A 284,469-nucleotide genomic window follows, 5' to 3' on the forward strand; every position below is an offset into this window, starting at 1 on the left:
GATTCTACAGGTTTTAAATTATAATAAAAAATGACACTTGATAGCAATAAATTTTTCAGCTTTGATAAAATGGACAAATTTCTTGGAAGATACAAAGTGCTAAAGCTCAAGAAGAAATATATTATCTGAAGAGATTTATATGAAAGATGCTGTATTTGCAATGAAAAACTTTCCTACATTTTTCACCAACGAAGATATACAGATGAAACAATAGCATAGGAAAAGGTGTTCCACATCATATGTCATCAGAGAAATGTAAATTAAAACAATGAAATACCACTATATACCTACTAGAATAGACAAAATTCAGAATGCTGATAATTCAAAATGCTGGCAAGGCCATGGGGCAACAGAAACTCTCATTCATTGCTGGTGGAAATGCAAGATGGTGCACCCATTTTGGAAAACACTTTGGCAGCTTCTTACAAAACCAAATACTCTTGTCATACATTTCAGCAATAACACTTCTTGGTAAGTTACCCCAAGAAGTTAAAAAGTTATGTTCACACAAAAACCTGTACACAAATATTTATAGCAGCTTTATTCATAATTACCAAAACTTGGAAGCAACAAAGATGTTCTTCAATAAGTGAATGGATAATAAACTATGACACATCCAGACAATGAAATATTATTCAGCACTAAAAACAAATGAGCTATCAAGCTATAAAAAGACATGGAGGAATTATAGATACATAGTACTAAGTGAAAGAAGCCACTATGAAAATGCTACATACTGTTTGATTCTATTTATATGACATTCTGGAAAAGACAAAACTCTGCAGACAATAAAAAGATCAGTGGTTACCAGGGGTCAAGGGTCCTCACAGTGAAGGGCTTTTCTTTGCTGAAGAGAATATAAAGAGGCATAAGACACAGTCCTCTCTATCTGCCTCTATGGAGCTTATTATCTAATCATGGAAAAAGAAAAAATACTAACTATACTAAATATATTTATACCTGCAATAGTATGTAACAGCATTTACTATGTGATGGTTAATTTTATGGTCAACCTTGATTGGATCATGGAATGCTTAGACATTTGGCTAAACATTATTTCTGATTGTGTCTGTGAAGGTATTTCCAGATCAAATTAATGAGGTGGTGGACTCAGTAAGCTGGTTTGCCCTCCCCAGTGTGGGTGGGCATCACCTAATCTGTTCAGGTCTTGAGTAGACAGAAAGGCAGAGAAAGAAAGTATTTGGCTTTTCCAGCCTGATTGTTTGAGCTGGAACATCAGTCTTCTTTTGCCCTTGGCTCTCCTGATTTTCAGGCTTTTGAACCCAAACTGAATTGCACCACCAGCTTTCCTGGATCTCTGGCTTGTAGACTGCAGACTGTGAGACTTCTCAGCCTCCATACATGCATGGGCCAATTTTTTCCAATAAATCTGTTTTTTATATGTATCCTATTGGTTCTGTTTTGCTAGAGAATCCTAACTTTGTGTAGGTGCTAAATGCAAAACTGGTTCAGAGGATGAAAATATTATAAGGGACTGGGGTGTACAGGAAGAGCTACAAGATTCTAAAAACTAACAGAAGAGCAAATTTTTAAGAATTTTGTTGAGTGAGATATTTGTTTCTCCTTTGTAACAAATTAAAAATAAGTCTGCTATTAAGTGATGAAGCTTAAATTTAAGCTGACAGCTGTCCGATACCCTTATTTATGCCCTTTTAAACAGTTATTTAAGCTCATTTATGTCCATTCTTCTCCATTTTTGATACTTTACTCTTTAAAACTTCCACATTCACTTAACAATAAACCTGCCTCACCCCCAAAATTGAGAAGTAGTTGTTCTTCAGAGTAGACCCTACTCAGTTCCAGTGGCCACTGCAGAGGAGGCCAGAGTCCTGCTCTGCCTAGAACATACTGGCAGTAGGTGTCCAGCTGTCAGCCTGGGGGCTCTGTCCCCATTGATAGCATGGTGCTGAGAGGATGGGCACTTGTGCGTGTTTTTCCTCACAGCCACAAATCAAAATCATTCGGGTTCCTCTGGATTCCAGCTTCCCATCCTGCTATCCACCTGAATTTAAGAAAAAGAAGTTGCTAGAATAACAGGAGAAGAGGAAAGGTGTCTGTGAGAGGGAGTATGGCATGCCATCATTGTCATATTTTTAGGTTGGTAACTTAATGCTAGAAAGGATATTTCCTCTTGAGCTATGCTGCTTATACTGAAGTTCCCTTGACACCAGGAAAACAGTGATGGTCTGGTTAAGCTCTTGGAGAAAGAGGAATCTTTTGCCATGAACATGGTTTGCTTAAGTTGAAATCTTTGGCATAAATAAAACAAAAACAGAATTGTATATAACAAGAACTAATCCCATCAAGTATTACTAAACTATACTAATTCTCTTGACCAATGTTTAAGAATAGAAACAAACATTTGGTCTTTTAATCACTCACTCATTCTTACTAAATTCTTATGATCCTAAATCATTTTGCCCTGGTCCCCTTTTCTCCTTATGTTCCAAGAGAAAACCCTTAGTTCTCCATTCTTACTCACTTGACTCCATTCTCAGAAGTATGTCTGAGAAGTATGTATGAATGATGTCCAGAGCCATCATTCAGCTCTGGAAATTGGAGAGCAAGGACCCATATTCTACGGAACCATGGCAACAAGCCAGATTGATAAGGGAACTCAAGATAAAGATTTTAGCTTCAGTTACAGCTAATAGGCTTAAGTGATTAATGCGTGTGGAAAGCTGTTATTCTAGCAACTGGAATGTATGACCATGTGACTCCAGGAGGTCGACAAGCATTGTAACCTTTGTGCCCTAAGAGGTCTGGATATGGTATCTGAGTTATTGTGTTTTAGGGAGAGAAGTCCCTGACTCAGATAAAGAGTTGTTGACCAGTAGATAAAAAAATACCACAAAAATTGTCCCAGGACTGCAACTCTTATCTGATTAACCTTTTTCCAAATCCCTTACCTACCCTTTTCTTCCTCCTATAAAAAAGGTCAGATTAAGGTTGAAATCAGAAAAGTTGTTGTCGATGCTGCCTGTCACCACCAGAACCAATAAGTAGAGACAAGGATTGAATCTTCATGGGCACTTCATTCAGGTGCCAGCTATCTGAGAAGACAATAGGTTACATGTCCCCAAAAACCATCTTAATGTCTCGTTTCAAGCTGGCCTTTTTGTAAGAAGAAAGGGTGGGTAAGAGGTTTGGAAAAAGATTAATTAGATAGGAGGGTAGGTAAGAGGTTTGGGAAAAAAGATTAATTGGATAAGAGTTGCAGTCCAGCAGCAACTTTCCTAGAACTTCTTTATCTGTTGATCAACAATTCTTTATCTACATCATGGATGTTACCTCCCTGGAACACGATGGCTCAGGTACCATCTCCATTTCTTGCAGACCCCCTGGGTCACAAAGATTGAATTGCTTGTTCACCTCCTGAATTCACATAGGTCATGCATTCCAGTTCCTGGAATAACTGCTTTCTACGTGCATTAATCACTTAAGCCTATCATTAAGTCTAAAGTCTTTAACTCTTGAGTTGCAGCTATAATCACTTAAACCTATCACCTAAGGCTAAAATCTTTAACTCTCGAGTTTTCCTATCAAGATGAGATGTTAAGACAGCCCTGGCTGACGTGGCTAAGTGGATTGAGCTCTGGCCTGTGAACCAAAGTGTCACCTGTTAATCCCCAGTCTAGGACACATGCCTGGGTTGTGGACCAGGACCCCAGGACGGGGCATGTGAGATGCAACCACACATTGATGTTCCCTCTCTTTCTCCCTCCCTTTCCCTCTGTCTAAAAATAAAGAAATAAAATCTAAAAAAAAAAAAAAAAAGATTAGATCTTAAGACAGCTTTTTGAGGGTACATAACCTGCTTTCTTCCTAGACTGCCAGTATCTGAATAAAATGCCTATAAAGATTCAATCCTTGTCTTCACTTATTGGTTCTGGTAGTGACAGGCAGCATCAACACCAACTTTTCCAGTTTCAAGACCTCAACCTCTTCCTCCCTTAGCTGGTAGATTTGCTGGGATACAGACATTGTCCTTCATGTGTTTCTGCAATAGCCTGTTCTTAGTTTTCCTTTTAATGACAGAAGCGTAAGGGCTAATGGGCACATGGAGCCCTCCAAAACAGCAGTGTGATATACATTAGGTATCTTCCCTCATCAAGATTTCCCAATAATGTGCCACTTTGGGAAGAACTAAATGATTCCCTTGCCTTAGATTTCTGGATGCCATAAAGAGTTTATTGGTCATGTAAATACTATATTTTCCTTTGCTGACAAGATTGGGTTTAGCAAACTGCTTTCATGTATCAACAGATAGAGTTACTGTTTTAGATAGCATGCCCCCAGGCACAAATTCAAGCCAGGACATACTCTTTTAAAAGATAATTGAAGTAAAGTTTAACAAAATGTCTTAAAAAAAAATAATAGTAGACTTCCAGCCAAGATGGGGGTGTAGGAAGATACATTTTGCCCCCTCACACAACCAAAAGAAGAACAATGACAAATTTAAAAACAAAAATAACCAGAATTGCCAGAAAATAAAATTGCATGGAAGTCCAACAACCAAGTAGCTAAAGAAGAAACATTCATCCAGACCGGTAGGAGGGGCAGAGATAGGCAGCCATGGCAGAAAAGACACAGGGCAAGGCAGCAGCTGGCAGACCGGGTGGTCCCACATTTGCATGCAGATAAACTAGGAGGAACAGTGGGGGAGAAAAGACAGACTGAACAATCCAGGGTTCCAGTGCGGGAAGGGAAAGCCTCAAAATCTCTGGAGGTAAAAACCTGTGGAGATTGCAGCAGCAGAAACTTCCGGCCTCACAGGAGAATCCACTGGAGAGACCCAGGGGGTCCTAGAACATAAACAAATCCACCCCACTGGGAATCAGCACTAGAAGGGCCCAATATGCTTGTGCGTAGCAGGGGAAGTGACTGAAAGCCAGCCAAGAGCCAAGCAAGGGGCATTATTCCCTCTCAGACCTCTTCCCTACACACAGCATCATAACCCAGTGAGCTGGGTTGTCCCGCCCTGGTGAATACCTAAGGCTCTGCCCCTCCCAACATAACAGGCATGCTGAGACAAAGAAATATGGCCCAAATGAAAGAACAAATCAAAGCTCCAAAAACGGAACTAAGTGACGAAGAGATAGCCAACCTATCAGACACACAGTTCAAAACACTGGTAATCTGGATGCTCACTGAATTGGTTGAGTATGGTTGCAAAATGGAGGAAAAAGTGAAGGCTATGCAAAGTGGAACAAAGAAAAATATACAGGAGGAAAAGGTACAGCGAATAAGCAGCATAAATAATAGGTACAAAATAGAGGGGGAGGTTAAGAATAGTATAGGAAATGGAGAAGACAAAGAACTTAAGAATTTATATGTACAACTCATGGACATGAACTAAGGTGAGGGGGAAGTGCTGGGGCTAGGGGCAGTGCAGGGTGGAGGGGAATAGAGGGAAAAAATGGGACAACTGTAATGCCATAATCAATAAAATAGATATATTTTTAAAAAAGTAATAGTAACAGAAATGTCAGGGATTTCTCTTTGCTGTCAAGTATTTCCTTAGTAAATTGTCCTGAATCGTAAATCTGCATACATATGCAAGAATGAAGTACTATTTATACACATTCCCTGAGTTTAGTCTACCACCATCTACCCACATGTGCTGCCAGGTCACAGGATGTCTAGTCCTTTAGCTCTTTCCACACAAATGGCACTCATGCCCAACCATTCAGTGACTCCAGAAACAATAAGCAAGGCCACGCCATGAACTGATCGCCTTCTATTATTTCACAGGCCCTTCCCTCACACCCTCACCACCATTCTGCCAACCTCTCCCACCCTGGACCAAGAGGCACACCTTCCCCCTGTTATCTGCAGTATAGTTCTCCTTCCTGCATACCCTAGATGCTCATTTGCTTTTAGGAAGTAGCTTTTACCAAGTGGCTTCTGAACAGTGACAGATCTCACCCTGTAAGGAAACACGTACCAGCTACTAGGAAAATAAATATCCTCCAACTCACTGTAAAAAATGGAGAGGTTCCATGATGAGAGTGTCTGGGCATCTCCATGTGAAATGGAACCATAAAGCTCCTTTGTTTAAGACTGGATTATAGAGATACAAGGTGTGTCCTTTCTGGGGCTGTAAAACATTGCATTAAATATACAAATATACCTCTAGGAGTATTTAAACATGTTTTCAGAAAAGACCAGGCTGTTGAGACATTGGTGCAGATTGTCTTAGCTGTCGCTTTGGAAAAAGGGGAGAAGAGGCTAAGAAAGGGCACCAGAAGAGACAGGGTGAATTATGGAAGGCCTAGAAGAGAGTAATATTTTTTTTTATTGATTGATTTTAGAGAGGGCGAGAGAAACATCAATATGTTGTTCCACTTATTTATGCATTTATTGGCGTATTGGGACAACACTCTAACCAGGTGAGCTACTCAGCCAGGGCTGGAAGAGAGTAATACAGAATCATCTGAAAATTGGACTCTTCACAGAAAGGACAGGCAGTGATGGGGCAGCTCAGGAAGGGATGAATATGTTAGCCAGGGCTCTTTAGGTCACAGGAGACAGACACCCAACTCTACTAGTTTAAGAGGGGAAATAAAAAGAAAATGTATTGACTCACTTGTTTGGGAAGGATACTGGGGCAATTCACATGACTGAAAAGTAAGTCGCGGGAACCAGTCCTCAGGAGACAAGGGACTCCCTGACACTAGAACTCATCCTCTCCTCCTCCATCATCCATCATTCATCCCTGCATTTCTCCTTGGTTTCATCCTCGACAGGCTTGCTCCATGTAATAGAGAAGAGGACTTAGGGAGTCCTAACCTCAGACCCATACACAAAGTAGGCTTCTTTTTCATGTCCCTTTTATGAATTCAAATAAGGCCTTGATGGGTCTTGCTTGGGTCATACAACCACTTCATATGAGAGTAAGGGAGCCCCACCAAGAAAACAAGGAGAAAAGGGAACAATTACCTAAAGAAAAGGAGTGCCATAACCTGATAAGGGAGGATAAGAAAGTATAAAATGCAGACTAAGCAATCGATAGCTATGACCAACTTCCAAGGTGCCGTGGGTGGCCTGCGAGCAGGAGACACCAGGAAGAGGATGTGCCGAAGGAGAGTGAAGAAAGGAGAAATGTGCCAAAATCTCTGTGGCAGTCACAGCTCTCCGTGGCCAGATGACAGCAGCAAAACATCTGAAGAGTTGACCGAGGTTCTTTTGTGTCGCCATGAGGAAGTATTTGTGGAGTAGTTAACCGAAAGAGTTCTGAGCAGTCAAAGCTAGAGTGGAACTTTTATACTGGGAGACAAATATCGAGAAGAGGCCAGAGACTCAGCCTGGAAACCCCTCTTCTCCAGTCCAAAAGACCCAGGGACATTTACAGCTCCGTCCACTGTCTCTCTGCAGCCGGGGGTGGCTTGAATTCAGAGGAAGGACGGGCACGTATGAAATGATGCTGCTTCCCAGACCAGTGGCTGCCTCCTGCTGTTTGCTGAGCAAAGGGCGAGGCAGGAGGAACAACCTTGCATCCCAGCAGTCCCCCGTCTCTGCGGTAGCTACAGCTTAGAACTAACGGCGGTCCAGAAATTCCACTTTAAGTATTAATTTTGACGAGTCCAGACGCTGAAATTTAGGCTTAACTACCAATAAAACTGAACATTTCTAATAACAGCAAGCAATCATTAAAAGGAAGATGATAGTGGGCAGAAGACAACATAAGATACGAAAGAGAGAGATAAGCAAATTATAGAACCTAAAAGAAAAATGTCACTTACACTAGAAGGATGTGGTAACTCAGTTCATTGTGGCATCTTTCAGCTGCCTCAATAATATGTTTTCATCAATCAATAAAACAAATATTTCCATCATACCATAGATGAATAGCTCTCTTCTTTTCTTTATTTTTTATGACTCATCTTACATCCTAAATCACTCCAAGATAAAATTGCAAGAAAATGCACTGGCTCCAAGAATCTTGTGCAAAGTCTCTAGGAACACATTGGTATGGAATGGATGAATATTGAATGTGAAGACAACAAACACTTTGGCGGAGTCCCAGGAGATTTAAGTGTATAAGCATAGTGATGTTTAGGAAGTGCAATGGCCAATATAAATAAATCATGTGTAAAACAGTAACTTGAAAAAATACGAAAAGTAATAAGAAAAGGACAGAAATTACTTTTATCCAAATGTTTCCCAATTATCGGGAGGGAGGAGGAAGAGATAAGTAATAGATTGTAGGTTTTTAAGAGCCCTTAGTAACAATTTAAGTACAATTGTTTTAAATTTCTGAGATTTCTGAGTTTTCACTACAGTAAGTCTGTGCTTACACAATACATGTTGATTATTTGTCTGCCATTTGAATTAAAATACAGACACACATATTTTCAAACTGGGTCCTTTTTGCATCTCCTCTTGAGAAGATTTACTATATGGAAAACAACTTTAATTATTAGGTTACTTTACCCAAGCACTGGAAGCCAGGCAAATGCCTCGTTTTTTGGTGCAGACATTTCTAGAGCCATGCCCTCAACTTTGGATGCAATGAATGGCATCAGGGCAATTCTGTACACAAAAGCTCAGTTGTGGTCTGGCTGATAGAATCAAATGAGCTGACTGCCTCTGACAGTAACATCAGAAACTGAAAAATATGTAACATTCTCACTTTTAAACCATAGATACATATCTATGGTTTTAAAGTGGAATCATTGCCATGTTTTTCAATTTGGGAAAGAAGTGAGAGGATAGAAATCTGAGTGCAGGAAAATGAGTATTAAAGACATTAAGATCGCATTAACTTTGGTTCCAAAGGAGTGCAGGCCACATGAAGCTTCCTTCCTCCCTTCCTTCCTCCCTTCTCCCCTTCCTTTCTTCCTTCCTTCCTTCCTCCCTTCCCTTCTTCCTTCCTCCCTCCTTCCTTCCTTCTTTCCCTCCACTTAACAAATTCCTTTTTTGTAAACGTCAAACAACCTTTAATATATTCATATAAAGTACCAAGAAGTTTCCCATCTTTGAAATCCAAAACAAGTAATCGATTTGAGGGAAGAACAGAATTCACTTTATTTCAAAGCCATCTGGAAAATAAGCAATGTCCTGCATGACAATACAGACTGCTTTATGAGGAAAGTGAGTGTGGTAACTTAGTGGCTTTTTGTTAAAAAGTGAGTGTGTCCATTTAAAAATATTATCCTAATATCTCAAGAAAACATTAAGAAAAAGAAATACGGCTTGCCTGAATCAGGAATACAAAAGCCACATGCATCCTTCAGCTCTGGGATTGGTCCATGTGACACATTAGGAGAACACACACACACATTTGACCCCTTTAATGTAGAGTTGCCAGGTCAGAAGTGCAATTTCATTCCAGATCCTGCAGAGCTGAACTATCTGGTGAGGCAAAACTCTTTTTGTCCTTACTCAGCAATGAGAAGGCAAGTCCCAGGGACTGCTCCTGGACCTGAAAGTGTCAGATGTTCTAGAGTCAGAGTAAATAAATGATGCAGAAAGAGCGACTCTGAAAGTTCTGTCCCCTCTAATCCTTGTTACAAAGCCTACTTGTATCATATATATCATAGTGGAAGGTGGCAGCTTAGATTTACCAACTTCAAGGATACCTACAACAAATTTGATTATTCTTGGAACAATGTTATTTCTCAGTTTAGAGGAGTGTTTTCTAGTTGTCTTTACCTTGTGTCTGTATATTTGAGACAAAAAATTCAGGAGACAATTGTCAGATATTACATTATATTTCTCAGGATCATTTAAGAATAGAGAATGTATATACACATAGACTCCTAGTGCATCTCTTTAAATGGGTAAATGATATTAATATGTGTACAAGCTCTCCTAATTGAACTGTCAGATATGATATTGAGAAACAACACTCTATCAATAACTGGTCTTCCTACTTCTTCTCTTACCTTCTTTCAATATGTTCTCAATACAGTAGCTAGAGTGATGCTATTACAATAGAAAGTGAATGTTCCCATTGGTGTCCACCTATACTATACTGATGGCAATGTGAAATGTTTTGAAAAAAAAAAGTAGAACAGGATAGAGGACTAGAGAGTGATGGGAGGTGTCATTTCAGACATCATAGTCACAGAAGGCCTCTCTGAATAGATGGCATTGGAACAGAATGTAAACCAAGTTAGGGAATGAGATGTAGGTATATCGGGTGCAGAAAGAAAGTCAAGATTCAAATGCACAGCAGATAAACACCACAATTTCAACAACCTCTTCATAGAAATGTACTTCTATATAAATGAGCACTAGTTAATTTCATTTTTTTAGACAGCCACACCATTGTACTCTTTATATCTGCCCACAAAAAAAAATAATTCATTAAATGAAAAATTTCTATATAACAGATGTCATTGACTCTCATCTCCCTCAGAATAAATGTCAATGTTTTTCAAAGGCCTGAAGGTCCTCCCACTCTGTCCTGCCTCCACCCTGGTCACCCCCTTCCTCTCTGGCCCTATTTCCTACCACTGTGCCCCTCCCTCATTCAACTCAGCCACTCTGGCCTCCTCAGTGTTCTTGGAATATTCCATAATACTCCAGCTTCAGAACATTGCATTTGCATTTTTATTTGTCCAGAACGGACTTCCCTGCATGGGTTGCATGACTCACTCCTTCACCTCGTTCTGGTCTTGACTCCAATGTTGCCTGCCCAGAAGTCTTTTCCTGGCTAACCTTTCTAAAATTGCAGCCCCACCCCTCACACAAATTCCTTATCCCTCCTCCATGCCTTATTTTTCCCTGTAGAGCATAACATCATCTAGCACACCGTAGTCTATAGTCCTATCTAATTTCTTGTCTCTTCATGAGTTTGGGGATTTTGGGGGGGGGTTAGTTGGTTTGGGGGGAATAAAAGGGAATTATGTTGTTTTTTCACTTCGACATGTAGGGTGGAACCAAGTGAATGAGTGACAACTGTACACAACAGAATGATCAGTTTCTTTCTTCCTCCCTTTATTTTATTTTTTATTTATAATACTTAGCATTTCAATGTGCCTCTCCAGAGTCATAAAGGCCTGAAGGCAGTTTTTCCAACCACAAACATCCAAAGTGGTGTATCAGTTAGCCCCAGGCTTAGTCTAGGACAGGTCAAATGCACTGTACATTTAATATATCAGGGTTTGCCAGAATCCAGGAAGCTTACAAGTTAGGAGGTTAAGCCAGCCAAAATTCCAAGGGAAGCCAAGGTAAGAATAGACAAAGCTCTTGTACTGGGAGGTACCCAGACGAAGGGCTGTGTAACTCTCACTAGGGAGAAACCACCTCCAGCTCTTCCATGAAGAATTGTTGGAGGATGGACTGGCCACTCTTGTGTTGGCTAACAACAGGGCTGAGCTTCAAGCCTCTCATCCAAAAACTGCCATTATAGGAGGTTTGTAGCTACTCTTTTCCTTCCTCCTCCACACTTTATATCCAGTGTCCTCTCAACTTGGTTCCTCTCAGAGAACTTGTTGCTGCCCCTCCAGTGGAAGGGTAGATAGAACCTGCATGTCTTCACTTGGAATGTGAGCAGGAGAGACTCTGGTAATCTTTAGGACTTCCCACAACCAAATGGGAAATTGCCTCCAGCCCGCAGCTTTGAGAGTCTTCACTCCTTTGTTACCACGTTGTGGCATATCACTCTTTAGTGTTCAATAAATACTGCCTTATGTTAATGTTCTGTTACGAAGTCTCTGGTTGATATAGAGCCTTTACTCCCAAGTTCTCTGCAAAACCATGGGCACTGTACCTTGTTGGTAATTAGATTATGCCCTAGGGACCTGGGAGAAAGTAAGCCTGTCTCAAATGTCATGTTTCAGAATCTTAAGTATAAAAATCCATATTTGGCCACCTCCTTAAGAACAAAGAGAATGATGGTTTATATACCTCAATAAGGATGTGCTAGAGGAACACAAAGGATTGTTGTTGTAGGAAAATGAGATTTTTTAAAAAGATTTTTATTTATTTATTTGTAGAGAGAGAAAGTGAGGGAGAAAGAGGGAAAGAAACATCAATGTGTGGTTGCCTCTTGTGAACACCCTACTGAGGACCTGGCCTGCAACTCAGGCGTGTGCCTTGACTGGGAATCAAACCGGCAGCTCTTTGGTTCACAGGCCGGCGCTCAATCCACTTAGCCACACCAGCCAGGACAGGAAATGAGGTTTTTGGATGAGCTGAGAAAACCTGATGGTATCGCTCATTGGAGTAAACTGTGCGAATATAAAAAAGAAGTTGGGAGCGAGGCTAATCAATGCTTATACAAATGCATTCTAAAATTAATGTTGGCTCCCTCAGGACGCTGGGGAAGTTTGAAGATAATCACCTGTGACACTCAGCCTTTTTTTGGGACACAATTTTTAAAAACTGACCTTATTTCTGAGCTGAGTGGATGCCAAAATTGAATTTCTGCTCAGTTGGAACCAAATTCATTCCTAGCCATCTCTCAAGTGAGTTGGCAAAACTTGCTTTGAATTCTTTGTCCTATTTACGCAGAAGTAACTTGGGGTCACGTTGAAGTCCCTCTCCTTTGGGCTGGGAAGTGGTGAGGGAAGCAGTGTATGGCACGCAGATACCACATTCACCTCTTTGTCCATGTGGTTGCTTTGCCTTCCACTTCCTTTGAAGGCCCGTTTGGATACTATGGTGAACAAGTCCACATTTGGGTTCACCTCAATTCCACAAGTATTGTTGAGTAATCACCATAGGTTGGACACTCTGTTAAATGCTGGGGTGGCAGGTCTGGAGGAGGATGAACAATATGGTTTAAAGGGAGTGCGCGATGGCACTGGCCGGGTACCTCAGTTGGTTGAAGCGTCATCCGCATGTACCAAGGTTGAGTGTTCGATCATTGTCAGGGTACATACAAGAATCAAACAATGGATAAATAAATGGGACAATAAACCAATGTTTCTCAATGTTTCTCTCTCTTTCTCTCTCTTTTCCTCTCGCTCTAAAATCAATAAGTAAAAGAAGGTAAAGAGAGTGTGTGACAGAGGAAAGAATCCAGGCTCTAGAATCAGACTCTGTCTCCTAACCCTCGCTCTCCTACCACAGTGTAAAGTTATATACACAATCTGAGTCTGTCCCCTCAACTGTGAAATTGGGGTCATAAACCCAAACTTGAGAAAACTGTATCTGTAAACAAATTAAAAATTGTATATATTTCTATAATAGCATAACATGTACTAGTGAAAAAAAAGTACATCACAGTTTCTGCTGAGAGATTTTGTTCCTGTCATCTATCATTCAAGCCTCGGTGCTTAGCTAATTAGAAAGGCAGGGTGTTTGGTTCTCTCTGTGATGAGCATGCCTAATTTAAATTCCATTGCATTCCAATCCAGATCACATGTGATCAACATATAAATTAAAATCTGAGATGAGATGCAACTTGTGACTTTCCTACTTGAAGAAAGAGTGTCATCGCTACTCTATCTAGTAAATAACAAAAAAAAAAAAAAAAAGAAAGAAAGAAAAGCTTTCCCTCTCCCTCATACAAAAATCAAAAAAGGAAAATCATGCCCAAAATTTGACTAAAGAATAGTCTGATTTACTAATAAAATTTCTCCCAGTAGCACTCTGGGCAGTGTGGCTCAGTTAGTTAGTGTCATCCCATGGACTGAAAGTTCACAGGTTCAATTCCCAGTCAGGACACATGCCTAAGTTGTAGGTTCAGTTCCTGGGTGTCTCTCACGGATGTTTTTCTCCCTCTCTCTCTCCCTCCCTTCCCCTCTTTCTGAGATCAATGAGCATGTCCTCAAGTGAGAATAAAAGAAATTGCTCCCAATTAGTTATAATAATGTAGGTATGTACATGTGATGTAATACATATAATAATGTATATGTATGTATATGTAATAATGTGTATGTGTGTGTAATGGTATACTAATATAGCAACTGTCACCAATGGCCAATATATTTAACTTCTAGAGAATAATGTTTTGCACATGTGAGGTCTTTTAAGGTCAGTGACCTTCTAAATATAAAAACGGAACAGTTGGAACCCCACCTATGGTTGTTCTGAGCTGCAGGAAACAGGTGACATGTGAGTGAAACTAAGATATTTAAGGCCTTGGCTATTCTCCATAAGTGAGCATTTCTGGTTTTCTGACTTGAAGATGTAGATATTTTCAACCTTTTAATTCTAGGCTATCTTATGCCTCTCTCCTATGGTGGAACACACACCCCAGGAATAAGGCCTGTTTTATCCAAGAAAAACAGTCTTTGACAGGCCACTTCCTTATAGCTCACCTGATGCAAACCAGTTGGCCTCTCTTTGCCCTGACATCAACACATTGAAATGTGCACAAATAGTCATTGTATTTCTAAAATGCCCATAACAAATAATTCTATCTTTTTTTAAAGACTTTATTTATTTATTTGTTTTTAGAGAGAGGGGAAGGGAAGGACAGAGTGAAACATCAATGTGCAGTTGCCTCTTGAGCGCCCCCTTCTGGGGACCTAGCCTGCAACCCAGGCACGTGCCCTGACTGGGAATGGAACTGGCGACCCCTTGGTTCACTTGCTGGCACTCAAACCACTGAGCCACACCCTCCAGGACAAATAATTCTATCTTAATTTAATAATACCAGTCTCTCTTTTAAAACCAGTTTCTTGCCAATGAAATACTTGAGTCAAACAACTGTGTAATCAAATTCTTCCCATACCCTGCAAACATAGTTTGACTATTTTAAATAATGATAATTTTTTAACTATTTCATGCAGACAGGGCTATCCCCTCACCCCAAGCATTTATGATGCCAAGATTTCAGAGAGAAATTTACCCTTCCAGCAGCTTTGGCAGATCGCACATTATTTTGCCTTTCCAGGGTGAGCTTATGTTGGCTATATTTTCATAGCATCACTGATACAATGTTCCTTTTCTTAGTAGAAGTAGATTAATTGAAGGTGGAGAAAGTGTGGGAGTATAATAGGAAAAATGTTCTCTTTTTATACTACTATTGAGTAATTTGGAAGACACTGTAGAAATCATCTCGATCTTCATAAAATGAGGGGGCTGAATTAAATTTCTTTTCTGTCTCCCCCACTTTAGCATTCTGTGAGTCTAGCACTCACTTTACTTAGAACTCCTAGACTTAATCATTTCAGTATTTCCAAAGCTCCCCCTGAAGGCCTCCTTATTTGTTTGTTAATAAATGAATTAATAATCATCTTGCCTTTTTATTTATTTATTTTTTAATTTTTTATTCTTTCTTTATTTATTTTTAAAGGGAGAGAAAAGAGAGGTGTAAGGGAGAGAGAGAGGTTTGTTAGTTCAACCATTTATGCATTCCTTGGTTGATTCTTGTATATGCGCTGACTGGAGATCGAACCCACAGCCTTGGTGTATCAAAACAACACTTCAGTGAACTGAGCTACCCAGCCAGCACCACCTTGCCTTTTTCTTTACTTCATTCTAATACCTTCTGAATATAGCAAGAATAAAATATTTCCATTAATGGCTCACAATTTTGTTCTTCATGATTACAAATTTACAAACATAAGATTTCCCACTTTATGTTTTATTCTGTCGCTGTAGGGCACATACACTATCAGTGATGATGATTTGAGTTGAGGTGGATCAGTTCATTAACTCACACAATAAATATTTGCAGAACACCTACTAGACACAGGCACTATAATGCTGAACTAGACACAGCTCCCTCCATCAAGGCACTTGGAGTATGACGAAGAAGACAGACAAATAAATGTGAAATAAGTGCTTTGAAGGGTAAGCACAGGAGCTGTGGCAACAGAGGACTAGTGGATCTGATCTGGGGAACGCAGGGAAGGTTCCCCAGAGGAAATAATAAACAAACTCAGCCCTTAAAATTAAATAGAAGTTAGCCCTGACCAGTATGGCTCAGTTAGTTGTGCATTGTCCTTCAATCCAAAAGGTCAATTCCCATACCCTGCAAACATAGTTCCGGATTCAATTCCTGGTCAGAGCACATGCCTGGGTTGCGGGTTCGGTCCCCAGGTGGGACACCAACGAGAAGCAACCCAGTGATGTTTCTCTCTCACATTGATATTTCTCTCCCTCTCTTTCTCCCTTCCTTCTCCTCTCTCTAAAAATAAAAAAAATAAAAATTTTCAAAAAAATTTAATAGGGATTAGCCAAGTAAATGTTAGCAGGAGTGGGGAGTGGCACTGAAGGCACTAAGAACTAGAGTTTGCTGAGTTGCTGTTTACTTGGAGGACAATAAAGGCTGCTGGAAAGGATTCAAGCAATAGAGTGATATGATCCAATTTGTGCTTTAGTTGTACTTAGAAAATTGGAAAGGGGCAAGACCAGGAACTAGAACTGCAAGAAGGCTTTTAGAGTGGCAGTACAGATGAAGATTGTGGCAGCAAATGTGAAAATAATTAAATTAATTCTGGAAATATCAAGGAAGATCGAGAATGAACATATATTTGTACACGGTGAAGGGTGATGTAGGAAATGAGAAGTCAAGTCTGGTATTTGCTTAGAGAAATTGAGTGGATGGTGTGTTAATCTCTGGGATAAGAAACGCCTCCTAGAGCAGCAGCACTTTGGGAGGGGAGGGAAGTGATTCCATAGGGCAGCCACGGGATATCCAAGGAGAGACGCCCGGTAGCCTATTGATTATACAGACCTGGATCTCAGGAGAGAGTTTTTGGTTGAATATAGAATTGATAATCATCAATATATAGATAGAAACAAAGGTATTAGAGTGAATATCCTGGGAAGAAGAAGAGCGCTGAGGAACCCTACGAAATACCAGTCTTTGAAGGTCAGTCAGGTACTTTGCTTGCTGATTAGTATCACCTGCTAGTCATCATTGCCAAGGCCTAGATTCCCTCTAGGCCACAAAGGACTTGATAAGGCCCTTCCACTGCAGTCCCAACCTGGAGCTCTGTGGAAGACAAAGCCAGGCCTTAAGCACTGAAGGATCCCTCACATAAATTATCAATTATTCAGTCAAAAAGGATGTGCAAATATTGCTTGGTCATATGGGAGAAGGGGAAATATTATTGTGAAATATGTGGGAGCTAAGGCATGTTCCTGAGCTTAATGCAAGAATGTTTTTTATAGATTACACTGAGTGCCACAGGTAGAAGGTACAACATCATAAAAATCCATCTGGGATGGAGATCTCTTGTGTTTGTCACTAAGCTATAACTGCAGGGCAGGAGGTGGCAGAGGGAACACAATTCTCTGCTTTCACCGTCTTCCCAAATCACAGACACCACTTTATCCAGGACGAGGAGCAGATGGAAAAGATGGCAGCTGTGAGGGTATTAGCAAGAATGATGTCTGCAGAGAGCCCCAGTCAAAGAGAGCACGTACAGCCCTGATAACAAACTGAAATCAAGAGCTTTTGGCATAGAACTGAGTCATACAGCTGGCCCTCTGTATCTGCAGGTTCCTCATCAGCAGATTCAACCAACTGAAGATGGAAGAAAATATTAGAAAAAATGTTACATTGTTGTTCATGTGCACTATGTAGTTAGGCCTAAGATGGTTGCTGTACTAAACATGTACAGACTTTATTTTCTTGTCATCATTCCCTAAGCAATACAGTGTAACAACTATTTACATAGTATTTTACATTGTATTAGGTATTAGAAATAATCTAGAGATGAGTTAAAGTATATGGGAGGATGTGTGTAGGTTCCATGCAAATACTATGCCATTTTATATAAGGGATTTGAGCATCTGTAGATCTTGGTATCATGGAAGGTCCTGGAACAATTCCGTGTGGATACTGAGGGACAACTCTATACCTATGATGTCTCAGCAATTATAAATGCTGGTTTCAGAAGCATTTCTGTAAACAGGGTTAGGCAGAAATCTACAACTAAGCAAATAATAGTTTATTTTATTTAAACAAAATAAACTATTAAAATAGTTTATTTATTTAATTTGTGAACACCTCACCGAAGTAAATGAAATTCATGTTTTCAGGTGTCATTAGACACACTGAAACTAATGTAATTAGGAAGATTGTAGTTATTTTTAATTTTGTTTTGTTTTGTTTCATATTATCTAAAGTATCCCAGAGCTATTTAAGATCCCATCTGCTGAAAACTTCCAAGCTTGCTGTCAACTTTAGAACAAATATTTTGATTTACTAAGGAGCTTAAATGAGATAAGAGATACTGGGGGATGTAGAACCGTCTAAAAATTGCAACCTTAAGAGATATAGTTATTTTCTTAATCATACATCTGCTACAAACTTCGTGTTTTAAAAAAATCTTTTTGCAGGCACTCTGGTTCTGAGGACATAATGAATCCCCAAGATTAGGCCTCTTGGTAAAAATAGACATGTGGGTTAGTGGTAGATAATAGAGCACCCAAAATGGAATCATATATCCTGCTTAAAATCCTGTCAAAGTTTTGAACCCTTTGAACTTCAACAGGAAACTGGATATTATACATTGGCCCCAGATGATTTTGTAAATAAAAATCCATCACTCTTAATTTCCTTTGTAGTATAGTGTTCTAACTAAAATGAGGCTCTATTTGTTTAAGTATTTTTTAATGAGGCATAATCAACATAGAGTGTTATATTAGCTTTAAGTATAAAACAATGATTTGATAGTTTTATATTTTGCAAAATGATCACCATAATAAGTCTAGTTAATATCTGTCACCATACATAGCTACAAAAAATTTTTTCTGGTGACGAGAACTTTTAAGATCTACTCTCTTAGCAACTTTCAAAAAAGCATTACAATATTATTAACTATAGCCACCATGTTCTACATTACATTCCCATGACTTATTTATTTTATAACTGGAAGTTGTACCTTTTGACCCCCTCACACATGTTGCCTACCCAAGCACTGCCCATTCCCCATCTCTGGCAACCACCAGTCTGTACTCAGTATGGACGAGCATTGAATGTTTATTATATTTCAAGCACTTTACATTTATCAACTCATCCAATCCTCACAACAAATCTATAAAATAAGCACTATCTATTATTAGTCCCATCTTCTAGATAAGAAAACTGAGGCACAGAGGACAACCAATCTGCTCGAGTTTGCATAGGGGTAATAAATAGTAGAATTAATTTATTTATTGAATTTTTTTTAATTTGTTGATTTTAGAAAGAGAGAGGAAGGGAAAGCGAGAAATGGCAACTTACCGATTTGTTATTCCACCTATTTATGCATTCATTGGTAACTGCAGTAATTGGAATCTGGCTCCAAAGTCCACATGCTGAGCCACTTGGCATCCTAGAGGCAAAAGTTGCTCGAGTGGGTCCACAGAGCGTGTACATCAGAGTCACTTGGAGAACTGACTCAAAAGTCCAATTCGTGGGGAGAACTAAGCTTCCATGCTCTGTTTTACAGGTGGCCCATCTTCCTTTCCCTTGGGGGTGGGGGACGGGGCGGCGAGGGTGGGAAAGGGGAGTTACTTCAAATAAAGGCAAAGTTTCTTTGGGGGCTGATTGAAATGTTCTGAACTTAGATTATAGTGATGGTTGCATAACTTTGTAAGTTTACTAAAAATCATTGAATTGTACACTTACATGAGTGAATTCCATTTCTGTAATTATACATCAATAAATGTGGGTTTTTTTAAAAAAACTATAATCAGAGAAGTGTCTCTATTCCTGCCCTGAACTCTGATCTCCCCCATCTCCTACAGAAACCACTTTTATTAGTCTTGGGCTTACCTTACCAGTTTTGCTTTGACAAATATCAGCAAATACATCTGTGTAATTAATATTATAATTGATTTTAAAACGTCTTAAATATTGGTGATTGAGGAAAACAGATCTAATTGAGAGGTAAGAAGAAACCCCCTTTAAATCTTACAAGGATTCTGAAAGAAGAGGCAATTCTGGGCCTCACAAAAGTTTCAGAGTTTATTACATTGGTTTCTGTATGTCTAATGACACCTGAAAACATGAATTTCATTAACTTCAGTGAGGTGTTCACAAATTAAAAGAAAAGGAGAGGATGTGGAAATGGCAAAACTAATAGCAACACTTGGAGATTGTAGGGAGAGGGAGAGAAAGAAGGAGATAAGGGAGAAGAGGGAGAGGGAGTAAGAAATTATCTTTAATGGCATTTACTTAGCTGTGAGTTGTGAATGAAAGTTGCCACGCCTCTGAAAAAGAAGGCAGTTTTGCATTTGACAGTTCCCCAAGTTGGCCACTAGGTGGCAAAATCGATCCAAGACAATCCGGGTCTCCCGAAAAAAGGGGAAAGGAAAAGGCTGTTTAGGAGGTATAGGTACACAATAGCTAAAAACAGAGTGCACTTTTAAAAAAAATAGACTACTTTTTAAAGCAATTTTTGGTTCACAGCAATACTGAGCAGAAGGTAGATAGATTTCCCATATACCCTGGGCCACTATGCATACACAGCCTTCCCCATTACCAACATACCTTTCCAGAATGAAAGTCTGTTAAAACTGATGAATCTATATGGACACATCATTGTTACCCCAAGTCCTTATTTTACAGTAAGTTTCACTCTTGGTGTTGAGAACTCCATGGATTTGGACAAATGTATAATGGCATGCATCCACTATTATATATACTGTATCCTGTATTCTCCTGCCCTAAAAATCCTCTGTGCTTTGTCTGTTTATCCTTCCCTACCCCTAAACCCTGGTAACCACTAATCTTTTTACTGTCTCCAAAATTTTGAGAATGTCATATTTGGAATTATACAGTATGTAGCCTTGTCAGATTGGCTTCTTGCAATTAGTAATATACATTTAAGTTTCCTGCATGTCTTTTCATGGCTTGAGAGTTCATACAGCACACTTTTAAGCCAAGTAGTCATACCTCAGAAAGGGCATGTATAAATTTATACAAGTACAAGTCTAAGAATACAAGCCACACACACAGGTAACTGAAAAGCAAAATTTCCTCTCACCAATTCTTCCAGCTGAGGAATTTCCTGACATAAAAATGGGTTTAGTCCCAAAAGTGAGAAACAGTAAGACAAAACCTATTTAAACTGTAATTTTACTGTCAGCATGTCAAACCTAACACTCACATTTTTAAATGTTTCCAGGTTTTGATTTCAGCTTAGTATTCTAAGAGACTATCTTTGTGTCTTCCTACTCTCTCAGGTAGTGGGGTTTCTTCAGCTTTAAGCCAGTGGCAGCTTACAGTGGGCATCAAAGATGAAAACTGTGGTGGGCTCCTTTTCCCTTCCCATCTCATCAGAATGGGACCACCAGTTTCCACATTCAGTGGTGTTTCCATGAGGATTTTAATCTTCCCAGTGTCCCACACATCAGAAAAATTTATGTGAGCCAATGACCACCTTGAAACCACATAACCTTTTAAAGATTTTTCAAGGACTTTTTGTTTGGTGAGGTTTGGTTTTACTGTTAAATATAACAGGAAACAGGAAAGGCATAGAAACAGCAAACAGAGAAAGTTGCAAAGTTTCAAACACTTCCACAAGAAACAGTCACACAATGAGCTTTGTCCCTGGTATTCACTGAAATATAAATGAATTTAAGCTTTGATCATTCTCATTACTCTACAGCCACAGTTTAGCTTTGCTCTTGAGAGCCCTGGCCAGCTCTTGTCCTCGGACAGATGTCTCCATTAGTCTGCCACCCATTCCTCCGAAGGAAATGCTGTAGATACAGAGAGACATTTTGGGGTACAACAGTAACTAAATGAGATTTAACAACTTTCAGAAGAACACTGAGATTTTTCACTAGGGTTTTCCTTCTTCAGAAAAGAAGGCTACTGTGTGCTTTTTCTTACTAGAGCAGGGGATGAGGGATTATTAATAAAAAGTCTGAATTAAATATAGAGGCAGATGCTGTCAGTACCTCAACCTCTACTGCGTCCAGCTGCCAGCCTTAGAGTCCCTCTGCCCAAGGACTTTATCTAGACACTTCAAGTTCACTCCGTTGCACCTGGCTCAAGGGACTTAGACATCAGGGAAGCAAGCCCTTACAAGTGACTGATGGAAACTGAGAGAACAATACTTCCATTCCTTCACCCTACCAGGGAGTTAGGTCTGAGATTGGCGTTACCCTGGATCCCAAGTTCCCAGCTGCTTAGGTCTCAGTTGTTCGTAGTGGCAACTGGCTTAGTCACACAGATCATCTTGGTTGCCTTCTCGTCCTTGCTCTCTTCCTCATTCACCAATACTTCTTAGGATCCTAAATAAACCACAGGCTCCTAAATCCTTGTCTCATGGGGTCCGCTTTCAGGGAAACTCAAATTAAGAATATATAAATAAATGGATTTTTATTGTAGTAAAATATATGAAACACAAAATGGACCCCTTCCAACCATTTGGAAGTGTGCAAATGCAGTGGCGTCACAGGGTTGCGCAGCCATCACGGGCACTCATCTCCGGAACGTCTTCGTCATCTCAAACCCCAGCTCTGTGCCCCATGAAACAGCCACTCCCCGTAGCCCCCACCCCTTGCTTCCCAGCCCCTCATAACCAACATTCTACTTTCTTTCCTATAAATTTGACTACTCTAGGTACTTTATGTTAGTGGAATCATACAATGTGTGTCCTTTTATATCTGGCTTATTTCACTTCACTTCATGTCTTCAAGTTTCATACATATTGTAGCATGTATCGAAATTTCATCCTTTTTTACAGCTGAAAATATTTCATTGTATGTATATACCACATACTGTTCTTCCGTTCATCCATTGATGGACATCCATTTCCACCTGTTCGCTATTATGAATAATGTTATTATGAATATTGGTGTACAAGTATCTGTTCAAATCTCTGCTATCAATTCTTTTGGGTAAATACCCAGAAGTGAAATTGTGAGATCATATAACACTTCTGTGTTTAATTGCTTGAAGAACCACCATGCTGTTTTCCACAGAGGTTACACCATTTTATATTCCTACCAACTACGCCGAGGCCTCCATTTTTTCCACCTCCTTATCAACAGTTGTTCGTGTCTATGGATATACATGCTGTGCTAATGAGTATGAGGTGGTATTTCATTGTGGTTTTGATTTGCATTTCCCTCATGATTAGTAATTTTGACCATTCTTCCATATGCTCATTGGCCTATTGTATATCTTCTTTGAGTAAATATCAATTCAAGTCCTTTGCCTATTTTTTAATCAAGTAACTTTGTTGTTGTTGAGTCATTCAAGTTCTTTATGTAAACTGGATATTAACCCCTTATCACATATGTGGTTTGTAAATATTCTCTCCCAGTCTGTGGGTTGCCTTTTCACTCTCTAGATAATGTCCTTTGATCCACAGAAGTTCTTAATTTTTATAAAGTCCAATTTATCTATTTTTCTTTTGTTTCCTGCACTTTTGGTGTCATGTCCAAGATATCATTGTAGAATCCAATGCTATGAAGCTTTCCCCCTTTGTTTTTATAAGAATGTTATAGTTTTAGGCCTTATGTTTAGGCCTTTGATTCATTTTTGGTTAATTTTTAATGTGTTATAAGGTAACAATCCAACTTAATTTTTTGGTAAATTATTTTTAAATGAGTATTATAAATTAATATGAATAGTTTTACTAAAAGAAAGGGAGAATCATTTATTATCTTTAATAGTCCTTCTACGTTCTATTTACATTGTAGTCTTCTGGTCAGTTGCCCTCATTAAAAGAAAAATAATTCAATGGTGGGGAAAGAATGATAATTCTGAACTCTGGGATCTGAAGAGTAGACAAATGAGTGGTTTTAACTTCAGTGCCTCTTTCCTGACTTTCAAAGGGCAAACTGACTACGATATTTAATAAGACTATATTTTATAATGATATCCATTCCCAGTTGAAAACAGCCTTAACAATAGCTTGAGCTCAACTAAAACAGAAGCATCCAGACAGAACCTGTTTCGTTCCATTACATACAAAAATGTACCAAATTTTATCCCAAAAACAAATATTTCAGGCTACCAGCAAAACCACCGAAAGAGTCTCTGGTGATATGACAGTTGTGTGGGGTAGGTTCTCAGTGAGTCACCAGGGAGGGGTGAGTGGTATCCGCCAGATTGATAGGATTCAAATTCAGCCCCAGTGCTCTGTGGCCACTCAGTAAAAGTCTCGGGGTACACCTGTGGCCTTCATGGTGGAGAGGGCTCTCAGGGAGTCATCAGGGTGAGGCCAGTAGGGTTCATCAGGCTAAAACAGATTAAGATGTGGCCACGTGGAGGGGGGCCTCTGCACAGGAACAGTGGTGCCAGCTGGGGCGCGTGCAGAAAAAAAAATGTCTTTGCCCTCGAACTACACAACTCAGTCTCTGTGCATCTCTGTCACCCCCTGAGTCTGCCAGGACCTCCTAGAGAGCCTTCCAGGAAAGACTGCTGCAGGCCGAGGCTTCCGACAGCTAGCTGATTCCTGGACAGATCACAAGCTTGGCAAAATGAGGCCACAGGGAGTCAGGAGGTGGGGCCAACTCAGTATGGAGTGCTTGACCCTGGAAAGATGGCGCTTGTGGGAATTCGGGAGAAGGACCCCACACAGGGGAAATGGTGGAGGTCCCTCTAGCCCTCTCCCTGAAGCCAAACCACCCAAACTCTCCCTGTATGCCTCCAGTCTGCTCTGGGCTGCTGTCCCTTTGCTGAGGTTTAGGGTAAGTACCCGGGAATGTGAATTTTTCACTGGCACTTTAAGAGGGGACTTGGGTTTCTAGCAGGCTCCAGCCTCCCCCTGGTGGACAGAATCCCCACTGGCTTTCACAGCCAGATGTTATATGATCCTGTCCCGGCTCTGGTGGTCGGGCTCTGGTCGACTTAGCTGGAGAGCCCAAGGAGGGGTTGAAACCCTCACATTCCTCAGGAAAAAGGGTCAGCCTTTTTCCAGGCTCCATCCTTCCTTCCAGTTCTTGACGTGGTTTTTTCTGTTATGCTCTTAGTTATAAGACTTCTGTTCAATATAGCAAGGACTCAGGGACAAAACCAAAGGGGAAGAGCTGAGGGAGGGAAGGAGGGAGGGGGCAAGGGAAAGTGGCGGGGCGGGGCTGGGGGCGGGTAGGCAGAGACAAATGTATTTGAAAAAATAAATTAAAATAAAATTTTTTAAAAAAGAAAGAAAAAAAGACTTCTGTTCAGCTAGTCTTCAGGTGGTATTCAGGTTGATTGTTCTGTAATTTAGTTGTAATTCTGGTTTGGTCCTGATAGAAAGTGAGTGGACGTTTTACCTACTCCTTCACCATCTTGGAATCCTCTCAAACCACTTTAAACTCCAAATAATGCCTTGGTTTTGTGGGGGGAAAAAACCTATAAACACATTCAATGTTTTACAATTTTGGGGAAGGAGCTTTAGAAAACTCGTTTGATTTTTTTTAATCCTTTGAAAGAAGGTAACAAAGAGAACTTTAAAAACTCTGCCTCTCAGCTTTAATTAGGATATGCAATGAGTCCCTAAGAGGGAGATAACAAAATTTTAAAAAATAAGTAGAAGGTCAGAAATAAACATTTCAGAACCGCACACGTTTAACCAAAGTTGTCTCCACATTGGCTTTTCTCTCCTCTCTGAAGTTTAAAAACAATAGCATTTCCTGCAAAGAAAATAAACAAAGGGGCAGGTACATTAAATTCCTACATTAAGTATTATTAGACTTTGCATCCAATTAAAGAAGAGGAAATTCCCCTCAGTTATCAGGTTGCTTGGGTTTAGCTGTTATAGCTTCTAGTCCAGAAATGCTTTGGGTCTGAATAAGTCTGGCAAACACTCCTTGCCAGTGGATAATCATTAACCAGCATATCAAAGCCCAATCATTTACAATTGGAAAATGTGGCCTCTCCCTTCCCAGAACCACAAGGAAATAAAAAAGAAGGTAATTAAAAAGCAAACTTAATTTCTTCTGATTTTCTAAAACTGGATAACTTTGGCTTTCTTCATCTTTCCCAAGAAATAGCCCAAATGATTGTACGATTAGGTATCACATTATTTTTAAACAAGTTTCCCTTAGAGACCCTATGCCCAAATTAATAACAAATTGATGAAAGGCAGGAGAACAAAACAAAAGACAACAATAAACAAACACATGTATTAGCTGTTGAACTTAGTATATGCTCAGCAAAGCTGCCAGAATTTTATACTGTTAGCTACATTTGGCTCCAAGCTTTGTACAGTAGAGCTCAGCCTCAATATCTCCCACTTTTGATCTTGGCAAATATTTTATCAACAAGTTAGGAAAACAAACAGCATCCCTGCCTCCAGCCCTTATCTTTCTCCTTAGTATTTTCTCTGGTTTCCTCTGTCTTGTTAAAGAGCAAGCAGGTGAGATTCTCGACCTGTCCGTCTCCTCCTCCCACTGTCCACCAGCTCAGAGGCTGGTGCGCAGTTAGGAAGCAGTGTGGCTGCCAAGTGTGGTATCAGATGCTCTATTAATTGGAGCATCAAGATTAAAATATTTAGAACAGCCTGGAAACCACCTGTGTGTGGCTTGAACACCAACCTTATGGATTCTGAGTCATTTGGCTGAAATGGAATCCAGTAAATACATTCACACCCACCCAATTTATCTCAGCTACTGGAAATTATCTTGAACAAAGCAGGCATTTCACCACATTGGCCCTTGGCCTTGCCCTCATGGAAGCCAACCCTTGTTTGGCGGGAAGGATCAGATGTATTTGCTAGGAACTCTGACCCACCAGGAAGTCTGAAAGACAGGCCCTGTGCCTCTGTGGTCCACCTATTCTATCATAGGAAAGATATAGCTAAGCTCTAACTTAGAATTTTTTTTCAACCTGTTCAGCTGTATTGCAAAATATAAGATATGTTCCTTAGTAAGGAAGTGAAATACTGGAAGCTGCCATACATAACTAATACTCGATTATTTACGTGCACAAACCTTCTCTGAAATTTCCACTGCCATTTTGCCCTTGTGAGATCATCCCTCTGCCATTTTATTTCTGGACTCTCTCTCTGTGGTGTAACTTGTGCTCAAGGAATGGAATGCATTATAATGTTAATATGGATGAGTAAAATAACATAAATAATAAAAATTGTATTACAAGCAAAGTTTTTGCATTACTTATCATTTTTTTAAAATTGCTTCCTCCGTTGAATTCATTGCCTGGTAATTTAAATATACAAGGTCTGTCCGGAAAAAGTCCAGCCATTGTTTATGTAATGAGAACGGTTTGCACAATACCAATGTAACCTGGCAGTCAACGAGAGTGGATTGGAATGTGCATGTGTGAAAAATGACGACTTCACTGTACTAGTCAGTGGGGGCAGTAGATGCCATTGAGTGAGCGTGTGTACTGTGTGGCTATTGCATTCAAAATGACTGAATGAGTAGAGCAACTAACCTGCATCAAATTTTATGTTTAGCTTGAACAGTCCTCTCTGGAAACCATTTGGATGATTCAGAAGGCTGAAGCTATGAGCAGCTGGTGAGTGGAAGCTTCATGCATCCTGTCTCATGCAGAGTGTTTTGGCAAAACATCAAATCACCCAGGTGACTCAGCCCCGCTACAGCCCAGATTTGGTGCCCTGTGATTTCTGGCTTTTCCCAAAACTAAAATCACCTTTGAAAATGAAGAGATTTCAGACCATCAGTGAGATGCAGGAAAAAACGACGAGGCAGCTGATGGCAATTGGGAGAACTGTGTGAGGTCCCAGGGTTCATCCTTTGAAGGGGACCGAGGTGTCATTGTCCTATATACACTGTTTCTTGCATCTTCTTCAGGAAATGCCTCTATTTTTCATATTATAAAACTATATACCTTCCAGACAGACCATGTCCAGACAAGGACAGATTCTTAGCAACCACTTTTACTGGTTATTACCCTTCGTTTGGTATTACTATCTCAGTCTTAGGAGGTATTTAAAGGGGGAAAAAAAGTATGTGTGAGGGGCAAGATATCAATGAAACTACACAGATAATCAATTATACAGAACCAAGACTGGAATACATTTTCTTCTTTAATTTTCCTTCTTAACACATACTAATCAAAGTAACCATTATCCTAAGTAAAGTAAAGCCAAACACTCCATTCAAGGGACGTTTACTATTCTTCACTGCCAGTTTTTTGTTTTGTTTTGTTTTGTTTTGTTTTACCCAGAATTCAACATCCCCTGTCAATACATGGCATTTTTTGCATTTCATAGTTGGGTCTGATTAGCTTTGCAGACCCAACTTTGATGGTTTTTCTTTTCACATCTATTCAGGGGCACCCTGGTGAAAATCCTTATTGTTATTGATATTAAACTACACTGGAGCTTACTACAAGGTGGCTTTGAGTCTAAAGAAAGTCTGTCCATCTTGTGTTCTGTACAAAGATCTTATCGTTGAAAGACCTAACTATATGTAACTCAGTTTCACCAATAACACTATCTCCAGTGTGTGCCTAAAAACAATGTTAGAGAGAAGTTGCTTGAAATTCTATAAACTCATTTTGAGAAAGGAATGTGAACCTCACTTAACCTCATTGTACAAAGGGAAGCAAAACTGTGCTAGGTTTAAGTTCTCTTATTTGTAACATAAAGGAACGGAACTAAATGACCTAAAAGATCATTTGAGCTCTTGAATGCTTAGTTTTGCTTTCTGTAATATTATAAGACCTTATAGCCACTGAATAAGCTATATCTTTAGAGGTTTATTTTACATACATGCTACCAATGAGGTCTCTCCCTTTCAGAAGAGCTTTTTATTTCCCACCTCCCAACCTTCTTACCCAGGTTAGTTAGATATTGTTTTATTTACATTAAATAACCCATGGGACAGCTCATTTCTTATAAAATAAAGCAGGAACCCAGACTCAAAAGTTAAATGTCTTTCCTTGGGCTTCTGAGTCAGTTACAGTCCAAATCCCAATTTGCAATAAGATTCTAAGTACAATGTGAAATGTTATGATTTTATTTGGAAATACACGATTCAGATCATCATTCTCCTTTCTGTAATGACTAGACTGGTTATTTCTATTTCTTGTTAAATGAAAATGAAATAACTATGCTCCAGCTTGAGTGAAACTAAAATGTTTATGGAAGGAAGGACTCTGTCCCACTCTGTGGTGCCAATTCCATTGCTGGGATTGTACCCTAAGAATCCCAAAACACCAGTTCAAAAGAACCTATGTACCCCAATGTTCAGAGCAATACAATTTACAATAGCCAAGTATTGGAAGAAACCTAAGTGCCCATCAATAAATGAGTGAATCAAAAACCTATTGTACATTTACACAATGGAATACTACACCGCAGAAGGAAAGAAGTAGCTACTACCCTTTGCAACAGCATGAATGGAGATGGAGAGCATTATGCTAAGCAAAATAAGCCAGGTGGTAAAAGACAAATACCATATGATCTGACCTGTAAGTGGAACTTATCAACAAAACAAACAAGCAAGAAAAATATAACCAGCAACATTGGAAGACAAAAAAAAAACCCAAACTGCCAGTAACCAGAGGGGAGGAGGGAGCAGAATAACAAGGAAAAGAAGGGGAAAGGTCAAATCAAGGAACATGTATAAAGGACCCAGGGACAAAGCCAAAGTGGGGAAGGATTGAGGGGGGGAAGTGGGGGTGGGTGGGGCAGGGGAAAGTGGTGGTGGGAAAATGGAGACAGATGTAAAAAAATAAAGAAAGAAAAAATAAAATAAATGTTTATGGAGTAAAAAATAGCTACAGCTCTCAAAGTTAGGAGAATGAGGAAACAGAATAAGAGATATATATCACTTATAGGCAGCTTTTAATCTTATAGAGAAAAAATGGAGATAAACACTTTTGTTTTCTCTAAGCTTTTGAAATTCACAGAAAACATAGTGTTGACATTATACAAAATTAATACTTTGTGGCTGTGAGTGGTTATTGAGTAACTGAGAGAGGTTGGGATGAGAAAACACCTACTGAAGTAGCGTGAGTTTTTTAAAAATCACTTTTATTTTTCAATTACAGTTGACACACATTATTATATTAGTTTCAGGTATACACCCCAGTGATTACACATTACATAACTTGCTAAGTGATCATCCAATAAATCTTGCACCCATCCGACACAGTACATAGTTATTTGAATATTGTTGACTATATTCTCTATGAGAACATGACATCCCCAGGACTACTCTGTAACTGCCAATTTGTACTTCTTAATCCCTTCACCTTTTTCGTCCCCTCTAACCCCCCTCCCATCTGGTAATCCTCAAAACATTCTCATATCTATGAGTCTGTTTTTGTTCTGTTTGTTCATTTATTTTGTTTTAATTTTATTTTTTTAAGATTTTTATTTATTTATTTTTAGAGAGAAGGGAGGGAGGGAGGAGGAAAGAGTGGTAGAGAAACATTGATGTGAGAGAGAAACATTGATCCATTGTCTCCTGTATGTGTCCTGACCAGGGACCATACTGAGGCATATTTGACCTTTTGCTTTGCAGAACAATTCCTCACCAATTGATCCATACCAGACAGAGCTGTTCTGTTCTGTTTTGTTTTGTTTTAGATTAAATTGTTGATAGGTATGTATGTATTGCCATTTTATTGTTCATAATTTTTTATCTTTTTTTTCTACATTTCATATAATACTGGTTTGGTAGTGATGAACTTCCTTAGTTTTTTCTTGTTTGGGAGGTTCTTTATCTGTCTCCTGATTCCAAATGATAGCTTTTTTGATCAAAATAATCTTGATTGTAGGTCCTTGCTTTTCATCACTTTGAATATTTCTTGCCAATCCCTTCTAGCCTGCAATGTTTCTACTGAGAAATCAGCTGACAGTCTTATGGGAGCTCCTTTGTAGGAAACTAGATTTTCTCTCTCTGCTTTTAACATTCTCTCTTTGTCTTTCACATTGTTTATTTTAATTATGACATGTCTTCATGTGGGCCTCTTTGAGTTCATCTTATTTGGGACTCTTTATGCTTCCTGGGCTTGTATGTTCATTTCCTTCACCACCTTAGGGAAGTTTTCTGTCATTATTTTTTTCCAAATGGGTTTTCAATTTTTTTATCTTTTTAAAAAAAAAAAAAATTTATTTATTTATATTTAGAGAGAGGGGAAGAACAGGAGAAAAACACGTTAACCAGTTGTCCCTCGCACACCCCCAGTTGGGGCCCAGCCTGTACCCCAGGTATTTGCCCTGACTGGGAATCGAACCAGCAATCTTTGAGTTCACAGGTCAGCACTCAGTCCACTGAGCCACACCAGCTAGGGCAATTTTTCAGCTTTTTTGCTCTCTCTTCTCCTTCCAGCACCCCCATGATGAAAATTGGTATGCTTGAAGTTGTCCCAGAGGTTCCTTACCCTATCCTCACTTTTTTATCCTTTTTTTCTTTTTTGCTGCTTTGATTGGGTGTTTTTTGCTTCCTTATATTCCATCACTGGTCTGAGTCTTGGTTTCATCTACTGAGCTGTTGATTTCCTGTAAATTATTTTTCATTTCAGGTAGCATATCTTTTGTTTCTGGCTGGATTTTTTTTTTTTTTATGCTTTTGAGGTTCACTAGATTCCTTGAGCATCCTTATAACCAGTGTTTTGAACTCTGCAGCTGGTAGATAGCTTGTTTCCATTTTGTTTAGTTCTTTTTCTGGAGTTTTGTTGTGTTCGTTCGTTTCGGCCATGTTTCTTTATCTCCTCATTTTGACAGCCTCCTTGTGTTTGTATTTTAAGTATTAGGTACAGTGACCTAATATACTAGGTGTTCTGTAGGGTCCAACGGTACAGCCTCCCTGATCACCTAAGCTGGGCACTCAAGGCATGACCCCTATGGACCTTTTACACCCTTCTCTTGTAGTTAAGCCTTGATTGCTGTCAATGGGAGGGATTTACTCCCAGGCCAATCAGCTGCAAGGACTGGCTGCAATCACTGACCTCCAGCCAACTGTGGAGGATCAGCTGTGCAGGGGCCCTCCCTTGCTGAAGAGCAGAACTTACTTCAGCGGGGCTCTGGTGCTCACTGAGTCTATCCCTTCAGCATGTCACTTATGGTAGTAGTTGGGTGGTAATCCTTCAAAGTAATCCAAAGATGTCCATTGGGTGAACTGGCTCTGGGGTCTCCCAGAAGGTATAGGCCAAAGTCAGCTGCCTCCTGTGTTCTACCCTGGGCCACCCAGAATGAGCTTCAAAGCAATTTGCAGATGGATGCTACTTGTCCTGGGCTTGGAGGCGCCCAGGAGAGACCAAGCTGCAGACCACAGCCCAGCTGCCACTAGCACCAGGCCTGGGGCCCCTTAGTGAAGGTAAGGTCATGCTGAGGCCAGATGCTGCTTGTTTGAGTGATTTTAGGAAAATCTGAAGCATGAGCCAAAAACAGGCCATTCATTTAGAAAATCCACTAGGTTGGGTGGGCCTGCAAGTTAGGGGGGATGTGGCCTCAAGGAATCACCATGGCAGGATGAACAGTGTAAGCCAGGTTGATGGAGATTCACATACGGCATCTGCCTACCAGCTCTGTGCAGGGAGGGTTCATCAAAGAAACAATAGCCTCTACCAGTGCTTCAGTCTGAGAAACAGCTCTCCCCTAGCTCTTGCCCTAATGCTGGACGACTCATCTCTTCTCTATATGTCTTGGGTGCCTTTTGAGTTGCTGTCCCTGTGCTGGAACTCAGAAAAAGTGATTCCAAGTAAATCTGCGAATAGGCCCTTTAAAAGGAACTGCCTGGGACTTCAGAAGCCCTCTATCTCTCTCAGGCTCAATCACTGCTGCTGTTTACAGCCAGAATGTAATGAGGGCTTCTCTTCCTGGAACTGGAACTCTGGGATGGGGGGGCCTGGTATGGGGCTGGGACCCCTCACTCCTCAGCGGGTACCTCCACAGCTGAGATATAGCTCCTGATTTTTATCTGTCACACATGAGTATGGGACCAGCCCATTCAGGGTTTCCATCCCTCCTACCAATCTCTATGTGATTTCTACTTTAATTCCCTAGTTATGGGACTTCCATTCAGCCAGATTCCATGCAGTTCTGGATGATGGCTGTTCTGTAGTTTAGTTGTAATTTTGATTGCAGAGTGAGTTTTCAAGGGAAGGAGGGACATGGTTAGGTGGGAGAAAGATGAGAGATCTGGGGCAGAGCAATGGTGTGTGTTATGGCTCTGCAATAGGTGAGAGCATGCGAAGAATAATAGGTAAATTCAATTTAAAAGAGAATAAATTTGCCTTTCACTTTTGGTGTCTTATTAACTCTCATTCAGGTAATCATATAGGAAGTGCTAAATGCCTGTTACATAACATTTGTGCTGGATATCATATAATCACCCATAAACATCATTACTATGATGATGAATTCCAAATAAATACCCTCCCTCTCCAACTCCACTCTTGTCATCTCACTGCACATTGGCGTAACCTAAGCACCATGCCACTGCAGGGGAGCAAAGTCCGCTACCCTAAAAAATGTCCTTTGGGGGATCTTTGTTACTTTAAGCTGTTTAATTTTAAGAAATGAAAGACTCGGTAAAAACCTTTGACCTCCTTAACTGCCTAAAAGAATTTAGCTGGAGGGTCTGCTCCAGGAGGAGAGCTATCATCATAGCTCACTGTGGTTTAATATAAACTAACGTGTGGTAGGGAGGAACCCAGCAAGGCCCCTTTGATCAAAGTCCACTGTGTCACATTGTTAAAGGTGGCCCAGCAAACATTTGTTTACCAAACATTTGATTTTCCGGCTCCATGTTAATGACCTTTCTCCCCTTTGAAGTCCCAAGTCACATCCCCCCCTTCTCCTTAGCTCACTATGGCTTATAAACCTTCACTGCCCGATTTTTCCTCAGGGCCCCATAACCTTATGGAATCCATATATGTACAGACATAATTAAATTTGGTTATTTTCTCTGGTTATCCTGTCTCATGTCAATTTTTTAAATTAAATTTATTGCGGTGACATTGGTTAATAAGATCATATAGATTCTCCTGTCAATCTCATTATTAGCAGAGCCAGAAGAAGTAAAAGGGGAAATCCCTCCCCACCACCATCGCTTTATCACTAAAGGAAGTGGGCTTAAATTCAGTCTCATAAAATAAAAAGCCCTGCTACAGTGGTTTATTCATATTTGTTTACGTAAAGTAATAAAAATCCAAAGTGTAAGCAATCCAAGGCTGACTATAAGGAAGTAGGTGTCTTTTAAATCAGTGTCACTGTTTGCTGGTTAGGCACTCCTCACAGAATCCTAGAGAAGGGCCCACGAGCTCTTCAGGGTCAGGTCTTCTATTCTAACCCTGAGATTTAAGTTACTTCTTTAGCCTATTGTTTGAATCATCCTCCCCTGTTCTGTCTACAAATGTGAGGCTTGTGTTCTAGAATCTTAAGGTGTACTCAAAGGCTATTCCTTGTACCAGCACCCTTCGACTTCATTCTTCATGTGTTTTTGGTGCCATTTCTGCCCTCTCACACATGGTCTCACAGTTCTTTTTCACATTTTACGTCTGATATCAGTTATGGTTAGAGGATATGCTTAGATGTATAAAACAAAAACCCAGCTACCGTGGTTTATTCATATGGAAATATATTTACCTAAAGCAATAGGAATCCAAGGCTTCCTATGAGGAAATAGGTATCTTTTATTCTTCTGCTTCTCATAACTTAGCACTGACTGCTGCAGTCCCAAGCACTATATGCATTCCAGGTAGAAAAAAACAGAAGATGTCTATTTCTCTACCTCTCACTGGCCAGTCTAATTCACGTGGCCATCCTTAACTGCCACAGAATCTGGGAAGGCAAGATTTTAAGTAAATGAAAAGCTAGGTAAAAGGGGGCTAGAATGGGAGGTGAGTGTGTCCCTGCCACAGATTCCATCTCCAAAGCCCTACCTCCCTCTTCATACTCCTCTGCATCAGCAGTCAGTCATTTGTGGATCCATCTGCCACTGCACTAGGATGTGTTGAGTACATGTGTTTGGGAATTAGGGATGCTTCTGATCAAGAACTGAAAAAAAGAGCCCTTGAGGTGACAGAACATCTAAAAATCATCAAACCTCTTCCTATGAAGATTTACCCCTTTCTAGCATTTCTACTGTTACTTATTATGCTAAATATGTGTCTGTTTCTTTTCCAGCCTGAAGCTACAGAAGAATGGAAAGACCACTTTCTTCTTTTTTTTTCCAAATATTTTATTGTTTATGCTATTACAGATGTCCCACTTTTTCCCCCTTCATCCCCCTCCACAACCCTGCCCCCCCGACTTCCATACTCAGTTCCCTCACCACTATCTATGTTCATGGGTCATGCATATGTTTTTTGACTTATCCCTTCACCTTCTTTCACTCAGTCCCCTCTTCCCCCGCCGGCCCCACCCCTTTTAGGCATCAGTCTGTTCCCTGATTCCATGCCTCTGGTTCTATTTTGCTCATTATTTTGTTCATTAGATTCCTCTTATAAATGAGGTCATATGGTAATTGTCTTTCACCAACTGGCTTATAGTCTAATAGTCTCCAGTTCCATCCATGTTCACAAAATGCAGGAATTCTTTCTTTCTGCTCTATAGAATTCCACTGTGCAAATGCACCGTACTTTTTTTTAATCCTCTCATTTACTGATGGGCACTTTAGGCTGTTTCCCAATCTTGGCTATTGTAAATAGCACTGCTATGAACATAAGGGTGCGTAAATTCTTTTGAATCAGAGTTTTAGGATTCTTAGAGTACATGCCCAGTAGTGGAATTGCTGGGTCAAGAGGCAGTTCCATTTTTATTTTTCTGAGGGAATTCCATACTGTTTCCCACAGTGGCTGCACTAGTCTGCATTCTCACCAACATTGCACTAGGGTTCCTCCACATCCTCACCAGCACTTGTTGTTTGTTGATTTATTAATGAGAGCCATCCTGACAGGTGTGAGGTGATATCTCACTGTGGTTTTAATTTGCATCTCTCTGATGGCTAATGATGTTGAACATTTTTTCATATGTCTATGGGACATCTGTATGCCCTCTTTGGAGAAATGTCTATTCAGGTCCTTTGCTGTTTTTAATTGGATTGTTTGTCTTCCTGGTGTTGAGTCATGTAAGTTCTTTATATATTTTGGACATTAAACCCTTGCCTGATGTATGGTTGACAAATATGTTCTCCCATACTGTCGGTTCCTTTTCCATTTTGATGATGGTTTCTTTAGCTTGCAGAAGCTTTTTTTTTTTTAAGTTTCTTTTAAAAGATTATTTATTTATTTTTAGAGAGAGGAACAGAGGGAGAGAGAAAGGGAGAGATACAGCAATGTGTGAGAGGTGAGAAACAACCATCGGTCGTTCCTCATGCGCCCCCAGCTTGGGACCTGGACCCCAACCCAGGCATGTGCCCCAATTGGGAATTAAACCAGTGACTTTTCAGTTCACAGGCTCGCACTCAATCTACTGAGCCATACCAGCCGGGGCAACGTGCAGAGGCTTTTTGATTTGAGGTAGTCCCATTTGTTTACTTTTTTTCTTTATGTCCCTTGCCCTAGGAGATGCATCAGCAAAAATAGTGCTGCATTAAATATTCTTAATTTTACTGCCTGTGTTTTCCTCTAGGGTTTTTATGGTATCAAAACTTACATTGAAGTCTTTTATCAATTTTGAGTTTATTCTGGTGTATTGTGTTAAGCTGGTGGTCCAATTTCATTTTTTTTGCATGTACCTGTCCAGTTCTCCCAACACCATTTATTGAAGAGACTGTTTTTACTCCATTGTATGTTCTTCTCTCCTTTGTCAAATGTTAATTGACCATAAAGACATAGGTTTATTTCTGGGCTCTCTGATCTGTTCCATTGATCTTTATGTCTGCTCTTATGCCAGTATCAGACTGTTTTCATTCCAGTGGGAAAAGCCACTTACTATTCCTTTAATTCATTAGATGTCAGACTACAATAGTAGGAAAAGCTTGGAACTAGAATCATTCTTCCATGCTTTATATTTTCCTTTGGATATATAATCCCCCAATCAAATTCAACAGGTATAAAATTTGTCTTTTTCTCATTCTTGCCCTTTTGGAAGTACTTTTTGGCCACATAAATGCTTTCCTCATCTATTGCACTTTCCTATTTTTGTTACTGGTACTATTCAATCACTCAGGCTGCAAATTTGAGTCATCTTGACAAGTTCTCCATCACATCCTTCCCTATTTGTAGCCAACAGATTCGCAAGTCTAGCTGGTTCTTCCTTTTTAATGTATCTTTTATCTATGCATTCTGTTCTGTTTGCTTACACACAACACAGGCTCTCATTTTAACTATTGAACTCTTAACTTATTTCCTTGACTCTGTTTCTCTCTTTTTCAAGCCAACACAATCAGATCACTTTCTAAAACATTACATAAAAGCCCTTATCCACCTAGGAGAGAACCAAAAATAATCAGTTTGTATGGAATTATTTTAAAAATATACATATACAGTAGACATCTTATTTTATCTTCACACATATAAAACATGAAAACTTCATTTACTAGACCTTTAATGGAAAGCCAAGACCTTTTAACTGAAAATGGTTTTTGTTAATTAGGGTACTAAGTTTTCTTTCTAGAATAAACAAACCCAAGGTGTATCACCTGTAATATTCTGGATATGACTTTTATGAAGTGAAGTAAGAACCTATATAGTTTTGAAACAAGTGCAGAACGCACCTAGATTTCAGTGACTTCCCCTAATCTTTTACTGTTGTTTACAGATTGGATAATTTCTCTTAACCAACTCATCTACAGAGACCCTCTAAAACATTCAATTTACTATGAAAAATTTTTTGTTTCTACACTCATTTGATATTGGTTCACCTAATGTTGAATTGAATCTGTAGAGGTTCAGGTTCCAGATCAGAATAAGTACACTTCTCCCCCATCTCTCCCATTGAATGCAGGTATAAAATCTGGAGAGAATGCATGGAGTAGCTATTTGTCTGAAAAGTAAATAATAGCAGGCCAACTGACAGGAAAAGCCAGAATGTGAAGTGGCACTCTCTGAAGCAGCATTGAGTTTACCACCTTTTTTCTTTTGTCTTCCCAAGGCTTAGCCCCACTGGTAGGCACAGCTGTGGAAGTTTGAAGCAGAATCATGTAAATACAGCCCAGCTATTCAGGCCTGAGAACCACAAAGAGGGGAGTCAAGGAAATCAGCAAGTACCAGGAGGTCTGGGAAAGAGAAGACCTCAAGAAAGTGACCCCATAAAGTTATTTATGAATCTCAGCCCCATATGCAGATCTGACTCAACACTCTAACTTCATAGATAGATTACTCGCCCACGGCTCAGCTTGGCCGCTGGGTGGTGCACACTTGGGACAGATCCAAAAAGCACTGCCAAGGCAAGAAAAGTGAACTGGCACTAGAGCCACCGCCCACTGAAGGTGGCTTGGAAATTGTGACCTAACCTAACCAGATTGATGGTCTGCTAAAACAAAAATAGCAATACTCTCCGTGGGACTTAAACAAGACTGAAAGTCTCATAACCTAGTATTTAAAAGGTCCAAGACACAATTCAAAACTATTTGGTACAAAAAACCAGGAAAATCTCAATTTGAATAGGAAAAGATAATTAACAGATGCCAAAGCTGAGATGACATAGATGTTAGAATTACCTGATTTAAACTTTAAAGCAACTATTATAAAATGTTCCAACAAAGAATCACAAACACTCTTGAATCAAATGAAAAATTTAAATGTCTCTGCAAGAAAAGAGAAGATATACAGAAGGACCATATGAGAATTTTAGGGCTGAAAAATGCAATACTGAAATAAACTCTCTCACTGGGCTGAATAGTAGAATGGAAATAATAGAGCAAGAATCAATGGAGTTGAAGATAGGTCAATAGAAATTATCCAGTTTGAATAACAGAGAGAAGAAAATTGAAAAAAAAATTAACTGAGCCTTGGGAACCTATGGGATAATAACAAAATGTTTAACCCCATGTTGGGATACCACGTCAAACCTTTTAAAATAGTTTTTAAAAAAGTACTGACTGTACCAAATGCTGATAAGAGTTTGCCTAATATGCCTCTCAGGTGTACCTGCCCTTCAGTTATATTTTTTGATATTCTTCCACATCAGTCTGTTACTTTGTTTTCTTCTTTTGGCTGTTAACATTTTGCAAATATGATTTTTACTACTCTTCATCCAGCACAATGAGATGGTCAATTAATAGCAGTAGATCTGCTAACTTTAGTCTTTGAAGAGACATTCAATTTGAGTCCTAGGAAGTTCAAAAGCAAACATCTTCTCAGTCCTCTCTGAACCTATAGCAGCTCTGAGATCTCTACCTTGGTTATAAACATCACTGTCCCAATAATTATCTACGCTGATCATCATGATCATCTCTTCTCATGCGCAAGTGCAATTTTTCACCACATCTATGCAACATTTCTGTTCTGTGTTCCTGACTTTCCATTCCTTTTCCAAAACCTATCCAATTATATTTCCTCAAGAGAGGTGTTGTTCCCACATGCCCCACACGTGCTTAAGCACAATGGAAGGGACATTTATCATGTCTGGGGCTACCCACCCTTTTGATGTCTGGGGAATATCCCACAGCTCTCTTAGCCTGTTTACTTAGGGTTCATGGATTTAGCCAGGGGGCTTGCAGCTAACAGAATCTCAGGGCCTTCTTTAAGAAAAAGCAACAAAATTGTATAAATTTAAAATTGGGTTACAAATTTAGTACTTACTTAGATTGAGAAAAAATAAAACAAATTGACAAATTATGAATATTTAAAAGTTTACCAGTATTACAACCATCACAAGCCCAGGAAAAAAGTGTATATTTAAATGTAATTGCCTAATGCACCTTTTTCATATTTTCTTTGTTATTTTAGCTGCATACTCCTTGTGTCTTCACATACAATGACTTTGTAATATTCTTTATTAAAAAATAAAAAGACCCTTTATTCTCTTGTTTAGCAAGATTTATCAATTTTTATTATTATTGTTTAGAAAAGTTTCTTTAAGTGTCACAACTCATGGTTGATAATATGTAAATTTAGTAAATGTGACAGGAGAAGGCAGATTTGTAGCTACAATATTTTCCTTTTGCAAATTCTCCAAAATCTATGACAGTTCTGGGACTCCCCAGGGCAGGGGGAGGGAGTATGCAATTGAGGGGCTCTGAAGCTCAACCTTGAGTAGCTCTATGGTACCTCCATCTCTGCACGCAATTAGACTTCACCGATCAGGCATAATCCTGAAGATTTCATGACAGAAATGAGCAACTGTGGAAAGCAGGAGCCCTTACAGTCTTCCATTTCACAACAGGGACCTTGCTCTTCCAGAAGGTCCCTGACGAAATGTCTTGTGTTGAGTCCCCAGAGTCACAGGGGCAGCTCTGCCCTCTCCCCTCCAGCAGCCCTCACCGCGTGATGCGTGGCCTGGCTGCAGAGCCTCTCGGCTTGACTCTCCAGCACTCTTGGAGATTCCAGGAGATACCAAACATCCTTCATTAAATTAAAATTTTGTTTTCCTGCCAAAACTAGCTAGAGTAGTTTCAGTTTGCAACCACAAATCCCGACTGATACAGCTGGGAGTGTGCTCTAGAGTCTCTACTGGGCTAAGGCTGGGGCTGAGAAATAAGAGGTGATGGAATAATCCAAGAATGGAAAAGTGAATCAGAGCGAAGTGCACAGGAGAAAACTAATATCCAAAAACCAGAAAATAAGGATGAATGAAGGTCAAATTCCTGGAACCCAGATTTGAAGCTTAAAGTCAAGGAGCCAAAGGAGACTGGGGAAAAAAACCAAAGTTGGGTGATAAGTATGAGGGTTGTGTGGCCTTAAAAAGGAAGAAGGCTGGACAATACTGTACCTCAGGCTCTCTTTATCTTGCGCTTGGACACACAAAACCTTCTAACCTCTTCCCACTTTGTTTTCCGCCCTATAGCAAGTCTTTTATACAAATAACCACTTGGGGTTGGGGCTGTTGTCATTGCCATACTTAAAAACAAACATCAACAACAAAACAGTTGTGGCTCCCCCCTGCCAACAGAACATCACAGAACTTATTAGCTGGGCACTTCTGACCCTCCCTCTTCCAGGTCAGTCCATGTCTCCAACTTATTTTCCACTAATCTCTTACTCGGCACTAGAGCCACACTAAGCTGTTTGGTGTATCCTGGACATGCATTTCATTTTCCAGAAACAGCATGTTTCCAGACCAGCATGTGCGTGCAGAAAGAAAGCACTCACATGCTGTTCTTTCTGTCTGGATGCCCTCCTAGCACATCCAAATCCCTCTGTTTTTCAAAGTCCAGTTCAAATGCCACATTATTTCCTTCAGCAGCAATATTTCCTCCCCTGAAGCACATTAACTATACTTCTCATGTTACTTTTTGCTTTTCATCTTGCATTATAGCTATTTAAGTGCAGATTTTTTATTTTCTCTAATTAGAAGCCATAAGCTTACTTTGGGCAGAATTCTTGATACGGTGCCTCATCTATTACAGGTGCCCAATATAGTATTGAACAGAGGGCTGAATGAAGCAAATTTTGACACATAATTTCTGTGTGATGTAGCGTAAGGTGTGGTAGGAAAAGTATAAGCTTTGATAACAGATAAACAGGAGTTAGAATCACAATTCTATAGCTGACTAACGAAGAAATCTTTCCACACAGAGCCACTGAGAATATGGAGATAATAGACCCTACAGCATAGGATTATTCTGAGAATTAAGGTTCTAGAAGGCACCTCATACAATTTCTGGCGTAAAAGAGATGCTAACTGAATGTTGATGATGTCCTTGCCTGTAGTCTTTTTCTTCAGTCTTAGAATCTCTAATTCTATACATTGGTCCTCATATGCTCAGTTTTCTGGTCTGCTCATATACTCCATTTTATCAATATTGCTCTTAAAATTTTGACTAGTAGTGCTAACAGTGAAACGGCACCAGGTGTTTGACCTTGGTTCAACAGCCTTGGTGCTTGAGTCCTGGCTAAGAAAGAATTTAGAGCCAATGCTCAAACCATAAGAGGAAGTTTATTTAGAAGGTCAACAGCCCTGGCCAGGTAGTTCAGTTGGTTAGAGAAGCGTCACGGTACACCAAGGTTGTGGGTTTGATCTCCATCAGGGCACATGCAAGAATCAAGCAATGAAGGCATAAGTAAGCAGAAAAATAAAACAATGTTTCTTTCTCTCTCTCCCCCTCCCAGCCATGCCCCACTAAAACCAAGCAGTAATTTTTTAAAAAAAAGAAAAGAAAGTCACAGAGGTAGAAGTGAGCTATAGAAGAAATGAGCTCAGGAAATGAGTTGCAAAGACAAAAGAAGGGCCCTTGGAGTTTAGGAAAAAGAGAGAATTACAGGCCTTGAGATTTGAGAGATGAAAGAGGAAGAAGAGGCACCGGCATGCGGAGGGGGAAGGAGGGGAGGACAGAGAGCTTTTATCTGGAGATCTCTGGGGAGGATCCCTCCAGGGGTTAATGCTTAAGGGAGTGGTTACGCCAGGGCTTGTAGTTTTGCCTGTGGCTAGGCACCCAGGGCTCTCTGCCCTGGTGGCCGTCTATACCTGGCCTATCATTCTTACTCTGTTCATGCCTGTCTGACTACCTACTACAGTAAGACACCTCTAGTGTCACCTGACCAGTTCATAGAACAGTGAGAATATTATTTGGCATGATCAGGAAACTATACTTCTATTTTTACAGTACAAGATAGCTATATCATACTTTCACTAATTTTAAGCTTGTGATTAACTAAAATCAGATTTTTTTCAGAACAGCTTACCTCCAAGTCACACGTCCATGTTATACTTGAAGCTAAATGCAAATGTTTATACATATCTTTGTTATGGTTCAACTAATTTATTTAAGCCCCAAATTTTACTTTACCAAAATCACTTTCAACCTTGGTTTTCATAATTTTTAAAAAGATATTGAGGCCCTGGCTGGTGTAGCTCAGTGGATTGAACACTGGCCTGTGAATGGAAAGGAGGCCGGTTCAATTCCCAGTTAGGGCACACGCCTGGGTTGCAGGCCAGGCCCATAGTTGGAGGCGTGCAAGAGGCAACCAATAGATGTACCTCTCACACATTGATGTTTCTCTCCCTCTATTTCTCTCTCCCTTCCCCTCCCTCTAAAAAGGAAATAAATAAAATCTTTAAAAAGAAAAAAGGTATGGGGGGGGGGGTGCAGAGAGTGATGGGAAGAGCCCCAAGCAATAACTTCAGAACATTCTCCTTGATGTTATTTAATTGCAAAATAAACACCTCCCACAACAATCTGTAATGCAGGCCAGCATTTATGAGTATGTGGAGGAAAAAAGATAAATTTTATACTTCGCCTTTGGTAATCCTAGCCCCATAAGTAATTAAACTTCAACAGACTTAGTAATTGAATAATAGAAATATATTTTTAGAGATCAACTTAAGGAAAATGAAAAAGATTGTATTCCTTTAATTCCTCAAATATAAAGAATTCTCTTGTGTTTTAATTAAACATTGTATTGTTCCACCAACAGCACTGCCCAAAATTTGATAATAAAAATATTCTTGCTCCATTGCACAAATTTAAGAAATTTAATATTTTTAGATTCTGTGCAGATAAAATTATATTTTTCTTTGAGAATATGTAACATAAACAAAGCAATCTAAATTTAAAATCTTTTACTGAGGTTCTTCAGAATAACCTCTCCATAGAGGAGCCATAGTGATACTTTTATTGTTGGAAATTTATAGGACATATTCTTGAGAGGTTTTCAATTTCTCTTATCAATGTAAGTCCTACATACATAAAATGTAATTTTAAAGGGAAGGATAGTTAAAATAAAGAGAAACTTCTTCAACACAATTTCTGTAGAAGTAAAATAACTGTATTAGATTGAAGAAGAAAAACTCTGATAAAATTTATTTTTAAATATCAGCCCACATTTCACAGGAAAATGAGACTAAATTCTAAAACAACAAGAATATTATAGGAAACTTGTGAGATTCATATAGTCTAGAGCCAATATGTATATTTTAATATTAAAGACTATCTGGGACATTGAACATATACCTTAAAATATTTTTTAAAAATTCTAACCTGAAGTCCAAACAAAAATGACCCATGAAATCAGCCTTGGGATTTCAGTGCCAAAAAGTTAGAAGATAGAGAAGGTGGCACTGGGCATTGGAATGGGACCAGTAAGAGACAAAAAGAGATGTTTCTTGGTAATCTCTAGGAAAAGAATATTCCTTGTTTAAAGAAAGCAGCAGAAGAAATATTCTTTTTTCTTCTCAACAGTGTAAAGTAGGGATGTAAACCTTATAAAGTCTGCATCCATTTTGTCATCAACAGGGATGTTACCTTGAGAATGAGCCAATACTCAGAGATGAGCATAGCCAGGAGTATTGTGAAAACAGGAGCTGGATTTACTTAATTAAACCAGCCTCAAAGCCTGCTCAATCTCTGGACTGCCAGTTATGTGAGCCGATAAATCTCAGTTACTGCAGCCAGCTGAGGCTGAGCTTTCTGTTACCCGCAGTATGTTATCCACACCATCATTTTACAGAGAATGACTGAATCCTCTTCAAATTTAAATAGCTTGCCTGATGTATCAGAGCACAGATTAAATAACTCAAAACAATTTTCTTTCCTTACCACAGCCAGATTAAATACTGAGGGTACATACATAATTGATAGAAACATTAAGAAGACTACAAATATGATCAGGATGAAGGAAATACTCATTATTCTTTGATCAAACCAGGAAGTCAAAGACAAAATTGGAAATGTTGGAAAGGAGAAAAAGAACCTGAAAACTAACCATCAGAGAGATGCAAATTAAAACGACAATGAGATATCACCTCACACTTGTTAGAATGGCCATCATTAATAAATCAACAAACAACAAGTGCTGGCAAGGGTGTGGAGAAAATGGAACCCTAGTGCACTGTTGGTGGGAATGCAGACTAGTGCAGCCACTGTGAAAAACAATATAGAATTTCCTCAAAAAACTAAAAATGGAACTGCCTTCTGACCCAGCGATTCCACGGCTGGGAATATATCCTGAGAATCCTGAAAACACCAATTCAAAAGAACTTATACATCCCTATGTTCATAGTAGTGCTATTTACATAGCCAAGATTTGGAAACGGCCTAAGTGCCCATCAGTAAATAATGGATCAAATAGCTGTGTTACATTTACACAATGGAATACTGCACAACAGAAAGAAAGAAGGCACTCCTACCTTTTGTGACAGCATGGATGGAACTGAAAAATTTTATGCTAAGTGAAATAAGGCAGTTGGTAAAAGACAAATACCACATGATCTCACCTATACAAGGAATCTAATGAACAAAATAAAATATGAACAAAATAGAGCCACAGGTGTGGAAACATGGAATTGACTGATAGCGACCAGATGAAAGCGGGAGGGAGATAGTGGTGGACAGAAGGGGAAGTGACTAGTCAAGGAAAATGTATAAATGATCCACGGACATGAACAACAGTGTGGGAATTGACTGTGGGAGTGGAGAGCTGGGATGCGTGGAGGAGGGCAAAGGGGAAAAATTTGGACAACTGTAATAGAACAACAATAAAAAATGATTTAAAAAAGAATCGGAAACCTTTGGCCTCATCTTTACTCTTTTTAGTAGGAACTGTGCCCTACCCAGTGTGCACCCCCTCTATTTCTTTCATTGCTCTCCTGATTATGGGTCTCAAGATTCCTGTGCTGCTCCAAACATTTTTCTACCTGGCAGTAGCCCACCTGCACCTCTGCCCAGCTTTGAATACCTGAGCTTCTGTATTTATAGTCCCTCCCCTGATCTGTAAATCGTAATTACATTTTCAAGGTAGCTTCCATATTTTTTAACTGATTAAGATACATGTTTTATGAAAATGTAAACTGTATTGGTCTTCAATATTAAAAAATCATATTAACCATTCAGGTCAGTAGGAATTTTACCATATTTGACCACTTTAAATTTCTTGGCAGCTTCAAACCACTCTATTTCACTGATGTTAATAATATTTTTGTTTCAGAAAGTAGATAATGTCACACTAAGATATTCTCAATTTATACATTCTAGGTCATGCATTTTGTGATTAAATTAAATTTCTTAAGCCTTGGCAAACTAAATTATGAATAGAGATTATCAATCAAGTTTAAATTTTATTTTTAACAAACATACTATAATTATAATGAGCAGGAAAATCTCTTCAGACCTTAGAACAGTGCATCGCATATTGTAAATGACAAATAAATAGTCATTCAATAAATATTTGAATCAATGATTTCTTTTTTTCCTTTTTTGGGTTTTTTTATTGTTGTGTTTATTTTTATTTTTACCCCCTTGAACTAAATGAATGATTTTTGACACAACTCTGTGATATATTTGTAAATTCCAAGTTGTTAAATAATTTAATTTAAAAAATATCCCTCAGGTCAGTTTAATATCATATCTTTAAAATTTCAAAACAATATATATGATAAGAAATCATAAGCTTTTCTATCAAGTTGGAGGGCTATCCATGCAACATTATTATTTGAACCTACTGATTAGTAACAGAGTTGGACAGATATCACAGAAAGCCTCGGTTTACTAGGATATGATTATGCAAGGAATCATAGAAGGCATCCTTTCTTCCTTGGGAGTGTACAGAGCAATTAGCGTTACTATTCATCTAAATGGTGACATTGTCCTCTTTCACACACAGGCACATCACTTTCTTGCTACCCGTCTGTATGCTGTGGCTCAAATCAATAAAACCAATCTATGTTTTTACAGTTGGCATTGATAGAGTATGACACCTTTGTCTTCTGAATATTTTCAAGTGTGCTGTGGGGTCACACTGTTGAGTGTTTAAGGAAAACAGAATTTGGAAGACCTGTACAGTTCTGTACTAGCAAAATATAAGAAGTTGTGTTTGTTTGTTAATAAATTAGGCATAGTCAGAATCCTGCTGCTGTTTCTTTTTTGATAACTTATATTCTTCTCTTTTTTGTTGTTGTTCTTGTTTTAATGATTTCAAACTTTGAATTGTTTGGGGTTTAAGTTGCTTATTACCTTAATGCACAGTTGGCATTACATCTAAATGTATGGCCATATCCTCATTAGCCGGAAACTTGAAAGGGAAATATTGTCATTACATTAGTATCGGTTTATTTATCCAGTTAATACCTTTCTAGAAACTGTAGTCTAAAAATTGGGCATGAATACCGTAGAAGCTATGGTCCAAAATTTCTTCATTTGTAATTTAAAATCCTAAATATCCAGAACACCAATCTTTGAAGTAAGCCATGAGTAGTCACTGATGCACATGTTGATTTTGTATTTTAATATACCTGATGTCTCCTTTCTTCATGCCAGAAACAAAATTTTTCCTGAAAAAAACTGTTAACTACTTGATCAAAACTGAAAAGGAAAATGCATCTAAGTTTCATTCAACAACATCCATGTTTCATTGCCCCTAGCTTGGCCTTCTTTCTCTAATTTTGTGTATCTGGGGCCACTTTTGCACAATATTTGAAGACAAGGTTTACAAAGAACATGTCCTGCTTTCTAAGTGAAGCTAGCAAGGATTAAAAAGTATGCCACTTGGCAGTTGATCAGCTGTAAATTTTTTTCCTTCATGGTTAGTGTTCACATAACAATTTAATCTCTTAGTCAAACTTTTTTAACTGCCACTGGGGAAGTCAGGAGGTGAGGGGGGGGAAGTTCTTTCTAACCTTTGCTGTTCCAAGAACTAGAGTCATTGAATTATTTCCTTACTAAATTATATGGTAAACAAGTTATCTTCAGTTTTAGGCTATCAAGGAGACTGAGAAATTATGTATTTCCATTTGTTTTCCCAGGGCAATGGTTTTCTGCTTAAACCACCACTGTCATTTCCGATCACTGAGCTCAAAGAAATTAAAAGAGACAAGAACAGTGTCAATGACATTTTGGCACCCCAAAAAGAGGCCATTAGAAATACTTAAAAGTGTGTATTAATTTTCCTATAGATTCTAGGAAATAGCACTAGAAAAGAAATTTCCATCCAGGAGCATTAAACACACACACACACACACACACACACACACACACACACACACACCCATTCTCCATTTGTGACCTCCTTCCTGGCTGCAGATGTAGGATTGAGTGAATATGCCAGAAGCAGCCAGCCAGATCTTGTGACTCACAGACACATGATGCTTCTGCTTGAGAGCACAGATTGCGGATACAGACCTTACCTGTTCACCAATTTTGTTCTGAGATCTCAAGTATATCGCCCACTAGTTGGTGGAAAATTATTCTATTTGCATTTTTTCAACAAATGCTTGTAGATAAAAAGTAGCTTTGAAAAAGAAAGGAGGACAAACTTTCTAATCAAATAATTTGTGTGACAGCAGCCTCAGTGTGAAGGGTTTTTTGGGGGGGCGTGATCTAGATCACATTTCTTACAGCTTTTGTACCTCTAAATGGAGTATTCCTACAACACACTGCTGCTGGGCTCCATTCCTAGAGACTCTGAGTCATTAGCCTGATGATCCCACTTCTAGAAGGGAAGCAGAAGAGATTTCACTTTTCATTTTGCATTTTTATATACTGTTTGAGTTATTCCAAACTTATATAGATTTTTTTATTTTTATTTTAAATCTTAATTTGAAAAGCATTTGTGCTCAGTTTGGCCTTTCCTGGTCAAACCTCTAGTGGTTATAGTTCTTCTAGTACTCAGAATACCTACCCAACATCGCAACAAACATCTCTCTATAGTTTTCAGAATACCTACCCAACATCGCAACAAATATCTCTCTATAGTTTTCAATGTATTGGGCTGTTATTCTAAATACTTAGGGTTAAAAAACTGGATTTGAAAGTCTGCCTTTGCCAATGTATAAATTTAGACAAGTTCTATAACCTCTCTGAGCCTCAGATGGATCAACCGTTTAATAGGTACTTTAATTCTGTGCTTAGTTCTCAAGAGTGAGTGGATATTAAATTATATGATACATGTAGATCAGTTTTATGTAGGAGGTGTTCAATAATTATTTCTAGCCATTATCCCACCCTTATCCCATTCTCAGTCCAACAATAAAAGACAGTTTATGAATTCACATATCATTTTTTCATGCAAATATATGGCTCTTTTATTCACAAATGTAGAAAATATACAAACACTTCCTGAACAAAGTATCCCAGTCTGAACCCAAAGGCAAATAGAAGTTATTATACAAGATTTTTTCCGGTTAGCAATACTCTCTGATTTTTTTCTGTTAGCTTTTCTTCATCACTTGCCATTTGTATACCCATCTTTCTTTCTTGGTTATTTGTTTACATATAACCCCAGCTTTTACAGCTTCACCAAACTCAAGTAATGTTTCAGTGGGTGCTGTATTTTTAGATAGGGGACAGATGGATTTGGAGTATGAATGAATATTTCTTTTTTGTTGTTGATTGTGGCGTTTCATGCCTGCCAGTTGGGTACACAATCCAGGGACTGAAATTAAACAAGGAAACAGGTAGGTTATACTATTATAATATGTTGCCAGTGTCTGTGGCTTTATAGTTTTCCCATATAGTTTGCCTCATTGAACAAGTTTAGTATTGTTAATTAGCATTCTCCTGCCAGCTCTGGAGAGGGTCTTGGACTCCTCTGTGGGCATCACCTGGACACTTGTTAGAAATCCAGAACTTGCCCTGGGTTGGGGTAGCTCAGTTGGTTAGAGTGTCCCCCCTACCATAGGCCAAGGTTGCAGGTTCTATGCCTGGTCAGAGCACATACAAGAAGCAACTAATGAATGCATAAATAAGGGAAACAACAAATCAGTCTGTCTGTCTGTCTCTCTCTCTCCTTTCCCATCTCTCTTTCTCTAAAATAAAATAAATAAATAAAGCAAGTTCAGAATTTCAGCTGTCCCCATGCCCAACTGCTGAATCAGAATCTGCATTTCAATTATATCCCCACATACAGTTTTTACTTTTATACTGGGCATTACAAAAACAGGAAAGTCACCAGACCCTTCTATGCGTAGTCCCACAGCACCGTTTCTCCTGTCCCCCTTAGAAAAGGCCTGAGTCACCTGGGGCCCTGGACTCCTTGGCCCCAGGTAAGTGGCCCTTCTCCTGTTTCTCACAGTTGTTCCTGCTAAATGTTTGAGATGGCATCTGACAATGCCCGCGACTTTGTTCTTTGGTGGAATCGGATTTCTGGTCATGGGTCGGATCACTGCTTGAACCAGTTTCTTCCTCCACACCCAGTAAATTCTCCAGGGAATCGTGGGGACATACGCAGATTTCTGCAGGCCCACCTGCTTGTATTGGTAGTAATGAGATCAGTGGAGAATTGTCTTCCTGGTTCCAGGAAATGATTAACTTTTTAAAAAAGATTTTTTTTTTTTTTTTAAATTTAGAGAGAGGACAAGGGAGGGAGGAAAGGAAGGAGAGAAACACTGATGTGCAAGAGAAACATTGATTGGTTGCCTCTCGCACATCTCACATACCCTCAACGGCAGATCTGGCCTGTAACCCAGGCATGTTTCCTGACTGTAATCAGTCAACCTTTCAGTTCACAGGCCAATGCTGAATCCACTGAGCCACACCAGACAGGGTTCAGTGATTAACTTTTGAAGGCAACTCTCCTACAGCTAGCATAAGTGTGTGAGCTTGTGATGTATATATGTGTGGGTAGGGCCCAAGAACCTGTTTTAAGTGTTTCCACACAAAGTTACACTCCCATTTTCCTTATCAATAAATGGCCCAGTTCCAAAGGGTTATGACTATTGAGTCAGTAGTAATATGAGTAAATTCCGGGGATCTTCTATACACTATAGTGCCTATGTTGTTAACGATCAGGTGTTACGTCTTTAAAAATGCTTTGAGACGGTAGGTGTTACCACAAGAACAAAAGGAATAGTGTGGTGAGGGAGACAGAAGAAAACTTTTGGAGGCAATGGATATGTTTATTACGTGGATTGTGGTGATGATAACACAACTGTGTACATATGTCCAAACTCACCAAATGGTATACATTTATTATGTGTAGTTTTTTTGCATGCCAATTACACTTCAACAAAGCTGGTGAAAAAAAGAAGAGTTCTCTTCTCTCAGAAATCTCTCAATTGCTGTAGGAGGGAAATGGGTATGCCTTTTGCCTGATGCTGCCCTGTAGTGACCTAGGGGCTGACTAAACATTTATGTAGCCTCTGGGAGTCCACAGACCAATTCAGTTTGCAATCTGATTGCAGTTATGCCCACATGCCACATTGCTCAGAGAGGAAGCTTCGGGTTACCATTTCTACTCAGTTCCTATTGGCAGTGTTCATTTAATATTACTAAGAGTGAGGGCATATGTATGCTGGGAATCTGTTTTTAGCAGATTTCATCAAGACTCTCACAATGGTTTTGATGGTTATTTAATGCTTATGTTCGGCAGACTTGCCATCTCTTCAATTTTAGTTCCTCATTTCAAATGACTGTACAGACTCTGCTACTTGAAGGACCATCTCCAACTACTGACCTCAATACTACATAAATCAACTCATTTTTCTTCCCCCCCAAAATACCACTTCTTCTGGATTCCCCCATTTCTATCCCCATTTCTTTAAATAAATCCTTTTGATATTCTCTCAGGCTCAGCATTATATTTAATTGCTCCTCAAATTATTTTTATAAAAGTTTAATAGGTTTAATTTTTGTAAGACTGTCCTGTGGAACTAGAACTGTTCACGTTTTGGCATCATGCCTGTAATCTTTGCAGGTACCAACAGTGGAACTGTGGTCCTTGGCTGCGGAGTTCAGCCCAAATGTTTATCTTCATTCAAGTAATGAATAATTGAAAGTAAGTCTTTTGCGTTTATTTTAGTCCAGCAATCCTCAACCTTTTGGCACCAAGGACAAGTTTCACGGAAGACCATTTTCCACTGAGCAGAGGTGGGGGGATGGGAAGGGCGGGGAGACATGAGGCGGAGCTCAGGCAGTAAAGCCAGCCAAGCCTGGCTCACTCACCCACCGCTCACCTCCTGCTGTGTGGCCCCATTCCTGAAAGGCGCTCACCGATGCCAGTCTGCAGCCCAGCCATTGAGGACCCCTGTTTTAGTTGCCTAGTCACACTGAGAAATGGGGAACGTGAAAGTAAAGTGCAAGACAAAAGAAATATTTAAGAACAAAGATTACTTTTACCCAACAATCATGTCAAAAATAATAAAAAAATAAAACTAAATGCCAATAGTTATCAATTACTGCCTCCCCTATGTTCTTCCTCAACTAAACTGAATAGAAAACATTTATTTCACCAAGTAGTGGTGTGGTTTCCCTGGTCTATGGACCAACTGTATCAGCATCATTAGAGATCTTTTTATTTTTATTTTAGTTGGCTTCGTTTTGCCCTATACCATTTAAAAAATTATTTAGTTGTGAATAAGCAACATGTGCAAAGTACCAATTTCAATAGTTACAATAAATATAAAGTGTCCCTCCCATCTATCCTGCAATCACTCAATTCCCTTCCCTTGCTGCATCCACTATACAAGCTTCTTGTATTTCCTTCCAGAAACATATCTTGTTTGTAGTAGACATCTTGGTTAGTTTAATATCCATTCTCAGCCTCCTGCTGGCATGCCTTGCTGTGTTGCAGAGAAAAGAAAGCTTAAAATCTAACATCTTCCAGATTCCATTATAACCAGAGCTCCTGAGTAATTTCGGTTCCTCCTAATAGATATACTTGTATTACCCTTAATTTTGAAACTGAGCAGGCGAGGAGAGAGGCAGGGCAAGAGCCCTGCCAGGAGCCACATTTTGCTGGTGCGGTTCATGGCAGAGGCTGCAAGATTCAGCAGTGCAGGGCTGGATTCCCAATTTAACAGGTGCAGATTTCTAATTGCAGTGGAGCTGATAGCTTCGACAGACACTTCCAGATTCCACAGACACATACCTGATTATATGTCAGCTCTCTGGTGGCCTAGTTCTGCACTGTGTTCTTTGGAAATGACTCCTGCAAGTTTAGCTGAAGTCTAGTTAATTATCCAACCAACAGTTTTAATGCCATTGAAATAGTTTCTCTTCTTAACCAGCTAGAGTACATTATGCTCTCGGCAACTGAATTTTCATTTATAAAATGTATGTAAATACATATGCTGCAGTAGGCAGAATAATGGCCCCTCCAAAATGTCCATGTCCTTATCTTTGGCATCTATATATAGGCTACATTACATGGCCAAAGGGAATTAGATGGAATTAATGTTGCTAATCAACTGATGTTAAAATAAGGAGAGTACTTAATTATATTAATTAATTTAAAATATTTTAAGTATTTCAATTTAGAGAGGGGGAAGGGAAGGAGAAAGAGAGGGAGAGAAACATTTACGTGAGAGAAAAATATTGGTTGGTTGCTTCTCGTATGTGCTGAGACCAGGTCTGAACCCACAACCTCCAAGCATGTACTGACAGGAATCAGACCAGGGAAGTTTCTCTTTGCAGGATAATGCCCAACCAACTGAGCCACACAAGTCAGGGCTATTTACTTATTTTTTTAAATCCTCACCCGAGGACACCATTATTGATCTTAGAGAGAAAGCATGAGGGGTGGGGGCAAGAGGAGAGAGAGAAAGAGAGATCAGTTGCCTCCTGTACAAGCCCCGACTGGGGATTGAACTTGCAACATTTTGGTGTATGGGATGATGCTCCAACCAACTGAACCACCTGGCCAGGGCTCGGGAGGGTATTTTTAAATTATTCACTTGGCCCATTGTAATTACAAGGATCCTTAAAGGTGCAAGAGAAAGGCAGGAAAAAAGTCAGAAGGAAGTATGACTACTGAAGAATGATCAGAGAGATGCAAAGTTGCTGGATTTAAGGATAGAGAAAGGAGCCACTAGTCAAGCAATATGGGAGGCTTCTAGAAGCTGGAAAATGCAATGAACTATAATGAGAGTAAAAATAAATATGGAGAAAGACTTTGAGAAGAACACTGTCTTCTTTTTGTACCATAAATGTTTATCGTTTTAAATGACAATAGGAAGAAGAAAAAAGAAATGGTCTTTTTTAATTTCAATTTTTGTAGAAGTGTTGGTAATGTTGGCATTCATAGCATTAAAGAAAAGGATGTTTATGAAGTATATTATTTTTAGTCATTTATTTACAATTAAACAATTGATATTTCAAGAAAAATTCTTCTTTAGGAATTCTTTCCATTGTGTGATAACAAATTACAGGCAGGATGAAAATCCCACCATTTCATTGTTTCAAGGAGAAGAAAAACTTCAAAATCACATACAATGATATTCACGTTAAAATTATCTTCATTCAGGCATAGTAAAGACTCTGAAGAAATGAAAAAGAAAAAGAAAATAATGAGAAACAACAAACACAATTTTACCACTAATCAGACAATGAAACAAGATTTTAAAAAATACTCTGAGAAAATAATTCCATATACATTAAATCTATGAAAATATTGCCCTAGTCAATTACCACTAGAGAAGTACTGACGGAAACTTGAAAACATGGTGGCCGGCTAAAAGTAACTTGCCTACTCACTTGCTACTGTTAAAATGATCATATATTTCGCATCACAAAATTTGAATAACAATGACTACAGGAGCAACTGAGCAGGCAGGAGTACTTATAAATTATTGCTCCTGATCTATAATGCCAAACTTAAAAATCTGACTTCTAAAATTTTAAATAAAATAATAATTTTAATGAAAAATTCAGATTTATTCTTGTATGCCAGAATTTCAATCTCTGATGCTGATATCCAGCTCTGATCATGAGTTCTGATAAGAATTGATTTTAGTATTTAATCACCTGGAATTTAGTTAAAATGTGTGTTTGGTGTACTTTTCCTGCACAGGCTGGGGAACCACTTATTCACTATATTTACATGTGCCAAGTCCTGGCTAAACTGGCAGCAGAAAGATAAATATCTGCACAGAGTTACATAAGACAATTTATTAACTTGTTACCTGGCCTAAAGCTTGTTTTTGGTATTGACTCATTCTTTCTTGCAGGAGCAAGGCCCTCTTGTAAACATTTAAAACAGTTTATATTCTGAGGCTGCGTAATTAGGGTGAGGGTGGTTCTTTAGCACAATTTTACATTAAAACATTAAGAAATAGTGAAATACTAACATAGGTATAGATAGATCAGAGTCTGGAAGTTCATGAAGTATATTAGGATCCGATAAAGGTGGCATTGCAAATCCATATGAGAAATACAGATTACTGGTCTCAAACATTATGAATAGCTAGTCATTGGAGGGAAAATAAACCTGAATTTCAGTCTTACTCTGTCCACCCTAAATCAAATCCAGATATATCATTTTAAATATAAAAAGTGAAATTATAACATGACTAGAAAATTATAGTTTGTAAAAATTCAGTGAGCTATATACCTATGATAAATACTTTTGCAATTATATAGTATTTATCAATAAAAACTTTTTAAAAGTTTACATGCTAGTTTAAACTTTCTGAATGGCATAAAAGCACCATAAAAATTTTTTAAAAACAATCAAACTGGGAAAACATATTTGTAGCACTTTGGACAGACTCTATCAGGAAAAGATTTCTCTAAACATCAGAAACAGAGAAAACCCAACACAGGAATTGTTCTCACTGGCGACTGAAGATGTGAGGAGCCACAAAGAGATGGTAAGCATCTCAGAAGTTACCAATAACTGCAGGGAAAAGGGGAAGAATGCGGTGACCCCTGCGCCCAGGGGCCAGAGTCACCTAGCTGAAGCCGAAACCAGGCAGGCCTCTCTGGCAGGAGCAGAAACCATAGGGAATACATGGTGGATGAAAGATACACTGTTTAAAGTAGGAGTGGGGGGTGGGAGGTGGAGTTGGATTATCCCTTCCTCCAGGCCTCTGGATTAGTTTCCTGTTGCTTCTGTAAGAAATCACCACCAAAAAAATGACTTAAAACTATGCAAGTTCTGATGTTCGGAAGTCTGAAATGGGCCTCAGTGGGCTGAAGTCAAAATGCCAGTAGTACTGCATTTCTTTCTGGAGGGTCTAGAAGAGAAACTGTTTCCTTGGCTTTTCTAGCTTCTAGAGGCTACAAGGCTTGGGTTGTGGCCCTTTCCTTGGTTTCCAAGCCAGTAATGACTGAGAGAGTCCTTCTCAGACTGTCGTCTCCCTGTTCTGGCTCTCTCTTCCACTTTTAAGGATCCTTGTGATTACATTGGGTCCACCTGGATAAAACAGGATGGTCTTATTTTAAAGTGAGCAGATTTGCAAACATAATTCCACCTATAACCCAGTTCCCTTTTGCCATGTAATAAAGCATGTTCCCAGGTTTCAGGAATGAGGACCTGGGCATCTCTGAGGGGCTATTATTTTGCCTCCCACACATTACTGTCTTCCACCAGTACTTCTTATTTTCCAAACTCAGCTGGAAGCCAGCTGACTGTCAGAGGTGGGTGGGGAGGGTGGGGAGCAATCTACAGGGGTTACTGCCCCATGCCTACCCCTTCCCTCACAGGCAGAGTAGGGGTGGGAGGAGGGAAGGAGAAATTATTTAATTGCAAATGGATACCAGAAAAATGACTAATATCCCTAGAGCAAACAGTTCCTAGAAATTAACAGAGAATGAAAACGAACAAAAATAGAAAAATGAGCCAAGGATATGAGTTTTCGGGCTGGCAATTTTTAGTCCAAGGAATAAAAATAGTGAATCTACAAAAGTTCTCAGCCTCCTTAATATAAATTGAAACAATGAGCTATAATATTTCTCCTACCATACAGACTAAAATCAAAAGATTGTTAATACTCAATTTTGGTAACAGTCTACACCACTTACTGCTATTTATTGTGCTTCACAGATGATGCCTTTTTTCTTTATAACAAATGGAAGGCAAGACATTCCACCAGCAAAATAATTATGACTTACTTATTGTGATACTTCCTTTATTGCAGTGATCTGGAACCAAATCCACAATATCTCTGAAGTATGCCTGTAACTGGTACAACATCTTTGGATGCCTTTGATTTTGAATTCTACTTCTAGAAAAGTTTCACATGGGTAGGCAAAAATATATGTACAAAGATGGTCACTGAGGCAGTGTTTATGATTCCACAGGTTAAACAACTTGGAAATAATTCAAATGTTCATTATGGGATTGATTGGTCATGGTTCAGTAAAACAATGGGATGCATCATTTGAAGTAATGACTTGATGTGGAAGTAAATGCATTGCCGTGAAAATATATCTATTGTAGATGGAAAAGAACAGAGCAATATGTATAACATAATTATGTCAGTTACATATAAGAACATGAATAAAAATTCTTGTTAATATGAACCAAACTGTTAATAGTGGTTGTTTTGAGACACAGAATTCTTTGAGGCCTTCATGTTTCACTTTTCATGTTTCTGTATTGTTTGAATTTCATATAACAGGCATTTTTTATGTAATCAGAAGAAAAGCACAAGAATGTAGATGTGATTAATAGATAGTATGGGTTTAATAATATGGCAACTTTTTATTTACACTGGATATTTGATTTCAATTTAGCACTTCATTAAAAAATCCATCCTGAGTCAGGGTAAAAAATTCTCCCCCCAAAATGAATGAATGAATGAATGAATGAATGAATGAGTAAATAGATATTTTCTCTCAGGGCTTTTGTAGTCTGACATTTCTCTCAATGCATTTGTTTGGAGAGTTCCTCTTTCTCGGGGTTCTCCCCTCACAAATGAAACTTTCCCTATGTGCTTTCAATTCCTGTCTCTACAAAATGTCTGCCAGGAAGTTCCTTTCCCTTTAATTTGGCTTAAGTGATATTTAAGGATCCATTAATTTACACTTTCATTTGGGAAACAGATCTGTATGTGAACTTATATTAGAAATGTGAATTCCTCTAAGGTTGTTTCTCTTGGCACAGTATCATTTCCCTGGGCCTTGGAAACCTCATGGTCTTATAACAAAACTCCATTGTGTGGTGATTACATCTTTCTCTTTTGAAAATGTTTTATTTAATTGTTTAATCAGATTCTGAAACATGGAACTTATTTCCAAATCCTGGGTTTTTGTTTCTTACCTGATTTGAAGTAACATTGTGTGCACACAGGTAAGTGACTAATTTCCTAACCAGTGGGCTGTGCCTCTGTAATATGTCTTCAGCACAAACTTGTAGTGTTAAAATAGCCTGAAGTTCTTCATTTTTTTATATACTTTTTAGGGGTTCTAGGTAAGGTTTGAAGAGTAAGTTGGTGATTCCATGGTCGAAAGAGAATATGAGCATGCATAGAAACACTAGTATGTATCTGTGCTGAAAGGTGGGGCTGACGGAACCCAGGCTTCAGCTATTAGGAGTGGCTGTTCTGATGTGAACTCTAGGGTAGATAAGACTTGAAATAGCTTTCTGACTGCCAACGTTTATTTCACTATTTCCTACTACCCAATAATTCTTAGAAAAAATTATGACTTTGAAATAAATGAATGTGTTTTATCTAAATACATACTTATTCAGCTTTTTTTGAGGTGATATTTCTAAGAAAATTCAGGTATGCAAAATTTAACTTATAACTTGATACTTAATTGTTTAGGAAGGTCTGTCTTCACTGAAAAAACTAAGGGGCCTCTTAATTAAGCATGTGTCTTAGGTAATCAATCTTGGCTAATCAAGATTGGCCAATCTTAGGTAAACATCAAGAGTTTACCACAAGGTGATAAATAATTCATTTATAAGACAACATTCATAGGAGGAAGAATCTGACCTAAACAGTGAAATAATCATTCTTTGATTTGAAATCTTGAAGACAATGAGAAATAATTTTATAGTTTCTATTGTTAAATGCAGTACATAATTATTGAGAGCCTCCTATGTGTTAATGGCTAACAAAAATGCAAAGATAGGGAGGACACAGTCTTGATTTTCAAAACCATCACCATCATGACAGGAAATGAAAGTGGTATGATAATGACTATATTACAAAAGAAAATAACATCAAATGTCCTAGGAGAGGTATAAACATAGTGTTTATGAGGAAGGAGATACACATTTAAGAAAGGAGTCACGAAGGAGATGGCATGTGAAAGGTAATATAGATGATTTATATTGTGTACTTGGGGAATACAACTTCCTCCTCTAGACCACAAACTCCACAAGTGTAGGGACCACATCTCGTTTATTTGTTCTCTACACTCATCTATACTAGAACCTTCTATAGTACCTGTCACAGATTAGGTCCTCAATGAATTCTTAAAGTGGGAAAGAAATGAGACTCAAGTATCTACTCTGTGTTAGGTCTTTTCCTGGTTGATCTTTATAACCACTGAAGCATTCCTTTAGATGCTCCTCCTAACCCTGTCTCTCTTTCCCATCTTCTCCTTAAACAAAACAAAACAAAATCATGGCTCAAGGAGCAAAATGACTTGAGATCAGCTGGGACATTAGCTATAGAATTAGTCCTGTGTTCAAGCACAGGCTTTGCGACTTAATAATTATGTGATCTTAGGCATGGTAATTGTTGGTTTCAGTTTCCTGCTCTTTAAAATGGGGATGGTAATACCATGATTCATAGAATTGTAATGAGGATCACATTGCCTGAGGTTTATGAAGTGTGTAGGTCAGTGCCCAAGACTTAAAATGGTCAGATGGTGTTATCTGTTAATCATGTTGTTGTTGTTGCTAATACGAAACAAGAAATAATATTACCTACTTCACTTATTTATTTTAAGGAACACAGTGAGATTACATGCTATTAATGTGTAAAAACCTCTGTTACCTTATAATAGACTCACTAAGGTCCAAGCTATTCTGTGGAAAGATTTGTGGTGGTGAGGCAGAGTTAGGAGATCAAAGAGGCAACACGTGTAGAGTTTACTAGACTGGGCAAACTGGATTAACGATCAAAGGACAGTGTTAAAGAATTAGAAGAGATATGCTATAAGACAGAGAAAAGGGGGGGAAGGAAGAACGAAAAAAGGAGAAGGATACCGTCTAGGAAATTACAAGTGAAGAAAAGGCAGCCCAAGTATAAAGTTATGAGGGTCTAAATAAGATAGGCCTGTTGAGAGAGAAAAAAGAGGACATAGTCCATACTGAAGATGAATCAGTTGTGTAAAGTGGAAGGTAGATAGAGTATGTGGGAGGTCACTTAGAATGACTCAGTTTACCTGGTTGTAAACTGGAGGTCTTTGTGTAAGCCTCGGGAGTAAGGAGGTTGTAGTGTACTTACTGTTTTACTTGAATTCACCCTCAGGTATTTAAGCAAATGTGAGAAAAGGCAAAGCTGGATAAGGAGGTAGGGGCTGACAAGGAGGTTGAGATCTGCTTATGAGCCACATATACAATGTGGTACAGCTGTGGGAGTGGCGCGATGTGGCCCGGAAACCAGCTGAACGGAATGTGAAGTCTCAGGAATATGCACAGAGGAACGCCTTGGTTTATGAGCTGCTTTTGCTTTGGCAGGCATTTAATTCTTGGCATCAAAATAATGTCAGAGCAGGCAATTTAAAAGCTCCAGTGTCAGATGGGACATAACCCACATTGTCTTCCCTGCAGTTAAGGAAGTTACATGGATTTGCAAGAAAGTTTCTACTTCTTCAGAAACACAGAAATATAACAATTTGATGAGTGCCTTTCAGTGTCACATTAGATCGGATGTAGAGATGGTAGTGCCCAAGAGATGATTACAAATAGAATCCTCCATTGAGCATTCCCTTTGGTTACTATTTAAAAATTTTTTTTCTTCTTTGTCATTTATACAAATTCACAAGTGAAGAAAACACAGATTACTAATATTTTTGTTTTCGAAAGGGCTACTGTGTGGTAGAGTAACTTGTGATACGTAAAACTATCTTCTGAATGTTGGGCAACAGGTCATTGTATTTAATGTTTAAAATTTGAAAAGTGATCTAAATAAGAGTACTGCAAATTCATTACTAAAATGAGAATATGCCTAGTTTAGTGGTCCATGTCATGATTCTAAACGCAGACTCTCTGCAATAAGGTGAATTTTACTTATTAGTAAATAAGCATAAGTTCATAAGTTAGGCATATCTTAAACTTCTCAGCCAGAAATCACTTTCTTTAAAGGCAAAGTTTGTGTTTGCTGTGTTGCATCTCAGAATACACAGTGCCTTGTATATTATGTTAGTTTAAACTTTTTTATATTAGTGAAAAAAATGTTTATGAATTGATCAAGCGCATAGGCCCTTAGTCAATGCTTATTGAACCAAACGTTTCATATCTAATTTTTTGAGAGGTATGAATTTTTTTTCTGCGACTGTAGACATGGTTGAAAGAGCAAATCCATGACTTACTTAAAATTTTTCATTAACTACCTGTAACTTCTAGAATAACACCTCAAATCATTCCCTTAACATATGATGCCCTCTGGATTAGACTCTGCTTCCCTGAGCCTGGCCCCTCAAAATGCATCCTAGGACTTGATCGTACATCTGCCTCCTGGCTGTCTGAAGACACTTCTTTGTCCTTTTTGGGCAACTTCAATGTGCTCTCAAAGGCTCCCCATACTTACTCTTTTGAGAGCAGAGGCAGTAGTTTTCTATCTCTATGTTTATGACAGAGCAGGTGCTGATCTATAATGGGTGATCAGTAAATGTTTGTTGAGTTGAATGAATGTGTATGCAGGACTGGAAATTCTTTACATAATATTGTGTGCATCACTGAATTGCTTGATATTTGAAAAATGCAGACGTATTTGTCATTTGAGATTACTTAAAATATCTGACACTTCAACAGACTAGCTCTAATATTTTGAAAAAGTAATGCTCTTTGAAAGAGACTTGTCTCTGAGGGTCTGCAAGGCTCCATGACTTACCTATCATATATCAGCTCTATAATGACACTACCATCAGAACAAAGTGCAAATAACATTATTAAAAAGATCCTTTCGGTTAACAAAGTGGCGAGATATTTGACTGGCCTCATCATGTTAGTAATCAAATTTTTCTTAATGTGCAATAATGAAAAATGCTGAGAGTGGTTAAATGTTTGAGCACATCCCCCAGATTGGTAGAAGAGGAGCAGGATTTTGTTACAAGCTGATGGGTCACCAGTTTGTGAAAGGCGATTTTACAGCTTTAATAATCTCATGGTATAAGGATTGTGTTTGAGATTATTATTTCCTGCAATTGTCTTCTAAAGAATGCTTTTTAAAATTCAGGATATATACATTATTGCAATTTGTGCTTAAGTGTACCATAAAATAAGCCAAGACATAACAACAATAAGGAAAATTGGCCAGGAAATGTACTGTGGAACTAAGAATAAAAAAGCAAAAGAGAATTAGTTAACTATAAGAATTGAGCTAAACGAGTGTTTTAAAAATAACACAATGGAGTTATTATTTAATTAAATTTTCTTCAGAATAATCTTCCTAGTTAGAATAGTTTTTACCAGAAAGAAAGAAGGCAGACAGTTTTTTCAATATAGATATCTTCTGATAAATTTCTAAGGAAACATTAGGAAGAAATGATGGCAGTTTAGCATGATTATGTTGATCTGCAATTGTATTATTTTCACAGAGATTGTAATATTCTCTTTGATACCATATTGACACATTCAGTATTCAGCAGCTAAAAAAAAGTGAATGGTCAGGGTAGTATTTGTCCATCTGTCTGGGAATACAAAGATTGAGGGCAGATGAATAGAAACAACCTAACTCATTATAAGATAACAATAAAGGAAATAAAGACAAAAAGAAAAAATCTGGTTTTAGCTGAAAAAAACTTGATGTTAAATTTAAAATATGTGATTATCTTCTCATTATATTTTCTATCTTCCAACTAATAGTTATTGCTGAGGAAAACAAAGTTTTGAGTTGCATAAAGGGCTGCTATATAAAAATATATAAAATATAGTGCATACTTTGAAGGTCTCATTCAGGAGGTAAAACAAGATGAAAAGAACTCCATGGAGTAATTAATAACTAACATATGCTTAGTAACTGAAAGTTTGGAAAGTAGTTTTATATACCATTTTGTAAGTTTAAAAACTAAATTTCTAGATTTCATTCTTCTATTGGTGTTTCCTTTGGCTTTACCTGTGGAAGACAGGATTAATTCTAGGATTGGGATTACTTTTAGCTTTACTTCAGTTTACTTTGCCTTTCTTATGGGTCCTATTCTCTGATCCTTCCAATTCTTTCATGAGCCAATATTTCAACACCATCTCAATGGGATATTATCCTCTGAATCTGTGATTTTCCTTAATTTTCCAGCTGCTCAAGTATATGATTTATAATGGAAATAATACAGACCCTGAGAGTGCTAGGCTGGAACAGATTGTAAATGTTTTATGTTGTTGTCAGATCTTGTGACTTGACTTCTGGTTAAGAAACTATGGTTACGTTATTGATTTGTGCCCCCCTACTCCTTCACTCACTCACTAAAACCTTTAAGTGACTTTAGCTCTTCTGCTATATATATACTGAATATATATATATTCTGAAATTATACTTCCAAAGGTAACCTTATTGTCAAATCTAGTGGTCTTTTCCCCCACTTTTGTTTTCCTTAACCTCTATTCAGTTCTATTCATTGGCCTTTTGTGAAATGTCTAGGATTCTAAGACTTAGGAATTTAGTTCTCTTCTAATATACTATATTATTCTTTGTCTCCTTTCATAAATGTTCTCTTGACTCCCACTAGCCTCCTTCTTCCAAATCAGCAATTGTTTACTTTCTTATGGGTGGCTGGAGCCACAATTTGTTTAAGGCTCAGGAATATTCTTTTGGCATTTTTGCATATCCACCTCCAGTCTGTACTTCTAGGACTCCTCCAGGCTGAAATTATTGCCTTCTCGTAAGCTTTAGTTCAATTTATACCTCATTCATTAAGCATGACTTACCCATAGTAATTTATTTTCCTTTAAATTCTCAGGCATTTGACCCTCCCTACCTCATACTGTTAACAAACTGTGTTAATGTGTCACATCCTAGTTAGAATGCAAAATCTTTGAGGATAAGGGCTGTACTTCAGCTATTGTTATTTTGCGGGGTAGAGGGAGTGCGATGGTGGGGTTTGCTTGGTAGGGGACAATGAACATAATACTCAAATATTTGTTGATTGAAAAAAGCACAATATATTCTAAGGTTTCTACACAACACAGCCAACATGTACAACTTGTTAAGTTTGCATATTAAATGATTTATCTGTTCTTCTTTTTGGCTTCTGTTTGTGAACGAGAATTTGTCTTATAAAGGTACCACCTGCAACGATTTTAGATGTCATAAAGGCATTAAAAGATGGCAAAAGCAGGCCTACAGGAGATAGCAGAAACGGCTATTTACAAGGCTGCTACAATGTGGCAAACACTGGGCTTTGCATTGTACAGATTTTTTTTTTTTTCTCCAAAAGACTCAAACTGAAGTCCAGGGAGGTTAGTTGATTTATCCAAGCGTTCCACAAGACGTAAATGGCTGTGCTGAGTTTCTGAAACCTAGGTCTGCCTGGTTTCAAAGGGCAAGGCAGTTTTAGTATTGGATTGTTAGAAGTGTATGACTTTTTTTTTTTTTAAAGCTCTAGGTACAGTAGTTGGGATTCAACAAATGTTGCTATGTGGGGATTGGGTACACTTAAACGAGAGGAAAAAAGCTGGCTGAATTAATTATACTTGTGTCTAGCCCTAAGAAAGGCTGTTTGATTACAATAATCCTATGCCCTTCATACTGAGGATAGAAAAAGAAAAATGCCTGGCAATATTTCAAAACATGAATACTCCCCTCCTTACATCATGTACCAAATTATACTTCTAAAAGAGAAAAGGGATTTAAAGTTTTAAGCTGACAGAAACTAAAGTAAACCAATAATTTATTCCTGTAAAACGGAATTTATTTCGTGCTTCGTGTGTGTGTGTATGTGGGTGTGTTTAAAGAATCGCTTCTTATTCGCAAGGAACTTTACAAGGTAAACTGCTTGGGCCCGGTAGCATCTGGGCCTCCGAAGGTGGAAAGCAAGCGGGTCGCGCTCGCGCTCTCTTCTCTCTCTCTTTCGCCGCCTCTTTTCTTTTAGGTACCCCAGAGCCTGCTGTTCCGCCACACCATACTGCCGCCTTGGAAAGTGGGGCAACCCAGGCTTACTTAGCTTATCTGCAAAAATTCTTTGTGTTCATCGGAGGCGACAAACCGTACAAAAACGCCCTCCCAGCTGTAGCAAACGAGCGCGGAGGCCTAACCGCAGTTCCGGCGGCTTCCTCCTCCATCCGCTCGCCGCACCTGGACGCTGACGGCTCCCGACACCCGGCCGTGACGTCACCGCACCTGGCACAAGCCCGGGGCCGGGTGGTGAGCCTGCACACAGCGGAGCGGGAGGGACTGGAGGAGAGAGAGGGGATTCTCGCGAGATTTGCCTCGTCCCAGGCCCAGCTCCCGACACCTTCCCAGCCTCTCTCCCAGTTTCCACCTCAGCCTTTGGCGTCGCATTCTGGAACGGCAGGCGTCGAAGAAGAGGCGAGGGGCGGGTCCTTGGGCTCCGCGGACGCTCTGGGTTGGAGCCAGCGGCCTAGACGAAACAGCAGGTCTCATCCCCGTGCGGGAGCGACCCTGGGTGGGAAAGCGGCTGTCTGGGCGGGCGGAGGACGGCCTTCCCACCACCAGGGTTTCGGCGGAGGCCAGGATCGTGTAGCCGCCACCGCCTCTTTCTGAAGGGCCGTACTGACGGCACTGTCCGAGGAGCACCGCGTGCAGATGGAGGTACCTCCTCGCCCTGCCTGAGCGCTGGAGGGGCAAGAGCAAGGCGCAGGGCCCGCCTCCCGCCGCCAGAGCGGCGGCGCGAGCAGCTGGAGGAGGAGCGGCGGCGCCGGGCTTCTCCCTGCGGGGGCCCCCAGCATGGGTAAGTGACTCGGGGGGCGCTTCCCACCGTCCGGCAGACCCTCCCGCCTCGAGAAGTCGGTTCCTCTGCTCGGTCTCCGCGGGGAAGCGGCAGGGTAGGAGGGACAGCCTCTCCGCGGCAACTTAGAACCCTCCTCTCCTCCACTCTCCGTCCCGCCTTCCACCTTGCTCTCTTCGCGGAGAAATTCTTCGGAGGGCTCGCGGGGCTGCCTCTCGCGCTCCCCTCCCGCCTTTTTCCAGCTCTCGGGAAAGGTGAAGGAGTGGGGGATGGGGACGGCGGTCACCTCTCCTCTCCCAGTACTGGCTGAGCTCAGCCCCGGGCTTCCCTCTGGTCCCCAGTCCCTTCTCTCCCCAATGTGGGAGGGTGATTGAAAAATTTGACCAAGTAGCGCTTTCCACTTCTTTATCTTCTGCGAGGCATTGTATAGATTCCCTTTCAAAGAAGTTTTGTTGTTTGAAAAGGCAATCTCCCCCCTCCACCGCCCCCTCGCTAAAACTTGCAAGGGATGCCTCAAGGACAGGGAAGCTTGAGTATTTACTCCGTTTCTACCTAGGCAAGTATGCTGGCATTTAAATATTAAATCTCTGAGGACTGGGTTGGGGTTTGGTAGGATTAATGTGTTGAGCCCTTTGAGAAGCAGTTTCCTGTTGGAGTTTGACTTCCTTGCTAGAGGAGGGAAAAAGTACAAGGCCTTATATGTTATTTACTATTTCTATAAAGTTTTGTTTGGATCTAGGGAAAGCAGTATGCGGTGCAGCCTGCTTTGAAAGGGAGTTTTGTTGAGCAGTGTAACAATGCTATTGATAACAAAGTGTCGGGCTGGGCTAGGCACTATTCTCTCAATTCTTTAAAAATTAAAAGCAATTTAAAAAGGAACTGCTTTTATTTTTCTTTTAAAAATGTGTCACCTTAAAGCATAAATTTCAGTCACATAAGGCATAAGCATGTTCTTTCAAGAGTACTCTTTTGATTTTGTTTTTTGTAAAATAGGAGGATGCAATCATTTTTGCTGTTGAGGAGAGTTGGTACTGTTTCATGCCAACAAACTATTATCTGAAATTAGTAATTTATGAGACTAACAAATGATTAGAAGCAGGACAGATATAAAATACTGCTGATGTGGCACCTTCTGCCCACACATTGTTTTGTGGGAATTGCTTTAAGCATAGTGTTTTTAGACACTCGCCCTCCTCTTCTGTGTTTTTCTAATCTTTCTACTTTTATGTTCCTCCACCTCCCTCTAGCTTTCAGGTAACTTTGGTACACAAAGTGCTTCTAAACTCAGAAACAGTAAAACCTTTGGTATTTGGGACTTTCAGATGAATTCCTTTCTAATTGGTTGAGCTTACTGGATAATTGAGGGTTTATTCCTGAAGCATCAAATTATAAAACCACTTTAATCGCTTTGAATGAAGTTCATACTAAAATCAAATATGTATCTTTTTTCTGTCTTGAATGCAGAATATAATTAAACTTCTTGATGACCTAGGGTCAAAATAATTTTAGATGTATCAGGTACTGTGTGAGATGCCTTGAGTATCTGTTCATTGTATATAGGACAGTTGATCAGATTTCTTTGCATTTTGAAGTTAAAGTACTTTTCTGCTTTGCTGTTGGATGTGCTCATCACTGAGATCAGTGTTCCCCTTCACCAACTCTGTTCTCATTTATCTACAGGTGTGGAAGTCATACTCCTATTTGTAGTTCTGTATTACGGAAAAATAAAGTAGACCCTTATGTACTGTGTGAGATCCTCTTTTGAGAAAAATAAAAGAATATCAATACTTGGACATTGGAGTATCTATTTTGATTGTTCGGAGGCCTTTCCTTAGTGACCTTTTCCCTCTGTCCTGGGTAGGTGAGCTGCCAGATTATTTTGGTAAAGTGGGATGGTTGTGTACTCTCACCTTGTCTACCCAGAATGTGTTTTGAATGCTGATTCTTTGGGGCATTTGTAGTTAATTTTTGAGGGGTATTTGTCAGACATTTCCATATGAATGTATACTTCAGATTTATTGGCCATGTAATAATTCATATTAAAATCATTTAAGGGAGTTTCCTCTTATAATAGAAAACTCATTTGCTTGGTTTTGTTATCAGTCTTTATTTCTTATGATTTAAGATGACAGCTTAAAATGTTTTTAAATGGTATTTTATCTGACTTGTCACAACATGAAAAACCTTCAATTTCTTTGTTTTAAAATAATTTGTATACATATTAAAGTGATGCGTCCTACATTTAGGTGGTACAGTTAGACAGTTAAGAGCATGGGTTCTGAACTGGGACAGCTTAAGGTAAATCCCAGCTCTTTGACCTACTAGCTGTTGTGACTAAGTTACTTAACCTCTCTGTTCTAACCTCATAGGTGGTTAGGAGAGTTGAATAAACTAATACTTGTACAGTGCTTAGAATAGGGCCGAGTGCTGGTTGCTGTTATTTTCATTTTCAAATGATTTCCTTAATTCTTGTACCAACTTGAAAAAAACAATTCTCACTTTCTGATCTTGGTTAGATGCAGCATATTATCCGTAAAGGACCAGTGGGGCTTTGACTGGTGTGGCTCAGTTGGTTGGGCAGCCTACTGCAAGGTGGAAGGTTGCCAGTTTGATTCCCAGTCAGGGCATGTGCCTTGGTTGCGGTTAGTCCTCTGGTCTGGGTGCACATGCAAGAGGCAGCTGATTGATGTTTCTCTCACACATCTGTGTTTCTCTCCTTCCCTTCCTCTCTCTCTCTAAAAATAAATAAGTAAAATCCTTTTTTTAAAAAAATGAAGGACCGGTAAGATGAGAGTGTTTAGTACTAATGCAGAAATTGAATTTTATATATTGTATCATTACAAAAATAGTGTAGAAAGATACTTTCAATATTAGGAATACTGTGAGACAGTCCAGTATTGGTAGTAGGTTTAGTGGTTTAGGAAAATCTAAGTAGGATGAGTAATATTACAGCCTTATATGTATCAATATTTTATGTTAAACTAAAGCCCTGTTGTAAGTTTCTACAATCATAAAGTTTTTCACTAAGAAACTTGAGGCATTATGTGAGAAACGATTTGGGAAGAGCTTTAAAGAGATAGAAAGGCAGTACTTATTTTTCTTATTTCAAAAGTACAGATCTACCTGTTGGAGTGGAATAAGATAGAAAGCAAATGGCACAAAGTGGGGAATTTTATTTTTTAACAAGTAAGTGGATTTTAAGGACTGAATCTCTTAACTTTAGATGAGGTTATGAACTTTTTAATTTAACCTCTAAGCTCATGTGTATCACAAGCCAACGTATTTAAATTATGAGGTAGTTATGTTGTTGTTTTTTTTTTTTAAGATTTCATTTATTTATTTTTAGAAAGAGGGAAAGGGAAGGGAGAAAGAGAGGGAGAAAAACATTGACATCAATGAGTGAGAGAAGCAATTGGTTGCCTCTCGCACACCCTCAACGTGCGACCTGGCCCACAACCCAAGCATGAGCCCGGAATTGAACCAGCAATCTTTCGGCTCACAGGCAGGTACTCAATCCACTGAGCCACACCAGCCAGGGCTAATTATGAGGTAGATTTAATGGACAACAAGTATGAAGTTGGTTTAGAAATGATAAATGCACTTAACAGTATTTAATAGAGTGATTTATTTCTTTATTCTACTTTGTTGCCTTGTTTGGAGGAAATCTTGATTCATACAGATAAGTAGCAGCAAATAGAAATTGCCTGTTACTAGCTCACCTTTCAAAGAATTTACATCAGCTAAACTAGTCCAGAGCATGAAAGAGGAATATTAGGAAATTTTTGTTTCAAAGTTGGATTTTTAGCAAATCTAATGATCAGTTTTATTCCTTGATTAGTAAGCCCTTAGGATCAGATTTTTTTCTAAAGTATTTCAAACTTTAAATAGTTATAATTCCACAAAATGATATTAAGGGTTAAAATTCACATTTATAATACTTTATATTTTCCTGCAGAAACTAGACTAAAGTCTGCCATCTATCTCTCCAAATAAGAGGTTTGCAAAGTATAGTGATGTCGTATTTACTTAATAATATATGAATTTTAAAGCATTTAATATAAAAAGTTACCAAACATGAAATGCTTTTAGTTCATTTCCTATTGCCAGTCAAAAGTACCTCCAAATTTTTATTGATACATAATCCAAATTTGTGATTTTTTTCCTTCCCTTCTTAATCATATAATATCCTCTCCTATTAAATGTATTTTGTGTGATAAATGTTTAATTTTTTAATGTTTAGGAAGAAGTGGTGTCATGTCCAGGGCCTGAAGATAGGCAAAAAAAGAGCTGTAATGATTCTTGATTTGGATGAAAATAGGACAGGTGCTGATCTTTCTAGGTAAACTGGTGAAGCAAGTTGTGAGAGATCTGAAAGTTTGTGCTCAGAAAATAAACGGTGAATAAAATTAATATGTAGTTGAGATTTAGGTAAGTTGGGTAATAATCATTGAGGTTTGACTTGCTTAGTTGTAGGATTTGATATCCAGCTACTAGGCAAATTGACCTAAGGCTGGATTTACGTCTTTCTAGATGGCGGAGAGGCCGGAAGACTGGTGGAGAAATTGGGTGGGGGTTCATCCATATATGCCTATAGTCAGCCTGTCAGTATGAGGGATGTGTGTAGCCAAAGGCAGTGCGTGGACAGATAGGTGGAGCAGGCCACTGTGGTGTTTGTGGAGTGGGATGGTGGTTGGTAGCAGGCAGTAGGCAGCAGTTTGGATTGGCATCTTGTGGGTAAGGGAAGTGGGGTTTGGCTGTAGTCCTTGAAGACCTAGCCACGGGAAGGGAAACCGGACAGGGGCCAAGTTTCTTATGAGAGATACGAGGTGGATATTTGTTTCCAGGATGAGCTTGGTTATTGAAATTGTTTAAGATGAGCCAAGCAGTAAAACTGACAAGATGATGGGCTCCTAAGCTGTTGGGGTGTCCAGCCTTTTGGTGTGTCTGTGCCATCCTGGAAGAAGAGTTGTCTTGGACCACACATTAAATACATTGCGATGCGTAATCACAAAAAAACCACATAATGTTTTATGTAAATTTACGATTTTGTGTTAGGCCACATTCATAGCCATGCTGAGCTGCATGTGGCCTGTAGGTTGGACACTGCTGCCAGATCTTATTGGGTTGGTCAAAAAGTTTGTTTGGTATTTTTTCCCATGAGATGGCTCTAGTAGCACTTGGTTGTCTTTAATTTCATTCGGAAACAATTTTGCTAGATTGTATTTTGACAGCTGCCATATCAGTGGGCATTTTTAAAAAAAACACTGAAATTGGCAGATTGTTGTGTAGCCATTTTAATATTGAAGATGGAAGAAAATAAGCGAGATTTTCGGCATATTATGCTTTATTATTTCAAGAAATGTGAAGACACAACTGAAACAAAAAAAAACGATTTGTGCAATGTATGGAGAAGGTGCTATGCCTTGATCACATGTGTCAAAAATGGTTTGCAAAGTTTCATGCTGAGATTTCTTGCTGGATAATGTTCCATGGTCAGGTAGACCAGTTGAAGTTGATAGTGATCAAATTGAGACATTAATTGAGAACAATCAGTGTTCTGCCACACAGGAGGTAGCCAACATACTCAAAATATCCAAATCAATAAAGTTATTGGTGAAAATGAAAAATACGCCCCGTTTATTTTACAGGGGAAAAAAATGACCTTTTTGGCCAACTCAATGTATTTTTTCTTCTTGGGACCACATTAGTTGTCTACATTAGTAGTTGGATCTATAAATATGAAGTAACTCATCCTGAGTAAGTGGAATGAAGGGAGATACTCTATTCTAATGTTGGAGGATATTCCCAGGTCATAGTTTAGCACTCCCTTTGTTTATTTGGTCCTAGGGATTTACTGTCAGCTTTTTCTTTGTGGCTATCTTTTTTTCACCTGAGTCATCTTCTTTCACACCCAAAGCAAAACAGATTACAAAATTGTAGCAACAAGCACACATCCTTAATAGTGTTAAAGTATTCGTAACTGCTAACATAATAAATAGATAAGTAAGGAAGAAGAAATTTGAAAGTACCACTTGCTGGCCCCTTTGTTTCACTGAAGTGGTATGAGACAGACATTAGATCTTTTTCTTTTCTTTCCTTTTCCTTTTTCCTTTCTTTCTCCTTTCCTTCCCTTCCCTTTCCTTTTCCTTTTCCCTTTTCCTTTTCAAGTAGGGTGTACTTGTCCTTTTCAGTCTTCCCTCACATTTCCTCACCTCATTCTCCCCCAGCTTTCTTTTAGGTTTCTGTTAGATAAATGTTCAGACTATTAAGCAGACAGAATCCCCTTCATAATCTTACTAGGGATTTTCTGCTATATGTAATACTTTGTGTTTTTCAGTCATAACCTTGGCTTTTAGCCCAAGTGAGGTAGACATTTTCCTTTGGGCTCCTAAATGTTTCCTCCTTTGGGCTAAATTTGACATTACCTTTGTTTTGGTTTTGTTTGGATTTTATTGGTTTCTGAAGGTCTTAGGTACCTGAGTGATTTTTACTCTTACTTTTTCATTCAGCTGAAAGTATACTTCAGTCATTTGTACTTAAAGAAGCTTTTACTCTAAGAAGAAGCTCTCCTTTTAAAAAATTCATTATTCTAAATTGATATCAAGACTAAGATGTTGATCTAGTGTCACGCATGACAGTGTTAGGAATTCATTCTTTCTTAAAACCTACTTATGCTATATCTGCCCTTTCCAGTGCCTCAAGTAGACTGTCATTTCATAATCTTTCAAGTTTTGTATACTTCGTTAAAATTTCCATCATGATTCCATTCGGTTTCTCATGACTAGCATGAGATCCTAAATTCCTTTGTCTATTTTAGTGCCATTTAGCTCAGGTTCTTTACTGATGGTTCATTGTTCAGGTAATTGCAAGACATTGTGTGGCATATAATCATTAGGAGTTTCTAGTAGAAAAATGCTTTTAAGTATGGTAAAAGTAATGAACAGCTACTACCAATGTAAAGAGAAGGGTTCTTACATCATTAAGGAAATGAGCATTAGGTCAGAGGTTAATCAAAGATTTACCTTATTGTGAGTAGTGTGATTAATGCCATGGTAGACATTAGGGGAATGAGGACTAATATGAGGGGGTCCCAAAAACCCCCCTGGAATTTTCTTCTGGAGGGTGGACCCCTTATAGAAAAGGCTTGCCCTGCTAAGTGAGTATTCTAGGAACCCATCTGTATAAGTACCAGCTGGCATTGTTTTGAGGGGCTGAGTTCGCCTTCAGTGAATTTTTCTGATTATTTCAATGTCTTTACCCATTTTACATAGGGTGATTTATGAGCACACCTGCCCACATGTGCTGAGTGTTCAGCAGTTTTTGACCAAAAACAGCATGACCCTATGCTCCCACTCTCCCTGTTCAACTGATCTCACCCTGAGCAACACTTTTTTATTTTCCTGGGTGAAAAATGTCCTCAGAGGGAAGGGTTTTGCCCATGTGGAAAAGGTGGGAAAAAAAACAAAACAGCAGAGGCACTAAAAGGCATCAAAATTGATAAGTTCAAAAGCTGTTTTAAGCAGTGGAAAAAACGTCTTGATAAGTGTATTACATCAAATGGAAAGGACTTTGAAGGTGACTGAAGTTTAAACATGTAAGAATAAATACACAATTTTTTATAAATCAATTCTGGGTTTTTTTTGGTTCCTCTCTCATACACGTTTTGGTGCCTCAGGTAGTTTACAGCAGTATATGGGGGTTGGCCATATTATTAGGGTCATCTGGATTTTTAAAATATTTCTCACAACCCCTGGAAATTGTGATAAAAATACTTCTGCCTTTCTTACCCTCCAATTGTTAATGGGTGTCATGAATGTTTTGTGATGGGAATTAACAAGTAATCTCTGGAAATCCAAACAATAGAGGAACTATGTAATGCATTAAAAGAATAGAAGTCAGAAATGTTAAGATGTACTTGGAGAAAGATAAGGAAGATCAGGATATAGATTCCTACATGGGAAGGCAAATAGAATTTGTTCATCTCTCTAGTTTGACCAGTCACATGGTAAGTACGTGAAGGTAGTCAGGATATTTTTTTCTACTCCTGGCACTGAATCTTTAGAGTGAGGCACACTTTCAGTTGAACTGTCTTTAAGATCTTTTCACTTGAAATGTTCAAACTGTCTTAACCTTCTTTGTATCTATCAGTGCTCCGCTACTGAGGAGGCCAGAAATTTACCTAACATCTAGACTGACTGATTAAGTATAATGCTGTCATTCCTACAGTATTTATCATGATTATTATAATAATAAAGTGCCATATTGTTTATTTTGGATTTTAAGTATACAAGTTCCTTTGTAAAATTGAGACAATATAGCCTTCGTTAAAGTAGAGTATAATGTCATTAGGAAACATTTAAAGTTGGTTTTCAAATGTATAATTCTGTATTTTCTAACTTTTAATTTATTGACAGATGTATTTTGCTGATATCAAAGTTTTCGCATTCAGTTTCCTTTAAAATTCCTGTTGTGCTGCAGAGGATTGTACTTTGGAGTATTTTGTCTTGCTCTTTTGGAGTGTGGGTGTACTTGTGTACGCACACTTTTGTATATGTACACGCTACTTAAGATAAAGACTGTTCTTGCTAACCTACCACTTAGGTTGTTCTTATGAGACATGCTTTATGAAGGAACTTAAGAAAATTACCTTAAATAATGAAAATATATCTGTTGAGAGTTCAGAATTTTCAGAATGAATGTCAAATGGAATTTCCTAAATTTCTTATATTCCTTATAGTGTGTAAAACTCAATTGAATTTATTTTTTAAAATATTACTTACCTTTTTAAGTTTTAAAATATTCAACACAAAATAATTGCTCCAGCATCACTGAGGTGGTTGACCACGTCCATGACCAAATCTCCCTTTAAACTGGAATTCTGTTGCTGACCTAACCCTGGCACCAGCCTAGTTGGTATCAGGGGGCACAGTGCTCCTTCTGTAGTTTGTGGGTGTCTCTGTTGGCTTCCCCTTGTGTGAGTCTTGCAGGTTGTTAGCTCTCCAGACCTTTGGACCTTTGCCTGATAGTCTCAGGCTGGCTGCAGGTAAAATGGAAGGCACAGTCTCAGGAGGCAGGTGGTGGTAATCGCAAAGATACTGAATGCCCTCGGTGGTAGGGTAGCAGTAGAAATGTCTCCTGGCAAACGTCCTTCATTGTAGCCTCATGATTTGAGAGTCTGCGTGCCCTTCATGATGTGAAGATTAGGCACATTCTTGTCTGCCAGCTTGGGGTGTTTAGGTATGTGAACATCCTTCTTGCCAACTGTTACTCCCTCCTTAAACTAGAGTTCATAAATGGCAATCTGATTCTTCTTGGGTGTCAACATCACAATGGATGCAGCATCTGGGGTCCTAGCTGGAACGGAAGGGACCAAAACGCAGTGGAATTTATAATTTAGAAGCTCATAATTTAAAGCTAAAATTATACACTGTTTTATTAGTCTCTTCATTTCATATGTAATGACCTTACTTGCCCTGAACTCATTGATGCCAGAAACCACATCACTTATTTAATTTAAAATGTTTCTTCACACCCTTAATAACTAACAGAAAATTGGGAGCCAGTCTAATGAATAATACAAACTTCAAATATATTGAAGTAAGTCCACCTAAACCAGATTAAGAGAGTATTGTGTAAATGGAGCGAGCCCCTGTTTCAAGTTGGTGGACGAGGCCTAACTTTCATTTTAGAAACTCTTTAATCCTTTCTCTCTGACTCATTGAGTCTCTTAAATGCTTCTAGTAGAGAATCAATGATCAGGGATATTAAGCATCTTGTCGGTGGGTCTGATTGCCTATTTCATGTATGTTACATGCTTCTAGTATATAAAATGAGAGTTATCTGTTTTGCAGATAACAGACATTTCTATATGTCTACAGGTTATATGTTAAACAAATTTAGACATAAAGAATTAATTTGCTTAAAAAAGTTTATCTTAAATAACTTGAACAGTGTTGGTTGAATTGAAAAATTATACCATCTTCAATAGCTGCTGAGGAGCAAGTATACATATGTTCTTTGAAGCATACTGAATTGATAAATTACAAACCAATAAATTTGCTAGTAGCTATGTTAAAAAAAGAAACAGGTGAAATTTTTAATATGTTGGGCTGAAGAATAAACATTTTATCATATACAATATAACAAGTTATTAATGAGATGGTTTATATTTTTTTCTGTTTTTGAAATCTGATGTGCATTTTATATTTATATAACACCTCATTTTGGGCCGTCTACAGTTCAGGTGCTCGGCAGGCACCTGTGGCTGCTGGTTACTAGCTGGATAGTACAGTTTTAGAATGTAAATATAACAGGTTTGTTGTGAATCTAATGAGATAAGAAAATGAAAATATTTTTAAAGCATTATGCAGTTGTAAATTATTATACAGATTTGTACTGTATTAGGGTTTTGTCCTTATTTAATTCTGTATTAGATATTTAATTAGTGATAATTTATTATAATTAAATAACGTATTTTTTAATGGAAAATGTTCAGTTCAGTGGATTGCATGTAATAGGCCTTCAGTTTATTTCATTTTTTTATATATATTTTATTGATTATGCTATTACAGTTACCCCATGCTTTTCTCCCCTTTATTCCCCTCCACCCCACACCCCCGCTTAGTTCATGTCCATGGGTCGTACATGTAAGTTCTTTAGCTTTTCCATTTCCTATACTATTCTTAACCGCCTCCTGTCTATTTTGTACCTGCTCTTTATGTTTCTTATTCCCTGTACCTTTCCCCCATTCTCTCCCCTCCTCCTCCCCTCTGATCTCCATTTCTGCAATTCTCTTCCTGTTCCAGTTGTTTGCTTAGTTTGCTTCTGTTTTTGTTTTCTTTAGGTTCAGTTGTCGATAGTTGCGAGTGTGTTCATAGTTTTTGACCTTCTTTTTCTTAGATAAGTCCCTTTAACAGATCATATAAATGAGGGCCTGGTGATGATGAACTCCTTTAACTTGACCTTATCTGGGAAGCACTTTATCTGCCCTTCCATTCTAAATGGTAGCTTTGCCAGCAAAGAGTAATCTTGGATGCAGGTCCTTGCCTTTCATGACTTTGAATACTTCTTTCCAGATGCTCCTTGCCTACAAGGTTTCTTCTGAGAAATCAGCTCATAGTCTTATGGGAACTCCTTTGTGGGTAACTGTCTCCTTTTCTCTTGCTGTTTTGAAGACTCTCTCCTTATCTTTAATACTGGGTAATGTAACTGTGATGTGCCTTAGTGTGTGTTTCCTTGGGTCCAACTTCTTTGGGACTCTCTGAGCTTCCTGGACTTGCATACTTATTTCATTCACTAGATTGGGGAAGTTTTCCTTCATTATTTGTTCAAATAAGTTTTCAATTTCTTGCTTTTCTCCTTCTAGCACCCCTATGATTTGGATGTTGGAACATTGAAAGTTGTCCCAGAGGTTCCTAAGCCTCTCCTCATTTTTTTTGAATTCTTGTTTCTTCATTCTGTTCTGGTTGAATGTTACTCTCTTCCTTCTGCTTGCAATTGTTGATGTGAGTCCCATTTTCCTTTCCTTTACTGTTGGTTCCCTGTGTATTTTCCTTTATTTCACTTTGCGTAGGCTTCAGTTTTTCCTCCATTTTGCGACCATACTCCACCATTTCTTTGAGCATCCTGATTACCAGTGTTTTGAACTGTGCATCTGATAGGTTGGCTATCTGTTCATCGCTTAGTTCTGTTTTTTGGAGCTTTGATATGTTCTTTCATTTGGGCCATACTTCTTTGTCTTAGCACGCCTGTTACACTTCTTAAGTGAGGCAGGGCAGAGCCTTAGGTATGCACCAGGGCGGGGCAACCCAGGTCACTGTGTTGTGACTCTGCATGTGGAGGAGGGGTCCAAGAGGGAACAATGCCGCTTGCTCTGCTCTCCACCAGCTTTCAGTCACTTCACCTGCTACCCACAAGCAAATTGGGCCCTTCCTGTGCTGATTCCTGGGTGGGTGGGTTTGTGTACATTCTAGGACCCCGGGGGTCTCTCCAACAGACTCTCTTGTGAGACTGGGAGTTTCTCCTGACACTGCAACCCCCACAGGTTTTTATCTCCAGAGGTTTTGAGGCTTTCTTTTCCCACAATGAAACCCTGGATTGCACAGTCTGTCTCAGTCCCCAGCTGTTCTTCCAGTTTATCCACATGAAAATGTGGGACCACCAGCTGCCTCGCCAGCCTGGTCATCCAGCTGCCGCCTTGCTCTGCGTCCTCTCCGCCCCTGGTGCACATCTTTGCCCCTACTACCGGTCCGGGTGAATGTTACTTCTTTAACTCCTTGGTTGTCGGACTTCCATACAGTTCAGTTCTCTGGCAGCTCTGGTTATTTTTTGTTTTTAAATTTGTTGTTGTCCTCCTTTTGGTTGTGCAGGGAGGCAGTGTATCTACCTAAGCCTTCATCGTGACCAGAAGTCAGCTGACTTCTAACCAACAGAATATGACAAATATGATGGATTGTATGTGACAAGATTATAATGTCCATCTTCTCAGGAACTGATTTGCCAGCTTTAAAGATGCAAACTGCCACATTGTGAGCTGGCCTATGGAGAGGGCCACATGCAGGCACCTGACGGAAGTCTACAGTTGACAGCCAGCAAAACACTGAGGCTGACAGTCCAACAGCCAATAGGGAACTGAATGATAACAACCATGGTAGCTTGGATCCTTCCCCAGTTGAATACTCAAGTCCTGTCCAACACCTTGATTGCAGCCTTACAGAGGACCCAATTAGACATGCCCATATTGCTGAACCACAAAATCAGTGAGATGATAAATGCATATTGTTTTAAACTGCTAAGTTTGTGGCAGTACTGTCACAGAACAATATAAAAAGAATACCCCTAAAATAAACATTTATAAGGATATAAATTTCACCTTCTTTATAAAATTTTAGATTGTAGGACATGATTTATGCATACTATTAATATTTTACATGGTTCAGTAAGAGAAAAGCAATTAACAGATTTTCTATTCAGATAGCACGCTCACCATACCTCCTTTCATCTCTCTTCCTCCCATAAGAATAAGATCATACACATGCAAAACCTACAACCAGAAAAAAAAAAAAGGGGAATATAGGCAGACACTGTTGGTTACCAAACCAACAGATATTTCCATACTGACTCCCTCTCCACCTTGGCCCGAAGTCCTTTTTCTGTTTTTGAAATAAAATGTAATTTTTCTATTTGGCCTACTAGTGTTGCCTGAATGTATAATTTGTCCTTAGTAATAAAAGAACTGTTAGTGTAGAATGTTTACCTTTAGAAATAAGTAAGATTAAGAGCAGTGTTTCACAAATAATCCTGTTGGTCAAAAACGCAAAGGGAAAACACAAGTAATTGTTGGGGGTGCGGTAAGTTCTTAGAAATGACATGGGGAGAAAATCTCAGAAGCCTTTCAGTTTTAGACATAAAATATTTTGCATTGACCTTTGTGAGGCCATTGTTCTGGCTAAATGGTCTATATCTTTTATTGGCTGTTCAATGAGTTCTATGATCTGAAAAAAGTTCTGAAGGACTTTTAAATAGCTATTATGCGATTTATTTCCCATATTCTAATATTTGTATTTTTTTAATCAGTCATATCCCACACTAATTGTTTCTTTCCCAGGGCAATAAAATGATTTTTTAAAAATTCTCACCTGAGGATATTTTTTTGCACTGCTTTTAGGCAGAAAAGGAGAGAAACATCAATGTAAGAGAGGAACATCAATTGGTTGCTTCCCGTACACACCCAGACTGGGGATCCTACATGTCCAGGCTGGGAATCGAATGTACCTGGACTGGGGATCAAGCCACAGCCTAGGTATATGTCCTGACTGGGAATCAAACTCAAAACCTCTTGGTTATGGGACAGTGCTCCAACCAACGGAGCCACACCAACCAGGGCAATTGTAATTTTATCTTGTTAACAAATACTTTGGTTTAAATGACACATTTTTTTTAGGTCTTCGTATATCAATTAGCAAAGACAGAAATACTCAAAATAAAAAGGTGGGCAAGATCATTCATTGCACTACAGTTGCTTAATCATGACTAGGGAGATTGCAGTATAGTATTGTAATATTAGGTAGTATGTCTGTTTATGGCATAGTTTTAAGCATTTTACAGACATCTCATTTAATTCTCTCACCAAATTATACATTTTGGGCTATTGTTATTTTTCTCATTTTACAGGAGAAGAAACAAACGCAGAATTAGTAATCATTATTCAATCCAGGCAGTCCTCTTCTAGTGTTTGTACTATTAACTACTATAAAATGTGGGATGAATTCCCAACTCTTCTTGAGAGAGGTGTCATTTGTATTACAGATAATAAGCAATCTTGATTCTCTTATCCTGCTCTACTTTTTAAAAAAATATATTCTGTCCACTTTGTACTTTACTGTGTGATTTCCTTGTGTACTATATTGTTTATTTCTGTCTCACCCTATTAGAACATAAACTCCAGTAGTGAAAGGGCTTCCTAGATGTATTCAAGTACCTAGAACAAGTGCTTTTCAGTAGCAGCCACTCAAGTATTTGCTGATTGATATTGAGTTTGATTATACTTGTGTTGAAATAAGAGTTTAAAGTTTTAGGCAATATACTATCCTTTTAATGTTACAAGTAGGTGTTGAATACGTACTATATATCAGTCACTGTAATGGGGTTTGGGAATACAAAGATGAGTAAAACACAGCCCCCTGCTCTTGGCTAATGTTTTTTTTTGTAATTTGAATTTAACACTTCTTTTTTTCCTAAGAATTCAGGTTATTTTTTGTGTGCATGCATTATTTTTTTTCTTTTTAATTATATTTCATTGATTATGTTACTACAGTTGTCCAAGTTTTTCCCCCTTTGCCCCTTCCACCCAGCAACACCTACTCCCTCAGGCAATCCCCACAAATTTGTTTATGTCCATGGGTAATGCATATAAGTTCTTCGGCTACTCCATTTCCTATATGGTACTGTACATCTCCATGGCTATTCTGTAACTACCTGTTTGTACTTCTTAATCCCCTCACCTCTTCACCCATTCTCCCACACACCCTTACCCCCCCAACCCATCTAGCAACCATCAAATGCTCTCCGTATCCATGATTTTGTCTGTTCTTCTTTGCTTAGTTTGTTTTTTAGATTCAGTTGTTGATTGATATGTATTTATTGCCATTTTATTGTTCATTGTTTTGATCTTTTTCTTAAATAAGTCCTTTTAACGTTTGATATAATGGTTTGGTGATGATGAACTCGTTTAGTTTTCTTCTTGTTTGGGAAGCTCTTTATCTGCCCTTCTGTTTTAAAAGGTAGCTTTGCTGGGTAGAGCAATCTTGGCTTTAGGTCCCTGCTTTTCATCTCTTTTAAGTGATTCTTGCCAGTACCTTCTAGCCTGCAAAGATTCTTTTGAGAAACAGCTGACAGTCTTATGGGAACCCCCCCTGTAGGTAACTAACTTCTTTTTCTCTTGCTGCTTTTAAGAGTCTCTCTTTACCTTTAACCTTTTGCCTTTTAATTTTGTGTCTTGGAGTAGGCCTCTTTGCATCCATCTTGTTTGGGACTGACCGTCTGTGCTTCCTGGACTGGCATGTCTATTTCCTTCACCAAATTAGGGAAGTTTTCTTTCATTACTGTTTTGAAGGGATTTCCAGTTTCTTGCTTTTTTTTTTTTCTTCCTCCTTCTGGCACCCCTATTGTGCAAATGTTGGAACGCTTGAAGTTGTCCCAGAAGCTGCTTATGCTACCATTTTTTTGGTTTCTTTTTTTTTTTGTTCTGATTGGTTGCTTTTTGCTTCCTTATGTTCCATATCATTGATTTGATTCTCAGCGTCATCTGCTCTCCTATTGTTTCCCTATGAATTGCTATTTATTTCGATTAGTGCATCCTTTGTTTCTGACTGGATCTTTTCTATGCTGTTAAGGTCCTCACTGAGTTTCTTCAGCATCCTTATAACCAGTGTTTTGAACTCTGCATCTGATAGATTGCTTATCTTCATTTAGCTCTTTTTCTGGAGTTTGGATATGTTCTTCATTTGGGCCATGTTTCTTTGTCTCCTCCTTTTGGCAGCCTCCCTATGTTTGTTTCTATGTATTGGGTAGAACTGCTTTGAATCTGCGTCTTGCTACTGTGGCCTAATGTAGTAGGTGTCCTGTAGGGTCTGGTGGCACAGCCTCCCCTATAACCCAAGCTGGGTATTTGAGGTGCGCCCTTTGTGTGGGCTGAGTATACCCTCCTGTAGTTGAGCCTTGATTGCTGTTGACAAATCAATAGGATGGATTTATCCAGGCCAGTCACCTGCAAGGACTGGCTGTGACCACTGACTACCAATCTTTACCATCTATGGAGGATGAGCTGTGCAGGGGCAAGCTGGTGGTGCTCCGACATGGTCTGTAGCTGTCCACTGGATGTATAGGCGCTGGTGTTTCCTGGGTGGTCCAGGCCAAGATCAACCCCTACCTGTGTTCTGCCCAGGGCCACGTTTTATGAGCTATGAGGGAATCAGAGGTGGCTGCTATTGTGCTGGGCTTGGATGTTCCCAGGTGAAGTCAAGCTGTGACTCTAGACTGTGTCCTGCTAGTGCAGGGCTTGGGGCTAATTAGCAAGAAGTATAGGGGCTGGGAGTTTAGTGGGGCCCGCTGTTGCTTGTTTAATAGGATTTAGGAAGCTGTGAAGCAGGATCCAAGACTAGCCATTCATATGGAAAAGTGATGTTTAATGTTTGGGTGGGCCCATAAGTTGGGTAGGATGTAAGTTGGGTAAGTTGGGTCGGATGAGTCTCAGGAGATCTCCAGGGGCAAACAGTGTTAGCCAGGTTGTTGTAGTCTCAGATATGGGATCCGCCTGCCAACTCTGTGGCTCTGTGGGAGGAAGGCTCAGAAAAGGGACAGCGATCTTTGCCCACCTTTCTCTCTGGGAGAAAGCTGTCCCCCAGCTCCTACTTTAATGCCAGACATTTCAGTTCTTCCCTGTATGCTACTGGTACCTTTCAGGCTGTTACCCGGTGCTTGAGCTCATAGGGAGTGAGTCTGAGTAAGTCCGTGTGTGGGTTCTTTTAAGGGGAACTGCTTTGGACTCTAGAAGTTTCTTCCACTGACTCAGTCCCTGCTGGTTTTCGCAGCCAGAAGTTATGGGGACTTATCTTCCTGGCATTGGAGCCCTGGTCTCAGGGACCTGGTGTTGGGCTGGGACTCCTTGCTCCCAAGTGATCCCTCCTGAATTTTCATCCATCACACGTGGATGTGGGACCAGTCTGTTCTGCATCTCCGCCCCTCATACCAATCCGGATATGGTTTCTTTAATTCCATAGTTGTCAGACTTCCATTCAGCTTGATTTCTGATGGTTCCAAGTGATGGTTGGTTTGTATTTTAGTTGTAATTTTGATGTGGGTGTGCGAGGAGGCAAGCCATGTTTACCTATCTGCATGCATTTCTTTTTGTTGGGTGCTTAGCAACATGGAGAAATTCAAATATTCTGATTACTAGAGATTATTGAAGTTGTCTATATCACTTCATTATGTTGGTAAAGTCTAATGAGAAAGTGGGTGAAATTGTCTTTTATAATGAGTTTTCATTTTTTGGTAAGTTTAAAATTTCTCCTTTGCTGATGTTTTGCTGTTTATTAGCATTTAGGGAATGCTTACAATGCTGGGCATTTTATTGAACATTTAATCACCACAGGAACATACTGGGGTAAAACTTCATTGTTTCCAGTCTTTAAATTCAGAAATTGAAGTTAGAGAGATTGTTACTTAACATCAGGCACAAGATGTGGAGAAGGCATATCAAAATTGCATTGGTCTAATTTCAAAGCATGTCTAGTTACTTCTTAAAATAACTTTGGAAGGGGAAGAATGTTGAGCTGAATAGAACAAGTAATATTAATTGAAATGACTATCCTAAAAAATAAAAAAAAGGGAACAATTATCACCTAAAATGGTGGATTCATATTAGACATCGCTCTTGTATTTGGGTAACTCTTTTCTCTTAAAACTTTGCACAAATACTATGTTACACATTGGTCTTTAAATTTTTTTAAATTGATTTCCGAGAGAGGGAGAGGGAGAAAAAGAGAGAAATATTGATTTGTTGTTCCACTTACGCATTCAGTGGTTGATTCTTATATGTTCCCTGACCAGTGATTATATCTACAACCTTGGCACATTGAGATGACACTCTACCCGTCCAGGACTAATCTAAGATTACCTTTCAATAACACTGCTCCGCTTCATGTGTAATGTAGGTACCATACAATATTCCTAATTCCCTCCCCCCCCCCTTATGGCATTGTTATTATTCATTCACCTATCCATGTTGTATAATCACCCAATGCATGGTAACTATTATTTTAAACAATTATTTTTTATATCAGGTAAGAATAAGAAAAAAGATTTTATTTTATCTTAATTTAGTTCTTTACTTTCATTATTTCTTGTTTTATATAGGTTTGGCCAAAAAGTTCATTTGTTTCTTTCCATAAGATGGCTCTAGTAGTGCTTAGCTGTTTTTAACTTCATTTGAGACAATTTTGTTAGATTGTATTGTGGCAGTTGTCATATCAGCTTGCATTTTAAAAAACCTTATCAAAACTGGTGAATTTTTGTGTAGCCATTTTACTATTGAAGATGGAAGTTAATAAGCAACATTTTTGGCATATTATGTTTTATTATTTCAGGAAAGGTAAAAACACAGCTGAAATGCAAAAAAAAAAAGATTTGTGCAGTGTATGAAGAAGGTGCTGTGACTGATTGAATGAGTCAAAAGTTTGTGAAGTTTCGTGCTGAGATTTATCGCTGGATGATGCTCCACAGTTGGGTAAACCAGTTGAAGTTGATAGTGATCAAATTGAGACATTAATTGATAACAATCAACATTATACAAAGCAAGAGATAGCCATCATACTCAAAATATCCAAATCAGTAAAGTTATTGGTGAAAATGAAAAATGAGTCTTTTCTTTTACAAAAGAAACTAAATGGACTTTTTGGCCAACCCATAGATTCGAGTTCCTTCTCTTTAAAGAACTTGTGTTAACATTTCTTTTGTGGCAGGTATTCTGGCAGTGAATTCTTGTGTTCGTTTGAGAAAGATAATTTCTTTTTCACTTCTGATGGATAATATTGCTGAATATAGAACTGTAAGTTTGTAGGTATTTTACTTTCAATACTTTAAATAGTTTAGCTTACTCCCTTCTTGCTTGAGTGTGTCTAAAGAGAAGGATGCCTGTTGGAATTCTTATTCTTGTTTCTTTCAAGGTAAGGTGTTTCTTCTGTCTCATGGATTCTTTCAAGATTTTCTCTATCTTTGGTTTTCTGCTGATTGAAAATGGTGAGCTTAGGTGTAGGCTTTTCCACATTTATCCTGCTTTGTGTTCTCTGAGCTACCTGGATATGTAGTTTGGTGTATGTTACTAACTGTGGAAAATTCTCCAGCACTATTACTTCAGATGTTTCTTTTGCTCTGTTTCCTCCTTTTTCTTTCGTGGCATTCCAATTACAGATATGTTTATCTTTTGAACTTGTTTTACAGTTCTTGGATTTTATGTGGTGTCTTAAAATATTTTTTTGCATTTCAGTTTGGGAAACTTTTGTTGACCTATCTTCAGTCTTACTGATTCTGGCCTTGGCATTATCTAGTCTGCTGATGAACCTATCAGTGGCATCCTTTATAACTGTTACAGTGTTTTAAATTTCTAGTATTTCTTATTGATTATTTTTTAGTTTCCATCTGCCTACCTTGCCCACTAATCTTTTTTTTTTTAAATGTATTTATTGATTTTTAGAGCAAAAGCGGGAGGGAGGGAAACATCAGTTTGTTGTTCTACCCATTTATGCATTCATTGGTTGTTTGGTGTATGTGCCCTGGCTCAGGAGTGAACCTGCAACTTTGGTGTATCAGGATGATGCTCGAACCACCTGAGCTACTCTTACCCACTATTCTTGCATATTGTTGTTTTTTTTCCATTATCACTCATAACACATTAGTCATAGTTATTTTAAATTCCATGTCTTATTCCAAAATATGTGTTACATTTGAGTTACCTCTGATGCTTGCTTTGTCTTTGTGTCATTTCTTGCCTTTTAAAAGCATGATGTGTAATTTTTTGTTGAAAGTTGGACATGATGTAGAAAATAATAGAAGTTGAGGTAAATAGGTCTTCAGTGTAAGGTTTTATATTAATCTGGCTAGGAGTTGTGCTTCGTTTAATATTTGCTCTAGCTGTCGGTGCCAGAGGCTTCAGATTCCTTTAGTGTCCTTATTTGTGTCTCTCCTGCTGTATTTGGGTTTCCCTAAGAACATTTTCTCAGTATCTGCATTGTGTAACTTTTTCAGCAGTAATTAACTTTTATACTGGGGCCCTATTGGTGTGGTGGTAAGGTACAGGGGAATGGAAGCATCGTGTAATCTTAGAATTGAATTTCAAACTTTACAAGTGCCCATTACTACCCCCCATTACTTTATCAGTGCCCATTACTACCCCTCAACAAACGCCCACGCGGGAGCAATGGAATGGTAAGAAATCTGAGAAATGCCCTTTTAGAAGGTGGGATAAGTAAGTGCTTGATGAGGTCTTTTCCATGGAGAGTAGGTCTTTGTTATGGAATGCTCTGGTTCCTGGTTATTTCACAATGATTACTTTTCCCTTCTCCTTTACCAGAACTACAAAGACATCTATATTGGCTCTTCACTCTGAGAATCTGATGGGATTCCTGGAGGTAATACAAAGATATGGAGCTCTCCTAGTACTGCCGTCCCCAGAAGTTTCCCACTCTCATGATATTCCACATCAGCCTTCAGAAATTCATTAAAACTACCACTTAAGTATATGTGGTGGATTGACTTTTTGTTCCCCAAATGGTAATAGTCTAAGTTCTAGTTCTTGGTAAGTATCATTGAGACATTATTTGGAAATAGAGTCTTTAAAAATGTAACAAAGGATCTGAACATGATGACATCCTAAGTTTAGGAATGGCTATAAATCCAGTAGCTAATGTCCTCATTAAGAGTAAGGAAAGGGAGATCCAAGACAGAGATATATAACAGGAAGGCCATGTGCAGATGGAGGCAGAGGTTGGAATTATGCAAGCTGAGGAATTCCAGAGATTATTGATAGCTCCCAGAAGCCAAGATAGAGGTGTGGAACAGTTCTTCCATAGAGTCTTCAGAAAGATCCAACCCTGATGGATACCTTGATTCTGTGCTCTGGCCTCCAGAGCTATAACTGAGAGAAGAATGTTGTATTTTAAGTCACCTAGTTTGTGTTAGTTTTTTATTACTGCCTTGGGATATTGATGATGATGTTCCTTCTAGTCTATGGCTCCAGTGGTTTCTACTGGAGGTGATCTAGTAGATCTTGGCTGTGACACTCTGCATATTCCTGTCTCTCCGTATCTTGAAATGGTGGTTTCCCCTGTATTCTCAATCCTCTGATGGGTCAAAGGAAAATCATTGATTTTCAGTTTGTTTAGCTTTTTCTTGTTATAAGGGTAAGAGTGACAACTTCCAAACTTTTTACATGTTGGAGCTGAAACCGTAAGTCACATTTTTTTGTTTTGGGGGGGGATTTTTTTGTTTGGCCTTTTTTTTTTTTTTTTTTTTTTAGAGATATTTTTAGAGAGAGGGGAAGGGAGGGAGAAAGAGAGGGAGAGAAACATCACTGTATGGTTGCTTTTCATGTGCCCTGTACTGGGGACCTGGCCCACAATGCAGGCATATGCCCTGACTAGGAATTGAACCAGCGACCCTTTGGTTCATAGGCTGGCACTCAATCCACTGAGCCACACCAGCTAGGTGGTTACCACATGCATTCTTAACTAAAAAAAAAAATCTAATGTTAATTGATATTTTTATTCTTCTATACCATGCAAAGATCTTAGAATAGTTTTCACTCCTCAATTTTATACTGCTGCTGTTTTAATCTTTCTATATTTTTAATTTCATTTATATTTTTATTATTTAGGTTTTTTAAATTAAGGTATAATTGTCACATAACATTAATTTCAGTTGTACATGATTTGATATTTGTGTATGTTGCAAAATAATCGCGATAAGTCTAGTTAACTTTTGTTACAGTTTTTTTTCTTGTAATGAGAGTTCTAAAGTTTTTTTCTCTTAGCAAATTTCAAATATGCATTATAGTATTAACTATAGTCTCTGGGCTGCATATTACTTAATTATTTTATAATTGGAAGTTTGTACCTTTTGACCACCTTCACCTACTCTGCCCTCTCCTAGCAACCGCCAGTCTTCTCCATCTATGAGCTTGTGTTTTGTTTTATCTTGTTTTGTTTTAGATTTCACATATAAGTGAGATTTTGTGGGATCTGGGTATTTGACTTTCTCTGTCTGACTTCTTTCACTTAACATAATTCCTTCAAGGTCCATCCATGTTGATGCATGTGGCAAGACTTCTATTTTATGAGTGAATAGTATTCTGTTGTATGTATACCACATTTTTCTTTATCCATTCATTCATATATTGGCTATTGTAAATAATGCTGCATTGAACATGGAGGTGCATATATCTTTTCAGATTTTTGTTGTCTTTGGATAAATACCCAGAAGTGGATTTGTTTGATCATATGGTAGTGCTGTATTTAAGTTTTTGAGGAAGTCTATACTGTTCCCCATTGTGGCTGTACCCATTTACATTCCCACCAACAGTGTACAAAGGTTCCCTTTTCTTCACATCCATGTCAACATTTTTTATTTCTTGTCTTTTTAATAGTAGCTATTCTAACTGGTATTAAGTGACATTTCCTTGCGGTTTTGATTGTACTTCTCCGTTGATCTGTTATGTTGAGTACCTTTTTACATACCTGTTGGTCATATGTATGTACTTGGAAAACACCCATTCTGATCCTCTGCCCATTTTTTTAATAGGATTTTTTTTTCCCTGCTGAGTTGTGAGCTCTTAATACATTTTGGATGTTAACCTCTTATCAGATATGTGATTTGCAAATATTTTCTCCTATTTGGTAGATTACATTTTCATATTGTTGATAGCTTACTTTGCTGTGAATAAGCTTTTTAGTGTGATGTAGTCACATCTGTTTATTTTTGCTTTTGTTGCTTTTGCTTTTGATGTCAAATCTGAAAAACCTGCCAAGACTGTTATCAAGGAGCTTCCTGCCTATGTTTTCTAATAGGTGTTTTATGTTTTCAAGTTTTACATTCAAGTCTTTAATGCATCTTGAGTTAATTTTTGTGTTATTATTTTACTCAGTGTTTGTATACCTATATATTTACCACTTACTTTTCTTTTCACATTGCTGACACTTTTCATGTTGGATCTTTTACTTTTGCTTTGCTCAGAGAATACCTTTACAGTTTCTTTTAGTTTCTCCCAGTTTTTGCTTGTCAGAAGTGTTTATTTTTTCTTTTGTTTTTAAGGGTGTATTCTCTGGTATAGTCTTTATGATTTTAAGTTATTTTCTTTCTGCACATTGAGATACTAAATCCTGTGGCTTCTGGCTTCTGTTGTTGCTGCTGAGAATCAGCCCTCCATATGTGTTGCTTTTTCTGTAACCTTTTTTAATTCGCAACTCTTTGATTTTGTTTGTTTGTGTTTGCAATTTGCTACTGGGAGCTACAGATTTTTTTCTGTTTAACCCCTTGGAATTGCTTACACCTCTTGACTCCATGGATTGATGTCATTTGTCAGTTTGGTGAAATCATAGTTATTAACTTTTCAGATAACTACCTTTTATGTTCTGGGACTCCAGTTGAACATGTTAGACTGTCTTAGAAGTATGTATCTTACATTCTATTTTATATTTTCCACAATTTTTGGTTTTTTCAGCTTCATTTTGGTTAGTTTCTATTTACCTGTCTTCATTTTCGCTAGTTTTCTGTGGCTGTATCCAATACACTGAAAACAAAACAAAACAAAAACAACTCATCCATTGAGTTCCTAATTTTGGTTATTGTCTTCCTCAGTTTGAGAATATTTTTGTGGTTCTTTTTCAAGCGTACATTTTCACTTGTACAATATTCAGTTGTGTGTCAATTTTTCAAGCAGAACTTTTATATCTGTAAACATGGTAAATGTTATAATCTTAAAGTCTGTATGTAATGAGTCCAGTATCTGGAGTTTGTTGGAATGTTTCTTTCTTTTTTTTTGTTTCTATAGGTAGTTATTTATGTTTTGTTGTTGTTGCTGTTGCTGTACATGCCTGGTTGTCTTTGTTTGTCTCTGGATGTTGTAAATTTAAAAAATTTTTGACACAATTTTGAGTCTAGGATTTCTGTTCTTGGAGCAGATTTTGGTTACTTCTGTTTTGTCTTGAACCACAATCCCACAGTCAAGGTGTGATGTTTCCTGAGTCATCCAAATAACATTAAACGGGGCTCCAGTGCTTGTGTGCATTTGTTTAGGGTCCAAAATTGTGTGTATGGATGTTCAGAGGTAGTACCCTTGATAGTCCTTGGACTCCAGTCTTATACCTTGGAATCACAGAACTTTTGAAAGTACAGTCTAGCCTCTAAGTCATGTCTTTAGACTTGGCAAATACCTCCCAGGGCAAAAGTAATCCCAGTATTATGATTACCTCTCTTGGTTCCATTCCTCATCTAGATTTCTTTCTTCTGATTTTTATATTTTCAGTTTTTAAATCTTTAAGGAGGTGATTTTTATATTTCATCCAGATGTTTTAGTTGTCTTTTTCTGGGACTGTTAGTACAAATTATGTAATATTTTATCACTCTTGTTTTTTGATATCATATTGTAAAATCTTTATTAACAGTCACATAAATGCTAAAATGTGATATCTGATCAATTTGGGCTGCTTTCTTCACACTTTAAAAATAAACTGATAAGTACTTAAATTAATTAATTTAAATTTCTCTTTCTCCTTCAGTGGTAATCACATTTGAAATGAAAGATGAGTAATCCACATCCAGAGATTCTAATCTGAAACGATTGGTTTGATAAAAGAGTGGGTCAGGTGGAAGAGCCATTAGTGATAGATAAGAGTCTGTATACTTTTATGTTACTGCAGTGTTTATTAGTATGTACATCCCCCCCATTTTTATTTAGTCAGTATTTTTTTAAATTGAATTTTAAAGAGGGAGGGGGAGAGAGAGAGAGACATCCATTTGTTGTCTTGTATGTGCCCTGATCAGCAATTGAAACCTCAGCCTTGGCATGTCGGGGTGACTCTCTAGCCAACTGAACTACCTAAGACAACATTTATTTTTTCACTTTAAGCAAATACTTTATGCAAATCCCTTTCTTAATTTAGTAAAACCCAGTTATTTTAAGTGGTGGAGTATTGTTAATTTACTTTCTAACATGACAGTTTTCAATGAAAGAGTGAGTTTTTTGAGTTTTCAAAATATGGAGGGTGCTGATTCTTGGAATGATGGTCTGTACGTAGTTGTATATTGAACTCTAGTATTAAATAAGATTTTATTTAAATAGTTTTAACTTTACAGTTACATAATGTCTGGTGAGTAAAGTTTTTTTTTTTTTTTAGTAACTTATTTTTACCCAAATTATATATATTTATTGTAGAAATGTGAAGGTATGGGTTACCATTTACAAGACTACCCTCATTTCTAACACCAGCTGCAGAGTTTGGGGGTTCCCAAGATTGCCCTAATGTTTGATAACTTGCGAGACGGACTCAAAAAACTCATAGAAAGCAGTCATACTCTTGGCTCTGTTTTGTTACGGTAATGGGATACAGATTAAAATCAGGTTAGGGAAGCAAAGCATGGGACAGAGTCCAGGAAGGTTCTGGCGTAGAGCTTCCTGTGGTCTTCTTCCTGGAATCATGGGCAATATTAACTCCTCTTGGCAATGATGTATAACATTATGCAGAATATTGCCAACCAGGGAAGCTCACCTGAGCCTTGGTGTCCAGTGTTACTGAGAAGATATAGTTGACTACCCGTATGACTGATCTTTTTAGTCTTTAGCTCCTATAGAGATAGAACGGATATTACATAGCCCAAAGCCTTCAATATAATTGCATTATTAGAATGTATGGTGCAGTTTCCAGGTAAACAAAGGCACCTAAGGAACCTCAAGGTCCCCAAATAAACAAAAATACTCTTCCCAAAGATCACATCCTAGGGAGATGAGGCAAGGTCCAGACCTCTCTTTTGGGTAAGATTAATTCTTTGCTAAAGATGAATTAAAAGGAGATAATACACAGCATCTCAAATCCCTCCAGATGTCTTAATAACATTTTGGAATGTAACTGTTTATTTGTCTTTGAATATTGGATTATCTGGGTTGATCATCTGTGTCTTGTCTTTGCTTTCATATTTTATTTATGTTTCTTTGCTTTATCTTTTTGGGGAAATTTTCTTGGATTTGCCTGCACCCCCTCATCCCCCAGAAATTAATATGACATGTTGGAAGACAAGAATTTCTAAGCACTTCTCATTTTTTCATGGCATTCTATTTAGATTTCATGAACTTTATTACAGGCATGCATCGTTTTATTGTGCTTCACAGGTACTTTTTTTCCTCTATGAATTCAAGGTTTGTGGCAATCCCGTATTGAGCAAGACTGTCAGTGCCATTTTTTAACAACATTTGCTTACTTCATGTCTTTCACATTCTGGTAATTCTCTCAGTATTTCAAACTTTTTAATTATACTTTTTATGGGGATCTGTGGCCATTGATTTTTAAAATATATATATTCCTATTGTAATTGTTTTGGGACACTTTATTTTTATCAAAGATTTAAAAAACTGGTTTTTAGAGGGGAAAGGAGGGAGAAGGAGAGAGGAGGAGACATCAGTGTGAGAGAGAACATCAGTCAGGGGATGACCAAACCCGTGACCCCTTGCTTTGCAGGATGACACCTAACCAGCTGAGCGTACTGGTCAGGGCTGTTTTGGGGCACTTTAAATCATATCCACATAAGATTTTGAACTTAATTGCTAAATGTGTGTGTTCTGATTGCTCCGTTGACCAGCTATTTCTGATCTTTGTTTTCTCCGGGCCTGCTTTTTTCCTGAGACACAATCATACTGAAATTAAGCCAATTAATAACCGTGCAATGATCTCTAAATGTTCAAGTGAAAGGAAGAGTAGCAGTCTCTCTAAATCAAAGCCTTTAGAAATGATTGAGCTTAGTTAGGAAGGCAAGTTGAAAGCTGAAATACACCAAAAGGTAGGTTCCTTGTGCCAGTTATAGCCAAGTTGTGAATGCAAAGGACAAGTTCCTGAAGGAAATTAGAAGTACTACTTTTGTGAACACACAGATGATAAGAAAGTGAAACAGCCTTATTGCTGATAGAAAGTTTTAGTGGTCTCAATAGAAGATCAAACCAGCCGTAACATTCCTATAACCCAAAGTCTAATTCAGAACAAATCCCTAACTCTCTTCAATTCCCTGAAGGCTGAGAGGGGCGAGGAAGCTGCAGAAGAAAAGTTTGATGCTAGCAGAGGTTCATGAGGTTTAAGGCAAGAAGCCATCTTGCTAAGATAATTAATGAAGATTGGTTATATAAACAACAGATTTTTTTCAATGTACGTGAAGCAACTTTGTATTGGAAGATGATGCCATCTAGGACTTTTAACTGCTAGAGAGGAGAAGTCAGTGCCTGGCTTCGAATGACAGGCTGATTCTCTTGTTAGGAGTGAAAGCAGCTGGTGACTTTTAAGTTGAAGTCAGTGCTCTTTTACTATGAAAATTCTAGGGCCCTTAAGGCTGTGCCAAATCTACTCTGCCTGTGCTCCATAAAAGGAACAACAAAGCCTGGATGACAACATGGAAAAGGAAAAGCAAAGCCTGTTTACAACTTGGTTACTGAATATTTTCAGCCCATTGTTGAGACCTACTATTTAGAAAAAAAGATTCCTTTTAAACTATTACTGCTCATTGACAGTGCACCTCCTCACCCAAGACTGGAGATGTACAAGGAGGTTAATGTTTTCATGCCTGCCAATACAACATTCATCCTGTAGCCAGTGAGTCAAAGAGTAATTTTGACTTTCAAGTCTTATTATTTAAGAAATACATTTTGTAAGACTATAGCAGCCATAGATAGTGATTCCTCTGATGGAACTGGACAAAGTAAATTGAAAATCTGGAAATAATTCACAATTTTATTTTGTGAATTATTTTGCTACATGTCATTAAGCACATTGTAGATTCATGGGAAAAGGTCAAAATATTTATATTAACCGGAGTTTGGAAGAATTTGATTACAACTAACATGGATGTTTGAGGGGTGCAAGACTTCAGTGGAGGAAGTAACTACAGAGGTGGTGGAAATAGTAAGACAACTAGAATTAGAAGCGGATCCTGAATATGTGGAAGTTTTATGGGGAAAATGCTGTCAAATGGCATTGCATGCTACATAGAAATCGTTCGTGAAAGGAAAAATCAATTGATGTGACAAACTTCATTGTTTTGTCTTATTAATTTGTGTGATTTGCTTTATTGCAATACTGCCTTTATTGCAGTGGTCTGGAACTGAATCTGCAATATCTTTTTTTTAAAAAAGATTTTATTTTTTAAAGAGAAGGAAAGGAAAGGAGAGAGGGAAAGAAACATTGATGTGAGAGAGAAACTTCAGTTAGTGGCCTCTCACATGCACCCTGACTGAGAGCGAACTCACAACCCAGATGTGCCATGACTGGGAATCGAATCCATGACCCTTTGCTTTGCGGGACAACACCCAAACCAACTGAGCCACACTGACAAGATCTGAAATTGCAATGTCTTTGATGTAGGCCTGTACATCTCTTGAAGATTCAAATTTGCACAGATTTAAATTTTTACAAGTTTTAATATAATGTAGAAATTTCAGAAGTATAGTACAGAGAGGTTTTTTTCCCCTAATACCTTTCTTCTGAATATTTTAGTGTGTAATTTCTACAGACTAGGACCTTTTCCTACTTAATCATAATCCAATCATAAAATTTAAGAAATTAATATTTATGCATGTATGGACTTCGTGGTTTCTTACTTTATTCAATGGAGTGTATTCAGTTACTGCTATTATTTATTTTGATGTTGAGGGTTTCCTGATATGGCCAGTAGGGGCCTTTTAATTAATTAATTCATTCATTCATTCATTCCTCACCCAAGGACATGCTTAGAGAGGGGAAGGGAGGGAAAGACTAAAGGAGAGAAACATTGATAGGTCACCTCTTGCACTCACCCTACCACGGATCCAGCTTGTAACTTAGGCACACCAGGAATTCAACCTGTGGCCTTTTGGTCTACAGGATTACAGTCCAGCCAACTGAGCCATACTGGCCAGGACGGCAGGAGCCTTTTTAATATCACTTCTGTGTCCTTTTCGCATCACCTCATCTTTGTTTGAGAACTTCCTGCTTTGTGACACAACACTATGTTCCAGGCTCATTTTGCCTTAGCCCTGGAATTGCCCGTATTTCCAAAGATTTCTGGTTCCTTTTAGTCAAAAGCTGATTGGGAACTCTGTTTATGTTGATAGGACTTAGAGTTTTATTTTAGAATTAGCAGGTGGGTAGCTGCCCATGGCTCTGGAGGCCTTTAAATTCTGGAAATCAGTAGTCATTTCTCTAAGAAACCAGCATTCATTCTTAATAACTATACTGGCTTCCCCAAACTCTGTGTGAATGTTTGTGTTACTGATGTGATTAACCCTTTAGTTTTTTTTTTGCTTTGGGAGAAAAGAGCCTGCCCACTGAGCATTATTGTCTTAACAGCTTTTGTGATTGATAATGGGTGTCAGCTCTTCCATGTGGAGATTAATTTCCCTGTTTTCAGGTTTACATTTCCTGTGAGCCCTCCTGTTGTGAATTTCTAGCCTTTCTGGGCTTCTGCAGAGCAGTTTGGCATCTCATTTATAGCTCCTTAAGTTCTCTGGGCTTCCTATTCTGGCTTTATCAGTTACGGCCCCATTTTCGCAAATTTATTACTAAAAAATTCTCACTGGCTCCCTTCTGAAGTTGGGATGTTTTCAGCTGCAAATAGAAATACTGAGTAAAATACACTTAAAACTTAAGATCAAGTAACTGCTGTAACAAGAAATCTAAAGGTATTGTAAATCTTGGGTAGGTTAATTTAGCAAAGATCCTGGTCACTTTCGTCTTTCTCCTCTCTCATCCTAATCATACCTATTCTTTATCTTGTCTTCAAAAGAAGTCTCACTTGTAAAAGTTCAGTAAGAAAGGAGGGAGGGGGAGTCAGTATGGGAATGTCTGTTGGTTTGGTAACCAACAGTGTCTGCCTGTATTCCCTTTTTTTGGTTGTAGGTTTTGCCTGTGTATGATCTTTTTTCTTATTCTTATGGGAGGAAGAGAGATGAATGGAGGTATGGCTAGCATGCTATCTAAATAGAAAATCTGTTAATTGCTTTTCTTTTATTGAGCTATGTAAAATGTTAATGGTATGTATAAATCATGTCCTATAATCTAAAATTTTATACTTAAAGGTGAAATTTATATCCTTATAAATGTTTATTTTAGGGGGTTAAGCCTACAAAGGAGTTCCCATAAGACTATCAGCTGATTTCTCAGAAGAAACCTTGTAGGCAAGGAGCATCTGGAAAGAAGTATTCAAAGTCATGAAAGGCAAGGACCTGCATCCAAGATTACTCTTTGCTGGCAAAGCTACCATTTAGAATGGAAGGGCAGATAAAGTGCTTCCCAGATAAGGTCAAGTTAAAGGAGTTCATCATCACCAGGCCCTCATTTATATGCTCTGTTAAAGGGACTTATCTAAGAAAAAGAAGGTCAAAAACTATGAACAGTAAAATGACAACACACTCGCAACTATCGACAACTGAACCTAAAGAAAACAAAAACAGAAGCAAACTAAGCAAACAACTGGAACAGGAAGAGAATTGCAGAAATGGAGATCAGAGGGGAGGAGGAGGGGAGAGAATGGGGGAAAGGTACAGGGAATAAGAAGCATAAAGAGTAGGTACAAAATAGACAGGAGGCGGTTAAGAATAGTATAGGAAATGGAAAAGCTAAAGAATTTACATGGGCATGAACTAAGGAGGGAGGTGTAGTGTGGAAGGGAATAAAGGAGAAAAGCATGGGACAACTATAATAGCATAAATTAATAAAATATATTTTAAAAAAGAAAAAATGAAATTTTTAAATTAAAAAAAGAAATCAGTTAACAGGCCCTGTTCACATTCAAGGAGAGGGAATTACACAAGATATAACTATCAAGAGATGTGATCATGGAGACTGGAGTTTTTCTGCCCCTAAACACAAAGGGTATAATATCTGACTATAAGAAGAACTGATGATGGGCATTATACTTTGTATTGAGCCTTCTACTTAAAACTTGTGCAGTGCTTTGTACAAAGTAATTGAAAAAGTTGCTGATGTAGCCAAATATTTAAAATCATTAAGGTAGTTCTTGTATTTTTGTGTGATATTATTATTGCTAAACAGTTTCCTAGGTTTAGTAATATGATTAATAGTATTATGCATTAAGTTTTAAACATTAATTTATTGTTTATTTTTTTAGTTGACTATATTGTGGAGTTTGACTATGATGCTGTACATGATGATGAATTAACTATTCGAGTTGGGGATATCATCAGGAATGTGAAAAAACTACAGGAGGAAGGATGGCTAGAAGGAGAACTAAATGGAAGAAGAGGAATGTTTCCTGACAATTTTGTTAAGGTAAGTATTTTCAGTTAAATTTCTAGCTGATGTTTCATAGGATTTAATCTTTATTTCTTAATGTTATATATAAGTGTATAACTAAATGATTAGATTCATTTTTTCTTTGCAGAATTTAGAATACTAGAGGTCAAAGCACTTCTGTAATGGGCGTCATTGTTTCTTGGTGTCCTTGTAAATAACACTGTGTGTATACATGTATATGTCTGTCTGTCTATAATTTTAAATAAATAGTAGTTTGCAGTTGAAGAGTACTTCAGGTCTTGCTGAAATTCTCCTTTGAGCCTTCAAAAGTCTTGTGAAGTAGGTAGGGCAAACGATAGCTTTATTTTAAATATGGTTACATATAGACAGAGGTTAAATGGTTTACCCGCTCTTGGATAACTCATAACACAGAGAATCTGTATAGAAATCCAGAATTGTTGCCTCTTAAGTTTTATTGTATCTTGTTGCTTTTCAGCATTGAAGCAGTTAACCTATCAAAGTAATAGTTACTCTTCAACTATAACCAAATATTCCTTTTTAATAGATATTCTACTCACTTCTGCTAGAAAACAGTCAAATCTATTACAAACTAATAACGTTAGTAATAGTTTAAGAGAAGAGGAAAAAAGTAAAGACTGCCTGTATATTTACACTTCACTTGTTACTGTCTTATTTCCTCTATTAAGTTTCTTACATCGAATCACATACCTGGCCTCATTAGATTATGAATTCCTCTGGGAAGGTGAGCGTGTGTGTCTCATTTGCTTGTCTAACTTGTAGAGTAGTTATTAAGTAAATATTTGTTCCCTGAATAAATTTATGTTTATTTTAGTTGTGGTTTTAACTCTAAATATGAATGCTTACTTTATTCTGTTTATTGGTTTTAGAGAAGATTAACTACACTTTCCCAAACTACTTTTTCTCTCTTGAAACAGCTGAGAAAAGCTCTAGTAGGGAATTGAGCATATGGGGGAAGGTCACTTTGGTTTTTATTTTTTATTTTATAAATTAACTTCTTTTTTATAACCTAAAATGATGGGCAATGCAGAGACTGGAAATTGGAGTAGAATAATTAGATTTAAACATAGTTAGGTTCCAGCTTTGCCCTTTGCTGGTGGTATGATGTATGATGTAGGGCAAATCACATAATTTCTGTTTTCTTTTTAAAATGTTGTATTGATGGTGTGTATACATAGTAAGACATGACATTGGTCTCTCATCTCTCTTTTTTTAATGGAAAGTGGCTTTTCAAGAGAAAGTACAGTTGACCATTAAATAATGTGAGGGTTAGGAGCACTGGTTCCCCCTTTGCAGCCGAAAATTCATATATACCTTTATTGCCCCAAAACTTTACCACTAATAACCTACTGTTGACTGGAAGCCTTATTGATAACATGAACAGTCAATTAACTCACATTTTGTATGTTATATGTATTATATACTGTATTCTTACAACAAAGTAAACGAAAGAAAATAAAATGTTACCACAAAAATTGCCCTGACTGGTATGGCTCAGTTGGTGGGAGTGTTAACCCTACAGCCAAAAGGTTGCAGGTTTGATTCCCCGACAGGGCACATTCCTAAGTTGCAGGTTCAATCTTTGATCTAGGTGCATACCATCCCCAGTCTGGGTGTGTGCAGTTAGCTGCCAATTGATGTTTGTTTGCTGCTTTTTTTTTTCCCCCAGGGATTTTTATTTATGTTTAGAGAGAGGGGAAAGGAGGGAGAAAGAGAGGGAGAGAGAAACATCAATGTGAGAAAGAAAAATTGAGCAGCTGCCTCTCATATGCATCTCCACCAGGGACAAAACCTGCAACTCAGGTATGTGCCCTGACAGGGAATCAACTAGGGACACTTTACTTTGCGGCATGACACCCAACCAACTCAGCCACACAGGTCAGGGCCATGTTTCTTTCTCATACTGATGTTTCTCTTCCTTCCTTTCTCTAAAAGCAAAGAAAAAGTGTCATTGGTTGAGGAGTTAAAAAAAAAAGGAAAATATTACAAAAATCATAAGGAAGAGAAAATGCATTTACAATATTTACTGGAAAAAATTTGTGTCTGAAGTGGACCTGCAAAGTTCAAATGTGTGTTGTTCGAGGATCAATGAACATTGAAGTAATAGGACACGGGTTAAAAAAAAAAAAAAATAGGTTTGTATACAGTTCTAATTGTGTGCTGATGTATAGTTCCAGCACTGGAAATGACCTACCATGGGATTCCATTTTGAAATGTGTTTCATTTTTCTGTTTTGTTATAACTGATACTGCAGCTTGAGTGAAATGGACTGCTTGCTAATAGAGAATACAGTTTGAGTGTGCTAGGTATGAGAAGGAAGCTCAGTCTGATATATAAAATATACCACAGAATTAGTGTCAGGACATCGGTAGAAACTCGTGTTTAATTTAAAATATGTATAGGTAACATACACAAATAATTATGTATGTACTTATATTTGCATTAGTACACCTACATAAATTTCTTAGCTTTTTCTACTGAGAGGGGCTAGAAGCAGTAACACACTAGTAAACAGACACCCAGTGCCCGGATCTTGATTTCTAAATACATTCACCAATAAAACGAAGCAGAACTCCTTGGAGAAATGGCTGATTTTAGGACTGGAGCAAGGAAAATACAAAGGCGACACTAGAGCCTCTAGTGGTGCCAGAAAGTAAGGAAGTGCCCAGAAAAATAAAATGATGGGCCCATGTCAAAGGAATATAGGAGCCAACCTGAAAGAGCTCCCAATGTCCACAATTTGAGCAACAAAATAACCTAGTATTTGATTATTACCCAAAGTAGAACATAAATATGCATGAGTCCGTGCTGATATAGATGGCTGAGTAAATAAATAAATGGTGAAGGGATAAATTTTACAGAATTATTCTAAAGATTTGTAGATACTTTTCCCCATACCCTACCCCTCAACCTTTGCTTCTTCAGAAGCATCCCTCAGATGTGGACTGGACTAAAGAATAGATGGAGGAAAAAATAGTAACTTCACAATGGAGAAACCTGACAAATGCTACTTTAAACAAGTGATAAAGACTAACATTGTCAGTTATAAATTATGGTAATAACACATATCCCCTTCACCTCCATGATATTTATTCTTTTCCTAAATCCATAATCCTATTCTAAGCTTGAGGGGAAAAAAAATCAGAGAAACCTAAATTGAGGAATATTTTTCAAAATACCTGACCAGTACTCTTCAAAAATTACAAGGTCATGAAAAATAAGACTAGAAACTGATACTGACCAGAGGATACTAAGGATACTTGAGGACCAAATGTTTTGTGGTATCCTGGATTGGATTCTGGAACAGAAAAAGGATATTAGTAGAAAAATGAATGAAATCTGTATAAAGTCAGTAGCTTAGCTAGTAGTAAGAGTTGGCTTTAACACTTCAGATGTATATGTGAAGATTCAAGGGAAAGTTGCAATTTATAATAATTCATTGTCTATTTGAAAATAAGCCTTTCGCCCTGGGTGCCGTGGCTCTGTGGATTGAGTTCTGGCCTGCAGAACAAAGGATTGCTGGTTCAATTCCCAGTCAGGGCACATGACTGGATTGCAGGCCAGGTCTCCAGTGGGGGTTGCTCAAGAAACAACCACACATTAATGCTCTCGCCTTCTCTTTCTCCCTCCCTTCTCCTCTCTAAAATAAATAAATAAATAAATAAAATATTTAAAAAAGAAAATAAGCCTTTCAAGGGGACATTAAGGTATGTTTGTTATTCTGTAAATGTGGACACTATGAAGTGAATGGTAGAACTAGGCTTCCACATCCCTGTTATTTCAGATAGCTATACTAAAAAGCAATGAACTCAAATTGGGCAGGAAGGTGGATAGAAAGATCAAATCATTTTTGCAGCCTATTCTAGACACTAAATTTGTTTTGTGACAAACATGACCATTTCGGTGTCCCTTTGCAATGTTAGCTCATCTTTACATGATTTAAAAAGTAATTTATAGAGTATATAGAACAAGGATACATGAACTTAATGTATAGCACATCATCATTTTGTCTTTTTTTGCTTCAGTGTTACTTTATAATGAAGAGGACATTATGGGTAACAATGATTTCTTTGTCGCCTTCTTATTACCCTCTCCCTCAACTACTTGTATTCTGAACTTGTATGTATTCTCTTCTAATACATAGTTTTATACAGATTTACCTGAGATTTCAGTGTGGATACATAATATAGTCACTTCTGCTACAGTGTATTTTATAAACTAGATAGTACATAAGTGATTGGTAAATACAGGTATGATGTCAGATCAGTGGGAAAGTTGTTAGTTTATTTTCCAGGTAAGGAGAATTGTGATAAAGAGTGTAGAATTACAATTTTAGCAAGAAAGGAATAGGTTCTCAGCTTGTTGGTTGGTTGGTTGGTTGGTTTGTTTAAGTGATTATCTGTACTTGGGTATTTTCCTTCAAGTTACAGTATTAATACTGTAGGGCTCTTAATGTCTTGTTCTCACCTCCACTGCTGTCTACATTGTCTCAGCATCCACAGGTCAGCATTTCCACTTTATTATTTTTATGCATTTTTAATAGCTCCCAAGGAATCCGTTGTCAACACTGCTTGGACAGTGCTAAGCTGTTGTCCATCTTCTGAGGTTCCAGTTGCTGTTACTTATTTTCATTTTTAGTGCTCAGGTTCTAAAGTTGTATAGGTTTAGACTGGTCTGCTCCAAACCCAACATTTTATATAATTAGTAGTTTTAGTGTTTGATTTTTATATAAATAGTATTTTTAGTATTTGATTTAGAAGTTTTCACATAATCGGTGGTATTTTAGTGTGTGTGTGTTCAGAACATCAAATGTTTAGGAATGCACATCTAGTTTTATGGTAGAAATTCCTTTAGAACTAGTTAGTTTTTTTAACAGTTGTGTTACATTCCATTGTATGTCTCTACCACATTTTATGAATATTGATGGCTAGTTCCCAGTTTTTAGCTATTAAAGACAGTGCTGCAATAACATCCTTTTGTAGGATGTTATACATAGCAGAGAATTTGCTGTATCCTAGAATATGCAGATACTCATCTGTACTAAATATTGTCATATTTCTTACTATGTAATTATACCAATTTAAACTTCTACCAGTAGGAGGAGAATAGGGAGCCTAATCTTACAGATCTGTAGTAGTATCCACCATTTTTCAGTGTTTTCGTTTTACTAATGAAGTAAGACATCTTTTCGCATTTATGGGCCATTTCAGTTTCTTTCCCTGTGCATACTTTGTTCAGATATACCTGTCTATTTTTCTGTTGAGTTCTTGCTCTTTTTCTCATTGACCTGCTGTAGTTCTTAATGTACAAGAATTTTAAATACTAGTCCCTTGTCTTCTTTCTGCTTATGTGCCTTTTATCCTTCATAAACACTTTTTGTCACTTGTGCAAGTATAACTTGGGAACAGAGAAGGCTTAAAAATACTCTTCTTTGTGTTTATTTTAAAGTTTTGATTTTCAGTGTGAGTCTTTTATCAGTCTTGCTTTCTGTTTTATACATACATGATTTGGGCACTAACTACATTTTCTCCACATGAAAAGTTACCAAATAACGCATCCTTTCCTCATTGATTTATAATGTTTAAGAATTAAGGCAAAATTGAGAAGGAAACATGTTAGTTTATCGGACCTTTCTACATTCTCAGTTTCAATGTTTGGGACTAGAGAGTCAAATGCCTTATTTATTTGTTGGTATAAACTTTGAGATTCAGTATCAATGTCTTTATTGATACCGGCACTCTGCCACTGGACTTGCTGCTTTGTAATTGAGATATGAAACAAAGTAAACACTCCAACAAACAAAAGCTTAGTAATTAACTATGAAGTGCTTGTGGTAGGGTGCTAAGAGTATTTTATTGGGGGAGATGACAGCATGCAAAGAGGAGGATAAATTGTAATGCCTTATATGACTGAATGTCAAGTGTGTAGTAAAAACGATGGTTGTTAAAGGATCTTAGAAAAATATTATTCAGAATATGTTAAAAATACACTTGGATTGGTCTTTAAAGATAGGAAGTTAGATGAATACTCATTGTAGTCTCTTGCAATAGCAAAAGGTGTTTTGTGGTAAAAATAATTAGGTAGACTATATCAACTGAATGTAAGTTTTAGCATGGAGGTAGGTAATGGGATTAAGGCTAAAGGTGTGGATTAAAGCCAGTTATACAGTGCATGTGGAGTATTATTTACAGGCAATTGGAGGAGGAACACTTTTAAAGAGAGAGTTGAGACTATAAAGTATAATAATGGAGATGAGAGTATTTCTGTGACTGGAAATGAAAGGATAGCTAATGGGCTAGTAATACCTTTTATTTGTATTAATACTTGCATGTTCACATGTATTTTCTCACATTATCCTGACATTTTTGAAAATTAGGAAATGTATCGTTCTTATCTAAAATTGTACTGGTAATAGTGGGGCAAATAGTAGATAGCTCTGTGATAGGCAAATGTCAGGCTATTTTTAAGTGAGAAATGTAGTATATATGGTATGTGCTGATTATTAGAGAAATAAGATTCTTTTATAACTTTTTGTTTTTAAGAATCTAAGGACAAAATAATATGAATCTTAGCCATTGAAATTCCCAACAGCATCAGCATAGTTGAAAGATGTCAGAATTACAAAATTAAAAGTTCTTTTGGTAACCTTTAGAAATGACCCTGGAAAAAGAAAAATCAGAATGCTTCCTCAATAGAAATTGCGTTGACTATAGATTGCTTTGGGTAGAATGGAAATTTATGTTAATTCTTTCAGTCCATGAACACAGTATATGCTTTCACTTGTTTGTGTCATCTTTCTTTTTTCTTCTATGTCCTGTAGTTTTCTCAGTGCAGGTCTTTTACCTCCCTGGTTAAATTTATTCCTAGATACTTTACCTTTTTTTGCTGTAATGGTAAATGGAATTGTTTTCTTAGTTTCTCTTTCTGAGATTTCATTATCGCTATATACAAGTGTCAGTGATTTCTGGTTGTTAATTTTGTATCCTGCTACTTTGCTGAATTAAAGCAAAGAATTGATTAAATCTAGTAGTTCTTTTGGTGGAGGCTTTAGAGTTTTTTATGTACAATATCATGTCATCTGTGAATAATGACAGTTGTACTTCCTCCTTTCCAATTTGGATGCCTTTTATTTCATCTTCTTGTCTGATATCTGTGGCTGGAACTTGTAGTACTATGTTGAACAAGAATGGTGACAGTGGACATCCCTGCCTTGTTCCTTTTTTAAAGATTTTCATTTATTTTTTGAGAGGATGGAAAAGAGAAAGAGAAGGAGAGAAACATTGATTGGTAGTCTCTCACACACCCCCAAATGGGGACCTAGCCTGCAACCCAGGTATATGCCCTGCCTGGGAATTGAACCAGCAACCTCTCAGTCTGCAGGCCTGCACTCCAGCCAGGGCCCTGTCTTGTTCTTGACCTTAAGGGAAACAATTTTAGTTTTTGCCCATTGAGTATGATGTTGCCTGTAGGTTTTTCATACATGGCCTTTGTTGTATTGAGGTTTGATCCCTCTATTCCCACTTTGCTGACAGTTTTCATCATTAATGGGTGCTGGATTTTATCAAATGCCTTTCCTGAATCTATCTATGTGATTTTTATCCATCATTTTGTATATGTGGTATATCGTGTTTATTGATTTGTGGATATTGTACCAAGGTGATTCTTCCTGATTGAATTTTGAAAGACTGTATGTTTCCAGGAGTTTGTACATTTCAATTTGTACATTTTACCCAGGTTGTAGAGTTTGTTGGTATATAGTTGTGCATTGTGTTTTCTTAAAATCCTCTCTATTTCTGTGATGTCTACTGTTACTTTGCCTCTTTCGTTTCTGATTTTATTTGTGTCCTCTTTATTTCTTGATGAGTCTTGTAAAAGGTTAATCAATCTTGTCTATCTTTTCAAAGAACCATCTCTTGGTTTCATTGATCTTTTGTATTTTTTTTTTTTTTTAGTTTCTATTGTTTTTTTCTGCTCTGTTCTTTTTTTCTTCATTCTACTTACTCTGGGCCTTGTTGTTCTATTTCTGATTCTTTTATGTGTAGGTTTAGATTGTTTATTTGAGATTTTTCTTCCCTCTTGAGGCAGGCCTGTAATTCTATGAACTTCCTTCTCAGGACTTATACTATGTTGCATAGATTTTGGGTTGTTGTGTGTTCATTTCCAGGTAGTTTTGATTTCTTCCTTGATCTAATTGGTAACCCATTCATTGTTTCATAATGAATGAATGAATGCTATTTGGCCTCCATGTATTTGAATGTTTTTGGGCTTTTAATTTGTTTAATTTGATTTCTAGTTTCATGCCACTGTGATCTGAGAAGATGCTTAATATGATTTCAGTCTTCTTGAATTTGTTAAGACTTACTTTGTGTCGTAACATGTGGTCGGTCTTTGAAAATGTTCCATATGCACTTGAGAAGAATGTATATTCTGCTGCTTTGGAATGAAATGTTCTGTAAATATATTAAATCCATCTGATCTAGTGTCTCATTTAAGGTCACAGTTTTCTTGATTTTTTTTGTCTGGAAGAGCTATCCTTTGATGGCAGTGAGGTGTTGAAGTCCCCTATTGTGACTGTATTGCTACCCTAAGCAATTTATAGATTCACCACAATTCCTATTAAAATACCAATGGCATATTTCACAGATCTAGAAAAATATTGCAAACATTTATATGGAACCAAAAAAGACCCTGAATAGCCTGAGCAATCTCGAGAATGGAGGACAAAGTTGGAGGATTCTCAATACCAGATATCAAAGTACACTCCAGAGTCACTATAATCAAAACAGGCTGGTACTGGCACAAGAACAGGCATATAGATCAGGAGAACAGAATAGAGAGCCAGAAATCAACCCACACCTTTATGATCAATTAATATTTGACAAAGGAAGCAAGAGTATATAATGGAGTAAAAATAGTCTCTTCAATAAGTGGTATTGGGAAAGTTGGTCTGATACATGCAAAAAAAATAAGAATAGACTACCAACTTACACCATATACAAGAGTAAACCCAAAATAGGTAAAAGATTTAAATGTAAATTGTGAAACCATGAACATCCATGAAGAAAGCTTAGGCAGTAATATCTCAGACATCTTACATAGCAGTATTTTTGCTGATATTTTTCCTAGGGCAGGGGAAACAAAGGAAAAAACAAACAAATGGGACTACATCAAACTGAAAAACTTTTGTGCAGCTAAAGAAACCATCAACAAAATGAAAAGGGAACCCACTATATGGGAGAACATATTCACTAATGTTATATCTGATAAGGAGGTAATTTCTAAAGTATATAAAGAACTTACTCAACTCAACACCAGGAAGACAAATAATCCAATTAAAAAATGGGCAAAGAACCTGAATAGCCACTTCTCCAAGGAGGACCTACAGATGTCCCATAGACATATTTAAAAAATGCCCAATGTCACTAATCATCAACGAGATGCAAATTAAAACTACAGTGAGTTATTACCTCACATCTGGCAGAATGGATACCATCAATAAATCAAACAAACAACAAATGCTGATGAGGATGTGGAGAAAAGGGAACCCTAGTGCACTACTAGTGGGAATGCAGACTGATGTAGCCACTGTGGAAAACATTATGGAGTTTCCTCAAAAAACTAAAAATGGAACTGCCATTTGACACAGCGATCCCACTTCTGGGAATATATCTCAAGAATCCTGTAACACCAGTCAGAAAGACTATCTGCACCCCTGTATTCATAGCAGTGTTATTTATAATAGCTAAGATCTGTAAACAGCCCAATTGCCCATCAGTAGATGAGTGGATAAAAATGATATGGTACATGTACAGTGAAATACCATGCAGCTGTGGAAAAGAAGGAACTCTTACCCTTTGCAGCATCATGGAAGAACCTAGAGATTATTATGCTAAGCAGAATAAGCCAGAGAAATACAAATACCATATGATCTCACTCATATGTGGAATCTAATGAAGACAGTAAACTGACAAACAAAATTAAACCAGAGGCATGGAGACATGGAACAGACTGATAGATTTCAGATGGGAGAGGGGTGGGCCAAACTGGAAGATTAGCCAAGGAATATTATATGCATAGTCCATGGACAGCAATTGGTTGATGAAGGCCAACACAGGAGCTGGATGGAGGATAGAGAATAGAGGACATCTGTAAAAGTATCAACAATTAAAAAAAAATGCTTCCTCAAAGTGCAGTTTATGGGAATAAACCTTTTTTAATCAAAGGTAGACTTGAGATGTTAGAAAAAGGCATTTGACATAATGGCATTTCTAAGACTAAAATGAAATGGAAATATGCAAAAAATGTAAAAATATGATGTAGGAAATGAAGCAGGGCCTGCAATGTTCATGTAAAGTTATTTGTAAGTGGATTTATTCAAAGTGTTATTCATGTTCTTCTACTGCCATCCTAGAAATTCTGCTGAAAAAGAAGTCTTTATTATACAAGTTAAGGCACTTAGAAGGCTCAGTGTATCAGGATACCTTACACTGTAGTACCAACATAAAAATCTCATTGGTAGCATAACACAGTGAAAGAGAATACATGCTTTGGAATGCATGGATGCCCACAGCACTGGCCAGGGCATCACTATGTACCTTGACCTCGAAATGGTGCTGCTGGCTTAGCACCTGCTGAAGCTGCTGCCTGTGGACAAGCAGATTGAGACTGGACCCTTCATCAAGGCATGTGCTACCTGCCATTCTTCTTTGGTTGCCTTGGGTCCCCAATGTTTATGCACAGCAAGGTGGACATAAGTGACAACATCATGAAAATCAAAGCTCTGTATGACACTGACCCAGCCAGGTTCCAAACCCTGCAGAACGTCCTGTGGGTGGAGAAGGATGGACCAGGGTCAAAAGGGAGGCTATGCTGTTACTGATGTGGCTGAAAAAGATGCTTCCACTTCATCCAGGTCTTCCTCCAGAGTATCTGTGGGACAGAATATCTGTCCCAGGGAGCGGACCAAGAATCACCCCAGCTTCATCTACATCAGTGCCACCAATGCCTACAAGATGGCCCTCAAGAAGTACCAGAGCCAGATTGTGCAAAAGATCTTCCAGGCAGTGCTTTATGTGGCATTCTGTAAGTCCGACCTTCCTGAAAGCACTCTTCAAGGGTCAGAATGTGGAAGAGGTGGCGTGCCTGGAGAAGGTCCATTTCTTCCTTGTCAACTACACAGCCACCATTGATCTCATCTATGAGATGTACACTAAGATGAATGCCAAGCTCGACTACGTACGTGTGTGCAGCAGTGGGCACACCCACGCCACCTGTCCTTCTCCCCTCTCAAGTCTCACAGAAACAGACAAACCCAAATCACTGTAAATGAGTCTGGCAGGCCGTTCTGGCTTGTGTCCCCCAGAGCAGCCTCGAGTCTGGCCAGGGTCTGCAGGGGATGGCCCTGGTTTTTTAAAAGTCATTTTTGAGGGTTCTTTTCTAATAGAGCAATAAATAACAATTTTTCCTTTGAATCACCTTTGAATTTCACAGTGACACAGGCTGACTATACCTTCATTTTAGTATGGTAAAAATCAGTGTTGCTAATAAATCAACAACTAGGGTTTTCTAGTTTTGTCCCCCATGTGGAGCATGACTCTGGGGGAGCCTTGTCATATAACACATTTTAAAAATGAGCGCACACCCTTCTAAGGGTCTGATACAATGACGTATTTGGTATTTTAAGGAGCATGAAGAGTTTGATTTGAAATTCTACAGGACCTGTCTTGTGGCATCTGTTTTTTTTTTAAACAAACTGATGTGTATTTTCCTGTTGTTGCACAGCATAGCCTCACAGCACTGTCATTAAAGACCCTGCTTTTTCCTATTTTTTGTAGAGAAGTGTTTGTTTTTTTTTAATAGCTGAAAACAGCCAACAAATCTTTGATGGGCATAAGTAAAGGGATTTTATTTTAAAGCTGTCAGGCAAAAATAATTGACCAGAGATGGCTGTGTTTGCATTCTTCTGCATAATTATTTTCTTCAGGGCCAGGTTTTCCAATCTAAGAAACCGCGTACCATGTGTATTCTCTAAGGGGGAGACAGTGAACCATCCAGATGTCGAGACCCAAGGAAACGCCTCACTGCTTTAACTGTCCTTCCTGGCACTAAAAATTGCTGTATTTTTTAAAGTATTAGGGTAACTACAGGGACCCCTAAAGAATTGATGTGTGTTAAAAACCCAGTAAGGAACAATTTGTGATTTTTTTCAAAATTTTTATTTATTTATTTTTAGGGAGGGAGAGGAAGGGAGGGAGTAAGAAAGGGAGAGAAGCATTATTGTGCGAGAGATACATCAGTTGGTTGCCTCTTGCATGCCCCCAGCTGGGGACCTGGCCTGCAACCCAGGCATATGCCTTGACTGGGAATCGAACTGGTGACCTTTTGCTCAATCCACTGAGCCACACCAGCCAGAGCCAATTTCGTGATTTTTATGGAGAAATTACCAGGACTCTTTTGTTTGTTTTTATCCTCACCCAAGGGGACATGCTTATGGATTTTAGAGGAAGGGGAAGGGAGGGGGAGAGGGACAGAAACCTTGATGTGAGAGAGAAACATAAATTAGTTGCCTTTTGCATGTGCCCCAACTGGGTTGAACCCGCAACCCAGGCATGTTCCCTGACCCATGACCCTTCAGTTTACAGGATGACATTCTAACCAACGGAGCCACACTGACCAGGGCCAGAAAATAATTCTTAATAAATAAATCTCTATTTTGGAATCACACACGCACAGAAAAGGAAGTACAGAATTTACTGTAGTCCAGCTAGTGAGTTGTGTTAAATATAAATAAATCAGAGTATTTTACCCATTGCAAATTAGATTAACAGCAACGTTAGCACCAATAAGGGATACTTCTCAGTAAGCTCTTTTTGAAGCACATAGTTTCCATCAACCACATGTATTTTTTGCAGCAATTATAGCAAAGTTTCCAATTTTATTTAAATAATTGGCCTCTTCAGTATCTCTGATAAGCTAAATTCCCCTGGTACCTTCTGTTGAGCTCTTCTTTAGTAAGATCAGTAGCAAAATGGTGGCATATCCCACCTGTATCATGCCTCTCAGTTGTTTTATTCTTTTTTCACTTATTCATTGGTTTAAATATATACTGAGGTTCTGTATGTTAGGACTTTTTATAGATGCTAGGGATACAGTGGGGAGTAACAGATAAGTTCCTTTTTCATGAGTTTATATTCTAATGGTTGAGGAGAAAACAAACATGTGAATATATAATTGAAATAGACAAAGATTTTTTTTTTTTATTAATTTATTTACTTTTTAAATACATTTGTCTCACAATGTCATCACAAATGTGATACATTTGTGTCACAAATGTGACAAAGATAATTTTTGATAGCCATGAATACTTTGGAAAAAAGTGAATGGTGTGGGATAGAAAATGGCATTGATGGTTTAAATTGAGTGTTCTTGGATAGCATCTGTGAGGTTATTTGGCCAGTAACTCACAGAAGAGTGAGGGGGTGATAAGGGATTCATTTCCTTTGGGAAGGATCCCTGAAATTAGAGGAAGGTAAGCTCAATGTGATGACTGTGGTTGACAACTACTGTAGTAGAGGTACTTCAATAAAGTAGCATAGCACTGTGAAAGGAACATGCTTTTGGAGTCAGGATGTATAGATCTCTATTTGACTCTTACTCTGTCTCTCCATACCCATATGCATACCTGTTGTGAGTTCTTCCTAAAGATGAGTCACTCCAGAGCATGCTTTTCTTCATATATGAAAATGGGAAATCCCACCTGTTTGGGTTGTTCTTAGGAATTTGATTATGTGTGTAGATGTCTTGCATGTAGATATATGATGGAGTTTATTATTTTATCCTGTTATTTTCTTGCTCAGGAACTGTCCATCCATTTTGGAAGGGGAAATGGGAGAAGAAAATGAGCAAAATTGTTAATTTAGTCAACAAATATTTAGGGTTTTTTTCAGTGCCTCTAATATGCCAGATACTGTTAAATCAAATGTTAAGAATAAAAACAGGTAAATAAATAGAACATTTGTAATTGGCTTTTTAAAAGTTGGTAGTTTTAAGGAAGGACAAAAATAAGAAAGTAAATAAAATGAGAAAATATGGGAGAAACAGCCCTAGGGAAATAGTCTTGTCTTGGTGGTGGTAGTAGTGGTAGAACAGATCAAGTTTATCTAAAAGTGGGCTGACTGGATGAGAAACTGGACAATAAAAAAGCTTCTAGTGTTAGGATTTGTGTAAGCTCTAGTTCCTTAGGGTAACACTGACTGTGATAGGTCTTTTCTGTGACTAATCTTAGTCATAGAAAAATGATCTCGTAGGAATGATCTTTTTGTCGTTGTTGTTGTTATTGAGTCCTATGGAATGGAAAAAGTAGTTCTTTGAAGATGAGAGGGCTAAAATAAAATGCCTTTTGAGAGCTGCTTCAGTTATTGTACTAAGAAAAGATGAGAAAGCAGACATCTGTGACGACTCATTAGTAAAAGCTGAGGGTGTTCAAGTTCTGGTAAAAAGTACTGGTGGTAAAAATTTATTTTTAAACATCAGAATATTGGTTGAGACCTTGGATCAAAATCTAAACTTTATTTAACTAAAGAAGAAACCTGTGCGGAAAAAAGAAAAATGAATTACCTCCAAGTCCAGTTCCCCACATGGTCTGCATTGGAAGGGGAGAAGTTTCTTGTTGATTTTGGGTGGGCCTCCATTGATACCCTCCTTGCTGGAGGGACAGGTGTGTCTCAGTGTTGTCTTGTGGCCTTCGCTCACAGCAGGGGGAGGGGAGGGCTCATTCCTACCTGGTTGGAAGGAGAGCCATGGCTTTCCATTTGGCATTCTGACACCACCCTTGTTACAGAACAAAAGGACCTGTGGGGGCGAGGGGGGGGCAGATTCTATTACCGAAACAAGGACACCCTCCTTCCCCGGGACCCCTCAGTTGTGGGTCCTTTGCCCGCTGCCCTTGGAATTGTGGCTCTGAATGGCAGAGTTTGGTGAAAAGGAAAGGAACTATTTATTCACAAGTTTTACAGGTTTGATTAATGGTTAAATGTCACCCTTAAACCTCAAAATCCCTTCAACCAGCACACACACCGTCCTGCCTTCCCCACTTTGCCCAGTTAGGCCAGTCAGACCAGTCAGGAGTACCGTCCTTCAGAAGAAAGAAAAGAACAGAAGTCCGGGGCTCGGCTAGGGTCTCAGCACCGTCCACTGCGTCGCCGCGATCTCCAGCTCTTAATCCATAACCATGTGGCACCTCCTCACGGCCCACTAGCAAGAGTCCTTTCTCCCCTCTTCCCGCATGGTCTTCATACTGTTCCCCAGAGTCTGTGTCCCTCTCTCTCTCCTGCAGGCCCCTTTCCTCCCTCTCTCTCACATTCTGTATTAAGTCTTTTAAACCTTCCTGATTAGCTTTCGTGATATGCCAAATAATCCTCTTTGCAAAGGATGAAGGAAGCTATCCTGTTATTGACATGCAAACTGACTTCTCAATGGCCCTGACCAAGGCTCTCATCCCCCATGGCGGCCCGCCCTGGGGTGGGGAATATATTTTTCTTGGACACCCCAATCTCAGGACCACGTTACAAACACACTTTGGGGGGCCCTGGCTGTGCCCTGTTACACCCTGGCTGGGGATCTGGGGTGGTGGTGGTAGCTGGGGTGCCTCGTTACAGCCTGGTGAGGGTGGTAAATCTACGCTTCCTACCTGGGCTCTGCTGGCATGAGTGGGAATGGCACTATAGTTTTCTTTTTTCTGAGACTGCGGTAGAGTGGTTATTGTCTAGGAGCCTTCTGTCTTGCTAGGCTAGGCTACTATTTTCTTGGTCCTTTGGCTGAAGAGAGTAGGCTTCTTGTGGAGCTTTTTTCCCCCTCCCTGCCCATTGACATTTCTAGATTGCCAACTTCTCCAGTACTCATCCTGGAATATATGAGGCAAAAAGAAGACATGGTCAACTCACCAGGTTCAGAGGAACCTGATCTCTTCGTCTTGTGCTACCTTCTTTCCTCCATTTTTCACAATACTGTTAAACCTTAAAAAAAAAAAACCAAACATATAATGTCCAGAGTTTTTAACTCTACTTAGTGAGAGGAATAGGGAGAAGTACATCTATCTTTTTGTAAGGTGAACTCTACATGGTGGGTGATGCCTTAAAATAGAGATCATAATGTACATCCCTAACAGTCTAAAAGCTTGGCATAGAAGAGTTTCTCCTTTTAGAAGTGGTATAGGAATAGTTGTTTTTTCTTAAGCTGTTGTTATAAAGTGCTTAGAAAAATGTAATATTAGTTATCTTTAACAAAAATACTGTACATAGATTAGCATTCAGGAAAAAGGTAGTAAGTATAGCTGATACCTTTCTTTTCTTTTATGACTTGCTTCTGAAGATTAACACGTGAAAGAAGCTAACAGTGCAGTTGACTAGTTATAGGCATTTAATAAATGTAGTGACCTCTGCTCACTGATGAGCTTTGTATATGGTAGAGTGCATAGTCTGATCACCTGAGTGAGTCAGAGGAAGTTGGGAAGTGGAAAGGGAGGGACACTAATGTAGAGAGCACATATGATAGTTTTATAAGTATTGAGGCACAGGAGGTTATGGGGAAAGCAGAGAAATATCAGTGAAGTAAGATATCAAAAGAAGTTAACAGAAATATTAGTTGTATTTAAAGAGTATTAGTAGGACAGTAGTTTTGGATAGGGGATGCTAATTTGCCACCTTCGAAGCAGCTTTCTTGTAGGCTTTATAATGATCTTGGGGGTGCTACAAGTTTTTGTATGATCTGTTATTGTTACGGCAATTTTTAATGTTTTAAAAAACAAGTGGATATGTTAACAGAAGATGTCTCAGGTGTTGGTAAGTGAATTGTAACATTTAAAAAATTTAAATGAAATTTTGATCCTTTTTTGAGGAGCCCTTGGAACTCGATAAACTGTTTTAGACTTTTTGATATAAGAAACAAGGAAACAAGTTATTCACGTGTACTATAGGAAGCTGGCAAGTGAATAAAAATTATTTGGACTTTTTTCTTTCCTTTGACCTAAATTTCTAGCATTTTTTTTCACATTTAGAAAAAAGATTTAAATGATCAGATCCTTTTTTTTTTTAATAGGCAGTTTGAGAGTTAATCTTGCATTTAAAAATTTTCATTTTGTGTCTAAATTCCATAGGTTATTTGGTAAGTGGACATTAGATCTATAGACGTATTTAAAATCTTATAAAAGTTTCTTTAAAAATATTAAGTAGCAAGCAATACAGGGAATGAGATGATCTGATGTACGTGGCTGCTTTTGAAAGGGTCTCGATTTTTTTTTTAATTATAACATTCTTTTTCTAGAAGAATGCTGATTTCATTTTTTAAGTGTTGGTATTCTACTGTTTCCATAAGAACTGTTATTTGAATGAAGGAAATAATTTGATTTTATGTGACCTTTATTTTTTATATCCCTTACTTTCTGAAAACTATTAATTTGCTTAGATAAACCTCAGTTTTCAAGTATTAGCAGATGTATTTATGGTTTTAATAGGACAACAGTTCAGGAAGCAGCTTTAAATAAGGAGAACATTTGGTGTTCGATTTACTTTCATTAATTGGAAACACAGTGGAGGAGAAAATAACTATAGGTATCAATACTAAATGGAAGACAACTTTTATTTGCTTATTGGGAATTACAATACAAACAGCAGGCATAATACAAAAATTGTATATAGTTATTTATGATACATCATAGTACATTTTCTGCTTCATACTGTAAAACATTAACTATACACACTGATTAAGACCAATTATTTTGTGACTTGGGTTACTTCTGATAATATGAATCCCATATAGACTGTATTCACTGAGTTAGAGAAATAGTTTAATACAGATAATGCTAAAAAAGATGTGTAAGGATTTAGATTTAGCAGTGTGTGGTCACACTAAGGTCTCTCTAAATGCCCTAGAACAATTTGTTTTATAGTGCTGCTATTTTAGGGCACACTATATTTTCTATTAAAAGTCACTGAAGTAATACATGTTGAAACAATTCAAGCAGTATGGAAGTATCTGTTGTGAAAAGTACATTTCTTTACGTTCTCTCAACTTCATTCCACTTTTAGGAATTTGGTAGATATTTTATAGACTTTTCTATAGAAATATTTTAAATTGAATTATTTGTACTGTCATTTCCCTTTATATCCTATTTTTCACCCGATAAATTTAAAGTCAAGACATTATGATATGAATTCTGTTAGTATTCACCTGGGAATTACCTGAAAAGTTACAACTGAATTTTTCCCCCTGAAGAGTTAATATATTTAGTTTCTGCTTAAGTATTTCAAGTTATTATCATTTTTTTAAAGGTTTTATTTATTTATTTTTAGAGAGGAAGGGAGGGAGAAAGAGAGGGAGAGAAACATTGATGTGTGAGGGAAACATCAGTAAGTAGCCTCTCACATGCACCCAGCTGAGGACTCTGCCTGCAACCCAGGCATGTGCCCTGACTAGGAATTGGACTGGCAAATTTTCAGATCCCAGGCCAGCACTCATTCCACTGAGCCACATCAGCCAGGGCTTTCTTCTTCTTCTTCTTTTCTTTTTTAAATATATTTTATTGATTATGCTATTACAGATGTTCCAGGGTTTTTATTTTCCCCTGTTCCCCTCCCTCCACCTGGTACCCCCACCTTCCCTCCAACAATCTCTCCACCCCTTAGTTCATGCCCATGGGTCATGCATATAAGTTCTTTGACTTCTCCATTTCCTATACTGTTGTTAACATCCCCCTGTCTATTTTGTACCTTTCAATTATGCTTCTTAATACCTTTTTCCCCATTTTTCCCCTTCCCCCTCCCAGCTGATAATCCTCTATGTGATCTCTATTTCTATGATTCTCTTCCTGTTCTGGTTGTTTGCTTAGTTTGTTGTTTTTTAACAGCTGAAAAGGTTCAGTTGTTGATGGTTGTGTGTTTGTTGTCATTTTACTTTTCATAGTTTTGATCTTCTTAAATAAATCCCTTTAACCTTTCATATAATAAGGGCTTGGTGATGATCGACTCCTTTACCTTGACCTTATCTGGGAAGCACTTTATCTGCCCTTCCATTCTAAACGATAGTTTTGCTGGAGAGAGGAATCTTGAATGTAGGTCTTTGCTTTTCATCACTTTGAATACTTCTTGCCAATCCCATCTTGCCTGCAAAGTTTCTTTTGAGAAATCAGCTGATAGTCATATGGGAACTCCTTTGTAGATTACTCTCTGCTTTTTTCTTGCTGCTTGTAAGATTCTCTCTTTGTCTTTAACCTTTGGCATTTTAGTTGATGTGTCTTGGTGTGATTCTCTTTGATTCAACTTCTTTGGGACTTTCGGTGTTTCCTGGACTTGTTTGTCTATTCCCTTTGCCAGATTGGGGAAGTTTTCTTACATTTTTTCCAAATAAGTTTTCAGTTTCTTGCTCTTCCTCTGCTCCTTTGGGCACCCCCATGGGCACCCCCATGGTATGGATGTCAGAACGCTTTAAGTTGTCCCAGAGGTTCCTAAACCTCTCCTAATTTTTTTAAATTCTTGTTTCTTCATTCTGCACTGGTTGACTGTTACTTCTTCCGTATGTTCCGAATCATTGATTTGAACCGTGGCTTCGTCCCCTTCACTCTTGGTTCCCTGTGTATTTTTATTTCACTTAGTGTAGCCTTAATTTTTTCCCTTCTGTGTTTGCTGTACTCAGTGAGATCTCTAAGCATCCTTATCACCAATGTTTTGAACTCTGCATCCGATAGATTGGCTGTCTCCATTTCGCTTAGTTCTTTTTCTGGAGTTTTGATCTGCTTTTTCATTTGGGCCATATTTCTTTGTCTCCTCACTTTAGCAGTCTCCTTATGTTTGTATCTGTGTATTAAGTAGAGCTGCTTTGACTCCATCTTGGTCCAGCTGTTAACATTGTAAGGGTTGCAGTGCCTTAGGTGTTCACCGGGGTGGGGCAACATACTTTGCCATTTTGTGGTGCTGTATGTTGGGGAGGGGTCTGAGAGAGAACAGTGCTGCTTGCTCAGCTCTTGCCTGTTTCTAGTCACTCCCCCTACTTCCTATATGTGACTGGAGCCCTTCTAGCTGCTGCCCTGGCATTGAATCCCAGAACACACGAGTTTTGGTACATTCTAGGGCTTTGCGGATCCTTTAAATGGAATGTCCCAAGAGACAGGCAGTTTTTTCCACTATGCCAACCCACACTGGTTTTTACAGCTAGAAATCATGAGGCTTTATTCTCCCAGTGCTGGAACTTTGGGCCACACAGTCTGGCCTGGGCCTGGGATAGCTCACTCCCCATGTGTCCCTCCAGGTATTTATTTATCTGTCGCAGGTGAATGTGGAATTGCCCATTCCTCCAGCTGCTGCTGCTGCACCTGCCTTGCCACTGTCGCCACACTGAATCCTCTCCTCCCTGGCCCTGCCCCTCCTACCCATTTGCATGAATATTCTTAAAATCCTTGGTTGTCAGACTTCCATACAGTTCAATTTTCTGGCAGTTCTGGTTATATTTTGTTTTGAGATTAGTTGTGATCCTTCTTATGGGTGTGCAAGGAGGCAAGCGTGTCTACCTGCACCTGCATCTTGGCCACGAGTCCTCCTCAAGTTGTAATAATTTAAACCTGAAAAGATTGCCAGAACCTGGGCTGCTGGGATATCTCTTGGTTTTGCTTTTTATTAGATCATACTCATCATCTTCTTTTCAATGTCATCTGTGGCCTTAAGGAGTATAGCAGCTTTGAGAGAAGGATCTCCATGTAGGCCTGGTGTCTTTGAGTCATAGATAGACTAGACCTCATCTTCTGCCATGCTTTTCCTAAAACCCCTTCATCTTAGGACTGAAAGCACAAACAGCATTTTTTGAAAAATTACTAAAACTAGTGTGAAAAATGCAACCATTATAAATTATTGCAATATTTTCAGTTCATTTCAATCAGTGTGGTATCTCTGAAAGAGTATGGGTGAGAGAAATGTGCTTTACTTAGTGTTTTTTCCACTCTCCCTCACTTGGCTGTCGTTAGCATTCTTGTGATAGGAAAAGGAAAAGAGTAGGATGCCAATGAATGTACATAACTCTCCCCACCTTTTCCTACTTTTCCCTTTTACAAATGGGGGAGGAACAGTTGAAATAGGGAGTCCCTTTGTCCAAATTAAAGAGACAGCAGTTACATGAAGAATAGCTTATTTGGGAGAGGAGAGAATAAGTTTAGAAACTTTCAAAATAGTCCTCCATTTATATCTTTGCTATTCTCCTTGATGACTCTGATATGTTAGCACTCAAAAGGTACACGCTGATTTCATATTAAGGAGATTTTTCTCTGTTGGTCATTTCACTTTGCATTTAAGGGGGGGGGTGTGTGTGTGTGTGTGTGTGTGTGTGTGTGTAGTGTAACTTGATCATAATAAGGAGAATCTGATGAGTTATAATTCGTTCCTGCTGTATCATTTCTTACATACTATCACTTACATTCCACAAAACAAAAACTCTAGGAATGGGGTTAACCATTTTGTTATGTTGGAAACCTGATTTTTTTAAATGTGGGTCTGATATTGATGCAGTCAAAGCTGAAATATCATATAGTTACCAAATAAACAAATATTATTTTCCTTCTTTAAGAATGTCACTTTTCCATATTGTCTGATTTGTGCCTCTGTAAAGTTTGAGGTTCTAGTTCTATATAACACTTTTTTTGAAATCTTGAATGTAAAATTAAAAATAATTAAGTATATTCCTTAATTTTTTATTTTTAAGTTTTTATTTATTGAATTTTAGAGGGAGAGAGATGGGGGGGACATTGATTTTGTTGTTCCATTTAGTTATGCATTTATTGGTTGGTTTTTGTATGTGCCCTCACTGGGGATCAAACCTGCAACCTTAGTGTTACCGGGACAATGCTCTAACCAACTTAAGTTACCCAGCCAGGGCTATATTCCCTAATTTTATTTAGCATAAACAGATCTGTTACTCTGTTTAGGAATTTAATGATTCGGTAACCTGTTTCTTTAATTTAAAAAAAAAGAAGCAAGCTCCTGCCCTCTTACCTGGTTTCCATTTTTTGTGACCTTTGGTTTTATGATATAGAAGTTAATTGATTTCTATTTTTAAATCATGATCATGCACTGGCCATGGTCAGGTCATGAAATTATTGTATAGGTATATTACAACATGAAGTAGTGGTTTGTGAATTTTGCTGATCATCTTTAAAGTTATCTGTTTTTGGTTAGTGCAGTCAGTTAAGTATCTTTGATTATCTTAATAGATGAAGAATAGCTATTCTAACCAGTCTAAACATCTTCATTTTCTTATAGTTCTCATCCTTTAATTTGCTATTACCTACCCCTTCTCTATGAAATAAAACCAGTCAATATAGTACATTCTTACCTATTTGGAAATTATCCACATTGCTTTTTTTCTTGGCTGATTTTGGATTGACGTCACTTACTGGGCAGGAGGCTTTCCTCATTTGTGGAATGAGATTCAGAATTTTTCTGATTTTGCTTTGTCAAGACACAGTAGTGTCTTAAGTGAGGACTTTTTTTTTTTTTTTTTTTCCCCTTACTGGTTCTCCTGTATTCATTTTCAAAGTCAGGAAAGGAAGTAAAGTTGGTAGAAAACAGATGCTGTGATGTTAATTTGTCTTTTATTTAATCTTTAATTCTTACTGATTAAGCAGAAGGCAGTAAAGGGCAGAAAAAGGAATAAACACTGGAAACCTTAGTAGTACTTCATAGGTACTCAGTAAAATTTGCTGTTGAAGATGATGGCTAAAGAGTAATAAGGAGAAGAGGAAGGCCAAGAAATTGAAAACCATTTGAAAAAATAATGAAAGAAAACTTCCCCAATCTGTTGAAGGAAATAGACCTGCAAGTCCAGAAGCTCAGAGTGTCCCAAATAAGTTGGACTCAAAGAGGAACACACCAAGACACATCATAATTAAATTATGCAAGATTAAAGATAAGGAGAGAATCTTCAAAGCAACAAGAGAAAAGGAGAGAGTTACCTACAAAGGAGTTCCATAAGAATATCAACTGATTTCTCAAAAGAAACCTTGCAGGCAAGAAGGGGCTGGCAAAAAGTATTCAAAGTGATGAAAAGCAAGGACCTACATCCAAGATTCCTCTCTCCACCAAAGCTGTCATTTAGAATGGAAGGACAGATAAAGTGCTTCCCAGATAAGGTCAAGTTAAAGGAGTTGATCATCACCAAGCCCATACTATATGAAATGTTAAAGGGATTTTTCTAAGAAAAAAAAAGATCAAAATCATGAACAGTAAAATGACAACAAACTCTTCAACTATCAACAACTGAACCTTAAAAAACAAAAACAAATTAAGCAAAAACTAGAACAGGAAGAGAATCACAGAAATGGGGTTCACATGGAGGGTTATCAGTGGGGAAGGGAAGGGGAGAGAATGGGATAAAGGTATAGGAATTAAGAAGCATAATTGGAAGATACAAAATAGGGGAATGGAGAAGCCAAAGAACTTAGATGTATGACCAATGGACATGAACTAAGGAGTGGGGGGAATGCTTTAGGGAAGGGGGTTATAGGGTGGAGGGGGATAAACGGGAGGAAACAGGACAATTGTAATAGCATAATCAATAAAATATACTCAAAAATAAAGTAATTTGGAGGCACTGTACATCCAGGAACTAGAAAAGAGAGTAAGTTGGGGGGGGGGGGTGGAAGCAGAAAGAGGGAGAAAAAGAGAGAGGGAAAGAAAAGTATGTGCCTGGTGGTAGGTAGATTGTAGGTTGTATCAGGAAGATGTGGAGGAGAAACCCAATGAGAACTTTTTTTGTAATTTTGCTCATTGCTTTGAGGTTACTTGACACTTCTTATAACATCTTACTTGATAACTAGATTTTTGGAACCTGAGTTTTCTCTTTAGGGTAGATTTTATGCACATATCTTAGTTTGCTTCTCCATTTCAGTTTATATCTGTTGTCCTCAGTATATCTAATATTCATGGATGTGATTGTATCAGAGAATTTTGAAGGTCCTTAAAATGTTTTTAGATCTTGAGCAATATGTTATAAATTAATTTTTTTAGAAATGGAAAGCATTGTCTCAATGAAATATATTTATTCACATAGTTAATTTTATTTTTAATCCTCAACTGAGGGTGTGTTTTATTGATTTTTTTAGAGAGATTGACAGAGGGAACCACTGATGTGAGAAAGGAAAATCGACCGGTTATCTCCTGCATGCACACTGACCAGGGATCGAACCAGCAACCTTTTGGTGTTCAGGATGACACTCCAGCCAACTGAGCCACCGGGTCAAAGCTCACATAGTTAATTTTTATAAAAAGATAATATCAGTAGCCCTAGCTGGTGTGGCTCAGCTAGGCCTGCGAACCAAAGGGTCCCTGGTTGGATTCCTGGTATAGGGCACATGCATGCCTGGGTTGCAGGCCAGGTCCTCAGCAAGGGGGCGCGTGAGATGTAACCACACACTGATGTTTCTCTCCCTCTCTTTCTCCCTCCCTTCCCCTCTCTAAAAATAAATAAATAAAATCTTTAAAATAAATAAGTAAATAAATGAAATGTTAAAAAAAAAAAGATAATATAAATAGCCTTGACTGGTGTCGCTATGGGTATCATCCTGCAAACTGGAGGGTCTCTGGTTTGATTCCCAGTTAGGGCACATGCCTGGGTTGTGGGCCAGGTCCCTGGGTGGTGGTGTACAAGAGACAGCCAATTGATGTTTCTCTTGCACATTAATGTCTCTCTCTCTCCCTTCCTTCCCCTCTCTCTAAAAATAAATGAATAAAATCTTTCTAAAAATAAAACAAAACAATAACACATATAACCAAAGAAATGTAAGTTATGAAGCTAGTAAGCAGGATGTGCCAAGATGTAGAACCAAGTGATGTCTCCTGAACCTTTATGTTTAGTCACATAAAGTTAAATTAGAATTACTTTCCTAGAAGAACAAGATTTAAATGTCTGGCTAAGTTCTTGGCCTTTTGTTTTAGAAAACAACAGTGACTCTCAGAGATTTGGCTTTTTTTTTTTTTTTTTTTTTAATGTAGGTAGCTCAAGAACCAGGAGAATCCAAAATGAATATTCTTTGGCATGCTGAATTTTTAACTACCAGTCTTTACATACCTTTTGTTTGTATCAGTTTGGAAAATACTAAGTGCAGTCTGAAAACTGTGAGGTTCACAAATGTTGATACATCATGTAATAATAGCAAATTGAAATATTTTTTCCTTAAGTGCATCCATAAAACTGAAGCAGACTCTATATTACAAAGTATTTTGTCTTCTATGATTTGTGCTTTAATAATCTTTCACATTTCTCCGCCAATGTAATAGTTTTCCCAAATGAAAAACTTTTATTCTGATTGCAAAATGATACGTATTGTCTATTTAATAAAGCAAGCATCAAACACCTTTGAATAGTATAAATGGGTCAGAATCATCTGAAGTCTTCAGTTAAGAGAGTAACAACTGTTTAACATTGTATTGGACACAAACACCTGGAGATAGAAATTCTTTGTTAACTTTGTATGTGAAAAATATCTTCTGGTTAGTGGTTCATTTTTTTAAATTGTTAATTTTAATGAACAGAAGTTACTAATTTCAATATTAAATATGTGAAGTAGGGATCCTGTTTTATTTCATACACCCTAAATATGGATATTAGTTTTTACAAGGACCACATAATTTTTCTCACTTTTTGTCTGTTATAAAACAAATTAAAAAAAATTTTATGGACTTTTTATTTTTTTTCATTTATCAGTTTGTCTGTTTTTGTGCCAGTATTCCACTGTCTAATTTACAGTGTCACATCATTTTTCTTTATATCTTAATAAAGAAGAAAGTGAGTTCCCTCACTTTCTTTTCCCTGAAGTATTCTGGCTATTCTTGGCCTTGTTCTTTTATACATATTTAGAACCTATTTATTAAGTTGCTCTCCTAAATCTGTGAGATGTTTTTGAAATTGCATTGAATCATTACACCAGTTTCAGAGAGAATTTATATCTTTGTGATACTGAATTTTGAAACTGGACATGGGCGTAACTTCCCTTTTGTTTTATTTTATGTCTTCCAGTAAAATCTCACACTTCTTTTCAAGAAAGTTTGCATATCTTCTATTAGCCTCTAACTTAGAACAGAGTTCATTAAACTGTAGCTCCAGTGGCCAAATCTGAACACTACCTGTTTTTGTAATGTCCATAAGCTGAGAATGCTAGCTAAGAATTTTATAAATGGTTGGAAGAAAATCAAAAGAACAACAGTATTTAATAATGTGAAATTATATAAAATTGAAATTTTAGTGTCCATAAATAAAAGTTGGTTGGTACATAGTTAATGTTTATTCATTTAAGTATGTAGTTTCTTCTGCACTACAAAGGGCAGAGTCCATTGTTTTAACACAGGTTCTATGGCCCACGGATCTAAAATATTTTACTATTTGATCCTTTATAGAAAAAGTATGTCCACCTCTGACTTAGAATTATTGTTTGTCATTGTTTATATACTTCAGGTGAATGTCTATGTTGGGGGTGGAGGTAGTGTCTTAGCCTCCTTTTCTTTACCTGTATCTCCAGTTCTGATAAGACTTAAACTCATAATGAGCCACTGTTAACCAAAGTGTGTTGCATTCTTTAAATTTGTGTAGGTAGAGAGAAATATTGAAAACTGTTGATGTCTTGTTTTATATAATAATCATTGTACCTGTGTTTTTGTGTTTTACATTTGAGAATTTAATTTAATAAAATACGAATTTGCTTATTTACTGATGTCCCCCTTTATAGGAAATTAAGAGAGATACAGAATCCAAGAATGACGATTTGCCCATCAAACGGGAAAGGCATGGGAATGTAGCAAGTCTTGTACAACGAATAAGCACCTATGGACTTCCAGCTGGCGGAATTCAGCCACATCCACAAACTAAAAACATTAAGAAGAGTATGTAAATAATATTTTACTATTAAATTAAGTCAGAATTTTTTAAAAAGTGTCTTGTAGCTGTTTGTAAATTATATTAAGAAAAATCAGCTCACTCTCTTGCAGCCAAGTGCGCTTTCTCTCATGTTACAAGTTACTGCTGGCTAATGTAGTCATTGTTCATATGACAGCCTGAGTTGCTGACAACTATGTGTGGGAATTATAAATTAGAATATGAGGCTTTGTTTTCTTAAGAGTGTTAAAAACTCAGTTGAATAGTTAACACTTTGCCTTAAACTGATTTTAATACCACTTATTTAATGACATGGTTAAATGTCTGCTTATTCTTAAGCAGTATAGGTAGATACAAGAGTTCTGATAGTACCTTTCTTTAGTGGTTAAATACCTGAACATAAACATTCACTTTTCCAAGGTGATTGGCCCAGCAGAGTGCCTTTTAAGTATTTGGTACTCCGTAAATATGTTAGGAGAACAGTTTGGCATAGAGAGCGAGCATACCACATTTGAAATCAGACATGAGTCCAAGTACATCTTATTACTTTAGATCATTTAAACTGTTGAGTTTTATTTTGCTGCTGCTGAGAAAGTGGTTAAAAAAAAAAGACAGGTAATATTGCTGTTCTCAAAGAGCTTGACGTCTTGAGAAAGACATAAAAAAAGTATTAAATATGTACAAAGAAGTGAAGCATTTATGGAAGTAGACAACATTTTAACATAGTAAAACCTGAAGTTCCTTGAAAGATTGAATACTGATTACTATGTTCAATTTAATTTAATAAGTAGTAAATGAGTGTTCAACCATATTTATCTTAGATTAGTGTCTTTGATATTGAGGTCTTCAAATCCCTTGCAATACCAAGTAGTCTACGGAAAAGAAATTCGTTTACATGCATTTCACAAATGTAAGAAAAATGTGTGTATGTTATAGTCTCCTTATATCTCAGCCTGTTATTTTCTATACTATTGTCTGTGAAGTTTGGGGAAACCTGTACTTTCTGGGTTATATCACCCTTTGTTTACTTTCATAAAATCAAACTAGATTTTCATTTAAAAAAATATTTCATGACATCGAGACAGACCAATAAAAGGGTTCTCTGTGTTCTCTGTTTCCCAGTAAATGGGATGTACAAACAATATTTAGATATTACCCATACTGTTTTCAGTCTTCTGGCTTGAAGGTAGACAGTTTCAGTAGTTTTAATTGTCCTGGACTCTGAAATTCTGTTTGGAGATTCAGGAACAGATAACAGACTATGTCCACATCCTAAAAGTGAAGCTCCTTGTAGAAGTTTTGTGCGCAAGAAGAATTTACAGGCCCACAGAAGGGCTATTAATGACCTCTGTCTGTTGTAAAATCCACCTACCATTTTATTTATATTTACTGAACTATAAAGAGACAAGTTTCTTCTTAAGGCTAGACAAAGAGTTTCAAAGTCATGAATATTTTATTTCATTTCCTGATAGGAAAGGGTCTAAATTTTTAACTTCCTCAAGAACATGGGTCATAATTCTTTTTCTTGTAAGAAAGAAAAAACATCATGTAGTGTGTGCCAGGAGGCTTAGGTTTTTTTCCCTAAGACTCTTCCATAACTTGCTTTTAAGTGCCTGTGCTGCAAGGACTAAATTGGTCAGTTGGTGCTAACGTTTAAAACAGGATGCAGGTTGTTTTTGCTTTCAGATTGCTTTTCCAGGAAAGGCAAGCTTATGTGTTTTCTTTTTTAATCTTTTTTTTTTTTAACTGTTTGCATCATATTCTTACTTCACAAAATAGAGTAGTTTTTGAAAATGGTTCATTGCAATGTTAAATAGTTGTGGATACTACTAACCAATACTATTAAAATATATCTTTAAAAAACCTTAAAATCATTATAAAGGTTGATAGTGATACATACTGCAGATTGAATATTCAATTTAAATCTCTGTGTGCCAAGACAAGTGAATCTTCATGTGTTGAATTTTGTATAAGCAACTAAGAAGGACAGGTTCAAATAGATAGAATGGTGTTAAATATTTGGAAATTGTACTTGTTAGCTTGTTTTTTTTTTTAAGTCTCCACAGCCAAAAAAATATTGGCTTTTTTGTGAAGTCTGGTCATGAAGCTGTTGAAACTTTAGTTAAGCATGGTAGCTTCTTTGGTCAAATAAACAGGTATTTTCTAGAGCTAGCACAGAATAATGTTTTTCTAGGACAGAGTTGACTATTGTAAGTTACAGAAGAGCAAAGCAGGTATAATTCTCACATTACTGCTGAGACCCTTGTAAAATCACGCATGAAGGTAATGAATGGTATAGAGTATTTTACTTAGAGAGTAAAAAATTGACATCTTTCAGCATCACAACTCTCTATGACATTCATTGTGGAATATTACATGTGGGGGGGAAATGGCTGTCAGATGTGAATCTCCTCTTGGCTTATTGGCTCGTATGAGGGAAGGAATCAGTGCTCGTAACTTTATATTCCTTATTAGTGGAAACTCATGCTGCAGAAATCATTTTTCATCTAGTTAATAATTATTTTGAACGTGAAAGATACATTGTGGTTGTTACTGATCACCAGTGGCTGTGGAGAAAGAAGCGATGTCGCCACATGAAAAACTAGTTGACTAGAATGCCAGTCTACACAGAGTTTAATTCCCAGTAATCAGTTGGTAGTAAATAATATGTCTCCTGATTTTGAGTCAGCATTGAAGAACGTAGTGAAAATTCTGAATAACATCAAAATATGGTCCCTGAAAATACATCTTTACAGCTTATATTTTCTGGAAAAAATAGGCATATTAGTTCAGGCTGTGCTCTTTGATATTAAAATACTCTGATTCATAAGGGGGGAAAAAACTCATTCAAATGACTCCTCTATAGCTTCAACGTCTTGAATGGGGTAGGGTGTTCTAACTTTCTATTTTATTTTGAAAATGTTTAAATATAGAAAAGTTGAAAGAATAACTGCAGTGAACATGATACACTCTTTATCTAAATTTGCTGTTAACATTTTGTCATATCGGGTTTATCTCTATATCTCTATACTCGTTCATACACAAATACATTTTGAAACTGAATCAGTCGAAAGTACATTTTAGACATGATACTGCACCCCTAATCATATGAGTTTTTTTCTTCATGACAGTGATAATGATAATATTTCCTAAGATTTTGATTGTCTTAACCAAGTGGTTTGTCTCAGCAATATATCTAGTATCTTGAACAGCTTGAGTCTTACATTTAATGGCCTAAGTATTACGCTTTTTTTATTGCTGAGGGTAAGAAAGAATATAGAATATTCAACCATATATAGCAAATGACTCAAGTCACTTTGTTTCTTAACTTTTATAGTTTTCATTGGAGGTTATGGAATCCCAAGTAAAATTGCTACTTTTGGAAGACCCATGGAGTTAAGCAAGTGTAGGGCATTTTCTAGGAATAAGGACCCAACATGACTAGACTGCATGAGCTATGTTAAAGCACTGTAATCTGAAGAAGAGGTAACAGTGGTGACTTAGAGGAAAGATAAAAGGCTTAAATTTTGCCTTTCTTTAGTTCTGTGGTCTTAGGTTATTTAACTTGAGTTCTGTTTTCTCATTGGTAAAATGATGGTAATAATGCTTTTATGACCTGTTTTGTAGAGATGTTTGTGAAAGACTTAGAATAGTACTAACACATAAAAGACATGAAATATGTCCCTGCCTTTGTTGTATTTCCTTTATCCTTTTCCTTGTTAATAGATTTACTTATGAAATATGACTTTAAAAAAACTTTCTTGACATTGTTTAGATGTGAAAAGCTATATCCCAGATTGCTTGTGATAAGAAAATACAAGCTGTGCCCTGGCTGGATAGCCTAGTTGGTTAGAGTGTTGTTCTGATACACTAAGGCTGTGGGTTTGGTCCCTGATCAGAACACATAAGAATAAAAAAGTGAATGCATAAATAAGTGGAATAACAAATAGATGTTTCTCTCCCTTCTTCCCTCTCTCTAAAATCAATAAATGAAAAAAAATTGCTATTTTTAAAATAATTTTATGCATTCTTTTATTGACTACTATTACACATTTTTTTGATATTTTATTTTTTATAATTACATTTTATTGATTATGCTATTATAGTTGTCCTGATTTTTCCCCATTTGCACCCCTTTACCCAGCACCACCCCCACTCCCTCAGGCAATCCCCCCAACTCATGTCCATGGGTCCTGTGTATAAGTTCTTTGGCTACTCCATTTCCTATACTGCACTTTACATTCCCATGGCTAATCTGTAACTACCTATTCGTACTTATTTTTTTCTTATGTTTTAAATATTTTATTTATTTTTTTATTGTTCAGATACATTTATCTCCATTTTCCTGCCACCACTTTCCCCTGCCCCACCCAGTCCCAGCTCCCACCCTCAATCCTTCCCCACTTTGGCTTTGTCCATGGGTCCTTCATACACGTTTCTTAACTTGATCCTTCTCCTCCTTTTCGCCATTACCCCTGTTCCTCTTCCCCTCTTACTAATGTCAGTTTGTTTTTTCTTTCAGTGTCGCTGATTATATTTTTCTTGCTTTTTTGTTTTGTTTAATTATTTTAATTATATTGCAGTAAAAGTGCTCTTTGAATTATATAAGATTATATCCTGATAAACCCATAATAAGTTGAAAATATTATGACAAAAATGCATTTAATACACCTAACCTATTGAACAACATAGCCTAGCCTACCTTAGACATGCTCAGAACAATCACATTAGCCTGCAGTAGGGAAAATCATCTAATACAACATACATATTGTAGAATATTGACTGCTTACCATTGTGATCACATTCCTTTCTTTTTTTTTAAGATTTTTTTATTGTTCCAATACATTTGTCTCCTTTTACCGGCCACCACTTACCCCTGTCCCACCCTGCCCCACCTTCCCCTCAAACCTTCTACACCTTGACTTCGTCCATGTGTCCTTCAGACCTGTTCCTTCGTCTGACCCTTCCCCTTTCCCTTCCCCTCCCCGCTACCCCCTTCCCTCCTTCCCTCCCGTCTCTGTCAGTTTCTTCTTCTTTCAGTGTTGCTAGTCATATTTTCCTTGTCCAATTGCTTTGCTGGTTAGAGTCCACGTACAGGTGAAAGCATATGATATTCGTTGTTCACCATCTAGCTTATTTCACTTAGCATAATGCTCTCCAGGTCCATCCATGCCGTTGTTAAGGGTAGTAGCTCGCTTTTTCTTTCTGCGGTGTAGTATTCCGATGTGTAAATGTACCATAGGTTTTTGATCCACTCGTCGATTGGTTGCCTCTTGCATGCCCACATCTGGGAACCTGGCCTGCAACCTGGACATGTGCCCTGACTGGGAATTGAACTAGCGACACCTCAATTCACAGGCTGGCAGTCCACTGAGCTACACCAGCCAGGGCTATTTGTACTTCTTAATCCTCTCACCTCTTCATCCATTTCCCTGCACCTCCCTCCTCTCTGGCAACTATCAACACTCTCTGTATCCACTATTCTGTCCCTGTTCTTCTTGTTTGCTTAGTTTGTTTTTTAGGTTCAGTTGTTTATATATATATATTTATTGCCATTTTATTGTTCATAGTTTTGATCTTCTTTTTTGTGAATAAGTCCCTTTAACGTTTCATATTATAATGGTTTGGTGATGATGAAATTATTTATTTATTTTTTTGCCTGGGAAGTTCTTTATCTGCTCTTCTGTTCTAAATGATAGCTTTGCTGGGCAGAGCAATTTTGGCTGTAGGTCCCTGCTTTTCAGGACCTTGAATATTTCTTGCCCAAACCCTTCTAGCCTGAAGTTTTGAGAAATTAGCTGACAGTTTTATGGGAATTGCCTTGTAGGTAACTTCTTTTCTCTTGCTGCTTTTAAGATTCTCTCTTTATTTTTAACCTTTGGCCTTTTAATTATGATGTGTGTTGGAGTGGGCCTCTTTACATTCATGTTTTTGGGGATTGTCTCTGCTTCCTGGGCTTGCATGTCTATTTCCTTCAAATTAGGGAATTTTTCTTTCATTATTTTTTCAGAGATTTCCAGTTTCTTGCTCTTTCTCTCCTCTTTCTGGCATCCCTATGATGCGAATGTTGGACCTCTTGAAGTTGTCCCAGAGGCTGCTTATACTATCTTCATTTATTTGGATTCTTTTTTTTTCCTTGTTCTAATTGGTTGTTTTTTGCTTCCTTGTGTTCCATGTCATTGATTTGACTCTTGGCTTCAGCCACTCTACAGTTGTTTCAGTGTAAATTGTTCTTTATTTCAACTAGTGTATCTTTCATTTTTGACTGGATCTTTTCTATGCTGTTGAGGTCCTCACTAAGTTCATTGAGCATCCTTATAACCAGTGTTTTGAACTCTGCATCTCATAGATTGCTTATCTCCATTTTGTATAGCTCTTTTTCTGGACATTTGATCTGTTTTTTCATTTGTGCCATGTTTCTTTGTCCCCTCATTTTGGCAGCCTCCATGTGTTTGTTTCTATGTATTAAGTAGAACTGCTTTGAATCTGTGTCTTGGTAGTGTGGCCTAATGTAATAGGTGTTCTGTAGGGTCCAGTAGCGCACTTCCCCTATCACCCAAGCTGAGTACTTGTGTGGGCTGAGTGCACCCTCCTTTTGTAGTTGAGCCTTGGTTGCTGTTGGCAGACAATGGGAGGGATTTTCCCAGGCCAGTCAGCTCCAAGGATTGGCTGTAACCACTAACCACCAACCTCTACCCTCCTTGGAGGATCAACTGTGCAGGGGCAGGGTGGAGGTACTCTGACATGGTCTGTATCTGCTCACTGGGTGCACTGGCTCTGGGGTTTCCAGGTAGTGCAGGCAATGTCAGCCCCTACCTGTCTTTGGCCACCCTGCCAATCTGAGATGGCTGCTAGTTTTGCTGGACTTGGAGATTCCCAGGCAAAGCTAAGCTGTGAATCTAGGCTGGCTGCACCTTCTGTGGGGCCTGGGACTCACTGCGGCCAGCTGTAGCTTGTTTGATAGGATTTAGGAAGTTGTGAAGCATGAGCTAAGACCAGCCATTCATATAGCAAAGCAGCTTGGATGGGTCTCTAAGTTGGGTGAGGCAGAGTGTCTGGGGATCTCCAAGGTGGATCAAATAGTGCTAGCCAAGTTGATGGAGTCTCATATGTGACACCAGCTTGCTGGCTCTATGGGGGGAGGGTTTAGAAAAGGGACCATGGCCTCTGCTCACCTGGATACCAGACACTTCACTGTCTCCCTGTATACCACTGGTGCCTTTCAAGCTGTACCCTGGTGTTGGAGCTCAGGGGGAGTGAGTCTGAGTAGGTGAGTCTGTGTGTGGGTTCTTTAACAGAAACTTGGAGTTCCAGCAGTTTCTTCATCGACCCAGTCTCCAGTGGTTTTTGCAGCCAGAAGTTGTAGGGACTTACTTTCCTTGTAGTGGAACCCTGAGCTGGTGGGCCTGGTGTGGGACTGGGACTCCTTGCTCCCGAGATATCCCTCATGAATTTTTATCCACTACACATGGGTCAGGGACCAGCCCATTCCACATCTGTTCCCCTCATACCAGTCTGGATTGATGTGGTTTCTCTAATTCTGTAGTTGTCAGACTTCCATTCAGCTTGATTTCGACGGTTCTGAGGGATGGTGGGTTTATATTTTAGTTGTAATTTTTATGTGGTTGTGGGAAAAGGCAGGCCATATCTGCCTACGCCACCATCTGGACCAGAAGTTCTGTTTTATTTTCTTTAGTGCTTAGCAGAGATTCTGATACATTGTAGTACTTAAGTAAATATTAATGGTCAGTATGTATAGGTGGACATCGTGTATGCCATTTGAAGATGTAAACAAAAATTGCAGAATTCCTTTAATTTTATTCCAATTAATAGATGAGTTCAGTAGAGGCAGTCACCTCAGCTTAGGAGTGAATCATATTTAAAAATGGCATCTTGAACAAATATTTTTAGAATAAATGACTCACATTATATGGTCATAATAGGAGCTGTTTAGCAGTTTTTATCCAATGTGGCTCTTTCCTTCGAAAAATGAAAAATTCTTTGCAAGTAATTTTGCAAACTACTTTGGAAAAAATCATTCAGTGGAGAATTATGCTTAGTGTGAGGAAGGAAAACCAAGGCTATTGGTTAAAATATAACTTGGCTGCCCAAAGTCGATTGATATGTTTGAGGATAGAGGTACTAATTAATATTCTTTTCCACTTTAAATCATTTAAAAAGATATTTATATTCATTAAAAAACAAACTATATTTTTAAAGGCCTGAGATTATCAGAGAGATAACAATAGATTTACTTGAAGGTGCACCCTGAACAAAATAGATTTTTCTTTTTATAATATAAACCATTTTCCCCTCATTCATGAAGTACTAACTACAAAGAACACGTTTTCTCAACTTGACTTCAATATCTTGCAAAGTATTTAGGAACTATATTTACCTCTAGTTCTAAGACATAGTGTCCTGCAATATACATAAAACCATTATTAAATTTATTACCTAAAATTATTCTGAGATGTTGGTTGCAATGTTCTTTTGTTGTTTTGGGTGTTCAGTTGAATTTTTTTTGTGTGTGTGTGTTGATAATTTTATAGATCCATAGCATGTGAGAGGTGAAGCAATTGTCTTCTCATGATTAAAAAATTTTATTGAGAACACAGATTCACTTCTGTCTTTGAAAGTGAATCATTAAAGCAGCTATAGGTAGATGACCAGGTATGGTTGATTAAAGGACTGCCTCTAGCTACCCAAAGAAATCAAGAGAAAGCTGAGACTGGGAAGGGCAGCAATGGAAGAATTAGAATGGAAGAAGTAGTTGTCCTACTTGTGCCCAAAGTAGGACAACTTCAGTTGTGTCATTTTTGCCTGCAGCAATGTTTCAGGCTTAATTTGCTCTAGGACCCACTTGTTCATCTTTCTGGTGATCCAAGGTCTTCATACAGTTCTCCAAAATCATATTTCAAATAAATCAATTTTTTTCTATCAGCCTTTTCCGCTGTCCAACTTTCACATTTTGTAGATAGTAATTGGAAATATGAGAACGTGGATGATCTTAGCCTTGGTCTCCAGTAAAACAGCTTTGCTTTTGATGATTTTTTCTAATTCTTCCATTGCTACCCTTCCCAGTCTCAGCTCTCTCTTGATTTCTTTAGGTAGCTAGAGGTAGTCCTTTAATCAACCATACCTGGTCATCTACCTACAGCTGCTTTAATGATTCACTATTAAGATAGAAGTGAATCTGTGTTCTCAATAAAATTTTTTAAAGATTTTAGTTGTTTTTAGAGAAAGGGGAAGGGAGGGAGAGAAACTTCAATGTGTGTTTGCCTCTCGCACATCCCCTACTGGGGACCTGGCCCACAACCCAGGCATGTGCCTTGACTGGGAGTTAAACCAGCGACCCCTTGGTTCACAGGCCAGCACTCAATCCACTGAACCCCACCAGCCACGGCTGAGTTCTCAATTATTAGGAGTTTAAAAGAAATTGAGAACCACAAACCTGGATTGTTACAAATGATCATTACTTGCCTGAATAAATATAGCTTGTTTGAAAAGGAAAAGTAAAATTACTTTTTATCTTTACTTATATGAGTTTGATTTTTGTCTGTCAGAAAACAGAGCTGTTTAAAAAGATAAAGTACATTTTAGATTTGTGCATTTTCCTTTTTTTTTTTAAACACAGATACTCTTAAATTAGTGCATTTTAAATATTCCTGGGCTTTGATCAGGAAGGTCTGAAAACCACCAGCTTGGAGGACTTGTATGTGATACGTTTATTGTGCCAACAGTATCTTTTATTGTCTGTATTTCTAAAATGTCTCAATATTGGTGGTGGATAGCTTACTTTTGTGTAATTGGTGGGATCAGATGTATAAAAGATTTTATTGCTGTGGGCTTTATATCTCATTTCTAGTTGGTTTGAATTTATTTTGGAATGAATAGATTGTAATGTGGGGGCAAGGTGAAGAGCCACCCAGAGCTGACTGGTTAACTGCTTAGAATGCTTACATGTTCTGATTTTGTTCATGTATATAAATCCCATGGAAAAGATACAATATGTAAATAAAGACACTGTTGTTTTAAAGATCGTTCTTAACCTAATTTTTTTCTGTTACTTTCTTTAGAGACCAAGAAACGTCAGTGTAAAGTTCTCTTTGAGTACATTCCACAAAACGATGATGAACTGGAGCTGAAAGTGGGAGATATTATTGATATTAATGAAGAGGTAAGGAAAACATATGTTAGCGATAAAGCAGCAATTAGAATTGATGCTTTGGGTGTCAGAAAAATACTTTATAAAGATATTTTGGGTATCAAAAAGATGCTTTGTAAGGAAAAATACTTTGTAAGGATATTCTGTTAGAATTTTTTTGCAGGTTTCATTATTTTTTATAAAAATTGTGAGATATAAGAACATGTATGAATGACTCATGGACAACAGTGGGAATTGACTGTGGGGGTGGGCAAAGGGGGAAAAATTGACAACTGTGATAGAATAAACATGACTTAAGATTTTTTAAAAAAATTTATCAAAAAAATAAAACATTTTAAGATATAGATTTGAAAATAATTTTTTAATGACAGTATCTGGTTATCTTATGCACAGAAATAAAATGTCACTTATCCTTGTTTATACCTAATATTTGTGTACTGTATTTGTATCTCTTGACTTTAGAAAGGAAAAAAGGTATGTTAAAACTAAGAATTAATGTAATCTAAGTGGTTACAAACATAAATAAATCTTTTGTTTGGTTCTGAATTTAGTTCAGGCACAAAGCAGTAAAATAGAAATTCAAAAGCAGAATCTTTAAAAAGCTTTGCATTGTTTGAATTTTCACATTGAAATGTTAACCAAAAACACTTTCCCCTCATTTTAATATCTTAGAATATTTAAAAATATTTTTAAAATATCTTGTTATATCTCTGCTTTTACCAGTAATGGAATATTAGTTTTATTAAATAACCTGAATATAGGAGTTTTGATCCCAGTTTTACATTTGAATAGATTAAATCATAGAAAATAAGTGATTGGCTGTTCAGTTAATGTTGCCACTGAACATGCCATCCCAAACTTTGTGGTAAAGAACAGCTGTTATATTAGGTTCATGGGTGTGTGGGTCACAGATTCAGATAGGGCACAGCAGGGGAGACTTGTGTCTGTTCTGCGATGTCTGGAGTTCTGAACTGGAAAGATTCAAGGTTGAGTGCTGGTAGAATCATGGGAAGTCTTCACTGATGTGTCTGGTGCTTAGAAAACTCGAATATTAGGACTCCCTATGGAGAGCCATTGTGTGGAGTCTCCATTTGGCTTGACTTTCTTACTATAGTTGGGGGAGGTCTTAGGGTAGTGGGACTTATTACATGGCAGTTCAGGGTTCCTAAGTATAAGCATTTCAGCAAATGTAGAGATAGCCTTTTATAATCTAACCTTGGAAGTGATAGTGTCACTTTCACCAAGTAAGACTGAAAGGAGTGGAGACAAAGACCACCACTTCCTTTGTGGGAGGGATGTGAAGTTTACATTGTAGATAAGCATATGGGATAGGAGACCATAGTTTAGACATCTTTGCCCAAGTTCATATGTCTGGCATGCAGAGGAGCCAGACTCTGAATCCACAAGGTCAGTTTTTGAGTTAGAGTTCTTTAAATAGGAATTATTATAAGGTTATTTACCCTAACCACCCAGTTGCTGTCAGTTTGGGATTCCAGGTTTAGATAGTCGTTTTCTGATATTGTTTCCCTTGTTGTGCCTGTTCCAGTTTGGTCTGCATATCTCCATTACACCTGGTTTTGAAGAACTCACAAACCTTTGGTGCCTCCTTACGTCTGCTAAAAATTCTGAACTTACCACACTTACTGCATTCCATTCTTCCCTCAAACAGCTTGTCTTCTAGCTGCCTCGTATTTTAGGTGTATATACTCCTTGAATAAGTTCATTTTTCTGTCATCATATTTTTAACACGCTTTTTACCTGGAAAATTCTTACTCAGCCTTTAAATATCAACTCTTTTTCATCTCCCTATTTTAGTGTAGCCCTTTCTTTTTTATTCTTTTAAGTCCTTTGTGTTCTTATAGCGTTTTGTTCATACTTTTGTTATAATACCTTTTGTTTTAAAAGGTTGGTTTTTGTTATATTGTAACAATCTTATTTTTTGTGTTCTTCCTTAAATTTTTTTTAATCAAGGACAGATTTCTCATATGCAAACTTAAATCTTTTCCTAGCAATTAACACCATGGATTGTATTACATAGTGAATGCCTGTTAGAGGAATAACTTATTAAAATTTGCTTGTCATTATAATGAGGTAAAAAAATAAAAATATTTTAAACAAAAAATAGCTATGATATTGCATGTACTGCTAAGTGTGTTTTGGCAATGAATGGTTTACTCTTTAAGAAATTGTTTTTACCTAGTAATACCTCTTAGCATCCTTAGCTGAAACTATACCTTATAAACCATTTATTAAATAATATTAAGTAATTTCATGAAAATTTAGTAACCTTGTTACTAGTGAACATAAATATTTTTCTAAAAAGTTTAGTTTCTGAGAATATTTCCAGTTGGGTTGGGAGGAATGTTTAGTAGAACATGACACTGGGATTTTTAAAAATAAGTGATTCTTTTTCACACTTGGTTTGAGACTCATAGTTCAAGTAAAAGGCTGAGCCATGTTATGTGCCTTTAGGAAGATATATTCTTATATTCATCAAACTTTTTCCAAATCAAGAATTCACAAATAAATAATATACGTCATAATTACAAACTGAGGCTCAGTTGTGTTTAAAAGAGTAACATTCCAGAAGAAAACTATCTACTTCTTGCTGTGGATACATTATTCTTGGTTATCTGATACTTTCATGAAAGTTTTTTGTAAGATTACAATTGATTACAGATTATAAGATTATAATTTTATAAGATTATAATTGATCTAATTCAATGTAAATGTTGCAAAGTGCTCTTGATATATGACTAAGCCCATATATGGTTAATCCAATCCACTTAATTTACTTAGAAATATTTTTTCCCATAATGTTTTCTTACAGATTTAAAGAGGTTATTTTGTATCACTAACTTTGTGTTTACTCACTTCTATAGCTTTATTTTCCCATTGGGTGAAGATTTTCCTTGAGAAATTTTTATTATTTTTGAGTTGTGAACTCTTTCAGGTAGAAGAAGGCTGGTGGAGTGGAACCCTGAACAACAAATTGGGACTGTTTCCCTCAAATTTTGTGAAAGAATTAGAGGTAACAGATGATGGTGAAACTCATGAAGCCCAGGAAGATTCAGGTAGACTATTTTTAAAAATTTGAATAAATTTAAATAAACCATATATTATTATGAAATGTTTATTTTGTTTTTTTTTAAATTCTTTCTTTTGAACTGTGAGCTTCAATTTATCTATTTAACAAACAATTTATGAGAGTCTTAAGATGAAGTAACTGTCTCTAATGTTTTTCCTCTAATGTCTGCTTCAGCCTCAAGTAAGCCTTTAGTAAGTACTGTGATTATGAAATAATAGTTATGTTACCTTATTTCTTCCCACTTAAGATATACTTACATACAGTTTTGATCTGTTTGCAAATGTCATATTTCATGGATTTTAGAATTCCTAAAGTCAAAGATGATGGTCAACCTGTACTGCAAATGCTGATTCCATTGAAGCATGAGATGGGAATAAATAGAGGAGTCATAACAGATTTACTATTTTCTGTTACACTTACTTGGTACCAATTGTGATATCAAAATTTATGTTTTAAGGATATATAAAAACCATTAGAGAACAAACATAAGTACTAAAAACATCTGGCTTAAATTTAATGGTACACTTATTCTTTAGCAAACTATCCCGTGAATTATTTCTGATCCATATTGGTATTTCTTATGTTTTATAAGTATTGGACTCTCTGATATTTATTTTTAACATTAAACTTTGGTATTAAAGTTTATGGTGAAATGATTTTTATGATGCCATATAAATTGAGCTCTTAAAATATGTACAAAATTTAATCTCCATCTGGGACCACTAGCAAAAGAAATGAAATTTAAATTTGGATGTAGTTTATTATTTTTATAATTATGAATACTTTGAGCATTTTCTTGCACAGTTTAGCCCTATTCACATGTTAGTAACCTTGCAGAGTCATATCTGTTAAAAATGTACTTCTGTGCTTGTTTAACCCTGTTACAATAACAGGCATTCTAAATGTGCAGCTTCGTGATTATGGGGTGGGACGTCAGTGGTTTAAGTACACTATAATTCCTTTTTTTAAAACCCTAATTTTTAGGCAGAGAGTTTTCGAATATTGATTTGAATGCCAGGAAGTGAGGGCTTTATAAGGACTTTAGAACTTTAGTGATAAAAGTAGATAGTCCTTTAATTTAAGAGTTTGATTTTATGATTTATGATTTAAAGAATTGATGTTCATACTCTCTGTGTCTTAACAAATTGATGTTCACTGTCTATGTGTCTGTCTGTCTATAATTGGTATTTTGACAGTCTTTTTAATTAGTAAAATAGTGTGTGTTTCCAGTGACTGTTAGAGGAATTCTAGTCAACTGTACATTATAAATTGATTTTTTTTTTTGTTCATAGTATTGGAATGCCATATCCACCACAATTTGATTATTTTACACAGTTTCTTCTTACATTTCTTTACATTTAGTAGAGCTCTTCTAGTCTCTTCTTGCAATCAATGAACACATATATGGGGTGATGTTCTTGGCTTGAGCAATTAAACTCTGGGTATTACAGCCCTCACCCATGTGGCTTAGTTGGGCATTGTCCTTCAAAGCAAAGGGTCACTGGTTCTGTTCCCTGTCAGGGCACATGCCTGGGTTGCAGGTTCGGTCTCCTGTGTGGGCGTGGTCAGTGCATGTACGAGAGGCAACCTATTGGTGCTTTTCTCCCTCTTTTTCTCCCTCCCTTCCCCTCTCTAAAAATAAATAAATAAAATCTTAAAAACAAAACCCATGCTATTAATGCTGAGAAGATAATTCTGTCTCTAGATGAAAGGTAGACAATAATATCTGAGCCTTCCTGGGTAATCTGTTTTTGTGCCCTAAGTTTTCATTGAAGAATTATAGAATAAAAGTTGTAAGAAAGCCATTATTTTTGTAGGAATGTGGTGAATTCATAATGCATTCTCTTACTGATTGGTTTCTAAATAAAATCTCAAGATAAAAATTTTTTTAGTATTCCATTTCATGAAAAGCTTTACTTTTCAAGGGAAGTGTTATACTTCCATTTTTAAAAGGAAATGACTCCTTTTGTCAAATATATGTAACCTTTTTTGTTTAGTGTCCATTGTCATTTTCAGTTTCCTTATTTGCTTTCAATCCCCGCCCCCCTCAGCCCCCCTGCCCCTAGTTCTGTAAAGCCAGGCACTGTATCTGCTGGCACTTTACTGCTTTGTGTAAGTCTACCCCACTGTAAGCCTATCAGAATCTCCATTTAGATATGAAATAGGCATCTTAACCCTGTTTCTTCTGCCCCTTTCACTGCGCCCAGATTTGCTCTATAGTTTTTTCATCTGAGTTGATGGCAACTCCATCCCTCTTTTAGTTAGAGCAAAGAACTAGATTCCTCTCTAACTCTTTTTTTTAATCTTACACTCTGCTTTTTGTGACCTACTAAGTAAACGTGCAGAATCTGTTTTCTTTTACCATCTCCACTACTGCTTGCCCTGGTATCAGTTTTATTTTACTTTGTAATTGTTAACAGCCTGTTAATTGCTGTTATCTCCCTCCTGAATATTAAAGTGCTCATCCTCTAGTGGCAGCCTGTTTCAAGAAGTCAGGAACATTCCTGTCTCACAACCTTTGTACTTGCTGTATACCTTTGGGAATGTTTTTCTCTGAGATGTCCTTATAGCTTTTTGTCTGATTTCGGTAGTCTTAAGAAGTCACCTTTTCAGTGAGACCTTTCCCGACAGCTCTGTATAAAACAGCCAAAAGCTCCCATCCCTCATTCTAATTCCCTTATTTTCTTTGATGTATTTGTTATTATTCCTTACTAATTTTCTTACTGTCTGTCTGCGCCTGTGTTAGAATATACATGTGACATCATTAAGGACTTACAAACTATTTGGGTCATAAACAGAAGTTCTTAATAAAGCATTACCACATCAAATCCAGCAAAATATGTGATACACTATGACTAGTGGGGTTTATCCCACAAATTCAAAAGTTAATATAATCTACCATAGTAACAGTTTAAAGGAGAAAAACCATATGGTCATCTCAATAGATGCAGAAAGAGAATTTTACATATTCAACACTTATGATAAAAACTTTATAATAGCCACAGAAGGGAACTTTTAATATTGGGTAAAGCTTGTCTATGAAAAAAATCTGCAGCTAACATCTTAATGGTAGATAAAAAGGACTGAAGTGGGAGCATGGATGACCTGTGCATATTCTGCTTAGCAGGAGAAGCAGAAAGAAAAGACGTGTTATGTGATTAAATTTGAATCTCTAGAAATGACATTGCATTTAAATAATGACAGATTGAAGATCAGTGGTTTCTTGAGGTTAGAGTGTAGGAAGGATTGACTGAAACAGTAAACAAAGTATTCTTTTTGTAGTGACAGAAGTTCTATATCTTAATTGTTGGGGTTACTTGGGGCACGCATTTGTCAAAAATTTTTGGATTGTCCATTTAAAATGGGTTTATTTTATTGTATGTAAATATTCTCTCAATAAAATTGACTTAAAACCTTATTACTAAAACTATATGAGGGGAGGACCCACAAAAACCTGGAATTATTTTCTGGAGGGCAGGCCCCTTACAGGACAGTCTTCCCCGCTAGGTGAGGGTTCGAGGAACCCATCTGTATCAGTGTATCTTATCAGCTGGCATTGTGAGAGACTGCGTTTGGTTTCAGTGAGTTTTTTTTGAAGACTCAGCACGTTTGCCTATTTCATGATGGGTGATTTACATGTGCACCTGCCCACGTGACACTGAGTGTTCAGCAGTTTTTGACCAAAAATGGCATGCCCCCTGCCCCATGACCCACCTTCCCTATTCACTCAGTCTCATTATGAGTGCCTTTTTTTGTTTGTTTCCCTGAATGAAAAAAGTCCTCAAAGGGAGATGTTTTGTCAATGTGAAAGAGGTGAAACAAAAAACAGCAGAAGCACTGAAAGGCATCAAAATCAGTGAGTTCAAAAACGGTTTTGAGCAGTGGAAAAATATCTCAGTAGGTGTCTTGCATCAAATGGGGAGAGTACTTGGAAGGTGACTAAAGTTTAAACGTGTAGGAATAAATACACAATTTTTTATAAATAAATTCTAGGGGTTTTTTGGATTCCCCTTCGGATGTGGCTTAGGCGCATATTGCAAGTATGAATTAGAGTAGATCACTGAACTTGTTAGCATTATATTTCTGAAGTTTATAAGATTTGTGTTTATTAACTGCTCAGATATTTTAAAATGTGTGATTGGAGGCTTTTGTTGTTTGAATCATTATATGAAAATGTTTAAAACTGGTTTTGGGATCATCAGGAGTTAGCTTCCAACATTTACTGTTGCTTACACCTTCTATGGCCTTGGAAAAGCTCTTAACATTTCCTTGCCTAGTTTTTCAAAATGAATAGTAATAGTGCTTAATGCTAGCCTATGTGTGGTTATAAAAGTTAAATATAATTCATGTATAGTGCTTATTAGCAAGTGCTTGCTACATATTAAGCACAGAATAAGTGGTAACTGCCAGTTTTACTATTACCCGTTGTTATTCTTACTATTAAATTTCAACATACTCTTTTAGTTTAATGAGCTGAAATTTACATATTTCTCCCCATTTCTCACTCCTATCCTGAAATGTTTCTGGAATTTTTTTGTATGATTTACTCTAGAACTTTATTTCTTAGATTATAAGGTCCTTTGAGAATCTGTTATAAACTGTGCTGCTTTTACCCAGAAAAATGAACTGAAATAATATCCACATAGTTTTCCATGGGGCTGTTCATGAAGTCATTGAGTCTTCTAAATAAGAACCTTTGCTACTGAGGGAGAATGTAGAAATAACTTTCTTACCATGTAATGTTAAACTTTGTTTAATATATATTTTTTCCACTATAATGTAAATTTTTATGGACTGCTTCAAATTTAGACTTATGTTACTTCATCTGTGAGTTAAGATGACAGATCTTGAACTACTGACTTTTAAAATAAAAATTTGCTGATATTTACAGTTTTTGTGTTTGGAAACTCACCCTGACTTTAAACAGATTGAGCTGTATGACTTTTAAAAAATGATTAACTTTGTCTTTTTAATTCTTTACTCTTACATTTCTTATCATCTTTGTCCAAAGAGGTAAATTTGACATGCTGTTGTAAGGATCATGTGTAATGTGATTTCCTTGATTTCTTAATTAGCATCTTGCTAATTAAAAATACCTAAATAGTTGTTTTACACAACATCCAGGAAAATAACAATGTAAAGTACATCTTACTTTTTTGGATATATTAGTACTTGGTCATTTAATTTATTGTTTTTATTTGATTTTTTATTAGAATTTGTACAGTGTAAACACAATGGAGGCGGGGAGTATCAAGATTCTCAGGATGCTAGTGTCATTCTTCAAAAACAAATTATTCTTTCAGAAACTCCTTGGACTGGGCCTACCTTATCTTTCCCCTCTCCGGGGAATGGGAGTGAAAGTACACCTGGATCGGTTACACAGCCAAAGAAAATTAGAGGAATTGGATTTGGTGATATTTTTAAAGAAGGCTCTGTGAAACTTAGGACAAGAACATCCAATAGTGAAGTAGAAGAGAAAAAATCAGAAAAGGTACTACAAATTAACTTCACTTAGATTAACTCCACTATTTTTTTCTCCTTAAACATTTTGCAGAATATAAAAGCTACATTGCAATTTTTAAATGTCCTATGTTGAAATCTCTAGTCATTGGTTAAGAAAACTTGTGAGAAAATCTTTTCAGGTTTACAGCGATTAATGTTTATGTTTGATTTTTATACGATTAGAATGTTTTGTGGTAAATTTGATATAAACTCTTCTTAGTGGAAGCTTTAGAGTTAGATTTGTAAGTGTAAAATTAGAAAAGGCAAGGATTTTTTTTTTTTCTGCCTTTTAAAGCTAAAGGTATATATATATTTTCTTTTAATTTGAAGTTCGCCTCAGATGGACCATTTTAAAATGGCTTCACAATTGAGAAACAAAGTTTATTAGACACTGTTTAACTTTCCTGTGGTTTGTCAGCAATGGTGAAATCTACTCACCTCCCCCTGTAAATGGATGGAGAACTCCATTTTTCTTTAGCATTTCACTGGTGTTGTGAAATAAATCAAAGTTAACATACCATAAATTTTAATCTCTGATAAAAGATTTTAAACTCAATACTTAAGTTTTTATTTTGGGGAAAAAATAGCTACAATCTTAAGGGCACTTATTCGAAAGCTGTGGTTTCTGGTGTTAACATCAGGGAGCTTCAGATGCTTACGTTATTATTTTGGGGGGGAAATAGCTACAACCTTAAGGCCATTTATTTCAAAGCTGCTGTTCTTGGCATTAACATCTGGAAGCTTCAGATCAAATGTTCAGATAGGAAACTTTTCCTGTGAAGTTGTTAGGGCTCTCATTTGTATGTCTTTATTTTAACTTTTAAGAGTTTAAAGGATTTCAGTATTGGCTAGTTTAGCAATATTTCACTTTTAAGACTCTTGGTTGGTGAAATATGTTCTGAAGTTTTCTCCTAACGTGTTTAGTTTCAACATTTTTTCTTTCCTAGCTCGCTGCATATTTTCTCATGTAATTGTGATTTAGGTCAGGAAAGAAAACTTGTACTTTGAACCCTGTCTTCTCCTTGCTCTGAGACTGCCTAGCCTTAAGATTATGCGACCTAATCGATTCTTGGTTTTAAAGATAAAGATTGGCGTTCTTGTGGTTTTTGCAGTCCTGCTGTATAACCATATGATAGCTAGGAATGCTGGAGAAGCAATGTCTGCATTAGGAGAGACATTAGATTAGATAATATGGCGCCCCTTTCTAACTCTAAAGCTTGTAACTTCATTTGATTAACGATGCCACTAACAATTTTTCTTTTCAAGTATTAATATCTTTATTAAACAAACTAAAACTGCAGAAACAAATGTGTGTCTTTTTTCTAAGACCACTACTTTAAAGTGCTGTCTTATCTCTGGTTCGAGACTCATCTATTTTGCTTTAGAAAGTCTTTCAGGACAATGTGAGCAATCCTCTCAGGTGACATTAGCAAAGAAATATATGTGGCAAAACATTAGCAATGGCATTAAAAAGAAGATGCCCAGACCCACCAGTTGCAGGTCCAGGTTTGTTTAAGAGACACAGCTATGGAACAGGGATTCACACCTGTTTTTCTGGGTGCGTATCCTCAGATAGTTTGAAGACTTGGTTGTGCATTTTTAGCCCTAGTGAATATATAGTCTTCATATCACAAGCATTGTGCTTGCTGCTGGAAAGTTGAGATTCTGTTTCTAGATATTTAACACAAAGTTCTAAAAAAGAGCTCTTATGCACAGACTGGTGCATTGGTTTCAGAGGTCTGTTGGGGACACTTTTTGATCCAAGCCACCTGGCCATTCACCTGGTAACACCACCTTGCTCTTCATTTAGCAGCTGCTCCTTTTCTTTGCTTTTGACACCCACAGTGCTTCCCATTAATTGTAACACTTCACAAGGGTCATGCTTTGGTGTTTGAAAATATCCTCTAACGGGTTTTCTCATTTGGATTCTGTTGACTTCTTCTTTGGTGCTACTTAATAAGTTCAGTAATTTCTTTTGTATGTTATCCATCACTTCCTGTTGGACCTCATTTTGTTTTTTAAATTCTTTAGTTTGCTCTTCCTTCTGATCCAAGCCAGCATTCACTTTATTCAGACATCCCTGTAACACCCCCAGTTTTCTGTCTAGGCTGCCTGCCCTCTCCATCTGTTCAGCTAGTACCAAGTTAGCTAGTGCGTGCACATACTGCTTTTCTTATTTCCAAGAGACAGAAAGCTGTAATGCGCATTCATCTCTCTCCTTGATGACAACATTCAGTTGTTCCTGCAGTGACTCCACCTGCAGACTGGCTTGAAGGCTTTCCTTTTCCATTGCATTAAAAGGTGAACCTGACTTTTCCTCCAATGCTGTAACTTTCCTTCCAAGTTTAGTTGCTCTGTCTTCTGCAGCCCAAAGCTTCTGGCAAAGGACAGTCTTGTGGTGGTAAAGTGTGGTTAAGGGACCTCTTGAGCTCTTGGCTTAAGGGAAATAACTAATTCCTTGTCATGTAAATATTGATCCTCCTTCCCTAAGGCACAGTATTCCCTTTGTTTCTGTTTCAATGCCAACAGGACCTAATTCCTCTCCTGTTGACACATACCTGTCTCTTCCTCAAGTGATGTAACTACTTTTAAAAACTAATTTAATTCCCATGTCTTGCTCTGTTGTGTTTTTTTTTTTCAGTAGTTGTTCTACAGCAAGAGCCTTCTTTGTCATTGCAACATATTCCGAATTCTCTTTCCTCGCCATAGAAAGTCACATTTCTGTTTTCTAGTAGTGCTTGATTTTCTGTTTCCTTTTTTTCCTGAGAAGTTCCTATAGTTTTTTCATTTTCCTGTTAGATTTTCCACAGGTCAACCTCAAAAATCAGTAGTCTCTCCTTCAGTTGATTACGGCCTGCATCAGAAGTTGATTTTCACTCACTTTATTAGTGAAATTTTTACTTAAAGAGAGGAGTTCATCACTTTTTGCTTTAAGAGTTCTTTTTCCTTAAGAAAGTTTTTAAAAACATCTTGTTCTCCCTTTAGCTGCTTAATTTCTGAATCAGTTTGTTTACAGTTTTTTCTTTGTAGTTCAGAGGTGGTAGCAATTTAATCTGACAGTCTCTGCTGATCTTTCTGATTGTTGCTTCTTTTTCCTGCATTATTTTCTCAGCTCTTGGAGCAATTTAGAAGACTCACTGAGGTCATTGATCCAGTGGAGGGCTGTGGTGAGATAAACTCAAACTGACCTAAAAGAGCTTGTTGTCATTGCAGAGCTGCGCTGTGCTGAGTTAAATTTGTGTTGATTCCTTCTCCAAATTCTAATTGTTGGCAGTGAGATTGTTATCATGGTTTAAGCTGCTCCATCTCATTATTCTGTTTTCAGCATCAGACAGTGCTTGTTGCATTCTCAATGCTTCTTCCATGAATGTACTTTGTGGATGAACTTTTTCCTTTTCTGTCATCTTACCATTTTGCTTGGTAGTCTCAGGCTTCAATGCACATTTTTCAATTCACAGTTTTCTTCTCTTTCTCATTCTTCTGGTCTTGTTCTGTCCCTGAAACATCCCTCTTGTTTTGTACAGAAGGTGATTTTTTAATTAAGGGATTTAATTCTGGTTTCAAGACCTTTGATCTTCTTGGTAGACTGTTATTTTTCTGTTTGTAGAATTTGAATGGATTTTTGCATTATAAATTTTAGAGGCATTGGTTTCTCTGATTCCTGAGCCACTCTCCTGTAAAAAATGTTCAAGTTCAATTTTTTCTTCATACTCACTTATTTTATCTTGATAAAAATAACCCCTTGCTATCACTTCTTGTGAACATTCTGCAATATTGCCGTTTCAAGTTGACGGTCATCAATGTTTTTGTTTTGCTACAGTTCAAGTTTCTTGATGGTATATTGGAGTTTGTAGAATTCATGATCATTATAGCTGTATGCAGTGAAAGCCTGAGCAAAACGTCTCCAGTGGCTAACTTCAGCCTCAAGTGTTACAGCTTTATTTGATGGTCTGTTTGTTTCCTGTTATGATGAAATCAGATCAGGAAAGTCCATATCATCTCCATTGTAAGTTGAAGCATTAGGGTTGATGTAATATCCCAATAGAGGTGATGCAGGGGTTGATAGGTACAGGCCAGCTCCAGAAATTCCTGACTGAGTGGCTGACTGCAGCTTCTGCAACTTACTCAGATTTTGGCACCTGGGATCTGGAAGGTCTGGCCTGGGCCCAACAAGGAGCTCTTTTCCAGTAAAACATCCCCAGCGGGCCTCCTCTTCTTCCTCTGCCTTAGAAAATCCACATTGCCTTTGACTTTCTTGTCACACAACTTACATTGTCCTGCAGCTTGTGATTTCCATGCCACAGGTTTTTTTTACATTTGAGATTGAATTCACACAGTGACACACATCATCTTGAAGAGCACAAATGGGCGTGTTTGGACAAAATGTCCACGCCTGCACTAGTAATCTTTCCATTGCCATTTATCATGCCCACTCCTCCAGAGCTGTCATTAGTGAGAGTTGTCTCAGAGTCACCCTACAGGATGGCCTTATGAGGTCTGCTTTGATCAACTGATCTAGGAATTGATAAAGTAGGGAGCATATTTGCTATGTTTGTAGGCAATGCCAGATTGGAAGATATGATGGTTAGAACTTGGAGAAATTAAAGTGAATGTCTTAAAACTTAAACAGGACTCACCATAAAAGATATAAGTTAGTGGTATGTTCAGATCTTTAAGGAAATCTAAGGTCAAATAGAGTGTTATTTCTGGGAAGAGGATTCAAGGAAACAGTAGTATAAGATGGCAAAGGATTAACTGTTGTAAGTTGAGGAAAATTGTCTAATAGACTATAGTTATAATAACTATATTCATCTAGATAACAGCAATAAAGTATCAAGACTTTTCTCTATCTCATTGTGGAGAAGTTGAGTGATGGTTAAGAACTTACTTTCTGATGTCATACTTTTCTAGGTGTGAGTCTGGGTTCTGCTAAATTACTCTTATGGTCAGGTTATGTAACTGTTTTCTATTCCATAACAGGCATAAGTGTTTGTGCCTACTTTATGCAGGGAATTCTGCAGATTAAGTTTTAATGTGTGTAAAGTTCTTAGCTCAGGGATTGATCCATAGTAAGTTTTTAAATACTAATTCTATTTTAGAGGTTCTAAAATTAGGGAACAGGAGTATCAGAGTATTTTTTATCATGAAACAAGGGAGAACTTTTAAAAGTTAACAAGTTCTGAGCTATCACTTGAGTAGCTTTTGAGATCTTTTCTCTTGGCAGAGTTTTCAGTCACATTACTAACCTGGCTCTAAGCACCATTAGGGAAAGCTTGGATAACTATAAAAGTAAATTTTGTCTAACAGTATTATCTTTATTCTAACTTAAAATATTTTATCTCATTGTTCTCTATTCTAGCCCTTAATCATACAGTCACAAGGATCCAGAACTCAGATGGAGGTAAAAACAGACACTGAAGGTAAAATTAAAGGTAAGTGTTTAAATAAAAATTTTATATTGCAAATGGAAGATGCTCAAAAATGTTACATTTTTTGAAGACATTTGTGAACACCATATGACTTGATCAGAGTATTAAATCCTGCTGGATATAAGCATCATGAGGTCAAGGGTTTTAATGTGCTTTAGTCACTAATGTTCCACCCCAACAGTTAGAACTTTGCCTAGAGCATAGTAGGACTTCATTAAGTAGTTTTGTTTTATTTAATCCTCACCCGAGGATTAATAAAATGGTTGCTTAACTCAACATATAGAATTGGCTGAAATTATTGAATTCATCTTAATAACTTCTAGTGTACATTGCTTTGCACAAAATAGAGACTTCATAGGTGTTTGTTGAAAGAATTAGTTTATATAAGCTACATAATTTGCATTCTTTATTTTAGGTAAGGAATATTGGAGAACATTATTTGCCTATGAAGGTGCTAATGAAGATGAACTTACTTTCAAAGAGGGAGAGATAATCCATTTGATAAGTAAGGTAAGATCTTTCTCTCTTCACTGAATCGTGTCATATAATTTGTTCTTAGAAATATTTCTCAGTACTCCTACATTCCCCCAGCATGTGAGCTTAGAAGAGCTGGGACTTTGTCTTGTTTATTTCTCTGTCCTGAGAACCTGGACATAGTCACATAGTGAGTGCTCAGAGACGGTTTTGTTTTGTTTTGTTTTTAAATTTTCATTGTCTGTCTTTGTTATAATTGTTATATTAGAAAATTCCCATCATGTTGTGTTTTTCCCTCTAACCCTAACATCGTCCAGGTTTCTCTTCTTACTTTCTCTTTTATCACATTCCATTCTTTTGCACCTAATGTTTGTTGCATTGTTTTTAATAGAAAAAAAACAAGGAATAATAAGGAAATAATTTAAATGTCCACCAGTGTGGAAATGGTTATGATACTGTGGGAAATAGTGTGACTATTTAAAAGAATGAGATAGTTTTATAACTTGAAAAAAGGAAACCCAGTATTATTGGGGTTTGGGCAGAATCCTATAATTAGTATTTGTAATAGAGCAAAATTATATATATTTTTTGGTATAATTCTATTGAATAGTTTTTGAAATTTCTTTCCTTACTTTTTTTAAATCCTCACCCAAGGACATGCTTATTGATTTTAGTGAGAGGGGGGAGAAAGGGAGAGAGGGAGAGAACCATGGATCGGTCACCTCTCGTGCATGCCTGGACCAGGGACTGAACCTGTAACTAGGCATATGTCCTAACATGGGAAATCAAACCCATGACCTTTCCATCTATGGGAGGACACTCCAACCAATTGAACCTCATCGACCAGGGTTCCATTGTTTTAAATTAACAATCAAGTGGTTTGCTGTATGTCATTTTGTGTAGTCATACACTTTGGACTGATTTCTCATGGAAGGATGGCATTTGGAAAGAGTTGAAGAAAGAGCCTGTTAATTTCTAATGCAAGTGAATAATGTGATTAATATTTGGTATATTAAATGTTGGGAAGAATATTAAGGAAGCTACAGTTTGGTAATTCATATTCCCTGTTCACCCTCCTCTCCATTTTCTTTCCTTTTCCTTTTCTCCTCTCCTCACTGACAACTTTTTTTTTTAATCCTCACCTGAGGATATGTTTTTATTACTGATTTTAGAAAGAGGGAGAGATCATTGATATGAGAAAGAAACATTGATTGATTGCCTCCAGTACACACCCTGACCAGGAATCAAAACTGCAACTTTTTGGTGTACAGGTTTGGTGTTCCAACCCAACTGAGTCACCCAGCCAGGGCATCCAAGAACTTTTTATCCTTGTAAATTATATTTAAAATTACTTGACTTAATTTTTTAAAAAATTAGCCATGGCTGGTATGGCTCATTGGATTGAGCACTGGACTGCGAACTGAAAGATTGCAAGTTCTAGTTCCAGTCAGGGCACGTGCCTGTGTTGCGAGCCAGGTTCCTAGTAGGGGGCGTACAAGAGGCAACCAATCACACAATGATGTTTCTATCCCTTTCTTTCTCCTTTCCTTCCTGTCTCTCTAAAAAATAAATAAAAATCTTTAAAAAAAATTAAACCCAATTTTATAACTACTGCTAGAAGTAATATGTGAGTAATATTTTCTATTAGGAGGACCTCATGGTCTTTTAGGTCCTTTTCTTTTTTCTTGCAAAAATAATGGGATTCAGTAGTTTTCTATTTTGTAATTTCCCCCCTTATTTAAAGATAACCCATGTGATCTTAATTATTCTTCATTTTGCATTTTAGGAGACTGGAGAAGCTGGCTGGTGGAAGGGTGAACTTAATGGCAAAGAAGGAGTATTTCCAGATAATTTTGCTGTTCAGATAAATGAACTGGATAAGGACTTTCCAGTAAGCTTTTATTTTTTAATGGTGATAATAGTTTAAAGAACCTTTTGCCAGTATTTCTTTATAAACAGGGTTTTTATATAGTTATTGAATAGTTCTATGAGGGTTTTAGATTCATATCTTCAGGTAACTTACTTGAGTTATTGTAAAAACAAAACAATATTTCAGTTCTGTGCTTTATTCCTGATTTTCTTTCCCCACTGATTATATTGGAGAATAACCTTTGACTTTATTCTAATTGAAAGAAGAAAAGCTGGCCAAGCTAGTTAGAGAAATTAGCACTTGCCTGGAAGAAATTATATTTTTAATTAATTCTGTTGAAAATAAGGCACTATCTTATTGTTATTCTTACTGTTATTCTCTCAGTGCATTTGGGGAGAGTAAGAAGCAGTCTTCGCCTCCTTATAGGATTTAATATGTCTGTTTTACTTCTCACAGTGAATAAAGTGAGGCTGAGTTTTCATCAGTGTTCTTTTGGTTTTCTACAACTTGATCCCCATTTTTCCCCCATAGAGCAATAGCTCTAATTGAGTTTTTAAATAAAGTAGGGGGAAAGAGAGTTAGAAAGCAGACACACAACAAAACAGTGTACCATATTTGATTTAGGCCAACATAGAAATCTGTAATCTTTTCAGTTTTTCATTTAGGTAAGCAAATTACTGGAGCTTACTCTATGGAGGCTTACACTATCCGAGGCCCTTCTTTTGCTGGACTTGATTCACTATTCATTCAGCCTTCAGTGTGCTTTATTTTTATACTTTTCTTAATGAACACACCTTGTTGATTATTAGTTACTTTTAATTTGGAAAAACCAAATTCACATACTTAGAAATGTGTCTCAAGCTTTTTAACGCATCAAGTGGAGTCTTATAAGTGAACCCTTATGAATCAAAGAGAATTTAAAATTGAGGAAACACAGACCTTTCTTTTTATCTACTCTTTGAGAGTGAAGAATCAAGAATGAATGCTAGGTATATTTATTAGACACTCTTCTTTTTTTCTTCTTTTAAAAACAAAGTCTCTTTCTCTGCCTTTCCCTGCTACGCCCCCCCGCCCCCACCCCACCCAACCTAGCTGTTAAAGACAATAAAATGGTGCACAGGACTCAAGCTACAGGAGGAAGGACAGAATATTTTTACTAATCATTAAGAACTTGTAGGTTTATCTTAACCGTGATAAATTTTGAAATATTTGAATTTTTATCAAGGAGGTATTTGCTCTAATAGAATAAATTTTTGTCGGTGACCTTTTGTGGCGTTGTTAGGGTTTATTTTATAATTTTTAGCAGGTAGGGGTTAAGGAGAGATATTCATATACCTTTGATTTTTAATGACCAGAATTTAACTATATTTAATATGTAAGTGTTGAACTGTTTTCACTATTATTATTTTAATAGAAACCAAAGAAACCACCACCTCCTGTTAAGGGTCCAGGTATGTAAGAAAACCATTATTCAGTTTGCTCTTCATATCTTCATGTCCTAAAGTTGTGAAATCAGGTCTAATATATGTGTTATATATCACCTTTTAGAAATATATAAAAATGGAGTGTTCACATACATTAATATCTTTTAGGGTGTTTTTTTTTTTTATTACAGGCATATAAAATAAGGAATCTTTAAAATAATTTGTGTTCTTTAGTTCTTTGTCATTTTGAGGTAAGAGAATTGACTAAGTTTAAATCAAGAAAACTTAATATATTGACCTGAAAATTTTTATTTTCTGTATTTTCAGATGAAATCTATTTGTTAATGTTGCACACAAAAACTCATTATTTATGTGTTCTTCCTTATAAGAATGTGCTAGGGATTAAACAAATTAGAAGAGTTTATTTTTTTAAAACAGTTGAATTAAACAAACCTAGAAGAGTTTTCTAGAGTTAACTTCTTATAATCTGGCTTTTTGTGTATTTCTGTGAATTTCCAGCCTCCAATTTCTGATTTTTATAAATACAGTACAGTTTTTTTTCCTTGAAAGAATTGCTCTTTTTATTTTATTTTTTAAATTTTATTTACTTATTTTTAGATAGAGGGGAAGGGAGGGAGAAGGAGAGGGAGGAGAAACATCAATGTGTGGTTGCCTCTTGCGCACCCCCTACTGGGACTTGGCCGCAACCCAGGCATGTGCCCTGGCTGGGAATCAAACCAGTGACCCTTTGGTTCGCAACCTGGTGCTCAGTCCACTGAGCCACACCAGCCAGGGCGATTTGCTTTTTTTAAAATGATGCAAGTTCATTCTTTTTCAGTGGTTTTAGCTTTGTATTTGCAGATCTAACCCCCAAAAAGGAAAGCACAACTTAAAAGTAATTTTTACATAAGATAGTGTTGAAGGCTTTTGAGATACTAGTTAGACTGGACTTACAAAGTTAATTAAAATTATATGAAATAAAACATTTAACTCCACAGTGAATAGTACAAGCATTTCAAGTCTCAATAGTCAATATTGGACAGCACAACAATAGAATATTTCCGTCATCGTTGTTAGTTCTACTGGAGAGAGGTGGTGTAACAGATGTGAACACCTTCATTTGACAAAAAAGGAACTGAGATTACAGAGTTATTACTTACTCATGCTAACAGTGACAGGTATAGCATTAGATTGAGCCTAGTGATTTCTGTTACATTGTTCTATCTCTTAAACCATGCTTTAATCTGATATTATGTTTAAACCAACCTTTAGTTTGTAGTACAGTTGTTTTTGTGCTCTGCAATGATTTTTGTTTTAAGTATGAACTTTGTTTTATTTCTAGCCCCAAAACCTGAACTGATATCTGCAGAGAAAAAGTATTTTCCTGTAAAGCCTGAAGAAAGAGGTATGCCTAATCTTTCCACTTTTAGAAAAAAATAACCCTTTTTTTTGTGTTGTCATTCTAAAAGAAAAGTCTCCACATTGAGTCACTTACACTGATATTAACAAATGTTCAATACTTTGTAATGCTTGGTGTTTTCTGAGAGGAAGTAGTTTGTCAGGATCCATAGGAAATTAAGATTTTACTCAGCCCTGGCCAGTGTGGCTCAGTTGGTTGGAATGTTGTCCTGTAACCAAAAGTTTGTGGTTTCAATTCCTGGTCAGGGCACATACCTAGGTTGCGGGTTTGATTCCCAGTAAGGGCACAAGCGATCCCTGGTCCAGAAGTGTGCAGGAAGCAACCATTCAGTGTTTCTCTCTTGCATCACTGTTTCTCTGTCTCCCTTACTCTCTAAAAACAATGAAAATATGTCCTTGGGTAAGGATAAAAATAAATAAGTAAATAAAAAAAGATTTTATTCAAACTGATACCAGTTTACATTCATTAAAATACTGAACTATTTCTTTAGTAAAGATGTGGTACTTATTCATAGTTATTTCAAATAATGTATAAGAAAACTAAGCATAAACAGTCATACTTCTATTATATTTATGGTGTCCCAGTTGAAATAAATTTTTAAAAATTTATTAAGGATATATGTATTATAATATAAAACATGGAAGCGATTTATTATGTTTTGTCTCATTTTCACTGCATTTATTTGCTATGTAAACTTGAAACGTTATTCCAAGCTATGTATGTTATTTAAAAACATTACTTGTTTTGTATAGTTATTATTAATTTGGAGACTATACCTCCTTTGTACAGAAAGATCTGGAATGGTTATATCTAGTAGATGAGGCTGTATATAATGTGAAAACTTGAATACTGTTTTAAAATGGTTTTGTTTCTATGGCTTATTTTTGTCTTACCTAAATTGTGATTGACTTCTCTTAACTGATTTCTCCTACTTTAGTTCCTTGTCTAATTCATATTTTACATCTTTGCAGGATTCATTTTTGTAATAGACTTTTTTTAGAACAGTTTCAGAGTCAAGTAAAATTAAGCAGAGAATGGAGTCCCCATATACTCCCTGCCCCCCCCCCACATGCACAAACTTCCCTACTGTTGACAGCTTACACCAGTGGTTTGTTTATTACAATCCGCGCATCTCTGTTGACACATTATCATCCAAACATTATAGTTTTCATCAGGGTTCACTCCTGGTGTTGTACAGTTTATGAGTTTGGACAAATGTTTAATTTGATAAATGTGTACTTGTGATAACATGTAGAATAGTCCACTACCCTAAAAATCCTCCCTTCTCTGCATTTTCATTTCTACCTTGCTCCCGTCTCTGGCAAATGCTGATCTTTTTAATTGCCTCTATAATTTTGCCTTTTTCAGAATGTCATGTAGTTGTAATCATACATTGTGTAGCCTTTTCACATTGACTTTTCACATTGTAATATGTCTTTAAAGTTACTTCAAGTCTTTTCAGAGTTTAATGGCTCATTTCTTCTTAGTGCTAATTAATATTCTGTTATTTAGGGCCATTCATCTTGGTTGCTTCCAATCTTTGGCAGTTATAAATAAAGCTGCTCTAAACATCTCCATGCATGTTTTTGTCTGTATATAAGTTTTCAGTTCACCAGGTTAAATACTAACGAGTGTGATTGTTAGATCATAAGGTAAGAATATATTTAGTTTTGTGAGAAATCACCAGACTTTATTCCAAAGTGTGTATAACATTTTGCATTCCCACTGACAGTGATTGAGAGCTCCCATTGCTCTGCATCCTGGTTAATATTTGGTGTTATCAGGAACTGATCCCAAATTATATTTTTGTTACCATCCTCTACCACTTTTACCCACTAAATGCAGCAACCACACTCTTTTTCCTGAATATGTTACACACCTTGATAGCTTTAGTTTGTACTCATTATTTGAGTACCAGGAAGTTTTTTTATATTCATTTCTAACTTTTTTTACATTTGAGAATTTTTTATTTACGATGTAAAGGTAATTTATACTTAATAAAAACATTTCTTAATCTCTGATTAGTCCTTCATGGTATCGCTATTGTTAGGTCGATTCTTGGATCACTAGTACTTGGTTATGATATCTGTCCTACATGAAACGCAAGTACAAACATATGTAGAAGTAGGTTGCTGACTTCATCATCTACATTATGATATTCTCTCTATAGTCCTCTCCATCAAGTATATAGCAGTTCATTAAAATTCAGATACTGACTTATGTTTTCTGAAATCAGTCAGTTGATCTTATAAACCAAATTGATGGTGATGCATTTTTATTACATTTATCTCCTCAAAATTCTGGCCACAACGAAGTAGGAGGGACTGAACTTTTCCTCCTGCGTTAAAAAAAAAACCAAAACAAAACACTAGGAAACTGGACAAAATGTCAAAATATCTGCCACAGTTTCAGATACTGAACAACAGGTAGCATAGGATTGTTATCAGTGAGAGGAGTTTTCAATGAAACCAAAAAGGCAAGCCTAAGATTATCCCTAGCTTATTATCTATCTGGAAGCATTTTATAGTCAACAGAAAAGAGGAAGCCAGACAGAGCTTAGCTTTTCTGCAGAGTTGAAAAGATTGGGGTTTAGGAGACCAAAGCAGCTACAGTGTGTGGGGCAGAGTGCCAGAATGGAGTTAACTGCACAGAGAGAACACTGAGGGATCCTATAGAACTTGCCATGAAGCTTCCTTTGGCTGAGTACTAAAGTACACACATGTGTAAGAAAATTTTCATAGCTGGAGAAATAAGTGGAAAGGATTTGGTGAAGCAATTTCTTGAACTCACAAAAAGTTCATTTCTAAAAGCCACAGTGGAAAGAACTCATAAGACATTGGATGAAATTTATAAAAGAGTATCTTACCTTACTAAAGTCTTCTACACCTACCTTGAGACAGATGAAACTAACTGTAGAACAAAATTCAATAGAATGTGAAAGAATACAGGCATACCTAATTTCATTGTGCTTGGATTTATTGTGCCTCGTGATGTTGCATTCTTTTACAAATTGAAGGCAAGATCCTCCACCAGCAAAGATTACTTCTTTATTGAGGTACTTCCTTTGTTGTGATGGTTTGGAACTGAACTCACAGTACCTCCATGGTGTGCCTGTATAACAACATGTAGCACTGAAGAGTATAAAATTCATATTGTTCATTATCTGATCAAAAAATTACCAGATATATTGAAGGACCCATGGACATGGACTGACTATGGAAGTTGGGAGCAGGCTGCGTGGAGGAGTGCAAAGGGGGAAAAAAATGGGAAAACTGTAATAGCATAAACAAAATATTTTTTTTTAATTACCAGGTATGGGAGGCGGGGACTGGAGAAAATAGTAACTATGTAACTCAAAGAAAAATCAGCCAATTTAAAGAAACTCAGGAACAGTAAGATAATAGTGGAAGTAGCAGCAAGGACATTAAAACAGCTATTATAAATGTATTTCATGTGTTTAAGAAAGTAGGAGAAATTTGAACATGATGGTGAGAGAAATGGAAAATAAAAAAGAAAATCCAAATTGAACTTTGGTGGATGAGGAATACAATATTTGAAATGAAAAACACTGGTTGGAATTTCCAGGAAATTGGAGGGAAGAAGATATTAATGAATTGGAAGATAAAGCAATAGAAACTATCTAAAATGTATAGGAAAAGAAAACTAGGGAAAGAATAAACAGAGTATTAGTAACTTGAGAGACAATTTAAGTTGGTTTTATTTATGTGAAATTGGAGTCCCCAGAAGCAATGGAGAGGGAATGGGGATAGGGAAAAATAATGGAAGAAGTAATGACTGATAAAATTTCAGATCTGATGAAAACTATAAGCCTACAAATCCAAGAAGGTTAGTGAACTCCAAGCAGAATTGGCCAGGTAGCTCAATTGGTTAGAGTGTCATCCTGATACATCAAGGTTGGGGTTCAGTCCTGATTAAGGCATATACAAGAATCAACCAATGAATTCATAAGTCAATGGAACAACAAAAAAGAAACTACCTTAAGGCACATTTTAATAAATTTGATAAAAAGCAGCAACAAAGAGAAAAGCATAAAGTCAACAAGAAAATAACTGTCAGCCTTGTCCACCTAACAAAACAGCTTTCAGGAAATGGAGGCAAAATAAAAACTTCCAGACAAAATCTGAGTGAACTCATAGCCAACAGACTATATGTGCTACATAGGAAATGGCATGGAGTGTTTTGTTTTGTTTTGTTTTGTTTTGTTTTGTTTTCGGAGAAGGAAAATGATGCCATATAGGCATTCAGATGTACACAAAGTAATGAGAAATGCCAGAAATGGCAAATAGGTGAGCAAATGGAGAAGACATTTGTTTTCTTATTCTTAAATCTTAACTCCAGAACTCTTTACTGAAAAGACTTTAAAACTGATTTTAATGTGTTGGTTTCAAGGTTTAAGTGTGAGCAAGCAAGAATTGTTTTACAAGTTAAACAAGACAAATGTATAACAAGGGATTCAATCCTTAGTATTTTTCAAAATGCTCTCATTAACCTGACATGGCTTTAATAGATCTGGTGCAAGAAATAGGGAAAATGAGTTGATGTAGATTAATTCTTTTTACTTATTTTTAAATTTTTATTTGATTGATTTGAGAGAGGGAGAGAAACATTGATTTGTTCCACTTATTGATTTATTTATTGGTTGAATTGTATGTGCCCTGATCAGGGATCAAACCCACAACCTTGGTGTATGGGGACGATGCTCTTACCAACTGAGCAACCTGGCCAGGGTTGAGTATAAATCAAAAGTTCTTCCCTTGTTCCACAGTCCACAGAACAAGCTTTTTCAAACTATCTCACAGATCATGTTAAGGAGCCTTAGCTTTCTGACAACAAATACAGCTTTTCACCAGTACACGTGTTCATGATTTTTATCTCTTATTATCCTAATTGCTCAGAAGATACCCTTTGAAAAGCTCTGCTGTGTTTGGGAGGGGGGAGAAAGGAGCTATACTACAAAACATGCAACTGATCTACCTTTGACTCCTAAGCAAAAGTACTTTTTTCCCATGGGATACTTCTTAAAATTTTAAGAATGAAGTTTTTAATCTTCACTGTCTACTCCTGGCCCCAAGCTGCCATGTGATCTTCTTAGGCCTACTTAGCTGTTTTTGCCCCTTATTTGGTCAGGGATACCTTGAATGCCAGCTATGCTGTGCCGCAGGGGAGTGATACCATCAACTCTTTGGAGTACAAATTTTTCTCCTGCTTTTTGGGAAAGCTTTACTGGGACATATCTTGGAGTAGTCTATTTTACTCTTGGTGCCCTTTCTCATCCTTGGTATGAAATATGTATGACAAGAAGGGATGAACTTTAGTTTATTTTGGAGTGCCAGGCAGGGAGTCATATTAAATGTGTAGGGTAGAATGAAATAAAAGCTCTATCAGGCTTATAAATCAAATGGTACCAGGCACATCCACAGAAGAGCATAAAGGCTACGGAAGCTTAGCCTGGTTCCACTTTTTTATTATTAGAGGCAATGAGCCTGTACTTACTTTTCCTTGAGGAGCATTTCTTTCAGAGTTTTTTTTTTTTTTTAGAGTTGAGAAGTTGGGATCAGCCTTCTTAATTTTCAGTTGATTCCTAAGTAGAACATAACCAGGTAATAAACCCCTCCAAGAAGAAACTAAGCACCAATATATTAATAATGGCACCTGGCTTCCTAATTATTGATGGAAAAGGAGAGATGTGTTGGTATATAGTCCTACTTGAGGGGTTTTTTTTGTTGTTGTTATCTTTATAGAGGCTTTTTTCTTGTTGTCTTTTAATTTCTGTCCTAGCACAGATTTTAGCCTGACATTAAAGGGCAGCAAGTTACAATTGCTGAGAAGTTGTAGTAGTCACATGCTAGAATTTCACTGATTGAGGATGTAATTGGCTGATTTCTGGGATTTTCAAGCTCAGTAAATCTTACTGTATCTCTTTGAAAAAGTTTGGGGTTCTGCTGATTACCTAAGACTATATATCTTACACAAGGTCATATGGCTGCTGGTGGTTCCCTTCGAAAGGGGTAGGAGCATGATTAATTCATTCACTAATTCACTGATCTAAAAATTAATAAGGGAGACCTGTCAAGAGTTCAATCTTGTGTTATTCTTAATATTCTCAATCATATACATAAAAGCTTCAACCACCATGTGAATACTACAGATTCCCAGTCAGTGTTTGGTGGATTTATTCACACTTACTGCTTTCTTTGTATTTCCATTTGTTTTTATTTCATACATTCTGCCTAAAATATATATTAATATATAATTTCCTTTATGGGGAGCCTAATAGTGGAACATATTTTGTTTGTTTGAAAATATTTTCTTTCTCATTCTTGAAAGCTATTTTGCCATAGTTTGAATTCTAAGTTGGGAGAATACTAGTTCCTGGTATATTACTCAGCTACCTAAAATAGAAATCTTTAAAAGTATCTACTTTACAACTTTTATTAGGAGCATTCTCTTCTTTTAGTGAGCCAGTAAATGGAATGCTTAATTTGTAGAGTAAAAACTTTATGGAAAATTGAATTATTATAATAAAGGTGTGGATTTTCCGATTTCTATGTTGGCTATGAATTCTTAAATCAGTGTTCTTCATATTGCAGAATGCTAGAAATCAGTGGTCACAATATGCTTTTAAATTGTTACGTGCTCTCAAACGTTGCCATAATACACTTCACTTTAGTGAGGAATTTAAATCAAGAGCCATGTTTTTAAGACTCATTTAAGGTCATTTATTATTAGAGATGCAAAACTCAGTGCCTTTTAATCTGTGACACAATCTATAATATGTAGATATTGACTTGAGCGCTGTGGCAACACTCTATTGTGTTTTATATTTAGTGTGCTTACCAAAAAGGAAATGATGCTTATCTTTAATGTTCTACAAAGAACATTTTGATATCTCTAATATGTCACTCCATGTTGAACCTAAAAAAAAATCTCGTCCTCTTAAGAAGCAGCAAATTATATTGTTTATTTATAACCACGTCTGAAACAGACTTAACAAATGTTAAACACACAGTAACACAAATTCAATCAGTTACGTATGTGGCAACTTGCTTCTGATAGTTACTAGGAAGATTAAAATTTTTTTTCACTTTTGAAAATGATACTCTGACAATTGCTAGTTGAAGAATTAGTAGGCATTAACTATTGTGATTATTCAGAGACTTAGAAAATGAATAATGTGTTGACTAGAAAAGTAAAGGTGAACTTCTGGTCAAGATGGAGGCTTAGGTAGACATGTTTCGCCTCCTTGCACAACCATAAGGATTACAACTAATTGCACAACAAAGTACACCCAAAACTGCCAGAAAATCAAACTGTGTGGAAGTCCAACAACCAAGGATTTAAAGGAGACATATTCATCCAGATGGGTAGGAGGAGCAGAGACAGGCAGCCAGAGCAGAGAGGACATGGTGTGGCAGCTGCTGGTAGAATGGGTGGTCCCACATTAGGGATACCTGGGGAGTGAGCCCCAAGCCAGACTGCACACCCAAGGGTTCCAGAGCCAGAACAAATAAAGCCTCATAACTTCTGGATATAAAAACCAGTATGGGTTGGGGCAGTAGAAGAAACTGCTGGTTTCTCAGTAGAGTCCATTTAAAGGACCCCACACAGTCCTAGAACAGATACAAGCCCTCCCACTCTGGACACCACCACCAGGGCAACTACTTCAGAGGTGCCAGTTGCGTAAATGACTGGAAGCAGGGCGAGTGCTGAACAAACCCCCAGCAGTCAGGCAGTAGCATTACAAAGCCATGAAGCAGGTTGCCTCACCCTGGCAATTATCTAAGGCTCCACTCCATACAACGTAACAGGTGTGTTGAGACAGGGAGTCAAAAGCAGCTCTACCTAACACACAGAAACAAACACAGGGAAGTTGCCAAAATGAGACAAAGAAACGTGCCTCAAATAAAAGAGCAGACTAAAACCCCAGTAAAAGAACTAAGTGAAACAGAGATAGCCAACCTATCAGATGCAGAGTTTAAAACACTAGTGATAAAGATGCTTAGAGTACTCATTGAGTAGGGCAAAAGCATAAGGGAAGAAATAAAGGCTACACTAACTGAAATAAAGAAAAATCCATAAGGAACCAACAGTGATGTAAGGAAGCTGGGGTTCAAGTCAAAGAATTGGAACATGAAGAAGAAATAAACAGTCAACTGAAACAGAATGAAGAAACAATAATTCAAAAAAACGAGAAACGAATAAGAAGACTCTGGGACATCTTCAAACATATAACATCCGAATTATAGCAGAAGAGGAGCAAGAAATTGAAAACCTACTTGAAAAAATGAAAGATAACTTTCCCAGTCTGGTGAAGGAAATAGAGATACACAAGTCCAGGAAGCACAGAGAGGCCCAAACAACTTGGGCCAAAGAGGATGACACCAAGACACCTCATAACTAAAATGCCAAAGCTTAAAAATAAAGAGAGGATCTTAAAAGCAGCAAGAGAAAAGCAGAGAGTAACCTACAAAGGAGATCCCAGAAGACTGTCAGCTGATTTCTCAAACTTTGCAGGCAAGACGGGATTGGCAAGAAGTATTCTAAGTGATAAAAATCAAGGACCTATACCCTAGGTTACTGTCAATTCAAAGCTATTACTTAGAACTGAAGGGCAGGGAAAGTGTTCCCCAGAGAAGGTAAAGCTAAAGGAGTTCATTACCACCAAGCCTTTATTTTATGAAATGTTAGAGACTTTTATTTAAGAAAAAGACCAAAACTGTGAACATTAAAAAGGCAACAAATTCACAACTATCAACAACTGAATCTAAAAAAAGCAAACTAAGCAAACAACCAGAACAGGAACATAATCATAGATATGGAAATCTTCTGGAGAGTTATCAGCAGGTAGGGGAAAGAGAGAATGGGGGAAAAGATACAAGTATTAAGAAGCATAATCGGTAGGTACAAAATAGGGGGATGGTAAGAATAGTAATGTAGAAGACAGAGAACTTATATGCATGACCCATGGAAATGAACTAAGCATGGGGATTGGAGGAAAGGGGATACCAGGCAGAGGTTGACAAAGTGGGGAAAATTGGGACAACTGTAAAAGCTTAATCAATAAAATACACGTTAGAAAGAAAAGGAAAAAAAAGGTAGGCAGGTGAAGGTGATTCCACAGAAAGAATATGAAAAGAATAAGAGAAAGCATAGCATGTTCAGGAAATGGCTATAGACACCTTGGAGGAATTTTGAGAAACTAAGCTAGAAAGGTAGTTTGGTACAATTCTCAATACTTGTGGCATATAGAATTACCTGGGTGTCTAAAAAATACGCTGATGCCTAAAATCCTCTACAAAATTTTTACAGGGTAGGACTGAGGTATTGATATTTATAAAGCTTTCCCCATGTTTCTAATCTGAAGACAAAATTGAGAACCACTTGTATTGTTCATTAAAGGCCTGTCAATGCTATGAGGAGTGTGTTTTTCAACTATTTGTTTATATCTTGCACTGCTCCAAAAAGGATTTAAAGTAGTGATAAGGGTTTCAGAATTCATACTGTGGAAATAAAGTGTACTTGTATGTATTTCCCTCGAATATGTGTATGTCATATAAAACACATCATCTTAATGTGTTTGAATGCTTTCGCAATTGGGAAAAATACCCAGTTTACAATAGTATAGACGCCCACTATATCATGTTCATAGAATACCAGTTTTTTTCCTTCATACTTACATGGTATATAGTACCTTTTCCCTGAAATCCTCTCTCTCATTTACTCCTTTCAGAAACTTTTAGTGGCTAATTCCTTTTTCTTTCAGGTTTCAGTAATAATATCCAGCTTAATGTCACCTCCTTGAATTATTTTTTTAAAATTACTCTGTCTAAAAGAAGATACAACTTGTTGCATGTCATGTATTAGTTTAGTTTTTTGTTGGTTTCTGCATGTGATTAAACTTCATTAGGGTAAAGGGATTGGAGAAGAGAGAGAGAGAGAGAGTGTGTATGTGTGTGTGTGTGTGTGTTTGAAACTTACTTGATATTGGTTCTGCAGTTCCTTGCACAATAGGTATATAATGCCTAGGGGTATGCAATACAATATTTATTATGTAATTTAAACACTTATGTGACATGTCCAGATACGTTTTTCTGAAACTTTGTTCTCATGCTATTTATGTAGGTGTAGTGGTGGTATGGATAAAAGGAAGTTGGGATGTTTTAAGGACAAAGAACAGAAAAACCTTCATTCAGACTTACTTAAACAGTAGGGAGACAGTCTTAGATAATTGGAACTTCAGAAGTAGGAGTCATCTGATCATCCTCCCTCCCTCTGCCCCAACTCTATAATTGAATGTTATGTACTTACTGGCTTGGTGTAATCATATGAAAGCAGGGTATATTTGAATGGATAAAATCATTATCTGCTTAAAGATACTGAGATATATTAGACTCTACAATAAGGAAAGTGGTTTCGGTTTTACATCACATACATCTTGTTGAATGATTGGATCCCAAGGGTTGAGAGGATGGGGAAATGAGATGGGTATGAAATAGAGACAATTTCTAGAGGAAAATGTGCATGATTTCAGCTTTTGGCAGGGAATTCGATATGAATATAGGAAATACAAGATGAACCTTTGCTAAGAGTTTGTGTTAAATATTTATACAGAGTCAAGAAGTACCGTGGATCCCAACATTGTAAAATGCAAAGAATACTACACTATATACACTTCAGTGTAGTCATTCTGCTAGAAACAAAAGATGAAAGCAGCCAGGCAAGACATACTACTTTTTAAAAAAAAATTTTTTTTTAATTTATTTTTAGACAGAGGGGAAGGGAAGGAAAAAGAGAGGGAGAAAAACATCGATCTGTGGTTCCCTCATATGCACCCCCTACTGGGGACCTGCCCCACAACCCACTCATGTGCCCTTACTGGGAATCTAACCAGTGATCCTTTGGTTCACAGTCCCGACGCTCAGTCCACTGAGCCACACCAGCCAGGGATAACACATTCTGCTTTAGATGAGCAAAAATCAGATAGACAGTTGCTTCTCCATAGGAAAATATGGAAGTCAGAATACGATGGAATGATGTCACCAAAGTGTTAAAGGAAATAACTGCTAACAGACATTTATATTGCCGGTGAAAATATCTTCAGGAAAGAAGATGAAATAAAGACATTTTTAGATCAATTAAATCAGAAAGAATTTATTATCACTAGTGTGCTAGTAATACTGGCAGTATTAAAGGATGTTAATCAAGCAGAAGGGAAATGATTTTAAATATAAGGTGGGAGATGCAGATATGAAGAGCAACAGAAAGGCTTGGACAGGTAAATGAGTTTAAATATTAACTGTATGAAACGTTAACAATGTCTACTGGGCTTTCATAGAAGTAAGGGCTTAGGGCAGCAGGGATGTAAGTGCAGTTTAAGTTTTAGCCAGTAGGAAATTTATATGTGACTTTAATAAGTCAAGAATATGTGTTGTAATTTCTAGGCAACTACAAAAATAAAAAAATCTACAAGTAGTAACATAATAGGAAGGAGAATATGGAATAATAGAAATACAAAGAAGGCTAGAAAGAAAAAATGAAAACAGACCAAGCAAGAAAAAAACAAATATTTAAGTATTATGGAAAATATAAGTGGGCTAAAAATTCCCATTAAAAGAAAAATTTTAAGACTGAAAAAGAAAAATAAGCCCAATCATATACTGTTAGCAAGAGACATAGCTAGATGATCAGGATTCAGGAAGGATTAAGTTGAAAGGATGAACAAAGACATTCGAGGCAAATGTCAATAAAAAGAAAGCTAGTATAACTATATTAATTGCTGAAAATGTTGACGATAGTAAAGAAATAAATATTTAATAGAGGCATTTAATTAAGTCCATGCGACTTATAAAATAGTTGCCATTGCAGTATAGAAAAGATAATGTTGATTAATTGGTATTTATATATGATAAGTAAATAAATAAATCCCAGTCTCTACCTACATTGTACACAGATTTGAATCCAGAAATAGTTTGATAGATTCTTGCCTTTTGACCAAAGTTGCACTGTTAAGTAGGGGGAAAAGGGTATTTATTTCAATAAATGATAATGAATCTCACTCTACCTTAGAAAATACTTAAGCATCAATTAATTCCATGTGGATTATGCTGTAAATTTTCTACAAGGTAATAAATATAAGTAAGTGTTTCCGTGACCTTGGAGTAGGGAGGATTTTTTTAAATCCTCACCTGAGGGCATTCTTACTGATCTTAGAGGAAAAGGGAGGGAGATAGATACAGAAAGATAGATAGAGATATTGATGTGAGAAACATTGATTGGTTGCCTCCTATAAGGGCCTGGACTGGGGATTGTATGCACCCTGATGAGGGACCAAACCCACATGTACCCTGGCCGGGAATCGAACTAGTACCTTGCAGTTTACTGACAACACTCCAACCAACTGAGCCACACCAGCCAGGGTGGAAGGATTTCTTTAACAAGATAGAGTTGGCACCTACTCTAAGGGAAAAGATTGCACTGTATTAAAATTAAGGATGTCTGTTATAAAGACATCATTAGAAGGATGAAAAGTTGTGGAGATACATATGTAATTCCTACAAAGACAGCCCAAAAATGCAGTTAATAAAATTGAATAGTCACTTTGTCAATATGAAAAGTTACTCAATTTCTTTGTCAGGAAGGGAATATAAATGTGAACCAAAGTTAGATTCTCACCAAGATGGGTGATTTTTTTTAAGACCAATAATACTAAATGATGGTGAGGTTACTGAGTAGCAGAACTCTCCTATACTGTTAGTGGGAACATGTATTGTTATCTAATACGAAGAACTAAGTTTCTATTCATATCCTGTTATCCAACACTTTTACTTCTAGCTATAGACCTAGCAGAAGTGTGTGCTCCATATATGCACTGAACAACTCATTTTTTTTTATTGCGTTTATTGGGGTGACATTGGTAAATAAAATTATGTAGGTTTTAGGTATACAATTCTATAATTCAGTATCTATATATTGCCAAAAGACTCATTTGAAAAAGTTTTTTTTATAGCATTATATATATCAACTCCCAATTGGAAACAACACAAATGTCTACTAGCAGTTGAACATATAAATAAATTGAAGTATCCTCATTCTAGAATACTATATAGCAACAAGTGAATGAACCAGAGTTTCACATTGCATCGTGAACCAATTATTCCATTGATGTAAGGTTAAAATATGCAAAATTGTCTATAGTGTTAGAAGACACCTTCTGATAGGAGCAATGGGGTAGTAATTGGGGGAAGAGGCACATGGGGAACTGTAATGTGGCTAATGTTCAGTTCTTGGCCTGAGTAGTGGTCAGGTAGGTGTGTTTATGTGATGATGATAGCTTCGTGCGCCTTGTACTTAACGCTTCTGAAAATAAGTTCTACTCCAGTTTGTCCTTTCAGGGAGATAAATATAGGTATATTTCTCCCATCCAAGTACTAACCAGGCCCGACCCTGCTTAGCTTCCGAGATCAGACGAGATCGAGCGCGTTCAGGGTGGTATGGCCGTAGACTATAGGTATATTTCTGTTGTCCCAAAATGTTCAGAAAATAGGTTCAATTAAGAATATACTTGCTACTTTTTGCATACTACAGTGTTTTGGTGCTGGTTTTTTTTGCTGAGGTATCTCCAAGTGACCAATGATAAAGAATGGAATATTTGATTTTTCTGTCAGAATTTATGTACTTGTAATCGTTCATGCTTTGGTGCCAGTATCATTACTTATTTATTTTTTAATTCCTATTCATGCAAGAGGGAACTAACATTCACCTGAATCCATAAATGAATTAACTTATTTACAGTATTGGTAATGTATTGCTATACTCTCTAGTAAATAAGATAGGACATATTCCAGTTATTTTGCGTATTATTTTTAGCTGCTTTATCGTTACAGCTGTTTTTAGTAAGAAATTTCTCTCTATACATTTAGATAATTCTTTTTATTCAATTGTAATACCTGTGTATTACACATCTCTTTGGGTGTTTGGATAGCTAGCAGTAAGATTTTTTTTGGAAATACAAATTTTTTATTGTGTTTTGGTGAATTTCTAGTTAAATTAAAATTCTAATTGGATATTCATATGCAAAAGAATTATGTTGACTCCCTGCCTCATACCATATACAGTATTTGACAGGAAGTTGATTATTCACTTAAATATAAGAGATGTAAAATTAACAGTCTTAGGAAAAAACAGAGGATAAGTCTTAATGACCTTGGGTTTGGTAATGATTATTAGATATGACACCAAAAACACAGACAACAAAAGAAAAATATTTAAATTGGACTTCATTAAAATTAAAAACTTTAGTGCATCAGAAGACAGTATTGAGAAAGTAACCATTATAAAGAAAGTAAAGAGAGAAATTATGGAATAGGAGTTTCAGTATCTAGAATATATATATTTTATATTCAGTATCTAGAATATATAGTGTCCAGTATCTGGAATCTATAAAGAACTATTAGGTCTCACCAGCAAAAAGACAGCCCAATCAAACCATAGTCAAAAAACTAAAATAAACATTTTTTTAAACAAGATACACAAATGGCTTACAAGGACATGACAGGATGTTCATTGTCATTAGGGAAATGCCAACCAAACCACAAGAAGCCACCATTTCATATTTACTGGGATAGATACAATAAAAAGTGAAAAATAACAAGTGTTGGCAAGAATGTGGTGAAGGCCTGACCAGTGTGGCTCAGTGCATTGAGCCACATCATACCACAAAGTGAAAGGTCACCATTTTGATTCCCCATCAAGGCACATGGCTGGGTTGCATGTTCGGCCACCATTTGGGGCACACACGTACGAGAGGCAACCAATCCATGCTTCTCTTCCTCTTATTTCTCCCTCCCTTCTCCCTCTCTAAAAATAAGTAAGTAAAATCTTTTAAAGAGAGAATATGGTGAAATTGAACCCTTCATATATTACTTTTGCGAATATAAAATGTTTCAGCTGCTATGATAAATTTGGTAGTTTCTCAAAAACTTAAACATAAAATTACCATATGATTCAGTCATTCCTCCAAGATATAACCAAAGAATCAGAAACAGATATTCAAATAATTCTACACAAATGTTCATAGCAGCAGAATTCACAATAGCTAAAAGGCGGAAACAACCTAGATGTCCTTCAATGAATGGATTGTGCTATATTTGTGGATATTAATCAGTCACCGAAAGAAAAAAGTGGTACATGCTATTGGGTTGGCTAAAATGTTCATTTAATTTTTTCCATACAGTGGTGCTTAGTTGTCTTTAAGTTACTTTGAAACAATTTTGTTTGATTGTATTGTGACAGCTGTCATATCACTGTACATTTTTTTAAAAAGTCAGAATTCATTAATTTTTGTGCAGCCACTTTAATATTAAAGATGAAAGAAGATACACATTTTTGACATTATGTTTTATTATTTCAAGAAAGGTAAAAACGCAACTGAAATGCAAAAAGGATTTGTGCATTGTATGGAGAAGGTGCTATGACTGGTCAAATGTGGCAAAAGTAGTTTGTGAAGTTTCTTGGTACTATTGACATTTTGGCCAAATAATTCTTTGCTGCAGGGCTGTCTTATGCATTGGAAGCTGTTTAGCAACACCTCTGGCTTTCCACCTACTAGAAGCCAATCGTGGGAGATAGCCAACATACTCAGAATATCCAAATTAATAAGGTTATTGGTGAAAATGAAAAATGTGCCTTTTATGGGAAAAACAAAATGGACTTTTTAGCCAACCCAATACAGTGCAGATGAACCATAAATATTATTATGCGACATGAAATAAGCAGGGGGGAAAAGGTCACATATGATATTATTCTATGTATATACAGAATAAGTAAAAATAAAAAGCTTGGTGGTTTCCAGGGGCTGGGTAGGGGACGGAAGGGGAGTAACCAATTAAGGGGAACAGGGTTTTATTTGGGGGGAGTGAAAGGGTTTTAGAGGTAGGTAGAAGTGGTGGTTGCAAAACATAGCGAATATACCATATGGCACTGACTTGTCCACTTTAAAATGGCTAATTTTATGTAAGTTAAAATCTAGAACTTAAATACATTGCCATCATATATTAGTTTACATAACAAATCAATACAGTACAATTGATTTAATCATAGATATGAAGCCAAAATAGGAAAATGTTGTTAATAAAATTCCTGATACCATGGTGAGAATTATAAGCCTGTAATTGTCTTGTCTTTGACTAATCAGTCTAGCCTTAGTTTCTCTTGCTATTTTTTCAAAATAATTGGGTTAAATGACTCTAGAATTCTTACACATTTTCAGTTCCTTCTACTTCATTTTCAAAAAGTGGTCTGGATTTAAGTCTAGATAATACTGTTTTCTGCTTAGAGTAAACTCATAAGTGGTTATGTTTGAGTAGGATACCACCCCTAAGAGCAAAGAATGCTGGGAAGACAATAGAAGCAAACATTTGTATATCATAAGCTTATTTGGGGTCCCCCACCCCAACAAAGTAAATATTTTTAGATATTTAGGATTATTGTAACTTTAAAATGATAAAACAGTATGCAGATATAAATAATGTCTCTTATCTGTTTCACACTTTTTCAGCCTGACATTAGCTTTAAGCCATGGAAAAGTCTAAACAGTTCCCATTTTTAATAACATAAAATATTTTAAATTAATCAGATGAAAAATCCATGCTGGAACAAAAAACTTCTAAGCCAGCTGCTCCACAAGTCCCACCCAAGAAGCCTACTCCACCCACCAAAGCCAATAATTTATTGAAATCTCCTGGAACAATGTATTCAAAGCGACCTGAGAAACCAGTTCCTCCACCACCACCTGTAGCCCGGTAAATTTTACATAATTTTAAGTTAGTTTATTAATAGACTATATTTTGCTATGTATAATGTGTTGCCGTGTATAATGCGCACCCCTGTTTTTGGTTCCCTTTCAGAGGAAAAAATCTTTCAATTCAATTTTTATCTTTTAATTCAATTTTTCATTTATTTATATTTAGGTACTTGGTCTTTGTATTATAAAAGAATTCTAGCATTTATTTTTTAACATAAATTCACTTTTTAACTTTTTTATTCAATTTTTCATTTATATTTAGGTACTTGGTTTTTGTATTATAAAGGAATTTTAGCGTTTATTTTTTAACATATTATGGTACAAGAAATTTTATGTACCAGAAACAAATTTATAATCCCAGTCTGACGTGGCTCCAGAATCCAGGTCTTCCCCTCCTGCTCCTCCAGCAACTCTGGAGGATTCCCTCGCATTGCCTTCTCCTGTCTTGGCATCTGAAGAAGCTTTCCTTCCTGTTGACTCCACAATCTGATGACACTCTTTGTGGGAGGAGGTCCAAAGGGTCTCTCAGCAGCTCTGTTGCCATGCTTTTTAGCCTATTTAATAACTTCTAGCCTAAACCTTGCAGTGTATGAAAACCATTGTGACATTTTCCAAGGGATTTTCCAATAATTTCTCCTGCCTAAAGTGTGTGAAGAGAAATGTCACACTGTTCACCCTATGGTAATAAAATTGGCATCACCTGTCTTATCAAGTGGAAACAAACGGCATCATCTCTCTTACTCTATTGAATTGTTCACTGAAACTGCTTTTGTTGCAAGTTAGTTGCAAGTTTAACAAAACTGATGATCATATTCCAGGGCATTATTTTGCATATGTTTATCGTTATTGCTTTGTAGAGTTACACTTTTAAGGCACAGACATAAATAAAACATTTATGTAGATACGGAATTAATACTACCCATGTATAATGCACATCCTTATTTTTCCCTCAAAACTATGGGCAAAAAAAGTATGCATTTCACATCAATGGCTCCATTGCCTTTCTAAATCTCAAAGTAATTTTTAAAGTATTTGTTTTCCATGTTCTTTTCTACAGACTTTAATAATTTTCTGTTAAATGTTAATCTTATATTCATACTTGGTAGAGGTTAATGTTTATGAAAATCATTTTATAGAGCAGAAAGAAAAGTCACTATTATGCTCTAACATCTTTAATATCATTAAATTACAATGTTAAAAAATGGTCATGTTTCACATATAAGTGATTTTTTGCTCTGCTTGATTTTTCTCATTTCAGGATTAATGGGGAGGTGTCTACAATTTCATCAAAATTTGAAACTGAGCCACTATCAAAACCAAAGCTAGATTCTGAACAGTTACCACTTAGACCAAAATCAGTAGACCTAGATTCATTTACAGTTAGGAGCTTTAAAGAAACAGGTAAGTAAACCTGTAGAAAGGTGGTACTGTAAAAAAAAAAGTTGCCAATATAGTTTTCAGAAAGTATTAAAAATATGAAATTTCTATATGCAGTTTGTTTGTGGATACAGTAGAAATTAAAATTTCTTTAAAATCTGTGAAGCCAAAATAGAAAAATGTACAAAGATAAATGGACCAAATATTTATGATTCACATAAGCTTTCTTACTGACCAGAGGACTGAAGCAGATAGTAGGAGATCATTTATTGTTCTGTCCCTTCAAAATAGAATGACCATATGAAAACACATGAGTTTTAAAGGTTTAAAAATAAAGAGATGTGATATAGACTTTGAATACCAGCCCTAGATTACATTTAAGAGGACTTTTTATTTTCTAATTAACCCCAATATACTTTTGTTTCCAGTTCAGGCAAATAGGCTTTTTATGACTCTCTCTCTCTATACATATCAGCAGATTTTACTTCTTTAGCTAAATGTTCTTTAAGTTTTTGGACTGATTTTTCAGCCCATTAATTGTCTTTATTAGTCTCTAGTCTTTTACATTTTTTAGTTCTAAAATGGAACGCTTGAAACAGAGGAAGTCTTGCCCTGGCTGTTGTGGCTCAGCGGATTGAGTGCCAGCCTGCACACCAAAGGGTTGCTGGTTCAATTCCCAGTCTAGGGCATTTGCTTGTGTTGTGGGCCAGGTCCCCAGTGCGGGGCATGCAAGAAACAACCACACATTTGATGTTTCTCTCCCTCTTGAAAAAAAAAGAAAAGAAACAGGAAGTCTTGATAAAGGTCTCACTATTAAAGCGTTATTGTACAGTACTTTGAATTTGTTTTTAGGTTTTTTTTGCAGTTTCAAAGCACTTTCTCATATATGTTCTTATTTTATCCTTACAATAACTCCTAAGAGGCAGATGCTAATTTTCCCTATTTTGCATCTAAACAAAGTAAGCTAAAGGCATATCAACTGTTCAAGATCACATAAGCCAGAGAGAACTCTTTAAATCCCTTTATATTGAATGCTCTATGAAATATTTTTAAAAATCTTAATGCTTTAAATATATTTTTTAATTTTAGTGTTAACAAACTCAAGGTCAGTTACACTTAGATTTTTTTAAAAGATTTTACTTATTTTTAGAGAGGGAAAGGGAGGGAGAGACGAGGCATTGATGCAAGAGGGACTCATCAATCAGTTTCCTGTCACATACACAACAACCAGGGAACGTGGCCTACAACCCAGGCATGTATGTGCTCTGACTGGGAATCAAACTGGCGATCTTTCTGTTTGTAGGCCAGCAGTCCATCCACTGAGACACACCAGCCAGGGCTACACTTAGATTTTTTTTTTTTTTCCCCACTGCTTATTATCTTGCAAAATTTTTCAGGTGAATTTGTCTTTCCTCTTTTCAGTTTGCCAGTACCAAAGCTATGACCTAAACATGGCCTCCCACAGTTTTATTAATGTTTTCTAGAGCTTCTCTGTATTTTGCATCCTGCCTGTTCTGGGGGAACCCATATTCATTAAAAAATTCTGGAATTTAAGATGTCAGTTGTATTTTAGAGGCATTCACTCAAGTATGTTCAATATGTTTTGTCTGATGAAAATGATTTGTCTTCACTGCTAATTAAGTAAATCAAACAGTTTGTGATTTTAAAAATCTTTTCCTAATGAGGTTAGTGGTAAAAATATATAATTCTGTTCTTGTTTTCTCTTTGATGTAAAATACAGCTAGAGATGTGTTTCCAAAAGCAATAATTGGAGAAGTAAAGATTTAGTGCACAGTTTTAACTCTGGAAATCAAAACTTCCTGGGCATTTCAATTTCCATAATTTTCTGCGATCTTTTTTTTTATTTTTTAAATAATTATTGATTATGCTATTACAGTCCCTTTTTTCTCCCCTTTATTCCCCTCCGCCCTGTACCCCCCTTCCACCAGCATTACTCCCCACCCCCTTAGTTCATGTCCATGGGTCATACATGTAAGATCTTGGCTTCTCCATTTCCTATACTATTCTTAACCTCCCCTTGTCTATTTTGTACCTACTATTTATGCTTCTTATTCCCTGTACATTTCCCCCTTTCGCTCCCCTCCCCCTTCCCTCTGATCTCCATTTCTGTGATTATCTTCCTGTTCTAGTTGTTTGCTTAGTTTGTTTTTGTTTCTGTTTTCTTCAGGTTCAGTTGTGGATAGTTGTGAGTTTGTTGTCATTTTACTGTTCATAGTTTTTGATCTTCTTTTTCTTAGATAAGTCCCTTTAACATTTCATATAATTAGGGCCTGACGATGATGAACTCCTTTAACTTGACCTTATCTGGGAAACACTTTATCTGCCCTTCCATTCTAAATGGTAGCTTTGCTGTATAGAGTAATCTTGGATGTAGGTCCTTACCTTTCATGACTTTGAATACTTCTCGCCAGCCCCTTCTTGCCTACAAGATTTCTTTTGAGAAATCAGCTGATTGTCTCATGGGAATTCCTTTGTAGGTAACTGTCTCTTTTTCTCTTGCAGCTTTGAAGATTCTCTTTATCTTTATTCCTGAGTAATGTAATTATGGTATGCCTTGATATGTGCTTCCGTGGGTCCCACTTCTTTGGGACTCTCCGAGCTTCCTGGATCTCCTGGAAGTCTGTTTCCTTGGCCAGATTGGGGAAGTTCTCCTTCATTATTTTTTCAGATAAGTTTTCAATTTCTTGCTCTTCCTCTTCTCCTTCTGGCACCCCTATGATTTGGATGTCAGAACACTTAAAGTTGTCCCAGAGGTTCCTAAGCCTCTCCTCATTTTTTTGAATTCTTGTTTCTTCATTCTGTTCTGGTTGAATGTGTCTCTCTTCCTTCTGTTCTGTCGTTAATTTGAGTCCGAGTTTCCTTCCCTTTACTCTTGATTCCCTGTGTATTTTCCTTTATTTCACTTTGTATAGCTTTCGCTTTTTCCTCCATTTTGTGACCATACTCCACCATTTCTGTGAGCATCCTGATTACCATTGTTTTTGAACTGTGCATTTGATAGGTTGGCTATCTGTTCATCGCTTAGTTCTATTTTTGGAGTTTTAATCTGTTCTTTCTTTTGAGCCATATTTCTTTGTCTCAGCATGCCTGTTATGTTGGAAGCCTTAGGTATTCACCAGGGTGGGGCAATCCAGGTCGCTGCATTTTGACGCTGTATATGGGGGAGGTGTCTGAGAGGGAGCAGTGCCATTTGCTCTGCTCTTGGCTGACTTTCAGTCACTTCCCCTGCTACCCACAAGCAAATTGGGCCCTTCAGGTGCTGATTCCTGGGTGTGTGGGTTTGTGTACCATTCTAGGACCCTGTGGGTGTCTCCAACAAACTCTCCTATGAGTCTAGGATTTTCTCCTGCTGCTACAGTCCCCACAGGTTTTTATCTCCAGAGGTTTTGAGGCTTTCTTTTCCTGCACTGGAACCCTGGATTGCTGGGTCTCTCTCACTCCCCAGCTGTTCTCCCAGTTTGTCTGTACAAAAACATAGGACCACCATCTGCCATCTCACCCACCTGGTCCTCCAGCTGCCACCTTGCTGCACATTCTCTCCACCATGGTTGCCCATCTCCGCCCTCCTACCGATCTGGATGAATGTTTCCTCTTGCATTCCTTGGTTGTTGGACTTCCACACGGTTCAATTTTCTGGCAGTTCTGGGTATTTTTTGTTTTTAAATTTGTTCTCGTCCTTCTTTTGATTGTGCAAGGAGGCAAAGTATATCTACCTACGCCTCCATCTTGGCCAGAAGTCCAATTTTCTGCCTTTTTGATCAGAAGTTTTAAATTTTGAAGAGTGTCTTTGGGAACTTAAGGAGTAATATTTAGATAAGTCTGTGTATTTTCTGTTACTTAATATCATTCTGTGCAACATTTGTGGTAGAAATGACATGTAACAGCATGAAACTATTCTTTGAAAAGTCCTACTTTTTACTGTCTTTGCTCCCCTTTCTTATTTTACATCCATAGCCATTCAGTTTTCATTAAAAACCAAAGAGGTTTTGTGGAACCACGTTTTGAAATTTTCTTTTTCTTTTTTTAAATCAAATGAATAAGGGAGTAATTTAGAGATGCTGAGAATTACATGTGGTCAAGAAACTAACAGCTGACCTTCTAGCTACTGTCCTTTATTCTTTCTGCCATCAGGTACTTTTGGTGTACCCTGTAAAGTTCAGAAAATGCAAATTTTAGAAATTGAGTTCATCTTAGTAGCAGATATTTACTAAGAGGTATTCTCTTTGCAGTACTGTTGTAGGCACAAGTAGTGTGTCAACATAAAAGATATAGTTGCTGACAACAAAGTGCTAATGTTTCTGACCTCAACTCAGGCCATTCCTTATTTCCTTTTTAATTAGCATATCTTGTGTTTTTAGTAGGAATAGTAGAAAAGTGTTTTACCTCTTCTTCAGAAACTGTTATGCATCAAATACAACCTCAAATTTGGCAGTAAGTTGAGGCATATTTTAAATTATATTTTTGGCTCAGTTTGAAGTTTTAAAATTTAAACAGCATATCAGCCTAGCCCTTTTAATATAAGTTTCAGAAAGTTTTTAAAAAATGGAGAAATCTCTTGAGAATTAATTTACTCTTATGTAAATAACTTGAAGTGAAATGATATAATAGAAAGTACACTGATCTTGCTGACAGTAAATGTAGGTTATAAATTACTAGCTGGTGATCATGATTAACATGATTCTTCTAGTAATCTGTTTTTCTTGCTTAATTAACAAATGAATGACCTAAAATACCTATTATATCTATTAGAACACCAGATATGGAAGGTGATATAAAAAATTATTTCCATTGTGCTCCCCATCTCCATTGTTAATCCCATCTCATTCTGTTTCTGCTCCTATCTGTAAAAGATGTGAATTTCTGCTTCTGCTTCCAGATAGGATTTTCCTGTACATAAAGGCATATAAAACACATATATGTATATAAATACAGACTTTGACTTTTCTACATACTATAAAAAAATTCTTAAAACAGTTTGGTTTTCTTTTGAAAATTCATATATATATCTTCATATATGCTATAGAATAGTACTACAAATTGCAGAGCTGTTACAACCATGTTTTAATTGGTTTTTCAACCACTTCATCAAAAATTGGTTAGAACACTCTCATTGCCACTACTGGTTAATTATAAAGTTTACATACTCTAAATATTCCTAAAATAGTCAATTTTCCAGGACGTAAAATTAGTTTGCAATTTCATCTAAAATACAAGATATGTTAATGGTAACATAACTGTCATTGAGAAGACACAGCTGATGAAGTATTTTTCAAGTGTAGTATTTTATCTATTTTTTTTCCTGTGGTAAATTCTTCTTGAGTAAAAAAGAGATTGTAGAAATACATACATGATTAGATCCAAAAGCTTTTATTTTTAAATAAGGGACCATTCTTTCTCTTCAGTTCTGTGTGATAGTTGGTCTATTTTTGTTTGAATTATTTTTCCTTATTTGTTCATTTATTTCTTTCAGAAAGAATTTATGTTGTGTTTTTTTCCTAATAAGGAATTTACCAGGTTATAAGAGCAAAGATTATAATTTGTATTTTCTAATGATGAGTATCATAAGACATTGTTGAATTTTCCTTTATATATGTATGAAATTTCAAGTGTTGTACTATGTTGCATTTTTAGTGAGATATTTTAAAAGAATATTTAATATAGTTTTATTAGATCACAAAACTACAGTTTTCTTACTTTATTGTCATATACTGAAGACTAAAACTAGACTAAAAGGTGGATTAATTTTAGTTACATCTGTGTTAATGAGTTGTTAATATATTGGTTTATTACTCTGACCACTAATCTTAGTACTAAAACATCCTTTTGGAAACTGTCTTGGTGTTCAGTGAGTAATAAAAAATGGCTTCTTTGTAATTAAATGTCTATTAAATTTATGTTCCTCATATTTTTCCCTTTGAAAACAAAAGAAAAAATCTAAAATTTAATACACATCTTTTGTAAATATAGGTGATTTGCAATAGGTTTATGCTAAACGTTGAACTGATTCTATTCGTTCTACAACTGTTCCTTTTTTCCTGCTTTGTAAAATAATTTTTTTGGTTTAGACTTTTTTCTAGACATTTCTATCCTTGACTTTTCTTTCCAGATTTTGTTTCCTAGCCTGTTTGCCATGTTTCCCTTCTTACGTGTCAGGAAATTATTCTACCTTTCTCCATTTTGGTAAGATAATAATTTATCAAAGAAATCAAAATAGTGTATTCAGTATAAATAGGTGGTGCACATTGATTTTTTTTTTTTTTTTGTAACTTTACTAAAAATGTTCATGTCTGTCTATTCTAACCCTTTAGTTTTCCATTTTAAAATAAAATTCATGTTGGAAAAATTTCCCTGATTAAAGATAATTTTGATAAGGTTTTTTGTTTAATTGGAAACCATAAAAGTTTATTTTCTTGCAAAATATGGTATTTCATTGTGATTTTGAAAAATTCTGTTTCTTCTTGGCAATAGTATTTAGAACTATAAAAGGCTGGCAGAGTGACAATATGATTGCGAGTTAAGTGATTGTCATGCCTTTTGTGCCACATATACCGTCTAAATCCATTGTTATCACTTAGGGAAATTAAAAAGTGTACAAATTTATCATGAGTCCAAATGTGCACTGTTTCATTTTACTAACTAAATGGCTTAAATTGAGGACCTGAGAGAGTTACAGAGTAGTAAAATTATTTGTCTTAATGTTGTAGCCCCAAACTGGACATATGAAAAGCCTTTTTACATGAGCATAATGTATATTTTGTAAATCTACCTTTATTTAATCTTTCAATTTCATTTATGTTCCTCCCTCCCTATGTTTTTCTGTTTGTTTCTTTTTCTTTCTGCAAGTTGCTTAAATATGCATTTGAAAATAATCTCCATAGGCCAAAATGATTGGATTGCACTTTTCAAAGTTTTTTTTATTTTGCTTGTCAGTAAACATTTATCAGCGTAAAAAGCAATTTTTCACCCTATAAACTACAGTATGTTTTTAACATTTTAAAAAATATTGATTATTTACTTTGTTGGTGACATGTACAGATAAAATGAGATATAATATATAATTAAACTCAAGGTCTTTCACACTGTATAATGCCTTTTCCATTAAAGCCACTGTGTTTTCTATTATGGTTTGTTATATTTTATAATTACTTATAGACTATTATTGAATGACTCATTCAGACAGTCATTAAATTGAACACATTAGATTGCCTATTGTGATATATTGACCATAGTGACTAAATATAAGAGGGCACACAGAAGGTAATCCCAGAATATGGAAATGGAGAAGTGGTCAGTAAACATTTAAAACTGTCACAAAATCCATATTGCCAAACAGTGATACCACTTCCTCTGCCTTCCCCTATTTGTCCTCTATCCCTTAAAAAAAATTATCTAAGTGAATTACTTTGAATATGAAAATTGATGAATAAGCTGAAGTCAATACTGATGAGACTCTTTAGATTCTTTTATAAAATAACAAAACAGTGAGGTGGAACATCTAAATATTTAACAAAGCATATAAACATCCAGGCAAATAATAATACGAAGAATGATTCCATACCTGGAAGGCCAAAGAAACCTGCTGCCATTTCCCTGGTTTGCAGTCTGGACTTCAGGAAGATAATATTGACAGTGGAAGTATCTGGAGTTACCCTTAAGATTTTTGTTAGTTACAAATACCTGGGTTTCAAAATTAAAGATCAGCTCTGTTAGCAAGCTTTTCTGGATCATGTAGAAAAAGTGAAGACATTATATACCGTTGTTTCAGAGATAGGAATTACCTAGTTTTGTTTTTACGCCCATTCATGGATCAACATCAACCAGCCTTTGATGGTGGGGAAATGGATGGTCTTTGTAGGATTTTCCCTTGATCTCCCATCTTTCTTAGATTTATGATTTCCAAATATGGAAATATCTTGCAGAAGTGCAGTAAACTATAAACAGTGTGCACCCCAGCTACAGCTTTACTATGTACATACATATATACGTATACCAAGACACATTAAATTATACCTTCCCTTTACATTGAGAAAAGCAATTGAAAAGCAGCAGGGTAGCAGATATAGTTGAGTCCTTAAAATGTGTGTATCAGGATACCACCTGAAGTTTAAAATACGCTTTTTGTTTTATTTTTCTGATATATATTATAATTATGAGTTGAGATAAAATCCTTTTTTTATAATAAGAAATTGAGATGACAGCTTTTTGTGCAACAGCTTGTGGTACAGATTTATATCTTTCAAGAACTTTTTGCTGTGTTCGAAGTCTTTTAAAAGCATGAACTTCATATTGTTACTAAAGTCTTACACTATAAAATATATCAGGTAAAGTGTATGTTTTTAAGGGTGAATGTTTTCTAAATGCATATGAAAAGCACAGGTCAACATGTGAGTCCTTTAATTTATGGTTTGTTAAGAATCCAGAAATACTTTTTTTAACCTTTTAAAATGCACAGTCATCTCTTATTAGATACAATGAATTTTATTCTCTAGATCTCGTAAATTTTGATGATATAGCTTCCTCAGAAAACTTGCTACACCTCACTGCAAATAGACCGAAGATGCCTGGAAGAAGGTTGCCTGGACGCTTCAATGGTGGACATTCTGTGAGTTACACTTAACTTGTAAAACAGGGAATTTAGCAGATTGAGTCCTTTTGAAGATTAAGAATGAGGGAAGATTTATAGCTCCACTAAAGTCTGAAAATCAGGACGGTAGCTGTTGCACTCAAGTGGCATATGTTTGTATTTAGGGAGATGTGGGGAATGCATCTTGCTCATTCAACAGAACTTGAAATGGAAGGTTCCACAATCAGAAATAGAGTTGTACCGAGACCATAACCACAGAACACTCAAACGAGATCAGGGTATTGTATAATCTGCCTGTCTAACAACAATAATTAGAGTTGAGTGGTACATACTCATTTTACGAAAGACCAAGAACATCTTTCTCCTTGAACTACTAAAAGGTTTTTATAGTACTAATCTTGCTATTTAAATGTGGAACTTCTTTTTTTTTTTTTTATACATTGCTTGGGACACTGGTAATACTTTAGTGCCAACTTATTACTTAGCGCTCTTAAGCACTATGGTGCTTTTAAATTACTTAAGGGAAAATTTCCACAGCTAACAGGCAACCTGTTTTTCCCTCAAGATATGCAGATGTCTTATTCAGCTTGAAATTATGTAACATCCTGTTAATAATAATGGAAAGCTGGAACACTTAAGTGCTGAGAACAGAGATAAAAGTTATTTACTTACCCAAATTCTAACCTTTCCTGTTTCTTTTAAAAAATCATTTAGCCAACTCAAAGCCCAGAAAAAATCTTGAAGTCACCAAAAGAAGAAGATAGTGCCAACATAAAGCCATCTGAGTTTAAAAAGGACTCTAGCAACTCTCCAAAGGTGAGATATGCATCTTGGTCTAAGATTTGTATACTTCATAAGATTCTTTTTAAAATGTCAAAGCTGTGTAATTTGAAGTGTCCTTTGAGTTGTTGCCCAGACCAGTGTGGCTCAATAGTTTAAATCATGGCCCCTACACCACCCCCTAATGGAAGAATTGCATTTGGATTCCTGGTTGGGGCACATGTTGCAGATTCATCCCTGATCTGGGGGCAGGTATGTTGCCATCCCCAGTCCCAACAACCACTATCCCTGGTCCCAGTGGCTGCCCAGCCTGGGTGTGTGGGAAGGCAATCAGTCAATGCTTCTCTCACATCAGCGTTTCTCCTTTTTCTCTCTGTCTCTAAAACAGCAAATGAAAATGTCCTCAGGTAAGGATAAAAAAAACAAAATTGAGTTGTTAAAGGTAAATCACATTATTCTCTGCAGATCGTTATTTTTTTTAGATCTCAAATCATTTTAAATAAGTAATATTAAAATGTTACATGTGTCCTATTTTTTGTTTATCCTCACAGAAGGGTATTTTTTCATTGTACTTTTTTCTTTTTTTTTTTTTTTAAGAGAGGAAGGGAGGGAGGGAAAGAAACACTGATATGAGAGACAAGCATTGGTGGTTTGCCCCCTGTAGGTGCCTGGACTGGGAATCACAGGCACCCAGATAGGGGATTGAACCTGCAACCTAGTCATGTGCCCTGACTGGGAATCGAACCTGCAACCTTCCTGTTATAGGATGATGCTCCATTCAACTGAGCCACATTGGCCAGGGCCATGTTTTCTATTTTTTAAGGCATAGATCTATACATCTATTTAATTTTCCTGTTAAACACATATACTCATTAGGTCAGAAGCCATCACTTTTGTTTACTTTCTACCTAGCTTGATGATTGGCACCATAACAATCACTGAAGACTTCTGGCATAAGTGACAGAGTACATGTATTCTTCCATCTGTTGTATGGTGTTAAGGCTCTCTTCTAAACTCTTGCCATTTTTATTAAAGGTAGTATTTATTACCGCAACTGGTACTCATATTTAAGAAGGTCATCTCTCTTTCTCAAATATGTTCCAGGGTATTTGGCTGCCATTCCAGTTTATCAGATATACTTAATCTGATTCTCTTAGCAGTTAGCAGTCAATTGAAATTTTATTTGCTATTATTTTATTGAACTAGTGAAAGGGCGTCAGACCATGTATTAATTGTAATGCCTTTTCACACACTTCATAATTACTTGTAAGTGAAGCTCTTTGGACAGTTTAAATAATAACTTTAGTATGGAGGACCATAACAATACAATAATGGTGATACAGTATTCTCCCCTTTTCTGTAGCAGATCCATTCCCAGACCCGCAATGGTACTGGAAAATAACTAAATAAATAAATAAATAGGTTTTTTAAAATACACGCATACATAGCTTTTTATGTATGGGAAGCACTTTATGGCATCTCTGTAGCGTATCCAAATTACCAGCATCACTACTCTTATGCTTCAGGCCCATTCTTAAGTAATATAAGAGTTATTTGAACACAAGCACTGTGGTATCAGGACCAGCTGATCTGATAACCGAGATGGTTAAGTGACTAACAGGCAAGTAGCATATATGCTAGAGTAAGGGATCATTCATATTCAGGGCAGGACAGAGCGAGATGACTTGAGATTTCATCACACTAAGGATGGCATGCAATTTAAAACATAAATTGTTATCTTTGGAATTGTTTACGTAATATTTTCAGACCACAGCTGACTGTAGGTAACTGAGAGTGCAGAAAGTGAAACCGTGGGTAATGGTAGGATTGTATATTCCTGCTTCTAGATATTCCACTAGGCAAACCATTCATAATATAAATCTAACGGATTTTGCATTTTAGATTTTTTTTTTTTTTCTAATTTAAGAAAACAAAACTCCTGGCATTTCTCACAAAAATCCCTAGTATTTGCAAATTCATTCTTTGGTTTGATGGTTTTTCCAGTTGTGAACCTCAAACTGCTTTTACTATTTCCAAATTTACCATTTATCTTGACATTCATTTATCTCCTTGCTATAAAAATCTTTTGAACTTAAATATAATACTGAGTACAAATAAAATTACAAAAATCTCTGTTTATGTTTTCAGCCATCTCTATACCTTTCAACACCTTCAAGTCCTTCAAAACCAAATACAGCTACTTTTTTAACTCCATTAGAAATTAAAACTAAATTAGAAGCAGATGATGGTGAAAAAACTTCCCTGGATGAAATTAAAGCTGAGATGATTGAACTGCTGTGCATTGTAGAAGCACTGAAAAAGGATCATGGGTAAGTAGGCCTTGTTTGCTTCTTTGAATACTACTTGAAAACTATGTAAAGAAATCTTTCAAATCATAAGTAGTCAAAGTGTAATCTGCCACATTACTGGTGTCAACAAATATGCTTTCAAAGATATTTCTCTTAATTGTGCTTATCTCCTTTTGGCAAAAACCTTGAATTGGAACACTTATTCAGGGAGCCCAATTATAAAAAAGGTACAGACATACCTGTAATTTAAGGCTAGAAATTATCTGGCCAAACACAGGAGTTAATTAGTCTTAACATTTTTTAAAAACCACCTTGACCTGTGTGGCTGTAGGTTGGGCGTCATCCTGGGAAGCAAATGTTTGATTCCTGGTCAGGGTGCATGCAAAAGGCAACTGATTGGTATCGATGTTTCTTTCCCCCCCTTCCCCTCTCTCTAAAAATAAATAAGTATATAAAATTTTAAACTAGGAAAACCATATTGTATACTGGATCTCGGGTGTATATAGTTTATTTCTATGAGGACTTTGATAGATTTTTCTGCCAGGGGTTGAGCTGGATATTTGTAAAACAAGTGGGTTGGGATAGGTGACCTCTAAGACCCATCTGTTATCTCTGAAAATTTTCTAATAATTGTATATGGTGATACATACCTTAAGTAAAAGTAAAGGACATTCTTTACAAAAACCCAGTAACTAAAAGAGGTCCAGGATCAGCTAATCTAACTGAACTGAGGGCTGAGGTTTCAGGTGCTTTTTTGTTTCTCACCATCTCTCTCCTGTAGTCTCTACAAGTATTTTATGGAATATGGAATCTGATATAAAAGTTACTGCCAGAGACCATGTTACCTCTGAACTGGAATGTGCTATTTCTCCCCCAATATCAGATAGCATTGAATTCTTTATAAAAAAGCACCAAGATGAATATGATATACTTGTATTTTGCAGGGCACTTTTATAAACATTTCTTGGATACAAATAAATTTATCTTGAGCAATTACTCGATATTTTCATGCATATATATATATATACACACACATATATCATATATAGAGTATTTGTAATGTGATATATGCTGCCTCCTTTTTTTTTTTTTTTTTTTTTTGATGTCTCTTTTTTTAGAGAGAAGGGAAGGGAAGGAGAAAGAGGGAGAGAAACATCCATGTGCGAGAGATACATCTATTGGTTGCCTCTCGCAGGCCCCCAACTGGTGATCTGCCCTGAAACCTTTTACTCTACAGGCCACATTCAATCCACTGAGCTTTGTCTTGATGGCTTTGTCTTGAGTCCTTTAGTTTATCTCTTCTGAGTACAGCAAATTTGTTTCAGATTTCACAATATACATATTATAAACTATAAGTTCATTCATCTAGGAAATTTTTACTGAGTATTACCCATACCCAAGAACTCTCCTGAAATTTAAAGAAGAGCATGACAAGAAAATGGAGATATACAGAGAAATACTGCACAGTGTACAGCTATAAAAATAAATGAATTATGGCCCTGGCTGCTGTAGCTTAGTTGGTAGAGCATTGTTCCATAACAGAAAGGTTGCTGGTTTGATTTCCAGTCAAGCGCACACACCTGGGTTGTAGGTTAGATCCCTAGTCCTAGCACTGGCACTTGTGATCCCTGGTCTGGGAGCACGTGGGAGGCAAGCAGTCTATGCTTCTCTCTTGCATCGCTGCTTCTCTCTCTCTCTCCTCTCTCCCTCTTCTTCCTCTAAAAAACAATGAAAAAAAGTGTCTGGGTAAGAAGAAAAAAAATAAAAAATAGACGAACTATGGCTACATGTGTCAACATGAATTAATCTAAAAAATGTTGGGGCAGGGAAAGTAAGTTAGAAATGTGCATACAGTATAATTTTATTTACATAAAGTTGAAAAGCATACAACAGCAAATAGTATATTGTTTCATGATATATTTGTATATGTGGTAGAATTAAAAAGAAGAAAAGGAACAACAAATACTGTAAAATTTTTCCTATGAAGGAGAGGGGAAAGTGCAATTCAGGAGGGAGAGTCACTTTTGGGTATTAGAAGTACTAGTAATATTTTATTTCCTAAGCTGGCTCAGAGTTCTTAGGTTTTTGCTTTGTCATTATACCTTTATAGTTTATAAATACATAGTTTTTAATCATTCAGTATTAAAATCTCAGGTGCATAGACTGTCATTAAAAAATTGAGCAAGTTTGACATAGAAAGATTGACAGAATAATACATCAGGAACATCAGTAATCTATTTCTTCACTAGAAAAGTTACAGGACCAGATATGTAGTTTGATCCTGTTCTTGTAAAGAGAGAACAAAGTTATGTAAAAATTTTATATTTATAAATGTGTTTTTAAAAAGCAATAAAAATGTGAAAGTGGTACTATATTATTAGAACAAAAAGCAAATGCTTAGAATAATGTAACTATTTGCAAGTATAGATAAAAATAGCAGGCTCTATATTCTAGCAGATCCTAATTAGGATTTAATTAAATGTATAATAAATTCAGAATAATAGGATATTTAGACAAAAGAAGCATAATGTTTAATATAGTGAAAACTTTATGGAACTAGAAAGTTAAAGAGCTTAGAAGTACATTTATAACACAATAAAATAAGCACTAGATAAATTTGAGTTAAGTATTTTAAAAACTGTAATTAGAAAACAGTAGTAAATTTACTCACGATATAGTTTTCTAATAATTGAAACCACAGAATAAATAAATTTTGATAATATATCATTTAAAACTTTCCTTTTCATATATTTTTTCATGAGAGTCTGAGAGGTTTCTCAAGCTATTTCTGTAATACCCTTGAAGATCATTTTCTTGGTATATCAAGAGGCTGAAAATGTCGGACACATGCAGTCATGATGTTTATAAAGTTCCTGTTCCTTCCATTTCCTTCATTACCCCCCCACCAAAACCAACTAACCAAACAAAAAACCTGGATATTTGAATACCAAACAGCAGTTGACAGAATTATGAAAAGTTTAGTAGCATGGAAATGACGTAATATACTTTCTGAAAAGACACATATAGAATATATACCGAGAGCTGTGGAGAGGAAAAAGGACTCAATAAAGAGATAGATGGAACCACAGAAAAATGAACACATGCGTTAAAGCAGAGGGAATTTTGGCTGAAGTTACTTTGTTTATTGGTTTGGTTTGGGATTTTAATGTAACGTACGTGTGTGTGTATGTGTGTGTGTGTGTGTGTGTGTGTGTGTAATCCTCATCCAAGAACATTTTTTCATTGCTTCTAGAGAGAGAGGAAGGGAGAAAAAAAGGGAGAAAGAGATACATTGATGGGAGAGAGAAGCATCAATTTGTTGCCTCTCATACATAGGAATTGAATGCTCCCAGACTGGGTCTTGAACCTGCAACCCTTCAGTTAAGAGATAACACTTCACCTAACTAAGCCACACCAGCCAGGGCTGTAACATTTAATTTAAAAAAAAGAAAAAAGAAAAAGAAAAGAAAAAGAATTGTAAAGTCCAGGTTATCTTAATTAAATAAAATGTAATTTGCCTTACATTGGGACCCCCCCCCCTTTTTTTTTTTTGAGAGAGAGAGAAACAATTTGTTGTTCCACTTTTATGCATTCATTGGTTGAATCTTGTCTGTGCCATGACCAGGGATTAAACCTGCAACCTTGGCATACTGGATGACACTCTAACCTGACCAGGGTGAAATATTTGACATTATTGTTACCAAATTGTTTAAGCTTTTAGTGTCCAGCTTAGTAAACACATGATAACTGAATATGGAAAATTGCTTTTAAAGGCCAGTTATTTCTTTATGAGCTATTCTGTATTCACTTTAAAAAAATTTTTTTTAATCTCAAGTAGTTTTGCCATCGTTTTGCTGCATTTTAACTGTTATATTGAACTATTTCATTTAGAGCTTTTGAAATTTTTCTCAGTCAGCATGGCTGTTTAAAAAGTTTCCCTATATTCTGGGTTATCAGGCAACAGAGAGACTGTTAGCATTAGGCAAATACATTGTTTAGTTGAAAGCCTCAACAGTAATAAAAACTTTGTTTTTAGGAAAGAACTGGAAAAACTACGAAAAGATCTGGAAGAAGAGAAGGCAAAGAGAAGTCATCTAGAGGTAATTCATTTCTGCCGGCATTGAGATTGCAGTCAGCATAGAATGTGTTTTCCAACACCGGGGGCGGGGGCGGGGGGCGTGATTGATTCCACTGCAGACAATGCTCTCCTACTTCAGTCGGACACTCCCTGCTACTTGGTAGCCGTTTAGTTACCCTCTGGTCGATGTCCTGTCACATTCCATTCTGTGGTCGGGCACACGTTCTTTGAGCACTACCTCTGATGGCAGTTCATGAGGCACCTAATAAACCGAACATGGTTCTTACCTCTGAAGAATGTCTAGTTCTAGATCTTTGCACTCAACACTGCTTCCTTCTTGAGCTATAATTGCCTTCTTTTCAGTTGACCTTTCTTCTTTTCTTTTTTCTGGTGCTACTAGTGGTGGAGGTGGTGGAGGTAGTAGTGGTAATGGGATGGCATTTGCTGACTTGGATTTCTCACTGAGAGCTAACTTTATAACTCTGATGTCATTGTCTTCAGTCTGCTGGTGACTGACAATTTGACTTCTTTTTTTTTTTATCTCCCTTAACTTTTTTTCCATCCTCACTGACTTTGGTCTTCATTTGTAGTCTTATTTTCTACATATGTCAGAGAAAGTGTGTCCTGCCTGTTTTCAGAGGCCCTTTCCATTTTGTATTTATTTTATTCTTTCTATTTTTACCTTGCCTCATTACACTTAGACATTTCTTCTGTTACTACTGTAAAACAGAGAATATGGACTTGCCATTAAAAAACTTGAGCTCTTCTTATACTCATGACTTTCAGTTTAAACTGTGTGTCAGTTAGGCTTAACACTTTCTTTACATTATCTCATTGGACACACATAACAACTTGTGTAAGGATTATTGTTCCCATTTTAAGGGAGAGGAAACTGGAGTTTAGATTGATTAAGTCACCAGTTGAACTGAAATTTTTAACAGAAGCAGCCAGATTTCAGAACCTTTACACTTAGGGATTAAGTTATACAATTTAAGGAAGTCACCTAATCTTACTCCATTTCAATTGCTGAGGTAATATATGTGAAGGTATATTTGTACCACAAAAAAAAAAAAAAAGTGTACATTAGCAGTCTCTGATTCTTTACCTTTAATTCAGACCCTAACTTCTGACATTTTTGGTTTACTGATGGCAACTCCAATGTCTCTGCAGTTTTTGACAGCAAGTCACATTTTAACATTGCCACTCTTTCAAAGGTCTGCTTGGTTTTTGTGGTCCTGCATTTTTCTGTCTTTACTTTCTTCACCTCTTCTTCCTTTCTTGTAACGTAAATGAAGTGGTCCCTCAGTGCTGTGCTTGGACCTCCTTCCTGTGTGTTCCTGTGTTGCTCCTCTGGGTCCATGAATATCACAATTAGCTTCAGTGCATCTCCATCTAAATCTATTCCTTCTTTTCCCAACTTCTATCCTATATTTCTAGCTGTTAGTTTCCTAGATGTTCCACTGTGAACATAGACTTACCATGAAATTTATCATCTTCCTTTTGTGTTCTTCTGATCCTCTGTTTCTGTGGATGGTTTTGTTGCCCTTCTAGTCATGCAGACATGGTACTTCTGTTCTCTTCTGATTCCATCCCCTTTCAGGCCTATTAGATTTACGTCCTAATCTTTATCGTTTTATTCCCACTATATCTGTCCCTTTCTCATTCTCTGTGTCTTATGTTTAGCATGCTGAAGTTTCTCATTTATATCTCAAATTAATATATTAATTAATATATCTCAAATTAATGGACAGATCTTCCAAACAAAATATCAACAAGAATATTGTGGAACTGAACGACGCATTAGATCAAATTGACTTAACTGACATATATAAAACCTTTCATCCCAAAGAAGCAAAAATACACGTTCTTTTCAAATGTACACGGAACATTTTCAAAGATAGACCACATGATAGGACACAAAACAAGCCTCAACAAACTCAAGAACATTGAAATCATAACAAGCATTTTCTCAGACCAAAAGGGCTTGAAACTAGAAACCAACCTCAAGAAAAAAACTCAAAAACATTCAAACTCATGGAGACTGAATAGCATGCTATTAAACAATGAATGGATCAATAATGAGATCAAAGAAGAAATCAAAAAAGCCTCTGAAAACAAAGTAAAATGAACACACAACACTCCAAAACCTGTCAGACACAGCAAAGGCAATCCTGAAAGGGAAGGTCATAGCAATACAGGCCTACCTAAAAAAGATAGAAACATTTCAAATAAACAGCCTAACCCTCCATCTTCAAGAACTGGAGAAACAACACAGCCCAAAACGAGTAGAAGGAAGGAAATAATCACGATCAGAGCAGATTTGAATGACATAGAGACTAAAAGAACAGCTCAGAGGATCAACCAATCCAGGAGCTGGTTCTTTGAAAAGATAAATAAAATTGACAAGCCTTTAAGCAGACTCATCAAGAAAAAAAGAGAGAGGACTCAAATAACATCAGAAATGGAAGAGGAGAAATAACAACTGATACCACAGAAATACAAAGGATTGTAAGAAACTACTGTGAACAGTCATATGCCAAGAAATTTGAAAACCTGGGCAAATTTGAAGTTGAAATGGACAGGTTTCTAGAAAAATATAACCTTTCAACACTGAATGAAGAAGAAGCAGAAAGCCTCAACAGACTGATAACACCTGGTGAAATTGAAACAATAATCAAAACACTCCAGCATACAAAAACCCTGGACCGGATGGTTTCACGGGAGAATTTTACAAAACATTTAAGGAAGAGCTAACCCCTGTCCTTCTCAGACTATTCCAAAAAATCCAAGAAGAAGGAAGACTCCCAAACTCTTTTTGTGAGTCCGGCATCATCCTAATCCCAAAACCAAATAAAGAAACAACCAAGACAGAAAACTACAGGCCAATATCACTGATGAACATAGATGCTAAAATCCTCAACAAAATATTAGCAAACCATATCCAGCAATACATTAAAAAGAATATCCACCATGATCAAGTGGGATTCATCCCAGGGATGCAGGGGATGGTTCAATATTTGCAAATCAGTAGACATAATACATCACATAAACAAAAGGAAAGACCAGAATCACATGATCATATCAATAGATGCAGAAAAACCATTTATAAGGTACAGCATCCATTTATGATAAAAAACACTCAGCAAAGTGGTAATAAAGGGGGCATACCTTAACATAATAAAGGCCAAATAAGAAAAACCTACAGCCAACATCATACTCACAGGCAAAAACTAAAAGCTTCCTCACTAAGATCTGGAATAAGACAAGGTAGTCCACTTTCACAACTTCTATTCAATATAGTATTGGAAGTCCTAGTCACAGCAATCAGACAAGAAAAAGAAATAAAACGCATCCAAACTGGAAAGGAGGAAGTAAAACTGTCACTGTTTGCAGATGATATGATAGTGTACATAGACAATCCCATAGACTCCACCAAAAAACTACTTGACCTAATAAGTGAATTTGGCAGAACAGCGGTATACAAAGTCAATATTCAGAAATCCGAGGCATTTTTGTATACCAGTGATGGAAGATCAGAATCAGAAATCAGGGAAAAAATCTCATTTGCTATAGCAACAGGAAAAATAAAGTACCTAGGAATAAACTTAACCAAGGAGATAAACCTGTACTCATAAAACTACATAGCACTGAAGAAAGAAATTAAGGAAGACACAAATAAATGAAAGCATGCACTGTGTTCATGGATTAGAAGAATTAACATCCTCAAAATGTCCATACTACCCAAAGCTATTTATAGATTCAGCACAATCCCTATTAGAATATGACATATCTCACAGATAACAGAACAAACATTTTAAAAATTTATATGGAACAATAAACGACCCGAAATAGCCACAGCAATTTTGAGAAAGAACAAAGTAGGAGGGATCACACTACCTGACCTCAAACTATATTACAAGTCCACTGTAATCAAAACAGTCTGGTACTGTCATAAGAACAGACTCATAGATCAGTGGAACAGAATAGAGAGCCCAGAAATAAACCCATGTCTCTATGGTCAATTAATATTTGACAAAGGGGGCAGAAGCTTAAAATGGAATAAAAATAGCCTCTTCAACAAATGATGTTAGGAGAGGTGGACAACTACACGCAAAAAATTGAAATTCCACTACCAACTTATACCATGCACAAAAACAAACTCAAGATGGACAAAAGACTTAAATATAAGTTGCAACACCATAAAAGTCCTAGAGGAGAACATAGGCAGGAACCTCTCAGATATCCCATGCAGCAATATTTTCACCGACATGTCCCCTAGAGCAAGGGACATAAAGGGAAGAATAAACAAATGGGACTTCATCAGAATAAGAAGCTTCTGTGCAGCTTAAGAAGACATCAGCAAAATGAAAAGGGAGCCAACCGTATGGGGAAAATGTATTTGCCAAAGAAACCTTAGACCAGAGTTTGATCTCCAAAATATATAAAGAACTCACACGACTTCACTCCAGGAAGACAAGCAATCCAATTGAAAAATGGGCAAAGGACCTGAATAGACACTTCTCTGAGGAGGGAATACACAGAGACATATGGAAGGATGCTCAGCATCACTAGCCATCAGAGAAATGCAAATTAAAACCACAATGAGATACCACTTCACACTGGTCAGAATGGCCATCATAAACAATCAACAAACAAGTGCTAGTGAGGGTGTGGAGAATAGGGAAGCCTTGCACACTGTTGGTGTGAATATAAACTGGTGCAGCCACTGTAGAAAACAGTTTAGAATTTCCTCAAAAAGCTAAAAATGGAACTGCCTTTTGCCCTCGCAATTCCACTGCTGGAATTATACGCTAAGAATCCCAAAACACCAATTCAAAGGAACCTATGCACCCCAATGTTCATAGCAGCACAATTTACAGTAGCCAAGGGTTGGAAGCAACCTAAGTGAACGTCAATAAATGAGTGGATCAAAAAACTATGGTACATTTTCACAATGGAATCCTACGCAGCAGAAAGGAAAAGCAAGCTACTACCCTTTGTGATAGCATTGGAGAGCATTATGCTAAGTGAAATACTCCAGGTGGTGAAAGACAAATACCATATGATCTCAGCTGTAAGTGGAACCTAATCAGCAAAACAAACAAGCAAGAAAATATAACCAGCAACATTGAAAGAAGAAACAAACCCACAATAATGAGAGGGAAGGATGGAGGCAGGTAATGGGGAAAAGAAGGGGAAAGGTCCTATCAAGGAACATGTATAAAGGACCCGGTTTGAGGGTGGGAGGTAGGGGTGGGGTGGGCAGGGAGGTGGCAGGAAAATGGAGACAAGTGTATTTGAACAATATATAAATAAATGTATGTATGTAATTTGATTCAATTTCTCTAGCCAAATCAGCTGTTCGCTTCTCACTGACTTGTATTATAAATATTTTATCCTAAAGAGGAACATTTTGATTCTTTTATTTATAAAAGCACACTTATTCAGGCATTTCATTGTAGGATCATTTATTTAAAGAGAAATTATATTTCCCAAAAAACTAAAAGTAGTACTTCGACAAGAAGTTAATATTATATAATACTAAATTATACTTAGCAATGATAAAAAGGACTAAAGATGAACAATGCACATAAAAGAGCTAGACGAGAGACTCCATCTGTCTTCAACAATGTAAGTACTTGCCTGATATCTAAACTTGTGACAAGTAGCAGTCTGTAAGGAGTATTACTGAGTGCATATGGGTTATTCTTTCCACCCCTTACTCCCTCTTCCACCAGGGTTTTTTTCTTTGCTTTCTGTATATCCTCTCCCATTAAAATTGGTACAGTTGGTTAATGTATCTTTTGAATAGAGACAATAATAGTACATTAGGCATCATGATGATTCAGCAATTTTATCTCCAGTCTGAAAACTCAGATTTCTCGCCATCCAATGCTGCTAAAATGTTTAATCATATTAATCAAAGAGTAATATCAGGAAAGATCCTATAATTAACAAACCATCCTTGAAGAGTTGGAATTGCTTAGAAGATTGAGAGCATTTTGAATTACACTTTTTCTGTGTAACAAAATGTCCATCATTTTAATAATGAACTATTTGTCAGAGCACGTATTACTTGTTACGCACTGTTGGGTATGGGGATGATGCTATCAAAAGATGGTAAAGCCTAAATATTTCCACATGCTGGGAAAGGTCAAAGATGATCAAAATATTGCGAAGAGAGTATAAAAACTTGGATTTAGAGCCTTAGGCCTTACCAAGTTAAGCAATAGGCTGTTTGCTAGCTGGAACCATTGGCGTGGTATTTAATCTCTATGAGCCTCAATTTAGTTATTTGTAATATGTCAGAATTACATAACTGTGGTTATTGTGAAAGTTAATGAATTTTTCAAATTTTCTTAGGGTTTCTGAATTGTGAATTTCTGTTAACAGAAGGATACAGTCTGCCTACAGGTCAAAATATTTCTAGTACATTGACTGCATTTTAAATGTATTTCTGGGATTTCAAGAGAACTTAATCTAGAACATACTGTTTACAGACAGATATGGAAATTGAGACCAAGTGAGGTTAAGTGACTTGCCAACATCACATTGGTTGTAAGTGAAAATGTAGAACTAAACTGGTCCTTTATGTATGTATATATGTTTGTATTTACTTATTTTCCTATTCTGTACTTCACCTTTTATTTAGTTACAGGTTTGTGTACAGTTCTTGATTTGGTTTCAAGGGTTCCCTTGTTCTTTGTAGGGCTTGTTTTCTTCTAGTTCTTCCAAATGCTCACATAAGTTAATGTTGTTTTGGCTCAGATAACTGTAGTTGCCTTTGTGTTTTTGTGCCCTGCCACTTAGGAATTTGCATTATGACATTTTCTTCTGTTGAACTTTGTCTTTCACCATTGGAAACTTTTCTCTACACACCATTGAAAATTGGGTTTTAGAATAGAAAACAGTATTTGGAAGCTTGAAAATATGACCAGATCTTAATGACCTAGGATAAAATAAAGCAACTTTACTAATGTAAAGATATTTTATCTGTTGCTCAATTTATGTTTTGTATTTTAGGTAGAAATAGAGAAGCTGAAAAAAGCAGTCCTGTCTTCTTGAAGAGGCACAGACCCAGTATTTTTTATGATCCAGGGACTCAGAAGCAACACTATGAACTTCAACTAACTTGTTACTTAAAATGTTGATGTTGTGATGAAGAAACATGAGTATTTGAATTATAATATCTATATGAAAGTAGGGGGAGGGTGAATTTTTTTATATATTTCATTTTGCCAACATGAGGGGAAAAAAGAGGCCTTATTTCCTATGTGCTGGGATTGCAAACTTCCTTTTTTAGTTTGCTTGAAAATACTACTGAATCTGTATAAAAAGGAAAGTTCACAATAGTTTTTTTAATTGAAACTTGTACTATTATTTTTAAAGAGATCTATACTATAAATATGGTGATATCTTTACAAATAATCTGTAAAATATACTATTTGAGAGAGACAAATTAGCTTTATAGTAACTACAGTCACTGCTTTTCCCATACATTATACTTAAGAGATATAAACTTTATACATAAGGAATATAAACTTTGTATATATATATTTTTTTCTTTCACTTTTAGCTTCTTACCCAGGATTACACTGTTGTACCTGTTTGTTTGCAGTGCTGTTTATATTCTGGGCAATGAAATAGAAGTTTCCTAGCTATATATACCAGATTACTCACCCATGCATATAGTAATACCTAATCAAACAGTCGATCACAATAATTTCATCTGCTTTTGGGATATTTTACATTGCTTGCACTATAGGATTTATAAAAGGAATTTAATTAAGGTGGATTGTTAAATACATTTGGGAAAATATGAGCTATATTTTAAATTCCTTGGGTCTAAAGAACATTTAGTCAACCCTTGTTTTGCCTAGAAACTACAGCATATACATAGTATGCAGACACCAATCTAATTGCTGTATGTTTTTGCTTATTTTACAGGCTTACATATTATTCATTTCATGATCTTGTGGTTTAATTCTTTATGCCCCTCCCTCTGATTTTTAATAATGGTAAACAAAAGTCAAACTTTAAGAAGTTAAATATGAGGTTTCATACTCTGACAAGTTATCATTATGTAAATACTCGGGTTTTACAATGCTAAATTGTCCTGATACTAAACTACATCGTGGAGATATTTTGGGATGTGGTCTAGGAACCAACTTTATAACGAGTGTTAGTATATGATAAAATTGTAGCTTATTTAAAACCAAACATAGTTGTCCACGTTCAAAGTGCGTTTTCACAAAATTGATGGTTTACCATTCCTTCAGTCACTTATGGACAGTTGAACTTTTTTTTAATCCTCACCCAACAATATGTTTATTGATTTTTAGAGAGAGAGGGAGGGAGAGAGGGAAAGATTGATCAGTTGCCTCCCATGTGCATCCCATCCGGGGATCACTCAACCTAGGTCTGTGCTCTGACTGGGGATGAAACCTGCAACCTTTTGGTGCACAGGATGATGCTCTGACCAACTGAGCCACCTGGACAGGGCAACCGTTGATCATTTTTAAAGTGTTATATGTATAGTCTTAAAGTGTCAGTTTTTATATTAAAAGTAGAAATTTGATGTTTTTATTTGCAAAAAAATTTAGATTTTAAAGATTTTTTTTTTTTTTGCAGGTGACTTTCAGATTTTGAGTACCCTCTATTATGCTTCCATTTTATGTTATTTTAAAGCACCTAACCAATATTTTTCCTTTACACTTTTGATCTTATAATACCTTTGAAATTTTGTTAAATGAAATTTTGTCACCTTTCAAATAAAATAACTGGAGTTGAAAATGATAGAAATTCTAATATATAGTTACTTCATGTGAGATTAACAAATTCATGAGGTTTTGTTTTTTTTTGCAAACCTGATTGCATTGATTATGTATACTCTAATTCTTTTAAAGTCCCTGGGCTTGTCTAATGAGGTCACTGCTGAACAAAATTGTTTACTCAAAAAAAATTGTTCTAATTTTTTTTTTAATCCTCACCCAAGGACATGCTTATTGATTTTAGAGAGAAGGAAAGAGGGAGAGAAACATAGATGTGAAAGAGAAACATTGACTAATTGCCTTCCACATGTGCCCTGACCAGGAATCAAACCTGCAACCTTCAGCCACACCAGCCAGGGCCTAATGTTTTTAAATGACTTGTCAACTGAATAATTTCTTTTTGTTAAATAAGTGAGAACTTAGTTTTTAATGAAAGTCCTGAAGTGGAAGTATAAACAATGTATCTTAGAAATCATCCTCCAGCTTTCTGTCTGGGAAAATCTATTAAGTGACTCCTCCTCCCCATAATAATGACATGGGAAAAGTTTCCAGCAGATTTCAGTCTGTTCTTAAAGTTTCTGCCGGCCATTTTCTCATTAGCACGTAGTATCAAGAAATGCATTTAAAGTATTTGCTTATAAACTTTCTCAGTCAGAATAGAAAAGTAATTAAAGTACTGTCAGTTTTTCTGCCCTTGACCAAAAAGTAAAGAAAACCAAACAAACTCATACTAACAGGGAAAACTGATTACTTTAGCAATTTACCAATATTATTGATACGGGAATTTTGTTAATTCCTGTTCATAGGATAACAAAATGGTATACAATAATAGCCATTACTTGGAGGTTGTCATTATTTGCTATGAATGAACATAAATGACAGATGAAAGGTGAATAGCATAGAATCTGTCATTGCCAAATTATTTGTGAATGTGTTGTTTAGATTCACTATTCTTTAAAAAACACACATTACTGGTTTTCCTAATCATATTTTAGTATTAGCAGTAGTGTGGGGGAGGGGGGGCGACCACAAAGATTCTTTACAAAATTTAATTCTGAAACTTCTTTAGAAAATTTAGGTCTTCTATGTTCAGATAGAAGAGAAGTGGGCCAGGAGTAGCAGGTGATTGATTCCTTTTATATGGTTCTTACTGTGATCATGGGGTGGGGGCGGGGAACCAAGTGCTCTCTAGATGTATTGCCGAACATTTTATGTTTGCATTTAAACTTGAAGTGTATGAACAGAGTGAGACAATCAGTTAAAACCAGAAATAAGTGTTATAAACTTAATGGCCTTATTTTACTATAGCAATAAAGTGACCAAGTGCAATGACTTGATTTTATAAAATCATCTTTTAAAAGTTGCTGCTATGAATATTTTTAGCCATGGAATTTTACCCTTCTTTTCTCTTCACTTGTCTTCAGTAATTACAGTGTAATGCATTTGGTGTTGTGGTATGCTAACATTCCAGGGTGGGTGGGAAAAAAATAAATATATAAATTCAAGAAACTCAAAACTCACTTGTTTACAGGTGCTGTAAAAAAGCATGCTTCTGCTTCAAAAAGAAAAATAATAAAAGAATACTATTGCCAGTTGTGTCAGGCTCTTGGTTATTTTTCATTACCTTCAGCATATGCTTATTGCAGAGTACAATGAATATTTTCATATATTTCTTTCAGTTTTGTAAATAAAAGGTAATGCAACTAGTAAAATGAAAGCATTAAAAGTTCTAGACTTGGGTGATTTTACTAAACATTTATGAGTCTTTTTCACTGAGAACCGTGAGAATATTTTGTGCAATACAGGAATATTGGGGGAATTTGAAGTGATTTATGTAAAGTACCTTATGGAGTACTTGTCATGGAGTAGATTTTTTTTAAAATGGAAGCTGCTCTTTTCTCAAAAACATTTTCTCGAGATTGATGTTAAGAGAAAGGAGCCCTCCTACTTCCTTTCTCTGGGAGAAACACACCTGCTGATTTGTATTCACAATGGAGCTGCTACCATCTTAGAAAATCTACCTCCCCAGCTACCTAGTGTTTGGGAGAGTACTTTGCCCAAATTATGTTACTGACTTAGAGACATTTAAAAAATTTGAAACACAAAGAGCTAGTCTCAGCATAGGAGCCCTCTCCAGTTCTGTCATCTGGGAAAATAGCTGATATGAAAGAACGAACTTAAAGCGTAAAGAGGTGGAACCAATCCACAAGGATTTTAAAACATTACAAGTCATTCCTGAGCCCCAACTACCCGTTGCATTGCTTGGCCTTGTAAGCATAAACACGCTCATAACTTACTAGGTTTCTGCACTTAGAACTGGAAGTTTTGGTAAGTGCAAAAAATGAGAGTTCGGAAGACATGAAGGCCTATGTACTGTTACTGAAAATATTCCACATAATCTCAGCTCTGAGATACTGGTGAAAGGAGCGCATTTCCAATTTTTGTATGTCCCTTGGGTGAATTTAGATTGCAGACCCCAACAGTAGAGGGGGCAACTAGTTGACATGTTTGCAGTCAGTGCTGGCTCCCCTCTCCCGGGCTAGGTCACCGCACTTCTCACTTGGGTACTCACCTGGAATTCTGGCAGTCAGAGGGTTACTAGGGATCCGCAGAGGGGTCCCCGAGACAGAGGAAAGAGAGGACCCGCACCATTCTATCCTGTGGCCTCATTTCTTACTAAATTACTCTGAGGCAGCGGATTTTTTTTTTAAGCCACGTACGAGTCTCCAGGCTTCCTAGAAAACGACTCAAAGGCCTTGAATCAGAAAAGGAGTATGAAGCTCTGAAACCTTGGTTTAATACAGTTCGCCTCTGTGTGTGGGGGAGGGGGGCAGGGGAAGATTTCGTTGATCTAGGGCTGGAAGCGGTGGGGGCGGGGACGGTTGCCGCAGGTGGAAGGGGCCGTCCCGCTGGCGCTGGGCTGGTTACGGTGCTGTGAACCTGGACACATTCCCTGTTCCCGGTGGCCCTGTCTCCGTGTCACATCCTGGCGCTGTGCGCGGGGCTCCCACGGCTGCTGCACGCCTGGCCCCCGTCCCGTCTGCACTCCATCCCGGGCCGCGGCTTAGGCAGGTTGGCCGAGGTGCGGGAAGGCAGGGGGAGCGCAGCTGCAGTGTGGAGGCGGCAGAGCAGAACGGCTCGGGGGACGGCGGGGCTGTGCCTACTCCGCTTAAGTGCTCAGCGGGCAGGCAGCATTGTTCCTCCTTCCGCCTCCCACCGTTGCTCAACCCCGGCGCCACGCCACACGAATTTCCGAGTGGCTGACTGCAGCTTGGCAACTTATTCTTTAGCACCATTTGTTTGTTTGTTTTTTTAAAGAGACTGATGTCTAAGTCTGTTGTAAGCATTAGGGTTGATGTATTGACATCAACAATAAAGGCAGTGCAGGGGTTGATGGTCCAAGATCAGCTCCAGAAATTCCTGACCGAGTGGCTGACTGCAGCTTCTGCAACTTATTCTTTAGCACCATCTGTCTTTCAGAAGTTTGATTTCTAAGTCTTTCTGTTATAGTTGAAGTCAGTAAGTAGCAGTTTGCTGCTTAATTTGAAGCTCTAATTTTCATAGTTCCGTTCTAAATCACTACAGAGTTATGTCTCTCATTCTCTGCTCTTAAAATTGCCTGAGTGGCTTCAACCTCCTTTTAGAGTAGGTGTCTTTCCTCTTTTGAATTCCTTCATCAGCATCACTTCTGTGGAGTTAGAGATGTGCCCTGTGAAGGAAGCCACACTGCCACCCACTTGCTCCAGGAAATGGTGTTAGCCACAGCCCAGGCCACCAAACCAGGAGGCCATTACTGCGGGTCACAGGGCTGACCTGGTCCACTCTGCTCAAAGCGTCCAGAACAGTCAGACAACCTCGCCAACTGTCCAAGAATTGCTGTGTGGGCGGGGCTAACGATCAAACCGGAAAGACCCGTTGCTAGGCAACGCCTGAGTGTGGAGCCTTCCACATGGGGCACCCCGGAAGGAAGATGCCAGGCCTGGGCCTGCCAAGGGGTTTCTTCAGAGACTCGTTCCCCATGGGCCTGCTCTGTTTCCCCTCTCTCAGAAAATCCACATTGCCTTTGACTTTCTTGTCACACAAGCTTGTCACCCGCAGCTTGTGATTTCCATACCACAGGTTTTTTTACATTTGAGGTAGATTTCACACAGTGACATGCATCGTCTTAAGACCACAAGTGAGTGCGTTTGGGCAAATGTCCACGCCTGTGCATTGCGCCTACACTAGTAATCTTTCCATTGCCATTTATCATGCCCACTCCTCCAGAGCTGTCATTAGTGAGAGTTGTCTCAGAGTCACCCTACAGGATGGTCTTATGAGGTCTGCTTTGATTACTGATCTAGGAATTGATAAAGTAGAGAGCACATTTGCTATGATTGTAGGTGACACCAGATTGGAAGATATATGGTGGTTAGAACTAGGAAGGTTAGCAAGAAATGAGACTTGGGGCAGAGTCAGTAGGAACTAAAGGAGACTTTTGGTTTGGTTTGGTTTGGTTTGAGGAAGGAAGATATTTGAACGTGTATGAATGTTAATGGGATGATGCATCACAGAGGGACAAATTGAGTAGGCAGGGAACAGGAATAGGGAATGCTGTCCCTGAGGAAGTCTGAAGAGAAGGGGACAGAGCTACTGAGAGGGGGTGAGTTTTGACCTGAAGACAGACACTTTCTCTAACTTGATGCAAGGGAAGAAGATAGGAGTGCATGCAGGTGTGTTTGTATGGTTGGAGGTTTCTATTTTCTCCGCAAAATGTAAGGTGACTTTAATAATGTGAGGGGTAGGGAGGACGAGGACTTTGAGCAAATGTATATAATTTGTCATCCAGGATCATGGAAAAACGAGGTTGCCAGTGACTCACAGCAAGGTTGACCAAGTCTTGCATGGCAGACTGGAATTCTGTATTCATTATTTTAAAGAGAAAAGACCCATGTTTTATATCAGTCCAATCTAAGACACACCTCTGAAAGTGGGATACATTTTAGTATTGTTCCATAGTTTACTAGTGTTGTTTCAGAGTTTAACTGTCAGCATTGTTTTTTCCTCAGTTGTCCATAAAACAACGTGCATCTTACAATCAGTGGCATCTTAGAGTCAGTGAAATATGGCTCAGCTGCGATGAAAACATCGAGAAAGCACTTCTTTCAGGGTTAGCTCTCAAAGACAAAATGAACATATAGCAGTTTGACAATAGCTGTCAATCACAAAGAGGCCGATTTGAGCCCGCTCACATAATAGAATTGCAATCTGATTGTAAGCCCTGTCTCCTGAGATGGTCAGCTCTACATTACCACAAGTGTTTCATCCAGAAACTTGGTCTACAAGGTCAATCTCTAAGCTCTTTTGCCAGTTTAAGACTCTATCATAAAGTTTTCTTATAAGCTCAGCTCTCATGAAACAGCAGTTCAGAATTTTTGCCAAGGTGTCTAATTTTGGATGCCCAAATTTGGTGGTTATTGAAGAAAGGATCCAGAGAGTCTATGTATCCATTCATAATATATTATTTGCCTAATATACACTAAGCCAGGTGGTCTGTTAGGTTTGGGAGAAATAAAAACACATAAAATCTGGGTCTCTGACCTATAAGAGCTCACAACCTGTGATGAGACAAACAAGAAACAGAGAGTTGTTACCAGAAGTATTCATTCATCTCAGCACTTGTGTAGCACATATCTATTGAGTTCCTATGAAGTGTCAGGCACTGTTCTAAGTAGTGGAAATAGAGCACTATTGAAATTGACTAGATTCCTGCCTCCATAATTCTTGGGAAATAAAACTAATTGATAACATTCCCAAGAATGAACATTTTGATGAATTATATAGATTTAAAAAAAGGAAAAAAAAAGGAGCCCTGGCCAAGTGGCTTGGTTGGAGTATTGTCCTGTACACAAAAACTTGCAGGTTCAATTCCCAGTCAGGGCACATACCAAAGTTGTTGATTCAAAATCCGATCGGGGTGTATATGGGAGGCAACTGATCCATGTTTCTCCCGCATATCAATGTTTCTTTGTCAATATATCTTTGGGTGAGGATTACAAAAATTAAATTAAAAAATATATCCTTGGGTGAGGATTAAAAAAATTTTTTAACTGCAATATGAGAGCCCTGATCAGTGTGGCTCAGTTCCTGGAGCACCCTACAGCAAAGTGAAAGGTAGAAAGGTTGCCAGTTCTATTACCGGTCAGGTCCCAGTTTGCACATGAAGGAGAGGAAACCAATCGATATTTCTCTCTAACATCAATGTTTCTATCCCTCTCTTTTTCCTTCCCTTCCCTTCTCTCTAAAAATAAACAAATAGAATCTTTTTTTTTTAGAAGTGGAAAATGAGAGAGAATGATTGGGATGCTGCTTTAGACAGGGTGTTAGGTGTATCAATTAAGCTACTTTGACCACATGTAATAAAAGACATTGGCAAAAGTCTTAAGAGCATTCATTTTTTTAAAAGCCCAGCAGTTATTGATCCCAGTGCGGTTTAGTAATTCAGTGGTGTCATCAAAGACCAAGGTGTTTCCATCCTTCTCCTCCTCCATGCTAAACATTTTGGCATTTTCCTCAGGCTTGTTTCTTCATGCTGGCAAGATGGTTGCCATAGCTACAGACATTACCATCTCTTAGAGGTTTGAAAGCCAGAAGGGAGAAAAAGGTAGGGGAAGAGGGGGAAGATAACTTTTTTCCTAGTGTAGCTCTCTCATTTTATCAGGAAAAAAAATCTGTCCTACAAGCTCTATGCTCCCCAGCCGAATTTTCCCTAAAACTCATTGAACACAAATGGTCACCTGTCTACATCTAATTCTGTGACCAGAAAAGTGGCCACAATTTGTGTGAAACCATTATGAATGGTCACATATAGATGTTTGGCAAGAAAAAAAAAAAACCAAAATGAACTTGGGTGGGTAAATGGTAGTTGCCAAATCACGGAATGCTCTATCAGGAGTCGGCCTTTGAACTCAAATCTAAATGATGAGCTGATGACAGTTGCCAAAGGATTTGGGATAGGGAGATGGGGATAAAAAAAAATGACGAAGTGGTTTCAGTCTCATGTACTGTGTACCATGGTGGTCCTGGGACAAATTAGTTGGTCACAGAAGGTAAGACAGTGGAGGAGTCACTTGAGGACAAGGATGAGTCAGCCAGATGAAGCTCTGGGTAGAGATGGGCGGAGGCCATTCAGGCTGCAGTAGAGGCCAATGGAAAAGAAAAGGGATGTAACCCAATTTCACGTTAGGTTACAGCAAGATGAACAAGAGAAAGTAGATCTCAATCCTGGTGCAGGGGAAGAGGACTTTAGAGGGGAAGATTCAGATTCCAACATTACCAAATGAGTGGCTAGGTAAATGTGTTAAACGTATGCAAAAGGAGCAGCAACTCAGTTTCACCTCAGACTTTGAAAGAGATTTGGTTGAAAAAGAGATGGTGGGTTGAATCGTGACTGAGGACAAGGAGTCCGCCAGCAAACAGAGGTGGGAAGGTTGCCCTAGGCTTAGGGCAGAGCACACACAGAGGCCTAGAGACTCTAAGGACACAAGGAAACCACTCAGTGAGGCACCACCTGCCTATAAAGTGTGACTCAGGGAGGGACTGGTGACCAGGCTGGAGCCATGCTTATTGGTTTGGGGAAGTGCTTTCCGTTTTTTTTTTTTTTATTTTATTTTTCAACCACAGTCAACATTCAATATTATTTTATATTAGTTTCGGGTTTCCAGCATAGTGATTAGGCAATTCTATACTTTACAGTCAGATCCCCTGGATAATTCAAGTACCCACCTGGCCTCACACCTAGTTATTAAAAATTTTCTTAAATTTATTAATAATTTCTTTCCATTACAGTTTATATTTTGGTATTGTTCTGCAGTAGTGTCCGATGTACAGCAAAGTGGTTAGAAAATTATGTACTTGACAGAGTGGTCCCCCTGCTGCTTCAAGGACCCACCTGGCCCCACACATAGTTATCACGATACTGTTGACTGTATTCCCTGTGCTGCAACCCACAGCTCTGTGACGATTCCGTAACCAACAGCTTCTACTGCTTAACCCCTCACCTAATTTACCCAGCCCCCAAACTCCCTCCCCTTTGACGACTGTCAATCTATTAAAATGTTATTGATGATACTCCCTGTGCTGCACTTTGCATCCCTATGATTGTTTTGTACCTACCCATATGGACTTCTCCCCCCCTCCACCTTTTCCACCATCCTCCAAACCCCTCTTTCCTCTGGCAAGCATCCGTTGCTTCTCTGCATCTATGAGTCTGTTTCTGTTTTATTTGTTTTTTTAAATTTTGTTATTTAGATTCCACATATAAGTAAAATCATATGACACCATATTTCACCTTAAAGTAATATTCCGCCTTAAAGTAATATATAATAATATTGAATATCAACTCTAATAGAAAAGAAAAAAAAAAAAAAAACCTGGTTCTGGGTCATCTAGAATTCAGTTCAAATATTGACTTTTTTACTTACTACCTGTATGGCCTTGGGAAAGTTCTTAACTACTCTTTGCCTAGTTGACTTTTTTTACAAAATGAGGAGTAATACTGCTTAATGTTAAGCATGTGAGTGGTTATGTAAATTAGATATGATTCATGTACAGTGCTTAGCAAGTGCCTGGTATATATTAAGCCCTGAATAAATGATAACCATTTTTTTAACATTTGGGGAACAGTTTAATAAACTGCCTCACAGCACAATGGGGTGTCATATAGCCATGATGATGGTCATGTGTTTGGGTTTCTGAATAATTTATAATGTGAACATCAGAATTGTAATAATAATGCATGCATACATACAAGGTCTGTCCAGAAAAAGTCTAACTATTGTTAATATAACAAGAACAGTTTGCTCGATATCAATGTAACCTGGCAGCCAAGGAGAAAGGACTGTAATGCACATACATGAACAATGACAACTTCACTGTGCTAGTCAGTGGGGGCAATAAATGCCGTTGAGTGAGCATGTGTACCGTGTGGCTGTTGCATTCAAAATGACTGAGTGAGTAGAGTATCGAATCTGATCAAACTTTGTGTTAAGCTTGAACATTCCTCCATGGAAACTATTCAGATGATTCAGAAGGCCGCAGCTATGGGCAACTGGTGATTGGCAGCTTCATCATGAACACATGCCTTCTCATGCATCACATCCCATGAAGAGTTTTTTTGCAAAACGTCAAATCACCCAGGTGACTCAGCCCCTCTACAGCCTAGATCCGGCACCCTGTGATTTCTGGGTTTTCCCAAAACTAAAGCCACCTTTGAAAGGGAAGAGATTTCAGACCCTCAATGAGATTTGGGGAAATGCCATGGGGTAGCTTATGGCGATTGGGAGAACTGTGTGAGTCCCCATGGCGCCTACATTGAAGGGGACTGAGGCGTCATGGTGCTATGTACAATGTTTCTTGTATCTTGTATCTCGTATTTCAAATGACCACTCCAGCAGCAGCGCCACGGTGCACAGCCCAGGTCCCCGCACAGCGGACCCACAACCACTGCCCCCAGCAGAACAGGATCTCTGGCCACCTCAGCAGGAGCAGCCCAGTCACCCCAGAGCCTGCCGCTGCCATTTGGGCCCCTGGTGAGAACTGTTACTGTTATTACCCAGTGTTATTCTTACTGTTAAACTTAACAGGCTCTTAGTTCAATGAGCTGATATTGTGTGTTTTTCCCCATTCCTCACCCCTGCTCTGCAATATTTCTGGAATTTTCTTGGATGATTTACTCAAGAACTTTATTTCTTAGATTATAAGCCCCTTTGAAAATCTGTTATGAGCTGTGTTTTTACCCAGAAAAGTGAACTGAAAAAATAACCCACACACTTTTCCATGGGGCTGTTTGTGAACTCATTGAGAGTTCTTTAAATAAGAACTTTTGCTGCTGAGCAAAAATGTAGAAGCAGCTTTCTTACCCATATAATGTTCAACTTTTTCTTAAATTTTTTATTGATTTGAAAGAGAAAAAGAGACATTGATTTGTTGTTTTCTAATCGTTAAACCACACAAGAAATTAGTTTTGATGTTATATAATTTAAAACTTCCTTTTTTTCTCATGTATTCTTTCTTCAGGTGGGTAGTCACAAGTTTCCCAAGCTATTTCTACAACACTCTTGAAGATAATTTTTCTAGCATATCAAGAGGCTAAAAATGTCCACACGTTTTGATTTAGAAATTTGATTTACTGATGTATTCATGATGTTTATAAAGTTCCTATTCCTTCCATTTCCTTTGTTCCCCCACAAAAACCAACTAACCAACCAAAAAAAAAAAAAACCCTGGATATTTGAATATCAAACAACAGTAGTCAGAATTATGAAAAGTTTAGTAGCATAGAAATGTCTTATAGTATTTTGTGAAAAGACACATATAGACTATACACTGAGAGCTGTGGAAGGGAAAAAAGACTATAAAAAGATAGATGAAACCTCAGAAAAATAAACACATACGTTAAAATAGAGGGATTGTTGGTTTGGTTTTGGGATTTTAATATAACATTTAATTCAAAAAATTAAGAAAGAGAAATATAAAGTCCAGCTTACCTTATCAAATAAACTATAATTTGACTTATACTGGAACATATTTTGATATTTGTCTTACCAAATTGTTTAGGCTCATGGAGTGTCCAACCTGGGAAACACATGATAACTGAATATGGAAAATTGCTTTTAAAGGCCAGTTATTTCTTTATGAGCTATTCTGTATTCACTTTAAAAAAAATTTTTTTAATCTCAAGTAGTTTTGCCATCGTTTTGCTGCATTTTAACTGTTATATTGAACTATTTCATTTAGAGCTTTTGAAATTTTTCTCAGTCAGCATGGCTGTTTAAAAAGTTTCCCTATATTCTGGGTTATCAGGCAACAGAGAGACTGTTAGCATTAGGCAAATACATTGTTTAGTTGAAATCCTCAACAGTAATACAAACTTTGTTTTTAGGAAAGAACTAGAAAAACTACGAAAAGATCTGGAAGAAGAGAAGGCAAAGAGAAGTCATCTAGAGGTAATTCATTTCTGCCGGCATTGAGATTGCAGTCAGCATAGAGTGTGTTTTCCAACACCGGGGGCGGGGCGGGGGGCGTGATTGATTCCACTGCAGACAATGCTCTCCTACTTCAGTCGGACACTCCCTGCTACTTGGTAGCCGTTTAGTTACCCTCTGGTCGATGTCCTGTCACATTCCATTCTGTGGTCGGGCACACGTTCTTTGAGCACTACCTCTGATTGGCAGTTCATGAGGCACCTAATAAACCGAACATGGTTCTGACCTCTGAGGAGTGTCTAGTTCTAGATCTTTGCACTCAACACTTCACTTTTTAAAAATAAATATTCTTCATATAAGACAAAGCACGCTCCAAGATACAAATGTTACAAAATTTTGGTCTGAATAACATCACACTATGAGTGTCCTAATTTATTTTTCTATACCATGACAAAAACAAAATATGTATCTTTGAAATGTTCTGAGTATTTAAATAAAATACTGTTTGTAATATAAACTTATTTTTTAAACATTTACCTCAATAATGGGTCAACATACATATTAAATACCCTCTTAGTATAAATAGGCAATACTACTAACAATATTGCTTAAAACTTAATACCTGTCAATTCACATACAACATAATAGTCTAAGCTAGTAATATTTTAAAAAGATGGTCAGCCACTCTGTCCTGTTATAGCTGAACATGCTATTATTCTCATCAACTGAATACCAATTTCATTATTTCCTATCCTTTTCTAAGCTCCTCTCCCCCAGGCTGGCATAGCCCTCCCTGTGTGGGATACATAGAGGCAGCCCAGAGCCTGTTGGTTCTAACCATTTGGTCCATTCTTCCCAACATTTCCTAGGTTTGAAAAGCCTAGAGGGATCTCTGCTTAACATTATTCTCAAAATTTTGAAGTCTTCTTTGTTTTTCTGCTTTTTTAACTTCCTGTGACTGCCAAAAATTTTCAACTCAAGTTTATGTAAATCTCTTTCTTGAAATCTGGAAATTTCATCAGCAGCATTTTCCTTTTTTCTGCCTTTTCCTTTTCAAGTCTTAAGAATTCTTCTTCTTTCTTTTGCTGGGTGTAGTTTTCTAGTAGTAATTTTAGTTTAAACTGGCATTGATGTTCTTTCTGCCGCTGCCTTTTCTCTTTTTCTTCCTCCTTGATTAACTGGGACACATATTTAATTGACATTTCTATACTTTTCTGTGTTTTCCAAGCTTCCATTGCCAATTTATGCTCTTTCTTTTGTCCCCTTTTGCTTTCAATTTTTGCTTTCAATTATTTTCTTGTTTAGTATGAAAAAGCATATGTATGTTCTCTGCCTTTTCCTTTAACTGGGGTTTGTTGTTGTGTTGTTTTTTGTTGTTGTTGTTGTTTTTGCTGCTTTTTAGTGTTCCAGTTCTGAATAGACTTTTTTTCTTTCTTTCTTCTATTCCTAGTGCCAGGAATTTTTGTTCTCTATTCCATTCCTAGTGCCAGGAATTTTTGATACCATTTCTTATGCTGTTGACCTTCATCCTGTGTTCTTCAAGAAAGATATTCTAGAACTTCTCCCATAAATGTGGACTTCCCTTTATGTTTGTTCCACACCTTTACAAAGTTCTGGTGATTGAAATCATCCCAGCCCCCTTTGTCATTCTCCTATTTGCTGAAGGAATTTTTCAAAATCTACCCCTTCTTCTGGAAGACTCTTTGGTGTTACTTTGTCATCAGAAACTGTTTGACACTGATCTGAAATCTCTCTCTCTGTTTCTGAGTTATCCAAAGCCCATGTGCCAATTTTTCTTTTTTCTCTTAATCTGTTTTTTTTTTAAAGATTTTATTTATTTATTTTTAAAGAGAAGGGAAAGGAGAAAGAAAATAGACATCAATGTGTGAGAGATACATTGATTGGTTGCCTCTCTCGTGCCCCTGGCTGGGGACCTGGCTCACAACATAGGCATGTGCCCCTGCCTGGGAATCAAGCCAACAACCATTAGGTTCACGGGTCAGCAGTCAATCCACTGAGCCACACCAGCCACGGCAAATTAATCTGTATTTTTAAAAAAATTAAATGTATTTTATTGATTTTGCTATTAGAGTTGTCCCAATTTTTCCTCCTTTGCCCACCTCTGTCCAGTACCCCCATTCTCTCCAGCAATCCCCTCCCTTAGTTCATGTCCATGGATTATGCATAAAACTTCTTTGGCTTCTCTATTTCCTACACTGTTCTTAATATCCCCCCATTTAGTTTGTACCTACCAATTTGCACTTCTTCATCCCTGCACCTTTCCCCATTCTCTCCATTCCCTCTCCCAGCTAATAACCCTCCAAATGACTTCTATATCTATGATTCTGTTTCTGTTCTGTTTGGTTAGTTTGTTTTTTAGATTCAGTTGTTTATAGTTGTGCTTTGTTTCCGTTTTAATGTTCATAGTTTTGATCTTCTTTTTCTTATATAGTTCTCTTTAACATTTCATATAATAAGGGCTTGGTGATGAAGAACTCCTTTAGGTTTACCTTGTCTAGGAAGCACTTTATCTGTCCTTCAATTCTGAGTCATAGCTTTGCTGCATAGAGTAACAGGTTGTAGGTCCCCCTCACACACGCTGTGCCACAGCACAGCCTCAATTTTTCTTGATGTGACAGGCAACACTTTATTAGTTGTTTTGTCTTCTTTAATAAGCTTTTCATATATCAACTTCTGTTCTTTCTCAGAGGGGTGTTCATTGTATTTTCGATTTCCTCCATCATTGCTCTGAACTTTTCTACAAAATTAGCTGGAGGCGTCACATCTTTTAACTGATGCTGAAGTTTCTTTACATTGTTATGTATTTTGGCCAATTGTTGTTGGATTTTTGCTCTTTCTGTTTTCTGGTTGTTAATTAATTTATTTTCCTTCTTCCAGCATACTATTCTTAATTCTGAAGCCACTTTTTTGGTTTTAGAGATGACCGTGTTTATCTCTTCCTATCCTAATACCTTGATTTTTACATTTTTCTGCTGCGCATATGAATTCAGCTTTCTTGGTGCAACTAACTTCCTGTTTCTAGTTTTGAAACAGAAAAGGACGAATTCTGCCTGAAGTACCAAAACAGTAATCATTCTGTTGCAGGGCTGGTGCTGCCCCCGTGCAGGTCCTGGTGGTTGCCTCTGCCACTGCATCTGTTGCCAGGATAGACATCTTTCTTCTCGGAGCCACTCAGCCTCTGTTAATAGCCCTGACCTGGGCTGGGTTTGGAGCTCTGGCTCTGCAGATGGTTCTCTGTGCTGTGTTGCTCTGCAGAAATGTAGGACCAGGCATCAACACTGCTTTTTCTTGAGCTGCAGTTGTCTTTTCATCAGTGCTTTTTTCTTTCTTTTGCTTGTGGCAAAGTTGTTGTTGGTAGTGGTGGTAAATGGATTGAGGCAAGATATTAAGAAGCTAGGAAAATTTCTGGGTGAGTGGAATGGGGAAACTGAGGCAAGAAAATAAAACAAGGCCAAACAGTTTGAGTAACAGCCAGCTGGCAGATCACAAGAACTTACCTCCCCTAACCAAGGACACTTGAGAGTGAATGGTTTATACCTCTCCTCCTTAACCAAAGAATACATAGCATAAACCTACCTGGTCTGGGAAATAGAGAACAGAGACCCAATTAATGTTATTTGTGTCATCTAAACCCAAGTGTTACCATATAGCTTCATGCTGTTCCAGAACAATTAGTGAGGTTGCTTACCGCATAGGGGCATAACTCTGAAGACAGGGGTTTGGTGAAAAGGAAAGAGGTTGTTTATTTAAAGGTTATATAGTTTTGGAATGGTGGTAGGTTTCTGCCTTAGGGCCTGCTCCCTTTACTATGCCCAAAGACAAGCAGCCCTGCCACCCTCTACCAGTTCAAGAATGTGTCTGAAATCCCTTTACCCACTCCTAAAAGTACCATCCTTTATGAAATGCAGGTAACTGCAACAGGATTATCCAGGCAGCTTGGCAGGTTTCCAGTTACAGTTCAGCTAGTATTGCCACTTCATGTGTGGAAGGGATGCTGGGGCTTGGAGCTCTGACACTCAGTCTCTGGGGTACTTACCAGTCTCAGGAACTCAGCCTCCCTGTGGCGACCAGGCTAGCCAGGGGAAGGAAAAGAAAGCGTGCATCTCTGTGCGTTCTATTTTAAAGACTCGGCCCAGAAATCCCTGTGTGACAGATCTGTCATGTTTGCCTTTGCCTCTCTTTTGCTCAATGGGTCAGAAATCATGAACCACGCATGCTCTGTACAAGCTCCCTTCTGCTGAGTCATGAGCTGCTTGTCTGCCTCTGGCAGTGTCCTCCTTGAATGGCCCCTCCCTTCACAGGGAGGACAAGGCACTTCTAATCTTCAATTCTACCTTCGGATTTTCTCCCTCCCCACTGCCTTCTCTCGTGATTTGGCCTGACCCATCAGTTACACAAGGACAGATGAAGTCAGAGGAACAAATAACAAAAACTCTATTAAAAGCCATACAAACTCAAGATAAAGATAAAACAGTACAATGGACCAAAGAATATTCCCAATACCCCCTATGCACTCATTTTGATGCATCAGCATAGTTAAAAATGCACCTGGAAAGCTAATGAATATTCTGCTAAAACCCTCCCCTAAGATTCTCACCCACAGAAAAAAGATAAGCCTTCAGAACAAAGACACAGTGCAAGCTTGCTCTAGAGCTCACTCATGGCCCTTCCAGTGCATGAACTTTTTACTTTCTCCTAAATTTTAAGGGTCCCGAAGAGACTTGCAGCCAGAGGAGCAGTGGGCAGCAGCAGCTTGCCCTGGGATTACCCCTAACCCTGTCTCCAGGGCTCCCGTTTTTTCTGACTTCCAGGTGAACTAACAGCTGCCCCGCCTAAGCTCCCTCCTGTGACACCTTCCACCCTAAGTCTTTCCTTTGTTTTACAGTCCTCAACCTTGGTAACATATTCTCAAAATCACCTGGACTCGTCTTTTGACATCTTTCCTACATGAAGTCAAGAGCCCACACACTACAGACTGATCTGAGGCAGACCCGCTCTGCACCCATGCCTGTCTGGCAACAGGATGGTGATAGATTTGCTGACTTGGATTTCTCACTGAGAGCTTACTTTGTAACTGTAATGCTCATCTTCAATTTGCTGGTGACTGACAATTTGACTTTTTCTTTTAATCTTTCTTAACATTTTTTTTCCATCCTCCCTGACTTTGGTCTTTATTTGTAGTCTTCTTTTCTGCATATGTCAGAGACTGTATGTCATGCCTTTTTTCAGAGGCTCCTTCCATTCTGTATTTATTTTATTCTCCTCCCTATCTTTACCTTGCCTCATTGCACTTGGGCATTTCTTCTGTCAGCACTGTAAAACAGAGAGAACATGGACTTGACGTTAAAAAATTTGAGCTCCTCTTCTGACTTATATCCATGACTTTCAGTTCCAAACCCTGTGTCAGTTAGGCTTAACACTTTCTGTACATTATCTCATTGGACACACATAACAACTTGTAAGGGTTATTCCCATTGTAAGGGTGAGAAAACTGGAATTTAGAATGATTAGGTCACCAGTGGAGCTGAAATTTTTTAAAAGATTTTATTTATTTATTTTTAGAGAGAGGGGATGGGAGGGAGAAAGAAAAGGAGAGAAACATCAATCAGTTGCTTCCTGTACCCACCCCAACTGGACTGAACCCGCAACCCAGGCATGTGCCCTGACGGTTATTGAACCTGAGACCTTTGGCTTTGAGGGAAAACATCCGATCGACTGAGCCACACCAATCAGGGTGGAGCTGAAATTTTTATCAGAATAAGCCAGACTTCAGAACCTTTGCTCTTAAGGATTAACTTATACCATTTGAACTTGAGTAAGTCACTTAACCTTATTTGGTTTTTGCTGTTGAGGAGTTATATATGAAGGTATTTGGCAAATTATCAAAACTCCATATTTAATTTTACATGACATATCGCTTTATAGGCCTTTCCCTTCTTTCCATGAAAATACTACATTTTTTTCTCTTTTTCATGAAACAAAGAAAAGCTTCCTTTCAGGTCCAGCTGTGCTCTATATCTACTATAGTTTTCTCTTTTCATTTGGGGTTCATTTGATGCAAGACGCACAACTGTAAACCTACTTTTGCCTACCCTTGTATAATCATTAAGTCCCCTGTTGTTTTAATACTCACCTCGAAGACTGCCTTCCTCTGTTGTAACTTACCCCACTTTTCAGATATCTTAACATTTTCCCCAAATAATTCATGTTTTGAAAATGATACTAATCAAGTCTCTCTTCTTAAGATGCTTCAGCATGATCTAGTTTCTACTCATCCTCTGTCCTCAGGTCTGAGGCTCTCTACCTCTTGCTCTAGGTTTTAGTCAGAATCAAATTTCTTCCAGACCTCAAATGCATGGTGACCCCTTCCACATCCTCCCTCATCTTTGTCTGGCTAACTTCTTCTCACCCCCTGTACAAGAGCTTAGATACAAAGCTCTCATACAAAGGATGAGCCCTCTCTGACCCTCCAAGTCACATTAGGTGCCTTTATTGTGTCTTTTCATGGTACATTTGACTTTACCTGTCATAACATTTTTCACATTAAAATGTTAATGTTTGGGCTTATTTGAGATCTTGCTTCCCAGACATTGTCCTCAATTTTGACTCAGATAAACTCATAAAATTCTCCTTTAAAAATGTTAATGTTTGTTTAATTGCTTGTCTCCCCCATGGGAGCTCATAAGATAGAACTGGCACATGTACTTTTAATTTTGTATTTCTGGTGCATAAACTGGGAGACAGAGCCCATGAGGTTCAAAAGAGGTTGCATGATGGACTCACTTATTCTATAGTAGGAAAAACCAAGTGGAGTTTTTCTTTGTCCAGAGCGTTTTTCAGATTTTTTCACTGATAAATCTTAAACTCTTCTCCATGTCCATCTGTTCAAGTTGCCGGAGTGTGCGGGGGAGTCACTGGCCAAGATGGAGCTTTTCCTTTTCTTCACGAGCCTCATGCAGAAAGCTCACCCTCCAGCAGCCCCTGGGGGCCCTCATCTGGACCTGGACCTCAGCCCGGACACTGGCTCCATCACTCAGCCAATGCCTCACAAGGTATGTGCTGCTCAGCGTCTGGGCTCTGCTTGTGGGCTTCAAGGTTAGTTGGTATCTTGTGGTCTGTGTCAGTGACTTCCCCTTCGGCATTTTGCCAGCCAGATCGTCACAGAGGGTTCTCATGTCAGGTCAGAGTTTCTGTGCCAACCACTGTTGTACAAACTTCCTTATTGCCATTCTCCAAGACAGAACAGACGAGCAGAACATTTGACAAATAGAACTTTAACTTAGTGCTCTGGAGTTTTGTCTTTCACACTGAACTGTCCTTTTCTTCCAAAGCATGTGAAACACCTGAGTATCACAAGTCATTTGGTTGCGACAGGGGTACTGTATAATGCTTTGTCCTAGGATGCCCATGAACTTCTTCAAAACCGCAATGAAGAAGCAAGGATCAAACTAAGCATAGCCATTCGGCGAATAATAATAAAAAGAGATGGTTAATAACAGATGGTTGCTTCTGACTACAGCCAGTGTGGAGTGGTAAAAAACGAATAAGTGCTCCTGCTCCCGACGTTACTGGAGCTTGAAGACCTCACATTCCTATGTTTAGTGCTCTGAAGTCGGAGAAAATGTACATGCAAAGGACCCTGACAGCAGAATAAAGAAGTCATTGTCAGTCCCCCTGAGGCACAAAGGATCTTTAGCCTTTCTGGAATCAAATCTGTCTTCCCATCGTCAACAAAAAATGCTTCTCCCCTGCTCTTACTGATCCCCGTCAAAGCAAAAACTGCACTGGACAAAGTTAAACAGTCAAGAAACACTGTATTTAAGGCTATTGCAACAGGAGAGAGATGCCAGAACTTAGTCTGAACTGAACTCTACTGAAACAAAGAGGAGAAGGGTTTTTAAGTGCTGAGGTGAGAGGTGAAATACTGGAGGATATCAGTGGGGAGGCTGAACCGTGGGAAGTGTCTGGCATGCAGGGCTGCTCCTTAATTTGCAAATGTTTTTCTCTGTGATTAGGCCATCTGTGTTTGCTAATCAGTGCTCACTGAAGTTAGATTCCTATCCTCCTTCAGAGTCTGGGAGATAGGGATGCTGTCTTCCTTGATGATTACATTTCAATGGGATGGCTCCCAGGTCCTTGAGAAAGACATTCTTGGATTGTAAGACTAACAGGTTTTTAAAAAGATTTACATCTCAAAGGGGCAGGGAAAGAATTTACATGGAAAGTTTTCTCAAGTAAATGCTCTAAGGAAAGGAAGGTAGAGCCGAGTCAGGAAGAAGCCTAGTCAAACTGAGAGAATTAATAAGGTCGCCTTTGTCATCCTCAATCCAGCATCTTCCATTAAGCCTTTATTTTTTTTATTGTTGACATTATTACAGATAACCCCATTCCTCTCCCTGCTTTGTGCCCCTCCACCCCGCCCTTGCTCCCTCCCTTGCCTTTACCACACTGTTATCTGCACCTATGGGCTATGCATATATGCATATATGTTCTTTGGCTAATCTCTTCCAGTCCCTCCTCCCCTCTCCCCTCTGAGATCTGTTAGTCTGTTCCATGTATCCATGCCTCTGGTTTTATATTGTTTGTCAGTTTATTTTGTTCATTAGATTCCACATAGGAGTAAGATCATATGGATACAAAGAATTAACATCGTTAGAATGTCCATAATACCCAAAGCAATTTATAGATTCAATGCAATTCCTATTAAAATGCCAATGACTAAATGGAACCAAAAAAGACCCTAAATAGCCTCTGCAATCTTGAAAAAGAAGAACAAAATTAGAGGGTTCACAATACCAGATAGCAAACAATACTACAAAGCTATTGTAATCAAAACAGCCTGGTACTGGCACAAGAACAGGCATATAGATCAATGGAACAGAACAAAGAGCCCAGGAATCAACCCACACCATTATGGTCAATTAATATTTGACAAAGGAGGCAAGAGCATACAATGGAGGTAAAGCAGTCTCTTAAATAAATGGTGTTGGGAAAATTGGACTGATACATGCCAAAAAAAAAAAAAAAAAAACACGAAAGAAAGAAAATAGAACACCAATTTACCCCATACACAAAGCTTTTTAAGAATAAATGAAATGGGGAATACTCAGGTTTCCTGACTTCCCAGTTAAGCTAAATAAAACTGTAAATGATAAAAATAAAAATAGGACCTGCTAATTTTAACTTATTGTTTGAACATATTCAAGGGGCAGTTGCATTTTCTGAGTTGCACGTAGTACATCATTGTGCAGTAATATATATGCTAATTCTAAATCCAAAGTCAAAATCAATCTATGACCTTCTTTCTCTTTCATAGGGAATACTTGAAACAGTTTTGATTAGAGATCAGGAAGTCTGAGTTTTAACTCCAACCCATTCAGTCCTCCATTTTTCTGACTTCCTGACTATATATTGACAGTGGTATACTGAGTGAACCAGATAATTTTTTTAACACCAATGAGAAAATAATGTTCAGTAATAATCATAAAGTGAAACAGATAGTAATGACTTTTGTTCTTTGGAATGTCTGATATAATAATTTATGTAAATAATTTTCAAGTATAACTACAAAGTAAACTTTAATAAAACTGTCTACAAAAGGAATAGAACTACTAAATTGTACCACTCATGTAATGCTTCTGTCCTTGATTCATTCTTTAGTTTTAAAATAATGAATAAAAATAAATTTCATGTTAAATATATTATCTAAATCCAGTAAAGCAGTCCAGGTGTAAACTAAATCTGTACTTACCAAACAAAAAGTATTACATTTTGCTGTTTCCCTCTTTTAAATTTCACACATAAAAAGTCACATATGAAGTCAGACTTGAAGTAACTGAAGTTCCTTCTTGTAATCACTACAATGGCTGTTGTACTATTTATATTGAATCTACTCTTGAAATGTAGGAATATATAGGGGTTGGAGACCCAATGTACACACCAAGTGAGTTTGAAAGATTCTAAACCCTTAGGAATTGACTTGCAAGAAAAATACATGTAGCTGATTCCGTGTGTGTGTGTGTGTGTGTGTGTGTGAGAGAGAGAGAGAGAGAGAGAGAGATTGATTAAGGGGCAACACTAAGAGTTCTTTAAATTACTTTCCATATGGAAAAAATAGTAATGAAAGTGCTATCTTGAAACTTACATCTGTATTATTAAAATTCAAACAGTAATCACAGGAATTTTTTAAGAGTTTAGATCAACAATGGCCCCTAACCCCCACCCAAGAGTAGTATTTTATTATTAAGCACATGGCAATGATAAAAAGAAAACTGACTTTTAGTCCATCTTTATCATTGTTTTAAAAATCTCTAAAGATGATGTACTGCTTACTTTTCACTCCTGGGGCAAAACCCTGCCCATTTCCTATTCCTTGGCATGCCACTGAAGAAAGATCACAGAATCTCCTTTTTTCTACTCAACATTTTGAGTATAAGGTGATTTCACTTGTAAGGCTGCACATTTTCCCATCCAGTTGTGTTCAAAAAGACTGCATAGCCTGAACCTTGTAACCTTGGGACTCTGGGTCATTACTGAGGTTGGACTGGGAAGTCCATAGGCAGGCTTAGGGCACTGACATCAGTAGTCAGAGAATCTTAGAGAAGTAGACTGTGTTCAGAAGCCCCCCCCTCCCCAACTCTTTTTTAAGATTTTACATATTTATTTTTAGAGAGAGGGGAATGGAAGGAGAGAGAGAGGGAGAGACACATTAATGTGTGGTTGTCTCTTGCATGCCTTCTACTAGGGACCTGGTCTGCAACCCAGGCATGTGCCCTGACTGGGAATCAAACCAGCGACCCTCTGGTTTGCAGGCCAGCACTCAATTCACTGAACCACACCAACCAGGGCCAGAAGCCTTTCTTAAAGTTTTCTTGGTTTGGTAAAAATTATCTGGTGCCACTTACACTTCTCTATCCCTCTTCCAAGTTAAATTCAGGATACACTTTTAGCCACTTTCCTACAGACATAGTGGGCTTTCAAAATAAATCTTCATGAGATTTTTTGGAAGTAGGACATGTGCCTAATGATGATCCAATGCACACATAGATTTAACATTCAGGGTTTTGTGCCTGGAGTAGCTTGTCCAACTAAATAGCCTTCAGATTGGGTTTATGTACTCAGTAGCTTCAGTAATCACTGAGTAACACCTCATACTTAGGTGAACTCAAGGCAGTTCTTACTCTATTCCCAGTAATGTGGCACCAATCCGTTGTATAGCATGTTGGGTGCCAATAGTCTGGGCTGAACAATGACAAAGCATAGTTCACCCCCATAAGAAATTACTTGCAATACTGCATTCTGGATGTTTCTAAGAAGTAAATATGTGATTACCTCTAAAACAATTTTTGTGACTGGGTCTTCTAGTTTCTAACTCTGTCTTTAACACAGACCTATAATTAATGATTGAATATATAGATGGACAATGTCCAGACCACATACAATAATATGTGGAAAAAAAAAGACAAAGAAGAATCTTAGCAAAAACCACCGGTTTGGGTTTGATTTCTTGTATGTCTTCTCTTTTTTTTTCTTTTTTAAATAAAAGACCAAAGACAATGTAGCTAATTTTGAATATTTATTGTATGTCAGGCACTGTATTTTTAACTTATTCCTAGAGAAAAATTCTATGAGACTGTTACTACGTATCGTGTTATAGAACTCTAACTACCAACTCTGGAGCAACTAGCCTGGGAAGCCGAACGGTAGCCCCTGCTGCAATCAGCCCACAAAGATCAGGACTTGGTTAATGACTGCCAGCTTCCCTCTGTGTTTGCACCTTTCAATTCAGGACCCACTGGAGAAAGCGCTAAACCAATCATGTAAGAAGCCCCTCTAGAAAGCTGACCTCCAGCTTTCCCATACTTTTCCATCCAATCAGCACACAGGAAGCCTTCCTTTTTTTCATTATTGTCCAAGAAAAATTTCACCAAAGTTAATCAGATAAGTAGACTTTGTTCAAGATTATTGCAATAGTGGAGGGAGAGAGATGGAACTCAACTCCTTTGAAACAAAAGGTGGGAGGGTTTTGAAGCACTGGGGTGAGCTAGTAGAAAGTACTTGGAAGCCAGTAGGGGAGGCTGGTCACTGCCTGTAAGCCACCTGTTGACTAACTCATGCTTATAAGGTTGGGCTCAAGCTCTGTCACAGAGACTGTGGGGTTTGGGATACTGTTTTTCTTGATTAACTTTCAAAGAGATAGCTTAAGAATGACATTCATAGGTTGTAAAAGTTCCTAGAGGTTAAAAGATTTACATCTCAAAGGGCAGAGAAAGAATTTACACTTGCAAGTTTTCTCATGCAAATACTCTAAGAAAAGGCAGGTCAGGAGCCTACCTTTTCTGAAGAAACTGGTCTATAGCTTAGTCAGACTGAGGATAAGATGAAGATCATTTTAGTCACCATGAAGGTGACTAAAGGTCCCACTGCCCTGCCTTCCTTTGCTTCCTGCCAAGCGCAGGCAATGCTGACTGACTCCCTTCCTGAATCAAGCTCTGAATATTGTATCTTTTTTTTTTTTGGTAAGCTGTAGTCTCCTAAAAGCAATCATTCCATCTTATACTTAGAAATCTGAGTTAGAATTTAAAGTTAATTCCTTGCTTTGAAGTTAACCAAATCGTATGTTTTGTTATCTACTGGCTGCATGGTGCCTAAGAACTGATCATAATTCCAAAGGAAATTGAACAGTTCCTTTTCTTCACCTAGCGACTATTATGGAAGGCTCTTATTAAACACCCAGGACCAGAATGAGGTTAAAAGCACCTCTATGAACTCCTGGCAGACCTACTGCTCCAAAGATAGCTAGGGGGAGGAAAACTAGGTCCCCAGAAGCAAAGGTTTTACCCAAGGCCTAGCAGTTAAAAAAAATAGACGCCAAGAAGGGGGCTAGGCTAAGGGTTTGACTAGGCAGTATAAAGTTTTTTTGCCCTCACTAAAGAGGAAAGTACAGACTAGAGTTATAAGAGGTTCAGATGTTCACTAGTCACAGCCTTTTATTTTCTTATCTAAATCAGTTGTTTAAAATTCAGGCTCCAGGCTCCACCTTTCCCCCCACCTCTTAGCAACCGTAGCACAAGTGGCTGACAAGTCCTGACCCGTCTGCCCTTAAAACTGTTGCCATTCTGCTTTCATTAATGACTTCCTGCCTATCTTCCCTTAAGGGGTGTTTAGGGATTGTTTCACATTCTTAGATAATAAAAGAACCACATTTCTGAAAGACAGTCACGTGCCACACAAAAATATTCGGCCCACAAGGGACCACGTATACGGTGGCAGTCCCATAAGACTGTAACGGAGCGGAGACATTCCTCTCACCTAGTGACTTGGTAACCATCCTAAAGTCACACTGCAAAGCGTTATTGATGTGTTCAGGGTGATACTCATGTAAACAAACCTATTGCACTGCCAATTGTATAGAAGTACAGCACATGCAATTATGTACACTACATAATACTTGACGATAAACAGCTATGTTACTGGTTTATGCATTTACTATGCTTAACTTTTTATCATTATTTTACAGCATACTCTATAATAAAAAAGCTTGCTGTAAACCGTATGTTGTGTTACCCCAGCAGCAGCCTCGTCATACATCTTGTGTTGAGCAAGCCTCTTGACTGCATTATTTCTCTTGTGCTTCATCAGTCTCATACTGTTTTACATATTTAGTGTAGCCTAAGTGTGCAGTGTTTATAAAGGCCACAGTAGTGTACAGTGATATCCTAGGCTTTCACATTCACTCACCAATCACTGACTCGCCCAGGGCAAAGTCCAGACCTATAAGCTCCATTCATGGTAAGTGCCCCATACAGGTGTACAATCTCACCTCTTATACCATATCTTTACTGTAACTTTTCTATGTTTAGACACACAAATACTTGGCATTGTGTTAAAACTACCCACAGTATCCAGTACAGTAACATGCTGAACAGGTTTGTTGCATAGGAGCAACAGGCTGCACCGTACGGCCTCAGTGTGCAGTAGCTATACTGTCTAGGTTTGTATGAGCATGCTCTGTGATGTTCCACGAGGATGAAAAGGCCTAAAATGCAAAAACACATTTCTCAGAACGTATGCATCTCTGTCTTTAAGCCACACATGACTTCAGTTTTAACTCCAATAATCGATCAATGTTTTATTAGGAAAAGCTTTAGAATAATAAGGCTTTTTAAAAAGTTACAAAGCTTTTTAGATCTTTCTTTGCCAAGTCACAAAACAGTATATTAGACTTCGTTTTTTTGTAATCTCTAAATGTTTTCATAATTCCACAAAGTACTATTTCCATGGCATTGTTAACAAGTAAGCAGGGATATATAAAAAATAAAAACCTTTCAGTTTTTGTAAGTGACAAAGCAGGATACAGAGCTACATACAGCGATCACGTCAGTGCTTCTTGAACTTCACTGTGAATCCCCGCAGGATCTCGCTGCTGCAGATTCTGGTTCCGTGGATCTGGGGTGGGGCCTGACACTGCTTTTCTAAGACCTTTCTTGAAGATGCCTATGCTGCTGGTCTGCAGACCACACCTTGAGTAGCATCAGCATACATTAGTTTTATATAAAGACAATACTCAGACTTCATACATAGTTTATGCTCAGAAAAGTGTATGTATTCATACTTAAAAATAGAATGACAAGTCCTATGGGCAATATGGTAATATAATTTTAAATGCATTAAAATTATGGCTACACTTTGGCCAACCAAAAAAAAAAAATAGAATGAAATAAAAAAACCCAGACTGGAAACATACCAAATATGAAAAGTGATGTGGGGTCATGGGTAGGTTTTTTTGTTTTCTGTTATTCAATTTTCTTTTTCTGTAGCAAAATAATATTTACTCAAATTTTTCTGCACAGAATATAACTTTTATTTACTTTTTTAAAAATATTTTATTTATTTATTTTTACAGAGAGGGGGAGGGAGAAAGAGAGGGCGAGAAACATCAATGTGTAGTTGCCTCTCATGTACCCCCTACTGGGGTCCTGGCCCTCAACCCAGGCATGTGCCCTGACTGGGAATCGAACCTGCGACCCTTTGGTTCATAGGCCAGCGCTCAATCCACTGAGCCACACCAATCAGAGCACAACTTTTTATTTTAATAGAAAGCTTGTTCTCTCTTTCTAAGCAAAAGGACACAAAGTGCTGGTGAGAAACAACAATAAGGGCGGCAAGTCATATGTAATAAATCTCAAAAGTGATGGAGGTTGTGGACAAAAGTTTTAAAAGAGGTTGACTTGCCTGATCCATGATGGTTATGTGACTGGTAATTGTCTTATGGACTCTTGAGTGGCCAGGTGGCTTCTGGAAGTCCTTGCTGTGATTCATCCACCTAAGACAATGTTAGATGATCACATTTTTTTGGTGAGATGGAGATGAGAGCAAAGAGCCAAGGCCCAGCCATTCTCAGAGATATCTTAGTATTGAGGATGCCCACGGTTCCCTTTGGATTCATTCCCAGGACACTGTGAATGGGAGAAGATTCCTCAGGCTCCTCACAGGACAGAATTCTGCTTGGATCAGGAAAATCTGTGAAGCAAATTCAATAGTACTTCAACTTACTTTTCATATCAGGGAGACATCTGTCTAAAGAAAATATGTAAGAACATTGCAGGCATGTAACAGGGAGGTTGGTAAGTGCTTTAAAAAGAATTTGTACTTGAAGGAGTTAAAAATAACCTCAACATATTTGGATTAAAGTATTGGGGTGGGGGTTTGCTGCTGGGAGTGCTTTTTTTTTTATTTACTTGCCAGAAGTAAAGAAGGTGGGATTCACATCCAAAACTGTCTCCCTGGAAGGGAGGCTTAGCCATTCCTTAGATACACTGTTTGGTTAATTTTATTTTGGATTTTTCTTTGCAGCTAGTTACACTTATCAGGTGGGTTCCAGTCAAGACAGCTCTTTCAGAAAAATACTCTGCTACATATTAACATGAAGCAAGAATAACATTTAGTAAGAATGGCCCAGACCTTGAGACACTTGTCCTATCTAACAAATGGAGTTAAGCTGACTTGAATAAATATACTTTGAAAGGAGATAAAATGAAAACCAATTGTGCCCATTCTTTTTTTCTCTTACAACAAACAGAGAATCAGATTTAAAATCCCATAGGGAAAACAAACTAACCTGACAGGTTCTAAAAAGAAAGTATTCAAAGCTCCCACCAACCAACAGGGACCAGCAGTGTGTGAAACCCCTTCAGAGACAAGCAGGGTGCACGGTAGCTTTCAAACCTCTGGGTCAATCTTTATTACAAGGCATGGAGGTCATTTCTAAGGAATTTAAGAAATGTATTTACTCATACATAAAGTGTTGGGAAAAGGTTGGAAAGAGGTTTTAGTCACTCTTTTCTCCTTTAGCAATGGAGAAAAGAGTGCACAAAAATCACTGGCTTGAGTTCCATAGGACTTCTGGGGCTGTATGCCTTCAACTATTTTTTTTTTAATTAAATAAATGACTAAAGCCTGGTGAGGATGAAAGTGAACTAAAAATAGTAACACTAACAATGATAATAATAGCTAATTTTGAGCATTCACTATGCCAAACCTTGTTTGAGTATTTTTTGTTTAACTTAATCCAAGGAAAAAAAATAATCCTATGAGGTTGATAGTATTTATTATTAAACAAATAAGGACACAGAAGTGCTTAGAGATCAAACACTTGTCCAAAGTCACAGCTAATAAGAAGAGGTGGAACAGTTTTGAACCCAAGAAGCTGAACTCTATAGTTTGCCTCCATAGAGAAGGCAACCAAATGATGCTACTGTTTTTGATCCATGTTGAAGAGGCTTTTCTTGTTGACTATAGCCAATGCTCTATCACTTGGCGCACATGACTCACAACCAAATTTATTAAGTCAGGTGTGAAATAGGCCAGGAAGTTTAACCTCATAGAGCAGTTAGGCAGGGTTGTTAGGGAAAAGAAAGATTTACATTATGGTGCCTTTATTACCTTTTCTACCCACCAAGCAGTTTTGAACAAAGATCAGCTCAAGTGTCAGTCTCACAGGCCTGAGAACTGATAGTGGTGACTCCTCAGCCAAAAAGCCTTGCAGGACCCAGGGACATCAAGGTGGTTGTGGTCGGAAAACTCAAGATGCCCTTGGTCATCTTTTGACTCCCTAGAAGTCCCTCCAAAGGCTATTCCTATTCTTTACGTGAGAGATGATCATACTGTTGTCTTAGTGCAGTTGGTTTTATCTGGAGTTACTGAAATACATATTTGTTTATTCTTTTAGCACCTCGATATAAGGATCGGGACATGCTAGTTTACATTTTGATCCACATTGAAGAGGCTCTTCTTGTTGACTATTAATCAATGCTCTATCATGTGGCACATATGACTCACAATCATATCATGTCTACAACTTCAGTAGAGAGCAGTATGGATGTCCAGTCTCTTGTCTGATTTTTGCCCTGCATACGCTGACCACTGGCCTGGGACTCTGCTACATGCCAAAGAGTGAAGGCCCTTTTTGTATTGGGGTTTCACTCGGATAATTGTGTTGTCTTCAAATAGATTGCAACTGCATTTTAGAATAGAGACTGTATCTAATCTATTTTGCACCCCTGATTAGGTATACCGGTAGTTTGAATTTTATGATTGATCACCAAAGGTTCAGCAAACTATGGCCCACAGATCAGATCAGACCTATAATCCATTTCTTGTGCCCTGTGTGCTAAGAATGTTTTTTTGTATTTTTAAATAGCTGAAAAGAAATGGTAAGAGTGATAGTATTTCATGACATTGGGAAATTATATGAAATTCAAATTTTAGTGTCCATAAATAGTTTTATTGTAACACAGCCACCTGTTTTATGTTAAGCAGATGCAGAACTAGCTCTGTGACCTACACAAGCCACATAACCCCTAGGCCAAGCTTGGCTCATCTATAAAATAAGCACCTACTTTACCTATCTTGCCTGCCAGGAGGCAAGAAGTGGATCAGAGTGTATTTGAGGGCATTTCAATTTCTAAACTGAAAACAGGAGGCGAAGAGTGGGAAGTGGGCTAGGGGACACTGTTGAACAGTTTACTCCTTATAAGCCAAAGTCCCCCTTGTCTTGATATTTCTTGCAGTAACCAAATACTACCCCTTGACTAGATGGACTAGTCAAGCAGTCCATCTCCAGAAGGAGCATTTGGCGCCTCAGATTTCCAAACCCGGCATGCTACTAAAGGGTTAATGAAGATGGTATTTAATAAATAGAGGAATAAGTTAAAAAAAAAAAGTTCCTTCCAAAATGCCAGAAGGAATGTTTTTCAACAGCAGCAAAAGAGATGCATTTTCAACAGGTCTTGACTACATATCTGATTAATAAAACTATGAACAAGAATAAGATAGTCATTTCATGGCAAACTATACATTCCTACCTGTAGATCAGATTTATTTTCAGTATTTTAACACTAAAATATTTAAAATGTTCAAATTAACAGCATTTTTACTGGACTAATGTAGACACTTGGGGTAAAGCCCTTTTAAATGGTATTTCACTGTTGGAGCTCAGCCCTTTGTTGTCCCCACTTCTTTTCCTAGCTCCTCTTTTTCTTCCTAACACTTAAATGGGGAGCGGGGCACATGTGCACAACTGAAGTCAGAGAAATGTTTATTGCTGCTGTTTTAATTTTCCCATTTACTTTTACTTTACTTTTCCACTTTTATAGAACAAGGCTCTCTCCCCATCTACCCCCATTCCCTTTGCAGAAAGCAGGCCTCAAACTTCATTTTTTCTTTTAAATCTTAAAGAGAAAGTGAGGTGACAGAAAAGAGGTCAAGTGAGAGGTATTGCAAAAGGAAAATTAACAACAGATTTTCTTATTTCAAAATTCCCACTTTGTTAATTTCAAAATACCTTTTCTTCCCTTCTTCTGCATGAGGTAGGTCTCCAGGCCCTCACAGTATTTAAGTCACAAACGAGGTAATATGTTGTTTACAGTTCTCTCTTCGACCAATTATTGGATGCCATCAGCTGCCTCCCCACGCACCACGCCAGTCTCCTAAAGTCCTTGCTGCTTGTTGCAGGCTGAGGTTCCAAGAAGAGCATTTTCTTTTCTTGAGGATTACCTTTTATCCACCAGCTCAGAACAGTCTTGGGGCTCCTCCTTCCTGTCTAATCTCCTCGGGGAATCAGGTCCCTGTGGCCCTGAAAAGATCGTCTCTGCCGCGTGGACTCGGGGTGCCTCTCTCTCTGTGCCAAGAGAGCGCGGGGTTCCCCCAGGGGTCCCTGCGTCCCACAGCCTGCTCACTCCTTGGTGGTGCGAAAAGTGACCATGGTCACGGAGCGCTCCTCCGTCCGTGAGGTCATGCAGCCCTTCGTCCACGCGGTCCACAGGACTTCTTCTGTCACCTGATAATCCACGACGCGCACGAGCACGGATTTCGGTGGGGCTGCGGTGTCCCGCGGAGGGGCTCCGGAGGGAGGGTCTAAGTGGCTTCCAGGAACCCGCTTTTCTCGTGGGAAGTGAGGAGCAGGGCTCTCCCGGTCCTCCCCACCAGCCGCCTCTTCCCGCGCAGGGTCCCCGTGAGTCCCCAGCCCTCTCTCTGGGTGAAGAAGAAAGAGCACTTTCTCTCTGACCCAAGACAAGGAGTCCAGATTCTCCCCGGCCCCCTGGTCCTCGTGGCCGCCGCCCGGGCTTCCGCGCGCCCCCGACGCCAGGTTCGCGGCGCCCGCGTTCAGGGGGTCGCCGCGGCCCACCTCGCGCGGAAAGGATCCCGCTCGTCCCAGGCTTCGGGGGCAGTCCGCGAAGGGCGTAGCTCCACGGAGACCCGCGGCCCCCATGCTGGTAGGGGCGCCATTCATTCGGAGGTTTCCCCGCTGGTTCACGCTGCAAACTGCGGTTGGGCTCCGTAAAGCGCGGGACGGGCAGCCCCGGGTGCGGTCGTGCGGCCCCTGGCGGCGCCCCGCCCGCCGGAGCGGGGGCTGCGACCGGCCCTCCGCCAACGTGGGGCAGGACCCCGCCCCCTGCCCTGCCCTGTCCTCTCGCCTTCCACCGCGGGCCTTCAGCCGCTTCAAGACAAAAAGCTCGGTTCCCCCGATCGCTCTTCCTCCCCAAGTCCCGGACCGTAACCCTGCTGCCTTTGTCTTATTTCTGGTTCTGTCTCCTCTTATTACTCAACTCAATCCTTCTTTCCACTTTCCATGTTTCTCTAGAGCTGAGGTGCACAGCACCCTCCTCCTGCGCCTTCCAATTGCCCGACCAGGTGTGCCTTCCCAAGGACGGTCATCCCTGTGAAGGAATGGGGAAGTTTACTCTTTAATTATCCTACTTTATCAAACTCTTCAGAAAAAGGGACACCTGTCCACTCGGACTCCACCCCCACGGTGCAGGCAAGAGAATCGAATAAGGATCAAAGGATCAGACTGGAAAAGCTGAAGGCTTTGAGGAAAGGGCCTGTGAGTATTGTTCCTCCTTCGGAAGGCAGTGGCCACACCTGTGTCCCCTTGTGTTATAATCAACGTTTATCCCAGGAAGGGGCTTAGTGAGATCGAATGGAAACAAAACAAACACAAAAACGCTAAATGAACTTCTGTAGGATTTAAAATTTTGTGCTCCCCGCTGTCTGTAAAACCCAACCCCTCTCTCCACCCCCCAGCCCCCCGCCCTGCTCTCTCTATCTCCAAAGGTTAAACAGAGCCATACCTCTGTGTAGGCTTTTGGAATCTACTCACTGCCTCTGTAAACCGCGCTAATCTTTGCCCGAGGTTAATGGGGAAAGCCAGCTAAGAGGAAAAAGGGAGGTTAGTTTGTAATTTCCAGTCCAGTCATGGTAACAGGTGCTTGTTTTATTAGAAAATGCCGTTTTCCTGGTCTGCCTTATAAAAATGACTGCAATAGTAGAAATTTATGCTCATATAGGAAGAATCAAGTAGACTGCTGAAAGAGACATTTGGAAAGAGGGAACTTTCTGATGTCTGCCAAACTATAGAACAACAACAAAAAAGTGTGGTTGGAGTGAGAGTGGGTCAGTTCTGGTTGATTTAGATGCCTGACCTTGGGCTGCTTTCTGCTAAGTCACAATCTCTGCTAAGTAAACTTTTTGAGTGTTTTAGACAAGGATTCCTCTAAGCATTCTATATACTTAAACTCGTTTATTCTTTACAACACAGTAAGGAAGTAATAGTCTCCTTGAGAACTTTGAAGAACAGGGAGGTTTAAGTGTGTGTCCAAGGTCAAGCACTGAAGAACAGTGGAGCCAGAATTCTCACGTTTAAATGCTTGTCCCTATTTTACATTACCTTCCTGTTTTGGTCCTGGCTGGGTCGCTCAGTTGGTTAGAGCATCATCTGATACACTGAGGTTGTGGGTTTCATCTCAGATCAGGGCACGGACAAGAATCAACCAACGAATGTATAAATAAGTGGAACAACAAATCGATGTTTCCCTCTCTCAAATCAGTTTAAAATTTTTTTAAATTAAAAAATTACCTTCCTATTTTAAGCCTGTGACTTCATGTTCTTTCCTATTTATTTATTTACTTAACTAGTAATTACCGACTGTGTGCTAAATGTCAACCACCTTCTAGGTGATGGGGACAACAAACCAAGCTGCTTGTCCTCTTGAAGTTTTCTTCTTTTTATGTGGTAGTACATCAAATTCTCTGTCCAAAAGTAGGAGATAATAAATTAATGTACATGACAGTCACCTGCAAATTAATGCCCTAACCTATTCTCAGATTCTGTTCTTACAGGTTCGGGGTAGGGCTTAGAACATGGAGTTTTAGCAAGACCCTCGCTAATTCTGAAGCTAGTAGTCTGAGGACAACATTATGAGAAACATCACCAATCTGCATAGATAATCTCTAGGCCTTTTTTGCTACTTTCAAGTGTCACTAACACTTTCTTTTCCTTCCTTACAGGAATATTGGGGAAATTCCAATGGAGAGGTCTGTTTTCTGAGGGAAGTCTAATTAATGTAAACCACAAGATTTATTGCTCCCAATATTTCAGTATTCAATATTTCACTATGGGAGAATGCAAAACACCTATTTTTTGAAAAATGAGACACCATCACCCATCTGAATTTCTAGACATCAAGAAATTGTGTGTAAATGCATAAATGAACATGAAGAGGAAATGCTAAATAAACTAAAGTTCCATGAGACAAAGTCTAAAAAAATATAAACCTGAGAAACAGGTATCAGGATGGTCTTGTCTGCCTAAAAGACTGATAAAATGTGATAAAGTGACCCCATATGCTTCCTCTCTGGATTGCCAATTATAATTTCAGGCCAGTGAAGGATACTAAAATAATTTATATCCCTGGTGTCTGAAAAGTCGTGGAAGACATTGTGTCCTGGTAGAGTGAAAATTTTAATTAGTTAAATTAGTTCTTTGGAAATGCAGAGTTGTGGTAAATGGAATGATAAAGAACTTTTCTATTTCATCATATTGGTGACAGTTTTCATTTCTACATCTGGTTTGAAAGTTACTGGGACACTCTTTTACAGGGGTCCTTGGTACATTGGCAGATTAAGAGCTTCTTGGTGCCTTCGACAATGGAATTCGAAGTGCAGGCAATAGACTTTCAGCAAAGACTCTTAGGCTCACTTACTCTTATTGTATCTGCTGGTAAATAAATTTATTTAGATAATGTTTTCATCTTTAGAAATGAATGAGCCTGTCATATGACAGGTTGTGATCATGCACACATCATTTTTAACAGGAAATAGGTCAGCGGTGCTTCTCAGGCATGGCTGTTCATGAAGCTCAGGCCTCTACTGATTCAAATAAATCAGTCTAGGGAGTGGGGGAGGTACAGGCAGGAGTATTTTTTTTTTGAAGCCATCCCATCTGAAAAGATTAATGGGCCACTAGGTAATGGAGCTTTTTTATTGTTTGCTAGATAGGCATTCACCACAAATAACTATGTTATTCTTGCTAAGTAAATGCAAGAATTTCTGTTTCTAGGAATTTATAATCACATTGGGGTGACAAAACTAATAGACATAAAACAGCCAAATTTTTTAAGTTGAATGAGCCTGAATTGTCTCATTACTTTTCAAACTTGATTGTACATTGGAATCACCTGGAAACTTTTGGTTTTTTTTTTTTTTAAATGTATTAGCTGGCCCACTCTAAGACCTTTTTTTTTCATTTATTGATTTTTAAAGGGAGGGGAGAGAAACATCAACTTGTTCCACTTATTTATGCATTCATTGGTTGACTCTTAATGTGCCCTGACCAAGGATCGAACCCTCAACCATAGCAGATAGGGAGGATGCTCTAACAAACTGAGCTACCCAACCAAGGCCAATCTAAGAGATTTTGATTCAGTTGGCTTGGGTGGGCAGCTTTGGGCACTGGCAAGTTTATAAATTTCTTCCCAGATGATCCTGACAGACCACCAACCAAGAGAACCACTGAAGTGGATTATCTTTAAGATGCCAATAGGAAAAAAAAATAAGAATAATATGTATATGTAATAGACACTACAATTAGTAAAAAATAAGTTAAAGAAATCTAGTATAGGGAAGAAACTGGGTGAAATGTAGCATAGTTAAGAAAAGCTTCAAGGAATGCGCGGAATTTTACCTGTGTTGATTTGGGTAGGTACTTTGGTTAGAAGCTGTATGGTGTTGGGTTTAAAGACAAAGAATATTAAGTTTTCCAGTTAACTGTGAGGGGGAACAGTGTTTGCTACCCCAAAATGTGCCTTTTGGGATATTAATTATTTTAAGCTGGTTATTTTTAAGAAACAAAAGACTCAGTAAGGAGCTTGCCTGACTAAAAGAATACCTGCTTAAAAGAAGGGAGCTATCCACGTTAGCACATTCACCTTAGTGCATTCATCCATCTTGTAGAAATCTAGCCAAGCCTGTTTGTTGGATCCCTCTGTGTGCCCATTGTTTCTGGGTGGCCCAGCAGGAATTTGTTCATCACATGTTAGCTCTTTCTCATCTACCCATGAACTGCCTCCTTTCCCTTTGAAATCTTAGGCCCCTGCCTCCCTCTCCTTACCTAGGAATGGCATATAGGCTTCAACTGCACAGTGTGTCCCGGGGGCTCATATTCTTATGTACTCCATATGCACACATACAATAAATTTGGACATTTTCTTCTGTTAACCTGTCTCAGGTTAATTTGATTATTATTCTAGCCAGAAGAACTTATAAAGGTGGGAGAAAATTTTATTTTTCTATCCCTAAACTGCAATGGATGACTCATGTAGTACTCTGAGAAGTAGCTGCTTAAAGGAGGTTTTAAAATTGTAATTCAGTGCCAGCTGTCTGCATTACACAAAGTTTTAAAGTATATTCATTGTCATTCTTTCCTGTCAGAGATTAGGATATAAGACCAGGCTCTCTCACTGTGTATGACTAAGCAACTTATGAAATAGGAAATGGCACCATTAGTAATTGAGTCAGCCTTTAGTGATAAAAAAGAACCTATGTCCTTTACCCTACATCCATCTTGAGCAGGAAGTTCAAAAGCAGCATGTAATATTTTCCAGAGATAATTTTATCTTGGACTCAACATGGGTGTATTAATATTTATTAAATACGTTAAATAAAACAATTACTTGGGTTAGTAAAATAAAGGTCATGGCCTTAATACCCAATCTTGATTAGGTTATAATTAAAATTTTTAAGGGGCAAGGCAATTTTTCTTTCCAATACATTATTATTTTAATCAATGTACATGTGACCAGGTTAGGGGTATGCAGGTGTGGAAACCCCCAACAATACTCACATACAGAAAGACTTCAGTCTCAAGTAGCTAGTACGTTATATCAAGAAAAGTTTGGGTGGAAAATACTGAGTCTCTTGCCTAGCAAGTTTGAAAACCAGTTGATCTGGAATGTCCATGAACCTCAAAGAAACTGTTAGTAATAATCCCTTTTTATCTCTTAGACATACTTCATAATTCACCACTCAAGGGCAAGGCTTGGCCGAAATGGTGCAGTAGGTCATTAGTAACCCCACTGTCTCTCTTGACTCTCCCCTCTTTCCCAACTTTTATAGTAACGACAATCTTATGTTATTTTCTTGATTTCCATACTATAAATTCATTTAGAAATGTATGAAGTTTAGCCCTTCTTTAGTTGAATACTCCTGGTAGCTATCCTTTCCTCTGAGCATGCTTTGTGTCTCTTTTTGTTTTTCTTTTTCTTCTCTTTTTTTTTCTCTCTCTTTTTTTTTGCAGTTCCTTCCATTCTTTCTTATGTGATAAAGTGCAGCCTTTAAGAGTGTGAGTGGTGGAGCCAAACTCCCTGGATTTGATTTCTATCTCTGCCATATATTAACTGCATGACTTTAGGCAGAATACTACCTCTTTCTTTCCCTTAGTTTGCTCATCTGAAAAGTTGGGGTAAGAATAGCACCAATCCCATAGGTTGTTGGGCTGCAGTTACTGCGCGTATATGTAAAGTCCCTAGAGCAGTGCCTGCCACAGAATAAATTCCATTTCCTCTAGAATAAATAAAGCCCAGGGTTTTGTTTATTTTGCTCACTGCAATGTAAGTTATCACTATTATATCCCCAATACCTACAACAGTGCCTGACACCATTGTCGAATCAATCAATTTTCTATTTCTACCATATTTATCTTTCAGTTTTTTCTAGTTTGGAGCCCTGCTTTCCCTTCCTTTCTGCCTTGAGACCGCTTTGTTTTACCTTCTGCATTCTTTGCCTCTCAAGATTTCATAACCTGTTGCTGACCTAAATTGTCTCCTATGTCTGGGTTTAAGGTTTTTAAGTGGAGTAAAACATAGCACTTCAATATTTATTAATAATTATTAGCCATGAGATTACCAGTGAGAAGATAAAACAGAACTCCTTAATGTAGGAAAAGTGAGGACAAAATAACATTTTAACTAAAATATTTTACATGTATTTTATATATGTAAAGTCTATTAAATGACTTGTGTTTGTCATTTGTACACAGTTTGAGCTGCCTGTACAATAGTTTTATTTTGATTCAAACATAAAAATAGTTGAAAAAGAGTATAATAAATAGCTGCTGTTCGTTTCACCTAGGTATTTTTTTTAATCTTCACATGAGGATATTTTTCTTTGTTTTTACAGAGAGAGGAAGGGGTTGGGGTAGAAAAAGAGAGAGAGAAGTACATCCATGTGGAGAGAAACATTGACCAGTTGCCTCCCATACAGGCCAAGACCGGGGATCGCACCCACAAGCCAGGCATGTGCCCTGACCAGGGATTGAACCCACAACCTTCTGGTGTATGGCCAATGCTCCAGCCAACTGAGCCACCCAGCCAGGGCCCCTTCACCTAGTTTCACTAATATTAATATTTTATCATATTTGCTATCTTTCTCCATACACACATACGCTAGGAACCATTTGAAATGGTCCCCAAATGTGTATTTTAGATTTTATTCCTTGATCCAGAATTCAATAAATGTTCATGACTTGCAGTTGGTTAAGTCTCTTTAGTCTCTTATAATTCAGAATGATGCACTCATCTCTGCTTCCTTTCCCTCGCCTCCCTGTGCATGACATTGAAGATTTTTAAGAGTTCAGGCTAATTTTCTGATAGAATATTCCAAATTTGGATTTTTCTGATTGTTTACTTATGATTAGATTCAGTTTAAATCATTTCTGGCAAGAATTCTACATGGGTAATTTATTGCATTTCTCACTGCATCCTATCAGAAGGCACTTAGTGTTTGGTTGTTCCACTATTACTAATGCTAAATTTGGTTGCTTGGTTAACATGGTGACCACTAGATATCTCTACTATAAAGGTACATTTTACTCTTTACAGTTAAATAAGTAAACCATGGAATAAAAATTATTACCCTGTTTCCCAACGAACATTCATTCATTGACTTTATCATCCATTACTAATCGTTGCCTGAATCGATTGTTAAATTGGCTATTGCAAAATAGCAATTTTCAAATTTTATTATTTCTTCAGCATTCATTATTAGGTATTCTTCTGTAAAGAAAGATTTTTACTTGCCAACTTACTCCCTGTTCTCACATTATTGTGGGCTCAAGTATTTTTAATAAGTCCATGTGTTAAAATCCCCTGTCGTTATTGTTATTTTTGATGCTGTTATATATTTCTTAATTTTAATGTTATTTATTTATTTATTTTTAGAGAGAGGGGGAGGGAGAACATCAACGTGTGGTTGCTTCTCGCGCGCCCCCTACTGGGGACTTGGCGGGCAACCCAGGCATGTGCCATGATTGGGAAGCTAACCACCAACCCTTCGGTTTGCAAACCTGTGCTCAATCTACTGAACCACACCAGCCAGGGCTGATGCTGTTATATCTGATACCAAATTTGGCAAGTAGGGGGTTTGTTACACCAATTCTGTTTCCTTTTGACATGACCACATTTAGTCTATGAGCATTGCCTTACTCTCTTGCCCAAGGTGTTCTTTCCCTGACACACACCTGGAATTAGCCTTTTCTCCAAGAGTCCTATTTTCTTTGCAATTTGGAGACGAAGATCTGAGTATTAGAAATGCTCATTGGCTCTGACCAGTGTGGCTCAGTTGGTTGGGTGTCATCCCGCAAAGTGAAAGATCACTGGTCCGAGTTCCGGTCAGGATACGTGCTTAGGTTGTGGGTCCTGTCTGTGGGTGGGGCTGTACACAAGGGGGTGCAGATGGTAGGCAACCATTTGATGTTTCTCTCTCACATCGATGTTTCTCTTTCACTCCCTTCCTTCCTCTGTCTCTAAAAATAAATAAGTAAATAAAATCTTTAAAAAGAAAAGGAAATGCTCATTGGGCATTTTAACTCGAAGGCCTTTTCAATCAACAAAGCTAGGGACAAGATATTATTTTTAAATCCAGGTTCATACATTGTTTAAAAGTCAAAACTATATAAACGGTATATATTCATAGAGGTTTTACCTCCATCCCTATCTGCACCACTTAAAGGTCACTTAAAAATTAGTTTCTTTCATATCTTGGCTATTGTAGATAATGCTGCAATAAACAGAGGGGTGCATCTATCTTTTCAAATTAGTGTTTTGGATTTCTTCAGATAGATAGGCAGAAGTGGAATTGCTGAGTCATATGGTAGTTCTTTTTAAAATTTTTTAAAGAACTTCTGTACTGTTTTCTATAGTGACTGCACCAATTTACAATCCCACCAACAGCCAAGATATGAAGCAACCTAAGTGTCCACGGATAAACAAATAGGATAAAATGTGTTGCATACATACAATGGAATATTAGCCATAAAAAATGAAATCTTACCATTTGTGACAACATGGATGGAACTCAAGGATATTAGGTTATGTGAAATAAGTTAAAGAAAGACAAAAACCATATCATTTCACTTGTATGTGGAATTTAAAAAACAAAATAAATGAACAAAACAGAAACAAACTCAGAGATACAAATAGTCACCAGATAGGAGGGGGTTTCGGGGGATGGATGGAAAAGGTGAAGGGACTAAGAAGTATAAATTGTCAATTATAGAGACAGTCACAGGGATGTGAAGTACGTCATCGAACGTATAGTTGATAATATTGTAATAACCATGTGTGGTTTCAGATGGGTACTAGACTTATTGGGTGGTTACTTTGTAAGTTACATAAATGTCTAAATCACTAACCATGTCCTACACCTGAAACAAACATAATAGTGTGTGTCCTCTGTAATCGAAAAATGAAAAATTTTAAAAAACAATTGAGTTCTGGTTTAATTTTCCTGTTTTTACAAAATAGCAATTTATATTAGTAGACACTACTTTCCTCCCTCTTTCTTACAAACTCTTGTCACCTAGCCTTAGAAAACCCGTCTGTATCATGGAAGTTATTACAAGTTATCCTTACTTCCTTACTACTTACTATAAACTTATATATAAACTTCCTTACTACTTACTGTAAGTGTTCCATTGTTTGAATGTATCACAACTCATTCAAGTAGACTCTTCAGGATCGGCATTTAGGTTGTTTCCCAGAGTTTACTATTACAAATAATATCAGAATGAATAACCTTGTGCAGACATTTGTTTTATACTTGTGGAGGAATGTTTAGGATAAATTCCTAAAAGTATAATTGCTTGAATACATGCATATGTATTTTATTAGATTCCCCCTCACTGGAATTGTAACATTTCTTACTCCCACTATCAATGTATGAGTGTGTCGGTTTTCTACACCTTCATTAACCTTGTATCTTGAAAATTTTTATGTTTGCCTATCTGATAGGTGGGAAATTGTATAACATAAGAGTTTAATGGAGTTTTTCTTTTGAATGAAATGAAGCATCTTTTAATATGTTTAAGGGCTGTTTTGTTTTTTCTGTGAACTAAACCATGTCTCTTGCCCCTTTTTTTATTGGGTTTAGGTATTTTTTTCTCTCAATTTTTAGGGCTCTTTATATATTATAGAAAATAGCCATTTATTTGTGATATAAGTTGCAAATAGTTTTTACTAGTTTGTATTTGTATTTTGACTCTAGAATGTTTTTTTGTCCTTAAAAATCACACACACGCACACATATATATATATTTATCAAACTTAAAATTTTTTCTTTTATTCTGAATTTGGAGTTTCTGAATCTAGAAAGGTATTTCTCGTGCCAAGGTTATAAAGAAACTAGACTGTGTTTTCTTCTAGTATTTGTATGACTTTTCTTTTTAAAAGTTTGTATGTATGTATTTATTTGTAGGATGTATCAGTTTGGAGGCTATTCTGGTATAAAGTGTGAGGTATGACTCCAAAGTTTTTTTTTTCAAATTGATACCCAGTTGTCTCATTGCCACTTACTTAAAATGCCACCTTACTGCAGGGATTTGAAATGTCACTTTGACTTTATTTTAAACTTCCCTAGGAAATTGTTATTCTGGACCTTTTTTTCTGTCTCATTGCTTGAGTAATCATATAGCATTACTATACTTTAAATGATGTAATCCTTATAGTTTGTTTTAATATTGGTAGGGTTAATTCTCCTTCTACCCCTTCCCCCCCCCCAAGAGTTCGTTTTGCTATATTTACGTATCTATTTTTCCTCAAAGACCCTAGAATAAATTTGTCTAGGTTCAGGAATTTGCTAAAAAGAAATAGTGCAAAATGTAGCAAAAATTCTGATGAAACAAGAAACAATTCAAGTGCCCTCTCTTTGGGAAATAATCCAAAACTAAAATCTGACATCTGGTGTTCACTGCAATAATTGCATGGTACTAGATAATGTCTGATAGTCATATTATAACTAATGCCTTTAATAGTGTTTAAAACCTAGAGCATATTTTGCCTTGGAAAAATGTAGATCTGTTAGCGGATGAGAAAGCTCATAATTTAAGGAGTACATAGATGTTAGCTGTTATTATTTGTAATTTTTTATATATGTTTAAAAATTCTCACCTGAGGATATGTTTTTATTGATTTTAGGAAGAGAGGAAGTGAGGGCAGGGAGAAGAAACATCTATGTGAGAGAAACATTGACTGCTTGCCTCCTGTATGAGCCCCAGCTGGGGACAGAACACTCAATCTAGGAATGTGCCCTGGCCGGAATCGATCATTGCTTTAAGAGAGAGAGGAAGGGAGAGAGAAAGGGAAACATTGACTGGTTGCCCCTGTATGTGCCCAGACAGGGGATGATACATGATTAGACCAGGGCTGCACCCACAACCTAGGTATGTGCCCTGACCAGGAATCCAACCGGCAACGTTCCATTTACAGGGATGATGCCCCAGGCAACTGAACCACACTAGCCAGGGCCATAATTTTTTAAATCACAAGGGCAGGAATAAGAGGAAGTGAAAAAAAGTTCACTCCAGAAAAAAAAAAAACCTTCGTTCAACAAGTGAACAGAGTTGAAGCAGGGCTGGGAATATCCAGGACAGCAGCACCGCTGCGATAGGAGGGGTGAAAGGAAGAGGAGAGGCTGGGAGTGGCTGGGAGTCCCTCTTGCGTCTCATTCTTTGGGGACAGCAAGTGCCAAGGTCAGAAAAAGCAAAGGGCTATAGCAATTGGGTGTTATAGTTGGGACCAAGGTTTCTACCCAAGATTGAGAAACTTGGGACTATTAGAAACTTGTTAAAAGGGAACTAGGATGCTAATTCTAGCTGTAGGAAACAACTTCTGTATTTTACACCTTATTGTTTTCATTATTGCCATTAAAATAATTTTAATGCGAACATTCTGGGCTAGAAGGAAGAAATAATCTTTGTAATTAATGCTCCACTATTCCATCTGCTGTTTTACTTTGTTTTAATTTTGCCTGACCCTAGTGTTACTGAAGTGAGGGGCAATAGATACAAAACTTTAGATATTGTCATGGATAACTTAAGGAAATTTAATTCATAGTGACTTCCTGTTCTTTCTCAAAATTTAAGTCTCCAAACAAATTTGTGATTACAAAGTCAAAATGAAGAGAATCAAAACTTGTAATATTAGATGCGATTCTGTTTTAGAGGATGTATAAATATCCCTCCAAATTGCACTGCCTTATCTTGATCCCAAAGTTTGAGCAGGTTCAGTTCTCAGTTGTTCCAGTATATTTCTCCTTAGTGGGTCTTCAAGTGAATCAGACACCTGCAAAACCTGGTCACCGTCCACCCAGAGCTGAGCATGTTAATTGTATTGACTCCTTTCATCATCTCACATCCAGCTATGTCCACACCATGAAATAGTGTACTTACTGAACCTCTTAAGAAAGTCTTCTGTCTTCTTAGTAAGAGCCATTAGGCTGCTTTCAGAAGTATTTACCTCTCTGCTTCCTCCTTACTTATCTTCACAGTTGAATTTTAAACAGATGATACATAACTTTTCTGTAATTGCTTTGCACTACTTTGCATCTAGTATTATCACACACATATTTTCCATACCAGCAGTCATAGTTTTCTAGCGTCCCACAGAGTTTCATTGACTGGCTTAACTATATTTAGTCAGTTACTTAAAATATTTAGTTCATTTTCAATCTTTACAAATAATTTATATATTTGCTTTTATACTAGTAGGATAAATTTTGGAATTGTTGGGTCAAAATCCAATCTCCCCTACTTCAGATTCCAGGCCTGGTTTCTGTTAAGGGATATTTCATATTGCCATGTAACTTACATACCGAAAAGTGCATAAATTGTAATTGTATAGCTTAATGAGCTTTCGCAAAATGAACACATGTGTATAACCTACCCTGGTCAAAAATCAGAGTACTACCAGAAACCAGAAGCTACTTCTTGTGCTTTCTTCTAGTTACTACCCTCCTGAAGGGTAACTACCTCATGACTTCTGAGGCTGTAGATTAGTTTTGCCTGGTTTTGAACTTTATATGTATGAAATCATGCAGTGTGTATTCTTTTCTGGCTTCTTTTTGGTACATGGCTTCTTTAAAATATTTGATAGTGCAATGGAAGTTTTTCATTCCTTATATATTCTTGCCCACAGTGTGATTTGAGACTATTGACCATCCCCTTCTTGAAGTTTTTCTCCTTTTTCTTCTGTCATAGTCATCTCCTGGCTTTCCTCTTGTCTTCCTGCTGTTCCTTCTCCTATTCCGGAACCTTCCCCTTCACTCCATTTTAAATCTTCCCTATTCACGTTCCAGTCCTAGGCAATTTCAGCCAAATACATACATGCTTTGCTACCATCTATATGCCTATGACCCCTAAATTTACATCTCTATAGTAAACAACTGCTCTGAGACTCAAATATCCAACTCGATCTTATTATTTGTATATTTCAAAACTCTACAACGGAAAACTGAAGAATTTCCTCTGCTCCCAATTGCCCCAAACATGGCACTGTTCCAGTGTTTCCTATCTCAGTGAAAAAATACCACCAGCCATGGGTTTCACAACATAGAAAACTAAAGGTCATCCTCAACCTTTCTCTCTCATACCCTGTAGCCACTCGTTCTGACACCTTTTCCTCCTAGTTGCTCTAGTGAACGGTTCACTTATCATCATCGTCAGCATTCGCATCCAAACTAAACCTGTATCATCTCTTGCTTAGACTATAGCAATAGACTTCCAAAACTGATTTCAAAACCGATTAATACTTTGCTTAAAACTCTTCACCGGTTTATATACTATATTGAAGAAGTTACTTAAATCAGCATTAAATCAGACCCCGTGTTGATCTAGAGTCCCTTCCTACTCCTTGAGTCTCTTTCTTCTCCTTATTCAGAAATTGCTCCACGCATTCTTTAAAAGGGTCAGAAACAGGATCAGCAATTATAGCTAACATAGTTATCAGGAAGGGTAAAAAAACAAAGTTATAGGTGCCATTTCGTAGGAAAAAAATCGTTCAAAATACGAAGTACATTGCTGGGGTGGTGTCTGGGTGGAGGTGAAAAATTCCAAAAGCAATGAGATAAAGGAATAATTGCCCCCAAAGAGGTCCAAGCTGTGTAAGAGGCCAATTAGCCTAATGACTAACAGTACAGGCTTCAGAGTCGGACAAACCTGGCTCTGATCATGACTTGGCCATCTTTAAGACCTGCATAACTTTTGGTTGAGTCATAATACCTCTGAGCCAGAATTCCCACAATAAGACAGTACCTTCTCTTTCACAGGGATTAAGTTATTTATCTCTTCTACTTGGCAAAATTATCAGCACATAGTTAAACATTAAACAAAAGGTAGGCATATTATTATTAGGAAGAAAATAAGGCTATAATATTATTGACATATATCGGGTAGGAGTAACTCATGCTTAATTAATGCCAAAGATAATGAGCATCCTTGGGGCAGAAACTAGACCATATATATTCTCCCAAGAGCTTCATGGACTCTGGTTACTTGGTGCTCTTCCCTCTGGCACCAAGGAGAAGTTTCCAGGTAACCAGTGGCTCACGGTGACCTAAGCATATATTTACTCCCAAGGAGTCATGTTTTTTAATAAAATGATGTTCTCCTTCAGCCAGTTTTACTTTCCTCAGAATAAACACCTAAAATTTGGATTCCCCCTTATCTTTGTAGGTGGAATTTTGAGAACCTCTATGGGATAGGAAACCAATACTTTTTACATGACTAAGTCAACTTTATCTAGACCAGACAAATGCAGCCATTGTGCTTGTACCTGCTTTTACTGCAAATGGAAGAACACAGCCTGAGGATGTTTACCTCTGAGGATCTTTACACACAAAATTGGAACCCAAATTTTAAAAAAGTACAAGGATAAAGACTAATGATTATATTGATTTAATTCTTTAAGCATTTAAACTTCCATTACAAAATAAATACATGATTTAGTGGGGAAAAAAAAAAAGATTGAAATCAAAATGACAACATTCTGGCTCAGTCCCCAGCACTGATTATCTATGTAATCTTGAAGTCATTTATTTTCCTTGGTCTTCAAATTCTTCATATGTAACAAGAGAATTAAAGTTTATTATCTTATCAAAATTCTGAGTTTAAATGCATGTAGAACATATGAAAGAAAAATATTTATGTATGTGTGTATATGTATGCTTATACGATCATCTGCATATCCACATTCACATCTATATAAGCATCTTAGTTTCCTATGAGAAAGCCAATTACAGACAAGTAGACTAGAATAGGTGATAAGTAAGGTCCAGTCCTATGCTGACATCATCTATCTCTAGCATTTAAAACTCGCATATCTTCATTCTTCCATCTAAGGCAACTAAGAGTGGGAATGTGTTAGAAATGCAAATTCTCAGGACCTACCCCAGACTGACTGAGTGAGGGACTGTGGGGGAGGGCTCAGCCACCTGTGTTGCAACTGGCCCTGCTGGTGAGTCTGAAGTGCTCCAAAAGGTGAGAGCCACTGCATTTGAATATTCCCAGGGAAGAACTATAGGCTAGAATCATTGGCAGAGGTGAATAGCCAGTAATTAAAGATGGAAAAAACCCAGGAATGTCTGCAGAGCAGTTGGGTCAGAGGCAGTAGCGTCAGGGGAGACAGCAGCGCGGTGCAGGGAGATGCTATTGACGGTAGCAGGGAGCTGCTGCGGTTGTGAGAATGTAGTGCAGAGGGCCAGGCAGCAATAAAGAAGCTGCAGCCACATGCTCCTATGGTAAGTCATTTGTTCTCATGCTGTCATTTCTGCCACTATGCTGAGAACTGCTGGCTTCAGAAACTTCGTCCTGCAGTGGATCCCTAAGGAGGTTAATTCCCTCTGTTACAGCCACAGTGACCCCTGTCCCTCCGTTATTTACTGGGAAACCTGAGACAGGGGGAGGTGAGGCCTCTCAGGCTGATCCTGCATGTTTTCTCCTGGCCTTTTCAACAACTAAGATTCTCCTGATCCCACTTTTAATGTTCTTTTTATTGTCAGTTAAAGAATATGTGTATCTTCAGGGAAAGGAGGAAAATTCCGGGCCTTTCACTGGGCTAGAGGGTGAACTTGGCCAGAGAAAGCCACAGGGGTGAGAATGAGCCTATGGAAACGACAAGGCAAGAACTCCGCATGGATGCTCTTCAGGAGGCTTATAGAAGCTGTGTTGTCATCGAGGACATTGCCCTGAAGGGGGAAGCCCCGGCTTTGCAGCTTCCGGGCCAGCGTCAAAGATACCAGCCGGCTGTAGCCTTTTCTGTGATGCTCTGGCAGGGTGTAGCTGTGGCACATGGTGGCAAACTGGTCTGTCATAGACCAAGAAACTGGGTTTCCCTCGTCATCACGGACACATACACTGGGGAAGCAGGAGATGAGATTGGCTATGTACCGAAGACACTGTTCGTTGCCACCCCGCGACCATGTCCGGTTGAGTAGGTCAGCATCAGCAACACTCAGGTGGGTTAGTCGTGGGGGAGAACTCTTTCTAGAAGAAAATGACACAAGAAGAAGTATGAGCTCAGGATCATGTAACTGCCACCAACTACTTCTCTTTTTAGATGATTTAAACTGAGAGACCATCCCAGCGATAGGACCTAACAAATTTGAAGACATTTTCAGTGAATTAGATTTCATCTCTGCCAATTTACAAAGTCTTTCAGGATTTTATTTCTGATAGAACAAAATACTCATTTCATATTTAAATCTTTCCTTCTAATTTTATGCCTGTTTCTTATTGTCCTCAGTATAGGTTAAGACAAGTAAAATAATTCTCAGACTTCTTCAGAGTCTTGATTCTGCTGACACCTTCTCTGAAGCTTTGAAAAGACCAGATTCTTGGGCCTCTAACCTTCTTCTTGGTTAAACAGAAAAAAAAAAAAAAAAAAAAAAGATGTTTAGGATAGAACTTCTTTCTTTATGCATCCATGCCCAGAGAATAAATACAAATTGCTTAACATCCCAGGCATTCGTACATGCTCAAAAAATGCTAATTCTCCCAGACCTTCCCCTAAAAGGATTGGTAAAATGTCTAACATCCCATGGCATTAAGATAAAGAAAAAGATAAGAATTGGTGCAGTTTCTAAGAACCGAAATTGGTCACTTGGTTGAAAGCCTGTGGTGCTGGTTTAGTTCTTGAAGTTTGCTTTTATTCTTGAAGTTTTATTCTTGATGGGTAAGAATTTGCTTTAGTTCTTGAAGTTATCAATGTGATAAGACAATCGCCAGTGACTGCTAAGAAGCTGGTAATGTCATTTTGGCTGTGAACTTGCTTATAAAGCACAAGTTTGTGCTTTCTTTTCATTAGTGGTTCTGCAGAGTTAGCCCACATTCCAGGCATCCTGTGCACTCTGGCTCTGGGACAGTCACCTAACGACTAAGCAGGGTCAAAAAAAAAAAAAATACAAGCAATAACGGAATTAATAGAATTTTTTAATTTAATTTTTGAAAATGAACTTTAAACAAGGCAAAGAAGCCTCAGGCAGAAATTCCAGTGCAAATAAAAACATTGCTAAGGCAAAAGGCAAAAGGACTCATGGACATGGACAACAGTGTGGTGTTTATGGGTGGGGAGGGGAGGACGGTATGAAGGGACTAAATGCTAATGGAAGAAATACAATAAAAATAAAAAAACAAACAAACATTGCTAAGGCAAGCCAAGTGTTTCAGTAGTTACACTAGAGACCGCAACCTTATATCTGAAGGTCAGGGTACCCAAAATAAAGAGTGTGCACAGTTGGGTAATGACTTTGTTAAAGGCAAGTTGTCTAACTTCTTATGCAGAAGGGAGCAATTTAAGTAAAAAGCTGATTTTAAAAGGCCTGACTGGGGATAGAGGAAATTTTAAAATAATGTCTCAGATATGACAGTAAACAGACTGTGGAAAACTGCAAAGCTCTAAAGGACAAATAGCCTGATTTCTTTAACAAAAAGTAATGTGAGAAATATGAAAGAAAGAGACTTAAGAGAGTTAGTAACCAGTTGCAATGTATGAACCTTATTTAGATGCTTATTCAAAACAAACTGCTAAAATATTATGATAATTTGGGAAATGTGACTACTAACTGGTTGTTTTACTTTAAGGAAATATCATTAACAAAATTTTAAGGGGTTATGCAGAAAAGCATTAACACAACAGGCTGGAGGCCACTATCTTTACAAAGTCCTGTTTGCCAGGTTGGCCCTTGGATGGTGTCTGGGAATTTGAATCTGGGGTGGTCCTGCCATTCTCAGAATAGACATGAATGGCTCATTGTGCCTAACTATTTGTTCAATCAGTGTTGTTTATGCTGAACACCTGCTTTCCTTCTGGGAGTCTAGGAAACTGGTATATTCTAAGCAGGGGCTGCCTCCAAAAAAAAATCCTAACACATGCTGTCATACATAACTCATTGTAGGAAGCTAAGGGTGTCCTGTAGGAGTCCACCAGGAGAAGACTCTGGGAAGCTGGTGTCTGATTTCCTTTGGACTTTACCTGTGCAGCTTTTTCCTTTGCTGATTTTGATTTGTATCCTTTCGTTGTAGTAAGTCACAGCCATGACTATAGATGCTGAGTCCCGTGAGTCTTCCTAGCTAATCACTGAGCCTGTGGGTGGTCTCAGGGGCCCCCATCACACAAGAGGTATCAGTAATTTTTTAAAGAATCCTTGTATTTTGGAGATACACATTAGAATGTTTAAGAATAATGGAGTAGTGTGTGGTAAATTCATTCAGAATAATCCAGGGGATGGAAAGAGTAGTTAGGGGTATGGATAAAACAGGACAATCCATACAGTGATGGGAAGGTTTGTTATACTCCTCTCTCAACCTTTTTTGTGTGTGTGTGTGTTTGAAAACCTTCATAACTGAAAAAATAAAACGAAAGTCCAGTTGCTTTAGGTAACTTAAAGTGTCCATTATTCTTTAGGGTTAGTCTTCTTTTGTTCAATAATTCATTCTTTCAACATATTCCATAGAAGTGAAGAAACTAAGATTCACTGAGGTGGAAACTTTTCAGGTATTATGTTTCATTTGCTTACGAAAATCAGGTAAGGAAAATATTATAGATTAATTTTCAAGAAGAACAAATTGATTGAGGCTCAGAAAGATTAAGCAGAAGGGAAGGTAATTAGTAAAGGGCAGGACTGTGACTCCAAAGTAAGATGGAAAGAATGCAGATATGAACCAACAAATGCCTTGAAGGATTGAATTCTGGAATCAGACTTTGTAGGATTTGTTTCCTGGCTGTACAATTTACTCCTGTGTGTTACTTCAACTGGACAGAAAGGGAATGATAATGGTACTGCTCCATAGGATTGTAGAAAGGGTTCAAATGGTAATACACTTAAAACATTTAGCGTCTGGCTTATAAGAGCTCCACATGAGCCAGTCACATACCTTCATCCCTGAAACAACAAACCAACAATAACAACTTTGGGCTGAGACAATAGAAGTTATTTAGAATCACTTGGGAAAGGAGGATACCAAGGAATGATTTTTCTGTGCATACTGTGAAAATACAGGACTCCTGAGTTCATTTATTGCTGATTCGATTTTGAAGGAAATTACGAGCAGTCAAACACAGCAGAAAAGAGTAAACATACAAACATCCACACACACAAACACACAGACTCAAATTTAGATTCAATAGCCCAAATTCAAAGTACTTTAACTATTCCTTAACGATACTAAGTACTCCAGGTACCACTCTTTGTACTTCTATAGCAGTAAGTCCTACCCCAAAGGCATAAGCTAGATTTACATACAGGAGACTGGTGTCCGGCGGAGCTGAAAGAGGAGGAAGACGAATTGCCTTGAAGGAAGTGAGCTTCACATCCAGCTGCTTTGAGTTGGCAACGGCTTTGGAAACATCATATAACTCACTCTGCAGCCCTACATACGGCAAGATAGAATGAAACCTGTGAACATTTTATTGGAAAACACAAAAAAGGAAATATGTTGCAGTATTTTAAAACTTATCATTAATACTGCCAGTTTGCCACCATGTATTATCCTAACCATTGTGTATTTACATATGAATAATTATGCTTATTCCCTATATGATTTTCATACTTAGTGCAGGATTTTCAAATTCCCATCACATTGTCTGTCAAGATCATGATGTTCCATGGAATTTTGTGATGGAATATCCCTTAGGAATTTGGAATTTCTTGTGGGACTTTTGATTTTTCTGACTTATCAGACTGATTAGGTAAGAGACATCTTATAGCTCTAGAAGTCTATGATCTACCATACAGCTGGAAGAGTAAAAAAGCTTAGATTTATTTGGCATGCAATTTTGTCCTTAAGGACTCTCTTCCAGCCCCTTGGCTTAATGCTCGCTACAGAAATACCATCATATAAACTTAGTGTTGGTGAGGTTTATCCAGAGGTTAACTTCCCCGAATCCCACTCATTTATTATAGCTGCCCTATGTCATCCATAAATCTTTATTCAGTCCTCGTATATGAACCACTGTCCTGGGCACTGTGCTACGGTGGGACACAGGAACGGTATCGCCTGTTCTGACAGCCTACAGTGGAGCAGGTTAGCTTCTGTTTACTTAGAACAACTTGCTCAGCTTCTCTAAATCCCCATCTGCTCTATCCTTCCCACTCTGGGTTCTGATGGACTGAACCTCTGGAAATTGATTTTCCTGCTTCCTTCCATATCTAACAGCTGTTTCCTCCCCCCAGTATGTCACTTCCTCTAAATACATGCGTGGGAAGTCAGGTTGAACTCAGTCTGATATCTGAACTTTGGCTCCTCCCTCAGGAAGTTAAGAAAAGATAAGGTCTTTAAGTTAATGCTATTATAATTATGGATGCTGTGGCTAGCTGTGAATTAGATCTAAGTAATTCAAAAGACTATCTATGGGGAAAAAAATAGGTAGTGCAAACCTAAGGCATGGATGAGAGGAGAAAGAAATGCTGTATAAACTAAGACTGAACTAATTCTTTCTAAAATTTAGGTTAATATTTCTATAAAAACATCTAAGTTACAAGATATAATAGAAACTGCATAGCTTAATCAATTATTTTATATTTTAACTATATACTATTGAAGCCTCAAAATAGAAATTTATTAACCATCTTTTATTTACCACTGTCCCAACCACAATTACTTCTCTCTCCTCTAAAAATAACCACTATCTCTTCAGGCCAAGATGGAGCATAGGTAGATACACTTTGCCTCCTCGCACAACCAAAAGAAGGACAACAACAAATTAATAAACAAAAAATAACCAGAACTGCCAGAAAATAGAACTGTATGGAAGTCCAACAACCAAGGAGCTAAAGAAACATTCATCCAGACTTGTAGGAGGGGCAAGATGAGCAGCTGGGGTGGAGAGAATGTGCAACAAGGTGGTGGCTGGCAGAATGGGCAGTCCCACATTTGCGTGTAGATAAACCAGGAGGAACAGCTGGGGAGTGAGACAGACCGCACAACCCAGGGTTCCAGTGTGGGAAAAGAAAGCCTCAAAACCTCTGGAGGTAAGAACCTGTGGGGGTTACAGTGGCAGGAGAAACTCCCAGCCTCACAGGAGAGTCTGTTGGAGAGACCCACGGGGTCCTAGAACATACACAAACCTACTCATCCAGGAATCAGCACCAGAAGGGCCCAATTTGCTGTGGGTAGTGGGGAGGAAGTGACTGAGAGCCGGCTGAGGGCTGAGCAAGCAGCATTGCTCCCTCTCTCATCCTTCCTCCCAACACAATGTCACAACACAGTGACCTGGGTTGCTCTGCCCTGGCGAATACCTAAGGCTCTGCCCCTCCCAATGTAACAGGTGAGCTGAGACAAAGAAATATGGCCCAAATGAAAGAACAGATCAAAGCTCCAAAAATAGAACTAAGCAATGAACAGAGAGCCAACCTATCAGATGCACAGTTCAAAACACTGGTAATCAGGATGCTCACTGAATTGGTTGAGTATGGTCACAAAATGGAGGAAAAAGTAACGGCTACACAAACTGAAATAAAGAAAAATATACAGGGAACCAACAGTAAAGGGAAGGAAACTAGGACCCAAATCAATGATTGGGAACTGAAGGAAGAGATAAACATTCAACCAGAACAGAATGAAGAAACAAGAATTCAGAAATATGGGGAGGGGCTTGGGAACCTCTGGGACAACTTTAAACATTCCAACATCCAAATCATAGGGGTGCCAGAGGAGAAGAGGAAGAGCAAGAGATTGAAAACTTATTTGGAAAAATAATGAAGGAGTAGTTCCCCAGTCTGCCCAGGGAAATAGATTTCCAGGAGGTCCGGGAAGCTCAGTGTCCCAAAGAAGTTGGACCCAAGGAAGCACACACTAAGGCACATCATAATTAAGTTACCTAGGATAAAAGATAAGGAGACGAACTTGGGAACAGCAAGAGAAGATGAGACGGTTGCCTACAGAGGAATTCCTATAAGATTATCAGCTGATTTCTCAGAGGAAATCTTGCAGGGAAGAAGGGGATGGCGGGAAGTGTTCAAAGTCATGGAGGACAAGGACCTACACTCAGGATTACTCTATCCAGCAAAGCTATCATTTGGAATGGAAGGGCAGATAAAGTACTTCCCAGATAAGGTAAAGTTAAAGAAGTTCATCATCACCAAGCCCATATTATATGAAATGTTAAAGGGACTTATCTAAGATAAAGAGGAGGATCAAAAACTATGAACAGTAAAATGACAGCAAACTCACAACTATCAACAACTGAACCTAAAACAGAACAGAACAAAAACAAAAACAAAAACAAACTAAGCAAACAACTGGAACAGGAACAGGATCATAGAAATGGAGGTCGGAGGGGAGGGGAAGGGGAAGAATGGAGGAAACATGTTCAGGAAATAAGCAGCATAAATAGTAGGTGCAAAATAGGCAGGAGGAGGTTAAGAATGGTATAGGAAATGGAGAAGCCAAAGAACTTGCATGTACGACCCATGGACATGAACTAAGGGGAGGGGATGCTGGGGGGAAGGGTGGTGCAGGGGGAAGGGGAGTAAAGGGGAGACAGAAGAATGGGACAACTGTGGTTGCATAGTCAATAAAATACATATGAAAAAATAAAAGTAACCACTGTCATTTTTATGATAATCACTTCCTTGTTTTCCTTATAGTTGTATTACCCAAGTGTACATCTTTAAACACTATAGTTTGCTTTTACCCATTTTTTGACATGTAAATCTTTTGATTTACAGGTTATCTTTTAATCCCCACCTTCCCTTTTACAAATTCTTTCAATTTGTTCATTTAAGAATAGGGTTGTGTAGTTGTGCCCTGGCCCGTGGCCAGTTGTAGCGTAGTCCTGTACACCAAAAGGCTGCAGGTTTGACCCCTGGTTGGGGTGCATATGGGAGGCAACTGATCATTATTTCCATCTCACATTGATATTTCTCTCTCTCTTTAAAAATCAATAAACATATCCTCAGGTGAGAATGAATAAATGAATAAGTAAATAATCTAGTTGTCTGCTAGGGAGCATTTCCATAGTCTTGATTTTGCTGATTCTCCCTCCAGTGTTGTGACCATGTTTTCTGTCCATCACATATGTTACCACTTTTAACAAATGATTTTCTTTATCACAGAAGAAAGGAATTTCCACCTATTGTTCTGCCTTTGTCCACTCACCTCTTCAGAAGTGGAGGAATTGCAAACTGAATAAGCCAGATTCAGGATGTTTATTGGACGACAGTTAGCAGTGGGCAGACTCCTGAAACTTTCAGGTTGATGTAGTGCTCATGTAGACAAGCTCTGTCTCATCCTTGCAGCTAACAGTGAGCAAGAGAGCCTGGCCTTTCAGGCTAGCTGTATACTTTTTCATTTCTTATTCTCATGTGGCAAATACAGGGGTTTGGATCCTCTGAATAGGTTAGTGGGTTAACATTGTTTATGGACGGCCCTTAGATTAAAAGGCATTTCTGTGTAGAGGGTGCTGTTGCTCTACACATCCAACAGTGAAGTAGCTCCACTACCTAATGCTTGAGCGATCCGGGCAGCCCAACTATATCTCCGACTAGAACCTTCACTGCGGCAAAGGATGGAACACATGTGGCAGTCAATAGACTTTTGTTCAAAAGATTGAACACTTATATGGCAGCAGATAGGCTTTTAAAAAGGATTTGGGAATGCTATGAAAACAGCACATTTTTAGGTGCCCTGTTTATCATAGTAAGAATAGTGAAGATAATTGATGACCTCTTAGAATCTATTCAATATTCTAAGCAGAAAATAGTTATTACCACAGAAGCAATGGGTAATGCCTATCCTGACTTGCATGCTCAGTGAGGACCTTTACTGCCCCAGCTATACCAGGTGCTACTAATTCACATCTGTCACCACGAAACCTTCAGGGAGGGTCAATGACTTTATGTAAATGACTATAACTGACTCATGGCTCTCAGCTTAGCCTTTTGGAAAAAGAATACCGGCAATTACAGGGAAGTTTTTTCTATAAAGATTGATTCAGGTGATTTGAAGATGGCATGCATATAGCACCAATATCCATTCAAGTGCTGCCATGATTTTTCACATCAAGGAATAGATATATTTATTTCCACATTAATATAATACTAGTTGAGAAAATTTTTCTGCATTGTCTCACTTCTAACCAGCACAATTGGGGTTAATCTGGGAAGGTGAGAGATAGTTTAGAAGTCCTCTGTAAGGTCTTTCTGAGTATTTGCAAATGATTTCATACAACATCCCAAGTCTTCAGGTTATGAATATGCATTGGTCATTGTCTGTCCACGGACACAAGGTTTTCCTTGTGTGAGGGCTTTAGCTGTTTATGGCTGAGAAAAATGATCAAACTTTATATTTCTAACATGGAAATTCCTGCCTTCATGTCAAAGATTAAGGAACTGATTTCACTGGAGGAGTTGTAAATAGTAGCTTCCTTGCCCTCTATTAACCCTCCATAGGTTATAAAAAGTTGAAAGAGTAAGTGACACACTGAGGCTGAAACTATCCATCTGAACTCCCTCAATATCAGAAACTCTTAATCTGCTTCTACCTTTGCCTAAAGTTCTTCTCCTGGCATTGACGGTCATGCAATTATCTTCTTGGAGTTCACGTATATTCTTTTCTTATAAAATCATTTCAGGATATACTATGCTGATCAGCTGATTATCTCTTTCTAGAATTATTTGCTTCAGAAAGAAGAAAAGTTTACCTATTGATGTAGACTTAGTTATTTTAAAAGACTGTAATAGCAAAGGGTTAAGAGTAATAAGGAAAAATATGTTGATATTCACTGACATTACAGTAACAGTGAAAAAAATCACTTAAAATCAGTCCTATTTAAATGGCCTCTACGTACCCCCAAAGCCAAGCCTATTAGGAATTAAAATTAAGCATTCTCTGTGCACCCCAATGTTTATAGCAGCACAATTTACAATAGCCAAGTATTGGAAGCAACCTAAGTGCCCATCGGTAGATGATTGGATCAAAAATTATGGTACATTTACACAATGGAAAACTATGCAGCAGAAAGAAAAAAAAGAACTACTACCCTTCGTGACAGCATGGATGGAACTTGAGAACATTATGCTAAGCGAAATAAGCCAGGGGGCGAAAGACAAATACCATATGATCTCACCTATAAGTGGAACCTAACCAACAAAACAAAGATACAAGGAAAATAAGACCAGCAACACTGAAAGGAAAAGAAACCAACAGAGACAAGAGGGAAGGAGGGAGGAGTGGGTGGGGGAAAAGGAAGGGAAGGGGAAAGTCAAGGAACACATAGCAAGGACTCATGGACAAAACCAAAGGGGAAGGATTGAGGGAGAGAGAGGAGGGAGGGGGCAAGGGAAAGTGGTGGGGGGAAGGCAGAAACAAATGTATTTGAAAAAATAAATAAATTAAAAATAAAATTAAGCGTTCTTACAAAACTGTAACATGTAAATTGTAAATATATAGTGTATGAATATGTATTTTTGCACATGTGTAAAATACATGTAATAATATATTTACATGTAAAATATATGTTATATCTATCTATCTGATATAAACAACAGGAAACAGGAAGGATTTAATGATGACCTACTGTCTTACACATGACCTTACCTTGTATTTGAAAAACTTGGTCCCAGTTGATAACATCACATTCTTCCAACAGCCGTTGGTAAGCTCTGACATCCTTGTAGAACACGGCATAAGCATTAGTATAGTGGTCCAGGTTATCTGTCTCAGCCTAGGTCAGAAGACACAATCATAAAAACATAAATATATCCTCTAGATAACTGAAATCCTAGATAGATTAGATACCATTAATTGTCTCTGTCTAGATAATTTTCATTAGCCAAATTAGTCACCTATAAACAATGATGGAGTGACAATGAGGGAAAGCACTGAAATTTTTGTCTTTGCTTGATTACTTTTTCTAGAATTAGGGAGGTTTTAAGACATTTATTTCACATATTTCTAGGATTTTATTTGTTTATTTCACAGATTTCTAGGATTTTATTTATTTGTAACAATGGAAAGGGTACAATTCAGTGAACCCATCTATAAGAATTAAATAGAACTCTCAGGACTTTGCTAATGTGGTCAGGGCAGCACATCGTTGATTACTTGAGCCTCCCTTTAGTCTCAGAGGCAGAAAGGAGCAGATGCTATCTGCAATGTTCTGCCATATTTACACTCATGACCAAAGTCATCCATCAAAAGGAATCATCAACCAGTTGAAAAACTAGTATGTGCTAGTATGTATGCTTTATACTTCTAGAGGTTATTAAACACTAAAGATACACTTTACTGAGTGCATTTAGACTAGAGGTTTTTCATATGTCTTACTCCAAAGCCAGTCAAATTAGAAGCTAATGATGAAATATGCATCTTTGTAACCTACAGTGTATGGCTATGATGGTTATAATATCCTCTTTACCTAATTTTTTCTTTCTAGTTGATGCCAACTCTTATGTTTTTGCCTTTCAAAACTGTACCTCTTTCTGCCGCCGAGTGATAACAGCTTTGAAGTCTGGCCATGAATCCAATACCACTTCCTTTTGAAAGGGATTCCCACGATTTATGTTCATCACTGCTCCGTACACCTGCTCCAGAGAACCCAGAGAGACAGGCAATGATATTGCAGCTGTTGCAGTTGCATACTACCCTTTTCATCTCTTGTTGTACTATAGAATTATGGCCACCAGAGGGGAAATTATAAATCTATTCCCAATATACACATAAACAAACTTCCCTTTTGCTATTTCATCAGTGTGCATGAAAACTAGTAAAAAAAAAAAAATCTGTGAAAGCCTAGGAAAACTCTCCCTAAACTTAGTATTCTATAGTACCAAGTAAGAGGTACTAAATCAATAGGCTAAATCAATAGGGTGCTGGGCATATAAGTCAGCAATAAATTATTGAATAAATCAGAATCTCTTGTATGGATTTAGGGCTTATACATCTTTGAAAGGTTTCACAGATAATTCTCATGCTCAACTGCTTCTGAAGTTTATTATTCTATCTAAAAATAACCTGTGAAATTCATCTACTCCTTCAGCCCTGAATTACAATGAAACATCACTTGATGGTGAAATAACACCCCCTCCCAAATAAGCCCAAAACACTTGCTTTTCAGATTTGATGATATGAAGACTCTGTGAGTATTCTCTGAGGGTTGTAAACATGTCTTGTTCATTATTATATCCATGGTGCTTGCCGTAGTCCATCAAATGCTTTTTGAGTAAACAATACTAAAGTAATATTAGAATTTTCTGTGGGCTTTACATTTTTCTTTCTACTAAGATTCAAAGATGCCTGTCTTACACAACAACTTGCTTTCATATGTTTTATGTGTGCCTCTAGAAAAGAAAAAGTGGAGGTGGTAACGAGGAGAGCTGAGCTGTAGGCCAGCATTCATAGTGGCATTTTCATAACAGACAAAAACTGGAAACAATCTAAATGTCCATCAAAAGTGAAAAAATAAATCAACTTTGGCATAATCATACTCTAGATTATAAAACAACATCACAATGTTGAGCAGAAGAAGCTAAATACAAAAAGGTACTTCTATGATTCAAGAATTACAAGGGCATTAGTATCTACATTATACCTTCTTCATCATTTAATTCAAATCACTCACCTCAATGCCTAGATCACTTTCCAACTCTCTTTTGTTTTATCCAATCTGGGACCTCGCTCAGATCTTCTCATAAAAGGTATTTTTCCCTATTTAATCTGGCTGAAACCAACATGGATCACGCTTAGTGAAAATCCAAGAATTCAAGTAAACTGTCTTGTTCTGGCTTGTTCATCATTGTTTTACCTGCCTTGTTCTGTTAATCATTAAAAGCTGGGCCTGCTGATCTTATGTATACTACAGAGTAATAAGTTTATCAAAATGATTTCATACAAGGAAACCAAATATCCTTATTCAAGAATGGAGCTTAATTATGATTGGAAGGTTTAAAAAAGGTAAAAATAAAAACGCCTTCCAATATTCAGATTCTGAAAGAAAAAAAACAACATGTTTGTCAGGAATTTAGAACCAACTGAAAGATTTTGCATTGATTGAAAACAAACCTTTCTAATATTTTTTTCAAAGGGTGAGTGTTGAAAGGAGATGAGAAGGGGCTAGGGGAAAGTAAAGATGCTGAGAAATGAGCAGTTAGAACTTGTGAAGGGAATTTGGAGAGGTATTTAATTACTTTAACACTGAGGAGAGATTATAAATGCATGGCCATGAACTCCAAAGAATGGAGGTGAACAACAAAACTATCTTTTCTTTATCTTTTTTATTTTCTAAAGGCATAATCTAACGGAAGGGGTATTTTGAAAGTATTGTTAGAGAACCAAAGCCAGACATTACACAACAGTGCAATGACTGATGTAAGAAGGTCCAGGGATAGAGAGACTCAGTGTATGGAAAATGAGAAACTGGGAGTACCAACTTAAGCAGCTATAAAAGAGAAGATCATTCAAAAAAGGCGTCTGTTTATGCCTGTTTCATTCCTTTAATTCTTATTTCAACTACTTTTATGAGAGACAAACTGTTCAAAGAACTCTCAATTTGGAATCAGAAAACCTGGATTTAAAACTGAACTCTAGCATGCAGAGCTGGAGAGCCGACTTAGTACCATCAGGTATAAAATTATAAGTATCTGCCTATTCAGAGATAGTAATATTACAGAGGTATTAATATTAGTTTTTATGAAACTTAAATGCGATAGTATGAAAGATATTTAAAAAAACTATTCATGCTATTCAGATCAAGTCAACTAATCTGAATTTAGAAACCTTTAAAAATAAGATTTGAACAGATAGGGAATTAATAAGTAATTATTTTATAAAGCTTCCAGTGACCAATCAACAACAGTTTATTGAGTGATCATTACAGGCACAGCCCAATACCAAGCACTGTAGGAGGAACAAAAAAAGGAAAAAAAAATTCAAAATCTACGTCTAGGCACCTGGCAGCAAGGCTGCTGTGGGAAAAGCAATAGATATGAAATCAAAGGAACTAAGATTTGACTCTGCTTTACTTTCTGTATCACCTTCTTTGAGCTTCAGTTTATTAATTTCCAAAATGGGCTAATAAAAATCTTATGCAGTTGTTGGAAGGATAAAAAAATGAAAATTCCCTGTATGCTAAACTACTATGCAAATATAATCATTATAACTCAAAGGCCCATCATTTGTCTTTTTCTTTTTTTAATCTGTATTACAGAAAGCCTTTGGTGTATTTACATTAAAAAAATATGTTTATTGATTTTAGAGTGAGAGGAAGGGAGACAGAGAGAGAGAAATATCAGTGTGAGAAACATCTATTGGCTGCCTTCCATATGCCCTCTGACTGGGGATTGAACCTGCAACCCAGGTATTTGCCCTGACCAGAATCAAATCCCCGGCCTTTTGGTGTATGACCTGTGGCTCCAATCAACTGAGCCACACCGGCCAGGGCTGTCATTTGTCTTGATGATTATAATATCTTTCATGACCCTGTTAAGGTCACCAAAACCTTTTTAGTTTTCTCTGGTAAAAGAGACAAACATTTTGTTGAAGAAATGTAGCTGATCACCTCATTCCATTTGTTGAAGAAAAAAGGCCGCATGTTAACTTGATAAGCTCAGGGGAGGCCTGTGGGGCAGTCTTATAAATTCAGAGACTGAAACTAACCCTATAGGATGGTCTAAAATTAAAATTTATTAACTGAAAGCAGTTTATGGTTGACGGTCATGTCCTAGGCCAGTATTTTTTTTCTAACAAAGGTCAGTCTTCACTTCAATTAAGCCTGTCTGTTGTTTTTGTGCTCCTGGGATAACATACCTGATAAACACACATGCCTTTGCAATAACAAAATATTGATAATTTCCCTTTTTCCAGACCCCTCAGAGCACAAGCACCAGTCACCACACCAGAGCAGAGACCACAAATCTCCTCATTGTTATTTTTGTGTTAAGTATTCACTGTTAAACTATCCCGTACTGACCTGTGTAAAAGAAATGTATCTACCATTTTACTTTTCATACAGTCCAAGAGGTTGCCCTGCTTTGCTTTCTCCTGTTTCCGTAATCTATCACCAATGGATTTCACATAATCAATCCCCTTACGCCTGCTCCTTTGAGTGTAATGCACAAAATAAGGTGCAAAATTGCCATTTCCCAGAGCATTTTCTCAACTTGTTGAGGTTTTGCTTCCTGGCAATTGTCAGTTTGGCTCAAATAAACTCACAAAAGTTCTCCACAGGTTTGAGTGATTCTTACGTTGACGCATTTATTCACCTGGTTGCCAGCATTTAAAGCGGGAAAATTTAGGTCAGATCGTCCATTTGGCAATTTTTCAGCTGTATGATTCCAAATTATCACTCTGAATTTCCCTACCACATATAGTTTAAGCACATTCAATAAGGCAAGATGACTACATTTAATCAACCCAGTACAGTGCACTAGAACTTCCTTTAGATCATTTTTGTTCAAATTTTAGTGTAAATAACAATTATCCAAGGTGTTAAAAATGCAGATCTCTGGTCTCTGCCTTCAGAAACTGATATATTATCTCTCTCCTAGGTTATAATAAGCAGCTGCTCACATTGGCAAACCATTGTTGTCAGACTCTCTTTGCTCAAGAAACTCAGCCCTCAGAGACAATTTTAGTGCACTGTAATTTTTTTCTCAGTGCTTAATATATTTCCAATCTTACATTTAGTTGTAATCTCTGATTAATGTAATCCACAGTAACTGAGTTATCAGCAAGCCCTCGTGGACTTTTAGAAGACCAACAAAGCCACTGAAAACACTTCAAAAATATTTTTTAAATAAGCAGAAAAAATGATAACAACCTCTAAACTTCTGTTCCATTTTGTACATAGGTCATGTTCTTACCAGCAATGTCAACAGTCCATATTCTTCTGCCATTTAAATACATTTACATCTCGAATTTACTTTATAAATAATCTAATCTAGCATTATCTAAATTTTCCTAGGAGTCATCCAAGGTAACTGTCAAATAAGCAGTAATTAAGGCCATGTCCACAGTCCATTGAATCCGTCTCCAGCAGGTGGGGACCAGAAAGCTGTGTGTTTAACAAGTACCCCCGGAGTCTTATCATCAGAAAACTTCAGGAAACAGCCACCAGTCTGACATTATTTTAATAGATTTATACAATAAGGAAATAAAACTTTAAGTTTCTTACCTTGAGTGATTCAGGAAAGTGACTCCTTAACATTTTTTCCAGGGTCAGTAATTTCGTGTAACATCTTAGCACCAACATCTTCTCCAGAGTCCTAGCAATTCCACACGTAATTAGAAACTTGAAGATACATATTTAACTGTTGCTGGTTAATATTTCACCTAGGAAAAATCCTTGGGTGCTTTTCTTTGGCTGTGATTCTGAATGCCTTTGCTCCCTCTGAAGAGGGAAGGAAGAGGAAGATAGGGAAGCCCTGGGATGGGTGAATGAGAGAACACATAGAAACGGAAAGTGTTAAGGATCTACTCCCTGAAAGATGTATCTGTACTGAGTTAAATCTTCCTCTTAGACACATTCATTGTACTCTAAACTCCTCCTGCACGATCCAATAGCAGTTGTGAATGCACATTTCTGTTTTCTTTGATTGAAGTCTTTTTCAACTAGACTGCAAGAGGCATGAAGGAAGGGCTCCCTTGTACTCATGTCTACTTTATGCTCCACTGCCTCCCCAGCACCTCCCACAGGGCCTGGCACACAGGAATGGACGTTCTAAATTATTGAGTGGCTGATATGAAGCTCAGAGGGAGGATCTTTACAATGTGGGACAAAGATGGAAGACTTGAGTGGCTTAGGTATCAGGTGGTTATGAGGAAGGGGAGAAACAGCTATTAATACCTTGAAGATGAAGAATCATGTGTGAGCAAAGGCTGAGGCTCATTCTAGTCAGATAAAATTAAGGAACAACAACAACAAAGTCCTACATAGGGTATGCAACTTAATCCATGTTGATGCAATTATATTTTCTAGATTTGGGGGCTCCATCTCTTCTGCTCTTTTTTCCCCAAGAAAACTTCCCCCCAACAATACAATCAGGCCTTGACTAAATTAAAGAAAAAAACAAATCTCCCCCCTATATTCAGTGCAGCAGAGCTTTTCCACCTAATCTTCGCAGCCAGGCACTAGTGTGAAAAAGATAATTTAGCTGGGCTTGAGAACCTGGTGCTACTGAGTGGCGGTGGATTACCCCTTTGCAACACATTTCCAAGACAGAGCGAGCTGCTCGGTTTCCCTGTGTGGAAACTCTGTATGGCCATAATGCTCAGTGTTTGCTTGTGACTTACTTAAAATCCACTGTAAAACTTCATGGTATATTTTATCTGAGTCTGAACTTATAAGAGACATATGTCTGATGACCAAGATGTGTAGGCTCCAGTTCAATGAGCAGGACACCTGAGGGGTTTGTATCCTCTACAGGAGTCAGAAGAGAACTAAGGATCAAGGTAGCATCAGAAAATCATGCTTCTGGACCCTAGCACTTAGAGTCTGGGCCACATTAGAAATTTGGAAAAGATCAGGGTTTCAGAGCTCAGGCTGAAAAAAGAAACAAAGAAACAAAGAATGGTGAAGTGTAGCCATTATCTCTTCACCCTTGTATCTGCTTAAATTTTCACTCACTCATATCATTGTTAAAGAAAACTTTAAATTCGTAGTAGATTCTCATGTTAAACACATTAATTTATTCTAATTCAATATCTTTTGAGAGAAAATGAAATAAAGTATTTCAAAGGGAAGTTGATCATGTATTGGGTTGGCCAAAAAGTCTGTTGTTTTCCATAAAATAAAAGACATTTTTAATTTTCACTAATAACTTTATTGATTTGGATATTTTGAGTATGTTGGCTATCTCCCCTGTGGTAGAATGTTGATTGTTCTCAATTAATGTCTCTATTTGATCACTATCAACTTCAACTGTCTACCCAGCCATGGAGCACCGTCTAGCGAGAAATCTCAGCACCATCTTCACAAATCACTTTTGACACGTTCTATTAGTCATACATAGCACCTCCATATACTCCCCAAATAGTTTTTTCACTTCAATTGCATTTTTACCTTTCTTGAAATAGTAAAACATAATATGTTGAAAATGTTGCATATTTTCTTCCACCTTCACTATTAAAATGTCTACACAATAATTCACCAATTTTGATTTTTTAAAAAATGTGTGTTGATATGACAGCTGTCACAATACAATCTAACAAAGCTGTTTCAAATGAAGTTAAAGACAACAAAGTGCTACTAGAGCCATCTTATAGAAAAAAAAAAAACAAATGAATTTTTGGGCTAGTCCAATATCTAGAGATCTTTTCACATCCCAAGACACAGCACAGTAGTTAGTACACAGGAGGAATTCTGAGTACTTGTTGATGATTTGCTTATTTATTGCCTGGTTTGTTCTCAAAAGGATCCAAAACCACTTATAAATATAGGTAAAATATATCCAGAAAAATTAAGTTTAAATTAAGATTCAGGCAAGGGCGAAAATAGAGGTACAAAAGCAACATGGAGTTGAGGGTGAGGTCAGCAGGCAAAGTGCATAGAGACAGCCCTACACACAGAGTTGGCCCTCTTTGTATGTAGATTCCATATTTGTAAATTCACCTGCTTGATAATGTATTTGTATCCCCCCAAATCAGTAGGGACTGTGCTTTTGCAGTCGTTTGTGGTCATGTGCAGAGCAGTGAAAAATTTGCATCTCCCATTAACCTGCATTTTCAGCTAAAGCTGAAGAAGGTGACTTTTTGTTCCAGCTCTCGTACTGTAAGGAAGTCCTTTATATGGTCTATTTAGTGCTAAGGGGTGTGTGTGTGTGTGTGTGTGTATTTGGCTTTTTGTTGGTAATTTTACTGTTTAAAATGACCCCCAAGCATAGCACTAAAGGACTAGTTAGTGTTCCTAATTGTACAAAAAAAACTATAGTGTATCATATGGAGAAAATATGTATATTAGGTAACTTTTCTTCAGACATGAATTATAATGCTCTTGATCTGAGTTCGATGATAATACATCAACTATATATTACATCACATGTCTTTAAACAGAAATATACATGCAACAAAATATGTGTTTATATGCTGATAAAAATGTTGTGACCAGAGGTTTGTATGAACCTAACCCTGCTTATATTTTCCCTAGGAGCAATGGTTCAAAATTCACTGAGACAGTTGTTCCTGTGAGTTTATTGAGTATAAGGTCTATGAATAATGAGAATCAACTACTTGCAGGAGGTGAGACCCCAGTTTTTACTTTAAGGTTTCTAGCAGCTAACACAAAGAGACATAAACATGATTAGTTACATGATTCTATTTCCCATGTCCTTATGGTCTTTACTATAGCATTTGCTTGATTTTTCACTTGTACCATCTCTAAATGAAGCCCACTTTTCTAGCTTCTAAATATTCAAAACTCTCCTTAACCTGCCTTTAATACATCTTTCTAGGCTAAGCAGCTATTTCAACTCACAAACAAATGACTCAGGGTGACATATATTGATGACATTAAAATCAAGGACATTTCTCCCAGCAGTTCATAGAGAGAGAAGATACTATAATGAATAAATAACATTGGAGAATCCGTTCAACAAACAGTAATGAATTGCATAAGGATTTATTTTATTAAATGAAAACATATTTTTAAAGACCACAAACAGAATACAGAGACTCTCATAGGTTAGGAGAATATTTTTTTACACATTATTGAATTATATTAGGAAGTCAGTCTTATGCTCACAATTCAATTATAAATTCCCTGTAATTAATTGTGTTCCTTAATGGGAGGTAAATGTTTGTAAATCCTTGGGCCAAAATGTTATCAACACATTCAGTAACTTAAGTCTTTTTTTAAAAAAAAGATTTATTTATTTCTAGAGAGAGGCGAAGAAGGGAGGGAGGAAGAGAGGGAGAGAAACATCGCTGTGCAAGAGATACATGGATCAGTTGCCTCTTCCGCATTTCCAACTGGGTACCTGGCCCGCCACCCAGGCACGTGCCCTGACGACCCTGTGGTCCCCAGAGCAGCGCTCAGTTTCCTGAGCCACACCAGCCAGGGCACTAACTGAAATCTTTGTGAAGGAAAATTATCATGCTCATATAATTTTTTGAAACTGAACTTTCTTTGGGAAGGTGTCCATTAGCACACAGAAATCACTTAAAATATTTTATTAATATTAACTAGACAATGAAAGCATGATACTATCCTTAGAGACTATTCTTATAAATAAATAAAACAGAAGGTCTGTTTTTATGGTGTAATACATCCTTTGCAATGCAATGGTGGATGTTCGTTAATGAGAAAAGAAAGTTTTGTTTTTTGTTTTTAAAGCACTGCAATCCAATGCTAGTAATTATTTTTTCAGATAGGTTTTCCGCTTAGATTCCTCTCTTACCTGTTTCTCTAGTTGTGCGCATATCATAATGCAAAAACTTTTATATTTTATCATGCTTACTTTCCCCATATCAATATTTAAAGAGTAAAAAAGTTACACCAAAAACAAAAAACAAAAACAAACCAAAACCCCAAAACAAAACCAAACACCTTTTCCTCTGAACCTAATTTATTCTTCCTATACAATGTTGAATTCCATCTCACCCGTATTTTCTCCATTTGTTCTTGCATTATAACCAATGATTTGAAATTTATTATTTTAAGGAATAAATGCTTACCTGTTCTTGAGAGTTTAGCCTGAAACAGGTCTTTTCACTGTGTAAACAGCGGCTCTTTCTTCCAGAATGGTGAATTTATTCCTTCAAGCCTACTTCCCTAATTAGTCCTTAGAGGAAAGAGAAGGGAGGGGAAAAATACCCACACCCGTAGAAAGGGAGGCATTTCTGATATCAGGTGAAACTTATCACACATACAGCAAAAGTATTTCCACTCCATCTTCTCCTATTACATTTAGTCTTATAGTGTAAATGCCATTGAATACTAATCTTGGTTTGTAGATGAACACTTTCTAGGCACAAACTTATCTGCCAGGATCTCATGGAAGAAAACAAAAAGAAATGGGACCTGGGCAAATGGGGTACAATAAAATAACATAGATATTGACCCTTTATATACTTTTATGTATTCTGAAGAAAATGATTTTGCTTCCCTAAACTTCCAAAAGAGGGTAATGTCTAAAAGGGATGCTTGTAAAATTGAGAGTATTTTTGAGAATTTTAATTCTTTTACTTTATTCTTTTAAATGAGAAGTCATTTGGAGTTTACTTGCTTCCCTCAAATAGCTGCAAGCTCAAGCATCATATAAGCATTTACATGGGAATCTCAGCATACAACACAATACCGGAGTCTTTGGATTGTAAACGGTGCAGATGTCTCAAAGGCATACGGAGAGTGCTTCAGCATGAATGTAGTTGCATGGGAGGATACCGTTTACCACTGGGCGTCTCATAACGTCAAATTCAAATGAAGGGGTAGGTTAGGGCATTTTTACAAAAATATTTTATTTATTTATTTTTAGAGAGAGGGAGATAGGGGAGGGGAGGAAGAAAGGGAGGGAGAAAAACATCAGTGTGAGAGAGAAACCACCTCGTACCACCCTGACTGGGGACCAAACCCACAACGCAGGCATGTGCCTGGACTGGGAATCAAACTGGTGACCTTTTGCTTTGCAGGATGATGATGCCCAACCGAGCCACTCTGGTCAGAGTCGGTTAGGACTTTCTTTACTTGAAGATGCTGATTTTAAATAATACAGTGGGTAAATGGTAGTTGAACGTGACTGGAAAAATTATATTAGATGACAATTACTGGACGTCAAAATAAGAGTGTTTTGATTTTGGTATATTGGTAACTTTTTTTGGAAGGTGTTACTGAGGGCAATATATACCTGTGGCATGTCCTAAGTACCTATATAAATCTAGTCTTTAGTAAATATTATTTGAGGAAAATTGATTTAAAAGGTGAACACATTCTGTTATTTGTGGAACAGAATCTGTTTTGTGTATAAAGTACCATACCAGAAAACCTTAAAGTTAGAAGTTAAGTTATTTATGGGCTCAGAGAAACTTATAAATGTCTTCCCAGATTTAGGCTATATCCTCCTCCCAAGTGCACCTTCTATTCTTTTTCTTTCAAAGTTCTTTGCTCTCTGTAAAACATCAGAACTAATTAAAATAGTTGCTTTTTACCATTACGAAAAGTAACCAATAAGGCAAACATACTATTTTTCCAGGAAAACTGCATTGGTTGAAGATAATTAAATGTGAAATATGTCCATTAAGCCAAGCTTAACTTTCAATGCTGAGGTTAAAAGGAAAAAGAATTGGGGAAAAAAGGTTTCTAATATAAGATAAATTTAAAGACATTTTCTTCTATGAACCCAAGTGAACAAATACATAATATATATTATCATTACACATAGAAAAATAGGTGGATTTGTATATTATTTAATAGAATTTACTCATCAGCTTTAGTAGCCCCTTGTATTTGTAGCTTATCAGCAAATTCCTAAGAAGTCAGTGACAATGGTTTTTCACTTCCTAGTTCTATCACTATTTGAGGATCTTAAGACAGTTATACTTAGTCTCCCTGTCTCAGATTCTTCATCTGCAGGATGGGGATAATACTGTGGGACACTGGCCAGGTGGCTCAGTTGGTTCGAGCATCATTCTATACACTGAAAGTTTCTGGATTTGATTCCACTTAGGCCGTATACCTAGGTTGCGGGTTTGATTCTGGTTGTGGGGCATATAGGAGGCAACTGGTTGATGCTTTTCTCTCACATCATTGTTTCCTCTCTATCTTCCTCTTTCTCTAAAATCAATAAACACATCCTCTGGTGAGGATTAAAAAAAATAAAAAACAGGGCCAAGATGGAGGCGTAGGTAAATACATTTTGCCTCCCTGCACAACCAAAAAGAAGGACAACAACAAACTTAAAAACAAAAAACAACCAGAACTGCCAGAAAATCAAACTGCATGGAAGTCTGACAACCAAGGAGCTAAGGAAGAAACATTCATCCAGACTGGTAGGAGGGGTGGAGAGGATGTGCAACAAGGTGGTGGCTGGCAGAATGGGCGGTCCCACATTTACGTGCAGATACACCAGGAGGAACAGCTGGGGAGTGAGACAGACCGCACAACCCAGGGTTCCAGGGTGGGAAAAGAAAGCCTCAAAACCTTGTGAGGTAAAAACCAGTGGGGTTTGCGGTGGCAGGAGAAACTCCCAACCTCACAGGAGAGTCCTTTGGAGAGACCCATGGGGTCCTAGAACGTACACAAACTCATGCAAGAATCAGCACCAGAAGGGCCCAATTTGCTGTGGGTAGTGGGGAGGAAGTGACTGAGAGCCGGCTGAGGGCTGAGCAAGCAGCATTGCTCCCTCTCTCATCCTTCCCCCCTACACAATGTCACAACACAGTGACCTGGGTTGCTCTGCCCTGGCGAATACCTAAGGCTCTGCCCCTCCCAATGTAACAGGTGAGCTGAGGCAAAGAAATATGGCCCAAATGAAAGAACAAAGCTCCAAAAATAGAACTAAGCAATGAACAACCTATCAGATGCACAGTCCAAAACACTGGTAATCAGGATGCTCACTGAATTGGTTGAGTATGGTGACAAAATGGAGGAAAAAATGAAGTCTATACAAAGTGAAAGAAAGAAAAATATATGGGGAACTAACAATAAAAGGAAGGAAACCAGGATTCAAATCAACGATTGCGAGCAGAAGGAAGAGAGTAACATTCAACCAGAACAGAATGAAGAAATGAGAATTCAAAACAATGAGGAGAGGCTCAGGAACCTCCAGCACAACTTTAAACATTCCAACATCCGAATCATAGGGGTGCAAGAAGGAGAAGAGGAAGAACAAGAGATTGAAAACTTATTTGAAAAAATAATGGAGAACTTCCCCCATCTGGCCAAGGAAACAGACTTCCAGGGGATCCAGGAAGCTCAGAGAGTCCCAAAGAAGTTGGACCCAAGGAAGCACACACCAAGGCATATCATAATTAGGTTACCCAAGGTTAAAGATAAGGAGAGAATCTTACGAGCAGCAAGAGAAAAGGAGACAGTTATCTATAAAGGAGTTCCCATGAGACTATCAGCTGATTTCTCAGAGGAAACCTTGCAGGCAAGAAGGGTCTGGAAAGTATTCAAAGTCATGAAAGACAAGGACCTACATCCATGATTCCTCTGCCCAGCAAAGTTATCATTTAGAATGGAAGGGCAGATAAAGGGCTTTCTAGACAAGGTCAAGTTAAAGGAGTTCATCATCACCAAGCCCTTATTATATGAAATGTTATAGGGAGTTATCTAAGAAAAAGAAGATCAAAAACTATGAACAGTAAAATGACAACAAACTCACAACTATCCACAATTGAACCTAAAACAAAAACAAAAACAAACTAAGCAGACAACTAGGACAGGAACAGAATCATAGAAATGGAGATCAGAGGGGAGGGAGAAGGGGAAGAATGGGGGAAAAGGTACAGGGAATAAGCAGCATGAACAGTAGGTACAAACTAGGCAGGAGGAGGTGAAGAATACTATAGAAAATGGAGAAGCCAAAGAACTAATATGTACAATCCATGGACATGAACTAAGTGGGGGGGAATGTTAGGGGTAGGGATGGTGCAGGGTGGAGGGGAATAAAGGGGAGAAAAAAATAGGATAACTGTTATACAGTAATCAATAAATATATATTAAAAATAATAAAAAACAATAATGACTGCTATGGGGTTTAATCCCCACAATGTTGTTACTAGGATTAAACTTTGGCATATAGTGTCTGGCATATAGTGCACATCACTAAATGTCAGCCATTTTTATCATTGTTATTGTTATATAGTCCTATTGTCCCATTTGGAAACTACATTAAGGACTTCCTTGGGGGTATGAAAGGGTGAAATTGGCTAAGGTATATATGTTTCTATTAGTTAAAATATGAATAATTTTATTTTTAAAAAGTAGTCTATAGTAGTTTTATTGAATTTGTAAAACATCCCTCCTACCTCTTTGTCCAATTTTAATAACTGTAACTGGTCTTTAGATATGGCTGCTACAGCAATTTGATAGCCTTGATAACAGCAGAGGTGCTTTAGAGAACAAACACCTAAGCCAACAGAAAGCATTTCTACAGTGGTTTAGTAGCAAAGGACTACATTCAGTGGCAGCAACTCTTAACAAGGAAAGCTAGTTTTAACATAAAAAAAGGCCCAGTCACTTTGACATGATAAAGTCCAAGTGGGAAATTTGAATTTCTCTCTGCTTTTGCTTGCTTTTTTCCCCCTTTCTCTTCCTCAAAGCTGAATATTTTCCCTCTTTCTCTTCCTCAAAGGAATGAAACATGAGAGGATTTAGAAGACTTAACGTTTGGAAACTAAGCCAATCTGCATGATTCAAATACTAATTTTGACAGGTGCACCTGCATTTATTTTTGGTAAATAGAGAATGCCAGGAAATTTTATCCAACCAAATAGAAGAAAGTAAATCCTTTAATTTCAGGTTCCAGTGCAGGTCATATTTAAACAAAACCTGTTTGTAAAACATATGCCCATCTGAGATCCAGGGGAAATGGGAGGGCTCCTGTAAAGTTTTTTATTTTTTTAATTGCTAAGAATATTTAATAAAATGTAATCAGAAACCCCAAACTTTTCAAATAATGTGATGCTACGCTGGTGAAGATATGTTTAATCCAGAGATTTTAATGTGCCTAAAGGTAGTGTAGATAATTTCTCTTGAATACTTAGCTTGATTCTTTCGAGCGCAGCAACAATTTGCTGACCAGAGATTTCCCATTTACTCATTATTACTTTTCTCTGAAATTCCAAATTTCTGCAGGACTCCATATAGTAAGAATTTTAATTGACTGACAGCACACTAAGGTTCTGCAGCCTGTGTTGTGGCTGCGTCCTGCGGCGCCCCTCCACACACACTAATTTCACCAATTTACCTTCCTTCCTTCCACATCATCGTTGGAGGCCCATTTGCCTGAATGTTCAGCAACGTTCCCTTCTAGCCTTTTTCAGTCTGATAGGTGAAAACATTCTATTTTGCATTTAAATGATTATTATAAAGTTGAACATCTTTCAAATACCTATTGGCTATTTATGTATCTTGGAGAATTGACCACCTTCCTACTGGTATTTAATCTATTCGTTACTGCTATTGTAAGTTTGTATTTTTATATTTAACTATTAGGAATCTATTTTAGCAAGTAGGAATATGAACTGCTGGCCCTCTGTCTCTCTGGTGTGGTTAGCAGTTTTCTTAAGACCATTTCTTGGATGTTTTTCTGCAGTTTATTTGAAATGCTGTTTATCATATGCTACACTTTGACACTATATATCCTCCATTCCAAAATAAGTATTTTTAGAATGTGAAGTTTCTGGCATTGGCGCTTATCCTCTCCTCACTGGAGAGCTGTATCGTAGTTGGCATGGATCGTGCTGAGGAGCCAGGTGGGTGTGGATGCTACACAGCGAGACGGCCATTTGAATTACTGGGACAAGGTGCAGTTGCATTTTAATTGGGTTTGCAATTAACTGTTAAATTATTTATAAGGAGTGCACCGAAATGCAGCCTTTAAAGAAAATGTTGTGTATGTTTTGAACCACCTGCTACCTCCCAGAAGATACTGTAGATCCCTCAAAAGATCATGTACTTTTCAAAGCTACAAGAGTGTAGCATGACCAGGTGGTGCATGAGCTATCACTTAGTAACAATGGAAAGTAAAAATTCTAGTTGTTCAATAATCTGTTAAACAGATGTTCCAAGAGAATCAGTGGATTTTTAATGTACCTCCCTCCACCCCCACGAAAAGCTATTATAAATGTCATGATTAATGATAGAAATCAGTGGGTTGGGGCTCTATTAGTCACTTTAAAACCACAAAGCTTTAAATTTACAAGTGAAGATTTTTAAGTTTTAAGATATTTTTAAAATCTTTTAGTTGCTTTGCCTGACATGGCAGTCCAATGCTACAGTACAGGTTTCCTATACTAAAAACTTTCTTTTGCTCTAAAATCCATTAATGTCCTTTTTGACCATTACTTCCTAAGAGGAAATTACCTTTGACATTTTTACTGAGCTGCCCAGGGTTTCCTATGGCAAGTGGCCTCCTTCACTTCAATGAGCATTAAACTGAAGTAGTTTAATGAAAGCTGTGTTCCTAGTGGTTGCAGCCTGGAGGATATTAACAGAATTATGGCACCTTCTAAATTAACTGACAAATAATTCTAGGTTAGACAGAAAAATAATTAAATTTCAGTTATTTTATTTTACAAAAAGAGAAAAGCAATCCAAACAATATATGGTAGTTGGTTAGAAATGATTTTTGATATATTTTAGTGATTATTTATTCACATATATATACATATCATCACAATGAGGAAAGATTTAGGAAGTTTTCTTGGTTTGGTTTTTGTTTTGAAGAAATAACCATGCTTACATTTCTCCTGAATAAATTTATAAAATAAAAGTATGATTTTGATGATAGGGGATAATAAATATTCAGCATTTATTCACTAAATCAACCAAAGAAATAAAATGTTTCTGCTACCTCCAGAGTTAAAGACACCTGGCAAATCTTAATTACACCACAAAGTCTAGGGAGTTATGTAAAAAAAATAAAGGCATTTGGGGATTTCTCAAGTTCCAGATAAGCAGACAGAAAATGCAAGTCATCAGCTAAAGAATAATAATGATAGCAAACACAGTTTTATGAACTAGGTACTATAAACACTTTACATATATTAAGCCACAGCATCAAATTTCCTCTGCACTAATCAATAAATGAGCTCTATTTGGCCATTATGAATTATCAGATTGTGACTTGTTCTTATTTTATAGTTTCAGGTAAATAACTGAAGTACAGCAACCTAAATGAGTTCCAAGACTTGGCAACTGCTAAAAACAGTTTTCAGGGCTACATTAGATGCTAATGGCAGATTGACAGAGGCTAATGTTAAACTCCATATTAGGAAATAATACATCCTGAAGAAGCCTTAGCCTCTGAAATATCATCATAGGTTAACAGTTTTACAAATTTATAAACATTAAATTAATGTGGAATAATCTAAAAAACATTCTTTAAGAGGCATCCAGTCTCTTATAGGCTTCTTTGATGAACGTTAACATGTTCTTTGTCTGAGATGAATTATGGAGAACATCCAAGTCTTTCAGAAGAGCACTCTGGTTTGGAATTTGTGTCAAAATTTCTTTCTGTGGGTACAATGTATGATGAGTTAAAATAATTCTTTTTATTGAGACATAATTGACATATAACACGTTAGTTTTAGGTGTATAACAAGGATTCAATATTTGTATATATTGTGAAGTGCACTACCACTAGACAATAAGTCTAGTTAACATTTATTACCATACACGGTTACGATTTTTTAAATGACATCTTTTAAGATTTACTCTTTTAGCAACTTTCAAAAATACATTATTATTAACTAATTACCATACTGTATTTTACATTCCCATGACTTATTTATTTTACAACAGGAATTTTGTGCCTTTTAGTCACCTTCACCCATATAATTGGTTTTTAATCTTATTATAAAAAATACCAAATGTATGTTATTTACAGAATGATATAATAAATCTCATGTACCTATCACCCAACTTCAGTAACCATTGACTCATTGCTGTTCTTCTTTCAAATCTATATTATTCTGTTTTCCCTCTGCCCATTTCTGTTACTTACACCTTAAGTGAATTATAGATAGGAAAATTTCAAATTATTTTTTGAGAAAATGTAAAGATTTTCTACCACTATAAATATTTACACTATATTATCTACTAAGGTCCTTTGAAGACAAATTACCAGTGTATATAGTCTATTACAAATAAGACATATTACTACTTTATGAAGAGTTTTATGCCATTGTTAGAAGCATAAACAAAAGCAACTGTCAGAAATTACTTCCAGAAATCTATCCTATGGTTATATGACCACACAAATGTGTAAAAATATATGTACAAGAGTATACTCAGTGTTATCTGTAGTCCCCAAAATTTTTATTTTCATCAGTAATTAACAAATTATAGTATGGTACATCCATACAATGGAATATTATACAGCTATTGACAAGAACTAGATATATCTACATAAATTGACAAAGAAAGATATTCCAATTTTAGTATCAAATGAGAAATAATTGTTTGAATATTTATGTCATGAATTCCATTTGTTTTTTACAAAAAGAAACAGGGCTTATAATGCCTTTAAAGATCCAACTCATAACTAGTGATACAGTCAATATAATAAATTGGTACTTACCTGAAGTATGGGTGCTTTGAGACTCTTCTGGGGAAGTTCTGGAAGGGAGAGTGCCCTGTTAATGTCTATGTGAAACATCTAAAGTAGAAAAAGAAAGCTACAGATTATTTCAAAAGACTAATTCCTCTCAGCTTATTATACTCAAAAGTTGTCTTGGTAAAATGTAAGTATTAAAAATTACACCCAGCGTCTAGCAGTACATTATTAAACAATTACCTGTTTTACCTTCGCCTCTTCTTCTTCCACCTCACTTGTCAGAATCTGAATTTTGTTCTTTAGGCTCTGAATATTCCCAGTCACTGACTCTGTGGTCTCTACTATTTTATCTATTTCTTCCTGAGTCAGAAAGAGAAAGTTAACATTCCAAATAAAATATTTTATTAAATAAAACTAAAAAAAGATATTAATATGCATATTTTCAAAACACCTTATAAACACTGCTAGAATTGTTAAGTATAGCTTTTTCTTTCACAAAACAGACTTCCTAGACACTAATTTATCAAGGTAATATTGTATTACAAGGAAACTTTATTTCTTGAAACAAAAAGATATACCCCACGTACAAGGAGAAACTTACCAAAGCTGCTAGCATCAGAGATTCTGGAAGATCTGTGTAAATCCAGCACAGACTGTGGACTGATGGCCTAAAAATCCTGTGTTCTGCCTGTTCATCTTTACCCCACTGCATACCCCGGACAATCATTGATCCTTTTATTGTCTCCACAGGTTCGCCTTGTCCAGAATGTCATACAGTTGTAATCACATAGACATAGCCTTCTCAGATTGGCTTATTTCACTTAATATATGCATTTAAGCTTCCTTCACATCTTTTCAGGGCTTCAAAGTACCTTTCTTTTTAATGCTGAATATACCATTGTCTAGATGTACCACAGTGTATTTTATCCATTCACCTACTGAAAGACATCTTGTTTTTTCCCCAAATTCAGGCAACTATGAATGATGCTGCTGCAAAGATCTGTGTTCAGAATTCTCCTGGATCATGTGGCAAAAATGTTTTGTGCCAAACTATCTTCCAAAGTGGCTGTACCACTTAAACTTGTTCCTCAGTCCTAATTTCCTAAGAATTGGTTGTTCAATTGAGACTGCTGTCAAATACAAATATAATGTAAACCATATGTATTAGTTTCCGTGTCTGCTACAACAAATTACAATCTGCTGGCTTAAAACAACAGAAATTTATTCCCTCACAGTTCTGGAGGGCAGATGTCCCAAATTCAAGGTATTGGCATGGTGGCACTCCTTCTGAAGGCTCTAGGGAAGATTCCTTTCTTGCCTCTTCCAGCTTCTGAGGCTGCCAGCATTCCCTATAGCTACAGCACTCCAATTTCTGCACGTTTGTATGTGGACTTTTCCTTCCTGTCTGGGTCTCTTATAAGGACACTTGTCACTGGATTTAGGTTCTGCCCAAGATAATCCAGATGATCTCATCTTGAGATACTGAACTTAATCACACCTGGGAGATTCCCCTTCCAAATAAGGCCATATTCCAGGAGTTAGGGTTTAGACACATCTTTCTGGGGTCCTCCATTCAACTCATATAGAAAGGAATGAATCAGAGCACTGAGTGAAGAATTAACAATAAAGACTAAAATTCTTCATGAAAAATTTTTTAAAATTAATTTTGTTACATTGCTTTGGTTATTTTCTTTGGGTATTCCTACCATATCCATATTGCTTCTTATTTGTCAGACTTTTGTGTTTGCCACTTTTTTCTTGATACCTTTAAAGTACAATCTTTCTTTTTGATTCTTAAATTTTTTCCCTTATTTTATCTTCTATTTATTGTAAGCATTACCTGCTGTGTTTCTTTGATTTAGTACTCCTAATTTAGTCTGCATCTCTGAAAGGCTTTTTCCTTTATTTCTAATTCTTTCCTGAGTTCTATAACTTAATTTTTTAGTACAGCAGGTCCTCGAATAATGTTTCATTCGACTTCCTTTTGTTATAATGTTGACAAGAAAAAAAAAATCAATTCCCTGCTGGGGCCACCACCTACGTGAAAATTGCATATATTCCCCATGTCTGTGTGGGTTTTTTCCAGGTTTTGGAAAGTCAACACCAACAAGTAACTCTAAGCTGCAGTAAAAAAAAGCAGTGGTTCTAAGTAATGCACATAGGAGAAAACTAATAAATACAAATTCCACAAACTCCTAATTCAGAGACTCTCTTATACCAATGAAGAACTCTTAGGCTCAAAATGCCAACAGTGATTCCACTGAGTAACTGACTATCAAGCAAACCACAAACTGCTGTGATGTAAGAAACATATACTTGGCCCCGGCTGGTGTGGCTAGTTTAGTTATAAACTGAACAAAGATAGTTCAGTTATAAAGTTTGATAAAAAATAAAACAGATACCTAATCACTAATATATTGGAAATATTTCTAACTTTAGAGGCCCACCTAAGTTTAGACAAAGTTTTTGCTTAGATTACAAAAAAAGGAATTTAATGAAAAAATCTGGTACAAGATCTAGTATGTATTACCAGAAGAATATTATAGTAATTTTAAGAACTTCTTGGTCTCTTCCCCTTCCCCCTAATTACAGACTCACTGTTCAAATCTCATACCTGCAATGATGTCAGACCTTCCTCATTAGCTCTGTGATATTCTTTTTCCATTTTCAGTAGACTTGACACATTAGTGAAATCTTTTAGCTTTTGGGGAGGGACTTTTAGGGTTTCACATAGTTGAAGCAACCTAAGGGATAGAATAAAAACACAATTATTAGTTTATATTTTGAGCACCATTAGTATTACTTTCGTTTTGTTTTGGAATACTGTTATCACCTTTTTTGCCCGCATATCCCCAAGGGCTATAATCTTTTATCAACAGTGACTAACCTTAGCAGAAAGTCCCCTCAAAAAAGACCTGACAAATCATCACTTAACCTTTCATTTCATTAAGATTTACTTCAAATCATGGGGCACTCAGGCTGATTCATGAAAGGAAAATTTTCTATTTTACACATTTAACAGTTAGATGCATTTCAAAATAAAAATTTCCTTGTGTTTTCTGTTTCCTAGACTATTTCAGCTCATAAGCCTATCATCTATTGTGAATTACTGGGTAAAAGATGAGCGCTACTCTGTAAGTCTTAACTATGAGCCTGGATTCCAAATCTGTTGTTTTAGAAAATGTGACCAGGACTTCATTAATTAATTTAATTTGATGACATTAAAGAAAACAGTCCCATACACTGTAAGGCAAATAAAATGCTGAGATTAAAATGCTTTGTTCTGAAGTACTACCAACACAAATAGTATTCAATATTAAAATTAAAAAATCCTCCTTTGAATTTGGTTGATTAGGACATCAGTAGAAATTGATGTATCGCTGCCCTCACTTCCTGTAGTGAGTAATATATGTTCTATGATTTGATTCTTGAATTCCATAGTAGAAAAATCTAAATTTGGTTGCTTCTAACAGAAGCACATTGGGGTGCTTTGTTCTATTATCTACCTTGAACAGTGGAACCCAAGACATCTTCGTGGATCTTATTCAAAATATTAATTTTTGTAAAAAAATAGTAGGCAGTATAAATCCCAATCATAATTTTCATTAAGCTGTTAGGATAAACTTCAGTTATCCAGAAAATCATCATTAGCGCATCACATTGAAGCATAAAAACCTGTCTACATAAATCTTCCCAAGAGGGGTTTTTGATTTCTTAACTAAAATAAAGTTTCCATTGATGAACAGTTTTTTTCTAAAAGTTTATTAAGTCAAATCTGTGGAAGGGTTATCCGCTGTTTCAAGTGTTCTAAATAGTAGTCAGATTTTCAGGATTCTTTTAAAATCTAATAAAACTACAGGTATAACATGAATACACCCTGCTATAGCAACAACACCTAATCACCATTTATATATTGTTTCTACAGGACAACTTCCCCAAAACATGTTCCTCTAGAAACTGTAGGGGCTAACCAATTAAAATCAATTTGCTAAGGCTGTATACACTGCTATATTAGTAAAAGGGAAACTACCTTGAGTATTGTTATTTTGGGAATGAAAGAGAGTGAGATGTGAAAGCAAAAATGAAGAGAAAACAGGCAGTCTTTGAACCATATGTCTCCATGGTTGCTACATGATGAAGAGACAGTCTATATGTTGAAGAGAATTTAATCTTTTCTGATGACCCATGGTGATCACAGTGAACAGCAGCTACTACATACTGTTATATTCTCATTTATACACCACACACGATTATTTGTTCTATATTAAAAAGACTATAAATATCTATATCTTTATTATATATTATCTTATTTATTAGCTTTTTTACTGCATTCCTTCTTCAATATTACGCTGTTATTCCTAAAAGCCGTTCACAGGCCTGCTTCTAGCAGTCTTTCTTTAATGTCTTCCACCTCTCTACACAAACTCCCACCCTTACTGACCCAATCCCACACTTTTTACTTTGCTGCTATCCTTCAGAGTTTACAATTAAAGTAAGCAGAATTTGTGTTCAGTCTTCCCAAGAAAGTACTAGGTCACAAACTTTTCCAGGTACACTAGTAACTAAGATGCAGAACATTCTTCTATGAAAAGAAAATGTACAAAATACTAGAAAAATGTCACTGAAAATCATTGACAGTGGTGTCACTTTAAAGAAAACATTTTTACTGTAGTGCAAAAGAACTCCTGGCCCTTTCTGGTGCACAGCTGACATTGTGCTATTTTGCTGTTGCTAGTTGGAGTTAAGGAACATAACTATTAAAAAAAAAATATTTTTTAAAGATTTTATTTATCTTTAGAGAAAGGGGAACTGAGGAAGAAAGACAGAGAGAAGTATTGACATCGATTGGTTGCCTCTTCCACACGCCCCAACTAGGGACCAGCCTGCAACCCAGGCATGTGCCCTGACCGGGAATTGATTGTGGAACGATGCCCTATCTGAGAGCCACACGGGTGAGGGCTGGTGTGACTTTTCAAAAACACATGAAAAGAAACCCCCATTTGTGACTTGCCACAAGATGAAGAACAGTGATATCCTGGAAAAAGACACTTGCTGCTTGTGCAAATAATGTAACTCAATATAAAGTTAAGGAAAAACAGCAATAGGACAAATATTCTATAGGATAAATAAGAGTGGTGAACTCTTAATTTCAAATTGCTCAAAATGAAATTGAAGGGAGTTCAAGTTGACAAAATATTTTTCAAATCCCAATACATAAAAGTAAATTATGGAAGCAGGCATTTTGTCATTTTCAGATTCTTCATTAAAAATTCTCTTAAAGAATTCAGAATTGCATATAGCAGCCGTTTAGGATAGAGTATACATTCCCAAATTGTCCTTCTTTTTAAAACAACAACAAAAACCCCAAATGCAAAACTGTTATAATCCACAAATGTCTGTTCTGGCAACACAGAGACAGATTAGATTTTTACTAAATATATTTTAATCATTTTCTTTTGCATAATCATATTACCTTTTCTTTAGGCAGTTGAGATGATATTGGATTTGTTCATTTTCTCTACCTTTGTTACTCAAAATTGCTCTAGAAAAGAAAAAAAAAGGATTGACTAAATGTTAGTCTGTAACACAAATAAAATGTTTAGTTTTTCTCTGATTTTTTTCAAATCCCTCTCCTTCCTAGCCAGTCTGAATGAATTGCTTTTCCTTCTGTATACATTTTAAGCAGAGGTGTAATCAAAGTTCTTTTTATCATATTACATGTTGTATTTGCTTTATATGCCTGACTTTTCTAATAGATTTCATCTCCTTGATGGCAGAATTCTTATTTCCTTTGACTCTCCTCTGGCATGGTAACTTCCAACTAAAGGGTCAATTTAAACTCAACCCCTTCCTGAAGTTGAAGTTCCTGAAGTTCTCTTGATAGAACGTGTTAAAGTTTACAGATTGGGCTATACAGACTTCATTTTTATTTGTGTGATGGAAAATTTTTTTGCTACAGTTAATGCCATTGAAAGAAAATAAATATACCTTCTTCTGGAAGAGAAAATACCCTATCACCATAAAATAGGTAACATTTAAAAGAAGACTGTCTATAGAAAATACAAGTAGAAATCAAGAGTTAAATGGAAAAATTTCATACTCACATTATTACTGTTTCCATCATAGTCTGCAAATGCTTTCTGCTATTTTTCGAAAGAGGTTGCCAGGTTTTTCTCTTGCTGAATGCTATCTTTACTTGTTTTAGACTAGTTTGCTCTGTTTGTCCTATCTCTGATGAAAGAAGAGACTCTGGTCAATCTAGAAAGTTGTATGTTTCTACTTAAAAAATGATTGATATATAAGTTTATCTAAAAAAGCTAATGGGGTTATGAGAACCAAAATATTATAAAGCTATATAAATTGTTTAATTTCCTTTTTAATGCACAGCTATAACATGCCAGGAATTGAATATGAATATGCTATCTACTGTTAACTAAAATAACATTGACTGATACTGCAGATATAAACCTGAGACAATTTTAAATGAAGAACTAAACTACAATTATTAGGATTCAACATAAGAGTATGGGTCTCAGAAATGACCTTAATTAAAAAGTTTGTTAAGACTAGAAAACTATTTCTATTAAATGTTGGATGGCAACCAGAACAAAAGAGATTAACCAAACCGCAGACACTTAATGTTTAGATTTTTAATTGTTCTACTTACAAGGGATAAACAGAGGAATTATACTATTGGTTCACATGAAAATTTGTTTTAGAAAGAAGACCAAATAATTATAAGAATGAAAAGCATTATAAAAGCAAAAGTACTGTGCTCTATGGAAGTATAAACTGAGATGATGTAACCTTTTCTTAGGTAAAAAAAAGGCAGGGAATTCTTCCAGGAAAAGGTAAAATTTAAGTAGAGATGGATACTTTAAAATAATTTACTCCAAATAAAATTAGACAGTTGCTCCAAATTAATCTATACAGTGGTGGCAGAACAGAAGCATATTGTCTTGAAGAGAAATCAGGATATGTTTCTATATATCACAGATCAGTAATAATTCAGGCTGTGGTACACTTTTTTTCTAGTTCCTATCAACTTTATAGCCCTACACAATATTTTGCTAGAGATGGTAAATAAAATTTCAGTTAACCAAAGTAACTGACTAATCAGTAAAACGTATTCTTGCAAAAATGAGAATGTTGTTTATTGCCATCTTTTGCTTTTGAAGAACTCATAAACAAGATGCTGATAATTTTTTCATGAATATAGGCAACTTAAGACAGACTAAATAAGATAGAAAAGAAATACCTTCAGAAGACAGATGCTTTGGATGATTTTTATTTTTTTTCACTGTGTTTCTAACCTAGAGGAAAAAACATGTGCACATATACAGAGAGAATTAAACATCAAATATAAAGCCATTACTTTGATAATAGTGGTCATGTATACTGAAGAGAATTAATATAACATTTGGTTAGGTAGAAAAAAAGTATATTGCCACTTCTACAGAAAAAGGTTGTACTTGTTACAGGCAAAAAATATACTAAAGCAATTCCTGGACAATGGTAATAATGTACATTATTCCTGGACAATAGAATTTCACATGGTATCAAACAATGTCTTAAAGAAATCATTACTCATTTTACCAGTGAAATGGTGTTACATCCTTTACCTGCAAAACAAATTGTGGCTTTCTTTTAGAAGAGATGGGGAAAATCATGGTAAGAAAAAAAATAAGTCCCACCTAACTAATTGTTCTCTGTTTTAATAAAAATCTCCACCAACTACCAGATTCCTTTATCTTCTAACTTATGAATGCCATAGAATTAGTACACTCTATTCCTAGTCTTCCCATTTAAACACCTTAGCAATGACCTAGGATGCACTCCTCCCCAAAGAATTCTCTGATCAATACCTTCAGAACTGAAATAAACAATTTTTATCTGAGAACTTTCACAAATCATGCTGTAACAGCTCCTGTGTAACAATATGAATTGCTATAATTTGCAGTAAAAATGACCTTTAGTCCTTAGATACTCCTTTATAGAGAATGAATGATATTTCTAATAGAGTCCTGGATGAGCCCTGACCGGTGTGGTTCAGTGGGTTGGGTGGCATCTCGTGGATGGAGAGGTTGTGGGTTTGATTCGATTGGGGCTCATGCCTGGGTTGCAGTCCAGGTCCCTGGTTGGGAGCATGAAAGAGGTGACTAATTGCTGTTTCTCACATTGATGTTTTTCTCTTTCTCTTTCTCCCTCCCCCTTCTCTAAAAAATGAATAAATAAATAAAATCTTAAAAAAATAAAAAGAGTTCTGGATGATAAACGAGATTATTTTCATTACCTTTTTCTTTGATAACTCCACTTCCTCATCACCAGTTTTTCTTTTTGGATTTCTTTTTAACTGTTGAGACCTTTTCTTGGAAGCATTTGCTTTGCTAGACATCTTGATCTAAATTGAACGATTCTAAGAGTGCTTCAAAAAATCTGTAAAGATGAAAAGGACACAGAAAAATGCTTAAGATTTGCATAATATTTTGTTAAAGAGACTATAAATGTTCCAAATTGGCCTCATAAACATTTTAAACATATTTAAAAACAATAACATTGGCTTTTATTAAAGTAAGGATATCTAATTCAATTTCATTCCTAGATATTATCCATTTGTATGACTTTTAAAAATCATTTAACAATGATATTTGCATCTCTAACTCTATACTCCCCCATTCAATAACATTATCTCCATGTTTAAATCCAAGAAAATGGATATATAAAGTGTTGAATTATCTTACTCAGGTCACAGATAACTGTGATATCTATTATCTCACAGATATTACTCAGGTCTCCTTGTTTTAAGCCTAATGGATTTATCATTCAACTTATGCCAAAGATGGAAGTAGATAATTTTTAAAATTATACCATGAATCTATGTTGTTCAGATATATGTGGTAAATTCACTCATAAAAATTTAAGCTATACAACCCTGTCTGGGTTATGTGCATTTAAACAAGAGCACAGAAGTACACTGAATCCTCTGTCCCCCTGCCCTACTCCCACAGGTTAAAAAACAGGGGGTGTCAATAACAAAATTTAGAATAAATCCTTTTCTCTATCTAATAGTCCTTTATCACCAAACTTATTTCTGTTAAAAGGAACAGGGGAATATGAGGACATTTATTCTTGCATTAGGCCATAAGGAGTAGAAAGACAGAAGTTAGGTACAGTGTACATAGACATATACATACACAAATACATGTGTACATACATTGTATGTACATGTTTTTAGGCATATACAGCTAGATATAGAAATTAGTCACCATTCTTTTTCTAAAAATTCAGAGTTAATTATATTAATATAGTTTATATATGCAGATTTATACACATAATAAAAGGGGTATTCTAGATAAATCTACTCCCTCAAATTTTATTTATTTCTTTGTTTAAAAAAACTTTTTTTGGGGTAAAGATTTTATTTATTTTTAGTCAGAGGGAAAGGGAGGGAGAAAGAGAGGGAGAAAAATATCAATGTGTGGTAGCCTCTTGGGCTCCCCCAACTGGGGACCTGGCCTGGAACCTAGGGATGTGCTCTGACTTGGAATTGAACCAGTTACCCTTTGGTTCGCAAGCTGGCACTCAATCCACTGAGCCACACCAGCCAGGGCTATCCCCTCAAATTTTAAAAGGGAGTTCCAAGCTCCCCCAACACCCTCAGTAAGACTGACAGTAGTGGGAAAGAAATGGTTGAAAGATCACACTTGGTTGAAAGATCACACATGTGAGGATCAGTTACAAAAAGCAGAAGCTCAAATACACTTTACCCTGCTCTTGAAAAATGTGGTACCTTACTCGACAGCCAGTCTGCTAAATTCCATTCCTGAAATACTTAATTCTCTCAATGTGACATTCATGACCTTGTATTCCCCCCCCTAAAAAGCAATTCATAGGAGTGTTTCCCTTATGGATCTCTTCTGGAAGGGTTGTCATATGTAGCAGTTCCGGTTGTTTACTGAAAAAGTATCCAGGTGAGGAGGCAAATGAGGGCCACAATTTAGTCCTAACTTCATGCATCAACTTACAAGTGGTTCAAATTCCTTTTCACTATTATTGACACATGAAGTCTATGGCCCCTTGTCTTAAATCTTGGCAGACACTGCAGGTGTCTGAGCAGAATATGGTGGAAGTGATTCTGTACCAGTTCACTGGCCCAAACAGGGAGACTGGCAGCTGCAACTCTGTCTTGCTTGGAATGTTTGCTCTTGGAACACAACTACCATGCTATGAGGAAGGCCAACATAGAGAGGCACTGAAGCCCCAAGCAAAAGCCCCAGCTAAAATCCCAACCAATATCTAGCATCAACTTGAGAACCTGGTGCATGTGCTGGAGCCAATGTGCTGCAGCTGACACTCCGTGGAAAAGACATGAGTCAGTCCTACTAAGTCGTTTCCAATCTCAGACTTTGGAACCAAAGAGGTGATTCTTAAAAAAGTAAAATAAAATCATTTCCCAATACCTGTCTTATAACATCCAAATTCTTTATCATGCCGTTTAAAGTCCTTAAATATCTATCCCTGCCTAACTTTCCACACTTCTCTCCCACTACTCTTTTTCCATCTCCTTCTCTAGCTAGATTTATGATTTCCTGAACACACTTTGAGTAATGCACACACTGTACCCTCTAGCGGAGTCGCTCTCCCGTGTCTCTGTTCATTAATTTTTTTAGGCTATAATTTTTAATAGTGAAAAACATGCAATTTCCCACATGACATAAAATGCAGAATTTAAGATAACATTAGGACAACAAATGCAGAATTTAGAATCTTAGATTTTGTTGGGTTTGACATTGATGTTTATCTAGTCCAATGCCTTTTTTAATACATGATGAAGTTGAAGCCCAGAGCTCAGGAGATGGACAAAAATAAATCTAGAGTTGGAATACCTGAATTGCTGTGCAGTCTTTTCCTCACTGTGTCATTCTCCCACAGCTTACTCAGTTTCCCTGATTTTGGTGATCATACCTCCAGTGGTAACCTCCAAAGACTGTGTATATCTAACCTCTTCATTTTATTGTGCTTTCCCATATTAGATTTTCTTTTACATATATTTAGAAGCAAGCCTGATCCAATTCAGTGAGTAACACTTTTATCACAAGGATATGAACAATGCAGGCACATGGTTTGATTTTTAGGCAAATTCAAAGCTATATTTTGATTTTAGATATCACTGACATTATTGAAGACCATCTTTAACTTGAATTATATCTGGTAGTGATTGGTTTCTTTAAAAACAGGTTAAGTAAATTTATGCAGTAGTGTGTAATTTGTAGATTAATGGAGGTAATATAAATAGATTAATGGAAATAATTTTAATGTAAACATTTAAACAATGTAAATTGCATTATGTCTAGAATATTTAGGGATGATGAAATTAACTTGATTCTCTTGAGCTTTTTAGAACATCTGATGTTTCAAAATGTAGAATAAACCTTTACTCATGACTTTTTTCTAAAATGATGGCAGCTGTGTTCCCTATCTGGTGATCAATATTCTTAAGATTACCATTCAGAAAAGGGCAAGAATATATTTATATTTTATGTAGCATTTATACGGTTCATTTTTGGTTAAAAAAGAGCCCAAACTGAAAAGTTTGAGGATAAAAGTTTTGACAGAAAGTTTATAATAGATATTTAGAAGACCGAAAACTAGAATCACCTCAAATACAATTACAGCGCTCCTATTTTAACTTTTGAGAGGCAGAGACAACACTTAAAGTTTTTGTTGATTGATTATAATGGGGAAATACTAGATTTGTTGGTCTATCATTCTAGAAAATGGGTTCTGCTATCTTACACTTTCCCTGATGATCTTTCCTCATCCAGCTAGATTAGTGCACCTCTTTTGTCTTCCTATGACGCCTGGAGCAAATCATATTACTTTCTTTATTGAATGCAAAATTGTTGTTACACTTTGGTTTTTTCTGAATGCAATTTGAGATTCCTGAAGGCAGATCTGATTCTTGATTTCAGTTAACACTGCATCCTACCAAACAGCCTCTAACTTGCTTTCTATCCATCAGTTTTCAAATCCTGTTGATTTAGTCTTTAAATTTCTCTCTCATTGGTCTTTGCTGACACTGAGAAGTATCATCAACAAACCAATATGGTTGCTCTGCCTAAGGCTTCTCTTAGGTGGGGAGCTGGTAGGGGTAGCAGCCTCTACAGATGATGACCTTCCTCTCCACCGCACCCCTAATGTACCTGAGGAACTCCACAGACCCTCATTTAGCACAGCCTTGAGGTGAAGAGCAGGAGGTTAAGAACAAGAACTCTGGAGCTTGGCTGCCTGGATTGGAATCCCAGCTGCACCATTTACTAGCCCTACCACTTATTAGCTGTGTGACCTTGGGCAAGTTTCTTTGCTTCTCTCTGATTCAGTTTCCTCTTCTGTAGCAACCTCATATGGTTCCCATGGTAATTGCCCAATAAGTGATAGTTGCTGCTGCTGCTTCTTGCTACTTCTTACTTCTTTGTTGTTGTTGTTGCTGTTATTATTAAATGGCCTGTTCGTTGTTGTTGTTAATAAATGGCCTGGTCTCCGGTAAAGGCGTGGGCAGAGTGGGCCAGAGACGCCCGAGGAGACTGGGGAAGGAGGCCCCCGGGGAGAGAACTGAGAGAGCAGCCGGTGGTATCCACGCGCAGACCCATTCCCCACGCGGCAGCAGCCATCCCGCTCAGGCAGACATCCGTGTCTCTGTTCATTCTCTCTGATCATGAGTCACCTGCTTCTCAGAGCCTTCCTAACCACTTCACTTCATTGTTCTGTAAAAATCTGTGGGCTCCTATAATCTCTAACTTTCAGCTGGCACTTATTTATAGTCCAGATGTTAATAATTTATTCTTGACACATTTAATAACATAATTCATTACTACTTCAAGTTTGATTCACAAATTATAGTCCTTTTAAGTACAGGAATTGAGAGCATCCATTTAGAAACTTTTATAGTAACTTGCAACAATTTTGTGTATATTGAATCTGATCATAGAATTGGCTGTGATTTTTCTTTTTTTATTTCATTTTTCTAGTAATTATTTTTTTCCTAGAAAATAAGCTTTCTTTTTTAGAGCATTTTTAGGTTTACAGCAATATTGAGCATAAAGTACAGGGAGTTCCAATATACCCCTGTACCTCCTCCCACCACTACCCTTCCCCACCAGAGCAGCACGTTTGCTACAATCTATGAACCTACATTGATACAGCATAGAACCCAAAGTCTATAGTTAACATTATTGTTCATTTTTGGTGTTGTACATTCTATTGGTTTGACCAATAATTTATTTTTTAATTGTAATTTACAAAAGTGTCAGTTGTGACTGATTTAAACATTTTTAAAAAGTGGTCTTTTCTCACAGATAATTTGAGAAGCACTGTTTTCATTGATACTTAATTGAAGCAATGAACCACAATGCAAAACATTTCTCAATGTTGGCATTATTAACTCTTGGGATGGGCTAATTGTTTTCGGGGCTGTCCTGTGCACTGCAGGACATTTAGCAGCATCCTTATCCTCCATCCTCTAGATGTTAAGTGGCACCTTCCCCAGTGTGACCACCAAAATTGTCTCCACATATTATCAAATGTGCCTGGCAGTGAAACCGCCCCAGGTT

General features: G+C 37.4%; 4 protein-coding genes and 3 pseudogenes across 5 annotated transcripts; 2 read left to right on the plus strand and 5 right to left on the minus strand.

The window, feature by feature from the left end:
* The first annotated feature begins 64,835 nt into the window (after window positions 1-64,835).
* Window positions 64,836-197,644, plus strand: CD2AP (CD2 associated protein). Of its 2 annotated transcripts, none has more exons than XM_054569470.1 (18): window positions 64,836-65,469; window positions 96,877-97,037; window positions 123,796-123,949; window positions 134,021-134,121; window positions 137,063-137,183; window positions 142,501-142,688; window positions 148,059-148,131; window positions 148,544-148,638; window positions 150,389-150,493; window positions 151,887-151,923; window positions 153,239-153,301; window positions 169,971-170,136; window positions 171,397-171,539; window positions 180,026-180,138; window positions 180,835-180,936; window positions 183,049-183,230; window positions 187,246-187,309; window positions 194,311-197,644. In XM_054569470.1, exons 1-18 carry the CDS (start codon window positions 65,466-65,468, stop codon window positions 194,350-194,352), a joined length of 1,914 nt encoding a protein of 637 aa, XP_054425445.1. In that variant the 5' UTR covers window positions 64,836-65,465; the 3' UTR covers window positions 194,353-197,644. The 2 variants fall into 2 exon arrangements, with proteins under 2 accessions (XP_054425445.1, XP_054425446.1); XM_054569471.1 differs by lacking the exon at window positions 64,836-65,469 and adding an exon at window positions 86,207-86,317.
* LOC129067511 (40S ribosomal protein S10-like) lies at window positions 74,292-74,791 on the minus strand (annotated as a pseudogene).
* LOC129067266 (glycolipid transfer protein-like) lies at window positions 107,648-108,365 on the plus strand (annotated as a pseudogene).
* A 10,136-nt stretch (window positions 197,645-207,780) lies between the features above and the next one.
* Window positions 207,781-210,196, minus strand: LOC129066819 (coiled-coil domain-containing protein 112-like; annotated as a pseudogene).
* Window positions 210,197-226,277: 16,081 nt separating this feature from the next.
* CUNH6orf141 (chromosome unknown C6orf141 homolog) lies at window positions 226,278-226,814 on the minus strand. Its single transcript, XM_054568607.1, has one exon. The coding sequence runs from the start codon at window positions 226,812-226,814 to the stop codon at window positions 226,278-226,280; it is 537 nt and encodes a 178-aa protein (XP_054424582.1).
* A 15,443-nt stretch (window positions 226,815-242,257) lies between these two features.
* Window positions 242,258-257,895, minus strand: GLYATL3 (glycine-N-acyltransferase like 3). The gene is made up of 5 exons (XM_054568608.1): window positions 257,818-257,895; window positions 253,124-253,231; window positions 252,246-252,372; window positions 245,951-246,077; window positions 242,258-242,693 (listed from the first exon to the last, which is right to left on the minus strand). The coding sequence occupies exons 1-5, from the start codon at window positions 257,893-257,895 to the stop codon at window positions 242,258-242,260; spliced, it is 876 nt and encodes a 291-aa protein (XP_054424583.1).
* An 11,657-nt stretch (window positions 257,896-269,552) lies between these two features.
* On the minus strand, window positions 269,553-279,273 carry CENPQ (centromere protein Q). The gene is made up of 8 exons (XM_054568793.1): window positions 279,153-279,273; window positions 278,118-278,172; window positions 276,964-277,084; window positions 276,333-276,401; window positions 273,474-273,603; window positions 271,100-271,219; window positions 270,884-270,961; window positions 269,553-269,817 (listed from the first exon to the last, which is right to left on the minus strand). Exons 1-8 carry the CDS (start codon window positions 279,252-279,254, stop codon window positions 269,686-269,688), a joined length of 807 nt encoding a protein of 268 aa, XP_054424768.1. The 5' UTR covers window positions 279,255-279,273; the 3' UTR covers window positions 269,553-269,685.
* Window positions 279,274-284,469: the final 5,196 nt, after the last annotated feature.

Source organism: Pteronotus mesoamericanus, unplaced genomic scaffold (genome assembly GCF_021234165.1).
Source record: "Pteronotus mesoamericanus isolate MK-2021 breed Mesoamerican mustached bat unplaced genomic scaffold, CSHL_Meso_final contig_20, whole genome shotgun sequence".
Classification (NCBI taxonomy): Eukaryota; Metazoa; Chordata; class Mammalia; order Chiroptera; family Mormoopidae; genus Pteronotus; species Pteronotus mesoamericanus.

What these genes read in the sequence shown, in the direction of transcription:
- CUNH6orf141 (XM_054568607.1), bottom strand. Translation starts at nt 226,814, where the DNA reads ATGGGGGCCGCGGGTCTCCGTGGAGCTACGCCCTTCGCGGACTGCCCC.
- CD2AP (XM_054569470.1), top strand. An exon ending in TGAAGCCCAGGAAGATTCAG is followed by an intron (nt 137,184 to 142,500) that starts GTAGACTATTTT and finishes TTATTCTTTCAG; the next exon opens with AAACTCCTTGGACTGGGCCT. An exon ending in AAGAGAAAAAATCAGAAAAG is followed by an intron (nt 142,689 to 148,058) that starts GTACTACAAATT and finishes TCTCTATTCTAG; the next exon opens with CCCTTAATCATACAGTCACA.
- GLYATL3 (XM_054568608.1), bottom strand. Translation starts at nt 257,895, where the DNA reads ATGTTGGTGCTAAGATGTTACACGAAATTACTGACCCTGGAAAAAATG. An exon ending in ACTTTCCTGAATCACTCAAG is followed by an intron (nt 253,232 to 257,817) that starts GTAAGAAACTTA and finishes TCTCTGGAGCAG; the next exon opens with GTGTACGGAGCAGTGATGAA. An exon ending in TCACTCGGCGGCAGAAAGAG is followed by an intron (nt 252,373 to 253,123) that starts GTACAGTTTTGA and finishes CTTCTGACCTAG; the next exon opens with GCTGAGACAGATAACCTGGA.
- CENPQ (XM_054568793.1), bottom strand. Translation starts at nt 279,254, where the DNA reads ATGTCTAGCAAAGCAAATGCTTCCAAGAAAAGGTCTCAACAGTTAAAA. An exon ending in ATGATGGAAACAGTAATAAT is followed by an intron (nt 276,402 to 276,963) that starts GTGAGTATGAAA and finishes TTTCTTTTCTAG; the next exon opens with AGCAATTTTGAGTAACAAAG. An exon ending in AAGGTCTGACATCATTGCAG is followed by an intron (nt 271,220 to 273,473) that starts GTATGAGATTTG and finishes TTTCTGACTCAG; the next exon opens with GAAGAAATAGATAAAATAGT.